The 246,335-nt window shown below is 44.9% G+C and overlaps 3 protein-coding genes across 8 annotated transcripts; 2 read left to right on the forward strand and 1 right to left on the reverse strand.

Annotated features, from left to right (window-relative positions):
• Positions 1-2,990: 2,990 nt before the first annotated feature.
• On the forward strand, positions 2,991-24,689 carry FGL1 (fibrinogen like 1; the record flags this gene model as incomplete). Its single annotated transcript, XM_079779336.1, has 8 exons — positions 2,991-3,053; positions 9,008-9,087; positions 11,539-11,719; positions 19,595-19,754; positions 20,001-20,098; positions 20,394-20,482; positions 20,653-20,840; positions 24,530-24,689. Exons 2-8 carry the CDS (start codon positions 9,016-9,018, stop codon positions 24,687-24,689), a joined length of 948 nt encoding a protein of 315 aa, XP_079635462.1. The 5' UTR covers positions 2,991-3,053; positions 9,008-9,015.
• Positions 24,690-61,549: 36,860 nt separating this feature from the next.
• MTUS1 (microtubule associated scaffold protein 1) lies at positions 61,550-192,968 on the forward strand. Of its 6 annotated transcripts, none has more exons than XM_079779090.1 (13): positions 61,550-61,620; positions 102,002-104,119; positions 108,210-108,405; positions 126,291-126,452; positions 160,957-161,171; positions 169,719-169,785; positions 184,037-184,251; positions 185,249-185,354; positions 186,620-186,693; positions 186,837-186,932; positions 188,923-189,039; positions 191,490-191,587; positions 192,342-192,968. In XM_079779090.1, exons 2-13 carry the CDS (start codon positions 102,146-102,148, stop codon positions 192,553-192,555), a joined length of 3,534 nt encoding a protein of 1,177 aa, XP_079635216.1. In that variant the 5' UTR covers positions 61,550-61,620; positions 102,002-102,145; the 3' UTR covers positions 192,556-192,968. The 6 variants fall into 6 exon arrangements, with proteins under 6 accessions (XP_079635216.1, XP_079635217.1, XP_079635214.1 ...); XM_079779088.1 differs by lacking the exon at positions 61,550-61,620 and adding an exon at positions 61,914-62,076; XM_079779089.1 differs by lacking the exon at positions 61,550-61,620 and adding an exon at positions 62,266-62,575.
• Positions 192,969-193,114: 146 nt separating this feature from the next.
• On the reverse strand, positions 193,115-240,552 carry PDGFRL (platelet derived growth factor receptor like). The gene is made up of 6 exons (XM_079779096.1): positions 240,320-240,552; positions 231,260-231,560; positions 203,294-203,445; positions 198,562-198,855; positions 197,965-198,104; positions 193,115-195,781 (listed from the first exon to the last, which is right to left on the reverse strand). The coding sequence occupies exons 1-6, from the start codon at positions 240,372-240,374 to the stop codon at positions 195,593-195,595; spliced, it is 1,131 nt and encodes a 376-aa protein (XP_079635222.1). The 5' UTR covers positions 240,375-240,552; the 3' UTR covers positions 193,115-195,592.
• Between the last annotated feature and the right edge of the window lie 5,783 nt (positions 240,553-246,335).

Here is a 246,335-nt window from a genome sequence, read left to right on the forward strand (position 1 = left end):
GTCCCCCCCAAAATGTATATACACTTTAACAGTTGATAGCTCCCCCAAAATGTATATACACTTTAACAGTTGATAGCTCCATTATATATATAAAGCCTATAGATAACCTTCTGAAGAACTTAGGAAAGAATATTCATGTGTCCATGTCACCTGACATACATTATTCAGACCATGGGACAACTGAAAATTACTATCTCAGACCAATCCAGAGGCTAAGAATGCAGGACCTATTCTTCTCAAGAATTTACTTTTTACTGTAAGAACTCTATTCTCTTTTCTTCAGAACAAGCTGGGTGTTACCTGGTAGTGTTTCTGATTTGCAAATCCTGAGACACATTAATAAATCTTTGTCATTTATTTCTATATCAAGCCTTCTCACTTTTTTGTGCTCAGTTGACACACCTACCCGAATATTTTTTCTACTGGAATATAACTAACTATAAATTGTTCCCTAACAAAGTGCAAAAGATGTTTTCTTATTCAGCTTTTCCCCTGCAAAGAATAAAAAGAGCTCTGCCAAGGAATGTTTGGGGTATTTTTTTTCCATGTGTAGGCAAGGACTTCAGAATGGCATATATTTTATGATTCTAAATAATAACATCTTTCTTATGAAACAAGAATCTCCTCATAAGATCACATCATAAAAAACAAAACAATTGAAACCAAATAAATGTTAAATTCTAATAGAAAACAGATTGTTTACACGTAACACATGAAGAAGAAATGCAGCTATATTGTGTAAAAATATGTGGAGGAAAAAGAAAACAAGAACACATGTTAAGTAAAACCACACTTTAAAATATGCCTGTGCACATAAGGAAGATGGGCAGTAACTCAAGATGTCTGCTTTCACTGTAGTCCTCAGTATGACTTCTCTGCTTTCAATAACTTTGTTATAAATCTTTTTTGTTCAGATACCTAAATCCAATCTCTATGTGTACTTTTTCTCCAGCTTTTAGATTCTTAAAATATTATCTCATTTTAGAATATTATCCAACTAATTGGAAAACACAGGATGACTCAAACTTTTATGACCACATTTAAAAATAGAACCAACCCCCAGAGTTTTTATCTATATGTCAAAAGATAGAGCATATAAGTAAGACCGCTATTAATTTATTTATCCAGTTCAAAGTCTTGGCATTATCACACATCATTTCTTGCCCTCATCCTACACTTCCTTAGTGGTAAGTCCTATTGATTCTTCCTCCTGGATGCCAAACTCTCTTCATCAGCCCCGTTGTCACAACCTCAATGCCATCACCTTCATTTACGTCCTCACCACCTTAGCATAATCTGTTGGTACCTCCTGGAGGATCAAGCTACTTCCAGTTTCTTTCCCATGCAAACCATCTCCTAGGCAGTAAAAAAAAAAAAAAAAAAGTTTATCTTACTTCTTTCAGCCAGTGATGTCTGGTCTCATTCTCATCTCATACCTTTGGTGCAATCATACAAGATCGAAAATTTGACCTTTCCTGATGACAGTCTTCCACCATGTTTTGACCGAGCAGCCAAGGACTAAAGGAAGAACATCCTCCCCAGTTAAGTTCAGTCTCTGGCATGCCTTCCCAGAACATTGACCTTTATTCTGCCCTTCGATGAGCTTTTTCCAGGTTTTTTTTCTGAGGCAATGTCCCTCAGAGACAGAATTGTCTATTTTTAATAGTGAGGAGTGCAGATTCTGAGCCAGACTTTGAATCCTGGCCACCTCTTTCTAGCTGTGTGACCTTGGGCCAGTTACTTAAACTTCTGTTACCCAGTTTCCTCATTTGTGAAATGGAGGTATTAGCAATACCTGCATATAGGGCTATTGTGACTGAATTCTTTGCTAAACATACCATGTCTGGCACATAAGAAATGTGCCACATATGTTAGTTACTGTTATGTTATTACTGTCCCTCCTCTGAGGAAGTGAGCAGAGCAGTTATTAAATGCTTGAATGGGGAAAAGGCAAAAGGGATACTAGGAGGAAAATATAGGTTTGTATTTCAAATTATTTTATCACTAGAGGCCTGATGCATGAAATTCATGTATCATATCTACTTCTCCTGGGTGTGTAAATCACTTCAACCTAACTGACTGTTTTTCTTTCCAGTAAATCATCAGGATTACCTTTTCCTGGATGAACTTCAAATTTCCTGAGTGAATGACAGGAAAATGTTCAATGGGAAGGCCTACCACCCGCAGTACTTGAGTCCAGAAAACAACAAAGAACAGAGAGAAAACATAACTTCAGTATTTTACTGGAATCTGAGTTAAGAAATAGGGATCACAGAACAAATAGCAAACAGCAGCTTGAGTAACATCAGAATGAAAAGAAAACGATGAACCAGGATTTGCAGTCTGAACTATTATGCAATATGGCGAATGGAGCTAACAAGTCACCTCCTACACATTAAAAAATCCGCTAGAGTTTAAAACAAAAGGAACAACTCGTTTAGAAGATTATTGATGCTTACAGATAAATTTCACAATTTTGCCCTTCAGGGAATCCTTTTGCAAATAAACTGACCCTTTCATCTTGGCAATTATTAACTTGCCCCATTTCTATAACTAAGAAAAATTTAGAATCTTATACTGTAGTTGAAATGACATTTTAATTCATATCTTTATAGGTAAAACTTTGTCATTATTATTAGTACTATAAAGCAAAGCTTCAATTGAACTTTGGCTTTATTTAAGCTTTAAGTGAGCATTACTGAAGTTAATCAAACTACAAAACTTCTCTGAGTGAGCCCAATAATAAGAGGTTAAAAATCAGAGATGAGTTTTTTTGTGAAGACATATTATTGTATCTTTCATAAAAAGTCATACAAATAGGAGAAAAATATCAGAGTATTGGGATTTGTCCTTGAATCTCCTCTTTTAGCTTTGCTTCCAGTTAAACTGATTTCCTCACATATTTGTTTCTGGATTAAAGCCAGAATCAACATTGTCCGTATTTCTAATCAAATAATGGAGAAACAATTACAAATCCTGATGCAGTTAAAGGATCCTGCAGAGTGGCCGGACCTAGCCTGCGCTGTGTCTGACTCGGTTCTGACGTTAGCAAGGTATTTAACATCTCTTCGCTTTGGACATAATTGTAATAATGCTCATTTATTTCATAGATGTGATACTCCGCAGAACTCAATAAACAACCGTCAGCTACTGAGAGAGGTCAGGTGGATGAAAGAACAGGCTGCTTCCGCAGCTGGGAAAAGAGATTTCGAATTCTACCTCCTTCCCATTCCCCGTGCATCATGGGCGAATTGAGTGGGAATTTGATGTGAGTGATTATATTTGAAGTTACATTATACAAAGTGGGAAATAATGGAGCATTTCATAATTTCCACTTCAGAAGTAAAAACTTCAGAAATATTTTTCTTTATTTCTATCTTTGGGGATAAACTCGTTTAGACTTTGAAAGCTTTCATTGAGTATAAATTCTTGAGGTAAGTAAAGATACTGCTATTTTCTATTTTTTTTAAAAGGAATAAAGTTGGAGGAAAATAGCATATAAACAATCTCTAAGTCCATGTCATGGGTAAATTTTGAACTGTCTTACATTAAGGGTGCAGTCCATTTGTGAATGCTAACTTATTAAATATGCTTTCTTTGATAACCCTTCCTTTCCTTTAAAATGTCTTTTATCTTGTATTTTTTCCATAATAGCTCATTTAAAACATACCATTTTTTGAAATTTTACATGCTTTTATAATTGTGTTCGTAAAAGTTACATATCAGCTGTTGAACTTTTACGTTCCAAACTTAAATTTAATCCACTATAGTCAACTAACTTAAAAAATTTTAGTGGGTAAGAAATTAGACTTTATAGACTTAGACTAGTTTACTCTACCAAATAATACAGTACATCAAAGAATAGCCAATTGAAACTGTTTTACAATAATTAAAACTTTTGAAGTAGCCCAAAGCAAAAATATTGTAAAAGAAATACAACTAGTTGCATAGTAAAGAACTAAATAATCTGATATAACTTTACCACAAGCCAGATTTGCAGAATAATAATGGTTTATTATTGGTTTATTATTATTTGCAGAATAATAATGGATTATTACTGATGAATGATGGAGACCAGATTTTCAAAGCAAGTTTCTTAATACCTAAACATTTCTTCAATATTGTAGAAGGTGGTTAGAATTAGAAATGAGGTCAAAACAAAACAAAACAAAAACAAAAAAACAAAAAACAAGAAGAGAGAAAGAAATGAGGGCACTGCAGACTTGTAGCAGACTTAAGATAGCCTCAGGAACTATTCTAAAGGTGGTCAAATTAACATAATGACTATTAAGATGTATATGACATTTTGAAATGTCTTATTTTTTAAGGATCTAAAGACTAGAAGCTGCCTCCTTTCTCTGGGAAAAATCAGATTTGATTATCTTAATGCCAATGAGATAGGAATTTCAGAACACCAAGATGCAGAGACCTGCCAAAGCATTTCTTTGGCCCTTTATTTTATAGCAAATCTAAGGTATAGCAATATGAACATATGTTATATAGTTTCCTAGTTCCCAGAGCACTTTCAACACTGTTACTTATGCAAGAATCAGACTCAGACATAGATATAAAAACAATATTTTTAGAGCTGTAGTTTCTTTTCTATAGACATCCTGAGGATTGACTCATGGCAGAACTATAAGATTCCACATGTTGGCTATGTGTTAGCAATTTTAAAATATATTTTAATTGATGTATATTAATGTACTAGTAGCCCTGCGCATGAATCCGTGCGCCAGTAGCTCTCTGCGGGGCCTGGCCACTCCGCACCCACTGCCCAGAGGCTCTCCGCGGCCCAGAGGCCCATCCATGGCCGGGCGCGGAACACTTGCCTCGTTGCCGCGGCAACAAAGCAAGCATTCCACCAGGCCGCTCAGGCTGCCTGCTCAGTGGCCAACCCCTGCCCCCCGGGACTGGGGGACTCGTAGGGCTGAGAGGACTGGGCGCCGCCATCTTGTGGCTATGGGCGCCGCCATCTTTGTGACAGAGTGATGGTTAATTTGCATATTACCCTTTTATTATATAGTATTCACATGGAGGCAGCATTCATATAAAAACAGGCTGTTACTAACTTGTTTTCTTTCATTATATAAGCTGCAAATATTTTATTTTTAACTTACGCCTTTTGGCAAAAAGGCTATGATGATTTCAAGTGTGTTTTTTCCATCTAACCAATATGTATTAATTTGAATCATGAAATTTCCAATTATGTACGTCAAAAATGCTCAAACATATGTCATTTCTTATTGTTTGATTTAATATATTAAGAAAGGAACAACTAGGCACTAAAGAAAGAGACTCAGGAGACTCAAGGGGGCTCTGGAGTAGGGTTTTGTGAGAAAGAAAAAATAAATTCATGAGTTCAATCCAACTAAAAGTGCCTACCTCCTCCTTAACCCCTACTTTAAAAAATGCACTTAGCCCATTGTTTTTCCCTTGACCAAAATAAGGGTAGAGGAGGAAGTACGTCAGAATAAACAGACTGCAGATTTATGGCAAGGAAATCACATTTTCCCCTCCGTAAAAGATTTTCCCTCCTGGGGAATATTTTCTGCAGAGGCAATAACTACACTTTCATCTGAGTTGCCAAAGTAGGTTAGATGCTGGGGATACAACAATTAGCAAGCTGTGGCCTTTGCCCTCAAAAATCTTACTCTAAGCAAAATAGCTTGGATAAAGGGAAGCAGTTGGAGAAAGACGTGAAAAGCTGACTAAATGGGAATTCCATTACTTGGCACAGTGCCTAGAGCACAGCAGGCATGCATACCATGTCTACTGAGTGAATAAATGCTAATTGGTCTATAAATATAGTGTGTGATCACAGTGGAGGAAATAATTAATTTTTTCTTGAGGGGTGGTCTGGGAGAGTTTAGTTTTTATATTTAATTACATATGGTGTCATGTCTACATAATTTATATTGTCTTTAATTTCTGTTTTAATATTTATTTCCTGTTTTTCCTCAAAACATCACTTTGCTGAGGCAGCTGTTTTATTCTCTCGCAGCGTTTAGCATAGTGCTGAGCGGATAGCAGGTCATCAGTAAATGCCTGCTGATGCTACCATTCCCTAGGACTGCTTCGGCTTCGGTGCAGCTGTCTCCTCTCCTGCCAAGTGGGCCTAAAGTCCCTTTAGAGAAGCATGTGGCTCAAGAGCAAATAAGTCACAGCCACGTTCAGGAGTGAGAGTGATGTTCAGTGGAGAAGGCCAAGTAAGAGGGCCTCTACTCCTCGCTGTAGCCTGTGTCCCTGAAGATAGCAGGGATATTCAGAATGTATGGAAAATAATACAATAATCCTACCTAATAAAATAGTAATATGCAAATTGACTGCACCTTCGCTACGCCCAAGCCACGCCCACCAGCCAAAGCCACACCCACCAGCCAATCAGGGCGAGTATGCAAATTACCCAACAAAGATGGCGGTTAATTTGCATATGCTGAGAGAGGGAGGAGTGAAGACTGAAGACACCTTAGAAGGAAGAGGGAGGAAAAGCAGAAAGCAAGGTGGCTGCCTGAGGGAAAGCCCGGGCGGGGCGGGGCGGGGCGGGGCAGGGTGGAATGGGGCAGAGCGGGGCGGGTGGCAGTGGCGAGCGGGTGCAGGCGTGGTGGCCGAAAAGGCGGCGGCAGCAGCAGCGGCAGCGCACACGGCCACAACAGCTGCTTGCAGGATTTTCCTGCAAATGGGCTACTAGTCTATAATAATAAAAGTGTAATATGCTAATTAGACCGGACGTCCTTCCGGACAACCGTCTGGACAAAGCCGGGCTGCGAGGGAAGCCCAGGTCCCGGGTACCAGAGGGAAACCAGTGCCAGCAGCCGGGGGAAGGAAGGCCAACCCTTGCACAAATTTCGTGCATCGGGCCTCTAGTTAATATATAATAATACAAGAATAAACTTTGTGTTTCACGTACTCACAAACGTAAGTCTACTTTTGCCCCATGCTGTATGTATGTAGGGAGGAAGGCCAAGTAGAGTACAGGTTGGGGGCAAGCCTTCAAGGTGGAAAGCTCAATTGCTTGGTCCTCCAAACACCAGCTGTGTGAGCTTAGGGAAGTGACTTAACCTCTCTGATCTATAATTAATTTATTTGATGAGGATAATAGTACTTGCCTTGTATAGTTATTTGAAGATTAAGTACGAGGTTTATAAAATGCATAGCACAGTTCTAGGTACACAGTTATAAAAATGTCAGCCACAAGTAATCATGTGTGAAGTAAGATTATACAGTTATATCTAGCAGACTCTTTCTTACTCTCTGTAATGCCCACATTTCACATATTCTAAAAATTCATATTGTATTTTACAATGTTTCCCAAGAAGGTCATGCATGCTATTTGTGACTGGATGTAAGCAATGCCTCTCCCATTCTGTAAGTATTTTGTTTGGCCCCAGGAGGACTAAGAACTACCTACTTTATTAACATAGACTAAACATATATTGTCTATTCAGTCTTTAAGTGATTGCTTCCCAAACTTTGCCAAACGTTGCACTCGGAGAGGGGTCTAAAAAATTCCAAGGTCTGGCTGCCACCTTTAGACATGGAGATTATTTAAAAGCTCCCAGAGACCCTAATGGATAGCCAAGTTTAGGAACCATTTACATAAAAAATGGAGACAGAGACACATTAAAAGGGCCTAGTGATCATAGCTTCTATAAGAAAAAAAAATTGGCTAACAAATGTCAGTTGATTCCAGTTTTTTTATTTTAACAGAAACCATATGTTTACAATTTGTTTGAAGATAATACAGATATTTCTGTCCTTCTAAGGATAGCTTCTAAAATGTATAAAAACTCACTGCTTCCCTGGCAGGTGTGGCTCAGTTGGTTGGTGTCATCCCATGCACAAAGGGTTGCAAGTTCAATTCTTGGTCAGGGCACTTGCAGGCTTGATCCCCAGTGGGAGGCATGCAGGAGGCAGCAGATCAATGTTCTGCTATCACATTGATATTTCTCTGTCTCCCTCTTCCTAAAAATCAATAATAACATTAAAAAAAAAAACTCACCACTGGCAGCATACAGAAGTTATTCTGAGGATGGGCAAAATTTCTCATTAAGACTAATGACTTCAAGATTGATTTTAAAAAATCTTGAGAAATGGTAAAGTGAATTTTCCTCCACAATTTCAAATAGGGCCTAAAGATTTTATATTACCTTGGTAGTTTGCCTAAACATTAAGACATTAAGGCAAACAATGTACATCACCTTCTATTTGTTGTAACTTTTTTCTTCTTCTTTTAAAAATAAAAGCTGTCTTCCATATACAAAATGAGTTACTATTCATTTAGCACTTATCATATGCCAGGGTATCTTAAAATCTCACATCAAAATTGCCGCAGTCCTGCAAAGTGGGAATTGGGATTTCCATCCTATATAATAAAAGGGTAATATGCAAATTGACCCTAACAGCAGAACGACCAGAATGACCACTCGACCAGTCACTATGAGGTGCACTGACCACCTCTCAGTCCCTTTCCCCGGCGGGCAGGCTCCCATCGCCCAATGGTGAACGTGGAACTGGGGGTGGGTGGTGGCAGAGAGTGGAGCAGGCTGCTGGCAGCTGGGGAAGATGGCCCTGATCGCCTAGGGACCGTACCCACGCATGAATTACATGTGCCGGGCCTCTAGTTTTAGAGATAAAAAGCCTTGTAGTAAATTGCTTGAGGCCACACACCAGGAAGCAGTTCAGCGAAAATCTAGACCCTTTGTGTTGTGTTAACAGAGCCTGTGCCTTTTCAGCACAGTGTACAAGCAGCACATTCGGACCACCCACAGATCCCGAGTCCCTCCTTTATATTTGCAGTTGAACAGGTTCAGTTCTATGAAAGGCACTGTGAGAGGATCTGTCTCTGTGGGGGAAGCCAGGCAAAGTCCAGGAGAATTTCCGCGGCAACGCTCAGGTGACCTGGAACTGCAGCTGACCTCCTGGATGGTCTTGAGTCTCACCCTAACCCTGCCCTCATGAAAAATTCACAGAAAATAACTTCATGAAAGTCTTCTTGTTCTTGCAGTCCTTTCAATGGGGAAAATGGCAAAGATGTTCACTTTCATCCTCGTCACCACTGCTCTGGTAACGGGCAAGGCAAGCTGGGTAAGCTCGTAAAAAGACTATTGTTGTGTCTGTAATGCCTGCTTTGACCTGCATGTTATTTTATTTTGCAGAAAATCTATAGTAAGTTGTGACACTGAAGAACTTAACTAAGGGGTGGAAAGGAAGGTTTGTGGCAGCACCTGCCACATAGTAGGTACTTACCACGTGCTTTAAAAAGTTTTTGAAGTAAAAAATCAGTATTGACAACAAATCAGTAAATTCTTTTTTAATTTACTGGGGTTATTTGGGTGATTACCTAACATTAGGAATTTAAAACTGTCCATTAAAATGGACCCTGAGCTTCCGGCTATTGAACACGATTAGTATAAGTTAGACCGATTGTTTGAAAGTAATTACAATGAACTCATGCCTTCCTCCATTCATGAGTAAAAAGGTAAAAATTCTCATTTACTCAGTCCTGGGAGAAGAAAACTCCTAGCTTTTAAATAAGCTTACTAACATTGTATGTCCAGTCTCATGAACATTGAACAGATTGAACATACTTGCCCTGTAATCCCTTCAGTTATTTTTAAGTTGCATAGTCCACTGCATTTAACAAGATCACAACCAATTTTCCACTATTAGAAAGCAACATGGGATTCCAGACACCATCAAAAGTCTTTGCTGTTCATTTTTTTAGACAGGTGGGACTCAGGGGGCTAAGAGGATAAATCAAGAACAAATAAGAAATAGTCCTAGAGAAATAGCTGGGCGAGTCAATGACTTGGACCAGGAAATCGGAGGGGGTGGGTCTCTACCTCCCCTTCTCCATTCTCTTGTGATGTGTCTTTCAGTTGTGAGGCTACACTTCTGTATTTACATCATAATCCTACCTAGGAAAGCGGTGTACCTCTTTCCTTTGTCCCGAAGAGGCTACCTAATTGTGCTGTTCTCACTGCCCAGCAGAGGGCCTGGAACACAGTAGAGCCTTGTATTTATGGCATGAATACAAGGTAGCCCATAAAGACAGGGACAGGAAGTGATGCAAATATAAATTGGGAGATATATCGGACTACAACCCAATGCCTGCTTGAGAAATTACTGTATATAAAAGTAGTGTGAAGCACTTACACATTAAAATTGATAATTTCTCAGAAGTAAACCTTGGCATGTACCACAGGAGATCATGACATTGGCTGCAAATAGAGAAGTCAAGGTAAAAATGGCAAAAATTTGTCTTTTGTCCTTTTTTTTTTTCACTCCCCCTTAGTACAGCTCCCGCATTGAGCACTCATGAGCTTTACTGCAGCTTCCTGGCCTCAGTCCCTCTTCCCAGGAGACCCCGCTCTGCAAGCCTCCTTCCCCATTCACCCACCACATTGGCTTTCTCTTTGGAGGGTTTGCCCAGTCAGATGCCCCTTTAGAAAGAAGCCAATAAACTCTCTCACAGGCAATATTCTTGGGTTACTTGGCTTTTTAGAGTAGATAAATGACTTAACTGGAAGGCTCAGGCTCCTGCCATCCCTTTTAAAAGTGATTGAGGAAAAAACGATAAGTAAGCAAAAAGTTAAAGTGAACCCCGTAGAATTTTCAGCAACAGGTAAATGGGTGAGATGTTCAAGGATATGAGAGTCTAAATTAAGCACTTTTAACAAAGGTGACCATATGTCTAAGGTCATAAGCATTCAATTATAATTTTAAAACATATTAAACATTTCGGGCGGATCACGAGCATTCTCATGTTTTCATACTACCCAGTGTTTTACAGAAATGTTAAAGGCACGCCTTAAAATGAAATACCCATTGCATTTTGCAGTTATTTATTACATGTTCTTACAAGCTAATATCTTTTTAAAGTATGAATCTTTGTACAACGTTTTTTTTAAAATATATTTTATTGATTTTTTACAGAGAGGAAGGGAGAGAGATAGAGAGTTAGAAACATCGATGAGAGAGAAACATCGATCAGCTGCCTCCTGCTGTACAACGTTTTTTGTACTCATTCAATAGAAACTTATCTGGCCACTGGGTAAAGCTAGCAATAAAACTACTGATGCGCAATGTGTTAATATCAAAAGGTCATTCAAAAGCCTAGTTAATTTCACTGGTAAGAGGCACTTAGTGTCATGTAGAGATTGAGAATAGAAACCTTGAGCTGGATTTAAATCTTGACTTCTCTTGCCCACTGGGAATTCCTGAGCAAGTTTCCTCATCAGGATCGAACCCATTCCCACATCATGGAATAGTTATGAGGGTCAAAGGAGACAGTGACTCTAAAATTCTTAGCGTAATCATCAGATTATTTTATAACATTTTTTAGTTCAAGCACATTAGCATAAACCATGACTTCTTATCCTTCAAATAACTAATAGTATTGGAAGTTTTAACGACTTCCTGGTTGGAATAATATTATTCTGAATGGGAATTTCAGAACATTATTGAATCGTTAATTTATCCAACTTACCAGGAGCATTTATTTCCCATGAGAACAACATGCACGTTACTTTGCAGGCTCTAGAGAACTGTCTCCAGGAGCAGGCGCGTCTCAGAGCCCAGGTGCACCTGCTTGAGACCCGGGTCAAACAACAACAGGTCAGGATTGCTCAGCTTTTGCACGAAAAGGAAATCCAGTTCCTGGATAAAGGAGAGGAGAGCAGTGTCATTGACCTTGGAGGCAAGAGGCAATATGCAGGTCAGAATCCATTTTTCTTTATGTTTCAATAACTTATATAAACCCACGTGCAATGATGATGCTAATCATTTGATCACTTCAGGTTTTGCTAAAGAGCTTTTATTATTCCAGTAACCAGCAACATAAAGCATTATATCAAACTAGAGGCCCGGTCCACAAAATTTGTGCACGGAGGGGGGTTGTCCCTCAGCCCAGCCTGTACCCTCTCCAATATGGGACCCCTTGAGGGATGTCCGACTGCCCGTTTAGGGGCCTAAACGGGCAGTCGGACATCCCTCTCACAATCCAGGACTGCTGGCTCCCAACTGCTTGCCTGCCTGCCTTCCTGATTGCCCCTAACCGCTTCTGCCTGCCAGCCTGATCACCCCCTAACCACTCTGCTGCCAGCCTGTTTGCCCCCAACTTCCCTTCTCTGCCGGCCTGGTCACCCCTAACTGCCCTCTCCTGCAGGGTTGATCACCTCCAACTGCCCTCCCTTGCAGGCTTGGTCCCTCTCAACTGCCCTCCCTTGCAGGCAGGGTGCCTCCCAACTGCCCTCTCCCGCTGGCCATCTTGTGGTAACCATCTTGTGTCCACATGGGGGCAGGATCTTTGACCACATGGGGGCAGCTATATTGTGTGTTGCAGTGATGATCAATCTGCATATTATTCTTTTATTAGATAGGATAGAGGCCTGGTACAGGGGTGGGGCCAAGAGGTTTGCCCTGAAGGGCGTCCCGAATCAGGTGGGGGTTCCCTTGGGGTGTGGGGTGGCCTGAGCGAGGGGCCTGTGGTGGTTTGCAGGCCGGCCACACCCCCTGGAGACCCAAGCGGAGGCCCTGGTATCTGGAATTTATTTTCCTTCTACAATTGAAACTTTGTAGCCTGGAGCAGAGCCAAGCCTGGGGCTCCCTCCGAGGCCGGCAGCCATTTGTGTTGGGGTTATAATTGAAACTTTGTTGCCTTAAGCGGGTGGGCCCGGCCAGGGTGTGCAGAAAGTTTTGCTTCCCCTGTTGCCGGCGGCAACCCTGGCCTGCTCTCTCAATCTCCATTCTGCCGCCATTTGTTTGATTTGTTTACCTTCTACAATTGAAACTTTGTAGCTTGAGTGGAGGCTTAGGCCTGGCTAGGGCAGGCAGAAAGCTTGGCTTCCTCTGTTACCTAGGAAACCTTGCTCTCTGTGGCTGTAGCCATCTTGGTTTGGGTTAATTTGCATACTCGCTCTGATTGGATGGTGGGCGTGGCTTGTGGGTGTGTCGGAGGTATGATCAATTTGCATATTTGTCTATTATTAGATAGGATTTAAATGTCTTCCACCAGATTTTATCCTATTTTCTCTGTTATCTCTGTACGGGACATTTAATATCAATGCTCAATATCTGAGGGTTTCTATTGTTTAATAAGAGATCAAGACAACAGATTGTTTAAATATCAGTTTGCAAATGGCAGATTATATTTGCAAAATCTTACAATTGAGCTTTGTGGGGTTTTTAAAAAAATATTTTTATTGATTTTTACAGAGAGGAAGGGAGAGAGTTACAAACATCAATCAGCTGCCTCCTGCACGCTCCCTACTGGGGATCTAGCCCACAAGGTGCATGCCCTTGACTGGAATCGAACCTGGGACTCCAGTCTGTGGGCCAACACTCTATCCACTGAGCAAAACCGGTTAGAGCAAGCTTTGTTTTTATTTGTGTATTTTTTCTTGGTACATTAACACAGTTTTTCCCTCTGAAACTCTGATGTGCCTTAGGAAATAAGTAAGGTAATAGAATAAAAGTTTAGAAAAGGAAAAGGAATGAAAATAATTTAGGAAAATAAAAGAGTTGTTTTATGTGTATCTTCTATAGTTTGGTGACTTCCCTTTTCATGAGGCCAGTATTCCCCCCTAGAAACATAGCACTGACCATATCACTGTTACCTTCAGAAAACTGCTCACCTGATTTCCTCCAGGTGTCTTTTAAAGTACACAAGCAATAGTTGTAAGATCTCACTGGGCCATGTGGGTCGATCATTGTGGGGGACAGAAATGATTCACAGAGAAGGGGATCACCAGAATGGTCAGAAGGCCATTTGATTGATGACCCTGCCTCATGGGCTGAATTCTGTCCCCTACCTCCCAATCTTCACATTGAAGCCCTAACCCCCAGCACGGTGAATGTGACTATATTTGGAGTCAGGGCCTTTAAAGAGGTGATGAAGTTAAAATGAGGCCATTAGGATGGGCCCTAATTCAATCTGACTGGTGTCCTTATAAGAAGAGGAAAGGTGGACACACAGGGAGATACCAAGGATATGGGTGCACAGGAGAAAGACCACGTAAAGACAGAACAGGAAAGCAGACATCTGTTAGCCAAGGAGAGAGGGTTCAGAAGAAACCAAACATACAGACACCTTAACCTTGAACTTCCGTGCTCCCCTACTGTGGGCAAATAAATTTCCGTTGTTTAAGCTTCTGTTGTTTAAACCTGCGATACGGAGACAATGGCATTTTATTAAGGCAAGTTAATGCGCCTTGCATTGCCTTAGATATCAGCTTCTGGCCCAGAAAGGTAACACTCTTATAAAGAAAGGTAACTAGAAGTGCCTTGAGTCAGAGCTCCCAAGGACTGTGAAACCAGACAGGCAACCCATAAAATTAGCATGTTTTGGTGAAGCTGACTCTAATGAAGAAAGCCTAGAAGGATCTTTGTTGACAGAGCATCTTCCTAAAGGACCAGCCTGGATCTGCCCTCCCTGGATGTCCCTGCTCTTAGTCATCCAAACACAGATTAACAGTCTATTTTGAAACGAGGGTTGTCCTGCCTATTGTTTGAAGAATGGATTGCAGCCCTGCTAGCAGTATGTCCTCCGGCGAGTTATTTAACTCCTCCATGCCTCAATTTTCTCAGCTGTAAAATAAGGATAGTAACAGCTGCTAGTTTATAGGATTATTGTGAGAGTTAAATGAATGAAAGCATTTAGAATTGTGCCTGCCACACAGTAAGTGCTCACGGTATAGCTATCATTTAAAAAACATTTCAAAGGTAAATTTGTGTTACACAAGAAACTGTGTATAAAACTGGAAGGGGTCCCGACAAAAATGAGCAGATTTATGTATCGTATCTATTTCTCTCCTGATCTAATTTCCTAGGGGAGGATGGATGTAAAGTCTTTGCCATTCAAATTATTTTTTTATTTTAAAAAAATATTTTTATTGACTTCAGAGAGAAAGGGAGAGGGAGAGATAGAAACATCAATGATGAGAGAGAATCATGGATCGGCTGCCTCCTGCACGCCCCTCACTGGGGATCAAGGCCACAACCCAGGCAATGTGCCCTTGACCGGCAGCCGAACCCAGGACCCTTCCGTCCACAGGCCAATGTTCTATCCACTGAGCCAAACTGGGTGGGGCTGCCATTTAAATTTGATGCAACTTCCCACATGCCCTTGAATTTGCTGCTGTCACCCTCAGCCCCTGTTGCTGTGTCTTTAGCCCCTAGATCAGAAAAGGGATCAGGGCTGGGGGAGGGGGTTAAAGGAAGTAGTGATGAAAATCTCAAGGGCGTGATCAAAACTAGAGAAAAGAGGAAAATGAGAGTGGTGCAAGAAAGAGAGAGAGAAGAGCCCAGCCAGTGTGGCTCGGTGGTTGAGCATTGACCTATGAACCAGGAGGTCACGGTTTGACTCTGGGTCAGGGGTACATGCCCAGGTTTTGGGCTCGATCCCCAGTAGGGGGTGTGCAGGAGGCAGCTGATCAATGATCCTCTCTCATTGATGTTTCTATCTCTCTCTCCCTCTCCCTTTCTCTCTGAAGTCAATAAAAAATATATTAAAAAAAGAATACCTGTTTATTTGTTGTAAAGATTAAATGAGTTAACATACATGTACATGATTACAAAAGCATTTAGCATTCAGCTCAATGAATGTCAGCTATCTGTGCTATTAGAGGAATCCCCTCTTAGCCTCAGGAAATACGTTCCAAGACACCCGGGGATGCCTGAATCAGCAGATAGAGCCAAACTCTATACATACTATATTTTTTCTATTCATACATACCTCTTTACTTAAGGAGGCAGTTTACAGCTTCTGTTTGGCACATCCACATGGCCAACAACACTATTTAGATTTTGGGGTCATTATCACTGAAATAAGGGTGACAAACACAAGCACTGCGATACGGAGACAATCAATGTGATCACAGAGACGGCTACTAAGTGACTAACAGGTGAGGAGTGTCTACAGTGTGGAGACCTGGACACAGGGATGAGTCACACCCCAGGCGCATGTAGTGGGACTCGAGAGATTTCATCACACTACTCAGAATGGCACACACAGGCAGCTGAAATGGTGTAAAGCAAAACCGTGGATACGGGGGAACTACTGTATATGTTTTCTCCCTGGCTTTCAGAAGAGAGCCCACTCACCCCACGCTACAAGAGTACTACTGCACTCCCCAAGGAACCATAAGAGGTCCTCCTGTTACGTTTCCTTCTTTTTTTAAAAATATTTTTATTGATTTCAGAGAGGAAGAGAGGGAGAGAGAGATAGAAACATCAATGAAAAGAGAGAATCATTGATTGGTTGTCTCCTGCACGCCCCCTACTGGGGATCGAGCCTGCAACCCAGGCATGTGCCCTTGCCTGGAATCTAACCCAGGACCCTTCAGTCCGAAGAACCAAACCAGCTAGGGCTCTAGTGTTTCCTTCTTATGTCACCTGGCTGAGAATGGCAGTGGGAGAGCCAGTTCTGGCATTTCCCAACATGCCCCGTGGAGGGCCGGCTGACCTTTTCTTAAATCCACACCAGAGGATATTTTTCCCATTGTTTTCTAGAGTGGAAGGGAAGGAGGAGAAAGAAATGGAAGGGAGGGAAGAGGGAGAGAGAGAAAAAGAGAGAAACATCTAGTGAGAGCATCAATTAGTTGCCTCCCACATGCGCCCCCACCAGGGCTGGGAAACCTGCAAGTGAAGTACATGCCCTTGACTGGGAACCGGGAATCAAACCCGAGACCCTTCCATCAACAGGCCAGTGCTCTAACCAGGGAGGCAAACCGGCCAGGGCTTGCTGGCCTTTTTTAATGCCTTTAGTTCTCGGCTTTAAGCTCAGCCTCCATTCTGGGACAAGAGGAAAAGCCCATTTGGCAGGTTGTCATGTCCCTTTATGAAAAGCTTTAAACATTCAAACTTCCAACATGGACTGTTTTCTGCGTGGTCAAAGAAAGTATTCACCTCGCCCAGTTTAATGCAGTGTTTGTCAAATGGGGCAGGAGGCCTTGGCTTCACTCTAATATTATGTAAGTATCCAAAAATCTTTTTTTTTTTTTTTAAGTCCCATGAACACAGAGCTCTTTAACCCTGTCCTCCTGCCTACTCTCCAGGGGGGTTGAGTGACTCAAAACATTTTGAAAATTGTAGTTTTAGTTAATATTGAAAACCCTACCCTGTTAGTGGAAGTCACATTTCCCCATGGCAGGCGCCTACCTTATTTGATATAATTAATTTTGCTACAGACGCTTACTCCATTTATATGTTAGGTGTTGTTCTGTGTTGTTTTGCCCCCTGCTTGAAAGCTTTCCTCTGGATCTTAAGTTGTAGATAACATTTTCCTCTAGGAAGAAGAAACTTTTAAAAAAACACACAAACAAACTCACACTTGGCATAAAATAAAAACAAATAGGAAGTGTTGGCTGAAAACTCCATATTCACAAAGTTTTCCAGATGCAAACATTATATCTAATTATTTCCATATTTGCCTGGAAAACAGTCTCAACCTTATGAAACTTTACTATTCAGCATTTTGGTAGGAGGTTAAATGTAAGCAAAAAGATTTCTTAACAAGGAAAGTTAAAATCTGCCTTCTTTAATGAAAAGTGGCCTACAAGATGTAAGCTTTTGAACAAAAATGGAACTAATTTTAGGTAATCATTTCCCTATTGTTTTTACTCTTGTTTAATTGACAAAACAGAACATTTCTTTATAATTCAGCAGTATCAAGAACACTTGTGTTTCTGAATCTCAAAAATAAATATGTGAACAAAGCTTAAATCATTACAAAGATGATCATCTCACCAAAGCAATAGTGTGTGATTCGTTTCAACTTGGGGAGGGCTTTAGAAAGTGACCAAGTTTCTTTGTTTCCTTTCTCTCTTTTTTAAAAATATGTTTTATTGATTTTTTACAGAGAGGAAGGGAGAGGGATAGAGAGTTAGAAACATCGATGGGAGATAAACATCGATCAGCTGCCTCCTGCACACCTCCTACTGGGGATGTGCCCGCAACCAAGGTACATGCCCTTGATCGGAATGGAACCTGGGACCTTTCAGTCCACAGGCCGACGCTCTATTCACTGAGCCAAACCGGTTAGGGCTCCTTTCTCTTCTGATTCCTATTGCCTATTCAATCTATTTAAAGTGGAGTATATGTTAGTAACAAAGCAGAGTTGTAGACAGTTTGGTGTCAAAACAATGAAAATGAAGAAAAAACTTAAAAGTATGCTGAAAGGATAGAATTATCCAATCAGGAAGATAAAACTTTTTTAAAAAGATAGGAAATTAACGAAATAGTAAGGGTAAAATTTGAAAGTTAGTGATGTCATATTATAGTCTTTATTCAAGAGTCTGTGAATGAGTGTTCTTGAAATAATCTCTGGATAGTGACCAATACCAGTACTTCACCTTAAAACATAGATTCCTGGGCATCTAAACCATAGCTTACTTCGTATTTGCCATATTCTTTTTTTTAAATATATTTTTATTGATTTCAGAGAGGAAGTGAGAGGGAGAGAGAGATAGAAACATCAATGATGAGAGAGAATCATTGATTGGTTGCCTCCTGCAGGCCCCCTACTGGGGATTGAGCCCGCAACCCAGGCATGTGCCCTGGACCGGAATCAAACTCAGGACCCTTCAGTCCGCAGGCCGACACTCTATCCACTGAGCCAAACCAGCTAGGGCTCGCCATATTCTTTAAGTCTGCACAGATCAGCCTAGATGAGACCCAATGATATTAACTTGTCTCACCCTCAAGTGGTTTAAGAAACAAGAATGGTCAAAGAAATACCCTGGCTAAAAAAAGAATGCTGAGATAAGAATAGTAGAAACTTTCAGTTTTCAGCAAAAATATCTAAGAATATATGGACTATTAGAAATGTCAGTGGCTTAGTAAAACATCTAATGAGACTGGAAGGTTGTAAGAATATAACAAGAAGATTATGATTTTATCCCCGCAAGTGTGGCTCAGCGGTTGAACATTGACCCAGGAATCAAGAGGTCCGCAGTTGATTCCTGGTCAGGGCACATGCCCAGGTTTAGGGCTTGATCCCCAGTGGGGGGCGTGCGGGAGGCAACCCATCCATATGTTCCTCTCTCATCAATGTTTCTATCTTTCTGTCCCTTTCCCTTCCTCTCTCTCTAAAAATCAATAAAAACATATTTTTTAAAAAAGATTACTATTTTGAGTTCATTTCCAGATTTTCTGAATGATTTGCAATGCTCTAAGTCAAGATAACCCATATGACTTGTTTGGTGTTATAGTTCTACTTTTTATTTTAGCTTCAGAGGAGAGATAAGTTCCACTATTCTGTCTGATAAATCTGTAAGTTCCACTTAAATAAATGTAATCAACTGAACACATATCATTTTAAAAATTGTGTTCCACAAAAATTAGAAATGAAAAAGCAGATTCGCATTTCACTCCTTTTTTTTTTCATGATCATATCAGGGAGTCAGAGGATAATTAAATACTAGGAAAAGAAATGCTTTCCTAATGTACAAGGTGCCATTTTAAAAATCTGATTATCTATGTCATGTGTTTATCTGTCTCCATTAGTATTGAGTAATCTCATTCAGAGGCTCCCTTTATTAAAAAAAAAAAAAAGACACGTAACAAATGTTACATTACCTTGTTTTGCAAACAGATTGTTCAGAAATTTTCAATGATGGATCTAAGCTCAGTGGATTTTACAAAATCAAACCTCTCCAGAGCCCAGCAGAATTCTCCGTTTACTGTGACATGTCTGATGGAGGAGGATGGACTGTGATTCAGAGACGCTCTGATGGCAGTGAGAACTTTAACAGGTGTGCTAATTAGGACATAAGGGTTTATTTGCAGTAGCACATGTGAGATTTATAAGTGAGCCCTTTTCTCGGGTCCTAAACTCTACTAATTAGACAGACTCTCACTCTCTCTAAGTAAGAATACTGAAAGTGCATTAACAAATCAAGGAAATATTGGGTGTGAGAGCAAGGGGGTATGGACACCTTGGGTACTGCAAAGGTCTATTTGGATTTCGCTAAAATCAGCTTTCACTTTAAATTTTGTAGAGACTGGAATGACTACAAAAATGGCTTTGGAAATTTTGTCCAAAAAAATGGTGAATATTGGCTGGGTAATAAAAATCTTCACTTATTAACCACACAAGGTAAGATTTGCCTAATATCATATTCATTGGAAATACAATAAAAACAACACTAAAATGTTTTTCTCTAAATCATAGACAATAGAACTAATATGCAGATGGCAATGGTCTCTTTTGGGCAATAATTCCCTTTCTAAAATGTGGCTGTTTAAAGCTAAGATATAGAGAAAAAGAAACTAGGCCAACGCTCTGTCCACTGAGCAAGACTGAATTTTTTTTAAAGCTCAGTAAGTCATTGTTATCTAATACATTAAAAAAGAAACCACTACGATTTTTTGTTGTTGTTTTTTTTTTCTAGGAGACTACACTTTAAAAATCGACCTTGCAGATTTTGAAAGAAATAGCCGTTATGCCCAATACAAAAATTTCAAAGTTGGAGATGAAAAGGTACTAACATGTTCAAATAACTAATACCACCAATTAATGCGTAAAACATACAAGATGAACCCCGAAGTCAGTGGAAACATACATATACCGATAGAATTCTTTTGTTTGTTACATAAGCCTACTTTTTTAATAGTCACAACTGACAGTAGAAATGGCCTCTGTTCCTTCAGGATTCCTATGAGTTGAATATCGGGGAATATTCTGGAACAGCAGGAGACGCGCTTGCAGTGAGATTTCATCCGGAGGTGCAATGGTGGGGTAGTCACCAAAGAATGAAATTCAGCACATGGGACAGAGATCATGACAACTACGAAGGCAACTGTGCGGAGGAAGATCAGTCGGGCTGGTGGTTTAACAGGTTTGACGTCTTATAAACATAGGTGTAATGGCGTTGATGGTATCTCACTGTTGGGCATTCATTATATCTGTATGAGGTCATGTTGGTCTTTTTTGTAATACTGGTATTAAGTAATCATCTTTATTAGAATTCTTCACCGATGAAGTATTTTTGAGGATTCGTTCATTGTGTATGTTAGCAAAGCAGGAAAAATATGTCTTAGTAATAAATCAAATTACTGTTTTTACAAAGATGTTTGTTCCCGACTGGTGTGGCTCAGTGGTTGAGCGTCGACCTATGAACCAGGAGGTCATGGTCAAGGGCACATGCCCAGGTTGCTGGTTTGATCGCCAGTATGAGGCAAGCAGGAGGCAGCTGATCAATGATTCTCTCTCATCATTGATGTTTCTGTCTCCCTCTCCCTCTCCATTCCTCTCTGAAATCAATTAAAAAAATTGTTAGCAACCTCAATTATGGATTTGTTATCATAAATAGCAGGCCACAAATTGAAGAAAGTAGGCATGAAGAAAAAGAAAGTATTTACATATAGAAAAAAATTTTTCAGGCCTTTTAGTAACCAAGTAGCTCTTCACCTTCCCCCTCATAGGAGGTGGCCATGTTATTGTTGTAAATTTTTCTGTGTAATAATACTTTTCAATTACTGTGACTTTCATTAAATCATTGAACCCAAGCTCCTCCCAATGCAGAAATTTCCTCTATCGTATTCCTGAGACCTAATTCCACTCTCTGATGGAACACTGCAATGTTACTTAATCCGAAAGCTCGCTCCATTATTGATTGTATTAAGTTTTTGCTTTTATTAACCTGACATCTGCCTTCTTGTACTTTGCCAGTGTTTTCCTCAGTTAGCTACAAAGTAATTGTAATTCCTTTTCAACGTAAGTCTTCAGGCTCTGGCCCAGATGGCATGCACTGTATTCCTCCATATTCTCTCTTCTCTAGGCCAGATCTCCCCAATTCCTTTAACTCTTCTCCACCCAACGTGGTTTCAAGACAGCTCCCTGTGTTATAATCACACTTTTAAAGCATTTAAGAATCATCTACTGTATAAAGTGGAGGTATGCCAGATATATGTTAATTTTCCCTAAAATCAGGAGAGTCCTCATTATGAACATCTGCTATTGTGAGGTTTTAGAATTGTATAGTCTTAGGGCAGTGGTCGGCAAACCGGGGCTCGCGAGCCACATGCGGCTCTTTGGCCCCTTGAGTGTGGCTCTTCCGCAAAATACCACGGCCTGGGCGAGTCTATTTTGAAGAAGTGGTGTTAGAAGAAGTTTAAGTTTAAAAAATTTGGCTCTCAAAAGAAATTTCAATCGTTGTACTGTTGATATTTGGCTCTGTTGACTAATAAGTTTGCCGACCACTGGTCTAGGGGATACAGCTAGTTGTAGGTAGGGTCAAGTTAAATCTAAGTAGTTGTAAAGCAGTATTTTCTCTGGATTTTGCTTTTCTAAAAGTTCAAATGTATTTACTTTTTGGTCATCTGTAAGGGAACTGAAGCACATACAGCAGTGAGAAGGGTCAGAGAGACAACGTTATCTTTCCTACTTAGAGACTCAAAGGCAATGACAGTCTTTTCCCTAGCAATTTTCTTGTTCTTTTAGAAACCATCTTTGGTCACCTTCTCTTTCTCCTCCTCCCCACCCCCCAACCCCCCGTCCTTGTAAGTTATGTAAAACTTACCTATAATTTACAAAGTTGCAAGCATCCCTTCATGTTTAGTTTTGAACAGAATTCCATATGCAGACATCGCAATTACATCGGTTAATATTAGCATAAGATCAAAACCATGTGTCTGCTCAGTTGTTCAGCTTGTATTGTGTCTGAATGATGCTGGCAGACGTGTGAGCCTGGGCAAATACATTATCTACCGGACTTTAAAGATAGGGCTTCAGGGAGGACAAAGTCCGTTCAGTGGCTGGCCCCCCAAGGAACCTGCATCATCCTTGGAGTCAGAGGAGATGAGAAGGCTGTGCAGGTGGGAAATCAGAAAATCTGGAGAAAAAGCCCATTATTCCAGAAGTTTAGTGTTACTTCTACCATGCCTGCTACTACTGTAGTCTAACTTTATCAACCTCTTCCTCCTTATTATTTTTCTGTCACATAGATTTTTCTTTTATTTATATTTTAAAAAATATATATTTTTTATTGATTTCAGAGAGAGGAAGGGAGAGAGAGAGAGATAGAAACATCAATGAGAGAGAAACATCATGGTTTGGCTGCCTCCTTCACGCCCCCTACTGGGGATTGAGCCAGAAACCAGGTCATGTGCCCTGACCGGAATGGAACCAGTGACCTCTTGGTTCCTTCGTGGACCCTCAGCCACTGAGGCACACTGGCCAGACTCCATACAGTTTTAAAAACACAGCACACTATTGACACTTCAAATTTAGTGTACTTTTCCGATTAGCTCCATCTATTTAGATTAGGACGACTTTCAGGGTGGTCAGCAGGAGTGAATTACCAAGTGGGCAAATGATCCAAGCCAACCACTTGGCATTTATGGGCAAATTATGTGGTTTTGTGTGTTTTTTAATTCAGGAAAACCATATAATTTGGGTGCTTTCCATAGATGTTAGAACTATTCTTTGTTCTCTTTACATCCTATTGCCTGACATCTTTTCATTGGTTATATCAATAAAGAAATACACAGCAGTTCATTTCATAACACTGCACATACTCTTAGTCCATGCCAGGGACAAAATCTATATATATAAAAGCCAAGTGACTGGAACAACAGAATGACCAGAACGACCGGTTGCAATGCGCACACTGCAGTGGTCAACTGGCCTGATCCGGGCCCCGATCGGCCCTCCAAACCTCCACGGTCCCTCCCCCTGGCCGGTCCGGCCCCCTATTGGTCCTCCACCCCAATCGGAGTTGGGGCCAACTGCCCACGGGCTCAACCCCCCACCACCACCACTGGCCCAGCCCCCATTGGCCCTCATCAGGGCTGGCCGGCCAGACCCCACCCGTGCATGAATTCATGCACCAGGCCTCTAGTTTATTGATATTAAAGGAAGAGGGAGACTTTTTAAAAAGCATGATAACCTAACCACTTTACCCAGATTGGAGCAATATATTAGAGTAAAAAATTAACTCAGCAACTCAGACAAATGATTATTGGTTGTCGGCTGGGAAAACTTTAAACTGTGGGTTTAGTCTTTGTTTTCTTATCCTTGAGGTTGAAATATTGATATGCTAGCGATTTTTAAAAGGGGAGGGAAAGAGTTGGAATTACGAAAGTGGCGTCTTGGCAGCAGATGGGTAAATGTGTCAGCGCAAATTATGGGGGGCGGGGAGCAATGGTAGAGCGCTCCGCCCCACCTCGCTGCGTTACCCACTGCCAGTCTTGCCAAGGCCGAGAATCACAAAGCTCGGCCTTTGTTTGCTTGTTTTTCTTTTTTTGTTAAAGGCTGTTAAGAACAGAAATGCTTCTTTATCAATATGCTCGCTCCAAGTGTCCTGGCTCGGATCCTCAGACTTGTTATGGTGCTAAAATCCACCAGTTTTTTTAAAACTCCATCTGTTGTAGGAATATCTTGGCTTCTGAAAACTGATAAATATTTCCTTGTCTGAAATGGAAGAATTCATAAAGATGTTTTTGATCATTTGTTAGCAAAATACTACAAGGGTGTCGGGATATTTTTCTGGTCTGATTGTTCTGTGTTTATGTTTTCTCCCACTAGGTGTCACTCTGCAAACCTGAATGGTTTATACTACCTGGGCCCCTATAGCAATACAACGGACAATGGGGTTGTCTGGCACACCTGGCATGGATGGTGGTATTCTTTGAAATCCGTGGTTATGAAAATTAGGCCAAATGACTTTATTTCTAATATCGTTTAATCGTTCCCCCTGGGTTTTTACTTCTGCAAATCATGTTGATTTAAAGTGATTTGAAAAATAACAATTCTGAACATATACATGTATGATCATGGTCATTGTTGTGTACTACTTTTCATTCTTACTTGTCTTTGTTACTTAATGTACAGAAATTGTATGTAATATTCACCAAATAAATGTAGATTATGTTAATATTGATTGCATTCCTGTGTAAAGAGGGATATGATGAGTTGAATACAAAATTAAAAGAGTTGAATAAAAAATAAAAAGCATAAGAAAAATAAAAAGCATAGAATATATGCCAACTTGAGAGATAACACAAGCCTAAGTACATACTAAATTAAGTATGAATGTAGTGGAATATACACATTAAAAAATCCAGCAAATAATGGATTGCCAAATCAACTGCATGGACAATAAATATTATGAGTAGGGATTTGAACTCAGGTCTCTGATTACAAAGCTGGAAATCTTATAAACACAACCCAGGATCTTAATAACTAGAAAACATATCTTGTACTTTTAGGATGTTTATGTAGGTTGTACTCTTCTTTCCGAAGCCTTGTTTATACCAATCCTGTGAAGTAATATTATCCCAATGAACAGAGCTGAGAATTTATGGATCTAAGGTTTTGTGACTGCTCAAAGTTACAAAGCTAGTAAGTAAGGGAACAAAGTCTCACATCCAAGCCTTCTGAGGCTAAATGAAACATATTGCCACCATGCTACAGGTTCTTCTGACTAGAATGTGGATGGGTGAGGTAGAGAGAGAACCTTTAAAGTGACAGTGAAAGCAAGACTAAGGGTAAGATGTTCCCCCAAATATTCGAGTGCCGACAAGAATCAGGCACAGAGAATACAGTTAAAGTCCACATGAAGCTCAGGTGTTTTTAGTAAGATATACACTAACCATCCTATATAATGAAAGGCTAATATGCAAATGGACTAAATGGCAGAATGACTGGTCGTTATGACACACTGACCATCAGGGGGCAGATGCTCAATGCAAGAGCTGCCCCCTGGTGGTCAGTGCGCTCCCACAGGGGGAGTGCCGCTCAGGCTCAGCCAGAAGTGGGGTTCATGGCTGATGAGTGCAGCAGTGGTGGCGGGAGCCTCTCCATGGGGAGTAGGCCTAAACCATCAGTCGGACATCCCCTGAGGGCTCCCAGACTGCGAGAGGGTGCAAGAGGGTGCTGAGGGACTCCTCCCCCCCCCCCCCCCCCCAGTGCAAGAATTTTGTGCACCAGGCCTCTAGTATAGTCATAAAAATATAATTTTAAAGGCAGATAAGAATGAAGGAAAAATATGTGCCTCAGCCATGTATACTGGTAGCAGGGGGCCTGCCCTGGTTTGGGGGAGAGGATCAGAAAAGCTTCCTGGGAGAACTAAACTTTTCAGCTGACATTGTTTTTGTTGTTGTTAATCCTCACCAGAGGGTATTTTTTCCCATTGATGTTTTAGAGAGAATGGAAGGGAGGGGTAGAGACACAGAGAGAAACATCGATGTGAGAGAGACACACCACATGTGCCCTGACCAGGGCCGGGGATAGAGCCTGCAACGAGGCACATGTCCTTGACCAGAATCGAACCTGTGACCCTTCAGTCGCAGGCCGACGCTCTAACCACTGAGAAAACCGAGGAGGGCTCAGCTGACATCTTTTAATTAGGTGGGTGTGGGAGATGGTTGCAGGCAGAAGGAAACCCTTGTGTAAAGCACACAAAGCAGGAAAGTGCATGGAAACAAAACCGGTTGGAGGGGCAGTATCCCTTAGTGATCCTTACAGCCTCAAACCCAGGATTCTGCCACTTAATAGCTGTGTGACCCTGGGAGGCTACTTAACCTCTCTGAGCCTCAGCTATCTCATCTATAAGATGATTACAATAGTACCTGCCTCAGGCATTAATCTCAGGTTGAGTGAGAATTACTCAAGTACTTAGGATAATGTCTTGCACAAAGTAAGCAGTCAGTAAGAACTAGTTATGATGATCAGTGAAGTAGGCATGAAGGGACAATAATAATAGATGTCTCAAAATAATGGGTCACATAAAAATGTTAAGGTTAGTTTTACTTTGTTCTCTAACCAGTGTTTCCCAAAGTTGTGCTTCTCAACCTTTAATGTCATGCAAATCACCAGAGGCTCTTGTTAAAAGGTAGATTCTGGGGTGGGGCCTAGCATTGTGGGAGATTTTTTTTTTTTTTTTTTTTAGGATTCTGGTTTTTTGTTTTGTTTTTTAACAAGTTTCCAGATGATAGCAGAAGTTGCTGCTCTAGGGATCACACTTTGAAAATCAAGGATGTAGGGAACTGTAGCCCTTTGGCAGTGATGGCGAACCTATGACACGCGTGTCAGCATTGACACGCGTAGCCATTTCTGATGACACGCGGCCGCATGCCGAGGATGAAACATTTGCTGCTCCTGAGGATGAAACATTTGCGACTAGAGTCTTGGAGTTAGTTTTTTCCTCAAAGTGACACACTACCCGAGTTATGCTCAGTATTTTGGCGAAGTGTGACACACCAAGCTCAAAAGGTTGCCCATCACTGCCCTATGGGATAGTAATAGCTAACACAAGAATAAAAGGGCCCCTTGATACAAAAAAAAAAACAAACAAAAAAAACAACAAACACACACACAAAAAAAACCCCAAACAAAACAATAACTAAAAGGGCCCCTTAATCAAATGAGTTTAGGAGATGATTTATTAAACAAAATTCAACAGATTTCTCTTGAATATTTTCTCGGGTCCTTTAATATTCTAATGTGCATTCCCAAGTTCCAAGAGAGACAGATAGTATGCTGCATTTTTATATCTAGTTAGAAGTGTGTTCCGTCGGGAGGCATAAGTCACCTGATTTGGAAATGCAAACAAATGGGATTGTTCTTATGTAACAAGAACCCTGGAGGCAGGAGGCAGCTGCCCAGGATCGGGGCTCTGCAGTGTGGAAGCGGATATCTCTGCAGTTCACTTCGCCCTTCCTTCAAAATCTCAAGGTGTCCACCGCAGTGCCTGCTTCCGGCCCATGGAAAAAGCAGGAAGAAGGGCAAAGGGTCGATGGACTTCAATTTCTGCCTTCTTGGCCAACACTGCGTCATGTGGCCACTCCATCTGGAAGGAAGATCAGGAGAGAATATTCCGTTTTATAGTCTCTAGAATGTGCAGTGAGAGAATTCTTCCCCAATGTTTCTGAACATTTGTTTTCTAATGCAGTCTTGTGGGAATAGCGTTCTGCAGATCACACTTAAAGAATGGGGTACCAGTGACCATTTTAAACACAGCTATTATTTGCTGCTCGAGTAGCAGCCTGAAGAACTCGTACAATTAAAAGATCAAAAGAAGAAAAGCTTTTAAAGGTTAAAAAAAAAAAGTGATTCTACAGAAAAGTGGGGGGGGGCAGCTAAACCAGTATGGTGTTACTTAAAGCTCCGTATAAGAGTTTTTCAATTCGGCAGGAATGATACGAGAATGTAAATGCCATAAAAAGATGGACGAGGAAGAGTTCTAATGAAAGAACGTTGGATTTACCGTATTTTCCAGCGTATAAGACGACTGGGCGTATAAGATGACCCCCAACTTTTCCAGTTAAAATATAGAGTTTGGGATATACCCATCCTATAAGATGACACCCGGCGTATAAGACAACCCCCGACTTTTGAGAAGATTTTCATGGGTTAAAAAGTCGTCTTATACGCCGGAAAATACGTAGTGATAATGTGATTTGTATCCTTAAGTCTGTTTCAATGGGCTAGTGCAGAGAATAACCGGAGGCCAGGAAATAAAAGCAGAGAGAGAATAGGGAGGTCACCTGAGACGTTTAGATGTAAAAGAGGGAAATCGGCTGCCTCACCTGAAGCCACAAATATCAGGAAGAACCCCAGTCTGAAATAAGCTCCTCTGAAAGGTCATCCTTAGGGAGTTACTTATTAGGATTCATCACGTTTTAACATGCAAATACGCTTTTCCTTTCTATCAGCTGATTGGACATCAGGGTCCACAAACCAGTGTGTTCTTTTCAGTGCTCAGTCTACTAGCATTAGCGACCCCGCCTCCCTGGGACAAGCCCCACCCACAGCACCTTCGGGAGCACAGTGTGAGGGGTGGGGGAGATGGGAAGGGGGGGATGCTGGGGCAGGACAGAGGGGAGGGAGGGGCCTGTCATCCTGTCCTCTGAGAAGGGACCTGGTGAGGTCTGGGAGTTTGTGGCAGTGGCTGGGAGGGGCGCTCCTGTCCTGCATGGGGCGCAGGTGAAGCGTGTCCCAGAGCAGGCCACGGGGCCCTTCCTGTGGGGGCAGCCCGCGAATGCGAAGGCAACAGCCGAGGCCTGGGCTCCCCGGGGGCTCTTCCCCGGGTGCCTCCAGGCCCAGCCCTCTGGCCCAGCTCCCTAGAAGGTGATTCTCTCCTGGAGGGTCACAGTGGGCGCACCTGCCTCCGATTGGCTGTCTGACCCTTGCCTGGCGCTGTGATCTCTCCTGGGAGCCGGGCTCCTAACCGCTCAGAGGGAGGATCCCTTGAGAGGGCCCTGTGGGCATGGAGCTGGTGCAAACTGGGGTGGGGGTGGGGGGAGGAGACATGGGGGGACAGGGGCCTGGGCATGGGGGGACAGGGTTCAGGAGAGCCCTCCACTCTGACAAAGCTCAGTTTTTATATATTGTACCTATTTACATTCCAGATAACACTTTGTGATTTTAAAAACCTGTTTGTTTGGGGGGAAGAAAAATAAAGCTGTTCTCTGAAAGAAGGTTTAGTTAGACCTCTCCCTTTACTGTATAGACCGAGAGACCGCCTGCATTTTCCAGGTATTTCTGGGGAAGGACTGACTTACTCCCTTGACTCACAGAGTCACAGGCATCATCACAGACCTAAGAACGTCGGCGCTTCGCTTAGAAAGCGGCCTTAGAAGGGATGTGCACCTGGTGAAACCTAGTGCAGCGGTGTGCATGGCGGGGCAGGGGTGGGGGGGGGGGAGAGGGCAGGCCCCAGACCAGCTGCAGCCTGGCCAGGAGGACCAAGGGCGGTGTGAGGCTTTTAGCTGCAGCAAGCCGGCTTCTTCCCGGGGAGCCGGTGACACGGGGTGTTGTGTCCCGGACTCCTGGGTGCTGGCACCCGCTGCCGTTTCTAGGCCTTCCTAATTATAGGCGTGCCATGAAACATTGCCTCCACCCGCACCTCTGACCAGAACAACATTCAGCCCTTAGCATTATCAAAGACCTTCCCAGCTTGAACTAATTAATTCCTACAATTCCCACCAGCTGGGAGGCAGTATTATTATCCAGGTTTTACAGACACAGAAAACTTCAAAAGAGGTTTCTCCAAAGTCACATAGCAAGGGGGATGGGGCCAGAGTCTGTCTTAGCAGGACTAGGTTTGTACGTTCATTAGAAGACGTCGGCCTTACACCGTTTTGAGTTAGGGGTCATTTGAAGGTTTCCTTCAGGGCGCCGAACAGACACCCCTTTGTCGGTTAGTAGCTGCCTCCCTGGGTCCCGCGGCGGCTTCTCTCCCAGGAGCAGTGACTACACCCTTCGGAGTGATCGCACGTCATCATTGGGAACACCAGGTAGTTTTGCAGCTCTCAAAGGTGGCCGACCTGTGCCAGCGGTCCCATCTCGTGCACGCTCCTCCTGTATCACACCTCAGTGTCTCTTTTCGGTTGGGTGATGTTAGAACACAGGGCGCTTAAATGTAAAATTGAACCTCCGGAAAGTCTGCTGGTTACAAAGGCTTCTTTGACCTTTTCTGTTGACCAAACGAACTGAGCTTCTCAGGAATCGCACACGCCTCAAAGGCGGCTCTTTAGAGATAATACCAGCTCTTTAACCACTAGTTGTTGTTGTTGTTTTTAAAAAACAGCACGTGTTTCCCTAGTTATGAGGAAGTTAAATTTGAAACACTAAGTAGCTCATTGGTGGAAAATCGACATAACCCCAGCCACTTTTGTCCTGTTCTAGTAGTTGTGGCTGCAGGGAGTGATAGCCTTATGCATTTACTCATATTGAAGAGGCAGAAAATTGTATACTTAAAAAAAAATAGTGCCCGGCCAGTGTGTCTCAGGGGTTATAGGTCATAGTTGGATTCCCTGTCAGGGCACATGCACAGGTTATGAGCTCAATCCCAGTAGGGGGCATGCAGGAGGCAGCCAATCAATGATCCTCTCTCATCATTGATGTTTCTATCCCTGTCTCCCTCTCCCTTCTTCTCTCTGCAATCAATAAAAACATATACATTAAAACAAACAAACAAACAAAAACACAATGTAAGGGATTTTAAAAAAGAGACAGAAAATTGTATACTTAAAAAAATGTTTTTAAAAGTCAAAAGCTGATAGACATATGCAATGATTATGCAAAGTAAAGCAATGTCAAATTAAAATGAAACATTAGCAAGAGTTCCATGTTGACTTGGAGACCAGTAGGGCCAGAGAGAGAATAACTCTGAAAACATTCACAATATGTAAGGAATTTGGTGAGTATGCTTACGAACTTTTTCTAAACAGGGATCTTTTGAAACTTGGGTTCAAGGAACATCTGCGTATTGTTTGTGTATGAGTCAGCATGTAGTAGGCTGTGTAACTCGGAGGAGCTAGAAGGAGTTTGGAAAGACAATATATTTTATTCTCAAGGCTATTTTTAATGTCAGCTCCACGTTGGAGGCCTGAGCCACTTAAGTTTTAACAAGTTCCAGAAATAAATCTGATTCACCCAAAAGTTTAAAGATCCTTGGTGTTATTCCTCAACACTGTTCTCATTCAGAGAAGTTGAACAGTTTGACATAGCAGTTTTAGCTCAAGGACAATCTTCCAGGGTGAACCTTAATGGGATAGAAGTTCAGACCTACATTCTCTTACAGTTTTCTGAAACCCAGCGAGAAAAAAGCAATGCAATGATGATTACAGCATGCAGATGGCCATCAGGTGTGCGCCCACATTCTTCAGCAATCCCTTGAGGACCGGATGCCTGAGCCAGGATGCTTGGACAGCTGGTGAGCTCTCCATACTCATTCCTTCGGTCAGAAAGCCTGGATCATACTAGCTGCCACGGGGGTGTGAATGCCAGCTGGCCTCCTTGCTTCATAATTTAGTAAAAGATTGACTTCTGGAGCTCATTGGTCACTGTAGCTTTTATTTAATAGGTCAATGTTCATCAAAGCTGAAGTTAGGGTGACAAACTCTCTGTAGACCATCTACACCATCATCCAAAACTTCCTAAAAGAGTCTATTTAGAGAGGAAAACTTTTCCATGCTGGAAGTAGGCCCAGAACAAAAAAATTTTTTTTTAATTTATTTTTTTTAAAGTGTGTGGTAATCTCCTTGACCATTTTCAGTTAGTCCCTTTTTCCTATATCCATAAATAACCCCTGCCAAAACACAATCTTCCACTCCAAGATGTGACAAGTCTTCACTAAAGAGTAATTTCTCAGTCAAAGAGTGTTTTAAATACAAACCTTTAAATATTTAAAAATAAATATTTGTGTATTTTACCTGAAAAATATTTTGTTTAAATTTCCTAAAATAAAAGGAAGAAAGAGTACCAGGAGGGGATTTTGTGGTTGATGGAAAACGTCCAGCAGTGGTGGGGAGAGGAAGACACTCTGGTTAGCACTGGTGTTTCTGAGTTTGGCAGGAAGGGGTAGTAGCCCGGAGGCCCCTCATGGAATGGCTGTGACCTGGGTCCTGTCGCCCTGGTAAGACGTGGCCACTATTTGCAGGACCATCTCCCTGCCTGGAGATGTGGGTGCTAACAGAGGAACTGCCTCGATCTCGTGTCCACAGGCAGCTTTGCAGGTCTGCTCTTGCTGCTTCCCAGGCAGGATTGTATCGTGAATTCACAACGTGGCTTTGCTGACCCTGCAAAGTTACAGTGGCAAGAATGCCACCCATAGAGGACTTTCTTCCCAGAGCAAATCCTAAGTGAGTCTCGGCTTTCTCCCCTCCTGTCTTAGTCTTCCCTCCCTAAAGGGCTGGCGCAGTGAACTTCCTAGAGGTTGGCCCACGGGCTTCAGGCCTCACCATTTGGCATTCTCCGCTCAGGCCACTCGGGGTCTTCTTGACCCTCAGAGGCTCCACGTGTGGGCCTGGGGAGAAGTTCGGTCACTGGGAACTAACTGTTAGGGACCTGGTCCCTCAGGTAGAGTCTTTCTTGTACCTTCTCAGGTGTTGACTCACCATTGCTGCCTGAGGTGCTAACAAGGAAGGACGAGACTGTCTTCCTTGTCAGGTCAGGGAAATGCCCTTCAGTAACCAAGCGATAAGCTCTATTTATTTTGGTTCTAACTTGACTGATGGGGATTTCTGGACGGAAAGGAAGGGAGTTGTGACTGGCTGTGATAAGGGGCAGAAATAGAATATTGGGGAGCAACTATAATTGTAAGAATATTAAGCATGCTCTGTTAATCGTGATTGTTTTGTTCTGATTGAAGAAGGCACACTGTCACCTGGCTGGGAGAGGCACGTGGGACCTGGGAGCTCACCTGGAAATGCGGCCCCTCCTCCCCATCCAGGAGCTGCCCATCACCCTGGGTAGATGAACAACCTTGTTGCAGAGACCAGAGCCGCCAGCCCTTTGAAAACCCCAGCCTTTGCATACCCGCAGGCCTTTGCAAATCTCCAGCCCGCATTACCTGTAAACTGCCTCTTTGGCATACCCTTTTGCCTACTTCCCATGTAATCTTTGCCCTTCTACACAATGTAAGCATTGTGGAGAGCAGATTTTTGTGGATGACCTGCTGCTATCCCATACTGCCGGCAGTATTGGAATAAACGCTCAAATGATTCAACCCTCTCTCTGCTTAATTGGCTCAAGTAGTGACAGGCAGCACAGACCCATGGATTGTCCGGTTACAGATGCAGGCTGTAAGCCACATCAAAGATACAGACAACTAGGTTCCAGTGTTCCGATCTCCTCAGTGCACACAAGATCTCATGGTCAGGAGAACTTGCTTCAGTGTTTTTTTACTTATTATGATTTGAAAGTATTGCTATCAAAGCTAAGCTGGAAATTGAATATCAATTTTGAAAAATCCAGTAGAATTTAAGGCCTTGAGGTAGCTGTTCCTCTCTGTTCAATATAGCAGCTATTACCAAACAATATTTATTAACCAAAACCAATGAGGAAAAGGGTGTCTTTCTTATGTTGTTTGTATTTTTATATATAAAACATATGTATATAACATATAACATATATATATATATACATATATGTTTTATATATAAAAACACAAACAACATAAATAGAACCATAATCTTCTAAGCCCCTAGTGTATAGTTTAAGGTCCGATTCATTGCAATCTCCTGAAAGGCACGCTTGTTCTCTAAATAAGTTTCCTTGGTCCAGAGTGTTGGATGCCATGTGCCTGCCGAGGCAGCAGAATTCACTGAAAGTTTCCACATCAGGTTTCTGTGGAGCAACTTTGTGTGTGGCTTCTGTTTTCCAAAGCTGCTTCTCTGCCATGGTAGGTGTTGAATCTGCGCAGTAATCCACCCCTACTGTTACATGCCCAGTGGTTGTGTGGTTGGAGCATACATAGGGCAGATGCGTGACTAAGTTATTGGGTTTAATAATCCCTTTTCCTGATGTTCATAAGACTCAAGTTCTACAACTCGTCAGCTGGATGGTTTGGTGTAAGCCGGACTTTAGGAAAGGAGATGGGTTTATTAATCTCTGTGGGCCTCTTCTATAAAAAATTTCATGTGATTAAGAAGTACAAATTGGTGGGGTGGGGGGGGGGAAGGGGACATATGTAATACTTTCAGCAATAAAGATTAAAAAAATTTTTTTAAGAATTACTTTCAACAATGTAATGGTCTCATTGATAACTTAAGTTGTATATTTCTTTATATACATTCTTTATTAATGACTTCTTTTTAGCTATTGAACTTAACCTTTTAAGTACAAAAGAGAAATGTCTGGTCCCTACCTCATTACATTCTGAACTTCTACTCTAATAACATTCATAAAGACATTTACTTCATTAAAAAAAAAAAGTACAAATTAGGCTCGTCCTATTTGGCTCTCAGTGGGTTGAGCATCATCCATGCACCAGGAGGTTACCTGTTCAATTCCCACACTGTAGTGTTTACCAAGTGCCAGATGCTGTTCTTGGTGTTTGTCTGCTTACTCATCCATCCTCTCAACAACCATATGAGGTAGGCTTTATAATAATCATTCCCTTTTGATGAATGAAGAAACACAGGCACAGAGAGGTTAAATAAGAATGCCTAAATCACACAGCCAGTAGGCAATATATATATTAGAGGATTAGAGGCCCGGTGCATGAATTCGTGCATGGATGGGGTCAGGCCAGCCTGGTCAGGGGGAGGGGACATGGGCGGTTGGCCAGCCTGGTCGAGGGGACAATTTGCATATTAGTCTTTTATTATATAGGATATACACTGAATGGCCAGATTTATGCATTCAGAGATCATAATAATCTGACCACTCAGTGTAGGTAGTAACTACTTTGGACTTATCCAAATTTATATGAAATATTAGATTCAATTTTGCACCAACATTAAAGGGATATTAATAAACCAAAGCTCATTTGGAAGGGACCATCCACAACGGAAATTATGAGTAATACTTAGCTCAACTGAGACAGCAAGAGAATTCCAGGAGAAACGTGGTAGTAGTCAACGAAAGCTGAAGGGTTTGTATGGGAAGATGTATTATATGCATTCCACAAAAACCTCAAGAAGAAAATTAGTAAGTCAATTAAAATACATGATAGATGAAAACTGCAAGTATGCTAATTTTGAGTAAAGTTAGAAAGAACCTCACAAGAATCACAGCTACTTAAAAGGTAAAATAAGCTGCTTCTTGAGTTGATAAGGTTATCATCCTGGGACTGACCTCATTGCAAATGCCCACAAGCATCAGCTAGGTAGTTTAAGTGATCATTTTGGTCTCTCTCAAAGCTCAGATTTTATGATTTGGAGATGTGGTTTTAATATTACACATTATTGCCCTGGCCAGTTGCTCAATGGTTACAGCATTGGCCTGTGTACAGAAGGATTGTGGGTTCAATTCCTGGTCAAGGGCAGGTACCTCTATTGCAGGCTCCACAGCCTCGGTAGGGGCACGTGTGGGGGACAACAAATCAATGTGTCTCTCTCACATCAATGTTTCTCTCTCTCTCCCCCTCTTCCCTCCTTTCCATTTCTCTCTCCTCTCTCCCTTCCACTCTCTCTAGAAGTCAATGGGAAAAATATCTTCAGGTGAGGATTAAAAAAAACACAACACATTATTTCCAAAACATAACAAAGTAGATGAGTGTTCTTATAATATGTGCCTTTCAATCGTCTTATGACCAGTGCATGACAGTAGTGGGTAATTAATGAATCATTTAGCATGTGACAAGCTTACCATACTGGCCATTATCTACTTCCCCGAGAATCTTAAAACTGTTGAGAGAAAATGTTCACCAAGAAATAAGCATTGAGCTCATGAAGCTGATGTAGAGGAAAGGCTAGAGTTATGACAGAGAGAAACAGCAACAGAAGAGGCAAATTGTGGAGTAAAAGGTACAAGAGAAGCAATCCCTCAGCAAGCATGGATACAGCTGACACACTGTAGTGTTTACCAAGTGCCAGATGCTGTTCGTGGTGTTTGTCTCTGCTTACTCATCCATCCTCTCAACAACCCTATGAGGTAGGCTTTATAATAATCATCCCCTTTGATGAATGAAGAAACACGGGCACAGAGAGGTTAAATAAGAATGCCTAAATCACACAGCCAGTAGGCAAAAAGCTGGCATTTGAACCCAAGTATCTTGCCTCTAGAATTCACTCACCTACCTACTTTTTTCTAAAAAGTAGTGGATTGCCCTAGCCAGTTTGGCTCAGTGGATAGAGCGTCAGCCTGCGGACCAAAGGGTCCCGGGTTCGATTCTGGTCAAGGGCACATACTTGGTTGCAGGCTCCTCCCCGGTCCAGGCCCTGGTCAGGGCTCCTATAAGAGGCAACTAATTGCCGAAACCGGTTTGGCTCAGTGGATAGAGCGTCGGCCTGCGGACTCAAGGGTCCCAGGTTCGATTCCGGTCAAGGGCATGTACCTTGGTTGCGGGCACATCCCCAGTAGGGGGTGTGCAAGAGGCAGCTGATCGATGTTTCTCTCTCATCGATGTTTCTAACTCTCTATCCCTCTCTCTTCCTCTCTGTAAAAAATCAATAAAATATATAAAAAAACAAAAAACAAAGTGAAGACAGAGAAATTAATATTAATTTTAAAAAAAGAGGCAACTAATTGATGTGCTTCTCTCATATTGATGTTTCTGTCTGTCTTTCCCTCTCTCTTCACTCTCTATAAAAAACAATAAAAAAAAATATGAAGGGGGAAAAAAAAAGTAGAGGGCAAGGGTGAAGAAAACCACTAAGAAAAAATGAGCTAGCAATTTCCCTTTAAAAAGAATGGTAAATAGCCATTAAACATGAATGCTTCGTTTGAAATCTGGATAAATAGCCAGATGTCCATAATACAATTCTAATTCTTCTCTTTTAGAATCGCTTTACCAAATGCACTTTCGAATGTCCTTTCGCATCTTGGCATCGGCGCCTCCTGGATCTGACCTCGCATACCAATGACAAAGGCTGGAAGCGTTCTCTTGCAACCATTTACAAGGACAAAGGTAAGAAAGCACCTCCTTCCATCATTGTCTCTGCACCAAAGCCCAGACTCTGTCACATGAGTGAGGATCAGCCACCCTCTGACTCAGAGCCAGTAGAAAAGGTTATGTCTCACGAGGCTGCTGCTGGTGGTGAGCCGTGGAAGAATGTTGACAATCTCAGGACTCTATCCTGCAAGCATTCCTCTGCGTCCCCTGCTCTAGGCCAGGATAACACAATGCGCAGTCCTTCCTCTGGATCCTAGCTATTTCTCTCTCCCTGATTTGGTACAGTGTTGAGTGGGGGAAGAAATCACACTAGTCGTTGCTATTTCTAATGGGCTGGCCGTGCAGAAATTCCAGCTTCTCCCTTCTGCCTACCCCACAGGATGTACCCTACACCTGAGGGTAGGAGCTAAGTAAGCTACTTCGACCTTTTCCAGTTGCATTTAGGTGCCACGTTAGTTCTTCTTTTTTTAAAAATATATATTTTTATTGATTTCAGAGAGGAAGGGAGAGGGAGAGAAAGATAGAAACATCAATGTTGAGAGAGAATTATTGGTCCGCTGCCTCCTGCACGCCCCCTAATGGGGATGGAGCCCACAACCCGGGCATGTGCTCTTGACCGGAATCGAACCCGGGACCCTTCAGTCCGCAGGCCGACACTCTATCCACTGAGCCAAACCAGCTAGGGCGGAGCCAGGTTAGTTTTATAGAATGCAACATACAGTGCACCAGCATGTTGTTAACATTCATAGAGACATCCCAAAGATTTTGCTCTGGTAGAGGTGACCTTTCGAACAATTTCTAAAAGCTTATTCATTGGGATGCCGTGGGCTGCACCCTAATCGTACCTCACCTAGAGCCACTTCAACAGCAGGCAAATGAAAGCCCAAAGTAAAAATCTAACTGTTGCCGGCTAATCCAAGTCCAAATGCCCAATCTGTGTTGCATTACGAGGAAAGGGGGCTGAGGGCGGGAGGAGGTAGAGAACCGGCCCCCAGGGACGTCCAGGAACCGGCTAACGGCATCTGCAGGCCTTAAGCATGTGTCATTTATTTATGCCTGTGTTGTAGAATGTGGAAAACCATAAAATCTGACAGAAAACCCCCTCACAGCCAAACCAAGAATCTGTGGTCAGTCGGGGCACCGTGTGGGGGAAAGGTTCCACTCCCTGCTCCTCCACATTCTGACTCACACATGACTCACCAGAGAGCAGATTCACTGTATATTCGCTACTCACTACTCTCCCCCGAATGTCCCATGTTATTGCATCACACATAATGGCCTGGGCAGAGTGTAATATTGCCACATCAAGTCCATATGCAGGAAACTCAGCTGTGGATCCTCCTGGCTAGATTAATATCCAATATTTTCCCGTCTTCTAATTTTCCCAGAGCTGGAAGTTATTTAGCATGGAAATATTCATTTCCTAATATTAATCAGAGATATTGGCTTTGCTCTCTTTTTATTGAGTTGTAGCATATATGCAGTTAAAAAGCATAATATTTTTCTTAAAGAAAAGTTTCTTTATTTATTTTTAAATTGATGTCAGAGAGGAAGGGAGAGGGAGAGAGAGATAGAAACATCAGTGATGAGAGAGAACCATTGATCGGCTGCCTCCTGCAAGTCCCACACTGGAGATAGAGCCTGAAACCCCAGGCATGCGCCCTGACCAGGAATCAAACCATGACCTCCTGCCTGGTTCATAAGTCGATGCTCAACTGCTGAGCTACACCAGCTGGGTGGTGGTTAGTGTTTTTGGATGACCAGTTTAAGAAATGCCCTGAAGAGGATGAATTTCTGACTAAGTACGAGATATATAAAGACTCACTCCATCATTCAGGAGTTGATAGATTATTTAGTGGTTGTATTCCCAAATAACTATTTTTATAAAGAAATAATTGAGCCAATGATTCTCCCTTTGGTTTTTGTCTGACACGCTTGATGATTACTTCCATGTCTATACTTGGCAAACATTCCTATTTGGGTGGAAATTTCTTCCTCCTTATGTATCACTTGTATGATAAAAACATAAAAGTTGACCAGAAACTAGAGAAGAGTATAATAATCAATAAACACTCACTAGATGTTATCTGGATTTAACAGCCTTTTATACACTGATCTTCAAATACATACTGCATTGTACACACACACACACACACAAACATACAGTCACCTATGTATATGTGTTTTCTGTACATTTGTAATAACTTATATTGAGACAATATATTTAAAAAAACAAATAGAGGGCAATGTATATGTCCTACTAAGGGTAGGTAAGAATGATTTACCTCCAACTTTTAAGAGAGACAGCCCAGGTATTCAAATCCTGGCTCTATCACTTACTGACGGAGTAACCTTGGACAAGTTTCTTAATCTCTCTGGACTTCAATTTAATCATCTGGAAATGGGGATAACAATAGTACATAGTATCTCATAGGGCTATTGTGAAAAGTAAATTAATGAATGCCTACAAAGCAGTAAGGGTTCAATAAATGTCTAGTACATAGTAAGTAGGCAGCCAATCTATGATTCTCTCTCATCATTGATGTTTCTGTCTCTCTCTCCCTCTCCCTTCCTCTCTAAAATAAAAAATATATATGTATTTCGAAAGAATAGTTCATGGATTTTTAGAGAAAGAGGAAAGGAGAAGGAGAGAGAAACATCAGTTGGCTGCCTCCTGCACACTCCCCACCAGGGATGGAGCCCGCAACTCAGGCACATGCCCTTTTCCAGGAATCACACTGAACCGGCAACCTCCTGGTGCCTGGGTCAATGACCAACCAACTGAGGCACACTGGCCAGGGCCCAAGGCTTCTTGAGAGCAGAGCAGCATCTTAGATGTCACTGTGTGACTTGTCGTAAATGGCTGAGTGCTGGGCATGGTGTTGGCTCCTGGGTCGCCGAGAGGACCTTCGGGAAGCCATTTGCCCAGAGATGTTGTCTGTGGGGCCTGTGACATGTTACACCTATAGAGTTTTGCTTATGTTTTCTATAGTCTGATTTCTAACTCACCACACATTTTTATTTCTTCTGTGGGGTGTGAAGAGAACTTTTCTAGCACTGGTGACTCATTACTGATGTAACTGCTAGGACAGGGGTTCTCAGTATGTGGTCCCCAAACCAGCAGCAGCAGCACCTGGGAATGTGTTCAAAATGCAGGTTCTTAGGCCCCCACCCCAGATCTCATGAATCAGAAACTCTGAGATTAAGGCCAAGAAATATTTTCAACAAGCCCCAGGTGACTCTGGTGCACGCTAAAGTTAGGGACGAATGTGCTGGAGAATAATTACTATCCTACACATCTGACTACTGGTGTGAGTTGACTTCTTTATTAACAAAATGAACATCCAATCTCCAGAAGCCATGTCAAAGATAACCACTTTATTTGCAATCATTTGACTTGTTTGTCTGACTACTAATTGAACTACTTAACTAACCTGAACCAAATTAAAGAAAAATACAAAAGAGCATGCGAAGAATTGTCTCCCCTCTACGCCTGTGCCCTAGAGGCAGACCCAGATCAGCAATCGGTTTTATATCCTTTCAGGGTTATTTCACACGGACACTGGTAAATAGGTGTGTTCTTTCTTCACTGTCTTTTCTGCACAAGTGTAACACACTCTATGCCCTCCCTGTTCAAATGCAGCCTTCTTCATTAGTACTCAAACATATACAGTTTCACCCTAGCCAGTTTGGCTCAGTGGATAGAGCGTCGGCCTACAGACCAAAGGGTCCCGGGTTCAATTCTGGCCAAGGGCATATACCTTGGTTGCAGGCTCCTCCTCATTCTGAGCCCTGTTCAGGGCTCATGCAGGAGGCAACCCACCAATGTGTTTCTCTGTGTCTTTACTTCTTTCTTCCATTCTCCGTAAAAATCAATGGAAAAATAGCCTCGGGTAGGATTAACCCAAAACAACAACAACAACAAAAAACATACGGTTTCAACAGAAAGTTTTGTAAAAGAAGGTAAGCTTTATAGAAACTTCTTAAAATAGGGACCTATTTTGTGTTTACATGTTTCCATTGTACTACTAATGCTTTATATTAACAATATCGTTCCTTTTAACTTGATTTTCAAATATCCCATTTAAGCAATCAGATATATAGACTTACCATTATCACCAAGTCCTACTTCCCTTACATCATGCCCCCAACCCTCAGCCTTCTACAAATTTAAAGATCTCATCACATTTACTAATGTAGTTTTCAGATTAATACTTGAACCATGTGTTATTCATTCAATAATGCTGGAATTTATTCCAAAATTGTGCTGGAGAATACTTACTTTTAGCTTCCCACCAAGAGTTAAATTGAAACTCCTTTTTAAATTTACTTCTATTTTGTTCTCACACACCTGGCACAATGCCAATTCATTTTTTTAAATAAAAAATACAACCATATTCTCCTTCTTTATTCTCTTAGCAATGTTACGATTCTGACATTTGATCTCTGCAAGCAATTATCTGGTTTCTTCAATCCTCCTTTTAATATTCTTTAAAGGAGTTGAAACATTTAAAATAGCCCTTTGGTCTGTGCCAAAACGTTCCCAGCTGTCTCAAAACATGAACCAAATTATACCAAGGGGTTTACCTTTTAAAAATAAACCCCACAGGAGTGATTCTAAATTCCCTAACTTAGAATTCAAGGCCTGCAATTTTTTTTTTTTTTCGGAGATCTCTCCCATAATTGAGCTTTGAGCTCAATGAAGATTCTGTTCTTTTGGTTTCCTGTATCTTTGTGATATATTTCTCTTTCCATGACTTCATGAAGGCCATCCCCCATGCTAGCCTGTCAACTGGTTTCTCCCCAGATGTCAAGATTGCACTGTGTGAGTGACATGCTCTGATCACTTAATAATACTCTTTCTTATTTGCAAGTGGGCATATATTACCTTATTGTACTTTATTTTTTGTTAATCCTCACCTGAAGATATTTTTCCATTAATTTTTAGAGAATGGAATGGAAGGTGGAAGAGAGGAAGGCCGGTGAGAGAGAGAGAGAGAGACAGAGAGACAGAGAGACAGAAAGAGAGACAGAGGGGGGTGAGGGGAGAGAGAAAGAGAGAGAGAGAGATCAATTGGTTGCCTCCCACATGTGTCCTGACCAAGGCTGGGGATTGAACCTGCAACCCAGATATGTGCCCTTGACTGGGAATTGAACCCAAAACCCTCCAGGGCATGGGCTGACACTCTAACCACTTGGCCACACTGGCCAGGGCTCATTGAGCTTTATAACCATCATCTGGGATAAAAGGTGTGAGCATTGCTACCCCATGTTGCAAATGAGGAAGCTGAGGCTTAGAGGGATGTTCTTACGCCTTCTTCTGAACTCTTCTGCACTGACAGTGGCTTCACTAACGCTATTGCCCCTCACAATGTTATCTTTTTAATGTGTGTATGGCTTGTCATCACAGCTCAATCTCCTTCAAGCCAGAGTTTATCCGATGGTTCTTTGTATTCTCCCAGGAAAAGAAACTTAATAAACAATAGTTGCTTGACTTGTTAGAATCAAAGAATCATAAAATTTTGAGCAAAAAAGGGATCCTTATAGGTCACGTAATGAGTACTTGGGTTTCTCAAAAGGTTTGAGTTTTGTGTCACCCTGGGGGTAATCTGTACCATGCTATTCATTTTTATTAGAAGATTTGAAATAAAATTACCTTCATTTTAAATAAGTGCTGGTATATAATGGCATGGAATGTAAGTTTTTTTAAAAATTTAAATTCTTTAATGTTTAATGTATTACATAAGTCTCCTTTTCCCCTCATTGACCTCTCCCCGGCTGCCCCCACCCCCCAGCACATGCCCTCACCGCCCCCCCCGCCCCCCGCTCAAGCAAGTTTTAAGATGAAACATGAAACAAGTTTTTAAGATGAAACATGAAACTTTGAAGAAACTGTGGAGAAATATCAGAACTGTAATGGGCTGCTTCAGGCTACCCCAGACTTCGAGGGTTAAATGTTTTCTTCTTCCCTGTAGTTGGTGCTATTTCTGTTGAAAAAGTTGAGAAGCATAAAGTGTAACCCTAATTGATATTTGAGCCATGTATAATTGAGGCCTGGAGAGGTTAAGCAAATTGTCCCAAATCACTCATTATTTCAACCAATATTGATTCAGAATCTACTAGTGACACCTGAGATTGATTCAGAATCTGCTAGTGACACAATCTAATTGTGACACCTGAGCTAAAATGACCAGCAAAACTGACAGGACATTGACCTTATAAAGTTTAAATGCAGGTGGAGTGAGGGGAGGAGAGAGTCATTAAATTCATATTTAGTGTGTGTAACCCATATAAACCTGCCACTCTATTAGTTAGTCCAGAAGAACATTTAAAAAAAGCAACTCAAACCTTTATTACAGCCTCTCCAGAAAATACCCACGGGAAGTCCATTCTTATTGTACAACAAAAGATACTTAACTTTTATTTTCTACTAGAGGCCCGGTGCACGAAATTCATGCATGGGAAGGGTCTGTAGGCCAGGCTGGCGATCAGGGCCCACTGGGGCCTTCCAGCTGCCAGCCAGGGCCTTTCTTCCTCCGGCTGCCGGCTGCCGGCTGCCGGCTGGGGCCTTCCTTCATTCCGTGCTGCCCCCTGGTGGTCAGCACATGTCATAATGAGTGGTTGAACTCCTGGTTGGTCGAACTCCTGAGGGGACAATTTGCATATTAGCCTTTTATTATATAGGATACCTTACACTCTCAATATGGCTCCCTTCACTAACAATGAAAACCTGGCTTTTACTATCCCTTCGTACATTCACCCAATGCAGAATATACAGAGAGCAGTTTCAGAACTGCTAACCCACTGAGAAAAAGCAAACCTATTATAGCTAATATTTGTTTCAGATTCTTCATCTTTGGAGTAAAATTTATATACCATGAAATGCACAAATCTTATGTACACTGTCTCAGTCACTTTGGGCTGCTGTCACAAAGTACCATAAATTGGGTGGCTTATAAACAACAGAAACATATTTCCCTGAGTTCTGGAGGCTGGAAGTCCAAGGTCAGATATCCAGCAAGGTCAGGTTCTGGTGAGAGTCCTCTTTCAGTTTGAGATGGCTGACTTCTAGTTACATCTTCCCTTGGTGGAAAGAGGCTGAGAGAGCTCTCTGGGGGTGAATGCACTTAAAATGGCTTAGAATCCAAGTGCTTTGCTGAATACAACCACGGTGACAGTTCCTGAATGGTTCAGTAAAACGAACATTAAGGATAATGCTCATCATTAAAATAATTTATTGAAATTCTTAAGAAAAGTGTGGTGATAGAGAAAAATGAGGGATATTTCACAGGTTAGTTGCAATAATTTCAGATCACAACCCAAGTAATTAAGTCTAAATAAGAAAATAACCACTTAAAAGAATAATGAAATGGGACAAAATGCTTCATATGAATTTCAAACAATCATTATCTATTAGCTCTTTTCTTTTTTATTAAATTTATTAGGGAGACATATATATATATATAAAAGGCTAATATGCAAATTGTCCCCTCAGGAGTTCAACCAGGAGACCAGGAGTTCGCTCGCTTGCTATGATGTGCGCTGACCACCAGGGGGCAGCGCGGAATGAATGAAGGCCCCACCAGCAGCTGGCAGCCAGGGAAGGAAGGCCCCTGCCGGCAGCCGGAAGGCCCTGATCGGCCCGGATCACTGGCCAGGCCTAGGGACCCTATCTGTGCACGAATTTCATGCACCAGGCTTCTTCTAGTTGGTTTATAAAACCATACAGGTTTCAAGTGTGCCCTGTATAATACATCTTCTACATAATGCATCGTCACCACCCGAAGTCAAGTCTCTTTTCATCACCATTTATCCCCTCTTTGCTCTCTCCCACCTTCCCCAAGCACCCTTTCCCTCTGGCAACCACCATACTGCTGTCTGCGTCTGTTTTTCTCCAATATTTCATACTTTGCACAGTGGATTTTTTTAGAGTAGTGTCTGCACATGGTAAAGCACATAGAGAACATAGTATCCACTTAGTAAACATTTTTAGATTAGCTAGAATAAAAACATGACACACAAACTTATGCAATGTTTTATGTTCATTATATCTCAATAAAGCTAGAAACAAAGGAAATGACTATTGCATGTACCCATGTATATTTTCCATAGTAATAACTGGTCTCTCTTAAATATTTACCATATCTAACATGTAATTAACATATTTGAAATTACAGAGGGCACTATTTTATTTAAATCCACTTTGTGGAAGTTAAGACACATCATACACTCAACCCAAAGGGGTCTCTCATAAGAACGTGGATACTTCTGTGAAACTGTCCTGCCCTAGCCAGTTTGGCTCAGTAGATAGAGTATCTGACTGTGGACTGAAGGGTCCTGGGTTTGATTCTGGTCAAGGGCACATGCCCAGGTTTCAGGCTCTATCCCCAGTGGGGGGTGTACAGGAGGCAGCTGATCAATGATTCTTTCTCATCATTGATGTTTCTATCTCTTTCTCTCTCTTCCTTCCTCTCTGAAATCCATAAAAATATATTTTTTTTAAAAAAGAAACTGTCCTGAAAAAGTTACTGAGGCTATGCCTAGCTCATGTGACCCAGTGGTTGAGAGTTGATTCATGAACCAGGAGGTCACGGTTAGATTCCCAGTCAGGGTACATGCCTGGGTTGCAGGCTCAATCTCCAATAGGGGGCGTGCAGGAGGCAGCAGATGGATGATATTTCTCCCATCGATGCTTCTTTTTCCGTTTCCTTTCTCCCTTTCTCTTCCTCTCTCTCTCTTAAAAGAAAAAAAAATCAATAAAAACATACTGAACAATACGTTTGCAAAGATTCTATTAATCACAAGTTTAGGTTTAAACTAGAGGTAAGTAAATCTTCATGAAGGGCCTTCTCAGCTAAATAAAACTAATTCTTCAAGGGCGGCAAAAGGATACCTGTAGCCCTTAGCCTCAGACCTCCCTGAAGGCTCCATTCTTCACTGTTTGCATAATTTCCTTTCAAAACAATTAAAATCATGTCTGGTAATCATGTCTGTTTTCTATTTTAATATTCTTGTAAATAGATAAGGGGTCAGTTACAGTTCAGTATCATTGGAGGTCTTCATGAATAATGAGAATATAGACTAGACGAAAAAATAGAGAGCCAAGTTCTAACATTCTGTTTTTGAAATCAGAAGACAAATATATCTGCCAATCATGGAGTACACACCTAAATATCACCCAAAAGTACTGAACCTGCTGAAAGCTGTTCCCAAGGACAACCCCGCAATCAATACAAAGCAGTAAAGTGCCTGCTCTGTTTGTCTTCCAAAATGCACTGTGGAGAATGAATATTTAATGATCCACAAGCCAATATGCTGAATGTAAGAAATAATGGCTTGGAAAAGTAGACAGAGGCATTTTGTTACGATGGAGGATCAAGTGAATTACAATTAGTCTAATGATGAAACCTTTTAAGTCTCTCCTTCATGGCTGTGGTCCTGAAATACTAGCCATGGGTTTATCAGAATCCTGTTTTCCTGGTCCACAGAGCTCCACCACATGCGTGCAGATAATATGTACTCCTATTTACCCACAACGGGTCCACAAACCGAAGGTTGAGTTTAACTTTATTTCTTCTCCTTGGCTTATCATTTTTATCTGGGGTACAAACAGAAGACATATCAACAGTACATGCTGTTTTCAGAAAGCCATTTCAAAGACCTTCCTGTTTCCAGTTCACTTGGTCTCTGAATGAAAGATGAGGGACAATTCAATCAAGCTGCCACCAAGAAGTCTGACAGGTCAGGCCTACCTGGAATAGTCAACCGACAGAAGGTTTGGAATCCATCTAACTGGGGAAATTTCCCCCTTTAAAAACAATGGGGTTCGTTAGTCCGTTTCCCGAGTGATGAAATGGCCAGTCCTTTGATTTCACACATAGTCCATGAGGATTTTTTCTGTGGAGTCTAACTGTTTTCTGAGATAGAGCTGCTGGATTTTCTCCAAGCCTTGGGATTATTAGGGCCCAGTGGGTGTATCTGCAAGATGTTGAGTCAGGAGATAAAGAGGGAGATGGTTGTGTGTGTGTAATGGGGGAGGTGGCTGTGGAAAAGGCTCTCTTCAACCCCAAAACATGTTTACAAGCTCATTATTAGTTTTATCTCCCTAATTAAACTTTTTTGGGGGCTATGGTTCTATTTCCTCCTTTCAAATTCTGTATTCAATAATTCATTGTTTTGGCTTCTTGGAATGCTCTTGAGATTTTCAGTTCTTACTTTTCTTTTTTTACCCTAGTGGAGTAAATGGGGATATTTACAAGAGCAGCAAGGCCCAGAATTTGGGGCCAACGTACAGCAACCGGCTAGTGAAATCATTGAAATGCTTCCTGAGACACTGTCACTCTGGAACAGTTAAGCTAACCAGTGTAACATAGAGTAATTTATTTGACTACTCGCAATGTTCTCATCTATGAAATGGAGCTTAAGAACAGTATCCAGGCCCTAGCTGGTTTGGCTCAGTGGAAAGAGCGTCGGCCTGCGGACTCAAGGGTCCCAGGTTTGATTCCGGTCAAGGGCATGTACCTTGGTTGCGGGTACATCCCCAGTAGGGGGTGTGCAAGAGGCAGCTGATCGATGTTTCTCTCTCATCGATGTTTCTAACTCTCTATACCTCTCTCTTCCTCTCTGTAAAAAATCAGTAAAATATATTTTTTAAAAAAAAGATATAATACATCCTATCTAATAATAGCGTACCGTGTAAATTACCATCACTCCGCTACGCCCACGATTGGGCAGCGGAGGCTGGGGGGCGGGACTCAGGGTGGCCTATCCTGCCATTGAGAGGCACGGATCCGCTGCCACTGAGAGGGGCTATCCTGCTGTTGAGAGGCGAAGGGGGCGGGACTCCCGCCCCCTGTGCCTCTCAATGGCCAGATCCGGGCCGCTGAGGGGGTCCCACCCTCTGGGCCTCTCAACTGCAGGGTAGCCCCCCTCAGCGGCCGCGGATCATCAAAAGTGGGGGAGCGAGCTCTGGCCTTAGTCAGCGAGCCACGGAAACCCGGCAGAGGATGGAGAGCAGCGACGAGGAAGACATGGAGAAGCACCGCATCCACCTACGCCCCGTCACTCTGCGCACACGCTGCACCTCCTGCCCTGTGAAGTCCGGGTTAACCGGCCCGCCCCTGTGGGGCGCTTTTTCACCCCGGCCATCCGTCAGGGTCCCGATGGACTCAAAGTGTCGATTCGGGGCTGCAGTCTGAGGGGCGAGGAGGTGGAGCTGCCGCCTGGCCTGCTGGGATACGTGATGGTGATGGAAGAGCAGTCGGTGGGGAAGCAGGACTTTTCAGCGGGATCCGACAAGGAGGAGCAGGAGCTGGTGGAACCCCCGGAGGCGCTGGAGTGGGACTTCGACCGCTTTATTCCTGCCTCCGCCAGTTTCAGCCGCTTCACCCTGTGGGGCCTGGAGAGCATCCCTGGCCCGGATGCCAAAGTGCGTGCGGCCCTGACCTGGCCCAGCCTCGCCGAAGCGATCCCTAAACAGGTGCCGCAGGACTGAGAACCAGCGCTTGAAACTGGAAGCCACCGATCCCTTCACCAGCTCTTCACTTTGGATCCACTGAGTCCACCACCCCAATAAATGAGCTCTTTCACAGCAAAAACAAAAACAAAAAAAACAAAAGTGGGGGACCTGGGTGCCTGTCTGCTCCGGCACCAGGCCTTTCAGAAGCCTCCGCCGAGCCGGAGGCTTCTGAAAGGCCTGGTGCACGAGTGGACAGGCACCCAGCTCCACCGTGAAAAGCGAAAGCGTGTAGGGGACCCTACACGTGCATGATTCAATCATGCACTGGGCCTCTAGTATTACAATATAATTGCTATATTTTAAAGAAAAAATAATTTGGGGCATCTAGACAAAAGAGTCCACTTATAAAAGAAAAAATCAGATCTGTCACCAAACTTTTGATAGCAATGATTTAGGCAGAACAAAATGAAGTAACATTTAATACATTCAAAGAAATTAAATGAGAGTTGAGGGCTCTCAGGAATAAAATCTGCATACAAAATGTTATCACTGTGCTAAAACTCAGGGAATAATATTTCCTTTTTCTTTTTCTTTTTCCCAATTCCTTTAATACCTGCAGAATTTCAGAAGGAATTCACTGGCTGGGATTGAGCTATAGTCACAAGAGAAAATCCAGCAACTGTACTACAGTTGTATTTTTCCTTTTTTATGGAAACTCTTCCTTGTTCCCCGATAAATATCTTTGTGGTCTAGCCACAGGGTTTTCAGACTTTATGATATTTTATTTAGCTGCCAACAACACTTCTTGAGGAATCTACTTGAGAACAAGCTTCAGACAATCATAATGATGAGAAACATTGACATATGAATTGGGGGTAAGCATTAAACACACACACAAACACACATCAATGTGTGTCTGATAGCACAATAAGACTAATAAGGTTGTGTGAGTACAATCTGTAAAAGCAATACACTTGACAATATAGATAAAACACTACTATTAAAAACATGGAAAGATGATAGAGATAGCAAATGCAAAAATCTTCAATTGTTTTCAGTAATCTTACTGGAGTTGGTGTTAATGGTATGATATTCTGAGGTCCTAATGTGTGTATACTGTGTGATTACACAAATAAATCATCATGCAATAATCTAATTCCATCACCTCTTTTGTTTTTGTAAACCAAGATTATCAATGTGGAAAACTTACTACATATATATATATATATATATATATATATATATATATTATATATATATATATTATTGCCTACCTCTCCCTAGAAACAGTAACTAACTCAGTCTGAATAAGCTTCCTTAGCACCCAGAACTAGCAATACTCCTTGTGGTCTAGGAATACCCCCTCATCACTAAAAGAAACCAGCTTCTTAGAGAGATGCTAACTCCAAGTGTGGTCCAGGAAATGTACGAGCTAGTCCTGGAAAATATTGTCACATCAGCTAGCAAGGAGGTTCTCAAAGTTCACTAATATCTTGTGACAAGGCCTTAGGAGCCAACTTAAAAAGGCTCCCAAAGGCCAAAGATGAGAACATTTGATTCAGGTCTTTTGCCCATTTCTTAATTGGATTGTCTATTTGTTTGTTGGTTTTGAGTTTTACAAGTTCTTTATAAATTTCGGGTATTAATCCCTTATCAGATGTATCATTGTCGAATATGTTCTCTCATTTAGCGGGTTGTCTTTTCACTTTGTTGATGGTTTCCTTTGCTATGCAAAAACTCTTTAGTTTGATGCTAGCTGTCAGCATGAGCATCATGAATAAATCAACAAACAACATATGTTGGTGAGGATATGGAGAAAACGGAACCCTTGTGCACTGTTGGTGGGAATGCAGATTGGTATAACCATAGTGGAAAGCAGTATGGAGCTAGCTTAAAAATAAAAAAGAAAATAAATAAAGAGGAACTGACTTGTGCCCAGCAATTCCACTTTTGGGAATTTATCCAAGGAAACTGGAAACACTAATTTGAAAAAATATATGTACACCTATGGGCATTGTAACATTATTTACAACTAGAGGCCCGGTGCACGAAATTTGTGCATGGGTAGGGTCCCTAGACCTGGCCGGCAATCAGGGCCGATCTGTGGGGTGATTGGCGGGGTGATCAGGGGCTCCTGCAGGCACCCACCTTGGCTGGCCTGGGGCCTGCAGGCTGGGGGCAGCTCCTGCATTGAGCATCTGCCCCCTGGTGGTCAGTGCGTGTCATAGTGACTGGTCATTCCACCAGTTGTTCTGCTGTTCAGTCGATTTGCATATTAGGCTTTTATTATATAGGAGAGCCAAGATTTGGAAGCACCCCAAGTGTCCATTAATAGATGAGTGGATAAAAAAAAGCCGTGGTACATTTATACCATAGAATACTACTCTGCCCTAAAGAGGAAGAAAATTTTATCCCTTTGTGACAGCATGGATGGACTTGGAGAACATTATGCTAAGTGAAATAAGCCAGTGAGAGAAAGACAAGTATCATATGATTTCACTCATATGTGGAATTTAAACTGAACTACCAAGCAAAATATAGACAGACTCATAAGTAGAGAGCAGGCAGACAGCCCTGGTGTGGTAGTGGTGGTAGTGGGGTAATGGGGTGGGGGAATTGAGCAAAAGGAAACAAAAAGAGAGAGAATTTATGGACAACAGTGTGGTGATTGGGGGAGGTAGGAGGAGTTGGAGTTGAAGAGGGCATATAGGGGATAAATGGTAATGGGAAAAATAAAATAAAATAAAATGAAATAAAATAATAAAATAAATAAGAGAAATATATTTGCTCTTTAATCCTGGTTCCTGGCACAAAGCTCTTAAAACCCTTGGAATTTCCAGAGTGATAGGAGTATCCTTTGTCATTCATAAGAAGCCCCTCTTGAGTACACCAGAGTGTATGTGAATAGGGTAACAAAACGGGGCCCCTCGATTGCCTCAGGATGGGGCTGGCCACCAGAAGGACCAAGTCGTCAGAGGTTTGAGACTTCCATCCTCTCTAGCACATTGGCGGAACTTCAGGAGGAAGTGCTGGGAAACTCCCATTTATAGCCAGTCTTCAGAAGCACAGGTAACAATCTGGATTTGCATTTGGCATCTGGAGTAGAGGCAGTCTTGTAAGACGGAGCCCTTACCTGCTGGATCTGATACTATCTAAGGATTGCCCTGGCCGGTTTGGCTCAGTGAATAGAGCGTTGGCTACAGATTGAAGGGTTCTGGGTTCGATTCTGATCAAGGGCATACATGTAGGTTGCAGGCTTGATCCCCAGCGCAGATTGGGGCGCGTGCAGGAGGCAACCAATCCCACATTGATGTTTCTCTCTCTCTGTCTCTCCCCCCGCACTTCCAAGCTCTTCAAAAAAGAAAATCAATGGAAAAATAGCCTCGGTGAGGATTAAAAAAAAAAAAAAAGAATTGAGTTAAATTTATAGGACACCCAGTCAGTGTTTGCTGAGAATGAAATTGCTTGTGTTGGAAAAAACACATTGGAGCCCTAGTCAGTTTGGCTCAGTGAATAGAGCTTAGGCCTGCGGACGAAGGGTCCTGGGTTCGATCTGGTCAAGGGCGTGTACTTCAGTTGCAGACTTCTCCCTAGTCAAGGTGCGGGCAGGAGGCAACCAATCCAGGTGTTTCTCTCACATCAATATTTCTGTCTTTCCCTCTCTCTTACACTCTCTAAAAATCAATGGAAAAATATCCTTGGGTGAGGATTAAAAAAAGAAACACATTGGAGAAGGTTAAAAAAAAACTTTATCTGTTGAACAAATATTCAATGGAGTAAATTTAAAGATCTAATTAGTTTTATTGAATGATCCATGAGTTGGGCGGCATCCCATCTATTAAATATAAAAGTGCTCTGAGGAGCCAGACAAAAGGGACGGCTTTTATAGGCAGAAATGGGGCCCAGACCAGAAAAGGAAAAGAGTGGATTATTTCAGCAAGGTCACCTTCCCCTAGAGCTGTGGTTCTCAACCTTTCTAATGCCACGACCCTTTAATACAGTTCCTCATGTTGTGGTGACCCCCAACCATAAAATTATTTTCGTTGCTACTTCATAACTATAATTTTGCTACTGTTAATGAATCGTAATGTAAATATCTGTGTTTTCCGAGGGTCTTAGGCGACCCTGCTAGCGGTTCTCAACCTGTGGGTCTACCACTGCTATAGAGCCTAAGTCGTGACCCACAGGTTGAGAACCGCTGCTGTGGAGCCTAAGACCATCAGAAAACACAAATATTTACATTACAATTCATTAACAGCAGCAAAATTACAGTTATGAAGTAGCAACGAAAATAATTTTATGGTTGGGGGTCACCACAACATGAGGAACTGTATGAAAGGGTCGCGGCATTAGAAAGGTTGAGAACCACTGTCCTAGGGGAAGGCAGAGGGTCTTATCAGGGAGATTACCTCACTGGGCCGACCAGGAAATTCCAGACTGATTGGTTTAAAATTCCACTCCTGGGAGAGGCCGGAACTACAATTAGGCTAGACATTAAAGTTGGTGTGGCTTAGCACAAGTGACTCCATTTTGGACCTGTGGCCTCTTTGGGCACACCCATATCTCTCTGGATGGAAGGTTGGACTAGTTAGATTAACGTTTGAAGGGTTGCTTCCAGGGGCCTACATTAATGGAAACCTGTTAGAGGACTCCAGGCTGTTGAAATAGGTAACACTAGGTATTTACACGAAAAGTGATGTTTGTTTTTGCCTTTTAACTTTTCAGCAATGAAAATTCTGCTACAATAAAGACCATTAAGAGAAATAGGATTGTTTCTTGGCAGCAGAAGGTATCTGGTGGGATCTGGGAGGATAATATGAGAACTTCTCTCTAGCTAGCTATCTAAATTTTAAAAAACTATTTATTATTTATTTATTTATTTATTTGTTGTTGTTAATCCTCATTCAAGGATATTTTTCCATTGATTTTGGGAGGGAGGGGGAGAGAGAAACATCGATGTGAGAGAGACATAATGACTGGTTGTCTCCTGCATGCACCCTGAACCAAAGCCTGCAACCAAGGTATGTGCCCTTGACCAGAATTGAACCCAGGACCCTTCAGTCCACAGGCTGACACTTTATCCAAACCAGCTAGGGATATCTAAACCGGCTAGAGATATCTATCTATTTTTTAATCTTACCCTTTTCTATTTTTATGTATAATTTACTGTGTACATAATATATTAGTATTCTAGTGCTATATATAATCTCTATATATAAAAGCCTAATATGCAAATAGACCAAATGGTGGAAGAACCAAACAACCAGTCACTATGATGTGCGCTGACCACCAGGGGGCATGCATGGAACATGGCGGGGGTTCATCTGAGCAGGTGAGTGGGGGCGCCAGACCAAGGCAGGGCGCCAGTTGCTGTCATGGGGGTGAACCTCTGGTGTTTACTGAAAATTCTGCAGTCCTGCCTGGCGCTCGCACCTGCTGCAGGTGCCGGCCCCCCTTACACCCATTGCCGGCACCTGGCACGGGTCCTGATCGCTCGGCACCATCAGTGGGTGTGAGCGGCGACTGCTGGCCCAATCACCCCTGAGGGCTTCTCCATCTCCCCCTGCTCCTGAGGGGAGATTGGGGCAGCAGCTGCCGCTCACACCCGCTGCTGGTGCCGGCCCCAATTGCTCCGCGCTGTCAGCAGGTGCGAGCAGGGCCGTCCGTGTGTTGGAGCCGTGGCAGTGGGAGCCAGGCTGCAGGCAGACAGGGGGCCGTGGTGGGAGGGGCCGGGCAGGGGTGCCAAGGATGGGCCGAGACCTGCCCCTGTGCCCACTGCAGCCTCCTGGCCCACAGTTCCTTTCAAGGTGCATGAATTCGTGTACTGGGCCCCTAATTTATAAATAAATGTTGGGCATACATATTCAATTTGCTTTATAGATAGGGAAGGATAAGTGAATAGGTTTAGAGACTACTGGTCTAGTCACTTGAATAGTTCAGGTGTGAATGGAAAGGCTGAAGTGAGGAGGGTGGCAGGTGTCAGTAGACTGACGGGAATGATGTTTTGGGGAAGACAAGTTTTTCTGTAGCCTCAAGTTCATAGGTCAGTGGGAAGGGAAATGAGTGATATCAGTAATTCTAAACATGTTCTCATGCAGAAATCATAAATGCATAAATAATAATATCTCATATTTTATCTCACAATAATTCCACGAGATCTAAAAAACTAATTTTATAAAAGGGAAACAGAGATGCAGATAGGTTGAATCAACAAAAACATATGTAGGTGTCAAAAGGAGATCTTTTAACTTCAATTTGTATCTTAAGTTTTGGAGTGATAATGGTATTTTTGGTGTTTGTATTCTCCTATTTAAGATATGATATGTAAAGATATGCAGGCAATAACATTTTTTTCTTAGATTAAACAAGAGATAACAATTAGCTGTGAGTTTTCAGAGCAGATAATCAGAATGTAAATTACTGGGGACTAACTATAATTTTGTAGCTATTCAAAAAGAGATTGGAAGAATACTTATCTAAAATAAACATTTGGTGTTAAATTTCTGTCCTGGGTTAGCAACCTGACTTCTCAGTGTTCTAGATACCCAAGGGTAAGGTTGCCTTACTTCTGGTAACTAATCGGGCACTGACTTGCAATGTTGGCACACTTCAATGTGATTTAAGCAAACAGTGTTAGTCCTTCCTACTGTATGGAAAACATAATGATGATAATATTTTCAGTGGCTCTTTCCTGAATTGCCAGCCTATGTTTAGAAAAGTGATTATATTTTGAAGAATGCTTATGCAACAGCATGAGGGCTAATTGCTACTATTCATTTAGTTAATGACTCTTCCTACATTATTATGTTTTGCAAGCATTTGTTACAGCTTAGAGCACTTGATTGCACACCTTTTGCAAGGGACTTGGATCTCAGAATCAAATATGGATCAGAATCTATGAATCAAGACCAAAAGCTGCAAAAGGAAAGAACTAAATGTCAATCAGTAGACCAGACCTAAACACTGGGTACCAGTTACAATGCAGCAAACACTGACCCCATTAGACTTCATGCATTTGTGATCTGCATTCTTTTCAGGTGATCACTAGTCTTCGAGCAGGGCCCAAGGGGATGGGAACAAGTTAGGAGGCTGTCCCCAGCTCTCTAAGGCAGGCGTCCTCAAACTATGGCCCGCGGGCCACATGCGGGTGTTTTTGCCATTTTGTTTTTTTACTTCAAAATAAGATATGTGCAGTGTGCATAGGAATTTGTTTATAGTTTTTTTTTTTTAACTATAGTCCGGCCCTCCAACGATCTGAGGGACAGTGAACTGGCCCCCTGTTTAAAAAGTTTGAGGACTCCTGCTAGTAAGGGCTTACATTTGGCCAAGGGAGCAAGGCCAGGGCATAAATTAAAAGCAAATTCACAAAGTATAAGTAGATTATGACAGTCTCAAAGGTATGAGACTTCAAAGCCATAGACTTGTTATTGTATTTGTCATGAAGCAATAAATACTTTGAAGTTGAAAATACATCCACTTTTTAAGGGAAGACTCCATCCGATTAGAGCAAAGATTAACCAATTCCAAGTGACACAGTTATGACTCATTGTCAAGAGTAGATGACGCAGACCAGTAGTTTTTTTAGTCGTGACATTTTGAGCACTCAATGTAAACATTTGCAAAGTGATTGCATAACAAACTGGTGGTGCTATATTTTTCTTGATTTCTTCCTAATATGAAGAGGTCAAAAGCAGAATTACAGAACTACTTGTTTGTGTATGAGCTAAAATAATTTTGGCATCATGAATGGTTCCTTCTACAGAGTTTATAAATGGAATAGGACTGTTGAAGATGCCTTCCAGGGTTGGGGAGGACGAATTTCTCAGATGCTCTCAGGTCATTGTGATAAGAGGAAGCGATATTTTCTTATTACTGCCATTGCTCTGAATTTGCAACAAGAAACTCTTTTCTTTCTTGAGATACTTTATTTACAAATCTGCAGACTTCTACACCCGAAGATCTCTGCTGTGATAGTTACCCTTCTGGAACATTGAGAGGAGAGGCTGCTTGAGTCTCCAAATCCACTAGAAAGAAGAATGTAGGAACTCAAGAGTTATTTGTAAATAAATTAGAACCATTGACTTCTTCTTCTTTTATTATTATTATTTTTTATTGACTTCAGAGAGGAAGTGGGAGGGAGAGAGAGAGATAGAAACATCAATGATGAGAGACAATCATTGATCGGCTGCCTTGAGCCTGAACCCCAGGCATGTGCCCCGACTGGAAATCGAACCCATAACCTTCTGGTTCACAGGCTGATGCTCAACCACTGAGCCACACCGGCTGGGCATTGACTTCTGTCATGTTGTTTCTTGCTGTGCACTCATTGCTACAGCCAGTCAGTTTGTGCATTTGGCCATGCATGATTCACCATCTTGAGATACAAGAATTAAAAATCATGTGGATATGTGTAATATATGTTTTCTCTCAATAGAAATAGGAGAACAGTCAATCAGGAGTATCACAAAATTCCAGCATTCTGGGTCTTTGTCGTTTCTTGCAATTAATTCTTCAGCTCCTCTCAAATGGGTAGATGACTGGAAAATTCCTGGAATGTTGTATAAAGCAAGTATGTCTTATATCTGAGTCAAGGGATTTGTGAACATGTTAGAATTTTACCATGAGCAAACTTGACTTTTAAAAGCTTTTACACACCTCTATTTATGGTCAACCCTGGATCCGAATATGCTGTTATAAGGCTTGGCAGGGTGAATACTTTCATCAAGTTGAGTTTTATTATAATATTTTTGTCTTATGTTCTAAGCCATTATGAAAAACAATCATTTAAAGTTTCTAACATATCATGAATAATATATTGTTTTTTTTTTCCCATTCCATAATCTTGATCTGAAATATGAGTGAAAAAACTTCTCTTTGAATTCAGTGCTAGGTAAAGCTTTGCTTCCCTTAAAGAACTCCTTCGCCCCTTTTGAAAATGGCAATTATGTAACCAGTTGTGGCATTTGGCAACCGAAAAGCTCAGTGGTTTAATTTGTTACTCAATGGTATGTTTACTCTTATCTGTATGTTTTTCCTTGGATCCTGTTTTAATATTTCCAAATATTTATTTTTTAAATTTACTCTGCCTGTCTTTTAGACTTTGTTTGAATCCCTCATTCAGTGATGTGGTGGTCTAAGTAAATATAAATAAATAACAAATTAAGAAAGGGGATCAAGTTTGAGAATAAAATAAAATGACTCTATGGAATTCCCATGGTATTACTTCCTCACTACTCAAATCAATGTACCGAAGTTTTCCCCTTTGGGAATCAAACCAGCAATATATATATTTTCCATTTCTGGTAGAGTGTGACTGGGTAAATTAGCTGGAAGCTCTATCTCAGGGAGATATCAATGCTTATAAAATTCCAAGGAGTTAGCTAACTCATCATTTGCACCAAAATCACAGCATGTTAGAGTTTTATGTACTGAAGTCTTCCTTTTCAATAAACTAGAGAAGAAAAAGTTTGAAAGCATGTTGGGGCATTTTGCTTTTTTTCTCTCCCATTAATGCATGAGAAATGTATCATGAAATTAGTAGGGAAAGAATCTTAGTCATTCCTGATGGCAAAACAATACTTTAAATGTTGAAATGGTACTGAAGCATCCATCTTATATAAAAATTGCTGTTTGAAATTTTAACCCTGCTATTTGGCTTCTGTAAATGCTTGCTTACTTAAATAATAAGGAAAATAAGAGTACTCTCACTTCAGAGAGGCCATTAAACCTTCCCCAGAGGAAGTTATCAGTGCTGGCACCAGGCCAGGCCTTGGTTGAGGTCTCAAGGCCCCAGCACATAGGGGCTCTTTAAGAACTTGCAAAGGGGGCCGGAAACACCCCATATTTGGGAGACAAAGAAGGTAAAAACATATCAATAGGGAAAGTTCCTCCATGTTGGGGCCCAGAATTTGAGAGACATTTTCCTCTGGACCCACGCGTAATAAATGTAACTCCATCTCTCTAAGTGTTGCTTGGTTCTTCTCCGGTTTTCTTTAACAGTGCTATTATTTACATGGTTCAAAATTTTAAAAATACAAAATTATATTTAATGAAATGTTTCTCTTCAAACCCTGCTCTTCGGCTCTCCAACTTCTTTCTTAAGACCAATCAATTTGATCAGTTTCTGGTATATCTTTCCAGAGATATTTTATGCTTATACAAATAAACATATGTATACTTGTAATTTCTCCCTTTTTAATAGAGTGTAACATACTTGTTTTGCATTTCAAAAAGTTGTGCACATAATGTATCTTTTTTTTCACATAATGTATCTTGAAAATAATTTCATAATAGCACAAAGAGCATTCTCATTTTTTAAAAAGATACTTCATAAAATGTAATTTTATGGCTGGTTTGTAAATCACCAGTCCTTTATCAATGAACATTTATACCTTTTTTGACCTTTTCTTATTATAAATGCTGCTGAAATGGACAAGCTTATATATGCGTGCCATTTCTCATGTGTGTTGTCAGAGAAATTCTTATATGTGGACTTACTGGCTCAAAAGATAAGAGCATTTATAATTTTGTTAGATATTGTGAATTGCTCTTGATGGAGGTCATTTAAATTTACAAGCACATCTGCTTTGTAACTGCCCGTTTCTCACACTTTTGCCAACATACTGTGGTTATCAAACTTTCTAATTTTTGTCAATCTGAGTAAGTGGAAAAATAATTTTTCAATGTAGTTTTAATTTGCAATTTTCTAATGGAGAAAATAAGTTAGGCGAACTTTTATTTTAGGACAAAGAGCTACAAAGTTATGGGGAATTATTATCTGAGCCTTAATGTTGTTTATGAAGTCTGTAGCAGGTCAGCATTGAAGGTCAGAGATCAAGAACATGGCCACATGCCCAGAACAAAGATGGAAAAAAAAAGTCAGCAGGCCCCTGTTAAAGCATATTTGCCTCCACAGAGTCCCTGATGATGTCCCTAGAAGGTAACCCTTCTTTTTATGTGGATGCAATTAGAAGCTCAGTTTCAGATTCTCCGATGGCCACAAAAGTTGCTTCTAATTACTTACAGATGGTGTGTTTTTTTTTTCTTTCTTTAATCGATCCCATGGAAAAATGAAGTAAAACAGCTTCTATATTTATAGATATAACTAGGGTACACAATAGAACTGTTGGGGGAGGGGGGGTGGACTAAGTCATCTGGGTCACCTGAGGGTTATAAAGATTAAATGGTATGTCTAACCATAGGAGTACTCTGCTTGGGAAGGAGGCATGCTGCTAATTAGCATAATTGCCTGATGACTTACAGGGACAATGTCAGTGGTTTGTTTTTATTTTGTTTTTGGTGCTTTTGCACAGGGACAATCATTCAATGGTGTTTAATGCCGTCTCCCTAAAAGCAGTCACATGCCTTTCCCTAGAGTCATGTATGTGTTAGTTACACGCCTGTCTTTACAACAGGAACTTCAAAAGCACCTGAGAGTTGTCATCGTGTAATGAAATAAAAAGGGAAGATTGGGAGGTAGGCCTGTAGGGTTTGCACCTGCTCTTCGCTAGCTGTGTGACCTGGAGCAAGTCACTTGACCTTTCATTTCTATTAAAAAATTTTTTTTTTAAATCCTCACCTAAGGATATATTTTTAGAGAGAGGAAGGGAGAGAGAGAAACAGCAATATGAGAAACACTCATTGGTTGCCTCCCGTGCCCACCGCACTAGGGGTCAAACCAGCAACCTAGGTATATGGGTAGGTATGTGCCCGGACCAGGCAAGCTTTTGGTGTAAGGAGGACACCCCAATCAACTGAGCCACCGGGCCAGGGCAAACCACTGACCTTTCCCAGCTCCCATTTCTCAAGCTGAAAAATGGAGATAGCAGTCTGACCATATATGCCCCTGGGTCTTGTTGAGGGGATAATGGAACCCTGTAGGCGTGAAAAGGCTTTACAACCGGAAATGGCAACACATCTGTTAGCTGATCTAATATTGACAGTGTAGAAACTTGGTCAGATACAGTATCCTCAGCTTAAGTCGACTCCTCTTGAAAAGCTTTTAGCACGTCCTAAACAGGCAATTAGAGAAAAATTTGGATTCAGGTTGTCTGGCATTTAATGACCAGCAACATCCCTCGTTAAGTGGCAAGCGGGAGAGCATCTGTGGAAAAGCTTTGCATTAAAAATGTGCTCAGAGAAGAGACTATTTCCTGGGCCTAACCGACAGCTAGGGGTGGAATTTGTTCCATTAGCAAGGAGCAAGGCTTTCGTGTGTGTTTATGGAAAAGTGGGTCGCGCCTGCCTCCCAGGAGTTCCCGTGTCCTTAGCGCTTTTTTATCCGAGGATCTCACAGCTCCGGAGCTCATTTCTTTAACCTTTAGCAGGTATTTGCTAGTAAACCTCTTAGAGGTGAAGATAACGCCTGGTATTTGCTAGTAAACCTCTCAGAGGTGAAGATAACACCTGGTGTTTGCTAGTAAACCTCTCAGAAGTGAAGAGAATGCAGAAGAAACAGTCCCCGCTGGTTCCTCGCAAACCTCTGTCCTGATAACCCCGCAAGCTTCCCGCGCCCCCCACCCCCGGGCCGCCGCGGACGTCGGAGAGCTCCCTCGGGGAAGCCAGGTGCCAGGAGGGCCGCGGGAGGCAGGCCTTCTCCGCAGCCGGGCCCGGGCCCCCGCACTGGGCGCGGGGGAGTGCCGGTGACACGCGGGGACCCGTGCGGTCCGGCTCGTGACGCTCGGCCAGGTGCGCAGGCAGCCGCCGCGGGCGCCGCGTCGCACGTGGCAACAGGTGCAGCGCGGTCCCGGGCGGAAGCCCCGGGCACGGAGCGCGCCCGCATTTAGCCCGGGAGCGCGCGGGGCTCCGGGACCGGCCGCCGGGAGCGCGAGAGGAGGGAGCCCGCGGGCGAGCGGAGCGCGGAGCCCGGCCGAGGTAGCGCCTGGCGCGTCTCCCGAGCGTCCCGGGGCGCAGCCCCCACGGCCGCCGCCCGGCCTGGGTCTCGGTCTCCAGCGGCGGGGCGCCGGCCGGGGCGGTCTGGAAGGGGCGGCGGCAGGCGCGGGGGCAGGGGCGGCCTCTATTTACAAGTTTCCCGAACTCCCCGCCCTCGCTCCGCCCCGCGGCGGCCCGAGAGGCGGAGGTGCGTGGGGGGGGGGAGGCTGGGGCGCCTCTGGGACTTCGGGATCCCGCCCCGCAGCAGCCACCGCCGCCGGCGCGCGGGTGGGGGTGGGGCCGACCCGCGTGTCCCCAGGTGCCGATCGCCCCGGGGGGGGGGGGGGACCTGCAGCGCCTCCGCCGAGGGTGCCAAGGGCGCTGGGGCTCGGAATGCAGCTCTCCCGCCTCCCGCGTCTGGCTCCCCGGAGGGCTCGGGGTTGGATCCGAGGCGCAGAGGTAAGTGCGGAGTTGGGTCGACTCCTGCCCCGCCTGTCACCGGCGGGGATCGCGGGCGACGGCGGCGGGAGGGCGCGGGGCCAGCCTCGGGGGCGGGTATTCCGGGGGCTCGGGCGCCCAAGTTGGGGGAGAAGCGGAGAGGCAGCGCGGGCAGCGCGGAGGCTGCAGAGAGCAGGTCTCACGTGGGCGCCGCGCGGCTGGTGCGGAAGGGACGGATGCGGACCTCGTCGCTGTCACCTTGACAGTGACCGAAGGGTTCGCCGTAGACTCGGCTCGCTCGCTGCAGGCTGACAAGCCGTACCCTGGGCCCGAAGCCGCCCACCAGACCCTGGCCCCGCCGGGGCCCCGCAGTCCAGCCCTCTCGCTGGGCGGCTTGCTTGGGCCCATTCCCGGTGTAAGGAATCGGGGTGGAAAATGGCATTCACGGGGCTGGGCCTCTCGCCACGCGCCTTGCTACTTTCCGCGAGTCCCTGTGCCTCTCCGGCTTTAAGGCCACCAGGTGGGACTCCTCTACAATCATTAGTGCATGTGTGTGTTTACTTGCCTTACAACTCTTTCTGTCTCTTCAAGACTACTCTCTTTCTGTTATTGTTGTGTGAGTGTTTTTTTTTTTGACTCGGATTTATTTTGGAGTAAACATGGGGAGATTAATCCTTAATTTAGCCTGCATAGAGTTTCACAGACTTTATCAATAGTGCTTAAGTAGGCAGTGGACTAATAAAGGAAATCCAGTGTGTTGTGTTTTGTTTGAATAAAATCAAAGTCTTAGGCAAAACAGGGAGGGGTGCCTGCAGATGAAAGCTGGGATGAAAGCCTTCATGTTTTGCCAGGTAATGGGGATCCAATCACCATTACGCTAAGTCCTGAGGCCTGGGCTGGCGGGTGGGCTGGGGGGGGGGGGGGGGAGTTTAGTCTCCCTCCTTAACACCACTCCTAGGTGGGGTGGGGTGGGGTGAGGTGGGGAAGAAAACCAGAGTTTCTGCTTCCTGGGAGCCTGGGACTTCCTTAAGGAGGGTAGATACACCCAGATAACAGTGTTTGGTTAACCCTGGAAGGAATTGCATAGTTGGAATTGCAGTTCTGGAGGCAGACTTCTTTTTCAGGGATAATTAGGGCAGGAAATGATGGGCAATTTCAATAGAAACAATGATGCCCTATTTGTATAGTGCTTTACAATCTGCTTTAATAATTTTTTTCTTAGGTACAGTACTCCATTGGAAAGTTATACAAAGAAATGATTAGAAACTACTTATCCTTAAGAAAAATAAAAACCTGAGGAGTGGAATTTAGTTTAAAGTAATGTATAGTTATACATTAAACTCACACCAACTTTTCCACCTATTATTTTTAAAATCCGCTTAGTGTGGAGCAATAGTGCTTGCACATGACCTGCACCTTTTAATTATATATCAGTAATTGAAGGCTTCAATTTTGAGTATTTCATAGGATTATAAAATTATAGCTAGATTTCTTTGGGTATTTCTTGGAAACAAAACTGCAGTTATTCGATTTAAGCATTTCAAAAGCATGCCACTCATTGGCCCTATTTTGTTGGTCTTTGTTTGTTATGATTTCAAAAGTAATGCATGCTTGCTGTATAAAAATCGGTAGGTTCAGAAAAAGTATGAGTTAAATAATCCGCCCTGGCCCGTGTGGCTCAGTTGGTTGGGCATTGTCCGTCCTGTGCACTGTAAGGTTATGGGTTCAATTCTGGATCAGAGCACATGCTGGGGTTTCTGGTTCAATCCGCAGTAGGGGGCATGCAGGATGTTTTGTTCTCACATCAATGTTTCTCTCTCTAAAAAATAAAAATAAAAAAGGAGTTAAATAATCATATCTTCCAAAGATAATCACAATATAACAAAATTTTTTTTACAGTGGTGGTATAAATATACTGTTGCATGCTGATTTTTTTTTTACTAACACATGAAAAGATTCTCATGTTTTCACAGTTCTTCAAGAATATTATTTTAGTGACTACATAATATTATGTAGAAGTAACAATTTACTTAACCATTTCCTTATAGGTGAACTTTTAATTTATTTCCTATTATTAAATATATACTGATGCAACAAATATTCTTTATAAAACTTGATCTACAGAGCATAGTTCCTTAGATGGAGTCCTCCAAACTCAGTTGATGATTCACAAATCTCTTTATACAGATTGATTAATTGCTTTCCGAAAAATGTTATACCGAAGTGTGTCCCCGCTGGCACTCTATGAGAATACCTGTGTTACTGTATTCTTGTTAATACGGGGAAGCATCCTTAAAAGGAAAAATAATTCTTGCTAGCTTTATAGGTGAACAGTGCTATCTCAATATTTAAATTTCCGTGTCTTTGATTGCAAATAATGTTGAACACCAAAACATCCAGTAATTTTTCATTTTCCTTCCCCTTTTAATTTGAATGTAGTGCCATTTTTTTTTTCCTCCTGGGGCATTAGCATTTTTCTATCAATTTCTAAGAGCCTTTTATGTCTTGATAATTTTTGCCTTCACATTGCAGCTATTTTTCCCAGTTTTGTCTTTGCTTTACAAAGACACTTAGCGCATATTTGTAGTGGATTTGACTTAGAGAAGTTCTAGACTTTAATGTAGCCAAATTTGTTGACTTTCTCATAACAAAATTTTTAACACTCCCAAATCATAGTTGAAGAGCGATGTATGACAGTGACAGAAGGTGACTTTCAAAAGTACCCCTCCCCCCCCCCCCGCCCCCCAATTCTGGTTTAGATTCTTATCAAATCTATTGTCAGAACCTGCATGCCCTGGAGTAGAGACTGCTGCAACACAGACTGTGTTTGTTGATGAGAAATAGTGTGCCTGGTATATACCGTTAGGAATAGCATTCCTGCAGATAAGAACAGAAAAGTTTTAAATTCCAGGGAATGAAAGTCTTTCAGACCTGCTGTTCTGTGGTTATGTAAACCAGACTCACAATCCACTTATTTTCCGTAGTTCATCTCTAGTATTACTGTTTTGCCAGAATTCTTTTTATAGCCATTATTGTAGTGTTGCATTGTTGACATGAATCTCTCCTGATTTCTAGTTGGGTGTATATGTAGTTCATAAGTTTTCCCAGATTGATTTCGAATACTACTCCTAGATTAAACTACTTACTTGAAGAGGAGACAATGTCTTCTAGATTTCCCAAACTTGAGTTACCTTTCCATACTGTGGAAGCTTAAGTATACCCTGAGGACTTGTGATCGGTCCCCATCAGAGCCCAGTCCCCTTTCACTCTCCATCTTTTAGAGCCTCAGAATAAGCCAGGGGACCAATAAGAGCCCAGAGGATGAGGTCAGTGTGTGGTGAGGGTGTTCGGGGACACTTACTAGTAGAAATGCGCCCAGACTCTCTGTTGAGGCCACGTAGGTGACCACTTAGCTGGCAGGTGCTTGGCCAGTGGTGGCTTGTGGCCTGCAGAGGAGTGACTGGCTGAGGATGAGTGACCCCCATTGTGTTATTTTTTTATTTTTATTTTTTAAGAAAGAAAAAAGAGGGATTAGATGATATGGTCTGACTTTAGCCAGCCTGACACTTGGCTGAGAAAAGCCTGCTTTGACCAGGGTTCTTTATCCTTGGCCTAGGGCTGTTCAGGATAACCAGGAACTGAGTCTGACTGTCAGCTACTGCTCCCAAAAATGTATTTCTAAACCAAGTTTTATAAAACATTGCCCTGATGATAGTTATTCTTTAAATGACCTCAAGCTTGTCTGAAATCAGCAGTTCTTTCTTTTATGTGGGCAGTTACCCATGCATGACTTTTTCTTGTTCACTTGGCTCACGATGAAATAGGTTTTTCTGCTGTGGGGATGACAGACTCGGGGGCTACTCCTTCCTCTGCGGATAGATAACAATAAAACGTCACTCTCACACACTGTAACCTCATTGGCTATTTGTGATTGCCCTACCTTTTATGCAATCAAGGAAGAAATGTTGAGCAAATTTACAGTGTAAGACAAATTCAATCTAGAGGAGCTTTACTAAAGCAAATAGCTTGAAGCAGTTCACAAGTACATATTTGCATATACATCTTTGATTCCAAAATCTTACTTTTAGTACATTATAGCTAGTAACTTTTCCTTGGCCTTCAGTTTAAGCTTCATCCTGAAAAGAAATAAAAATGTATTTACTTAAAGATAAACTATTTTTAAGTCTTGTTAATAGACCCAGGTCAGAATCAATGGTTGTTCTTGTGTGCCCATTATTTACAAGAGTAAAAGTAAGAAAACTCACACATTCTCCCTTTATTCGCACCTGGAGATTTCATTTCATTTTGAAGTTGTAAAACTAAGAATTTTAAAGTTGCTTCAGGCCCAGCTGGTGTGGCTCAGTGGTTGCGCATCAACCTATGAACCAAGAGGTCACGGTTCAATTCCCAGTCAGGGCATATGCCTGGGTTGCAGGCTCAAGCCCCAGTAGGCAGCGTGCAGGAGGCAGCCAATCAGTGATTCTCCCTCATCATTGATGTTTCTATGTCTTTCTTCCTCTCCCTTCCTCTCTGAAATCAAAAACATATTTTAAAAAAATGAAGTTGCTTCAAGTTTCTCTTGAGGAAATGTGTCCTTTTTAGCAGGTTGAGTAGAGTCCCTTTGAGCAGTGAAAGAAGATGGGCAAGTGCAGGTTGTAAGATTCTCAAACCAGCTGGAAAGGGTGAAGGGGTCACAAGGAAATGACTTCCCGGTAACGTGATTTTGTCTGAATATTGTGCTAATTTCATGTTTTAGTAGGAGTTGGGCTGAGCAGAAGGGTGGGCCTAGCCAGTTCCCCACTGTGTTACCCATAGCAAGATGGGGCGGGGGGAGAAGGGGAAGAAGACAGACTGGGTCCAGCCAGCATGGCTCAGTGGTTGAGCATCGACCTATGAACCAGGAGGTCATGGTTCAATTCCCAGTCGGGGCACATGTCCGGGTTGCAGGCTCAATCCCTAGTAGAGAGAATGCGAGAGGTAGCTGATCAATGATTCTCTCTCATCATAGACTTCTCTCTCTTTCTCTCTCTCTTTCTCCCTCCCTCCCTCTCTCACTTTCCCTTCCTCTCTGAAATCAATACAAATATATTAAAAAAAGAAAAAGAAAACAGACTGGGAGCGTATCAGTCTTCCAGGGAAGGTGCCCTGGAAAGGGGTTTAAAGCCATCAAAATCCTTATCATTTCCTTTAAAGACTTTAAAATATTTGTACCTTGTCAGCTTATATGTAAGCTCAATGCAAAGAAAAGAAAATTAGTGTTAAGTTTGAGGGCCAATCAGTCATAGTTACTCTGATCCCCTACAATTAACTAAAACATTGTAGGACGTCTTATGTCCCGAATTGTCATTGAGAAAAAGAACTCCCTCTGGGAGAGTCCCACTTATCAGAGGAGCAGGAAGGAGAGGTAGGAAAATACATTCCTTTGTCAATAAACACGTAGCCTAAAGAATGGGTATGCCAGTGTTCACTGGGTCTGGACTGGCGGGTTAGCTCGCTTCTATACTTTTTCTGGAGTGGAAACGCGGTAATATTTAACTCTGGCATTGTTTACTTACAGGCCGGTTCTGAAGGAAAAGTCAATATTTCTTCACCTTATTTCAGATAAGCAGTTCGTAACCTATGGTGTGTTTAACAGCCTTCAGTGACAGACGAGAAGTTGTCTCTCTTGTTTATCTCGTAGATTGTTTTGATGATGGTTAACAATGATACCAAGTTGCAACTGCATGGCCTTTTATTTTTTATTTTTTAAAAATATATTTTATTGATTTTTTTACAGAGAGGAAAGGAGAGGGATAGAGAGTTAGAAACATCGATCAGCTGCCTCCTGCACACCCCCTACTGGGTATGTGCCCGCAACCAAGGTACATGCCCTTGACCGGAATCGAACCTGGGACCCTTCAGTCCACAGGCTTATCCACTGAGCCAAACCAGTTAGGGCTGCATGGTCTTTTAAAACCTAGGTCACTTGGTTAGCTTCTGGAACAAAAATAGAAGCCAGTATAGATAGAAGTAGCCTAAGAGATGACATTCCAACATGGATTCCCCTGCCCACCCTCCAACCTGTGTCAAGTTGTTTGAGTTTTATTTTTTTAAATATATTTTTATTGATTTCAGAGAGGAAGGGAGAGGGAGAGAGAGATAGAAACATCAATGATGAAAGACCTGCACGACCCCCACTGGGGATGGAGGCTCCAACCCAGGCATATGCCCCTGACCGGAATCGAACCCACGACCCTTCAGTCCACAGGCTGACGCTCTATCCACTGAGCCAAGCTGGCCAGGGCTGTTTGAGTTGTTTTTACTAGAACTACTGGTGAAGTCCCTTTGCACTATAAAGTATATATTTTATTATACAGTAACCCACTGCACCATAGTTGTCTCATTCTTAGGCAAATTATAGAACTGAACCATATTTGCACATTTCTGGTTGGCTAACCCAAAGGTCTGTAATTCCACAGAGGATTGCGGAAGTCCTACTCGCTGGAGAGATAGAAAGATTGGAGAAACAGGAATGGGTTACAGAAGGTACATTTTCTACTGAGCAAAAGGCACTTGTTTGATCAGATATTCAACCTAGACCCTTTATGTAGAACCAAGTATGTATAGGGGATAGTTAGGATCATGTTTTTAGTTTTTTAAAAGAACTCTTTAAAAAAAACCCATATTTTTATTGATTTCAGAGAGGAAGGTGGAGGGAGAGATAGAAAGATCAATGATAGAATCATTGATCAGCCGCCTCCTGCACACCCTGTCCTGGGGATTGAGCCCACAATCCAGGCATGTGACCTTGACCGGAATCGAACCTGGGACCCTTCTGAGCCAAACCGGCTAGGGCATGTTTTTATCGTAAATAGTAAATAAAAGGCATGAGTAAAAACCCTTGCTCTTAGAATCTTAAGTTTGATTTTTGTATTGAGCGCTTTCTATGGGCCAAACACTGCAAAGCGGAAGTGCTGAACCTGGGAAAAATTGGCCCTGGTTCTCAGGCCAGTCTGTCAGAGAAGCCTCAGCCACTGTGAAAAGTGCAGTTTCGAACATTTTAGTAAGTGTTCAAAATTGCTAGGAATATTCTCTCCAGCCATTAACATGGTGCCATGCGCTGGGGATTCTGCTGCCGGGACTAAATTCTCATCAACCCAAGGCTGTTTTGACAATTCAGTTCTGTGAAGACTTGTGATCTTGGATGGCTCTTCCTTCTCACAGAAAGAGCTGAGAGGCGAGATACTCAGCACTGCAGTCTGAGTTTCACCTTCCTTCTCTGGATAATCTTTTTAGTGACTTCCCCCCCCCCCCCCAATATCTTTTTGTTACATCTTGTGTGTGTCTGGAGAGGAGGGTCTAAACCTTACGATGCTGGATACATTCGCACTTTCAGAATTATTTGTACCAGATGTGGCCCGGAATAAATCATCGAAAGCTCTGATAGCATGGAGCTGGAAATTCTTGCTTCAGTTAGTCACAGCTGCTAGAAGGTCTTTTAAGCCAGAGATATCAGTGTCCTTGCTTTCCTTGACCTTGTCTTCTTTGTCCTTGTCCTCTCCTCGTGCCCGGCCCCCTCATTCACTGATATACGAGGCAAGCAAAGAGCGAGGCCGCTCAGCCCGTGAAATCGGGGCCAGTAGTAGTTAGGCTAACGTAGAGCTGGAAGGTGGGAGGTTCCTCTTCCTTCTGAGTGATGATTCTGTTTTTAATAAAGTACCCGGCATGCCCATATGCATATACTTGTACAGAATTAAGTCCACTTGTGAGAATTTGTGACATTTCCACTTGTACTGTCAGTCGCAAGTTGGCAGCTGCTCATGAACAGAGAATTGGGCTGATCCTTGTTTGGAGAAATATGTATTTACATTTTAAAGAGGAATTCGGATGGGTTTTCAGTCTGGGGTTGCTCTTTCTCTTATTACATTAATAAGATGTGTGTTTCAGAGTAGTTTTGCATTTCTGGAAAACTTTTTGATGGTTCACTAGAATTGCTGGTTATTGCATTGGATTCAGTACTCTCAAGTATGGAATTTTTTGGTTTAATGTTTAAAAACTTCTGCTGTTGCTCTATGGAGATATTCATGACAACTATGCAGAGGGATTTACTAAGTAATTTTTATTCCCAGATAAGAGCGAGTCTAGTCAATGAAAAGGGAATGGAGATAGGAAAAATCCTGTATTCTCTTTTTTATACAAAACTTTAAATGATTTTATATTGCACATATGAGTATTATAGTAGAAAATGTTGGTTATGTCTTGCTACACTAAATATTTAAAATTTACAACTTTGTAGGAACATAGTCAAATGAAAATTATTTTCTCTACTTATATTGTATAAATAGAAGCCTACTATTATTTTTCACCCTCTCCTTTGTCCTTTTTTTAAAAGAAATAATAATATTTTTATTGATTCCAGAGAGGAAGGGAGAGGGAGAGAGAGATAGAAACTTCATTGATGAGAGCAAATCATTGATCGGCTGCCTCCTGCATGCCCCCTACTGGGGATCGAGCCCATAACCCGGCATGTGCCCTTGACTGGAATCAAACCCCGGACCCTTCAGACCGTAGGCCAACGGCTCTATCCAACTGAGCCAAACCGGCTAGGGCTCCTTCCTCCTGTTTTTATTAAAATTGGAATAATAAAACAAATAGAGGCATGTTTTTTTTTTTTTCTTACCCTGCTGACCATTATGAAACCTTGGAGACATACTTGGTTATAGAACTGGAAAATATGTTACTGGTATCTAGAACATTTGGGACAGGAATGTAATGGAGTGTGCACAGGCTTCGAAGTTAGACCAAGTCGGGTTCCTGTGTGAGATCTGCTAGGCCACGTGATTTTGTGCACCTGTGGCCTCATGGGGACAGTGGGATAATACCTGTCTCGTGGGGTTGTTCTACCACATTGCCAGCCATAGAGAAGATAATGATTTAATGCTAATCATAGTCTTCCCTTGTTTCTTGTTTTAAACCTCTTCCGATCATGGAATTTAAATTCCTCCACTCCCTCCTGGTGGAGGTGTTTCTTGAATCTGCATAGGAGCCTGGAATTTAATAACTTTCCCTCTTCCTTAAAAAGAATCAGTGTGTACTAATAACAGTTGAGGTTATTTATTCTTGGACTCCAGCTTTGTAACCTCCTGATTTTCTTGAGGGTTTGAGTTGAGTGAATTGCTCTATTTTGATATATATGAGCTGCATTTAAAAAAAAATCAAAGCAGATACTTTGATCTTTGCTGAAGTCTGTAAATTATGTTGCTGGTTTGCTATCAGCACATTCTAAAAGCACTTAGAGTTGAGTCATCACTTTGAACCAATAAGCACTTGTGGCTTTTAAAGTACTGCCATCCTCTGCTCTAATTTTTAATTTGTAGGTTAGTCCACCAACATTTATATTTAAGAGTTTTGGTTGTAAAATGTTATCATTCATATATTTAAATACTAAGGCAATTCTGAATTTTCATTTTTCAAACAAACTGAAATAATAACTCCATGTGTTTTTGGAAAGCACCTTGTAAATACGACATTAAGGATGTTTTCATTCAACTATCACATCAGTCAGCCCTGTGAGGTGGGCGGGGCTAGTTGTGCGAATTCTGTTCTATATTTGGGTAGATGTTTTGTATTATGATGAGTAAGCTAAGGAAATAGGACAAGGACCCAGGTCTTCCCTCCTGGTCCATTCCCCACTCCCAATGTGATGTTGTTACTTGACTGCTTTCAATTCCATCCGAAGTAATAAATTGTTGTTGGTAGAGTTTTCTTCACATTGGTGCTGAAATGAGATCAAAGGCATGCAGTAGTTCGGATAGGTAACATTTCAGATGACATAGCTTAGAATTGTGATGTGTCATTTTTTTTCCATTTTTCTAACCACAGAATATAAATCAGAATGTTAAAATCTAGTAAGCCATTAAATTACTGGCATAAATTGAAAATCGACAGCTACAGATTATTACAAGGATATATATTACATTTCCATGATATTTTATAGTTTTCAGACTTTTTTTCAAGAAGAACCAAATGAAATTTTATCAGAACAGTCATTTGAATCATTCCATTGATTGTACAATAGTACATTATTAAAATGTACCCATTTATAGATAGCAATCCAAGGTCACATATCTTTTTAAAAAAAAAAAAAAATATATATATATATATATATATATATATATATATATTTAATTGATTTCAGAGAGAAAGGTAGAGACAGAAACATCAATGAGAGAGAATCATTGATTAGCTGCCTCCTGCACGCCCCACACTGGGGATGGAGCCCACAAGCTGAGCATGCACCCTGACCAGTAATTGAACCGTGGCCTCCTGGTTCATAGGTCAATGCTCAACCACTGAGCCACACTGGCGGGGCCAAGGTCATATATCTTGAATAGGGGCTGATATTTGCTTTTTTGAAACACTTTTTCTATAGAAATTTTGAATCCCATTTCCTTATTTTAAGCTGCACGGAGGCAGGTAATTCTTGGGTAAATGGAGCTAATCCCAGGTAGAAATTTAACTAGGAGATGAGGCCTGCTATCAGCCAGAACTGGGAAGAGAATGTCCCATAAAACCACAGTTACACCCGGATATCAGTCATGGTTTCTAGCCTGAAGGTCAACAGTTTTCTGTTACCAAAGTGACTTCTAAGGGAAGTACAGTGTTAGGACTTGAAAAGTCCCTTAACAGAGACTGGCCCTTCTTTGGCCTGCTCCTGCAAGTTAGATGTGAACACACCTTAACCTCTACGAAGGAGCTTTTATTTGCCAGTGGAAAGCCTAACGTAGGTAATCATTTTCAAGTAAAGGGCACAGGAAGTTGGTGTTTAGTGAAGCTTGGGAGATACAGTGTGAGGTGCCTGCCAGCTTGCATAACTACACATACAGGACATTTTTCATTTGGCCTTGGCCTGACTCAAATGGAAAATTATTTCCTTTTAGCCAAGTGGACTTTGAAGAGAGATGGCAACTGTCTGAAGGGTTCTAAACAAGGAGCTGTTCATGCTTATTTAACACTTTCAGGGAAAGATTTCATTTTAGTTTTAAACACTGCCCTGCACACCCAGTCTATTTTCTTTCCCCTAAACAGCCTGTGCTACCTTTTGGGACATTTTTTTTAATTAATAGAGTTTAAAAAATATATTTTTATTGATTTCAGAGCGGAAGGGAGAGGGAGAGAGAGAGATAGAAACATCAATGATGAGAGAGACACATTGATTAGTTGCTTCCTGCACCCACCCCAATTGGATCAGGGATCATGCCTGCAACTGAGGTATGTGCCCTTGACCAGCATCAAACTCGGGACCCTTCAGTCCATAGGCTGATGCTCTGCCCACTGAGCCAACCCAGCTAGGCCTTGGGCAATTTTTTTTAAACTAGCTGTATATAATTTAGAAACAAAGAGAATGCAGAGTCTTTACATCAAATTTTTTTTTTTTTTAGCCCAACTCTACAGTCCTTGACGGTGGCCCTTGGTTGGTACTGGGTGTAAGAGGGGATTTGGTTTTATTTCTTTACTTTTATGGGGACAGTCCAGTCTGTGTTGGCTCAGTGCTATCCTGGAACTTCGTCTTATTGTTTTGACTCTCACACTTCTTACTGATCTTCATGAAAAAGCCTACTTTTTGATAAAGTTCTGAAAGTTATCTACAATACGATGTAATACCCACACAAGCAAGAAATTAATTTTGTTCACCTCTTTATCAGGAGTACATAGAATCGTGTTTTATATTTAGTTGCTCAGAAATGTGTTGAAGGAATGCTGACTTAGAGAGTCTTTCAGATTCTCAGTTCTACTGGTTTGGGATTGTAGACACCTGGTATGTGGTCCTGACCGACTTCACTAGTATAAGGTGATTGTTTAGGTCAGTGGCTATGGAGGGTCATAGCCAGAAACCAACTCCTCAAGAGGGGTCTTCATGAATATATTCAGGAGGTAACAGTAAAACTTAAAATTCTACTTAAGTTGGGCATATTTGATGTCAGACAAAAATGGTAGTTAGTAGGTGTAGTCAACATTCCAGGTTTTCAATTGGGTAGGAAGGAATTAGTGGGAAGGTGGATTATAGAACAAGAGCCAAGGAAAACATCTGTAGGTTCCAGTGCGAATGAACAGATGTCTTCTGGAATATGCACTGCTGTGTGCTGGCCACATGATCTATGAGAAACACTAGAGATAACATTAAGTACCATGAAATGCACCTGGACTAAGTGTACAAAGATGAATTTTGACAAATGCAGATCTATATAACCAATACAGTTAAGATAGATCTATCTAATCATATCTATCTAGTACATATCCATTACCCCAGAAAGTTCCCTTGACCATATGAACATGTCGCTAAGCTTTGGTCATAAGTTAAATGAGGATAAATAATAAAGCTTATTTCACAAGGTTGTTGCCATGATAACAGTAGCATCTAAAAATTCTGAGTTAGAAAGTTTTACAAAGTTCCTGTTAACTCTTAAAACAACCCTTAGGAGCTCTATTGTTATTGTGATATCCATTTTTACTGATGAGGGAAAAGTGGCCAAGATCATATTTGACTTGCCCAAGGTAGGGAAGCCACCTGTTGAGTAGATGTGGGACCTCCCCATGAATAGCACATGTTCTCTGTGTCTGGGCAGCTGTGGGTCCATATAGCTTTCTAAAGCTGCCAAAAGTTAGTAGATTTTAGTCCTGTGGGAAGGAGGGCGGAAGGGAGATCAAGATTACACATCTGAACTGGGTTTAATGGCCATTGCTATTTATTAACTCTGTTTCTTGGACAAGGTACTGAAGTTGTGGAAATGTCAAGTTTGACTTCTATAAAAGGAGAGGAGGCTTAGGAGGAAGGTGATGGTCATGGGACCCGTCTGTCCCACGGGCTGTCACTGGGAGGAGGACTGTGAGAACACTTTGTGGACTTTGAAGAGCTGTGTGTTGCCTTTGTTATCTTTATCCACGGAAGAAGTAGCTGCCCGCTGCCCTGTCCTGGCCTCACACACTTTGCTGACTGTGGCTGGACAAGTAGGAATTGACAACGTGTCAGCGAGAGACAGTCCCCACTTGTCAGCCCCTGATGCCCTGAACACGGTGGACACAGCTTTTTTGCTCACAAGTCCTTCCAACATTCAAAAGCCTCAGATAGTGTGTCAGCTGTTAGGTCAGCCTCACTCTACACAATACTTGTCAACTTTATTAGGAAAGAGTATATATGATTTAAATAATATTTTGATTTTTCTTTCTGAAATACATCTGAAACAGTATGAGTTGGTGTGAGGGTGGGTGAGTTCCTAAGTGACCCGAAGAACCGCGGTGATGTCTGGCCTGACCGGAATGATTTTGTGCCTGCTCCCTCTGTTCCTGAAGGTGAACTAGTTCCCCAGGATGTTTGGGTGCCAGTTACTAGACATACTACCTAACTTCAGGATTTAAATTTGGTCAATTCAAACTTCCTTTCCAGGGCTGTTCTCTCATCTCAAGGGTTGTTTTCCTCTCTTCCCAGGACACCCACATCTGGGATGGTACCTGGGTCCTGGAGGAGCTTTATAGCACCAGGATCTCAGGAAATGGGTGAGGTTGTTTGGTCCAGGTTCTGCCTTCTGGAAGTCATGGCCTCTGCAGAATCATTCCTCATGGTTAGTCTGTAGATGACTGTGTGTGTGACCTGGTTAGTCAGTAGATGGCTCTGTCCAGATGTGTCCTGGTTGGTCTGTAGATGGCTCTGTCCAGGTGTGTCCTGGTTAGTCTGTAAATGGCTCTGTGTGTGTAGATGGCTCTGTGTGTGTATGTGTGTGTGTGTGTGTGTGTGTGTGTGTGTGTCCTGGTTGGTCAGTAGATGGCTCTGTCCGTGTGTGTCCTGGTTAGTCTGTAGATGGCTGTGTGTGTGTCCCCTGGTTGGTCTGTAGATGGCTCTGTGTGTGTGTGTGTGTGTGTCCCCTGGTTGGTCTGTAGATGGCTCTGTGTGTGTGTGTGTGTGTGTGTGTCCCCTGGTTGGTCTGTAGATGGCTCTGTCCAGGTGTGTCCTGGTTGGTCAGTAGATGGCCGTGTGTGTGTGTGTGTGTGTGTGTGTGTGTGTGTGTCCGTCCTGGTTGGTCTGTAGATGGCCGTGTGTGTGTGTGTGTGTGTGTGTGTGTGTCCGTGCCCTGGTTGGTCTGGTGTGTCCTGGTTGGTCTGTAGATGGCTCTGTCCAGGTGTGTCCTGGTTGGTCAGTAGATGGCCCTGTGTGTGTGTGTGTGTGTGTGTGTCCTAGTTGGTCTGTAGATGGTTCTCTCCAGGTGTGTCCTGGTTGGTCTGTAGATGGCTGTGTGTGTGTGTGTGTGTGTGTGTGTCCTGGTTGGTCTGTAGATGGTTCTCTCCAGGTGTGTCCTGGTTGGTCTGTAGATGGCTGTGTGTGTGTGTGTGTGTGTGTGTGTGTCCTGGTTGGTCTGTAGATGGTTCTCTCCAGGTGTGTCCTGGTTGGTCTGTAGATGGCCGTGTGTGTGTGTGTATGTATGTGTGTGTGTGTGTGTATGTGTGTGTGTGTCCTGGTTGGTCTGTAGATGGCTGTATGTGTGTGTGTGTGTGTGTGTGTCCTGGTTGGTCTGTAGATGGCTCTGTCCAGGTGTGTCCTGGTTTCTGTGGTCTCTGTTGTGGCTTCCAGTGGAGGGATCAGGACACAGTGACTCTTCCTTGGTCTGTCCTGGCCTTTTCTGGGCCCTGGCCCTCTCAGCACTTCTTTTATGTGTGCCTTTCTGGTCCTCCTCTTTGATCTTCCTGGAGAGTTGGGAAACTGCCATTCGTATCCCATCTGGCAGCCTCTGGCAGCCTCCCTTCTGCATCCTCCCACCCTCCTCGCCCCTGCTGCCCTTTTCACCCAGCCCAGAGGTTCCACGTGAGGATCTGTGAAGGGGAATGGTGGAGGGGCTTGGAAGCAAAGTGTCTACCATGATACAGTGAAATGGAAAAAAAATATGTGCTGACATTTCCATCAGGCGAAATTTACATAATGTAAGCTAAAAGAAGGTTCTTTAGTCCGCAGTATCTACTCCCTTCAGTTTTGTGTTAAAAAATGACTTGTGTCATGTGCTGGTAGTAGCAAAGATGTTCTTTTATAAAGTGTTGGTAGTAGTAGAAATGTCCTTTTATCATTGTGGGTAGTAGTAAACAGGTATTTTGTCTGACGTGTCCTTAGTGGCAACATGAAAAGCTGGCTTCCCCATGTTGTGTGTCCAGATTTTGGGAGGGGAAAGTTTACAGAACATCTGAAAGGCTGAGACGCACTCCCCGGCCTGCTCCTTATGCTTCATCTCCTCCCGGGAGCTACCCGAAAGCACCCCCTCCGTGTCCACAGCTCCCTTAGGCTCCGGTGGCTTTTTCTTGTGCAGCATTTGTAATTATGTCCCTGAACTGTCTGTCTTCTCAGCTGCACTGAAGGCTCTCTGAAGGCTCCTTGAAGACAAGGGCGGTCTTGTGCTCCTAGCAGCTTAGCTGGCACGTGGCAGGCGATTGATGAGTGTTTGGAGAATGAATGTAAGCTTTGGCAGTAAACGGTCACCTTATAGCAGGGATAAGGGAATTAGCAGGGAGGTACACCAGGTAGCCGATCCCCATTCTGTAGCTACTAAGTTTCCCGGGACTAGTGCTATTGTACGGGCGCCTCCTTTTGTAGTTAATTGGAGGCTGTGACTATAATAAAATCCACATAAGGATTATTTCTTTTTTGAAAAGTTTCTGGTGTAACGAGAACAGTTGTAAGGAAATTGGTGAGGTTGATATGGTTAACTACAATGTCCAGTGTTTATTTAATGGTGGGGAAATAGAATTTTTCTCAGTTGTGAACGTGGATTAAATGAAACCACACAGCCATCTTGCCTTTACTGCTAAACTGGGAACTTAGTATCCAAGAAGAGAAATGTTATTTCGTTTAACTTCTGGTTAAAATACCTTATGCAGGGGGTTGAAGTCATTTGGAGAAAGGCCTGAGTGGATACTGGGATTGTTCACTTGGAAGAGCTGGGCCACTGAACTCCACAGATACTTACTGAGTGAGCACGAGTGGAACATGTCCTCCCCATGTTTAAGTGCACGTCTCCATTGCACCCATCTCGGCCTTAACCCCCGAGCCAGCCTGGCGTGCTGTGCGGGCCCACGGATCTGTGAATGGGAGCAATGATTCCGGCCTCAGCCTGGGAGTTGTTGGCCACAGCTGAGCTGCAGGTTGCTATGAAGGAGTCAGCATATTCCTTGAATTGTTGCTGTTGAGAGTTTATTGCTGAGGGTAATTGTTTAGAGGTGTCTGTCTTTTTATGTTGGTAATCCTCACCTAAGGATATTTTTTCCATTGATTTTTAGAGAGAGTGGCAGGGATGGGGGGAAGGGAAGAGAGAAAAGGGGAAGAGAGAGAGAGAGAGAGAGAGAGAGACAGACATTGATTGGCTGTCTTCCCCCCCCCCCCCCCCCCCCCCCCCCCCCGCCGCACATGCCCAATCAGGGTGGAGATCAGATCTTCAACCCAGGTATGTGCCCTTGAGAGGAAATTAACCTGCTTGACCTGCAGGCAGACTCTCTAACCACTTAGCGACACTGGCCAGGGCTAGAGGAGTCTGCCTTGATTGACTTTCACCTACCAATGATTTTAAAAGCTGTCACAGGTCATCATACAATTGGGAGCCAGACTCGGATCATTTTCACGGACCTAAAGACTTTGCATTAAACATGTTAGCCTTAGAAATATAAAGCTAAACAAAGCCGAGTTTGTGAATTTCCACATTCTTCTATAGCACAGTGCACATTCAGTGTCCTTTTTTATTTAAAAAATTACATCATCGATTCCTCTGAGTCTGTTAAGATTCTGAGATCCCCTAGGCTCCCTCTTCTTTCACTCCCATCTGAGAAACGCACAAAGTAGCCAGTTTGAGAGCAGTGAGAGTCTGTTCTGGGCATGAGGGCAAGGGACGGGACTTGCCTGGGTTTCTTGCTTCTAAGGTCCATGCCGGGTTATTTTGTTCTCTCGGCACCCCTCCTCCCCCCCCCCCCCCCCCCACCCATGTAGCCATCCTGGTGCTCCACAGCGGGAGGAGGGGAGGGTACCTGACAGGTAGAGATGTGCTCACTCACCTTCTGGGCCAGAGACTCCCGGTGAACTGACGCTCACTGCCATGCCAGGACCAGTGAGCGAGCCTGCATCATTCCTCGGGTCCGCAATTCCGAGTCAGGCCAGCTTGTCTGCTCAAATCCTGGGGCCAGCGTGTTATCCCAGTGCTTTTCTGAGGCCTTCATTTAGTGTTCCCCGTACGGATCTGGAGAGCAAATAATTTTGACACGAAGCTTGGGGGTTCAGAAAAGATATACAGTTTTTCAAATACATATTTTTGTTGACTTCAGAGAGGGAGAGAGAGAGAGATGGAATCCTCAACGATGAGAGAGAATCATTGATCGGCTGCCTCCTGCAGGTCCCACACTGGGGCTCGAGCCCACTACACGGGCATGTGCCCTTGACTGGAATCGAATTTGGGACCCTTCAGTCCCCAGGCCGACGCTCTGTCCACTGAGCCAAGCCGGCTAGGGCAAAGATTCTTCACAAAAGTTAGGTTGAGGATGAATGAAAGAGATCAGTTTTGGTGTGCTGTGGTATCCTCGGAGGAACGACACAGGTGAAATACATAAGTGTATTTCCCCCTCTTATTTCTTAGATGCGCTCTCCCATGAAGTTTCAGTCGTTAAGACATTCAAACCTAGTTTGAGGTTCTCATGCTTCCTTTTAGTAATGAGATGGGAAAACCAACCAAACATTGGAATTGAAGTTCACGTTCCTATTGCTGTCTTTTATAGAAATGTCAGAGTAGGTGATGTAAGGTTTAACATCAGACATGGTTCGTGTTGCTGGTAGGCCTGTTCCAATTTCCAGACATTATAGTATATGGTTATATTTTTAAATAGCACAAGGGGATAGTTAACATACTACACTGTCTTGCTGCACTATCCTTTTTTTGAAAGATGACTAAAAGTTTCTTGGAATATTTTTATGAATAGCAACCTCTTTCCAAAGCTGTGACATAAATCTTAAAATTTTTTAAAAATTTATTGATTTTTAGAGAGAGAGAAAGATTGATTTGTTGTTCCACTTATTTATGCATTTGTCGGTTGCTTCTTGTATGTTCCCTGACCAGGAATCGAACCCACTGCCTTAGTATATTGGGACGACACTCTATCCACCTGAGCTACCTGGCCAGGGCTATTATATAAATCTTAACGTTGCTGCTGGACATGATATTTTAGGAAAAATAAATCTTACCACTGAGTTGTTTCACATTTTCTGGTACATGGATTAAAATTCTCATACGATCAGGAGCTCTTTCATCTTTGATTCCTTTTTTTTTTTTTTTTAACCGGATGAAATCACAGGCGGGATCGGCTGGCACATTTGCAGTGGGAACCTGGCGTTGGTCCGGCCAGAGGAGGGCTATGAAGGCCATGACCCCGCTGACCTCGGAGGGCATTCTCCTCTGGAGCTCAGGGGCTTCTTGCTGTGTTAGCAGAGGAGAGCTGCTAATCCTCCTGGGACTTGCCTGGCTTCTGAGGGGTTTCTTTCCAAAGATTGCCTCATGGATGTCCAGGGCCAACTTAGAAATCAGAGAGAGGCCACAGGCCTAAAAATAGTCCCCGTCCAGGAGGAGGGCGGCGTGGCCCAGAGCCTCGGCTGCTTCCGGTGCCAGAAGAGGCGGCGGGCGGCAGGGAGGCGCTGGCTGCAGGCGGTGGGAAGGGGGGGCACCGTGACTGTCCTTCCCGGCGGGTGTAGGGGGACGTGAATGTTCCGCTGATTGAATGACTTAGAAACTTTTACTCAAGTAAATATTACTGGTGATTCTTTTTATTTTTTATTATTGTTATGTTAATCCTCACCCGAGGACATTTTTTCCATTGATTTTTAGAGAGAGTGGAAAGGAGAGGAAGAGACAGAAAGAAACACCGATGTGAGCGAGATACATTGATTGATTGCCTCCCGCATGCCCCCGACCAGGGCCTGCAACCTAGGTGCGTGCCCTTGACCGGAATTGAACCCAGCACGCTTCCGTCCGCAGGCCGACGCTCTATGCACTGAGCCAAGCCTGCTAGGGCAGGTGATTCTTTTTAGGAGGCTGGGCGTATAGTGGGCTATATTTCTCGATGTTTCTAACTTGCAAAAAAAAATATTTTGTATTTAATGTTGGTCACAGTACGTTGGAAGAATGGAAACAGTAACGTGCCTTGTCTCCTATACGGCCCGGGAGCACAGAGCGAAGCATTGTTCGGAAACCTGCAGACAACGGGTCCTTTAAACAAAGACCTATACATTTAAAATGGGAATTTATGGGAGAATTATGTGACCCACATCCTAACCACGCTCTGGATATATTGAATTTTGACAAGATGGAGTTGTGTAATCACCAACCACAATAAAAATAAACAGAAATTTTCATCATCTCCAAGTGTCCTCGTGCCCCCTCAGCCCTCCCCCTCCTCCCCCTCCTCACCCGGACAGACGCTGGTGTGAGTCCTGTCCTCATGGGCTTGCCTTTCCAGGTGGTATGTAAATATCTTCCCAGACAGCACGGTTGCCGATTGCGTCTGGCTTCTTTCACTTCACGTATGTGTTTGCGGTACCTTTCTCTCGTTGTTAACAGTGGTCTGCCTGTTTAATGCGGAGTGGTATCCTATATAATAAAAGGGTAATATGCAAATTGACCCTAACAGCGGAACGACTGGTCATTATGATGCACACTGACCACCAGGGGCAGATGCTCAATGCAGGATCTGCCCCCTGGTGGTCAGTGCGCTCCCACAGGGGGAGCGCCACTCAGCCATAAGCGGGGCTGATGGCTGTGAGCGCAGCAGTGGTGGCAGGAGCCTCTCCCACCTCCTCGGCAACACTAAGGATGTCCCACTGTGGCGTAGCGCTGTCAGTCAGACATCCTCCAAGGGCTCCAAGGCTTCCATAGGAATGTCTGACTGCCAGCTTAGGCCCAATTCCCTGGGGAGCGGGCCTAAGCTGGCAGGTGGTCATCCCCCAAGGGCTCCCAGACTGTGAGAGGGCGCAGGCTGGGCTGAGGGACACCCCCCAAGTGCACGAATTTTCGTGCACCGGGCCTATAGTTTCATTATATGGATCTACTACGATTTTTAAATTCATTCACCAGTGATGGACATTTTTGTTATTTCTCATTTCAGCAACGATTAGATTTTTCTTCCTGGTCTTGATGAATAACAAAGACAGGATGAAAATAGCATCAGTAACCCACAGCCCCCTACCCCATTCACATCTACTGTTTTCATTTTCTCACGTTCTTTTCCTGTGTATTTTAAATGGTAGTATTTCATTGACTGACGATAGTGTAATTTTTAAATCAGTCCCTTGCTAACATTTGGATTGTTTCTAAGTCATCATAGTTGTAGAAAATAAGCTGGAAAATCCTCTCTTTAAAGTCTTTCCTATGGCAAATTCTTGGCAACAGTTTACTTACGACTCTTAATTGAAGTAATAGAAATCCAAGCTACCTCGGGGGAAACATGGATCAATGTTATTAGTGCACGGGCTATTTCTCAGAATTCAGTGTGAAGGAAGTTGTAGTGAATCAAGTCAGGCCAATCCATCTCCTCACTGGTTTTTGTTTCTGCATCTCTTGGGACATTGGGAGCAGTCTTTTCTCTTCCTGTGCTCTGGGTGCGTGGAGGAAGGAGGCTAATCCCCAGAGCTTGGATTTATTCCATGGACTCACCGTGCCTAACTAGCTGCTCCATATTCCAAATGCTGGGGAGAGAGACTCCGGCCCCCTTTGAGGCAGATGCTATCCCAGGCTAGCTCATCCGGTGGAGCCCCCTCCAGTGAGGAAAAGGGGGCTGGTCTCAGAGAGGGGGGCTGCTCTGAACTGAGCTCAGGCTCAGAGGTTTTCACTTAAAGATGACATCCAACCCATTTTTTATGACTGTTGACCTTGCTTTCCAAAAGGACAATGACCATTAGGTCTTTAAAGAGAAAGAGTATTACACATATTGACTTTTAAAAAAATGTATTTTTATTGATTTCAGAGAGGAAGAGAGAGAGAAACATCAATGATGAGAGAGAATCATTGATTGGCTGCCACCTGAACACAGCCTACTGGGGATCGAGCCTGCAACCGGGCATATGACCTGACCAGGAATAGAACTGTGACCTCCTGGTTCATAGGTCGATGCTCAACCCCTGAGCTATACCAGCTGGGCTACTTTTTTATATTTGTGTTTAAATATTAAAAATAGTTGTCTTGAGTCATGTGGAATCTAATGAATAAAGTTAACTAATAAACAAAGTAGAGACGGACTCAGAGAGAGCAGACTGACAGCTGTGTGTGTGATGGGGGGCGCTGGGGGAGGGAAGGGATTGAGCAAAAAAGAAAAAAAAAGAGAAAGAACTCATGGACACAGACAACAGTGTGGTGATTGCAGCGGGGAGCTGGAGATGCATATGGGGGGGAGAATGGTGATGGATGGCGACTTCATTTGGGGTGGTGAACACACAGTGTATAGATGCTGTGTTATGGGATTGCGCACTTGAAACCTGTATAATTTTGTTAATCAGTGTCACCCCAATAGATTCAATAAAAAGAAAAAAATATATAAAAAACATGTAAGGTTGAAAAAAATAGTTGTTTGCCACTTAAGAATTTTTATTTTTATTGATTTCAGAGAGGAAGGGAGAGGGAGAGAAAGATAGAAACATCCATGATGAGAGAGTATCATTGATTGGCTGACTCCTGCACTCCCCCTAGTGGGGTTCCAGGCCGCAACCCGAGCATGTGCCCCTGATCGAACCTGGGACCTTCCAGTCCGCAGTCCAATGCTCTATCCACTGAGCCAAACCAGCTAGGGCTGTTTACTACTTTTTAGTTTTGATCCATCATCTGTGAGTGCTGTTTAATGGGTCACTAAGAAAATCTGATTATAGTCAACATTCATTGAGTGCTAACGTAAAGTAAGACTTCATGCCTGAGACTTCTGACACAGATGTTCGCCAGACAGCTCTTATTCTCGGAATCATGCGATCAAGTTGAGATGTATTTAGCCCTGAAGAAGGAACTTCTTATTACGTGGGCCTGGAGTGGGAGTGTTCCATGTAGAGGTAGTTGCATCAACCTTTCTCTGGAAATAATAGCAACACTATTAATGAGTGGTTTTGGGGGTCTAAGCACCTCGATTTAACTGTGAAACGGCTGCCTAGAAACCTGTTCCTTAGTTGTGGGACTCAGTTGGGTTTGCCCTGGTTACTATCGCAGTTTTACTCTTCTCTGAAATCATTTATCTGTTGGATGACTCATGTTGGTAGAGTGAGAATTGAAATGAAGGATTTTAACAACACAACTTGCAAACTTAAGGTATGTGTTCCTGTGTCCAAGTGGGTTCTTTCTCTGGGACTGAGGTTCCACCTGGCAGCTGCGTGGAGCCACAGCGGTTAGTGTGGTGACAAGTGCTCTGGTGTAGACCTCTCCATTCATGGCTTTACTAGCAGCGTATGCGATCTCAAATGCTCAGGAGGCAGCCCCGAATTCCAAGACATGGGCTGTAATTTTTAAAAAATATATGTTATTGATTTTTTACAGAGAGGAAGGGAGAGGGATAGAGAGTTAGAAACATCGATGAGAGAGAAACATCGATCAGCTGCCTCCTGCACACCTCCTAATTGGGATGTGCCCGCAACCAAGGTACATGCCCTTGACCGGAATCGAACCTGGGACCTTTCAGTCCACAGGCCAACGCTCTATCCACTGAGCCAAACCGGTTAGGGCTGGGCTGTAACATTTTTCTCCTGTTCTATAGATTGGGAAAGTTGAGGTAGCAATGAAGTTAGACCATTAGATCTGGCACTTCTAGTTTGTGGTGTTGCCTCCCCCCCCCCCCTTTTTTTTTAAATTGTGGTAAAATATACGTAACATAAAATTACCATTTTAACCATTTTTGAGTATACAATTCCGTGGTATATAGTACATTCCAGTGCTGTATAGGCATCACCACTACCTAGTTCCAGAGTTTTCCATCATCTCAAACAGAAACTTTGAACTCATTCAAGAAGAATTTCCCATTCAACTTTCCCACTAGCCCTGATAACCTGTCCTACTTTCCATGAATTTACCTGTTCTAGGTACTTCATGTAAGAAGAATTAAACCATTTCCTTTTGTGTCTGGTTTATTTCCTTTAGCATGTTTTCACGGTTCATCTCTTTGCAGCATGTATCAGAATGTCCTTGTCACTGAATCATACGCCATGGCATCTGGTGGTAGTCAGAGTCAAGTAGAAAAAGGAACTAGTTCGCTTCTCTTTTCTGACTTGGAATGCATTTTCCATGGAAGTAATGCTCTAACTTGCATTCAGCTCCTTGGTCCTTGTACATCTATTAAGGGCCTACAAGGATGTGTGTAGGTCTATATGAAGTTGGTAATACTTACATCATGGATTCAATGGGTTTCTGTTTGGGAGCCAGCCTGGGAACCTGTCATCATAAATAGCATTGCTCTAGGAAAATTGGTTTTGGCTTATAATAAACTTCCACGTGAACTTTGGAAGAGAACCTGCTTGTCCGGTGGGGACTGCCTGTCCCAGCAGTACAGCTGAAGGTGGAGTCACGAGGAGAATGGAGGTGAAGGAGGAAGTAAATGTGGGCAAGAGCATGAGCGTTGAATTAGCAGCCTGGCCTCTGAGGCCCACGTACCAACTGGGTGCTTTGAGCTCGAGTTTCCACTCGGACACACTAGCTGTTGATACCGTGTGTGGAGCGGTGATGACTGGACGCTGGTGGACAGAAACGGAAGTGATGAGGGAGATGTGAGAGAGCTCTTCCTGGGAGGCCCCTGCTGGGGTTTGGTGCTCCATCCAAGCGCAGCGTCTTACCCTGCGTTTGCCTTTGTGCACGCCAGCCACTGATGCCAACACTGGGCTTTCTGGGTTCTTCCAGCCCCTCCAGGCAGCCTCGAGTTTCTGCAGCTAATCCTAGCCTCTCCCCTCACTGCTGCACATGGGTTTGGTGACCGGAGGCATCACAAAGTGTTTTAAAAGTTTGGTTCGGAGACATTAATTTCCAGTGATGTATAATTCATTATTTCTCTCCTTGGGATCTGATTTCTCGTCTTTCTATTTATTTTACTGTTGGCCTTTATTTCTCTTGGCTCCTCACTGGTGTCTCTGGGAATAAAGGCTAATAGTTTCTTTAAAAAAAAATAGATTTTATTGATTTTTACAGAGAGGAAGGAAGAGGGATAGAGAGTTAGAAACATCGATCAGCTGCCTCCTGCACACTCCCCACTGGGGATGGACCCGCAACCAAGGTACATGCCCTTGACCGGAATCGAACCTGGGACCCCTCAGTCCGCAGGCCTACGCTCTATCCACTGAGCCAAACTGGTTAGGGCAAGACTAATAGTTTCTCAGCCTAAGTTAACTTTTCAAATCAAGCAGAGAAAAGAGGAAAGTTGTGTGTGCGTGTTTGTTGCACGTGCTTAGGAAGCTGAGGGGTCATTTAGTTCATAGTAGCTTGTGTCTTTGGAGGACTAATCTCTTTTCATTTCTCTTACCTGGATTACAATAGGCTTGCTCTGTAATCTTCCCTCGGTTCCTAAGACACCGCTTTTTCAAAGACCTGTGCCCTTTAGTTTCTCCCTACCTCCTACCCCCGTTTCTTTTTTTTTTTTTTTTTACCCCCGTTTCTTTGCGACGAATCACAGGTGGTTGAACGATCCTCCGCTTATTGACTGAGTAATGTTCTCAAACGCTTTTACTTACTTAGTGCCTCTGTATCACTGAGTGATACTGGGTTACAAAAAGGGTTGAGCATATGGTGTTTAGTTTTTGGCCTAGTTTCTCCTTGTAGAAAAATTTAATCTCTTGTGAGACCCGGTAGGGAACTGAATGTACTGGTTTCTTATCTTAATTGGCATCAGTGATTGTAGCCAGAAGTGCTTCCTTGGTATGACATCAGTAAGGATGAAGCTGGCCTCGTCTGCTAGGAAGCAGGACCAGATCATTTTGTTTCAGCAGATGCACATGACAGTTGTAATTATGAATCTCTTTATTCATCTCCTCTGTGGTGAGAGATTGAGACCAATAGGGATGCAGGGTAATACAAGTGTAGTATTTACTCCTGTTCTCGCCTGTAGCTTTGGGACACAGACTAATATGTTACTTTGGGGTAGGGCATCTTTATATTTTTTTAAAGTTTTTCTGTTCTGTAGGCTCGTCTCTACTTTCTATAGGCTTTCCTTTTAGTACATTTAATGTTCTTAATGCAAATTAGTCTGTGGTATTCCTGCCATTTAGGTTACATGCATAGTGTTCAAGAGGGTAAAAATTGGGGTGTTATCTTAAGTGCACCATTACCTTTTGCCCATCCTCCCCAATATTTGTATGTGGCAAGATGGTGGTGAGCCAAAGGGGCTGGAGGTAAGAGTTCCTAATCCTGGTTCTGTCTCTAAATAGTTGTAAGAACTTGAAAGTCATAAGGCTCCTACATTGCACGATTCTAGGAGCACCGTTACCGTCACCTTTAATGTAAATGGTGATTTCTTTTCCATGAGCTGTGTGTGAATGGTGACTCCTGGAGTTATACAATGGAGACAGAACCAGAAATCAACTGTTTCTCTTTAGGCAGCAGTTTTCTCACATACGGAGTCAGTAGGTTGGATGGAATGAACTCCAATACTCTACGCACTAGAAGATGAATCAGTCATTAGTGTTGGTCAACCCCTTGTCCATGAATGGGCCCTCTTTCTAGGACAAGAGAAAAATTACCGTTGTGAAGGAGAGTCGTGTTTTATTTCAGGAGCAGTTTATCTGTTGTGTGTTTGACTTTGTGTGTAGACTGCCTGCATACAAGACTTCTTGGCATGTTTCTGTATGAATTGGACCATCTGCTGTTCAAATTTGAAAGTCCCATTTATTCAGGAACTATGTACATAGGCTATTTTGTAAAGTAACAGTGTTGATGACACCAGTTTTTCATGTTGTAAAGAGCAGATAGCTGGCCCAAGATTCTGAATAAATGATTTCCAGATCTTTTCATTTCAGTTTCTGTGAAAGAAATTTTGATCAAAAAAGGACAGCCCATAAACATGTGTCTTTTTTTTTCCCATGGGCGCATAAATATATTTTTAATATTTTGGTATTTACATAAGATTCCAAAAGCAATTATAAATATTTAAATAATAGTAGAAATGTATGAAGCAAATTTATAATGTGGATGCCCCCTTCTGCCTGAGGGAGTGGTGATGAACCATTATCATGGTATGGTACTTATCTTTCTAGAACTTTCTCTGACACATAAAATACATTATTAATTTGAAAATTTCTTGAGTACCTAGAACTTTCTAAGTTTAAAAGATATGAAATGCCTAAGAATTTATTAGTATAGGAAATAGAAGTAAAGCTGTAGATAGATTAATAAAAGAATGTACCTTAAAAATATTATACCTTAAATCGAGTTCCTATTTTGATGTAGTTGCATACTTAACGTCCTTCCTTTAAAACTCCATCCTCCCTCTTTTTTTTATTGTCCAAATCACTGGCTGTTCTGGGCCCTTTAATCCAGAAGCAGTCTCCAGTCACAGTGAATGCTGATCTAATCTGACAGGCCGAAGTCCCTCTGGTTTCCAGAGATGGTCTGGGCAGACCAGTAAGTTGCTTACTTTACAGAACCCTCCGTTTTTGTTTTGTTTTGGGTTTTACTGTAAGTGGTGTCGAGTATGACCAAGAAACATCTGCGCTGGAGTTTTCCACCTCCGAGCCTCAGAAAAGTCTGTGATGTTTTGTTGGCAGAGAGTCCAAGGGAAATTCTTCGGTTCAGGGAAAAAAGTCATTACACTGAGCCGTGTTACTGTTGCAAGGCCGAGCTGTCTGAATAACCGTGGTCTCAGGAGAGGATTCATTTTATGTCTGGTGTTCCGACTTTTTTAGTCTGGTTGTGGTTTCTGCATTGCTGTCTGAGAAGACAGTCTCTTAGGTGCAACCAAAAGCGATTTTTTTCTTTTTTGACAAATAACTTGCTGTCTTTTGCTTACTTTCACAGCTGTCGATTTTGATATTCTGAGGAATGTAAGTAAGTTACCTTGATGTACTTGATTTGGGCTGTTGAACTTCAGCAAGAGCACTAGAGTTAAGTTTTAGGAGTGGTACTTTTGCAGACCAGCTGCTTTTAAAATCTTAAATGCTTTTCATCTCTTTACATTTTGTGATATTTATCATATTGAAATACTCCTTCAGGATAGATTCTAGAATGTGTGAAAATGCAAAGATTATGATGAACAAATGTGAATACGCTTTCACCTACTTTTTGGAGAGGAAAAGAATAAAATGTGGTGCTTTGTTTTGAGCTTAAGTTGTCAAGCACAAAAACTTTCATTAGCAACATGTAAAAAGGTAATATATTGTTACTACTGACCATGGTCGCTTTACGGTCACATCTGCAATAGCATGGAGCGTGCAGGAAATTACTCCTTTTAAATGTTAGTTTACTATGTCATCTGAAATGTCTAGATCCTTGGTGTTCTTTTTGGTTATAGCTCTGAGTGCACATGTGGTGTGTGTGTGTGTGTGTGTGTGTGTGTGTGTGTGTGTGTGTGCGTGCGCGCTTCTATACTTGAACAAAGAATAAATGAATGAGGCCAGTTTCAAACTAGAACTGTTTGAATATTTATGATTTAAAATGCTCTGAGCATGTTTAATCTGCCACTATCTTAGTAACAAGATATGAAGATTAGGGAACACAACCTTGTTATTTCTGCTGTTTTATGATACGTTTAAAGAATATAGGCTATTCTGAAACGTACTCATTTGTAAAGGAAAAATGTTGAGACGATGTAGTAAAATTACTAAGTTTTTAGGAATGCAGTTTAAAGAGTTTGTGATGTGTGGGGTCTTCCATAGGCTGGTTTTGAGGTTTTAGGAAATTCTTAAACTAGAAAATCTTGGAATAAAAGAATATTTTTGGAATGAAGTCCAGGAATAAGAATTCTTGAATTTCAGTAGGTCAGTTAATTGGCTTTGTGTTGAATCTCCTAGCAGAGTTTAGCGAGTCACTGGTGTCCTTACGGATCAGCCCAGGGTCCACCTTCATATCCCAGAAGGCTTTATTTTTATTTTATTTTTTAAAAATATATATTTTACTGATTTTTTACAGAGAGGAAGGGAGAGGGACAGAGAGCCAGAAAAATCGATGAGAGAGAAACATCAACCAGCTGCCTCCTGCACACTCCCTACCGGGGATGTGCCCGCAACCAATGTACATGCCTTGACCGGAATCGAACCTGGGACCTTTCAGTCCGCAGACCGACGCTCTATCCACTGAGCCAAACCGGCTTCAGCCAGAAGGCTTTAAATGGCATATGTGAGCTATCCAGGAAAGACCCATTGTGCTGTATTAGCAACAGATTTAGTTTTCAGTTGCCCATTCTCATTAAAATGCACCCATAGCTTAAAAAATGTTATTTATCCATGAGGTTTAAATAGAATATAGGTTAATTATTTAATCTTCATTAGTATAAAAATAGATATTTTCCTTTGGATCATTTAAAATTTTTTTCTGGTGTTTTAGATCAGTTTGGGATACATTTTCTGTTATCTGCTGATAGTCTTGTAGTAACTAGGGTTTGTTTGTTTTTGTGGGGGAGGGGCTTCTACTACTTTTAGGAAAGTTGGGAATACTTGGTTATTCCTAGAAAAATATTCTAATTAGTGAAGTGCTGGGTCTTAAAGATATTTTAAATACAAACCTCATGTGGTTTTAGGGGTGGATAGGGAAAGGTGGTGATATATTTTTGTTGAGGTACTTGTTTTAATTGTTTTACCATGGCATAAGCAAAGTTTCTCTGATAGGGTTCATTATTGAGTAATATCTTCACTTAAAAACTCTTAAGTTTGTATGTTTTAGAAACAAATGAGTTATTTTTCCTTAGATGATCCAACTACATGGTATTTGTTTCTTTGCTTAATACATTATTTATTTTAACCCAGATCTCTTATTCGTCCTTTGAAAATCTCCTTTATATTTTGTTGTTTTAGCACCTAGTGCACCCAGAATTAGTATCCTACTCCTGTTAGTTTATTTAAAACAGAGAAAACATAGTAAAACTCTTAAATTTTATACTAAAAGCTTAAATCCTTTTTGTATTTACCTAGTATGTGATTATTTATGCATCTTTCCTATGTACTATCTGCTGCACTTCCTTCTGAGAATGTTAATATAAGCAAAATAGTCTCTTAAAATGAAGTTTAGTTCAATAGTCACGTTTCCAGCACTCACCGTGGGGCAGGCTCTCCACTGTGCCATGCAGATGACACAGAGCTGAGCCGTGTGTGTGTGTGTGTGTGTGTGTGTGTGTGTGTGTGATTTTGTTGTTGTTAATTCTCACCAGAGGATATTTTTTCCATTGATTTTTAGACAGAGTGGAAGGAAGGAAAGGAGGGAGGGAGGGAGATAGAGAGAGAGAGGGAGAAACATCAATCAATGTGAGAGAGATACATCGATTGGTTGTTTCCTGCACTTGCTCCGACCGGGGCTGGAGGGTTGAGCCTGCAACTAATGCTCCAACCACTGAGCAAACTGGCTAGGCAAGGCTGAGCCTTTGAGCTTTGCCTGGCTTCGTCTTCCTTCCCTCTCATCACCGCTGGGTCAGTTCAGATCCATCCGCACAGTTTCCTGCCGTCGATCTTTCCTCACCGGGACACCTGCCACATTCAGCCAAACCAGAGTGTTATATCCATCCTCTCAGCTTTGGCAGGCTCGCATCGGCCCCAGAATAGAAGACCAATTCTTGAGCCTACCGACTGCTGCCCTTCATCCCACCCGCGGCCACTTTGTGCTACTTAACTGTCTCCACCCATGCCGGTCCCCTCACACTTAGGGGCTGGAGTGATCGCTGCTGGCTGCATTGCCTGTCTTTTTTTAAAAAATAGATTTTTATTGATTTCAGAGAAGAAGGGAGAGGGATAGAGAGACAGAAACATCAATGATGAGAGGGAATCATTGATTGGCTGCCTCCTGCCCGCCCCACCCTGAGATCGAGCCCACAACCTGGGCATATATCCTGACTGGGAATCCAGCCATGACCTCTTGGTTCATAGGTTGATGCTCTACCACTGAACCACGCTGGCCAGATGCCTGTCCTTCCATTTCTACTTGATTTATCCCCTGGCACCCCTAAGCAATTGTAAATCTTCTCTCAGGTATGGCCTGCTCATTCCTTCAGCTCTAATAGTCCAGCCCTTATCTCACTGCCAGTCACACGTTCTGCACAACTGATTCTCATCCAGTCTGTAGCAGCCCCAGAACCTACCTGTGCCCAGCACTTGGTAGACACCACATACATGTTTCAAAGAGTATCTCAGATTGTCTTTGTTTTGAGATTTTATCAGTCTGCAGTTTTGGATTGGATTACAAATTTTAGTCCAAGATCCATAAGCACAGCTGCCATTAATCACACGTGAGGGAACCATTCAAGGACTTGTATTCACTGAAGAGCAAAACCAGACTGGAAATCAGCTTGATGGACCATCTTTATTAAAAGAAACTAAAATTTTCTGTTATGTCAAAATGGTTCAGAGGGATCCGGATCCCTCTTTAAGGGCCTACAGGCCAACTGCTAGGGTTGTCATAACTGTGACATCTATGTGAAAACTGTGAAAGGACCTTCTCTCTTACAGATCTTTTCCCCTGAGTCTAGCAAGGTACCTTCAGAGGGAATTTGAGTTTAAAGCAGGTTTCTAGAAAAATCTCTGTTGAAATGTAATAGATAACCATGGAGGTCTAAGTACAAACCTAGCCTCTTTTTAGTGAAGAGCAGTGCCCTGTCGCGTAGGGCATTGGGTCTGCGATAAGTGTGGTGGAGATGGCTCTTTGTCCCTCAGGCTCTATTGTCCCCCTCTGTATGGTTTAAGAAATTTTAGCTGGGTATAGTAGCCTGTATTGGTTTCCATTTCCCAGCGTGCCGTGGAGGGAGGTGTGGCCATGTGATTGAGCTGTAGCCATTGGCGGGTGGTGTTATGTGGAGGTAGCTTCCACACTTGTTGCCTCTTCACCCTTCTTCTACCCCTTAAATGAAACACAGATTGTTCTATTTTGGGCCATAGGTTGAGGTCATGCAGAGCAGAGGAATGAGAAAGGTGGAGCCTGGGTCCCTGACAGCTGGTTCCTTAATCCTGGACAACCTTTCCCATGAGACAGAACTAAACGTTTACTTTGTGTGTTTTTTTTGCCACTTACCTGAGGTTTTCTGTCTCCTGTGGCTAGACTTGGAATCCCCAATACTGTAGTATGCTTTATGACTTTGGACAGGGAATGTCTAGACAAGGTAAGTAGGAATTGCCTAGAACCATGCGACATTCTCTGGGTTGGGCAGACATTTGACTAATTATAGTCTAAGAAGATCTAAGTGTTAGTGTTAAGATTCCATTGATTATTTTTTTTCATTGATTATTTTTAAGGGTACTTCTAACTCCGAGAGTCCATGACTTTGAAGTGTTGAACTCTGTTTTAATAAATTGCTATATTTCATCATTTCTAAAACACACGTATTTTCACATTATAACGTTTCTGATATTAGAATGTGTTTTACAAGACAGCCTCTTGGCTTTGACATATAATTAGAGCAGAATTTGACAATTGACCTTGATGGTCCATAAGCATCCCTGAAAGTGGCTAGAGGTAATAGCCGAAAAATGTGGAGGCATGAATACTGGCTTAAAATGAGCAGGTTCTAGTAGCCAATCAGGATGCATAGTGTAGAGCAGCCACTGAATAATTCACTAGTCTCAGGCTCAGAAAAAGGCCACTGGCCGCTCAGGTCTACCAGTGGGTTCGTGGAGTCTGTAGTTTCACTCTGAGCTTTGCCTAAAGCTCAGAGAAGAGCTAAGCTATTGAGAATTTCAAAAGGAACTAGAGGGATTCATATTGAAGGAGCAAATTGGGTAGATGATAAAGATTCAAAATAATCCTTTTACATAATTCTTTAATTCTTATCATGTGCTCAGAGTTTAAGAAGACAAGTAATGGCTAATAAAAGGATTATATAACAGAAAGCCCATTGTCTATTCTCCGAGGCAATCCCATTTCCTCTCTTCATTATTTCTCTTATTTACTTCCATCTTTTAAACAAAATATGGGTAGTGGATAGTGTCTCTGAGACCGAGTGTACTAGGATGATGTTTCCTTTCTTGTACAACTACTCCCCTACTCTCCCCGGCCCGATCACTTTGTTTTCTTTGAGTATCTGGCAGAAACAGCTCTGATTCTCCAAAAGCACTCTCCGATTTCCCTCCGTTCAGTTTCTCAGTTGGTTAAAGCTTTCAGTGTTTGTTAGTTCTTGTGTTTTTCCTGGAGACATCCTTACTGGCCCTCTGCCTTTCTGCTGCCATGTGGGCTGCTTGCCATCCAGGTGTCGGGCACAGCGGCCATTAGAATAGCTTATTGTGCAGAACAGTCATATGTAGGCCGCTGTTGGTTGTGATAATGTGGCTATTCTAAAACATCACAGTGACACGCAGCGGGCAGGTCGTTTTCATTTATCATGGAGGGGGAACAGGAAGAGATGTGGCGGAATGGGACTTGTCTGTGGCTCTTGGGATGGGTGGGAGGGAAACAGCTCCCCATTTCTTCAGTGTCTAATCAAGGGTGGTGACTACTTGTGCACTGGGCGTACTGCATGTGGTACTCATGCAGACATTCAATTATCGATTAGCTGCCAAATTTCTGATCTTGTTCTTTAAATTGCACTGATACTGATTTGTTTTTGTGAATAGAATGTGCTTTCAGTTTTACTTAAAAAAGATAAAAGAGCCCTAACCGGTTTGGCTCAGTGGATAGAGCGTCGGCCTGCAGACTCAAGGGTCCCAGGTTCGATTCCGGTCAAGGGCATGTACCTTGGTTGCGGGCACATCCCCAGTGGGGGGTGTGCAGGAGGCAGCTGATCGATGTTTCTCTCTCATCGATGTTTCTAACTCTCTATCTCTCTCCCTTCCTCTCTGTAAAAAAATCAATAAAAGATATTTTGAAAAAATAAATAAAAAAGAAAAGAGAGAGGGGGGGCAGAAAAAAAAAAAAGGAAATGAGTTTGGTGACCAGCCAGTCTCTGCCACAGTTACTGGTCATTAAAAGCACCTTACATTTGGAGAACAATGAGATGGTGGTGACAGAAAGCTTTACTATGCCTTACCTTTTTTTCCTTTTGCTTTCCTGAAAGCTGGGACTCAATGATAAATGATATCGACTGAAATGGTATAATTTGGACATAGGAGCTATAGTGTCAGGCATGCCAATTTCAGTGAAGGTGCATAATTTGGTGCAATGCACTCTATACTGAATGTTGGTATAATTAATGCATAATGGAAAGAAATTCTCCCCTGACTACCTCATGCTTTGCACAGATATTTCCGGTTCTCTCACTTCTGGGTAAACGGTAGCCTGCCTTGCTGAAATGTGAGCAGATGTGTGTCCCTTTTAGGCAGGAACGCTAAGAGCGAGTAGAAGCTTTGCTGTGGTCCTGCCCCAATGTCTGCTGACTGGACGTTTTTGTTGCGATGAAGCCTCGGTCAACCTGGGTCCCTGGTTGACCAGGAATATGAGCCGGGTTCCCTGCCAACGCCCCTGGGGGTGTTTTTATTTTTTATTTTTAAATTCTCACTGAGGATATACTTTTCACTAATCTAGAGAGAGGGCAAGGGAGAGGGAGAGAGGGAAACATTGGTGTGAGGGAGAAACATTGATTGGTTGCCTCCCATACACGCCTTGACCAGGGACGGAACGCATAACCTAGATATGTGCCCTGACCAGGAATGGAACCTGTGACCCTTCGGTGCCCTGGATGGTGCTCTAACCAATCGAGCCACCCCAGCCAGGGCTTGGGGCTGTTTATTATTGCAGCAAAGCTGACCCTATCCTGAGGGGTCGATAGCAAGTGCTCATGCTATGTATGCTCCAGGGTCTTGACCTCTGTAGAGTTTAAGATTCCAGACTCGCATGAGATTGATAATAAAAGGCAAACCTCTTTTCCATTGTTTCCAGTGCTGCTGAGCATTTGGACTGTTGCTAGTTGCTACCTATGTAGGCTTCTCTCCAGGTAAAGATACTTTTGTATTTATACCAAGATCTTCACCTCAAATAATTTTTTCCACTGCTGCTCATTCTTGAAATGAAGGACTATGTTAGCTCCTGCTGTCTCTGCAAGCAGGGAGCGAGAAATCTGGAGGCAATGTGATTTCTCTTGTCCCTGCGTGCACAACTGGGCTGCAGGCGTGGGCCGGCGGAGCGAGGATGGCAGACGCTCTCGCCATCTGGGAAACAGAGCAAGCCATCACTCTCTTTGAGTGGTCGGGTGAGGAGTAATTACTGTCTGCACTCTGCCCTTTAGAGAGAAGAGAGAGATTTACTTATGTAGAGGCTGCGCCTATGGCAGAGGACATGTGTTTCTGACATCTAGGGCCCCGTGTGCGACGCTGGCTGTATTGGGCACAATTCTGGGGGAAATAGCAGTATTATTGGGCAACAGTTGGGCTCTATCACGGGTTCATATGTCATCGGTTGGCTATCTGCGAACCTAACAATTGTTTATGTGTATTTTTTTTCAATAATGGAAACCGTGTCCTGAATTCCAGACTACCAATCTGGAATAAGAGGACTTGAAGAATGCACTAATTTTCTACGAATGCATTTGTAGGGTAGCCTCTCCATTTGAAGTTTTGGTTTCCGTGGTCTGTTACCTGTGCTTAACCACAGTCTGAAAATATCTATACTAATAAAAGAGTAATATGCTAATTAGACCGGGAGACCTTCCAAGAGACCTTCCGGACGTCCTTCCAGACAAAGCCATGGTGGCAGGGCCAAGGCATAGGCGGTTAGGGTGATCAGGCCAGTGGGGGGCGGGGTGGGCAGTTGGGGGTGATCAGGCTGGCAGGGGAAGCAGTTGGGGGCGAGCAGACTGGCAGGGAGGCAGCTGGGGGTGATCAGGTTGGCGGGGGGGGGGGCAGTTGGGGGCAAGCAGGCCAGCAGGGTGGGGCAGTTGGGGGCAAGCAGGCTGGCGGGGCGGGGGGCAGTGGGGGCGATCAGGCCAGCAGGCAGAGTGGTTAGGGGCAATCAAGCAGGCAGCCAGGTGAGTGATCGGGCCTAAACCAGCAGTGTGATATCCCCTGAGGGGTCCCAGATTGGAGCGGGTGCAGGCCAGGCTGAAAATTCCAGGAAAAACCCCCAATTCGTACCTTTAAAATTTTATGCCATTCTGAGTAGCATGATGAAATATTGAGCCATCCCGCTCTGTCCACCCGAGACTGAATCATGCTTTTGTCCAGTGTCTCCACACTGTAGACATTTCAGTCATCGGAGAGAGACCACTTTCACATAACTTTTATTACAGTGTATGGTTATAATCACTCTGTTTTATTAGTTATTGTTGCTAACCTCTTACTGTGCCTAAATGCTTATGTATGTATATATAGGAAAGTGCATAATATGTACAGGATTCGGTACTATTCATGGTTTCAGCATCCCTGGGGGCCTTGGAACATACCCCCCCCCCCCCCATGGATAAAGGGTGGGGGGAGACTGGAGCTACTGCCAACCCTTAGTTCAGCTGTGCTCCTTCAGCACCCGTGTGTGCAGAGGACACAGATGATCACAGAACTGCCTCTTCCCCCTCCCTGCGACCGCCGCAGTTTGAAAAACAAGCCAGTCCCTTAATCCTGAAACAGTAATGCAGGGAAAATTACATTCTTAGAACCCAGTTTCTGGAACAGTGTTTCCAAAGACCGTCCTGCTGCACCAGGTGGGCCCCTGCCTAGGACACATCTTCGGCTCTCTCTCTCTCTCTCTCTCTCTCTCTCTCTCTCTCTCTCTTCTCTCTCTCTCTCTCTCTCTCTCTCTCTCTCTCTCTCTCTCTCTCTCTCTCTCTCTCTCTCTCTCTCTCTCTCTCTCTCTCTCTCACACACACACACACACACACACACACACACACATTTTCAGGGGTGTGCACCTACAGCTGTTGCTCCTGCCTCTCGCTCTACAATTACTTAAGTCTAAGAAACCCGCCTCCTGGGGAAGATTTATCCCTAATATTTAATTATCCAATCAAACCCTAATTGGAAACTCTAGAGGGAGAGTGTGCATGTGTATGTGTGTGCCCGCACGTGCATGTGTGTGAGGGGGGTTGACTCTTGAGACTGGAAGAACCACCTGGGTTCCAGCCTACCCCACCCACCATTTACTCCTTGTCTTCTAATGTGTGATGGAATTGGGGGTATCCCATGCAGCATTGCCCACCGGACCTATTATTAACAGTTTAAAGCTGGACATACTCTAGTTTTCTACAGGACACACAGCAGCCTTCTGCGTGGCCACTTTAAAGCAGTAAGTACGACGTTGCTCACCACTGAGTACAAGGGCCCGAGTCCACTCTGTTCCCTGCGGCTGCAGCTGTGCTCACTGGCGCCCGCTGCCCTTCTCTGCGGCCTTGCTGGTGTCTGGGTGCAACTGCCAGGGGTCGTTCAAGGTCTCGCTGTGTGGCCTGCACCTGGAGGCTGCCTGCTTAACGCCTGTCGAGTGCCACGGCCCAGACGGCTTTGTTTCAGGCGCGCAGCCCAGGCCTCGTTTCCTGGACGTTACCCGTGCCGCCCTCCTCCTGTGGAAACACTAACCTGTGGACAAAGCAGTGTTCCACTCAGGTTAAAAGAAGGAATGGTTTTAGGCCTAAGGTCTGTGCTATTTTAACACCAACATCCCAGCTGGGAAAGTGAGCTGGATTGCAGGATTTAGGCTGCAAACCACCAATGTGAGAAAAACATTTGGCTCGTACCCTGAACAGAAGCGCCAGCCACCTTGCCCCCGGGACAGAAGCCCCCGTTACCCTATGTGCAGTTTGCTCCCATAAATTTGATTCCTTGTTTATTTCTCATGGCTCGTTGCCTAGGCAACATATTTACAGTTTGGAGCGGGCTCAATAAATAATATCCCCTTTTCAAGACTGCTATTCTGAGTGGCTGATGGTTAAAGTACAGGTGGTCTCCTGCAGTGGTAGGTGAATGGCTGTTGCCCGAAGCCCCGTGTGCTTCTTGGGGTTCATCAGCCACCGCAGCCTTTTCTGGGTGGGTGCTTGGACCTCTCCAGCAGCCAGGAACCGAAGGGGACATGCCTGGCTCCCCAGGGACTGGCCTCCCGGACCCTGCTCCAGGGCTGCGGCCAGGACACGGTCAGGATTGGTCGTTCACTCTTTTGAATATCATTCCTGCCTTCTTCCTCTCTCTGGTTATGAACCATTTGAGAAATAAAAAGAATAAGGTGGGCAGATTGTCATAGATGAAATTATAGATGAATTATAATGATAGGACTTCATTTATAATGACAGGTGAATTTTAGACGAGAGCTAGTTTGAGGGACAGAGACTTAACTGACTCACTTGGTCACTGTAGTGTAGAACAGGGCACCGCCAGGCCACCACCCCTACCCCCTTCCACTGTGGGGACAGGGCCTGCTCCTGGGGGGCAGCGGAGAGCTTGTGCCCTCGGTGGGCAGGGCTGGGACTAGGGTAGGAGAGTGAGGTACTCGCCTCAAGTTGGGAATTTAAAGGGTGCCCCCCAAAACCTCAGTGATTGAGATAAATAATATTTGGTGAATTATTTTTAAAAATCGGCATTAAGGCAAAAAATCCAGGATGAACAAAAACTAAAAGTTTAATGTAAAAGCAGGGTCAGTATTATCAACTTTTCTCCTTGTTTCAGGCTTCAGTGTGGCTCAGTGCCTGAGACAAGTACGTACCATATGATTTCACTGAGATGTGGGATCTAATGAACAAAATAAACTAATAAACAAAATAGCCCTAGAGAACCACTAATTGACATTCTGTCTCTACAGCAGTGGTTCTCAACCTTTCTAATGCCGCGACCCCCAACCATAAAATTATTTTCGTTGCTACTTCATAACTGTAATTTTGCTACTGTTAATGAATCGTAATGTAAATATCTGTGTTTTCTGATGATCTTAGGCTCTACAGCAGCAGTTCTCAACCTGTGGGTCACGACCCACAGGTTGAGAACTGCTAGGAGGGTCGCCTAAGACCTTCAGAAAACACAGATAGTATTTACATTACAATTCATAACAGTAGCAAAATTACAGTTATGAAGTAGCAACGAAAATAATTTTATGGTTGGGGGTCACCACAACACGAGGAACTGTATTAAAGGGTTGTGGCATTAGGAAGGTTGAGAACCACTGCTCTACAGACTTGTCTATTCTGGGCACTTCATGTAAATGGTACCACATAATATGTAGTCTTTTGTGAATGGCTCCTTTCATTAAGTATAATGTTTTCAGTTGTAGCATTATATCCATGTTGTATGAGTCCATATTCTATTCCTTTCTGTTGCTGAAGAATATATCAGTTGTAAGGTATATAGCATGTTGTTACCTGTTTACCAAGTAAGGGACATTTGGGTTGCTTTTACTTTTTGCCTATTACGAACAACTAGAGGCCCAGTGCACAAAATTCGTGCATGGGGGAGGGTTTCTCTCAGCCCGGCCTGCACCCTCTCCAATCCAGGACCCCTGGGGGATATCCGACTTCTGGTTTAGGCCCAGTGCCTGTGGGATTGGGCCTAAACCGGCAGTGGGACATCCCTCTCACAATCTGGGACCGCTGGCTCCTAACTACTCACCAGTCTGCCTGCCTGATCGCCCCTAACCACTCTGTCTGCCTGCTTGATGCCCCTAACTGCTCCCCTTCCGGCCTGATCGCCCCTAACCACCTCTGCCTGCCTGCTTGATCACTCCTAACCTCTCTGCCTGCCGGCCTGATCCCCCTAACTGCTCTCCCCTGCCGGCCTGATTGCCCCTAACTGCTTCTGCCTCAGCCCCACCACCGTGGCTTTATCTGGAAGGACGCCCAGAAGGTCACCCAGAAGATGTCCACTTTAATTAGCATATTACCCTTTTATTAGTATAGATACTTCTATTCAAAATCATGCTCATTCCTGTATAAGTTTTTGTGTGGACATTTGTTTTCATGATACAAAAATGTTAAATAGTTACTGCATGACACACCAACTTGAGAGTAGAGTTGGTGTGTCATGCAGTAACTATTTAACATTTTTAGGAACTTCCAGTAGAGTACCTATTTAACTATTAAGAATCAACAATTTCTGCCTGGCTGGTGTGTCTCAGTGGGTGAGCGTTCTCCCATGCACCAGACGGTCACTGGTTCAATTCCTGGTCAGGGCACATGCTCGGGTTGTGAGCTTGATCTCCAGTAGGGAGTGTGCAGGAGACAGCTGCTCAATGATTCCCTCTCATTATTGATGTTTCTAATTCTTTCTCTCCCTTCCTCTCTCTGAAATCAATTTTTAAAAAAATTTTAAAAAATCAACTTTTTTTCAACTTTGAAATGGGATGAGTTTGAGGTAGAGAATGAAAACATGGAAAAGAGAGTACCAGCTTCCTATCAAGCATGTCAAACGGCCTTGAGTTTGACATGCTTGCAAATCGTCACTCATCTTCAGCTCCTTGGCGGTGCCTGCCAGGCTGCCTGGCGATCACCCTCCAGGGAAACACAGGGACCCTTCTGAAAAGCGAAAAGGGCATCATTACTAATTATGTTGGGACCACAGGCATAAATTGGGACCGTCCTAGACAAATTAGGACCAATGCTCACTCTTTCAACCAACAAGAAGGAAACGGTTATCACATCCTGTTTCTTCTCTCTTATGACGAGTAAGATTCACTGAGAGTCGAGAGGAGGCATCTACGATGTGAAGTCAGTCGCCGGGGCAACAGTGGCAGTGTCTGCCTTCCATGGGCCCCATGCCCTCAAATGAAAAAGCGTTTTGAAAAGGGGTGATACTTTAGCTAACGATACCTGAATTACCCGCATCCGTAGTCGTAAGTTCTAAACGTAAAAAACAAAGGGACTGAAATGAATCAAGTGGTGACTTGCTCATTTTTCTAACATTTCTGTGAGTTAAATATTTTATTTCTTCCAGGGAACAGCTTCAAAACATCTCAGACTAAGAAACTCTCAACTGTGCTGAAGAAGAACGTCGAAGATGGACAATTTTTCCTCCCGTCTCATTGGAAAGGATTTAAGAAAGAACTGAAGTGGCAGAGGTTTTGAGTTCGTCTTCAGGATGAATGACTTTAGTTCAGGAGACAAGCCGGAAGACAACAGTGGAAACCCTTATGCATACCACCCCAGACCACCACCTCCGCAGAGCTGTTCGGCGGGCTGCTGGCATTCTGCCAACCCAGACGACATGGTGGTGGATTATGAAGCCCACGCTGCTGCGGACGTTGGTGAAAACATGGCCTTAAGCCCTCCGTGTGTCGAAGACCTTGATCACCAAAAGCCTCCAGGTGATTTCTCTGGTCCCGCACACGCCGTAGTCACCGCGGAGCCCAGCTACCCGCGGAGCAGCTGTCATTCCCGACAGTCCCCTCAGGGCCAGAGTGATGAGCCATCGCCGCCTTTTGCGCGGAAAGCCAAGGAGGGCGATTGGAGCTGTGCAGACTGCCCGGATGCCTGGGAGCTAAACCAGACCTTTGACATGAGAGTGGATAACGCTCACTGCACCTTTGCAAAACACCACGCCGTGGGAAAGAGCCAGTCTTTGCACGCCTCTGGGAGCCTGCAACCAACTGGCATGAGAAGTGGAAATACATCTCTATCCTGTTCCGTTCGCCCGGCTTCCCATTCTGAGAAGACACACGTGACAGAGACGAGCTATGATAGAGGCGTCTTTCAATGCCCTGCGGCCACAGCCTCGGAGGCCCAGGGTGCAGCGTTCACAGCGTTTTCTGAGGTGCTGATGCAGACTGATGCCTTTGTTCCAGATGTTGGAAATGCCTGCCCGTATTCTTCAGGAAAGGTCACCAGTGAGTACACAGATGGGCCACAGCGAAGGCTAGCTGGGGAAAAAGAGATCCACGCTCTGGCACCAGTTTCCGATGGCATGGATGTTCCCAGCGGGTCTGCAATAAAGGAGTTCTTTTGTTTATCTAGCGATGAACCACATAGTGAGACACATTCAGCGAGCTCACATGGGCCAAAGGAAATGGGCCAAAATCTAGGAGAAACAGCGTCTGATTGTCTTATCGATGACGAATGCCCTTGCCTGGTGCCAGCTTTTGACAACAGCACAGCCCCCGTGCTGCGCCCTGAACCCAATGTCACCGGGGCCGAACACACACAGATGGCCCCCCATGAAGAGGACCTGGAAATCCAACATCATACCATAGAGCTGGTCCCAAGTAGCCCCCCTGGACATTCGCTTGAACTGACTTGGGATGAAAATGACATGGTCATCAGTGCAAATGACGCCATTTGCATGTCCACGCCAGTCCCCAGACCCCTGAATGCAACCTTTTTTGTCTCCCCCGTCGAGGCGACGGAGAAATGTAGTAACCTGGAGAAGAGTCACCGAGAGCTTTCTAAACCGAACCTAGGGAAGCCAACCTCCAAAGCCAATACCCCGATAGGCAGCAAAGTCAGAAAGAACAAAATCATCAGTTACCCAAGACCTAACTTCAAGAACGTCAAAGCAAAAGTGATGTCGAGACCCGCAGCGCAGGCCCACGACCCCGCTTTGTCCAAGGTCACACCCAGACCTCAGCTGAGCAGTGCCTGCTCATCCCCCTCGTCGGTCTCTTCCTCGAGACAGTTGACCGCGCTGAGCAAAACCCGGAGATCCGACCTGAACGCAGACACGAAAGCAGAAACCCCAATTAGCAAGACGCAGAAGCAGCAATTGAATAAACTCATCACGAGCCAGGCCGAGCATGTTGCAACGCATTCTAAAAACGCTTCCCACAAGGTTTCAAGAACAACACCTGCCCTGAAATCGAATCGGGAAGATGTTGACAAGGCAAGTTCTTCCCATTCGGCCTGCGAGCCTGGGTCCGTGGCTTCGTTTCTCCAGAAGTGCAGGGGCCTGTTCTCGGTGACAGCGGAAAGCCCCGAGTGCTTGGAAATGACGTATGTGCCCAACATCTGTAGGACTGGCCCTGAAGAGAAGGGAGAACAGGAAAATGGGACCCTTCTGGAAAAACAAGACCTCAAGAAGGACGTTTTGAATGAGACCTTTGACTATGGGTCTCTGTTTTTGGTGAGTCGGATTTCTGCCTGCCTCAGGGAACGGTGGGGGAGACTCAGGGCTGCGTGAGCAGTTGGTCACCCACTAATTGCCAGTCACATTGCAGAGTGAGGCGCTCATTTGCTTTCAGTTGTTACTCCGCTGGCCAGTCATCCTTTCCCTCGTCGGTACATTTTCGAGTGTTAATTGGAAACCTGCATGTTGGGGAAAAGAAATTCCTGAAGCTTCGTATTTTGTATTGAGTATTAATGTTCCTTTGGGCGTAATAGTAAACTTAGAAGACCAGGCTACTTGACTATTTTAGGGTAATTAGTTATTTGAAGCGACACATCTGATTGTTTTCTATCTATAGGGAAAAAAGTGGTTTTTTTTAAATGAACTTTAAAATGGATTGGACCACAGTTTTAGGAATGGCTGGGGATGCTGGCACAGTGTCAACACAGAAATAATAATACCTGGTCTCCTGGTGAGGAAGCGGCTCCGGGGAGTGGTGTCTCTCCGGTGAGCAGGAGGACTCTGGATTCTGTCTCTGATCGCTCTTGTGACTTGGGGCCAGTCATCTTTTGAGAACCTCCTCCCCCCCCCCCCCCCCCCCCCCCTGCAAGGTGATGAGTGAGGGCTCTTGCAGCCCGAACATAATTGATTTCTGGTACATTAAATAAAACCCACTTTATTCTTATAGTAAAAACCGGCATTTTTTCTATAGCAGCTCTCAGATATTTGTGGGAGGGGAGAGGACTTTATAGTTCCATTTTAAACAACAGCAACAAAAAAGGGTTCACGTGCAGTTCAAGGATTCTGGAGTTAGACCTGGTTCCAAATTGTAGCTCCTTCGTCCACTGGCAGAGTGACCTCAGGCGGTTACTCAGTCTCTAGGAGGCTGCGTTTTCCTTGCTGGAAAGGGAGGATACACGCGACAGCCTGTGTTGTCGGAATTTGCTCTCCGAGGAAGGCCCAGGCTCTCATCTCTGTATGTAGAACGGGAACATTTATGGGGCACCTGCGGCATGCTATATGGGACGGTGACTGTTGGGATATAGAAAAGAAAGACACAGCCGCTGGCCAACCGTAGTGTTTAGAACAGTGGGTAATTTTTACTTATTTATTTATTTATCATTCATTTTTAATCCTCACCTGGGGATATTTTTCCATTGATTTTTAGAGTGAGTGGAAGAGAGAGAAATATCTATGTGAGAGAAGCACATCGATTGGTTGCCTCCTGCACGCACCCCGAACAGGGCCCAGGTCAGGGAGGAGCCTGCAACTGAGGTATGTGCCCTTGACCAGAATCGAACCCGGGACCCTTGGGTCCACAGGCTGACGCTCTATCCACTGAGCCAAGGCAGCTAGGGCTGCAGTGGGTAATTTTAGAAGATAAACCAAAAGGGTATTAAGTACTAAGGGTATTAAGTATATATGGGCTGCTGTGCCGCAGGGGTCAGAATGGGGTGGTGGTGCCCTGGCTGGTTTGGCTCAGTGGATGGAGCGTCGGCCTGCGGACTGAAGGGTCCCGGGTTCGATTCCGGTCAAGGGCATGTGCCTTGGTTTATGGTCACATCCCCAGTAGGGTGTGTGCAGGAGGCAGCTGATCGATGTCTCTCTCTCTCATCGATGTTTCTGGTTCTCTATCCCTCTCCCTTCCTCTCTGTAAAAATCAATAAAATCTATTAAAAAAAAAAAAAGAATGGGGTGGTGGTGATGGGGAGAGTAGTCATGGAAGGCTTCTTGGGGAGATACTGTGTTAGTCACCAGCTGGAGCTTAAAGGGCAAGTATGTGTTGGCAGGGCGTGCTGGGTGTAGGGAATAGCATGCACCAAGATGAAGAAACAGGGTCTCCTCATTCAGGGGACTCCAGGCAGTGAGTGTGATGGGAGCCAGGAGTGCAGAGCCATAGCAGTAAGCTGGAGAAGACGGCAGGGGCCGACCCGTCCGAAAGGGCTCGGCCTGCCTTGTTGCGGAGGCGGACTTGACCTGGAAGACAGAGGGAAGCCGCTCTGAGCCTCATTTGGACTCTGGAGAGATTGCCGTAGCGGTGGAGTGCCAGATGAACAGAGGGCCGGTGAGACCAGAAAGATCCTGAGGATGTGTTTTCAGTAGTCCTGCCAAGAAACGATGTAGGCCTGCCCCGAGGTGGGGGAGAAGGGAGAGGATGCCATCGAGAGGGCTTTAAGAAGTGAGGAAGAAGCACCTAGAAGAGGCGTTTATTGTTTAAGTTGGGTGTGTGCGACTGTTGATGTTTTGAGATGAATAGGTGAAGTGAGTTTACTTTTAGAAACTGCTTTCTGTTCTTCTTTTGTAAAATAGGATGTGATGAAAATATCCACCTTTGTAGGGTTATGAGGATTAAGTGAGTTGATGCAAGCATTTCGAACTTAAAATGGTAGTTTTCATCCTGTAAGGACTAGATGTTGATCAGTAAACCACAACAACATGATCATTGTCCACATTGTTAGGTAGAGGTGCCTGAAGGATGTCAGGTGGGCAGGTGCAGATAGAAGCTAGGTCTCTGAGAAATTCCAGAGAGACTGCTCGCTTGGACATGCGGACTTTGAACTTGACAATGTATAGGTGAAGGTTAAAACAGTAAACACAATCATCGAGGGCAGTGGTCGGCAAACTGCGACTCTCGAGCCACATGCGGCTCTTTGGCCCCTTGAGTTTTTAGCAAAGGCCAGCTTAGGAGTACCCTAATTAAGTTAATAACAATGTAGCTACCTATATAGTTTAAGTTTAAAAAATTTGGCTCTCAAAAGAAATTTCAATCGTTTTACTGTTGATATTTGGCTCTGTTGACTAATGAGTTTGCCGACCACTGATCTAGGGAGAGTATATGGTGAGAGAAGAGAACAGGACCAACTTAAGACCCTCATGGTGGCTAGCCTTGAAAGGCTTAGAAGAACAGAATCCAGAGAAGGAACAAGCAGACAGGTGGAAAGAAAACCAGGAAGAACCGTGTCGAGAAACCTAGGAAAGGTGGACTCATCGTCACCAGATGCCACAGAGAAGGCCTACAAGCCATTGGTCACCTTGGGAACAGTTCCACTGATGGGGCCAGAAGGCAGATAACGATGATTTTGAGAGTAAACTGTGAAGAGCTTTAATTTCTTCATGGTAAAAATGAAAATTAAATATTCACCTGGCATCTCTGCTTAAAGAAATTGTTCTTTTTAAAAAGATGGATGACAAGCATTTATTTCTCAGCATTCTGGAGGCCGGGATGTCCTAGGTCAGTGATGGGCAACCTTTTGAGCTTGGTGTGTCAAACTTCGCCAAAATCTGAGCATAACTCGGGTAGTGTGTCACTTTGAGGAAAAAACATTATTTCGCAAATGTTTCATCCTCAGGAGCAGCAAATGTTTCATCCTCGGCATGTGGCCGCCTAAGCGGTCGCGTGTCATCAGAAATGGCTACGCGTGTCAGTACTGACATGCGTGTCATAGGTTCGCCATCACTGTCCTAGATGAAGGCACCAGCAGATTCGGTGTCTGGTGAGAGCCAGCTTCCTCTTAGACAGCAGTCCTCCCCTGCATCCTCACATGGCCGGAGGTGGCAGGACAGCGCTTTGGGGTCTCTTTAGGGCATGAATACCATTCATAAGGGTTCCACCTTCAAGACTTCATCAACTTTCAAAGGCCCCACGTCCAAATACTATCACATTGAAGATTTATGAATTCAATTTATGATTTTTTTTGGGGGGGTGGGGCAGTAAACATTCAGTCTATAGCAATATGTATATGTGTATAGCTAGACATGTGTGTATGAATATATAAAGATACATGTATCTATGTATGTATAGGAAGATAGATATATAATATTGATTTTTAAGGAACTGGCTTATGCCACATGATTGTGGGGGCTGAAACATATAGAGAAGGTTGGGAGGATGGAAATTGAGAGAAGAGTTGATGTTGTAGTCTTGAGTGTGAAATCTGCAGCCTGAAAACTCAATTTCATTAACCAATATCCTCCCAATAAATTAAAAAAAAAAATTTAAAAAGACAGCACCATAGAAATGAATTGTTTCCTTCATGTAGCTAACACCATAGGGAGTAGCGTGGGGGTGATGTGATCTGAACTCACATTTTAACCATTTTCTTCACAGGGTTCTGCTTCAAAAACTGCAGCCCCCGCAGGTAGGAATGCACCCAAGCCCGACGCCTCCAGTTTGCGGATAACACCAGGTCCGAAAGCCAAAGTGGGCCCTTCTGCTTCCTGCTTGAGGTGTACCAGCAACAGCAGAACTCTCAGTTCCGACCGGACCTTATCTTTGCAGAGGATCAGGCGTGCGGCCAGTTCTGGTGAGCATAAAGTACTGCAGCCGTGCCTTCTAGCAGTGTATGAGTTATTCCCATGTAAAATTAGGCGTGTTGGAAAGCGGAAAAGCAGGTTTTGGTTTTAGAACAAATGCGTTCTGTCATGAAGTCTTGACCTTTGTGGACTAGCATCGTAGCAGGGAAGGTAGGAGAAGTCGGGGACACAGCCCTCATCTTTGAGCCATGTACAGGCTCAGTGGGGAGAGATCTTTTTGCACAAACTCACTTACAAGCCATTCAGAAGCAAGCTTATAGAGATATAGCCAGCTACCTGTTCTAGATGAATTATTAACAATTTTTAAAAAAATGGTTAAGTGCTTAATAACACTTAAGTGTTATATGCTAAACTTACAATGTACCCTCACCGCATGTGAAAAGATTAGCCTTTAAAAAAATTTTTACTGTAAGATGTTTTAGAAATTTTCAGGGACATAAGAGGGACTAAAAAGTTAAACTTTTCTAATAGGAACTTTTATTTATGTTGGTTCGTATTTTGGAAGTAGTAGCTTTAAAATCATATTCGGTCTATGAAATTTGAGAGCCTCAAGAGTAGCTAGCTGTTAAGTGTCTGACTACTTTGGCAGATGCACAGAGTTCTCCGAATGGAAGGCTGCGCTTACAAATCAGACCAGGAGTTGTCTCTGTCATAGGGACGGAGACAGAAAGCCATGGAAAATGCCCTGCAGGGAACACCCCTATTTTAACAAGTAGAACCTTGAGCAAATGAAAGGCACATCAGAGAGATTTAGAGGTTTCCTTATAAAAAGAGTGACTATAATTGAATGGTCTAAAAAAAAAAAAAGTGCCTCTAGCATTGTGTGTTCACACATGTGAGAACACTTTACAGAAACTAACAAACCAGCCAAAACCCAGAGTATCTCCGGACATCTCCACACCTTGGCATCTGTTTTCCAGTCCTGTTGTGAAGCCGCCTGGGCGAGAGGCCTGTAACGTGCAGAAGGGTTTTACGGATGCCTTACTTAGAGGCAGGCCTGGCATCAGGGTGCTGAGGTTCTGAGGCACAGACCCAGGAAGAGGTATGGGCGGAGGAAGAAAAATTAGCAGCACCTTCATCCTTTGGGAGAAAAACAGAAGAGAAGTGACAGAAATTCGGAGAGGAACCGATCCTTATTTTGTTTTTTGTTTGTTTGTTTTTGTTTCTTTTAAATATACTAGTATTTTTAATTGATTTCAGGAAGGGAGAGAGAGATAGAAACATCAGTGATGAGAGAGAATCATTGGTCAGCTGCCTCCTGCACGCCCTCCACTGGGGATCAAACTTGCCTCCCAGGCATGTGCTCTGACCAGAGTCTAACGGAGACCTCCTGGTTCGTAGGCCACTGTGCAACCACTGAGCCACACCGGCTGGGCGTGATCCTTATTTTGGATATTGCCACGGACGGGGAGTTGAGGCATAAGTGAGATCAAAGCCTTGGTTCTTACTGTTGCTGCCAGACAAGGCTCATGGAGTTTGCTGGATGATGGGGAGACCCCTTCCTGCTTAGATGTCTGGAGCGTCTGCGGCTTGGTGTATTGGAGGAGCCACGCCACGGCAGCCTGGCCTGTCGTTAGGAGCCCCCCCAGTATCACTCTTGCACCAAGAACTGCCTGGGCAAGTCCATTACCCTCCCTGGCCTTCAGCCTTCGCATCTCTGACGTGTGAGGGTTTAAGAACGGGAGGCCCTGTCAACTTTTGTAGTCATCTTTCTAGGGGCAATGTGGAGCTCACCTAATTTTCCGAGTAGTGGCTACTGCTGGACCACACGATGCTCAAATCCCAGAAAAACCTTAAGTGCACATGCTTTTAAGAAATGTGGCCAATATCCGGCATACACAGGGGTGGGCAAAAGTAGGTTTACAGTTGTGAGTATGCAAAACAGCACTTATTCTCACATTATTATTTATTACTAGAGGCCCGTTGCACTAAGATTCGTGCAAGAATAGGCCTGCCTTCCCCTGGCTTCGCTCCCAGACGCACGGGAGCCTGCAAGTCCTTGCTCCCGGCCGGAGCACCACTCCTGTAGCTCCCTCCGCCCCCCGCCCTCCCTCTCATAGCAGGCGTCCCACCCCACCTGGCTGTTCTGTGCCTGCATATGCAAAATAACCTGCCAGCTTTGTTGGGTTAATTTGCATACCCACTCCTGATTGGCTGATGGGTGTCATCTTGGTACGGTCAATTTGCATATTTCTCTTTTATTAGTGTAGATTATTACCTACTTTTGCCCACCCCTGTGTTTTACAAGATGGGATTCTTTTATGTAGGTAATTGGTCCCATCAAAAAGTGAATCATTTTTAAGTCCCTTTACTATATACTGTTATAAGGGCAATGTTGTAAGGAGAGAAAAATAGGTCTGTTTAGTCTTAATAAAAAGACGGGGAAGTTTATTAAGCTTTTATTAACCTGTATAAACAAGCTTGATAACTAAGTTATACTTTCAGAGTTTTCAATCTGAGTTAAACATGAAATTATATTTCACTTGGTCGTTTCCCATATATAAATGGGGGAAAAAAAATTTAATGTAAGCAGATGCTGTATGGGTTTGCACTGAAAGACTTGATTATGCTGTGTTATGTTTTTAAAAAGTTAACAGCAGCTCACTTGTTTGGATGCTCACCGTCCATGGAGCGGTGTTTGTTGTAGGGACAGGAAACTTAATCACCACAGAGTGAAAAGTAGAACAGAACCCAGGAGCAGAAACAAAGTGCCCTCAGATCATCGAGAGCATGTTGCCATTCGCTGTACAATGACGTGCTTGTGTCTTAGAAAACCGAAACCGAATGGACATCCTCTGTGCTCATACAAAGTTACTGTGCTGAAAGGTAAGCGGCAGGAATGTTCCAGCTGACCTGGGGTTTCAATGACTCCTTTCAGAGGACGAAGCCGAAAACCAGGCCTGGAGTTCAAACAGCCACTTTCTTGAAGCTGTCAAGTGAGGATGAGAAAGAATTGGGATGAAGCACCACGGAGCTCTTCCATTGGGCAAAACCAGGGCATTTATATGAAACCAGATTATAAGGGATGACAACAAAGCAAACCCAAAGTACCCGTTGCTTCTTTTGGGGGTATGCGTGTGTTTTAAACACTCAAACAGGATGAGAGAGTGGGGGAAACTATTTCTAATAATAATTTATAATGCTAATGATAGCAGCCCACGCTTCTTCAATGCTTACCAAGTTTCAGGCTCTGTCTTAATCATTTCCCCTACAAATTCATTTAATCCTCACCGCAGTTTTGTGAGGCTTTCCCCCATTTTGCAGATGAGGAAACGGTCACAGAGAAGTTAAACAGTTTGTCCAGGTTATGCCGCTAGAAAGTGGCAGAGGTGGGATTCCGCTCAGGCGGTGGGCTCTGCATCCATGCTCTTAACCTTGTAGCCTAAGAAACACTGTTATGCCCAGCCGGCGTGGCACGGTGGTTGAGCATCGACCTATGAACCAGGAGGTCACGGCTCGATTCCTGGTCAGGGCACATGCCCTGGTTGCGGGCTCCATCCCCAGTGTGGGGAGTGCAGGAGGCAGCCGATCAATGATTCTCTGTCTCAGTAGTGTTTCTGTCTCTCTTTCCCTCTCCCTTTCTCTCAAATCAATAAAAATATATTTAAAAAACAAACAACAACAACAACAACAACAACAAAAAGAAACACCATTAGGATGGCCACAAGTTTTGGTCAATTAGAATTCTTCTGCTCAGCTGAATAGTTTAGATCAGGCGTCCTCAAACTACGGCCCGCGGGCCACATGTGGGTGTTTTTGCCGTTTTGTTTTTTTACTTCAAAATAAGATATGTGCAGTGTGCATAGGAATTTGTTCATAGTTTTTTTTAAGCTATAGTCCGGCCCTCCAACGGTCTGAGGGACAGTGAACTGGCCCCCTGTTTAAAAAGTTTGAGGACCCCTGGTTTAGATGCTGTGGCATTTCTCTTTTCAGGCCTTTGGCTTAAAATCTAAATCCATTTATCATGATGTAAATGATTTTACACGGTTATTGCACGTTAATGCCACTTAATGTGCAATAACCAGATCGATTCAGGCGTTTTCAGAGACACGTCTGCCCGCACTTTCAGGGGCGATACCAGGTTGTGGATGACAGACAGATGTGTGTGTTCCAGGGCCCAGCCTGAGTCAGGCTGGACGAGGGAAATGGTACGGAATGCACTCCCTCCCCTGGGGGCCCTTCCCGCTGCCCCTGGAGGGCGAGGGCCCATGCATGGGGACGCTGCAACCACAGAGCCCACAGGGGCTGGGTGGGGTGTGGAAGAGGCCCCTGCGTGCTCTAGGACTCTGGGGAAAAGAAGAATCAATGTTCGGGGACCGGCCTTATTATGCCAGAGCCTAAAGAAAGGCCTCAGGAAAGAGCTGGTCTTTAGTTTTGTTCTAGAGAAAGAGAAATAACATTTCAAAAGAATATATACCTTTGTTTTAATTCAGTCCCTTGTGGGTTAATAGGATAAATTCCTTTCAAACCAGGAGTACATCCCACCTGTAATGACTTGCCTGTCCTGTAGGTTTCTCTTCTTTCACGCTAAGTGGTTTCCCTCTTAGTTGCTTTTCTGTATGTAAACTGATTTCTGTGTACTTAGTATTAAAGGGAATTGAAATCATTTCTATTTATTTTATATCTTTTCTAGGCAAGAGTTTGAGAGACAGGGAGAACAAGCAAAATTACGAGAAATGTATTCACACGCTTACATAAATTCATTATTAAAAACCAGGAGTGGTCATCTCATACTTACTCTAAACGCTGACTTTAATGTGTTGCTCCTAGATGTTTCTATATTTGTATGCAATTAAAACGCTTCTTAAGGAATACATCTCAAGGTTTCTTTCCATAAAAAATAATCGTGGTAATGTGTTTTGAGTGCCAATGAGGTGCCAAGCCCGGTTCTAAGCTTTCCAAATGCACCATTTTATTTAATTCTTGCAGCTCATGAGGTACGGATACTATGATTATCCCCTCTCTGCAAATGAAGGAGTGAGGTTTTGAAAGCTTACGTAACTTGCCCCAAGGCACCCAGTTGTAATTGGTGGGGAGGAAACCCACCAGGCCATCTGTGCAGAGGTCTCCGCTCTTCACCTCTGCTGTGCACGTGCAGCGGGAGGGCCCTTCCACACCCTCATTCCTCTAACAAGCCGCGGCCGAGCCTGCTGCGCTGGGAGCTGCTGGAGGTGCTGGGAAGGAGGCACATTCTGGCCCTTGCAGAGCTTGAATTCTAGGAGGGTGAGTCAGAACACAAACCAGCACGGTGTTTAGCAGGTACGGTGGTGTAAGTGATGAGGAGAAAGACAAAGCAGTGACGGGCGTTAGATGTTTAAATAGGGTCTCGAGGAAGGCCTCGCTGAGCAGGTGACATTTGAGCCAACCCCCAGAGGAGGAGAAGGAGGGACACACTTGGGCGTCAGATGGAAGGACTTTGCCGGAGGAGGGAACAGCGAGTGCAAAGTCGAGGTGAGGCAGTGCGGGTGGTGCTTGCGGGTGCTGAGCTGACCAGCATGTGAGGTGGGGAGCGGGGAGGAGGCCTACCAAGCAGCACCTTGTAGGCACGTGGCAGACAGGCGTGTTCTCTTCCTTACCGACGTCATCACTGGAATTCTTTTTAAAAAATATATATATTTTATTGATTTTTTGCAGAGAGGAAGGGAGAGGGATAGAGAGTTAGAAACATCCATCAGCTGCCTCCTGCACACCCCCCACTGGGGATGTGGCCGTGGCTGCAACCAAGGTACATGCCCTTGACCGGAATCGAACCCGGGACCCCTGAGTCCGCAGGCCTATGCTCTATCCACTGAGCCAAACCGGTTAGGGCATCACTGGAATTCTTGATCGTTTTGCAGGCATTCTTACAATTCTCACTTGGCAAGTACTTCTGGGGAAGATTGCTTTATGGAATGACTCAAACTGTGCTTACTATGTCATCATGTAGTCTTATTTTTCTGCATCCATGCTCTTTCACGCTGTAGTCTTATTTTTCCATGCAAGAAAGGTTTTGGGTGTCTGTTATGTGCTGGACAGTCAACTGGATTCTGAGGATACAAACACGGTGGATGCCCTTTTAATGAGCTCACTAGTTGGAGGGTGAGGTGAAAGAGGTATTTAAGCCAGTCATTTGAATTCAGACTCTTCATTCTTCAAACCCCAGCTGAATGCCTGGCCTCTGTGGTACTTCGCATTTATCATTCTCTACTGTAATTATTTTCTTACATAGCTGCCCTCTATAGAACTGTGAGATCCATGAGGATGGAGTCCAGGTCTGAGTTATTTTTATATTTTCCAGTGCTCAGCGCAACAGGTGTTTACAGATGTTGTCGGACTTGATGGGAGTGGAGACTTGTATGAAGTTCTGTGTGCTCACAGTAGAGGGAACCCCAGTAACCCAGCCTCAGGGAAGACTGGAGAAGAGCCGTGACATTCGAACTGGCCTTGAAATGTCCCTGTAGGAGTTGGCCAGGCATGAAAGGTTGCTGGCATTCCCGGGGGCGCACATGTAGAGTCATGAAAGGGTATGGGGTGTCTGGGGAGCCATCATGCCTTGAGCAAACTGTGTGTTGGGATAAGTGATAGGTGAGCCCCAAGGGAGGTTAAGGCAGGGCAGTTCTAATAGTCTGGACACAAGCTTGTAAGAATCATACCAGTATTTGGGAATCAAAAGCAGATGAAAATATTAGAAGATGTTTTGGAGAAAGAGGGCCCTTCAGTGGTGAATAATCCTAAGTGTTTCCTCAGTTTTCTCGTTCTGGTGACCATGAAGCGAAATAGGTTTTTCCTAATAGAGTAGCAAGAAGAGGTGACCAGGAGAAGGATGGTTTAGTTTGAGTCATGTTAAGTTGCAGAGACTGAAGACAGAGAACCACCTCAAAGGCTGTGTTCATGTTGGAGGTTTAAGGCAGTAAGACTGTGTAGAGGGTCAGGAAGCCTCTAGGGAAAGAGCTGATGAAGACAGGAGCTGGGATGACTGACAACCAGGCCATGGGAGCATCGGAATGTGTCCAGTGAGCTGGTAAACGAAGAAGGGAAGGCAGCAGTGTGTAGACATAGATCCACTTGGAGATGAAGCAGTGGTTTGAAGAGTCAGAGTGGCAGCTGTGGATAATGGGCTGGGCAGGTTCTTTCTCGTGTTTTGCAACGCGCTTTTATGAGATTAGGTGATTTCTTTCAAATAAATTTGTGCAAATTTTATTGATTTGCTTACTTTTGTAATTTTCTAAAAGGAAATAAACTTAAGATGATGACCCACTTGGAATCTCAATGACCTCATTGTTCAAAGCTCGTGACCTGGGCTTCTAATGAGCCAGGAGGCTCCCCACGTGCCTTCCTCGTTCTGTTAGGAATTCTCAGGGCGAGTGCCAGGTGAGCTCATTCCCTACCAGGCAAAAACATGTGCTGAGGAGCAAACATCTGAAGACCCGTGTTCATCTTCTTTGTTTGGGGCTCCAGAAAGGATGCAGCCCCTCTAAATCTTGGGTATGTTGCACCCGTGGTTGCGGGGCCCAGGTTCCCAGGCCTGTGACTAAGGAAGTTATTTTTGCTTAATCTCCATCCGAAGCAGCAGACTCTTGTGAACACGCTTGCAGAGGCAGGTCCTGACAGTGTCACCGTGAATACTATGCTGCCTGCCACCGAAGGCATCATGAGAGCCTTGCTTTATGGGTTGCTCTTGTTTCTCTGTCAAATCCCGGCCCTCCTCAGACTTGCTGTGCTTTTGTTGTGACTCACTGGAACTGTTGTGACTTTGTCTTTTGAGTTTACTCTTGAATTTAGGCCAATGGGTGATGGCAATGCAGGATGCAGTTTCTTGTACCCTACTTCCATAATATTGCCTTGGCATGTGGAATATTGAAGTCACATTTTGCAATGTGCAAATGTAGGGTGTTACTGAAATGTTATGTTCTTGAAGATCATTCATTCACTCAACAGTTTGATAGTGTATTCTGTGCAAGTCATACTACAGACCCTGAGGAATCATGAGATGGGTAAGATGTTCCTCATTACATATTTCCCTATAATACTAAAAAAAAAAAAAAAAAGCTATAGGATTTCAAAAGAGAGTAGATTCCTAATACCAAAGTTTGCTTAAATTCTTTCTTGTTATAATATAAGCAATTCTATAACATAATAAAGCCATACCCTTACAGATGTAAGCACTAGTCTTGGTTTAGTGTTGATCCTTTCTGCTGTTTAATTTTTGCCACTGAGACCCCAGAAATAAAAATAAGAAGGATACATATGGATTTGGGACTTAGCTGGTGAACTGGGGAGTAGAAATGAAGGGGCAGTTAGGGTTCAGAGGATAGAAAATAAAGTTTGAGGAAGTCAGTACAGATGCGTGGAAATAGGGAGGAGGGCAGGTGGGCAATTAGGACGCAATGCATTGGTGTTCTGACGGTCAACATAAATAAGGAAGAGGTCCAGGTGGAGCTCAGGCTGGTCCATGGCAAGAAGGGAACATGGGGCATTGTCCCAAGCAAGGTGAGTCTTATTCTACCCCTCTTGTATCTTGGATTTAGCCAGTTAATTTGGATGGCTCATCAGGTTTCCACTGCCCTCTTTCCAGTAGGCGATTTAAAAACTACAGTGCTTTAAGTGACTAGTAGGAAGAAGAGAAATCACCCTCGATCTCATCTTATCATAATCTATGACTATTCAATGCTTTTCTTTTTGCATATTCTCATGCACACATGCTTACATATATGTGATGGGGATAAACAGTTCCTAGTATTTTTGAGACCTCATATCTAATAGTCGGTAGGCACCTGATTAGTTGATTGAATTTTCTTTTTCATTGACAAGGTATGGTACCTATTTCCCTCAATTCTTAAATTCGTATATATTCTTAGTAACATGATTTTAAATGGCTGTATAATATTTCATCTTGTGAACGTGCTATGATTTATTTCTTCAGACTTCTTTACACATTGGGTTGTTTCCAGTATTTTTTAGTGTATTCAACAGCTCTACTCAGAAGAACTTTGTAGTGAGTAGGTAAGCACGTCAGGTAAATACCTTCCTTTTGGTGGAATCAGAAGGGGTAGCATTTTTAAAGCTCTTGATACGAGTCACCAAATCGCCCTCTGGAAGCTGCATGCAAGTCTGTGCTCCTGCTCCGAGCGTGTGAGGATTTCCCAACACCTACATAAGAATTTTGACATTTCTAACACTCTTGCCAAATAGTCCCTCTTTAGGAAAAGTATAAACTGGTATCTTATTTTAATTGAAATATGCTAGGTACTCAAATATTTATTGAATAAATTCAGATCCTATGGTCAGAGCGCTGAGGTATAGAAGTGAATATAAGATCAAAACATGCCCTTCTTGAAGGTACATTCTGGTAGGAGAGACAGACCATATATACACAATGAAGTATATAGGATGTTTGATAGTGTGAAGTTCTAAAGAGAGATGAAAAATACTAACACCAAGAAAGGGAATATGCAGTGTTGGGGTGTGCAGAAGAAGAGAGGAGGGAAGGGGGAGAAATGTTGGTTAGTGTGGCCAGGGAAAGGTGGCTTTTGAGTAAAGGCTCGAAGGAGCCAGCCATGCGAATGTCGGGGTGAAAAGATAGCAGTCTCAGTGGAAAGAACCTGAGGTGGAGTTTGACTCATGTGCACTGGGAACAGCAGGGAATGAAGGAAGGAAAAGTGGAGTAGGGGGTGAGGGTGGACAAGCAGTGGAGAGCCAGAACAGGTAGAGTCTTGAAAATCATAAGGACGTGGGCTTTTAACCAAATGGACTTAAATTTTCACCGGATTACTCTGATAGCTGTGTCGAGAGGACATTGAATTGGGGTGAGGACAGGATCAGTGAGGAGGTGTTGCTATAATCATGGTAGGAAATTGTGGCCTCTTTGACCAGGGTTGTGGTCAGGGCAGGGGGGTGGGGCGGGGGAGGGGTGGTCAGATATGTGTGTGGAAAGTAAAGCCAACAGAGATTTGCTAAGATGAAATTCGAGGGTGAGAGCAGAAGAGAGGAGTCGGAGATGACTGTACACATTTTGGTGTGAGCAGTGGAAGGATGCTGTTGCCATTTACTGAGAAGGGGATGGATGATGGAGACACAGATGTTGGAAGGTAGATAATTGGGAACTCAGAAATTAAGTTGAGATGAGTAATAGGTTATAGAAGAGAAGGTGTAGAGTAGAAAGTAGGATATACAAGTCTAGAGTACACAGAAGAAATCTGGGCTTAAGGATATAAATTTGGGACTCATTAACATTTAAATGTTATTTAAAGCCACTGGGTTGGATGAAATTACCAAGAGAGTAAATGTAGAAAGAGAACGTGTCAAGAGCACCCCTGGGGACCTCCCTGGAGTACTACAAAGTCCCCCTGGAGTACTCCCAAGCTTTAAAGGGCTGGGGAAATGAGGAAGAATTAATTACAAAGGAGTCCAAGAAGGAGCTGCAAGCAAGGTAGGCGGGAAGTCCGTCATGAGTGGTGTTCTGGAAGCCAAGTAAGGGAAGTGTGTTCCAAGGAGAAAGAAGACCGGGAATGTGGTCATTAAGAACACAATTTGTCTTTTCAAGAATTTTATTGTTCAATTACAGTTGACTTTCATAGTTTCAGGTGTACAGCATAGTGGTTAGATAATTATAGGTTTTATTTTACAAAGTGATCTCCTTGATATTTTCGATACCTACCTGGCACCATACTTAGTTATTACAATATTGTTGACTACATTCCCTAAACTGTCCCCTTGACTATTCTGTAACTACAATCTGTACTTCTTAATCCCTTCACCTTTTTCACCCAGCAACCAACCTCCCTCCCCTCTGGCAACCATCAGTCTGTTCTCTGTATCCATGAGTCAGTTTTGTTTCTGTTTCGTTTCTCCATTTATTTTGCTCTTTAGATGCCACATATAAACCAGTTCATATGGTATTTGTCTTTATGCGTCTGACTTATTTCACTGAGCATAATACCCTCTCGGTTCATCCAGGCTCTCGCAAATGGGAAGATTTCATGAAGAACACAATTTGGGTTAAACCAGAAGGTTGTGTGTGTCGAGAGGCAGGCAGTTCCAAACTTGGTGATTCAATAATGTCATCTTTCTGTCCTTCCACTCCTCCTGCCTCAGCATGTTGCTTTCGTCAGTGACTTTTCAGTTAAAGTATGGTCGCTAAGAGTTCCACGTGTTAAGTGCTCCTACTACCGTGTCCAGAGGCTGAGGGCAAAGGACAGCAGCCAGAGGAGAGCTCCCTCCTGACATGCCTGGCCCCATTTATCACGGAGGAAAGATCTTACTCAGCACCTCATCCCCTAGTGCTCGGATCTTGAAGTCTTATTGGCAGAGGTTGGATCACATGGTCACCCCTAACTTGAAGAAAGGTGGGAGACACAAATATTTGGCTTTTTAGACCTTTCTATAGAATGTGAACAATGGAAATGGGGATTAGGAATGACAGTTGAGGAGTCAGGAAAGATGTTAGATACAATCAGGTTAAATTAAAAATACAATGTATTGACTATTTTTATGTACCCTTTAGCTTAGAGCTTTTGCTCCCTTATATTTTGGGGCATATGATTCTTTTTCGTTGGTTTGATCTTATCTGTTGTCCTTTGTCCTGTATTTTTTACTCTATGCCCTTTTATTGCGCATATGGTGTTTTGTTTTTTGTTAACTTCCCGTTTTTATAGTGTCAAATGCGTCTTGTCCTTTAACAGTTCCTTTGTTTTTATGCTTAACAAGACCTTCTCTACTGAAAAGGAAGACTAATCTATATTTAATTATTATGCTTAATTTTTATGTTTTTTAACCCAACTCAAATGTTTTTTGATAGTGAGCACTGGTAGTTAATAGTCATAACACCACTTACTTTGGACCAGGGGCTGTTTTAAGCATTTAAAAAATATGAACTCATTCAACTCTCACAAGAACCTATGAAATACCAGTATAGTCACCCCCATTCTTACATTTGAGAAAATAGAGGTCCAGAGAGGTTAAATAACCTGCCCACAGCCAGTGCAGCTAGAGCTAGGTTTATGCCTAGGCAGTTTGGCTCTAGATTTAAAAACAAAAACATACACACACACACACACACACACACACACACACACACACACACACATATATATACATACATACATACACATACACACATTTACATTTCAGAGAGGACGGGAGAGGGAGAGAGAGTTAGAAACACCAGTGATGAGAGAGAATCATTGATCGGCTGCCTCCTGCATGCCCCTCACTGGGGTTCAAGCCCGCAACCCTGGCATGTGCCCTGACTGGAAATCAAACTGTGACCTCCTGGTTCATAGGTTGATGCTCAACCACCGTGGCTCTAGATTTTTGACTTTTAATCCCTATACCATACTGCTTCTCCAATTTTAACCTTTTAAAATTCACATATCTTAATACCACAAATTTCTTCACTGATTTGAAATACCTCCCCTTACCCTATTCTGTTGCCTCGCCCTCAGAAACCAGCAGGTGTATATGTCGTGTTCATGTAAAATCACTCAAACCTGTAGAGAACTTTTATGAGTTTACTTGAGCCAAACTGTCCACACTTGCTGGGAAGCAGAATCTCAAGGGGTTGGGACAATGATCCAGAGAATGGCTGTTTTTCGCTTTGTTTTATTCATTTTTTTCTTTTTAAAATTTAATATATTTTCATTGATTTCTGAGAGGAAGGGAGCGGGAGAGAGAGACAGAAGCATCACTGGTGAGAGAGAATCACCGGTCGGCTACCTCCTGCATGCCCCCAACTGGGGAATCAAGCCCACAACGAGGCAAGCATCCCACCCCCGCCGTGGAGAGCCTCTGGGCCGCGGAGAGCCTCTGGGCCGCGGAGAGCCTCTGGGCCGCGGAGAGCCCCTGGGCCGCGGAGAGCCCCTGGGCCGCGGAGAGCCCCTGGGCCGCGGAGAGCCCCTGAGCCGCGGAGAGCCTCTGGGCTGCGGAGAGCCTCTGGGCCGCGGAGAGCCTCTGGGCCGCGGAGAGCCCCTGGGCAGCGGGCTCGGAGCGGCCAGGCCCCGCAGAGAGCAGAGAACCACGGGGAGTGGGCCTAAGCTATCAGGGCTCCCGGATTGGAAAGGGCTCCCCTGAGGCCCCCCAGATTGGAGAGGGTGCAGGTCGGGCTGAGGAACCCACCCCCTGTGCACAAATTTTGTGCACCGGGCCTCTAGTTATTAATAATTATGTATGACAGGCTATTGTAAAAATTACGGAATTTTTTTAAAATGTCTCTTACGTACCCTTATATTGGCTGGGCCGCAAAAATATTCCTTGTGGGCCGCATGCGGCCCGCGAGTTTGACACGCTTGACATAAGGCAAAGAGCAAATGTTATTCCTTCCATATTTTCCCTAGACAAGAGATGATTATAATAATAGAATCAAAACCAGTTCTCTCTATATAAGTTTATGCTAAAGGCATGAACTTAAAATAAACCTCTAAGGTCAGTAATATCTCTACAGGTAGATCTTAATCTTTATGGTTCACATCTGGGATGAATAACATAATGTGGAGTAAACTGATGAACATCGCCTTTTTGGGACTGCCCGTCAGAGCAGTCCTGTATTGACTTCATCGTTTAAGAACTTGGTGCTCAGGTTATTCACAACCTCTCAGCCCAATATTGACATGTTGCCTATACTGCTCGTGATGACTGTGTTTTACTGCTGCTTTATATGAAGTCTACTTACAGGCACTTTAGACCACCTTGGCCATTAGGCAAACATTAGGCCTGTTGGTGAAACAGTCGCACACCTTGTTGTATCGTGGTGTTTTTACTGTTGTAGTCTAGGGACACCCTTCTAGAGGGAGGAGGAGCTCACACTGGCCTCCACGCCTGACACTTCTTCCCTTAACCGTGAAGCCTCTGTTCTGTGGCTCCGTAGAGGGAATGTTAGGTTGGTGGTAAGTGGCCTGTACTCTAGGTCTCAGGTATGTGACCCAACTAAGCCATTTAAGTGCCCAAGGAGTTTTCTCATCTACCAACTGGGGATAGTTAATGCACTGTCAGGGTTATTCTGAGTTTCAAGGGAGCTAGTTAGTCCTTTGGTGAAGTAGGCTTGGTTCAGTACCCTCAGTGCCCAGCAGTCAAGAGTATGTACTAGTAGAATGGGCGAGACTTTGGCTAGGACTGCAAATTGCCATTAGGTGGAGGGGGTGGTGTGGGTGGGGGTGACAGTGTGACTTGTAAAAATGGGGTAGTGCAGTCTGGCTGGCATGACTCAGTGGCTGCCCATCGACCTATGAACTAGGAGTTCACGGTTTGATTCCTGGTCAGGCCACATGCCCGGGTTGCAGGGTCAATCCCAGTGGAGGGTGGGGGAGGGGACATGCAGGGAGGCAGCCAATCAATGGTTCTCATCATCCTCTCTCTCTCTCTTCCTCTCTTCCCCCTTCCTCTCTGAAATCAATAAAATATATATGTTCTTTAAAAGGGGGGTAGGGCAGGTCAGAGGAATGATAACTGAGGAGTAAGCTTGCTTCTGGTGCCAGGCTGTGTGTTGGAATCAGGGTACAGGTCTGTAGTAACTCCAAGGCACACTGAGGAATGTATGTAAACCTCAGTCCTTCAGGAACAATGCTGTGAAACATTCCTTTCTGAAAAATAAGTTGATTTTCTAAACTTGTTGAGTCTTGATTGCATGTGGCTGCGGCCCAGAAGCTTTCATATGTAGCTTGCCCAACCTTGTTCATTGGTTTCGATGATATGACTCATCAGAATTATTTTGCTTAAAGGGCAGCAATTTGATGAATTTATATTCTAAAAAACTTTTTCTATACCTCTAAAATCAAGTAAAACTTGTGGCTAACTGTAAATTTAAAAATCAAATGGGCATTTGAATATCTATTATTTGCTAATCATCATAAGCAATGTAAAGAAAAATGTCTCCTTTTATTTAGCTAATAGGCTGTAGTCTATTAACAAAGGACAAATAAATTTGGTTAAGTGTTTAATGCTTCAGTATAGATGATGAGATTACCAAAATTTATTTACTCTTGCCTTTAAAGGAAATTTTAATAGTTTTATTACTATCACCATTATAATTCTACATTTATAATTATAAACGCCTGATTGAGGTATAATTGATAAAGTTGTAAGATATGTAAAGTGTACATTGTGGTGATCGTATGTATGTATACATTATGGAAGGGTTCCCACCATCAAATTAATTAACACATCCACCTCATATATTTATCTTTTGTGTGTGTGTGTGAGAACATTGAAGTTCTGCACTCTTAGCAGTTTTTTAAAATTTATCTTTATTGTGGAAAGTGTTACACATGTCTCCTCTGTTTTCCCAATGACCCCCTCCACCCCACACTCACCCCTCCCAGGCCTTCGCCACACAATTGTCTGTGTACATGGACTGTGCATATATGCATGTAAGTTCCTGGTTAATCTCTCCCCCACCCAACCTTCCTTCTGAGATTTGACAGTTCTCTGCTTCTATGTCTCTGGATCTATTTTGTTCATTGTTTATTTTGTTCATTAGATTCCACATATGAGTGAGATCATGTGATACTTGTCTTTCTCTGACTGGGTTATTTTGCTTAGCATAATACTCTCCAGGTCCCTCCATGCTGTCTTAAAAGGTAAGAGATCCTTCTTTTTTCCCAGCTGCATAGTATTCCATGGTGTAAATGTACCACAGCTTTTTTGTATACTCACCTACTGATGGGCACTTGGGCTGTTTCCAGCTCTTTTCTATAGCAGATTTTAATCATCCACCTTAGGTGTTATCAGCCTTAGTCACCATGTTTTACATTAGCACCTCAGACATTACTCAATCGATAACTGAACGTTTGTACCCTTTACCTACCTCTCCCTAGTTCCCATACTTAACTCTTGGCCTGAAAAGAAAAATTAATGAATTCAACAAACATATATTAAGTCTCACTCTATGCTATCCACTTTGCTGGGCCCTGAGGGACGGAATGGAGTAAGACACTCCTCCCATTCTCAGGGAGACTCGGCCAGAGACACAGTAAATAGACGCTGTGATAGAAGCAACATAAAGGGAGGTGTGGCCCACTGTGCACACAAAGAGGTCCTGATTCTTCCCAGGGCTTCTCACACTCCATGTGTATTTGAATCGCCTGGGGATCTTGTTAAGATGGAGATGGTGATTCACAGATCTGGGGTGGGGCTGCCAAGGATTGAAAAGCACTGTCTGTTGGCTTTGTATGCACCAGACAAAATAGAGGACTAGACGGAAAGGAGACCATTGCGTTCACAAAGATGGTCTTCGGCAGAAGAATAGAGTAGAATGACCCAGAGAGGTAGAAATGAGCGTGGAGGCATGGCAAAGCATAAGGGGGAAGAAATTGGTATGAGTCAACCCCTTCATGCCTCTAGAATTAAATATTCACTGAGAGGATTGAAAATAATATCCTGCAGATAATGGGGAAATGGAGCTTTTTAAATTGGGTCATGACCATAGTTCCCATGTTCAGGAGGTCCATGTGGTGGGGTGGGGAAGGATAGAAGGACAGGGCGTATGGTGCCTAATACAGTTGTTTAGGCAAGATATCAGGGGTTAGTAAGGATTGTAGGACTTGGATGGGGAGGAATAAGACTGTTTTGAAAAGAAACAATGTTCCTAGTGGATTAGAATAGTAAAATCCTGGTGTCGAGAGAAGAGTAGGCTGGTTGCCCATAACAAAGAACAGTGCAGGGGTGAGGCTGGAGGCAGGGAGAACTTTAATTTGGGTGACTTTAGATGCCAGGCCTAAGGAGAGTCAGCTCCTTTTTCTCTGTTAAGATGAGATTTTGACAGGTGAACGCACTGGGACAAAGCAATGAGCATTACTTTTCAGACAAAGTTCTTTTCTCACTTACGGCACCATCAGTAATATGCGACACTATCAATTTCATCTAAGGTCTTTTCATTTTCTTGACATTCTTCAGTATGTGATACTTTTAGCATTGAGAGACTTGGTGCTAGATTATATGGTAAACTGGGGGAGGGAGGGGAAATGATTCCTGTGTTTTGAGGCTGGGGGAAAAAGGAAAACTAGACTTAAATTAGCATCAGTAGGTAGGAGGTTATCTGTCCAAATGGAATCCTTCAGCAAGGAATTGGAAATGTGAGCAGCATTGGGGTTCAGAAGGAGGCTAGGGCTGCAGGTGCGAATCTGGGATTCATTCATACAGGGCAGGGTTAGAGTCAAGTGAATAAGATAGAATCTGCAAGAGAGGTGGAGTCTTGAACTTGGGAAATGCCCACATTCAGACAGTGTGAGACAGTGTGATTTCAAAGATGCCAGAGAATGTGAGGCATGTGTATTTTGTTGATAAATGGAAACCCTTCTGCTGCAAGAAAGAGAAGTTTGAGTGGAGATCATTTAAGTTTGGCAAATAAGGAGTAAAGATGAAAAGTTAAGAGGAAAAAAGAATACTGCTAGTCATATAGCACCACCTGGTGTTAGACAGTAGGTATTTTCTAAGTGAAGTTTTCTTTTTCGTCATCAGATGGATTTATTTCCCCCTTTCTGTTTGGTTGTTTTAAATTTTTCATCTTTTTTGTTGTTGTTGTTGTTGTTGTTTTACATGGAATCCTCGTGCGTGGATGGGCTCATTTGTATACTTTTCAGTCAACAGCATGGGGGGGAGTCATATCAATTTGTTTATTCTTTGATTTTAACTTGGCCACAAGCTTCTATCTCACATGGCTCTTTCTGACCTACCACTGTATCACAGAACACACGAGTTAAGTACGTGAGGCTCCTTGGTTACAGCCAGCCTGCTTGCCTGCTTCTAATATATCAGCAATAAATAAAGTCTAGGTGAAGACTTCATCTGAAGTTATGTGATTGGGAATATCCATTTTACGTTGTCAGTGAGGCGTTTGCGTTTATAAGCTAAAAACTTCCAAATATATGAATAGCGGTAGAAACTTCTTTTTTTCTCCCCCCTCAAGGAAAACCTACATCTTTGAAAACTGCACCTCCGTCCTGGGTGAATTTGCCTCGGCCGCTTCCGAAGTCCAACGGGTCCTTGAAGAGCTCGGTGCTCCGGCGCACGGGGAGCCCCGCCTCCATCGCCAGCACCCACAGTGATCTGAACGCCTACAGCAGCAACTGTGAGTCGGCCATACGTCTGTCATCCTTAGGGGGTTGTTGAAACGGTCGTTATATGAAGAGCCAGTGCCCTGCAGATAATTACTAGACTTTTTGGTTCTGTGGTTTATGAAAACATTTGCTGCTGCTTCGTCCCAATTTTTTTTCCTTTTTTTTTTGTTTGTTCTGAAAGTTTGGCAGGAAAAACATTCTTTCAACAACATTCTCTTTGGATGAATGTGCTATGAAACATTGAAATATTGGTGTTTAAAGGGACCTGGTATTGTTTAAAATAGGGATTCTGAAGTGTGTCATTTGAAGTGATAGTGTTTTTTTGGTTTGTTTAAGGCAGTGATGGGCAACCTTTTGAGCTTGGTGTGTCACACTTCGCCAAAATACTGAGCATAACTCGGGTAGTGTGTCACTTTGAGGAAAAAACTAACTCCAAGATTCTAGTCGCAAATGTTTCATCCTCAGGAGCAGCAAATGTTTCATCCTCGGCATGCGGCCGCGTGTCATCAGAAATGGCTACGCGTGTCAGTGCTGACACGTGTGTCATAGGTTCGCCATCACTGGTTTAAGGAAAGAAAGCAATCTAGGGGGCCAATGGAACCCAACTGGAAACCAGGAAAAAGAAAACTTCAGCTCCATTTATTTTGTAAAAGACCACATTTTGTGGGTGTGTGTTTTATAATCTTTGGATGCTAGATTCAGTGTCAGATGACTAGTATATTAGAATTTCAAGCCTGCTTTTATGTAATATTTTTAATGTTGCTAATGTGAATTCTGTTTTCCTGTGTATAAAAAGGGTGAATGAATTGAGTGTTCCCTTGCATTCAAAAGGTGTGTTTGGTCTTGGTACTTCTTTGCGCATGGAAATTTTCTCACAAATGTAGTTAATTTGAACAATTTAGGAGTGCCTGGCTGTGTGCAGGCGTCATGATAGATGCAATGAGAGAGGTACAGGTTATAAAAGAATGGCGCTTCTCTAAAAGGAGATGAGAGGAAAGAAGATATGTACATGGATAACTAGAATAAGCAGATGAAACCAGATGTTCGGGGGTGTGGGGCGGAGGGGAGTTCTTTAAGGAGGGATCGGTTTCTTCTTTCTGGGGAGGGGCCGGGGACAAAGCAGAGTCATGGGTAGCGAACCTTTTGGGGTATGGAGCGTATTACAGGGTTACCATACACTATTTCATTTTTTTTCCCCTCTCAAATAATTTCTGTTGCAACTCATTATATATGTAAGGTAATTCAGGCTCAGCGAGGTTGTCACCGGGCCAGGGCACTCAGCCAGCGTGAGAACAGAATTGACGCGCGTGTGGAGGACAAGGCGTTGAATGAATGAGCGCGTTTCCGAGAGCTCACGTAGCAGCAGTGGCTAGTCTCATGGCAGGAAGGAGCTGGATACCAGGACTCCAGGAATGCCGGAACATGCTACTGACCATGGACCGGGGTTCCTCTCCGCTTACTGTCTGCACTTGAAGTTGTCGCGTGAAATCAGAGGGGTTTGCACGGAGCAGAGAAGTAGGAATTGGGAAAGGTGATTCGCGGGCGCGTGTTGCGTTAAGGTCACTTCTCTTGCCGCTTTCTCTGTGTGCAACGCGAATGTTAAAAACCACCAGCAGCCGCAGCGTGCTCTCAGGGGACCCCTGACGCCGGAATCTGTGACACTGGAAGCAGACGCTCCGGAGTGTCACCACCCAGCCTTTTCCATGGACAGCCATGTTGACACGGCCACCGGTTCCCTGGCGGGCCTGACAGTCCTGAGGAGGCTGTACCATGCCTTTGTCTGCTCCTTTTTGTCTTGTAACAAAGGGCTTTTCCCTCCACCCACCGAGCCTGTCTAGCTTCCCCCGCTGCAGAGTTAGCGTCCGGATCAATGAGCCTCTTAGCGTGATTTGCTGGCTGGTCCGATCTGTTTTGTGCAGCGCCTGGGAGCTTACAGATACCTCCCTCCCCCGTTTCTAATTCACTAAGCGCAAGCATGAAGGATGTGGGAGCGAACATGGCTGCAGTGTTTCCTGCCTGAGCTTGCTCTGACCCACTTAAATGACTGTACCAGGAGGATTTCGCAGTTGCACAGAAACGGATATTTCTTCCAACGTATTTATCAATTCGACACTCACCCCGCCGGCCGGCTCAGAGGGGCACTACGATGCCACTCTCCTGACACTGCTGGTCCTGGGATCCTACAGCCTTTGTGTGGCTCCTTTGTTAGCCGCGCTCCCCGGGAACAGAAGTACGTCGGTGATTTCTGGTTTGATTCTTCTCTTTGTAAGCATGCTCTCAATGTTATGCAGTCCACCGATCTAGCATCTTTTGCTATTTTTGTAACTTGTAGTTTATGTTAGTTGCAGTGTTTCTCAGACATATTTTAAGCTGTCAATGATTCCACACGGAACCATTTTTATTGTATATTGTGTGTGTTTCCGAACTCCACATAAGTCAGCAGCACTGTCGATGTTCTTGGCACACGAAATCACTTCATTTTCAAAGGTTGTCTGACCGTCTCCTTTCCAGTTAAATAGCTAGTAGTTTTTGTGTGTGTGGCTGATCGTCGCATGACTATGAAAATATTTTTGTAGAATTAAAATGAAAACACATCTTTATATTACTCGTGATATTAAAAGTGTTAAAGCTGTGCACTTTTTAAAGATTACCTTAGGACCTAAGTCATTTGGAGCTGAGGTTTTCCTGTTCTGATGGGGATGGGTCATGTTGGGAAGCCATCTACTGATCAGTGCTCGGTTCACATTGGGTGGAGCCTTGGGACCCCTTTAAAGAACACTTCCTTGGCTTTGTCTGCTCGTTTCTTTGTGATGTGACCGTGTCAGTGGCATCATTTAAGAACTCCTGAGCCCACATGGTGCCGCTGCAAAATTAGCCCCTGGTTCTGGCTGCATTGAGATCCTATGGAAATAGCATTGCCAAGTTTTAAAGCGGCTGAGTCAAGATAGCTAAGATAGTAAAGCTCTGTTACTTGAGGGTTTTAGCAGGGTTTTTTTTTAATGTTCTTTTAAGCATAGAAACATTTAAAGTTATGATATAAATTTTCCTTTTGCATATTAACATAAAACATTGCATGGTAGCTTCTAGGTCAGATGTGCTCATTTATAGAGATTAAACGCCTTCAGCTCTTCAAGAACCAGATAGCTAAGGTCCAGTTTTTAATACACACACACATACACACATATATTTTTTTACTGATTTCAGAGAGGAAGGGGGAGAGGGAGAGAGAGAGAGAAACATCAATGATGAGAGAGAATCATTGATTGGCTGCCTCCTGCATGCCCCCTACTGGGGATCAATCCTGCAACCCAGGCATGTGCCCTGATCGGAATCGAACCCATGACCTCCTGGTTCATAGGTCGACACTCAACCACTGAGCCACGCCGGCCGGGCTGTAGTCCAGTTTTTGAGATCACTGAATAAAAATCAACGATCTCTGCAGGTCTTGACAGAGGGGAAGGCTGGAGGACCACGGTGCCAAAGCAGAAGGGAGTCTTTGGAGAGTCTGATTTCGCCACATTAGCCAATATGGAGTCCAAGGGCTTCCCTCTCCTTCCATTTTGGCCACAAAAGACATGTTTATTTTTGAGAGACAGGTGGTGAGAGGAAACATAAGAGACGCACACCAAAGCTATTTTCACTCTCTTGGGAAGAGGAGAACAGGAGGAGGCTGACGAAAGAAATGGAGCCTTTTCCTTCACCTTCATGGCCAGCCCCGGCCCAGGCGGTGTGATGCGTAGAAAAGGTTAATTGAACTCAGGCTCCTCCTCATTCCCCTAGGACAGTGATGGGCAACCTATTGAGCTTGGTGTGTCAAACTTCGCCAAAAAACTGAGCATAACTCGGGTAGTGTGTCACTTTGAGGAAAAAACTAACTCCAAGACTCTAGTCGCAAATGTTTCATCCTCAGGAGCAGCAAATGTTTCATCCTCAGCATGTGGCCGCGTGTCATCAGAAATGGCTACGCGTGTCAGTGCTGACATGCGTGTCATAGGTTCGCCATCACTGTCCTAGGAGCTGATGTGATGCTGGACAGTGTTTCCCTCTCTGAGCCTCAGTGTTCTCACCGGTGAGTGGGAGGGGAGGGCCAGGCACTTGTATTTTCTTCATTACAATACGACCGACCGAGCCTAATGGCTTGGAAGGAGGTGCTTGCCGTTGTTGAAGCGAGGAAGCTGGCAGAGAGAAGCAGGGGTCTGGTTTACGCGCCGTCTCCTCCTCATTGCAGGGTGACAAGTGGGAGGTGGCTCACGGCCAGCTCTGGTCGGTTGGAAAGAGTCGGCTGGAGAACAGTGTTGACAGTTTTTCAGGCTGCTTCCAGGTTCTGAGCAAAAAAAGTCTGTGTTTGACTAGTCATGTCTGCCAAGGGGGAGGAAGGGCTGGCAGACAGGCTGTATCCTCCTATATAATAAAAGCCTAATATGGTAAGTGTCCGGTCGTTTGATAGGCCATTCAACCAATCAAAGTATAATATGCTAATGATATGCTAAGGCCGCTCAACCACTCGCTATGACGTGCACCGATCACCAGGGGGCAGATGGTCGACTGGTCAACCAGTTGCTATGATGTGCACTGACCACCAGGGGGCAGACAGTCGACTGGCCAACCACTTGCTGTGACATGCACTGAGCACCAGGGGGCAGACACTCCGACCAGTAGGTTAGCTTGCTGCTGGGGTCTGGTTGATCGGGAGTGAGTGAGATGGATTGAATATGCCCTGGAGCCCTCCCATGGTCCCTCCCTGGCTGGCCAACCTCCCGTGTCCCTCCCCGGCCCCAATCATGCATCAGTGGGGTCCCTCGGCCTGGCCTGCACCCTCTCGCAATCCTGGACCCCTCGCGGGATTTGGGAGAGCCGGTTCCAGCCTGATCCCACAGGCCAGGCCGAGGGACCCCACTGGTGCACGAATTTGTGCACCGGGCCTCTAGTATATATGTATACTCTGGTCCTATATTACAAATATGTTTAATACTTAATGTGTGTCTAAATGGACTATTAAATAAGAAAATACTATTATCCAGACTGCTGTTAATTTTGTTTTTTGTTCTTTTAATGATTTTCCAGGGTATATATGAGACATTTTTGCTATCACAGAGTGGAGTAATTTTGCTTTTGGAATCTGAAAGCTTAGACTTCAGTAGTGATTTGATTTCGAGCCAGGTGAGCAGATGATCTGGCGCAGTGGGGAGTGTTAAGCGGATTCCCCCCCAAAAATTCAAGAAATGAACAGAATGTTGGCTCTGTGTGTTTATACATACTTTAATAAGCAAACCCATACTAATGTTTGCTAGATGCTAAAATGGAGCATGAAATGTTAGTTCACAAATAAAAGTCTGGAGCAGTGAAAAGCCCTTCTCGCATAGGAAAGCCATCGCTTCTGCCTGGGCTTCTCCAAGAATCTCTCTCCATTTTTTCCTTAGACTCTGCCATCTCTCTCCCTCTCTCTTTGCCCCTCTCCCTTCTCCCCTCCCTTCATCTCTCCTCCCTCCTTATCCCCCTCTCTGCCTCCCTCCTCCCTCCCTCCATCCCTCTCTCCCTTTTCACTTGAACTACATTTTGACCTTGAGGAAATGAACACTAAGGATTCCAGAGAATCTATTATCCTGGTGTAATTGAGACAGCTAGGACCAAGGATGGAAACAGGAGAGGCCAATTTTAAGCTGCATGCTAGAGCTGGCTAAGTCCTAGGGGAGCACAAGTGGACTTTCACATAGGGATTCTACAGACCAGCTGTCATTGCATGGTCATGGCCGGGGCCCCTGGAGCACCGTGTTTAGGAGGATTCTGAGGAGGGGTTTGGTCTCAGTGGGACTGAGCACCATGATCAGTTAGTGGGGGCCCATGACAGCTTAAGTACTGACTGTTTCCACACCTGATATTCAGTCCCACTCATTAGGCATAGAGAGGTGGAGTGATTGAGGGCAGCCAGGTAGTGGCCAAGTCAGGACCAGAACTCGCTTATTATAGACTAGAGGCCTGGTGCATGAGATCTGTGCATTGGGGGGTGGGGGGGTCCCTCAGTCCCTGTGCCCTCTCGCAGTCTGGGAGCCCTCAGGGGGTGTCCGACTGATGGCTTAGGCCCACTACCTGTGGCAGTTGGACATCCTTAGTGCTGCTGCCTTGGAGGCTGGAGAGGCTGCTGCTGCACTCGCCAGCTGTGAGCCCGGCTTCCGGCTGAGCGGTGCTCCCCCTGTGGGAGTGCACTGACCACCAGGGGGCAGCTCCTGCATCGAGCGTCTGCCCTCTGGTGGTTAGTGCACATCGTAGCAACCAGTCATTCTGCCATTTGGTCGATTTGCATATTAGCCTTTTATTATATAGGATTCCACCATTCATTGAAACTATTATGCTTCTCATATTATATTGGAACTTTTGGTGCTGAAGGATGTATGATTCGGATATAATAACACTGGACAAGAGAAAATTTAGATATCACCCGGGTACCAATCAGCTGCCGTGGTAGGACTGACAGAGGGCAGGAGAAATACTTACATGGCACTATGCCTCATGGTGAAGTGCCTCCTTCAAGTTGAGGTTTATTAACAGTGGGCCAGCTTAAAGGAGAGTGTTGAGAGACTTGAGGGTCAGATGTGTCAGTGTTGGCCATAAAAGTATGTGCAGCTCAGCACAGTTTGTCCCCCCATTAGTAAAGTGGGGAAGAGAGAAGGTGGGAAGTATGTACAATAGATGATCTTAGAGTGTGTGTGTTTGTGTGTATCTACATATGTATGTATGTTACATATAAGGGTAAACATATGGGTGTGTTTATATCTGGATCAGAAATGTTGTCCTTGAAATGTGGATTTTGACTCTCACGTGTTAACCAAGTTGCTGATAGATCTGGGCTGGATCCAGGGATCAGGATAAGAATGTTGAACCTGAAGAGTGGCCGTGAGCTTGTTTTCAGGGGAACACCTCCTGTTCTGTGTGACAGAGAGCCAAGCGACACGGGGATTGTTCCTCAGGAGAAATGTGTCTCGTGCTGAAGTGAGAAAGCCTTTTATTGAGTTCTTTGGAAACTAAAGGTCTTTGTGCTTTAAAGCTCAGTAATGCAAAGTGTGAGTTTAGGACCATATGAATTTTATTCAGTATGTAAACTCAGTTCAACGTTTCAAATTCTGAATAGGTGATTTATTTGCTGCTGAATATAATTTTAGAAATGTTTCAAGAAAAGTAAGACTAGGTGGGCACACAATGCAATGCACAAATATTGTATCATAGACATCTATGCCTGAAACCTACATGATCCTATTAACCCATGTCACCCCAATAAATTTAATTAAAAAAAGAAAAAAAGCAAGACTAACATCCAGATTGTTGTAATACATGTTTAAGACTCTAATAACATCATTTATTTCCTTTCTTGGATTTTGATTTAGCAAAGGCTGAAATGCTCATTGAAACCCAGTTCCCATTTTGTACATAAATCTATAAAATATGCTCTGTGAAACTTCGGTTGTGTTGTTTTACATTTGTGAAATTATTCCCCATCCATCCTTTAAGAAGTTGTATTGAATTTTATAGTAGTAGCCTCTTCAGGATTATCACTTACATGAGCTCCCTGTCTATTTTGGGAAAACCAGGTAGGTCTCTAGATTTGGGGGAAGGAGAGAATTGGAAAGAAGGATAGGAAATGGACAGAAATTTGACAGTAGGAGGGAAGGCTCTGTGTTGATTTGACCTAATACTGCCAACGTTATCTGGGCACAGGAAGAACGAGCAGATGGCTCACTGTAGAGGGACTTGACATAGATCAGGGGAGAAAATAGCATGTTTCTACAGGATTCCAAGGTGACATCTGTCAGCACTGCGGTAGAGTCAGGATGGGTTAGCCCAGTGAACAACTTCTGGCTGTTTCAAATTTATAAGGTATCAGTAAACAAGGCACACATCTAACCTTTTTCTAGAAATGTGAGGTAGAAAGATCAACATTGGTAAAGACATTTGTGATGGTAAGTGTTGACTATCAGCATAGAATTGGATGCTTAGAATTAGGTATCAAAGATTATTTGGAAACAGTGAAAAAAAATCCCATCTGGGTTGGTGGCAGGGAAATTAAGCTGGAAACCAGGTGGTGAGTGACTGAATCTCCAGACTTTCCCTCTGGCTCAGTGAGTACGTGGCGGTAAACATGCCAGTGGTTTGAATGGTTAACAAGGGAGATGGATTAAAAGGTTAATGTTTATGGGAAGAGAGAACCATAAAACTTTCCAAGTATTTTTGCATGGATTTTTTCCCCCTTGGGTAGGGAGAGAAAAGGACTGTGTACTTTTTACCCTCTTGAATGTTGTATAACATGATAATGTCTTAGGAAGAACAAAGAGTTACTGCCAAAATTCCTCGTAGGAGCTAAGTTGCTGGACAGTGTACTTTTTCAAAGGTTATTCAGTTACGGAGACTCAAAAGTGAAAGTGTGAATTTAGAATGATCTCTATAAAGATATATGCACCCCTGTGTTCATTGCAGCATTATTTACAACAGCTAAGATATAGAAGCAACCCAAGTGTCCATCAATAGACAAGTGGATACAAAAGCTGTGGTACATATATGTACAATAGATTATTACTCGGCCCTAAAAAATAATGAAATCTTACCATTTGCGACAGCATGGATGGATATAGGGGGTATTTTGCTAAGTAAAATAAGTCAGACAGAAAAAGACAAATACCATTTGATTTCACTCATATGTGGAACCTAATGAACAAAAACGAACAAACCCAACAGAAACAGACTCAGATACAGAAAACAGACTGATGGTTGCCAGACAACGGTGGTGGTTAGAGGATTGGGTGAAAAATGTGAACGGATTAAGAAGTACAAGTTGGCAGTCAGAGGGATGTACAGTTCAACATAGGCAATATAGTCCATAATATTGTAATAACTGTGTGTGGTATCAGGTGGGTACTTGAATTATTAGGGAGATCACTTTATAAATTATGTAATTATCTAATTACTGTGCTATATACCTGCAACTAATGTAAAATAATATTGAATGAAAAAAAATATGGGGAAAAAAAGAATCATATGATTTCAATTTGCCTCCTTCCTAGTGACTTTAATTCTAATTATTTGGTTAAGGAGGTGTTTGCCAGTTTTCTCCACTCTAAAGTTGCTATTTTTCCTTTCTAATTAGCAAATGTCTTATGGAGTAATATTTTGCTATCTTTAGAAATATTTGATATGTAAAGTCCTCAGAATTATCCACTAATGTTAGCATCCACTGACATTTTCTGGTCTGAATCAAGTATTTCTGTAACAGTAGCCAAATGATGATTTTCTAATTTCATTATTTCTTCTACACTTATCAGTTGGCATTTACATTTCTAATATTTTTAATGTGCATGTATGAGATATATAATCAGAAAAAATAATAAATACTGTTAAAACATTAAAAAAAGGAAATACCGATTTTAAAAAATTAAGTTAGGCTGCTTTCTTTTTTTGTTTTTTTACTCTTTACCCAATGATATGTTTTTATTGATTTTTTTTTAGAGAGAGAGGAAGGTTGAGAGAGAAACATCAATTGGTTGTCTCCCGCATGTGCCCCGACCAGGGATCGAACCCGCAACCATTTGGTGCACAGGATGACACTCTAGCCAGCTGAGCCACTGAGCCAGGGCTCCTTTGTCTAGTTTTAATTACTACTCAATGAAATTTGAAATTGTTTTATATGCTTTTATCTCTACACGCTGGTACCATTTTTCAAACCTTTCTTCTAATGTTTTTGACATTTATGAGGTTTTAAAATGTAGATTCTCCCTGCCCCAAATGGTGCAATAAGCGATGATAATGGTGGTTATAGTCCTAAAGTAGCCACAGAGTCCACTTCACCATAGCACAGCAGAGAAACACAGCCTCATAGGATCTCATTGTGGATCCAGCACACATTCAGCAAAAACAGAACGTGAAAAGGCATCCTCATTTGGGGTTCAGAACGCAGAAACAAGTCCCAGTTTGCTTACTCTTTTCCTTTCCCTGCCCACAATACAAATACAATTCTTAAGGATGCTACAGCAGATTTGGGTTCCCTTTTCAACCCAATGGGAGGCCATAAAGACTGAGGGGAAATTCACAACTTAGGAAGAACCTATCTAAACATGGTGTGCCCACCTGTCCTATGTGACTGAAAGCTATTTAGTTGTTTGATGTCCAGGGCTCCAATTAATGTTGGGCAAAAGAAGAAATAAGAGTGAGTCATCTACCTGAAGCTTTGCCATGATGGTTTTAAATGTTAGTTCCGATAGAAAATGAACAAGTTACAGGTTATGACTGTTGCTTTGCTCTTTGTTCTGGTATCACAGACCCTTAATATGCTAAGACTGTCTTTAGAATTCCAGCGAAGAAAGAGAAGCAAGATCAGAGACTGGAGCAAAATAGAGAAGATGCTCCTTCCTGAACTCGTTGACCTGGTCTACTTAAAGTGTAGTAATTGCTCACTAGATTCTTCTCTCCTGCTTTTGCCCTGATATTTTCTCCTGAAAGTAGTGTGGGTCCCTTTATATTAATCGTGCAGGAGCCCCTTTGCCTAACTAACTAGTGGACTCACCAGAGTTCCACCACAGACCAAGCAGGGCTGGTTACTATCCAGAAGTCCTTTCTTTAGCATTTCTTTTAGTGCCTGGGAAGTTTTTTGTTTGTTTTTTTCATCTCAGAGAGGATTCCTGTGTGAGTGAGAGAGGAAAGGTTTACAAATAACATAGAGGATGGTTTTTATTACTTAGGCATGAATCCCTTTTATGGTTTAGCATTGGGACTTGGGCTTCTTGGTTCCAGGACAGATTTGGGTCCCCAGCTCCTTGCTGGAGCAGAGGAGGAGCGGAAGCAGGTCTCATCCTGTAGCAGCCAAGGAGTGTGCACAGTATTGTTTGCGCATGATTGACACAGATGGCAGCCTGCACTCTGCCTCGTCCTCGGCCACATGGGTGCTCCTGCTCCCTGCACTGAGGGTGTTCTTGTTGCACAGCATGGATGGCCACATAAATCATCTCCCGATTTTTATTGGAGATTGGAAAACTGAGCTGAACACCATGCATAAATTAGATGAATCTTTTTAACTCTTTTTTAAAATTCTCACCGGAGGATTTTTCCATTGATTTTAGAGAGAGGGAAGGACAGAGAGAAACATCGATGTGAGAGAAACACACAGATTGGTTGCCTCCTGCAGGAGCCCTGACCAGGGCCCCGGGCCCGGGAGAAGCCTGTAACCAAGGTCCGTGCCCTTGACTGGAATCTAACCTGGGACCCTGGGGTCCACGGGCCAACACTCTATCCACTGAGCCAAACCAGCCTGGGCTAGATGAATCTTTTTGAAATTCCTAGTATTTGTTAGTACATAACTTTCCAGAAAGGTGTTAGTCTCTCAGAACTGTGTGTCTGTTGCTCTGCACCGTGTGTGTGTGTGTGTGTGTGTGTGTGTGTGTGTGCGTGCGCGCGCACATGTGTGTATAGCAAGCATGTCAAACTCGTGGCCCAAGGGCCACATGCCTCGTTTATTTGGCCCGTGTTAGCCTTTGAGTTTGACATGCTTGGTGTACAGCATCATGTGGTAACTTCATGGTAATTACCTAGTGGATGTTTATCAACACTTTTGCCTTTCAACTGAATTGAAGAGAAAACAGGCAAATGTACTGGGAAAGATTCTTTAGCGTGCCAGCAGGTTCTCGTCTGTTCCAGGCCTTAATACATTTCTGGGGCATCAGTTGACACCCTGCTGGGATGGCAGGAATCTGTGGTTTTTATTTATCATAAAGCCCCATAATCTACACACACACACCAGTAACTGAAAATTCAGAACTGTCCAACTTCGATACTAAGACAGCTTTCAGATAATTAGAACTTCGTGATTCCACTGATAACTTTACAGGACAGGGCACTCCAGTATGTTTCCCTATTGAATTTGTGAGCTTTTGAATCTCACAGGTTTTACGTGAGTGGGGAATCCATGCTTTCCATTTATAGCAGCCACACATTTTCAGACATTATCGTTTTAGCTGCCTGTTTTAATCTGAATTAAATATGAAACTGGGAAAGGCAGTCTTAATGTCTCAAGACTATGACCATGTAAACTATTAAAAGGGATGTTTCTTCTGATGGGCATAGTACACAATGATCCCCAATGTATAGCTCCTTTCTACTGGAGAGAAAAAGTATTAGCACTAGGCATTTTCCCTTGGCACAGTGTTGGACTGACATTATGCCTGCCTTATTTCCAAAGTACATAACGGACCCTTTACAGGTAAGGTTATCAGAATGGAAAATGAACTCCTGATAAAGTAATAAAAGAAATGGAAAGTATGAATTATGGTGTGGTTTTGTTTGGCAAAACATTTAACCCTTGAAGTTAAATGGGGTATATGATAGGGTTCAAGAATTCCTGTCTCCAATTAGTAATCAATGCTACAATTATTTCAGTGAAAAAACAAAAGATGTATTTTAAGGGGTCAACATTGCAATTTTACCTAGACCAGTGGTCGGCAAACGGCGGCTCACGAGCCACATGCGGCTTGCGAGCCGAGCTGCGGTTTGCCGCTCTGTTGACTAATGAGTTTGCAGACCACTGGGGTAGGGGCGACCCCTGACCTAGACTCTCGATTCCAATAACTACAGGCTGTTGTTGTTCCTTGTGATTAAGCCCCTATCCCAGTGGTCGGCAAACTCATTAGTCAACAGAGCGTCAAACCGCGGCTCGGCTCGCAAGCCGCATGTGGCTCGCGAGCCGCAGTTTGCCGACCACTGACAGACTGTGGTATGAACATGTATTTCCCCAAAATCAGAAACATGACGTTTTCAGGTTTTTCTAGTTGGTTGTTCATTATCATGACTTAAGACTTGCTTGTATCATGCTGAGCCTGCTGAGGAAAAGTCACAGTGTGTTGGTTTTGGGGAGAGCTTTGATGCTAAGAAGTGGTGTTCAAACAGCTGGTGACTTTGAGTGGATCATGTAATCTCTTCAATAGCAAATATTCTGCATAATTGAAATGACTGATCACTAAGATGTTTCCCTACTGTCATATTCTATGTCTACAAGTCACCTTGACTTTCTTCATATTCTGCTTGCAAATGTCCATCTTTTGGATGATATAGAAGAGATCGCCTCCACATATAAACATGTTCCTCTGGGGATTAAATTCTAAATAATTGTACTATGGCTTTTTATTTTAAAAGCAACAAACTGGTGAAAATTAAGTTGACCACCTTGATATCCTTTTGTTTTGGTAAAATAGTAATTTAATTTTAATTATGGCAGTTTGCTAAAGTCTAAAAAGTTTAGCATGTAGAGATTTAGAAATCACCATTTAATTTTTTAAAATTTGAGTTTAAATAAAATTCAGATAATTTTAGTGCTGTTTTGTCACTTAAGTAATCACTTTCATAAGTTACACTTAGCATAGGCAGCATAATTTAACTACTCTTGAATATTTGGGGCACTCCTATCATACTTAAAAATGATTCTATGCCCTAACTGGTTTTACTCAGTGGTTGGGCGTCGACCCATGAACCAAGAGGTCACTGGTTCGATTCCTGGCCGGGGCACATGCTTTGGTTGTCGGCGTGCAGGAGGCAGCCAGTCAATGATTCTCTCTCATCATCCATGTTTGTCTCTCTCTCTCTTCCTCTTCCTTCCTCTCTCTGAAATCAGTAAAAATATTAAAAAAAAAGGAAAAAGAAAACAAATGCTCCTGGTAAGTTAGATAAAAATGATTCTATGATGAGCATCTCTACAATGATCACTTTTAAAGTTTGGGTTAGTTTTTTGTGATATATTTTTAAAAAGTAATGTAAATAAATCAAGACATATCCATACTTGTCCCTGCCCTCAGGTAACCAAACTGCTTTCTAAAAGTGTCTTGCCCCACCCCCTAAAAATAAATAAAAGCTTCTTTCCCACATATACCGTGAATGACAACATAAAATAGTGCTGCTTTCACCATACTCTGGTCAGCATTGGGTATTGTTTTTTTAAATTGTTGGCTAATGTAACCATTGAAAATTTTGTATGGTGTTGTTTTAGTTTAACCTTAAATCAATTATTGCAGAGATAATCCTGTTATCTCATAAGACAAGGAAGAGAAGCAGAAAGAGAATTATCTTTAGAGGCATTGAGTGTTGTTTTAAATCTTGGTCTTGCCACATTCTACTTTTGTTCTGACCTTGAGCTAGTTGCTAAGCCTCTCCATCTCTCAACTTTCTCACTTGGGAATAGGAAAACATTTGGGGACGAACTCCCTGTGTAAGAGTAATTCCGACCCCAGGGAATTGTTGTGTAGAAAGCTCTCAAATGTGTCTTCTGTTAGGGATGGTGATGATGGTAACCCTCTCCATTGATCTTCCGATCCTAGTGGCTTACTTTCAGAGTTCTTTTCCAGGAAGTTGCATCATTTTAAATCCTGAAAGCAAGCAGAAAACCCACTGAAAGTCAAGAACCATCTCGTGGAGACTAGCTGGTGTAATTTATTTGAAGATTATGATGTTATAAGTTCTAGCCAACACTGACTCTAAATAAAGCTCAGTTTACTCTTCATCAGGAAGCTGTCACACATGCCACGAACTAGTATTACCTTGCTTCTGCCACATGTTAAGACTGTTTGGGAAACCGAAGCAGCAGGTTATTTCACACGAGATCATCGGGCCCAGGTGCCATGGTGTCTTTCCCGGAGAGGAGAAAATGCGCCGCTCCTTCCAAATCCATTTACTAAACGTGGCACAGGAGGGCGGGCTGCTCTCTGTCCCCTTTCCCAAGCGTTGGGAAATGGATGCAAGTTGCAAACCTGCTCTGATGAGGTAACACGGGGGTGGCCTGGGTTTCCCCTGGTGAGAGGAAGGACGAGGCTGTCATTCAAGGTCGGTTTCTGATTATAACTCTCCTCTCGTACTGCAGATGTCCTTATTTGTACTAAATTTGGTGTTTCAAATCAGAGAAATGTATGAATTATTTAATAAAATTCTTGTTGGGACAAAGGCCCCCTTTTTTTTTTGGTAGGAGCTGAGTGTCTACTTTACATACGATATAAATACAGGGTAGAGCAAAAGAAGGTTTACAGTTGTTTGGAAGGAAAAGAATACAGTAATTAATAAATAACAATCCTATGTAATAAAAGGCTAATATGCACATTGTCCCCTTGACCATTTGACTGGAAATTTGACCAGGGGGCGGGGCCGGCCGGCCAACCACCGTGGCCCATCCCCCCCGGCCGGCGGCCCCATCTGCCCCAATCGGGTTGGGCGGGCTGGACCCTACCTGTGCATGAATTCATGCACCGGGCCTCTAGTAGAAGAATAAACTGTTTTGCATACTCACACCTGTAAACCTACCTTTCCTCCACCCTGTATATTCTACACTGACTGAAATTTTACCCAAAAATTAGAATGATAATTACACTAGGAATATAGACTTGGATAGAAAAGACCTTCCCAGAAACAACTGTATGAAAGAAAAGATGAATAATTATGTCAACAAAAGTTTTAGACTTCTCCTCTGTCAAAAACATTATAAACATGGTGATGGGTGTTAGCTATAACTACACTTATTGTGATCATTTCACAGTACATACAAATATCGAATCATTGTGCTGTACACTTGAAACTCATATAATGTTATCTGTCAATTATATCTCAATTAAAAACATTATAAACAATATTAAAAAGCACACAACACAATGGGACAACATAGGCTACAGACTTACTCCATAGAGGCTTCGTCAAGTCAGCAAGATAAAGGCGTCTCCACAGTAGGAAAATAAATGGACCGACACGAAAGAAGAAATATGGAGGGCTATGAAACATGTGAAAAAAAGTTTGCAAAATGCTAATTAAAATAATGTGCTGTCAGTTCTTGTCTGTTGTTAGTGAATGAGTGAGGTGCCTCAGACATACTCCTAAGGGGAGTATACATTACAACCGCCTTTCTGAGGCACTTGGGTGACAAAAGTTTTCTATCCAGGAATTCCATTGATCAGAACTGATTCTAGGAAAATAATGGACTTACCGTATTTATTGCTTTCAAAATTATTTAAAAGGGGGAAAAATGGGAAACAACCTGACTGATAGAAATAACAGATGCTATTTAAATTACGTTCATTGACAATGACATTTTTAAGCCATTAAATAACAATATAGAGGATTATTTAATGCTATGAAAGATAAGTGAAATTGTTAGTTTAATAAGTTTGTTAAGCTTACATTAAGTTTAGAAACTTGTTGCAGAGCACTGTGATGTGCATGTAATTTAATTTTTATCTTTAAAAAAATCTACAATGAACACATGTTTTTAAAACAAACATAGTGCATGGGTAAGACGTCACTGCTCTTATGTTGGGAGACCAAAGAACTAAAAGGTGATGGTACTGGTATTGGAGAACTTACAAGCTTATGGGTGGATGGGGGTTGAAATTTTTTCTAATTGTTTTGTGTTATTTTTTAAATCATTATTTACAATATATCTTCTAGGCATTCTTCCTCCTACTAAAGAATATGGAGAAAAATAGGGCTTTGAGTTGAACTTTCTACAATTGGACTAGAGATAAGAACATAAGACCATAAAGATTTTGAAGTCATAAAAATGAAGAAAATGTAGCTATTAGCATTCTTTTAGGGAAAGTAAGGAGATAAATGTTAAGATTGATACTCCGTGTTAGAATTCTGGGGAAGATGGGTTGGACGTAGAGGCTTGAATCTGTGATATAAATATCAATTTGCTACAGATTCTTCGTGATCATTAACAACAGACAAAAAAAATCATACAATATTTGTGTGCACTTCTTCACATCTAAGCATCCCTGCATAGCACATGCCAGAATCATGTCTAGAATCATAACATCATTGTTTTCTACAGTCAGGTCTCCGATTAATCTCTCTCTCTCTCTCTCTCTCTCTCTCTCTCTCTCTCTCTCTCTCTCTCTCACTGCAGTGGAGTCTGTGATTCTGCTTTGAATGTACTGTGACATCATAACACACTGACCTGCCAAATGCTTATAGCACCCCTAGAATATCTTCTTTTGTTTCTGAAGCCTTACTAAAGACTTACAAAATTTTTTCTTTGTTTTTCTTTATTTGTGTCATTAACTGAGACTCAGCTTATTTCATAGGCTTTTCATAAAGCTATTTTGTCACACTTTTTTAAAAGTTTCTTTTTCTGCCTCTGATGCTTGTTAAAAATAATGGGGAAACACAGAAACATATGGCCAAGAAAATAAAAATCACGCCCACTCCAACTTCCAGAGCATTGCCAACATTTTGGTATATTTGCTTTAATATTCTTTATTATTTTTGTTTAAAGTTGAGATCCTGCTATACGTATTTTAAATCATGGTTTTGTTTTTCCACTTGACATCCTAACACAAGCTCTGCTGAACTTCCTAAAACTCAGTCCTAATTTTTATAGCAGTAACTACAGTGTTTTTTATCTTAGGTACCAAAAGTCCCTTAGATTTTTTTTTCCCTTGGTGATCCTTATCATGTTCTCTTAAATCACATTAAGACTTTGTATAATAATGAAGGTGGATACTTGCTTATCTTTAGGTACTTCGCATATTTAGTATAATCTCAGGTAGGGCACAAGTGATAAATAGCTGATCAATAAGTAATCAAAGTATATTTTTGAGCCAATTTAAAAATCTGTGCTTCCCCAATGCCCGAAGTAATACATTTACAAATCGGTGTTACTGTACAGTAACTGCTTTTTTAGTTATTTACGTGAGTGAACATATATGAAGTATTTGGGTGAGTGCCCAGCACAGAGTAGATTGTCTTACATAAGAGTTGGCTGTTCACAGATTGTCAAGGCTGCCGCTTCGCTTTGGCTCACTTGTGCTAAATTGCCATCAGGGGGCAGACTATGTTTGGGAAAGAATTGAAACCTAGTTTAAGCTGTGCTTAGTCTTTAGTATACCTTCCTTGTGAGCATTGTACTTTGCTATAAAAAAAAACCCAAGAACTATTCCTTCTGACTTTTTAAAATATATATTTTTATTGATTTCAGAGAGGAAGGGAGAGGGAGAAAGAGATAGATACATCTATGTTGAGAGAGAATCATTGATTGGCTGCCTCCTGCACGCCACCTATAAGGAATCAAGCCTGCAACCCAGGCATGTGCCCTTGACTGGAATCGAACCTGGGACCCTTCAGTCCAAAGGCCGACGCTGTATCCACTGAGCCAAACCAGCTAGGGCCCTTCTGACTTTTACTTTTTTCTTTTCATTGGCACTGCTTCTCTTTTTAGTTATTATAACACTAGGGGCCTGGTGCACGAAATTCATGCACTCAGGTAGGGGGTTCCCTCAGCCCCACCTGTGCCCTCTCACAGTCCAGGAGCCCCGCGATCGATTGCCCCAAAGAGGTAGGCCCTGCCCACCCGGCCGGGGCTCCATGATGGATCACTCCCACAGAGGGAGGCCCCTCCCACCCGCCGCAGCCCGCCAGTCGGTGGCCTGGGCCTCCCTCTTTGGGGCTATCATGGAGCCACCCGATTGATTGCCCCGCCGGCTGGTGGCCTGGGCCTCCTTCTGCAGGGTGATCATGGGGCCATGGCCGGGCCCCCGACCAATCGCATCACACCCGCCTTGGCTGGTCTGGTGCCAGTGGGCATCATAGCGTGGTCGTCTGGTCGTTCTGCTGTTCAGCTGTTCGGTTGATTTGCATATTAGCTTTTATTATTATAGATTATTTACTGTACTCACAATGTTGTACTATACATGCCCATGACTGTTCTCTAACTACCATTTTATACTTCTTAATCCCTCCACATTTTCCATAAATCCTCCCAATCTCCCTCCCATCCGGCAACTGTCAAAATGGTCTCCGTAGCTGTGAGTCTGTGTTCTGCTTGTTCATTTGTTCTTTAGGTTCTACATATAAATGGAATCTTTTGTCATTTGTCATTCTCTGTCCAATTTATTTCACTCAGCACAGTACCCTCTAGGTCCATCCATGTTGCTGCAGATGGTAAGATTTTATTCTTTTTTATGGCTGAGTCATATTTCATTGTATATATGCACCACTTCTTCTTTATCCATTCATCTACTGACAGAAACTTGGGTCATTCCCATATGTTGGCTATTGTAGGTAATCTGTAATAAACATATGGATACATATGTCTTTTCCATTTAGTGTTTAGGTTTCTTCAGATAAATACCCAGATGTGGAATTGCTGGGTCCTTCTTTGTCTCTTATTATAGCCTTTGCTTTAAAGTCTATTTTGTCTGGTATAAGTATTGCTACCCAGCCTTTTGTTGTTGTTTGTTTCCATTTTTATGAAATATCTTTTTCCATCTCTTTACTTTCAGTCTGTGTGTCTCTTTTAATCTGAAGTGAATCATCTTGACCAGAAGCCCTCTTCTCTTTATTCTTGCAATTCTTTGCTCTGATGTTAAAAAAGGGTCATTCACAACATTTTCTTTCAATGATTTTGAGAGAGAGAGAGAGAGAGAGAGAGAGAGAGAGAGAGAGAGAGAGCAGGGAAGAGAGAGAAAGCGGGGGGGGGGGGGGGGCGGAGATTGTTGTTACACGTATTTATGGTTTCACTAGTGGCCCGGTGCATGATATTTGTGCGGGGGGAGGGGTTGTCCCTCAACCTGGCCTGTACCCTCTCCAATCTGGGACCCCTCGAGCCTAAACCGGCAGTCAGACATCCCTCTTGCAATCCAGGACTGCTGGCTCCTAACCGCTCATCTGCCTGCTGACCTGCTCACCCCCAAATGCCCCCGCAACCCCCGCCGGCCTTCTCACCCCCAACTGCCCCCCCCTGCTGGCCTGATCGCCCCCAGCTTCCCCCCCCCCCCACCGGCCTGATCACCCCCAACTGCCCTCCCCTCCTGGCCTGATCGCCCCTAACTGTCTCTGCCTCAGCCCCGCCACCATGGCTTTGTTTGGAAGGTATCCCAGTCAAATTAGCATATTACCCTTTCATTAGTATAGATTGGTTGATTCTTATCTGTGCCCTTACTGGAGAACCCCCCACAACTTTGTTGTATTGGGATGCTGCTATAACCAACTGAGCTACACCGCCAGATCCAGCAACGTTTGCTTTTAACCCTTTGCACTCGCTGGCTTTTTTCTCGATTCCTTTATTCTACTCGGGATTTAATTTTTTAAATACCCCAGATTTTACAAAGCGCAGCAGTAGAATAAAGAACTGGAGTTTCTTTTCATACAAACTTATTTATTTGGATTTTTTTATATTTCAAATTATTGATACATTCAAAGAGTATAAAAAGAGCTGCTACCGATGCTAACCATGTCGAGTCACACTCGACATCCGAGTGCAAAAGGTTAATATATGTGGTAGCTTAGTGTGGTACAAGTAAAAGCTTTAATGAGTAGGATGGATAGGTGGATGTTGCTAATTTCTTTATTTGAGTGGTCTAGGCCAGTGGTCGGCAAACTGTGGCTCGCGAGCCACATGCGGCTCTTTGGCCCCTTGAGTGTGGCTCTTCCACAAAATACCACGTGCGGGTGCGCACGTACAGTGCGATTGAAACTTGTGGCCCATGCGCAGAAGTCGGTTTTCGGCTCTCAAAAGAAATTTCAATCGTTGTACTGTTGATATTTGGCTCTGTTGACTAATGAGTTTGCCAACCACTGGTCTAGGCTAAAGGATTTCTTTCTTAACCAGGGTATTTTGGAGTTTACTATTTCTTAACAACCCCACCCCTCCAAAAACAACAACAATAACCAAAAAACCCAAATCCCATATGGAGTGGTGTCATGTCTATTTTTAATAATGTTTGATATTTAACTTTATTCTTCTTTACAATTTTAATGCTGATTGGCATCTTGGTTTTTACACGTTTCTGGAGAGGGGGGTTGGAGGAGAGGTGGTTATAGCATACTATTAATATTCAGAAACGGAATAAAAGGTGGGTTTTTTAAAATAACAATAAACTGGGATAAGTTGTAAATCAGCATCTAAATGTAGCTGTTTTGACTTTTTGTCCATGGTTATTTGTGTTTCAGTTGCCATGGGTGCAGTGTGTTTGCAAGCTCCATTGTCTGTGTGTGAACAAGTGAACAAGTTGTGTCTTTCCCACAGTGAACGCTGGACAAGTGACTGGTGTGTCTCTAAAATGACAGGCTGGGGACTGAGTGAGGAGGGAGAAGAGATTATTCAGAATTTCCTTTCCTGCCTATCAGCTTCCCTCGTCACACCCTAAATGCTCCATACAATTCCTGAAAGAGTGCTTCCTGCGCATTAAATAGCAATTAATAGGATTACTCATAGTTAACAATCTCTACATTTATTCTGATACCGAGTCCTTTTTTTTTTTTTTTTTTAAGGAAATCTTGGGAACAAGCATAGATCATTTTTGACACATTGTTTTCTTGTACTTTGTTAGATTAAAAAAAGAGTTAGGATTTTGGGCTGTTCCAGGTTTAATATTTGCTTCACTTAAGTAGCATATTTGCCGCTGCAATTTTCTTATACCCATACCTTTACCTTTTGACTTCCTTGTTGTTGTTTTTTTGCCATCATATTTTCATGTGCTTTCATAAACCACTCTACTACAAAAAGCATTTAATAGATCCCGGTAAAAAATGCACATAACCACGCCCCTCCCGCGTTTCTAGTCTCAGCACCTGAGTGTGAGAGGCTACCTGGTTTTCTGTACCTGGGGTGGGTCTAGCAGTAAGTGCAGCCCTTAGCACACTGCCTGTGTGAATAACTAACATTTTTATTCCTCTGGAACCACTACATTACACCTGCTAGAGAAATTGCATGAACCTTTTATTGTTGGTTACGCGTGAGGTCCTCAGAACGTGTGAAAGTTGGCACTTGAACCTCTTATCAATCCGTCATTGCTATCATAGACATTTTATTAAAAATCATAATAGGGAACATTTATTGCTTAGAGCCATTTAAAAAAATTTTTATCCAGGGTGTCAGGTTTATACATAGGCTTGCATAGAAGTAATCTGCAAACGTGCCGTGTTATCAGTGTGAATGTAATAAAAAATGTTAAAAACCAGAACACAGATTACTTTAATGAAATCTTTTTTTTTTTCCTAATTACTAAATAAGCACGAGGCACTGGAAGTAGTTAATTTCCCTGAACCATCGCCCAAGTGGTTCCAGACTCTGTGGCGTTATTGGCTGTTACATAAAGCTCCTGAGACCACCCCCTTCCTCCCCCTTTGCCATCTCCGATGAGAACCATAACAACCCCATAGGCATGTGCAGTGTGATGTCATGCACAGGCTGCTCCGCGCTGGGGCTGCCAAGAGGAGATTTCATTCCGAGGAAGAGCATTGTTTTGGCAACATCTGGGAGAGCAAAGGGAAGCCGGAAACAGTGGGACCGCTCTGGGGTTGTTTTTTTTTCTCTCTCTGTGTGTGTGTGTGTGTGTGTGTGTGTGTGCTGGAATGACATTTGCTATGTAGGCATGTTTTCTCCCGCTGGGTTTCTTGGCCTCGAGGAGTGCCGAGTTTAAAAAGACAGTATGTGACCACCCGCGGGAGCTGTTCCTTGTGCGCACTCTGCCCACCTGCTCCGAAGACATGCTGCTGTCTCCCAAGTTCTCCTTGTCCACCATCCACGTCCGCCTGACTGCCAAGGGGCTGCTGCGGAACCTGCGCCTCCCCTCGGGGTTCCGGAGAAGCTCGGTCACCTTCCACGCAGGTTTGTCCGGCGTCGATTGCTCCGTGGTGGCCGGTGCATGGGGGGCACCTGGATGGACGTGCAGATGTCTGCACACGGTTCCCAATGAGATAGATGAGTGGGGAGTGGCGGGAGGAAGCTCTTTCTTTGAGAGCACTAGGCTTAATTTGTAAAAATAAAAAAAAAGCAGTTTTCTGATGTTTCAACACAGGCGTGTACGGCGCTGTTACTGTTTGCAAGCAGATGTGTGCTCGGTTTGTTTACAGAAAACAGAATTGTTGCCTTGGAGCTCCCTAGCTTTTCTCTCGGATGCCGACCAAATCTGTGAAAATCAACACCTGCCAACTGGCATGTTACTTCCAGTGATTTTGGAAATAGGACGTGGGTATATCAAGAGGAATATTTTTCTTTCCCGCAAAGGATGAGAGGAGATGAGAGGGTTTCTGTGGTTTTTCATTATGTAATTTCTCACCGAGATGGTGATGTTTCATAGACGACAAGATTTCCATATTCTAAACGTTTGAATTTAAACACCCCGATGGTTTTGTGGAGAGGCAGGTAACAAGCGAGCCACAAATGAAGTCCTCCAGGGTTCATAGTGAAAATGTTTGCAGTTGCAAAAGACCGCCTCTGATGTGTACGCTCATATCTGCCTTTTATTTTCTGTGCCTCAGATAGGAATCAGTGCGGCGTGTATCTTAGGCATGTGGGAGCCTGTGAGTCCCTCTGAGAGGATTCAGGAGCCGGACAGCCCGGCCTCTCGTTCTGATCATTGCAGCCATGGTAAATGAGGTTGATTTTAGGCTGTAAAAACGAGAGTGCTGTACATTGGATTTGGGCTGAGTAGTGTTCACTGTAAGGGGATTGTTTGGGGATGTAAACAGAAGCTATTTCCTTGTTTCATATGCCCAGCAGCCCTATGCATCTTATTTTTCCTTTCTGTCCCTAGAGATTTTATTCAGCAACTGTCTCCCTGAGGCATCTCCCTTCTCTGTAGGATAATTCTCATTTTTCCAGCACCTCTTCTTCGTGTTTCATAACTCCCCCTGACCTGCCACCTGAGCCAGCCAGCCTTTCCCTCCCCATCTGGTCTGACAGCTAAAGGTACCCAGGCAGATTAGGAGGTCAACAGTGGCCGTGTTTCTCCCAGCCGAAATGTCGCTGTGGTTTTTTTCAGCCTTAGAAAACAAAAAAGGGTGCCCTGTACCTGTAATAATTTGTGTGATCTAAAGTAGCTCCAAAAGCTTTCAACTTTAACTTAAAAATATAATCCAGACTCCAAGTTAAAAGGAAAACCAAACAGTACAGAAGGTTGTTCAATTCCCAGGGATCCTCCTTGTCACCCGGCCCTGCCCCCTCCCGCAGGCAGCCACTCTCAGGGGGTGCCTTACAGCCCCTGGTAGCTTCTGATCATGTGCGAGCCTGGGTGGCCCTTTTACATCCTTCTTGGTTATACGGAAATGGACGCATACTATAAACACTCTTCTGTAGCTTGCTTTTGAAAGTTAATGTGTCTTAGATTTTCACATGAACACATTTATTTATCGCACTCCTCCTTCTTAATGGTCACATGGCATCCCATTGTTGGGCGAGCCAAGATTTATTTCTCCAATCTTCAACTAGTGAACGTTTTCGGTTGTGTGTGTCTCTTTGTGAAGCAGCTAGCTTTCCAAGGCAGCTGAAGCAAAAAGAGACAAGGCTTTGATCACCAGAGTTTAACTAATAGGGTTCTTTCCGCTACATTTTTATTTTCGGAACTTATATAAACCTATTTCGCAACACCCGTCTGCCTGCAGTCACAGTTTTCAGAGCTGGAGTGCACCGAGAGGGGATCTGGTTGGTCTTATTTGCCGCCAAGAAGTCTGCGGCCCAGAGCCGTGAACACGGCCTGTGGCGGAGATGGGACTAAAACCCGGGGCCTCGGTTTAGAATTTCTGGGTTATAGATTTTCCTCACTGTGAATTTTGCTCTAATTCTGATCCAGCAAATAGTAGTGATCCAGCAAATAGTAGTGATGAAAAAGAGTTTTGTGCATGGAGAGGATTTTAAAATTATGTCAAGTACAGAATTCTACTCACCCCCAGGAAGAATCTTTTGTGAGCTTTATCTGCATTACATACCTTTAAGGATGAGAAATCTTCCAATAGAATGCGTAACGAAGACCTTGTGTCTTTTCTTATCCGCGTGGCTGCAGGCAGTGGCTGTGTCTGTATTCTTACTACGGGAAGTTGTGTTGGTTGCCCTAGTGGCAGTGGTGGTGACCTGGATTCCAGGAGCCCGGGGTTTGTGGCCTTGGTTCTGCTGGTCACCACGTCAGAGACTGTGATCACATAACCATACAGGAAGTCCCTTTAACCTGAAATTCTGAGGTTTTTCTGGATATAGATTTAAAACTCCCTGGATGTATTACTGACACCTGAAAATTCATCGCCTCGAAACCAATTCTCTCCTTCTCTCTCAAGCTGTTAATATGCCTGATTTATTTATTTCTGTTTGTGACACCATGTTTTTCCCTTGTCTTATCATTAAGTCTGTCACCTTGGAATCCTTGTTCTTGGTCATTTGGCCGTAAGTAACTGGTTGCAAGAATCTAAGACTCTGTCGTAGGAAATCTCTATTTGTTTTTACCCTCCGCCACTCCTCTAGCTCAGGCTTTGCTATTAGGCTGAAGCATTGCAAATTACTCTTTTTACAAGTAAACAATATGGACAGTTTCATATCCCCTAACCTAATACGTCGGGCTATTTGAAGGATTTTATATTTTTGGTTTTGGGCACCAGCCTTTCCCCTGTTTCTAAACTTTTTCACATTGCAGGATCCATTCATTCATTCATTTCATAAATAAATACGTATTAGACGTGTATATGTGTCAGGTGCAATGCTAGATGCTGCAAACAGAGCCAGGACTGCGTCACACGTGGCCCCTGTCTCCACACAGCCCACAATTTAATGGAGACAGACAGACGTAGAACATCAGTAATCCTGATGGGGCCTGGGTGAGGCGCCCAAGGGTGAGGGTGTCTTTATCCAGGTGGTCCAGACTGTGGGCATAGACGGTGGAGAGAGAGGTGCCAGCGGTAAGGATGGTGCTCATAGGGACCCAGCGGGAGCAGGCTCTTTCACTGAAGCCTCACATGCTTTGTGTGCTGTGCGTGTCCGTGTGTTGTTACTGTGTGGCACCCGTTGGCAAGAGTGTGTTGTTGGAGCCAGCATGTAGTTTCCTCTGTGAACAGGGGCAAAGAAAGAAAGAGAGAATTTCCCGGAGTTCTGAGTGATGTGCAGGGCGCCGGGCATGGATGAGCTGGCGGCGGGAGGTCAAGGCTGGCATCTCCTGAGGCCCAGGAGTGGCTTCACTGGCCGCCTGAGTGCTGGCCGAGGTCTCTGCCAGAGTGCTCGGCTCAGTCTGCTCCAGAATCTTGCCTGAAGGCAGCAGTGCCAATTTTATAATAAGTCAGTGAAGGGAAACGAATCTTCTAAGGAGAAATAGTTCTTGCCACCAGTTTGATTAGAATTCAGGTTTCCTGTGAAGCTGGACAGAGCTATATTAATTATTCTGAAAAGTGCCATTTTGAGGAAATGTTCTCTTTGATTCAAGTGAAGTTACTTGCACTGAAAAATGGAGTTGGTTTTGCTGAGCTAGTGATCTTAAAAGCACATCGATAGCCCAGCCGGCGTGGCTTAGTGTCAACTTAAGAACCAGGAGGTCACGGTTCGATTCCCAGTCAGGGCACATGCCCGGGTTGTGGGATCAATCCCCAGTAGGGGGTGTGCAGGAGGCAGCCAATTAACGATTCGTTTTCATCATTGGTGTTTCTATCTCTCTCTCCCTCTCCCTTATTTGAAATCAATTAAAATATATAAATATATTGCCCTAACTGGTTTGGCTCAGTGGATAGAGCGTCAGCCTGTGGACTGAAGGGTCCCAGGTTCGATTCTGGTCAAGGGCACATGCCTGGGTTGAGGGCTCAATACCCAGTAGGGGGCGCACAGGAGGCAGCCCATCAATGATTATCATCATTGATGTTTCTATCTCTCTCTCTCTCTCCCTTCCTCTATGAAATCAATAAAAATATATTAAATATATATATATATATATATATATATAAATAAATATATATATATATTTAAAAAGCACATCGAGGATTCTCTCCTCCTTCCCCTCCTCCTCCTCCTCCTGCTCCTCCTCCTCCTCCTCCTCCTCCTCCTCCTCCTCCTCCTCTCCTTATCTAAAGTCAATGAGAACATATCCTTTGATGAGGATTTAAAAAAAGGCAATTATTATAGCAAAAAGAAGAGATATATATACAAATATATTGAGGAAGGCATGAGGACTGTTAACAGAAAATATTTTCATTTACTTAAAGCTGCACTGAAGAGAACTATTTTTTTTGTTATCCTCACCCGAGGGTAATTTAAAGAAAAAACTGATGAGAGAGAGAGAGAGAGAGAGAGAGAGAGAGAGAGAGAGAGAAAGAAAGAAACATCAATCAGTTGCCTCCCCTATGTCCCTGACAGGCTATGGAACCTGCAACCTAGGTATATGCCCTGACCAGGAATTGAACCCGAAACCTTTTGGTGTACGGGACACTCAAACCAACTGAGCCACCTGGCCAGAGCGAAGAGAACTATTCTGACTAATCTGATATTCTGTCATAGTGAGGCAGAATGTGAATACGTGTGCTTAATTAGAATGAAAGTCATCCAGTTATGTTCTTTGCTTTGGTATTCATTTTTGAGACTGTCAAGTAAAATTGCTTTTAGCTGCAGTTTGTTAAGAAAACTAAGAAGGTGCTTCTGTGCCTCACCTAAAAAGCAGCTCCGATATCGTTCAGTAGCTCAGCAACTTCAGGGTCAACTTCTCTGCTGCTTTCTTAGCACTTTCCTCATGATTGTTGCCTCATGATCTCACAATGGCTGCTCCAGGCAGGAAATAGGAAATAGGGAAGGGGTGGTGCCATATCACTAAAGCTTACATCTCATTGGCTAAGTCTTGTCACATGGCTGTCTCTACCCACAAGGGACTCTGGGATATTGAGTGTCTGACTTCTCCACTCTCTATAGTACATACAGGTATGAGAGGGTTAGAGCCTTATTGTAGTTTCTACCACAGAGAAGGCAAAACAGTGATTTCTCAAAAGCTGATTATTAGCTGCTTATACGTAAGGGGAGTACATCATTTAATAGGCTGAACTTCGTGATAGACCCTATTGTTTTTTCTCTTTTACGACACAAAAGTTTTTTGGTAATGCTTACCTATTTTGTAGTTATGTCAATTAAATGCTTTCAAGTCACTTTGTTGTTTGAACATAAAGATTAATATTTTGACCTCTTAAATGAATTAATTTTCAGGTTTTAAATAATACATTGAGAGAAAATGTTCTCAACTTTAGGTATGGCTTTTATATACTTAAAATGTGTTAACAAAAGATTAATGTTTTATTAGTAGAGTATTTATGGTGGGTATTCTACATTGTTAAGTTTTATACAAATTTAAACCAATAATTGATGACATGAATAATGATTTCTTAACTACCTTGGTAAGGTCCAGGTTACCGTGGGTCACTGTTCATAGATACAACTAGACAGTATGTTAATGGTGTGTGTTAGGAGCAATATTCAGGTCAGTGGGAAATAAAGAGCTGATTGCTCCTCAGGAAAATGCGATGGCAGATGACTAAATTTGGAAAGTGCTATGGAGCAGGTGAGTTTAGAATAGACTCTCTTTGGAGAATAAAGAGCAGTGTTAGCACATGACCCACACCTTCCTCACCCTGACCCACACCTTCCCCTCTCCCTGCCCTCACATTCTCAAGCGATAATCTACTCCTCTTCGTGTTATTTCCTAGCTGGAAACGTGTGACTCACCCCGGATTCCCTTGGTCCAGCTGGCCACTAATCCTCCTGTTTTGCCTCATAAACACATGTATGTTTTGCTGCCTGTTCTTACCGCCGCTGACCCCTGAGTGTCTCTTGCTGGGCTCCCTCCTGACCACACCCCCTCAGAGTTTCTCCCACACGCCTCCAGTCTCCGGCTCAGCATTGTTCTGTGCTTCCTACCAGATGAAACCTTGAATGGCACGCGTGCTCTCGCCCCCATTTATGCTGCCAGCCACTTCATCTTGCTGTGACACCAGGAGCACTGGCTTCCAGGGCCTCCTGTACCTCTCTATGCCTTTGTATGTGCTCACCTTCTCTGCTTATCTGTCTGCCAAGTGTGCGAATGTCCATCCTGTCTGTAGAACCCTTTCTTGACGATCCCAGATCATCTTCGCTCTCCCCAGTCTGTGTACTCATTCTGCTATCTAATTATCAAATCATATTGCCGTTGTCGATGACCTATTTCTTCTCTGCTGCAAAGAAGTTCCTTAAAAGCAAGGGCCGCTTTGTTAAGGAAGACATTGAGTAGACACTTACTGGATGAAGTGTCATTTGGGCCATCGATTCCTAACTGGGCACTCCCTCTTATTTGAACACACATTGCCCAATAATTTGCACTTTAGTGCTTTGCTTTCATGGAATATCCCAGGGTACACACCCACCATCCAAGGCTGAGGAAATACTGACCGAAAGGACTTGTGCAGAGATAGGTGTTTTTACTAAGGTTTATAGATACATAAGTTCAAACTAAGGCAGATAGGGGAAGTGGTTGTGTCTCCAAGGTGCGGGTAGAAAGTTAGAGAATGCTCGCTAGCCCATTAGTTCATTACCTACATTTTATTCGCCCACAAACATTCGTTTTCAATGCGGTATCTGGTAGAAAGCACAGACCACCTAATGACTCACTCACATTCAGATAGGTGGATGTGTGCGAGTCGAACAGGAAGAGATTAATACTAGGGAAAATCAATTCAGCAGAGACCCTTGGCGTCTTCAGGCCTCCCTGTACACTACCAACCTCTTCTACGTGCCTCCCTTGCTCCCCAGGACCCCAGAGAAGGTCTGCCCGACCACAGAAAACCATCACGGTAGATTTTGATAAATATTTGGCGAGTGAATGAGTAGATCAATGAGTCTACAAGACACGAGGCCGCAGTATTACTACATTCTGTGTTGAGTTGTGTGTTTCATGGAAGCCAAGGCACTCTCCTGGAAAGTCTTGTCTCAAAGTCAATTTTAATATTTAGAAATCCAGGAGATTCAGTAAATGGCTTGTTTGGCCTTAGGATGGATGTGTCCTCAGCAGCTAGTATGTGATGATGGTTAGTCCATGTCTCTCAAGAATGGTGTTTAGTCTTGAGATGGGGATCTATATGTTTGAGTGACTTGAGCCTGGAAAAAAATGGTTCGGTTTCTCATTGCCTGATACTTTAAGATGATAAATAAGATAATTAGACTAGTTTTAACTTTTATTAAATTTGAGGTTTCTGAGGAGAAAGAATAAAGATAGCAAGCTGTGTTATCCAGCTATTTTTCAAGTAAATATCTTTGGTGTAGGGCAGTGGTCAGCAAACTCATTAGTCAACAGAGCCAAATATCAACAGTACAACGATTGAAATTTCTTTTGAGAGCCAAATTTTTTAAACTTAAACTTCTTCTAATGCCACTTCTTCAAAATAGACTCGTCCAGGCCATGGTATTTTGTGGAAGAGCCACACTCAAGGGGCCAAAGAGCCGCATGTGGCTCGCGAGCCGCAGTTTGCCGACCACGGGTGTAGGGCTTTTGTTTTCCTGATGGAGGTTTCGGTTTCATTCGAATGAATCCTGGGAAGATTGGCTGGGACACAATAGTGGTAATTATCTTGTTGATAATTATCTTGTTGAGAGACATATGAATCTATGTAGACATTAGCGTTTAATTTGAAAGCTTCAGGTTAAATTGATCCTTTGAAATCAGAACATATCCTGTTAATAGGTATAATAGAATATTTTATGCCTTTAAATACAGCTTTTATTATCAAAGAGGTAATATGCTAATAAATGGAATGTAAGGGCAAAGTTTGGTTCACATTATGCTCATTTCTTATACATGATGAAATCCTGTGGGATTTAAGGGAAACTGTTGTGTGTCAGTAGTATGAAATACCCTATGTTTGAGCACTGGGGCTTTGAGCATCACTGGAGATTTTTGCATCATCTCTGATCTTCAGTTGAGTCAGGAGTGAGGAGGGTGAGAGGGATGCTCACATTGGGCCATCTGCTACCATGTGGTACAATTATGTCCTTAGGGAGCTCAGTGTTTGGAGCGGAAGATTGAGGCCACAACTTGCTTCTCCAGCTCTAGGTAGAGTGCAGCTTGTTAGCTTAGTGGCTCTTTTGTTTCCATTTGAAGACATGTACTCTTAGAAGGATAATGTGTCTGTGTTCTTTTCTCCTTAAATGTAAGTCTATTCTCAGTATTCATATACAATAAAACTCACGTTATTTAGAATCCTGTCTAGATTCCCCAAGGAAGAAACACAGACTGACTATGTTGTCTCGATAGCTAAGTGGATTTTAAGTGCTCAGAATTAATTTTAACCATCTTTTAAACAAATAATACTACTTGTTCATTTTGAATAGGTAATATTTACCCCATGGTTAAAAAGTATAAAAAATGTGTTAGAATGCCTTGTATCTGTCTGGTTCCCGTTCTCTTCTAAGGAAAAGCAAACATTGTTAGTGCTTTTATGTGTATTATGCAATAGCTTTGTTATGCCTTTATAAGAAGAAAATAAAACGTGGTCTTATATTCCCATCTTTATACAATAGGGCATATTATCTACATTGTTCCTTAGTATGTTTTTTTTTCATTTACCACAAGAGTTCTTAGTTCTATGTCACAGCTGCGGTGTTCCACTATATAAATGTACTGTAATTTTTTAACCAATCCTCTACTTACGGACATTCGGGTTGTTTCTTCACCCTTTTCTTTGCCAACAAGTTTGCAGTGAAGACCGCTGTATAGATGTTATTTTTCTCCCTTGTAGGATTCATAACAGGATAAATTCTGGCTTCCCAGCTATGAATCCAATAGTTTATGCTAGGGTGTGTTAGAGAAGGGTTCTCGCCAAGCTTTTATGTCTTCCAACATCAACTTGAGTAAATGAAATTATGCAGACAGACGTGACCAGAATCGTTTTAAATGCTTGGATGAGGTTCTCAGGTAGCATTTAGCACTGCAGCATGATGGACAGATCTGAGGATTTTGATCTCTTCCCGAGGCAGAGCATGTCTGAGTTCCGGGCGTGATGCTTGGGTTTTCATGGCTGGACACTCAGGAGCCGATGCTGATGAATGGGCTTCCCCCACTCTTGAAATTCCGGTTCTCAGGCCACTCAGGAAGCCTGAGGAAAAAAGGGGCTGGTGTACTAACTAGTAAGGACAGCTTGGGTTTTACTGAAGCAGCCTCGTTCCCTCCCCTACGTCTCTAGCAAATACTTTCAATACAGTTGTAAGTTAAAATTTAAAAAATCTTGATAATACAGTGGGGGAAAAAAGTAGTTCACAAAGGAGCCAAACATATACCAAAGTCAGGCCATAGTTAAATACTTAACTATGGCCTGACTTTGGTATAAGAGATAATTTGCAGAAAAAATATAAAATTTGGTGCTATAAAGATAGTACCTGAATTCTGAACCTCAGTGTGAAAAACAATGTTTAATATGCTAATTTACATTTAATTAAATACGTTTTCTTATGAAAAAACCTACTAAAACTTACCGTTGAATACTAAAACTCATCTGAAAGACTAAGTAGATGAGAATACTTAATGTTTTCTCTAAAACTGTTAATATGAAAGATTTACCACTCAGATTTTGTAAATAATTATAACCTTACAGTTTTTAAACTTTTGATATTGTGTTAAATTATAAAAGTGATTAGCATATAAATTTTAGAAAGAAAATCAAACATTGTTAAGGTTTCAAGAAATGATGAATTTAAAGCAATGTATCAATAAATAAATGAGTATTTCAATAAAGTATTGGTAGGACATACAGCAATGACACCAACCAGGAGCATGGGGGTATATCTACATATGTTGCAGTAAATTCTAGGTGGTCAAAGAGTTAAAAGTGTTTATTGCTGTCCTGGTTTTGTTGTTGTTGTTATCTTGTTTTTGGTTTTGTATAAAATATAAAAAACACGGTATGAAACAGATGTTTATATGTAAGTTTATTGAAATGAAGAGTTCTCAGGTAATGGGCTTGAATGTGTTAAAGTAACATCTTACCAAGATTATTGCATACATATTTGTTTTAGTTATGAAATATATTACATCTCCACCCCATATTCACTTTCCAAAATGTGTGGGAATAGTAGAGACCTGACTTCGGAGGTCTAGGTCCTGACCTTGAATCTGTCCCATAGAAGCTGCCTGTCTACACCTGGGCAAGGCCCTCATCTCTGAGTATCACCTTCCCTACCAAGGGTGACTGGGAGAACGGAAAGAGAGGAAAGTGAGACACTATGAACAGTAAAACATTATTAATTATTATTATCTGTATAGGAAAAGTAAAATTTCTAAGAACACTTTAGGAAACGAAATAAAGGAATACAAAGCTCAGATATTTTGACATAATTTAAAAATATTTTTCATTAATATAGTGACTTGATAAAGTTGTTCTTCCTTCAAGATTTTAATATTATGACTATTAACTCAGTTACTTTCTCCATCTGGGGAACTGGCAATTATTGACAGACAACTATTAATGATGACTAATAAAGAATCCTGGAGAAACACTTTCCCCCTCTTTTCAAGTAATTTGAAAACACAACAGATATCTTAGTCATTTTAGAACTGGGAATTGTCAAGCATGAGTACAGATGCGAGTTGTTTAACTGTGGAAAGCAGCCATAGAAAATGAACGCCTTTTTTTTTTTTTTTTCTGTTTTTGGCCATTGGTTCTTGGATCACGAATACTGAGGTTTCTTTGTTTATTTTCCTTCAAGCAATCACCGTAATTTTCCTTCCCCTGAAAAATTAGAGAAAAAAATTAGTTTATAAAATTGCCGTGGTTACCACAGAATGTGGATGCCATAGCAAATGCCTGTGAGGACAAGGAAACGTGGGTGTTTTTTACATTTTCTGGTAGCTTTTTTATTTTTTAGATTTAGATTTGTTTTGAGTGTGTGGCCTCCTTGTCTGAAGAAGCTAAACAGCTTGTGTCCTGCTTTCCCGGGCTGTTTGATATTTAAAGTGACTGAGGCATTTGGAATGGCTCCTAAACTGAGCAGGTTTTCATTTAAAATAGAGCAGAGTAGTTCCCAGGGCACCGTGGCACAGAAAGTGAGTAAGCACTCGGCGTGCGAGTATTAACATGTGCTTTAAACAAGATGCTTATAGCTGTTACCACTAGTTGGAAGGGGAAAAACCAGCCAAGCTTGTATTTGATAGAAAATGAAATAGTACAGTCAGGAGTCTAACGCTCTTGACAGTGCATTTAAAGATAAGGGACAAAACGTGAGTAGATTTTAAATGTACACGATGATTCTTTAGAGACTAGGGAGTGACTCGTCTGCAGTATAAATCTTTGTAATGGCCAGGCCAGCAGCAGGGAAGGGGTGGGAAGATCGTAAAAAATGTGTAGGGGGAGGGAAAGGCATTAAAGTCCAATAATTTGTGTTTTTCTTTCAGCATATGTGACCAGCGTATAGAGTCAGGCTAACAGTGACAGTCAGGTTTCTGTACCAGTGTACCTAGGAAATGAGAAGCTACGAAATCAACATGATTTTGCACACAGTTTTTCTGTTTCTGGATTGTTTCGTGTAGATAATTTCTCTGCCCCATAGAGAGCTTTTAAAGTCCCAATGAAAGCCATTGTCTGTGTTCATGAATTCCAAACATTTGGATATGTGATTAATTCCAGTTCTCATTCATATGCTTTCCTTCAGTAAACATAACTTAAATGCATTTCTGTGGCTTCTCTCGTTGTATCTGAATGCATATGGTGCTTATTCTAGAAATCACAATCATATATGTCACTACCTCTTATTAATTCCTTTTGCAGTTGAAAACGGCAGACAGAAGACTCCCAGAAGTTTATGTATCCAAACTCAGACGTCTCCAGATGTGCTGTCCTCTGAGAAAACACTTGAGTTGGCTCAGTATAAAACAAAATCAGAGAACCAGAGTCGGTTTATCCTGCACCTTAAGCAGCTTGTTTCCTGCGGGAATGCCAAGTTTGAAGCATTAACAGTTGTGATTCAGCACCTACTGTCTGAGGTAAGGATATGTGCCCACCCCCCCCCCCCCCAGGCAGTCTTTTCCCCTGAAGTGGGGGACCAGGATGGCGGGGGGGGGGGGTGTGGGGGGAGAAGGGGAGCAGTGTTCATGGGTTGTTTTGTGACTATCTTTACGTTGATGATTGGTAAAATCAGATATAATTCACCCAATTATGCTTTTGCCACTCACTTGATACCCAAGTCACTCTTTAGAAATTTGGGGTGAAACATTTCTTCTCTAGATAGTCTCATAGACCAACAATCGATCGTGCAAAGATATTTGCCTGTGATACGCCTGTGCACCTGCAGTCTATACAGTAAACCCTTGATTTTGTGGACCTCGATTGAACAGACTTTGGATCAAACAGACAAAATTTCCAGCCCGCATGTCATATGTGAAAATTAATACCGTGTTAATGTTTTTAAAATTTATCTTTATTTTTGAAGTATTAGAGATGTCCTTCCTTTTTCCCCCGTTGACTTGCTCCACCCTGCATCCAACTTCACCACATTATTGTCTGTGTCCGTGGGTTATGCATATATGCATATAAGTTCTTTGGTTAGCCTCTCTCTACCCACACATCCATCCTCACCTTCCCTCTGAGATTCAACCTGTTAATTTTAAAATGCTTTTAACCAAGATTTGCTTATAATTAAATTAACAGGTTATTTTTTATTGTTATTAATTCACTGTTGTTATTATTTTTTAAATATATTTTTATTGATTTCAGAGAGGAAGGGAAAGGGAGAGAAAGATAGAAACATCAATGTTGAGAGAGAATAATCAATCAGCTGCCTCCTGCATGCCCCACACTGGGATCGAGCCCACAACCCAGGCATGTGCCCTGACCTGGCATCGAACCGTGACTGTGGTTCATCGGTTGACACTCAACCACTGAGCAACACTGTTGGCCAATTCACTGTTATTTTTTAAAAACTTTAGCAAATAGGCCATGTGTTGAAAAAAAATACTGTAGTAATTTCACCAACGTAAGTAAATATTACATATCTACAACTATAGTGTACATATTTAAATACAACAGTCACCACTCGTAAACAATGTTCCGTGAATGATTAGCACATGATCACACTCCATCTCGAGGTAATTGGTTCTTTTGTCTTGTGGCTGGACTTTCTGCAGCAGTTTTTTATTTATTTTTTATTTTTTTATTTTAGAGAGGAAGGGAGAGGGAGAAAGAGATAGAAACATCAATGATGAGAGAGAATCATCAATCGGCTGCCTCGTGCACACCCCCTACTAGGGATGGAGCCTGAAACCCAGGCATATGTCCTGACCAGGAATCGAACCATGGCCTCCTGGTTCATGAGGCCATGCTCAACCACTGAGCCACAGCAGTTTTTTCCCTTCTCTTTATTAAGATATTACATATGTCTCCTTATCCCCCCATTGCCTCCCCACACCCCGCCCCCCTACTCATGCCCTCGAGCCACAGCAGTTTACACACAGGCTGGCTGAATGTTCCCACATGGGCCAAATTGTGCCCAGCTATGTACATTTCTGTACTCTCCGTGACTGGTGAATGCACACATTTGTTAGACTTAATTCAGTATAAATTTAAAAGTACAGCCTGGCCTGTGTGGCTAAGTGGTTGAGCATCGACCTATGTGCCGGTTCAATTCCCAGTTAGGACACATGCCTGGGTTGCAGGTTCCATCCCCAGTTCAGTCTGGGTGAGTGTGGGAGGCAATCAATCCATGTGTCTCTCCCACATCGATGTTTCTCTCTCTCTCTCTCTCTCTCTCTCTCTCTCTCTCTCTCCCTCCCTCCCTCCCTCCCTCCCTCTCCCTTCCTCCCTCCATCCCTCCCTCTCCCTCCCTCCCTTCCTCCCTCCCTCTCTCCCTCTCTCTGTCTTTTTCTCTCTCTCCTCCCTCCTCCCTCCCTTCCACTCTCTCTAAAAAATCAATGGGGAAACAATGTCCACCAGTGAGAATTAACAAAAGGAAGGGAGAGAGGGAGGGAGGGAAGAAGGAAAGAAGGACAGACATTGATGCTAGAGCTGTTAAGAAATTTGACGATCATCAGACGGCTAGTAAGAGGAGGATCAAGACTTGAACTCACATCTAGGACACTTTGAACTGAAAAGCCTCTATGAATATCCCTATGTGCTTTTCCATCCTTCGTTCAAATGCCATTATTGGGCTACTACTTCCTTTCCCGCTAACAAACACATGTTCAGATCTTCCTTATAGTGGCATCCCATCACCACCTGCATTTAACTTACATTACATTTGGCAGGTTCCTTGGGCAGACAGCCGAAGTTAAAAATGCAAATTAAATAGGTCAGGCAGTTCTGCGTTCCATGCCCCTCAGGAAGCAGAGGACAGGAGTCAGCTCTTCCTTCAGCTGTATTCTCAGTCCCCAAACACCCGGTGGGCATGAACCTTCCACAATCTGTGTGATCCTGGTGTTTAAAGATATTTTCTTCCCAGCCATGGCCACCGGCGTGGCTCAGTTGATTGGAATCATCCTGTGCACCGAAAGGTTGCCAGTTCGATTCCTGGTCAGGGCACATGCCCGGGTAGTAGGCTCAATTCCCAGTAGGGAGGGGGTGCAGGAGGCAGCTGACTGATGTTTTGCCCTCACATTGATGTTTCTCTCTCTCTCCCCCTCTACCTTCCTTCCTCTCTCTCTAAAAATCAATTTAAAAATCGTAAAAAAAACACACACATCATACTTTCTTCCCATGTGACCTGGCTCCTAAACACAAGCCAAAGACACATTATGGGGTGTTCAGTTGGAGAAAGCAATTCCCACACTGGAGGATAACCTCACAGGACGGGGCGTGCTGAGAGATGCTTTGCCAGTCGAAGTAGGGCAAAATCTTAGTGTATTTTAGGGATACTTTTACTGGATGTGAATTTCATCCTCTACCTAATTTAGGTCCTAGCACCTATGTAATTGTGACTCCACCAAATTTCTAAAAATTCCAGTCAAAACTCCCTCTTTTATGAAGACTTTCCTGATCCTTCTAGATATCTACCTACTGTCTGGGTTCCAGGTGCACTTACATTTCTGTAGCTCTCTACCTTATAGGTAATCAGCTAGCATATGTTTTTGCTTTTTAAGACAGGAAGCTCACTGGGAGCAGGATCTGTGTTTAGCTCTTTCTTAGACCACCCAGCAGCTATGGTGGTGCCTTATGTCTAATAGACATACAATGTATATCCGAATGTACAAACGGATGAGTAGAGAGGAGGGAATCCCAGATGCGAGTTGAACATATAAAGCCTTAATGTGTATGTTCTTTGCTAGCTCTTTATAATCAACTAGAGGCCCAGTGCACAAATTCGTGCATGGTTGGAATCCCTTGGCCTGGCCGGCGATGGGGGCTGATCGGGGCCATCTCGCTTAGTCTTGATAGGGCAGATAGGGGCCCGCCGGGAGGAGGGACTGTGGGAGGTTGGCTGGCCATGGGAGGTTGGCTGTGGGAGCACACTGACCACCTAGGGGCAGCTCCTGCATTGAGTGTCTGCCCCCTGGTCGTCAGTGCATGTCATAGCTTAGGCTTTTATATATATAGACTAGAGGCCCGATGCATGAAGATTCGTGCAAGAATGGGCCTTCCTTCCCCTGGCTGCCGGTACCGCCTTCGCTCCGGCCAGAGCTGCCTTTTTGCCTTTGCTCCTCCTGGAGCCACCTTTCCACCTTCCCACGCTGCCCAGAGGCCCGGAGCGGCTAGGGTGGTGCGGAACACCTGTGTTGTTGCCATGGCCGCTCAGCACCTGCATATGCAAATTAACCCGCCATCTTTGTTGGGTTAATTTGCATACTCCTGATTGGCTGGTGGGCATTGAGAAGGTAAGGTCAATTTGCATCTTTCTCTTTTATTAGTGTAGATTAGCAAATATTTACTGATTGCCAAATGTGTGCAGGGCACTGTTATAAAACAGTTGGGAAGGAAGGAAAGACATAACCAGGGGGAAAGTTAAGCAATTTCTTCAAAACGATTTTCTCTTAACCCTCCATTACAGAAGTGATTGATTGATTGATGTGTCGACCTATAAATATAGATCTTGTAGATTGATTTGTATATGCATGTATATCTTGTTATTGCTAATTTTTTTCTAATTGGTTTTGGAGCTTTAGATTATGGGTAAAAATTATTGATTATAGGGCATATTAGAACATTAACTTATCTTTTTGTTGCAAGTCTATTTAATAACTGCAATTTCCCCACTTTAGTGGCAGACTCAATTTAATACATACTGGACGTTCTAAGAAATGTCTCATATATCTGGAAACTAATACCACATTTCCTCTTTCTCAAAAGGACACAGTAGGGTTTTAGTTCTAATTCTCGCTTTGCCCTTGCATAGTTGTACAGCATTCTGTGCAGACTGCCCCAGGGGAGGACAGTCTTGGTAGTAATCCCAATTTCTTCATAAAAGGGTCTGTGGATGAGTTTCTAGGTAAGCCTGAGCAGGATCGAGGTCACCCCCCAAACCTCTCACTGATTATCCAGTGTGCCTCCAATTCTATTTTTGCAGGAGGAATCTAACATAAAGTAGCACCTAAACCAAGGTGAATTTTGAGTGACACCAGCAGTCTACTGTAAATAAAATAGTCTCTGAACAAAAAACACAGTGGACACAATTGTGTGAGCACTGGGAAGGAGGTGGGGCATTGCCCACATCTCAGCCGTCTGACGTGGCTCTTTCCTGCAAACCCCCGAGCTGCACATGCTCTTCGACAGCCAGCAAATTCTGGCCTGCTGATGGAATGCCGGCCAGAAGCTAAGTGCCTGTGGCCCAGGACGTCCTAATTAAATTGTGGTGAATCCATTTTTTTCTTGGAGCACTTCATATATTTAATGTATGAGTATAAAAGCATTTTTCTATCTGGAGTCCCACCTCCCTCTTTTTTCACATTGGGTGGAATTCTGCATGTTATATGCTACAAAGGGAATGAAATAAACTTGTTATCTGGACTGTAATGACTTTATGATCTAAGACAGGAACACTGATATGGGAGCAGCTGGATCAGAAGAAATAGGCAATCAGTATCTGAGTGACAAAATACATTTTGTCATCTAGAAGTAAAGGGTAACGTATCTTAAAGGGCAAGCTACTAGGAAGAGTTGAGCAGAAACTAACAGTATGAGGCTGTTACTGTAGGGGCTCTGTGGCCAGCATTTAGGCTGTGGCTTTAAGAGGATCATTGGTTTTTCCATTGTCCTGTACTGCTTCCTCTCCGATGAGGTCATCTGCTTTGAGACATGATAAGAGAATTGGGCCTGGACCTTTTAGTTCTGTCTACGTGCCAACCTTCTCGAAGGCAGGGACCATGTCTTAAATTTCTCTCATATTTTTTTCCCCAGCATCTGGACTGGTGCTTGGTCAGTTGATATTGAGTAATAATTTTCCAACCAACTCAGAAGGATGCATGTGCTGTCTAGGCATTTGGGGAAGAGGGAGGGTGTCTGTGAGTGACATGTAGCCTTCTCCCAAAGTTTGCACAGGGGCCCAAGTGAAGCAGACCAGGCATTCCCGAGTGTGTAGGTGGGACATGCGTGGCGAATGTGCCTTGGACAGGGGAGTCAGGAGTCTAAAGAGCAGTTGCATGATTGAGGTTCGTGGAATTGGGGTGATGTTTATTTTTTTATGTAAATCAGTGGAAGACTCGGGTGTTTAGATGTGCAAGGAAGATGGGATAATGTAGCAGCCCTCTGCAAGGTAGTGTGGAGGGATGCTTCCGACAGCCCAGGGAGGGTTGGTGAGGATCAGGACGAGGGTGGAGGTAGTTAGTTCTAATAGGAAAGAGCAATTCAAGGCACACCAGGAAGGAAAAACCGACTCGGGCACACCCAGGTAGACAAAGAAGAGTCAAGATGACCTCACGGTTTTCCTGTTCCTGTTCCTGGGGTTGACAGAGGTTGGAAGGTGTCCACGGCTCTGGGCACGGAGGGCAGGAGGTAGGGTGCAGCAGAGTTGGGAGAAACGGCACATGCTACTGAGACTCCTTGTCCCCAAAGGCCCTTTAATCAGCAAAACGATCACCTGGTATAGATCTGTGATAGGATGTACAAGTTTTCACAAAGTGACTGCTGGCAATTATATACCAACTTAATTTTTTATGGAGGTTTGAAAAGTGGTGGAACTTTCTTTCTATTGGCAATCAAGGCACCCTTGGAAGAAGGGAATTATAAGCCGGTTGACTGAACGTGCTGTAGGGTTGCTTGCATCTCATGAAGCTGTCTTCTGATTTTCTTGTCGCTTGAGTGACAAAACTTGCTGATACTTGAACTAGATTACTAAGCAAACAAAATTAAGGCTTCACTCGAAGGTATGAGATTCAGAGAAGTATGTAGTGTATGTATTTTTCAATTTTCTTTTATTTTATTCAGGTTGGTTTTCCACAAATGTCAATTTCTACATTAGAAAACCCATTACTTGTTGATTTAAACAAATATATAATTGTATTGATTTCAGAGAGGAAGGGAGAGGGAGAGAGAGATAGAAACATCAATGATGAGAGAGAGAATCATTGATTGGCTGCCTCCTGCATGACCCCTGGGGATCGAGTCCATAAAGTGGGCATGTGCCCTTGACCAGAATCGAACCCGGGACTCTTTAGTCCACAGGCTGACGCTTTACCCACTGAGCCAAACCAGCTAGGGCTACTTGTTGATTTTTAAAACCTGGACTAACTGACCTGTGATTTCAGAACAGCTCAGTGTTGTATCTTAAAAATCAAGCACTCAGAATACCATCGAGGCCAAAATGACTCAGTGAGAAAGTATTTCTTAAATTTCACTGTTAAATATCCAAATGACAGTGCTGGTGTGTTGGTAAGTCCAGCTCTCAAATCAGAATTTCACACTTTTCCTTAAAACACCAGAGGACCGTGTTCTAAGCATTCAAATGAAATCTTGCGGAAAACAGCGTTTGTTGTAGAAGGGCATTTTATATTCCAGGTCACAACACACACATGCTTTCGTGGTGGTTCACCTAGTAGTTCATAGGCGCGTTCACATACAGGCATCAGAGACCAAGTTTCCCTCTCCCGTTAGTCAGTGTGACCATCTGATGACCTCAGTTAGGGAGGGGCATAGCAGGGCTCACAAATCTAAGAATCACTCCATTATCCACGCAGCGAAGGTCTGTCTTTCTTTCCCCCGCACCGGCTGAGATTTAAGTAAGTGCCCATCGATCAGTCTGACGTCTGGCTCTCGTTTTCCATAAATGAAGGGCTGTGGCTTTAAGTGATCGCAGGCTGCCTGTGCCAAAGGCACTCGCTGCAGCATCAGCCTGTGTGCGGAGAGGCGAGGCCGCAGAGGCAGCCGCTAACCTGCAGGACGAGAAGTAAGGCTAACCCCGGACCAAGGCCCGCCTCCCGGGAGAGCTGCCTCCCGGTAGAGCTTCAGATGTAGACAGACCGGCTGGTGGGTGGCGTGGCCACCTGTGCGCTTCGCGGGCAGTGCAGGGGGCGGGGGGATTGGAGACAGAAGCTGGAAAATGGGCTGCTCCGGCAGCAAAGTGTGCCTCTATTCTCCATGTGCAGCGACCAGGGTAATTAGTATTTGTTTCTAGTGCTTCTCTGGAGGAGTGGCAGGGACTAAGGCAGAGGTCTGTGGAATGAGGGGGAAATGCTTTTAATGACAAGCCACTCCCGCCTGCAAAGGCCGGTCTCGTGATCGCTGCATCACTGTGATCAAGATGTGGCGGGGGGCTCCCCTTGGCGGCTCCTAGGGGGGGCATTTTCGGGGAGCTGTGACTTCCGCCTTTGCCTCCCTCCCACCCTGGGTTTGGGGCTCTGCCTGATAAAGAAACGGTATCTCATGGCTGTGTCTGTGTGAGCGTGTGTGCATGGGTGATGGCTGCGAGTTGCAGTCCCTGGGAAATTCTCTCTTTTGCAAGGTTGAAAATTGCTTTGTGACTACCAAGACAGCTGCCTGCTTTTCCCTGATTCATGTCTGTAGCATCTACTGAAGAACTGCAGCTGATTCAGAGTATTATCATCTTCAGAAAATAATGTGGCTTGCCGAGTGAAATCAGTTTAATTTTTGTCTTTACTAGAGGATTATTTTTTCGCCTCAGCTTTATCACAAACTTTGTGTCTTCCTCTTAGAAGTCAAGGGCTGTCACAACTTCTTTTTATTGGTATTTGCAGAGATAGGACAAAGTGCGCGCCAGCGCAGATGCTGGGAACATTAAATATTTATCTAGAGCTGATGAGGTCTGGCTTGCCCTCGGAGGGGGGACTGCATCACCTCTTCAGCGCAGTGCGCACCCGCGGAAAGGCTTTGCTCCGGGCGCGGCTCCAAGTAAACATTCTCAGCGCCTCCCGTGCACGTTGCACGCGGCCCTGAGAAAATACAGATGTGTTTTTGGGGGACTCGGATTTCCTTCACCCGGAGGGACAGCTGTGTTTTTGAACAGCGCACACTGTTAGCCTAAGTGACTCACATCTTGGCCTCTGGAGGCTGAGTCTCGTCTTCCTGGTGATAACAAATGTGCGCCTCGCTGGGAGGGACCCCCCCCCCCCCCCCCCCGACCACCGGAGTAACCTGATGTTTGTCTTCCGCAGCGGGAGGAAGCTCTGAAACAGCACAAAACCCTGTCTCAAGAACTCGTGAGCCTCCGGGGAGAGCTGGGTAAGAGCTTTTCTTCTTGTTGAGGGTTACGGGGCGCGGGGCGGACTGGCCGGCTTGGTCTGCCCGGCTGCGTTGTGGCTGGAGGTGCCGGCTGGCAGCTGGTAGCTGCCCCCTCTGGCATCGCCGAGCAAACACTTAGCCATCGACATTTCTTCTGAATCTTGGCAGCGTGGCCACCGTTCACAGAATTCCTGGCACTGATCTGACGAAGCCTAGCAGAGCTTCTGATGACCAAAGCATCCCTCTTCCCAAAGGCAGGGACGGGCGCTTTTTTATAACCGCGAGGGCTCCTGGGCAATCATTCCGTCCTATTATTTTCGGAACCACCTTTCACACTGAAGGGTGGTGAGAGAACCCCCCCTCTCATGACGGTGCTGGCGTCACGCTTCCTGGGGAATGGGCGTGGGGGGTGAGTATAAAGTGAGAAGGATGCTGCCTGCCTGGAGAAGGCCCGTTTCTGTGCCGATCTTCCTGTGTGATGGGGCTGATGGTGAATCAGGACATGGTTCCACGAGCAGCCATGTGCCTCTGAGGCCTGGCACGCTCGCCACCCAGGTCCGCTGTTCCCGGCTGGCCTCTGTTTCCGTTCTGGTCCCTCCCGGAAGAGTCCTCGGGGTTGGGGTGCGTGCAGCTGACAATACGGCCTCCCCTACCCCAGCCACCGGGTGGGAGTGAGCTGCTGCCTCGGGGTCCCCTGTGTGCTGTGGGCACCCCCGCCCCAGAGAATCTGCTTTCTGCTGTAGCTTCAGCCAGGCCTGGGGATGTTCACCGAGAGGCGAGCTCCTTGACCTTTGCACGTGCTGGTGTCGCCACATAAAGTGTGTGCAGGTATGTGTACACATCATGCAGAGGCAACGGCCAGAGCAGAACTGTGTTCATCCAGTTCCGGGAGAAACTGCTCCTTTTTCTTGGGGTGAGACCAGAGCTGAAACACTGTCAGCAGCATGTGCTGGACTCGAACACCCCTGTCTCCCCAGGCGAAGCTCAGGTGGCCGTGGTGTGGGCTCAGGACCTCTCTGCGGGCCTCGTCCCTGTGCCCTTCTCCCCGCGCTGCAACGCCCCGCTCCTGGTCCCAATAGCTGGCCGGGGTCCTCGGCTCCTCCCCGCATTGGGGGCCGTGGGAATGAAGGGCTCTGTATGGAAACGTAACGTTTAGACAGATGGCACTTCAGGACCCCAAAGACTTGAGGGTTCTAGGGGAGCAGACCCCGAAAAGCACAGCTGAGAGCCAGCGCCGAGAGGCTTCAGGCTCTCTGCCCTGTGACTTACTGGGCTTCTGCGCTGCTGATCACCCACGTGACCGGCCTGGGGCGCTCTTGGCTGGGCCGGAGGTAATGTGAGGGCTGCAGAGGCAGATCAGGCCGGGGGCCTTGTCTGTGTGTTTCATTCACTCTAACCCAGTGGCGGGGAGATGAGCCTCGCTGCTGGCTCACGTTTCCGCGTCTCCCAAGACGGGACGGGAGACGGAACACTGCTCTCATTCACGCGGCTGGAATGGGGCACCCTCTCTGCCCCTTTGGTGGAGAGCACAGCTCATGATTTGAATGGGGACCCAGGTCCTCAGCCTGACAGGAAGCGGACCTCCCAGGCGGCACCCGCTCTCAGCTTTCCGCCTGTGAAAAGAGAGCGCGCCCCGGGGTCCTTTGCTGCTGTTATCACAGTGTCGGGATGCAGCGGCTGGCCCGGCCGGCGGTATCATTCGGTCACCCGAGGCCGGACTCGGAGAATGTCACCGGGGCTATTGAATCAGGTTGAACTGATCGGGTAACAGTGTGAAGCATGTGGGGAAGGGCTTTTGATTCTGCGAGGGGGCAGAGAGGAATCCTTCAGCTAGTTCTTCTGATGAAGCAGGCAGGATGCTCTCAAAGCTGCCAGGCTGTGTGTTTATAGCGTGAACTGAGAAGAAACAGGTCCCCCGGTGAAGTTGGAAGCTCAATTTTAAAATTGGAGGCGGTAGGGCGAAGTGGTTTGACTGTCCAGGTTCAACTCTTGGGTAGCTGGGCGGCCTGGGGCAAGTCACATGACATGTCTTCTGTCCTGTTTCATCCCCATGTGAAAGGCCTGTCCCAGTTGCCTGCCTCCAGGGTGGTCATGAGGATTACACGTGGTAACACGCTGTGAAATATTTAGCAGCAAGTGCTGACTGCTAGTAGACATGCAGTAGGTGTTAAGATGTATGCAGTTTGCAGCTGTGCAGTAATGAACCACATGTGCTGTTGTGTGACATCATAGACTGCACTGGAGAAAGGAATATTAATTAGGCAAAATATTAAGAGACCCCCCTAGGACAGGATGGTTTTTTTCACACTCAAAGGGAAGTTGCATGTGATCGATCCCTGCCTAATGCAGTAGAAGTGCTTGGGGTGTGGTTTTGTCCATTCATTTGTTAGTTTCTTGGACTGCAGTTCCTCACGGGATGTGAAGTTAATGTGTACTTTGCTGGCTTGTTGGGGAGCTTGAGTTAAATGGTAACGTATATGCAGTAACTGGCATAGTCCATCATGGGAACTCAAGAAGAGGGAGCCGCCCCTGTCACCATCATCCAAGCATCCACCTTTTCGCTCCAAAATAAAGGAGGGGCCATTGGTGTGTCTCTCCCACTGGGTGATTTTTGTTTACCTTCTCTGTGAAAACTGAGGTAAGGTTCCCAAACGCCGAGAACTGCAAAGAATGGAGAACAGCTCATAAACTCAGGAGCGCTGCAGCCCAGATGGAGTCTGCACTAGTGCCCTTCAGAACCCACCTCGTCCGCTCTGTTGACTGACATTCCCATTGTCCTCTCCCTCATCCCATTGTCCTCTCCCTCATCCCATTGTCCTCTCCCTCATCCCATTGTCCTCTCCCTCATCCCATTGTCCTCTCCCTCATCCCATTGTCCCCTCCCTCATCCCATTGTCCTCTCCCTCATCCCATTGTCCTCTCTCTCATCCCATTGTCCTCTCCCTCATCCCATTGTCCCCTCCCTCATCCCATTGTCCCCTCCCTCATCCCATTGTCCTCTCCCTCATCCCATTGTCCTCTCTCTCATCCCATTGTCCTCTCCCTCATCCCATTGTCCTCTCCCTCATCCCATTGTCCTCTCCCTCATCCCATTGTCCTCTCACTCCCTCGTGGCCTGGACTGCCCGGTTAACCCAGCTTACCCAACCCTGCAGCCCGCACGCTCCTGCTATCTGTGCCGTATCCTCATCCTGGAATAACTTTCCATTTGCTCCTTCCAACACCCCCCCCCCCCCCCCCCGGCCATCTTACAACACAGCCCTGAGGCTTCCTTCGCTCCAGTGAGCCCTCCATCCTTCCATTCGTGCATTTATTGTATCTCGTGTCTTCCCGCTGTCTTCAGGTAGTAACTTCTTAATTGCAGAGACTCTTTGCTGTCCCCTCTGGAAAAATAGATAATCTGCTTTCTGTTTTTATGGGTGCCTGATCAATATTTATGGGCATTTGAAGCTTTAGAGTTCCTTTTTATTTAAAAAACAATGTATGAAAATTAAAATCTTGAAGTGAGAGGAAAATCGCCATAGCTCCCCTATCCTGACACACTTTTATTTTTGTATATTCTTCTTTATTTATATGAATATATACAAGTTTTACTCTGATCTTGTATTAGGTATAATTTACACACAATAGAATGCTTGTTGTTCCATCAGTTTTGACAAACACATACACTCATATAGCCTCCACCTCTATCAAGGCACAGAATATTTCTCCCATCCCAGAACCGCCCCCACCTGCCCCCTCCCCAGGGCCGCTTTTAGTAGCCCCCTCTTCCAAAAGAAACAAACACGGGCCTGATTTTTATCACCATACCAGTAGGTTAACTTTGTCTGTTGTACAATTTCATATAAACGGAAACACACAGTATGTTCTTTCTGTGCCTGGCTTCTTCCACACAGCATGACGTTTCTGTGGCCCGTCCATGTAATTTTGCATACACTCTGATCTTTTCATCTTGTATCAGGCACTGAGGTAAGGTTCCCATACGCTAAGAACTACATACCACCTCCCAGTCTTCACTGTGGTGATGCTTAATGACTGTGGGCAAGCCTACCGAGTGGGCGCAGCACAAACGGTGTTGTAGTGGAGAGAGCGTCTCATTGTTGGCTGTGTCCCCGCCCATCCCCATGGCTTCCACCGCAACCTGTAGGGGGATGACCGACACGTTTACTTCCCTGGTCCTCTCCGTCCTGAGCAGCAGGGGTGTTTTCCCCAGTGAAGATCTGCCTCCAGCAGAGCCAGTCCTGTGTACTCACCCCTCCCGGACTTCCCCGCCCCTTGCTTCCTGAGCACTCTCTGCAGTGTCTTCTCATTCAGACCTAACCCTCCAAGTCCATTCATCATCCTCCGCAGTGGCACTTAGTCACTTACCAGCCATGCCCAAGGCTGAGGTCAGGCTCCTTGTCCTGCGTCCCCCACCCGCTACCAGGCTGTGTTCTCAGCCTCGCTCAGCATTCTGGCTGCTGCTGCTCTAACTTAAGCACCATCGTTTCTGACCTGGAATCCTGGTATATCACCCTGCTCACCTAACAAGTCACCTTGTCTCCGGGCTTGCTTCTCTCCTCTCCACACGCCACTGGGACTATCCTTACAGTAAATCTCACATGTGTCCTCTACTGGACGTTTTTAACAGAAATGACTCCATTTTTTGGGCTTTGGGAAAAAATCCAGACTTATCAAAGCCAGCACATAAGATTGCATAAGATTGGACTGTAACCTTCCAGTCCAACTTCATGATATCGGCACACTCATTTCCCTTTGTTCCCATTGTCTTTCCCCTGCCAGGCCCCAGCCAGGGGGGTATTCAGACGTATTCTGCACATCTTTGGCACAGGTTATCCTCGCTGTCTGAAATGCTCTCTCCCCTTTTCACTAACTTGCTATTTTTTTTTTTTAGCCTTTCAAAGGCCTTCTCATTTTTCAAAACCTACCTAAAATATCTCGTCTTCAATTGAGTTTCACCCAGATCTTTCAAGCGCGTTGATTAATTATGCCTTCTACTATGCCCTTCAAGTTGCTCTTATATATGTATTTATAGGCCTCCTCTCACAGTCCAGAACCGTGAGCTGTTCAAGGGCAAGGCCAGGATCGCCTTCCTCTTTGTGGCTCTATCGCTGGTACTCCAGTGAAGGGATGATTTTACTTGTGAAGGACAGGAGCTAGGGAGAGTTGGGGGATCATTTTAGATTAACATTAGTTTGCACTGATAACGACTTTTGGGATCTTTTTATTTGAATGAAGAGTTCAAGAAGTCTTGTTAGATTCAAATATGCCTTGTTATTACCTACTAGGAAATAGTAACGTGGCTTTGCCAAAAGTAGTGTACGGATTATGTAATGTATGCTTAGCTGGTGTCTGTGAGCGTGGCTACCTCACACCTCGGGGATGTGTCCCTTCTTTCTCTGCTCAGTTGTGGTCTGACAGGCTGTGTACTTAAAGGAGTTTTGGTCTTAGGCTCTACAGCAGCAGTTCTCAACCTGTGCGTCGCGACCCACAGGTTGAGAACCGCTAGCAGGGTCGCCTAAGACCATTGGAAAACACAGATATTTACATTATGATTCATAACAGTAGCAAAATTACAGTTATGAAGTAGCAACGAAAATAATTTTATGGTTGGGGGTCACCACAACATGAGGAACTGTATTAAAGGGTCGCAGCATTAAAAAGGTTGAGATCCACTGCTTTACAGGTAAGTCACTCTTTGGTTACCAAACTCCAGAAGTGATATTTGAAATGGGCTTTAAGGAAATATCTACTCATATAATGAAAACCTGTTGTACATAAAAGTAAATCTTCATCCCACTGAGATGATTGAAGATGGAGTTGATACCACCTCAAACTTAGCTCATTCTTTTTTAAAATTTTATCTTTATTGTTGAAAGTATTACAGAGGTCTCCCCTACTCCTCCCTTCCCCTCGCCCATTGATGCCCTCCTCCCCACTCCTGTCCCCTCCCCAGGCCTTCCCAGTTAGCTCATCCTTTTCCTATCTGTGTCTCTCTATCCTAAACGTAGACTTGGGCTCGTTGTGTTTATAGGTAAGAGGACTCATTCTCTCTCCTTGCATCATGTTACCAAGGGGATCTGTTTTGAAAATCCATTGAATATTTTTTCCTTGTCCTAACTTGTCCTTGCCCAGTTTTGACCTGTTCAGTTTTTTCCTCATTTCATGTCATCTCTCTAGAACGGTGGTTCTCAGACTTCAGTGGGTACTGAAATGGACCTGGTTAAGATGCAGGTTCCAGGTCCTGACTCAGGTGGTGTGGAATGGAGTCCAGGCGTCTGCTTTTAATGCTCAGGCAGGTGACCCTGATGCGGCTGCTCCCTGGACGACACCTGGCACCACACCCGCTGTCCAGAATGTTGTTGCTTTTATGTCAAAAAGTACATAAGAATCAAGTAAGCACCTAAGAGAGGAAACAGTACCAAATGGCTTTAACTGAACCGAGTCCATTCTTGTACACAGCTTTCCAAATTTTATGCATTTCAGCAACATTTACCTGCCCTTTTGAACCTTGCACCCTAAAAATGAATCATCAGGGAGAAGGAGAGGCCAAATATTACCTGGCTCAAAATCACCTTTTTATGAACGTTACATTTAGTCTCTTGGTGGAAATGGGATTTGCTTGAAGTCTGAACTCTTTTTTTTCTCAGGCCTGAGGCTGACAGCGTTTTGTCAGTTATTGAGTCAGGCTTTCGCCTCCAGTGCACTTTCATCCTAAGGTTTTCATTGGTCCATGGGATGTGTGTTGGTGCGGTTAGGAGAGCATCTGTTTTGCAGCCCTTTGCTGGCCGGTGAGTAAGCTGAAAAGCAGCAGAGCCTTTTATTGGCTCCGAGGATGCCCCCTGGCACCTGTGTTCTAAGGTGGGCTGATTGGGCCAGATCATCATCTCAGGGAGATGAAGAATTTGCCAGGACTAGTCAGTGTAGGGAGAGAAAAGATCATGTCTACCTGCCTTGTCATGCCGTCTTTCTAGCTCTCACTAGAGAATTAAGTCCTAATACCCTGAGGCGTCCATTGGATGTAGGAGCTCACTTTTCTCTTCCTCATCTCAGGCTGGGAAAAGAGCCACTCAGATAAGGTTGGTGCTCTGTGGTGTAGAACCCGCACTGGAAAAGGCTGAGCAGATTGCGCTGTAGACCCCTTCCAGACACTTCAGTTCCCTCTCTAGTGAAATAGGATTTTATGTAATACCGATTGTATCAACTCAACATATATCCTTTCTTCTCTAACTTTGGGCTCCGTTTGTTCTTTTTCTAGTTCCTTAAGGCATAGAAGTCGAGTTTTTATTAGGGTCTGTATTGCTGTGAACTTCCCTCATAGAAATGTTTTGCTGCACCCCGTAAGTTCTGGCCTGTGGTATTTCCATTTTCAGGGGTCTCAAGAAACTTTCTTACTTCCCCTTTAATTTCTCTTTTGACCCATTGGTTGTTCAGGAGAGTGTTAATTTCTATGTGTTCATGAGTTTTCCAGTTTCCCTCTTGTTATTAACTTCTAGTTTCATGCCCTTGTGGTCAGAGAAGATACTTGGTCTGATTTCATTCTTTTTGAAGTTGCTATGAATAGTTTTTTGAGCTAACATATGGTCTAGCCTAGAAAATCTTCCATGTGCACTCAAGAATGTGTGTTCTGCTGCTGTTGGTAGAGTGTTCTGTCTATGTCCGTTTGGTCTATCGTGCTGTTCAAATATGCTGTCTCCTTGTTGATTCTCTGTCTCGAAGACCTTCCATTGCTGAGAGTGGTGCATTAAAGTCCCCAACTATTATCCTATTACTGTTTATTTTTTTTCTTTTAGCTCTGTTAGTTATTATATTACTTGTAATAATAAATGTGAGGGTACTTTGTCAGGTATGAGCTGAGTTTAAAGGTTAGGCTGTATTATTTATGGGAGAATTGATTTGGTAGTGCAGGCTTTTTGTAAAAGTAAATTTCTGGTAAGTTATGATTAATGGAAGGCTTTGAAATCACTTTGTGTCAATTCATATAATTCCCTAGGGCAGTCAGAAAGCCATTTGTAACTAGTTTTGAAATTGAGTAAAAAACCTTTCTCTAGCACAGGCCTGCAAATTTCTAGGTCACATAAAAAAGTAGTACCTCTTGGGAGGTGAAATGTGGGGCTCTTATGAGTCAATGATTGTGCCACAGACAGTCTGTGAAGGCTCACTCTGCAGAATACAATGCCGTCTCTTTCACTGTATCTTCACCAGACTAGAAGCTCTGAGCAGGTGATATTTATTCCTACCGTGTGTATCAGGAAATTGTCATGAGGAAAGTTAGGAATGACTGTTGTAGGGTAGTCTACCCTACCCCTTTTTTGTTCTTCTGTAGGCTACTGCCTCTCCACAGAGCAGCAATTTTACTTTTTAAAAATGGCTTCTTGGTTACTTTGTTCAGTTACATTACTATCTCCAATTTTAAACAGATTAAACTTCCTTTTAAGAGAGTAACCAACAAAATCACTTGCCCTGGAAGTATGTCATGACTGGATTTCCCTTCATAGAATAATATTATGAAATAGTCACGCTACTATGGCAGTAGGTTGAGTCCCCATTCATACTTCTAGGGCAGGGGTACAGGGGAAGTAAGATAACTGTTACGTAAGATGTTAATACTTGGGGACGCTAGGAACTCTCTCTACTCTTTGTTCCTTTTCTACAAATCTGAAATTATTCTACAATTAAAAGTTTAAAAACACAAACTATGTTTATGTGAAGAAGTGTATGCTACTGAAGACAGTTGCAAAGGTGCCCAGAACTAAAAGCAGGTGTCTGACTTCCCAGGTGGCCAGAGAGAGATTGAGAAAGAGGCCCAAAGCAGGCAAGCAGAGCTGGATACCAGCATCTCATTTCCCTCGTAGACGGTGCAGGGAAGGGGATCTCTGCTCCAAGAAGCACTGGTATCCACAGCAGGCCTGCAGGAAGCATCTAGAAAAAGCACGTGTGTACAGCTGGGGAGTGAAGTCATCTTACTTTCCAGTTTTTCTCATTTTTCTTTCACAGTCTCTTACATGGCATCACAAACTTTGCAGGCTCTTCCATGTGACTTCCCCAATTTTTAAAAAAATATATTTCATTTACTTTTTTACAGAGAGGAAGGGAAAGAGATAGAGAGTTAGAAACATTGATGAGAGAGAAACATTGATCAGTTGCCTCCTGCACACCTCCTACTGGGGATGTGCCCACAACCAAGGTACATGCCCCTGACTGGAATCGAACCTGGGACCCTTGAGTCCGTAGGCCGACGCTCTATCCACTGAGCCAAACCGGTTAGGGCAGTGGTCGGCAAACTCATTAGTCAACAGAGCCAAATATCAACAGTACAACGATTGAAATTTCTTTTGAGAGCCCAATTTTTTAAACTTCTTCTAACGCTACTTCTTCAAAATAGACTCGCCCAGGCCGTGGTATTTTGTGGAAGAGCCACACTCAAGGGGCCAAAGAGCCGCATGTGGCTCGCAAACCGCAGTTTGCCGACCACTGGGTTAGGGCAACCTCCCCAATTTTGTTTTTTCTTTTTCCTTTTATATTTTATGTCCAATGTAGATAAAAATCACCTAAAAGTTGGGAAAATTCTATTGCATAGAATGCCAAGAACAAGAGTGGTCGAAAGGGAAGATTTGATGGATGTGTGTGTGTGAGTGTATTTATCTTCTCTGAATATGAGACAAGCAGTGCTTCGTTTTAACGGTCACATTCTGCCATGGAAACCCACGCATGTCTTTGAGGGCTCTCCAAACACATGTGAATTGGTGGCCCTTTGCAAGGCTATTAATGAATAATAACATCTATTACATGCATACTCTGGTTAGGCACTGGGCCCGGCGCTTCACATGTATTATTTTATTCTGCAGGGAAGGCACTAACATATTATCTCCATTTAAAACAACGAAATGCAGACTTAGAAAGCTTAAGTTTCTCAAATCGCATAGCAGGTAAATGGTGTGGCTGAGATGTGAACCTAAGAATTCTACCTCTTTTCTATTAAGACATGTAATTGCGTTCTTGAGAATGAAAATATTTGTGGTTGTCTCATGATGAAGCATGCTACTGAGACATAAAAATTAAGAAATGTCAGTATTATTTCAAAAGACTATTAAAATTTAGGACCATGGTTGTCTAATGAGGTTTTCTCTGCACGTAGCACACTTATCAGTTACCAAAGGGAAATTAGTCTCTACAAAATGGAAATAATAAAAATCCGACCTCCCCCTCTTAGGAAAGCCGCCAGGACTAAGTATGTAATGGCTCCATTTCCTCTCCTTGGGGGTGACTCTAAAGGACCTGGGATACGTCCAGTTCTACTTCCCAGAGGTTATATTTGACTCTGACATTGGGCATTTTCTAGAAGTCATCCAAAGAGTTAGTGGAAAAGGATAAGTATCAAGCATTTCACCGCTTCTTCTGAAATATCTGCTCCTTGCTCGGCTACCGATGTTTCAAACTGTCAGGGAGTGTCCCTACGTTTTTCCTGTTTTTGTCGTTGGCCTAGAATTCTCAGGCCCGGTTTCTCCCAGAGCGAAGTGTTGACTTCTCATCGGCAACACGGCTCATGTTTGAGGGCTAATCTTGCAAATGAGGGGTGTCTGTTTTTCTGATTGAAAACTGTATCCCTCGTTTCAAGGTGGATTGCTGGAGATGGCTTTTCCAGTCTGTGTACGAGAGTCGTCATCCTTCCGCTCTGCTGCAGGCAGGGGGACTTTCGGTGCCCTTAATCAGACTTGCTTTTAAAAATCACCTGATGGAAGGATGTTTTCAAAACCAGGACAAAGGACTACTTCATTACTGTGTGGATTTTGTATTTATCCAGTAACTTCTGGATAAGTGTCGCCTAACAGGGTGGGAAGACTCCGGGCTTATTAGTCTGAATTCTGAAACATCGCGTGTCTGATTGGGGCTTTGTTGGGTGTCTGACTAGGTGACTGGAAGCGAGTGGGACTCAGAAGAAGAAGCCAGGAGGGACAGGACTGAGAATGGGAGTCGGCAAGCGGAGGGACATGAGAAATCTCTCCTTAACTGTAGGAAGCACAAGGACAAGGCCGTGCCTGACGCCTGGGGCGACAGGGACGCTCGGAGTGCCCTTGATAACTCTCAGTGCACGTGTCCTTTAAAAAAGCCTTTCACGAGCCTTTACACCAAATGAATGTTTCCCCAGGAGCCCAGGCCACCGCCTTAGAAATAAAGGCCTTTGTGTGAGTGATCACGCAGCCCAGCTGTTCTCCACAGCACAGCAGGGCTACACAGGGCAAAGGTCCCAGCACAGCTGTGGGCTGACGTCACCATCTGGGGCTGCGCCTGCGCACTGGGCGGTGTACGAGAGCAGCAAAGCACCCGCTCCCCATCTGGCCCAGCTTCTCCCGTCCCCTCCCCTCCCGTCTGTCTGTCTGTCTGTCCTCCCTTCACCCCACTAGCAATGGCGAGCTTCCGCCTAGAAGCTCTTCTGTTTTCTAGTTCTGATGTGAGCATTTGGATGGACTAGAGTCATTCTATTCCACCCTCCCCCCAAAAACCTGGAATTCCAAGGGAATTAAGCAAAAAGGCTGCGTGAAACCAGCATTTTTCTGACTAGAAAGCTATTTGATACCCTCACTGACTGCTTCCAAAATACTTTCCTATTGCCGACTTTCCTGTAGAGTTCTAACAGAATTCCCACCAAAGAGGCTGTGGCCCGTCCTTTTACTTGTGCACCGTGTGAGGTTAGGCGGCAGAAGCTAAGTTGTGTTTACTCGTTTGCCTCCCATGGGCCTTCTTGAATCATTATTTCTCAGATAAATAATTAGTGCAGTAAAAGGACAAGTGAATGTTGAAGATGTCCTGTAGTAATTGACATAGCCCCTTATCTTTTATGAAACTGTTTTAAAGAGAAAAAAAATAACTTCCAAAGTTTCTTCCCAAAGAATGAGTTGTCAGTGATGTTTCATGTAATGGCCTCTATAATCTGCCTCCAGCTATAATCTTCCCCTGTGTTCAGAGCAGCATTATTCAAAGACGCCAGAAGGCGGAATCAACTCCCCGTGTCCACTGAGGGGTGGCTGGGTAAGCAAAAGGTAGTGTGTACCTGCAATAGCATTTGACCCGGCTTAAAACGGGCAGGGCGTTCTGACACATGCTAGGACATGGAGGGACATTGAAGACATTCTGGTAAGTGAAGTAAGTCAGTCGCAAGAGGACAAATGCTGTATTATTCCTCTTATAGGACATACCTAGAGTAGTCAGATGCTTAGAGACAGTGGGATGGTGGTGGTCAGAGCTGAGGAGAAGGGGCAATGACGAGGTACCGTTTAACTGGTGGGGAGTTTCCATTTAGGGGGAAAGTTCTGTAGATGGATGGCGGTGATGGTTGCACAACAATGTGCATGTACTAATGCCACAGAACTGCACATTTAGAAATGATTAAAATACTAAATTTTATGCCTATTTTTCCAAACTTAAAAAAACCCCACCGCAGATAGATGTAAACTAACTGACTGCCCTTCATTGGGCCCCTTAGGTACCGCTCGGTCTTGTTGCTGCTCGTGTGTGTGTGTGTGTGTGTGTGTGTGTGTGTGTGTGTGTGTGTATGTGTGTGTGTGTGTGTGTGTGTGTGTCTTGTCTTCCCAGTTGGACAAGGAACTGCCTAAGGAGAGGCTCCCCCTTGCCCCTCGGTTCCTGGCACCAGAGGCAGCTGGATGGGAGGGGCGGGGAGGCACACAGACAGAATCAGAATCCAAACTTCTTACGACAATCCAGTCCTCTACCCCTTATGGCGGTGTGCCCATGAACAAGTTATCCTCTCTGTTGGTTGCCTGATGTACGTTTACAGTTAGAAATGAGGTTCTTACAGGATTTCATGAGGGTTAGATGAGATAATGGGTAGGGGGCCCCAGACTGGGCCAGTCATCAAATAGTAGTTTCTTGTTGCTGTTATTTTTAAATATATTATTGATTTCAGAGAGGAAGGGTGAGGGAGAGAGAGATGGACACATCAATGATGAGAGAGAATCATTGATTGGCTGCCTCCTGCAGGCCTCACACGGGGGATCCAGCCCACAACCCGGGCATGTGCCCTGACCAGGAATCGAACCGTGACCTCCTCGTTCATAGGTCGATGCTCAATCACTGAGCCACATGGGCTGGGCAGCAGTTTCTTGTTTTTAATGTAAGTTCCTTTCTTCCTTTCCCCTTCAGTAAATATTTGTGGGTTTATTTGAATTGTAAGGGTTCTCTTTAGCGGACACCATTCTTGCTATTATTTCAATATGGCCCATTTTACCTCTGAAAGAAGACTGATACGGGACAAGTGACTGGTTTTTCTACTGCCACGTGGCGTATTCCTAAGAAAACAGTCTACGTCATTACCAGAAATTCATCCCAGGGGCCAGCCAATTCCACATTACTTAGGTAGAATAATCATTGATCTAAACTATTATTTTCTCTGCCCTAAAACCATCATTTTCCTTCTATAACTCCTAAAATATATATTCCTTACAAAAAGAGAGGTAAGAATTAATTTTACAGATTCACCAGTCCCCGTTTCCTGTTATTCCACTTATCTGTATTTACCATCAGTGAAGGAAGGCTGGAAAAGTCCAAAGTCAAACTTTCCAAGAAATGAGAACTTCCAGGCTTATTATAGTGAGTGGGAGTATGTATTTGTGCATGAGTTCTGCAATGTACTGTTGGTAATTCTGGTCTTGGTAGTGGTGAAGAGTAGGATGTTCTGATTTTAAGTTATGTTTATCAAATTACTTTGCCTTTTTAAAACTATTAACCTTTCAGTATATTATTATTATTATTATTATTATTATTATTATTATTATTGTCATATTACATTATATAGCTTTTAAAATGCATTTTTTTCCCTAAAGTTTGTATGCTCTGGTGATTTGTTTCCAACATGGTCCAATCTTTTGTTGTTTATTGCTGTATTTTATAAATAAGTTGAAATCGGTTCCAGTGAAGTAGAAGCTAAATCCATTTGTTCTTCTCTCTGGTCTTCCCTGCCCCTTCTGTGTCTTAGCTTCTTCCTACTGGCTGGCTGCCCTCAGATACACCTGGCCAATCAGAGCCTCCTCTCCTTATGTGCCCTGCACTGATTGGTCACCATGGAAAAGGGTGATCTTCACTGGGAACCTGGCTCTTTTTCACTGTTGAATTCTGTGCTACTAGGTTTGAAGTCTGGTCACCAAAGAACTGAGATATCCCAGCTGTGTGTGAAGGTTATGAATTTAGGACATTGAACAAGTCAAATGTCATCTTTCTCTTTTTTTTATCTCCAGTCACTGCTTCGACCACCTGTGAGAAATTAGAAAAAGCCAGGAATGAGTTGCAAGCAGCTTATGAAGGATTTGTCCAGAAGCTGAACCAGCAGCACCAGACGGATCTAACCGAGCTAGAGAATCGGCTCAAAGAGTTCTACACCGAGGAGTGTGAGAAGCTCCAGAGCATTTACATCGAAGAAGCAGAGAAGTACAAAACTCAGCTGCAAGAGCAGGTCTGTGCGTTAGGAACCAGTGTGTCCTTGGCTCTGTACTTGAATTGTAATTGTTGTTTGATGATCCACTTCCTTTTTATGAACTTGTCTTTGTTGAACATCCCTCTTTATTTATTTAAAAATGTGAAAAGGGTTTTTAAAAAATATATATTTTTATTGATTTCAGAGAGGAAGGGAGAGGGAGAGAGAGGTAGAAACATCAATGATGAGAATCATTGATTGGCTGCCTCCTGCATGCCCCCTATTGGGGATTGAGCCCGAGACCCAGGCATGTGCCCTTGACAGGAATTGAACCTGGGACCCTTCAGTCCACAGACTGATGCTCTATCCACTGAGCCAAACCAGCTAGGACAAAAAGGGTTTTTTAATTAATTTTTTTTCTTATGATGAAAGCAATGTACGTGTATTGAGCAAAAGGGAAGGAAAAAGATAAAATTAAAAACAACCCTTTATCTTATTACCTAGGAATAATCCCTTTGTGATCATTCTGTTGTGCTGCTAAACTTTGGTTTGAATTTCTTCTTTATTTTTTTAAAAAATGGCCCTTGTTTAATAACCCATAATTTTCACCTATTAGTATATTAGAAGCTACTCTCTCACTTCCTTGTTCCCTTTTTAAATCAGCTTACCGTTTAGCAAGTATTTATTTAGAGTTCCTACTATACGCCATGCGCTAGGGACTGAGGATATAGATGCCCCCATGGCAGGGGTGGAGCCACTGTGTCCTGTCACCGGGACACGCCCCCTCATTCCTTGTGATGGATTCGCCACGTCCGTCAGTGCGCCCTGGCGAGCTGTGTGTCTGATCCTGGGTGGGACGGAGTGGAGGCCTGGGAGTGGCAAATTCAAATGGGGTTGGTCTTGACATGCATTAGGTAGGCCTTCAACTTGAATTCAAGTGTATGTGTCAAGTTTCCTACCCTTGCTACTTACTGTTCAACTAAGGACTTCTGATTTTACTGGTAAACTATTGTTTTGTTGTGTTTTTTTCTCATAGTTTGACAACTTAAGTGCTGCCCACGAAACCTCGAAGTTGGAAATTGAAGCTAGCCACTCCGACGAAGTAGAATTACTAAAGAAGGCCTATGAAACCTCCCTTTCAGGCAAGAATGCGTGTTTTCAGTTTAAATAGAATAAGGTCTAATGGAACAGCATGATATGTTTTAAAGCGGAAATGATTCACCACTTCCTCCTCCAGAGAATGCCCTGTGACATTCAGTTTGGGGTGTTTTGGCTTCTTTTTTGCATTGTTCATTGTTAGCCATGTCCTTTCCCTTATAACAAGCAAATAATAGTTTGTTATAAATGACAGCATTTTGGGAAGTAGGCAAGCTTTTAAAGAACTTAAAGGCCTTTTAGGAAAGTTGTATTTGACCACCTTAAGTTCTGGGACATGGAGGTGTGAGTTCATATCCTGGCCACGGTATGGGGTCCATGCTGAGCAGCACTCTTGCTCACCAACATACCTACACACGGACACCACTGTGAAAAGGGAGATGGCACTTGTTGAATGAAGAAAGAATCTTTATTATGTCACCATGATTGGGAGGGTTCAAGTGGAAGGAAAAGAATAAGAAGCTGTTTCTTTCAGAACATAGTTGGCCGTGTAGCCAAAGTTGTTACACTAAACTCATTGTATCCTACACAGCAGCGTGTAGATGGGTGGTAAGAACTGGAAATACAGCCCGGCCGGTGTGGCTCACTGGCTGAGCATTGACCCCTGAACCTGGAGGTCACAGTTCGATTCCCAGTCAGGGCACATGCTCAGGTTGCAGTCTCAACTCCCAGTAGGGGGTGTGCAAGAGGCAGCCGATCAGTGATTCTCTCATCATCTCTCTCTCTCTCTCTCTCTTTCTCTCTTCCCTCCCCCCCTTTCCTCTCTCTGAAGTCAATAAAAACATATTTTAAAAATTTAGAAAATAGAGTTGTTGTGTGAAGTCCAAGATGATAACATGGAAAAGTGACCATTCCAGGGTAGACATTTAGTAAACATTGTTTTCCTTCCTTTCTCCTAGAAATGGGTTTAAGTTTATATTTCTGTTTGGTTCCTGAAATGCAAATGGAGAACACAGGAGCTCCAGGGCTGGGGGCTGCAGGCCAGGGTTCGAGGCCCGTCCCTGAGAGTCTGCTCTGTGTCCCCTACGCGCTCCTGGCCCCTGTGGGCCTCAGTGGTCGCGGTAATAAACTGGGACTATGCGCCTGTCTCGCCTCACAGGGCTGATCCGAGAACAGGTTAATTTATATAAAAGCATGGCACAAATACGAAGCAGCAGCCATATTGCTTTGTCACCAACTCTTAAGAATGTGTGCTTAACAACTACAGAACACAGTGACCTCATAGGACATTAAAAATATCACTTCTTTCCAGAAATCAAGAAAAGCCATGAATTAGAAAAGAAATCACTCGAGGATTTGCTTTCTGAGAAGCAGGAATCCCTAGAGGTGCGTACATCTCAGAACAAAAAAATAATAATAATCTTGAGCTTTGGGGTTTGTGGGTTTGGGTATGTTTCTGCGCACATTCTGCTGTGGTTCTGGTGTCTGTGTGCCGACTCATGTCCCACGTTTCATTATTTGTGTTTTAGAAACAAATCACTGATCTGAAGAGTGAAAATGAGGCTTTAAATGAAAAGCTGAAATCAGAAGAACAAAAAAGACTCTCAAGAGAGAAAGCGAATTCAGTAAGTTGTGTGATCCTCCATCACTACTGAGTTCTCCTCCTCCTTAGCCACCGTTTCAAGTCGAGTTATGTTCAGCATCAGAGAAACAGCAGAGTCTGGGGCCCTCCTCAGCTCTTGAGCTGTGCTGTTTAAACTGTATGGAACGGCTTCTGTGTTTAGTGGTGTGTTTTTAAAATCTTAAACACTGGCATGCAGCCCTAACCAGTTTGGCTCAGTGGATAGAGCGTCAGCCTGCGGACTCAAGGGTCCCAGGTTCGATTCCGGTCAAGGGCATGTACCTTGGTTGCGGGCACATACCCAGTAGGGGGTGTGCAGGAGGCAGCTGATCAATGTTTCTCTCTCATCGATGTTTCTAACTCTCTATCCCTCTCCCTTCCTCTCTGTAAAAAATCAATAGAATATATTTTAAAATAAACAAAACACTGGCATGCAGATGAAGCCCAGTAGACAGGGTGTCCTCCCCAAATGTATACGCCGTGTTTATTAAAATGCATTTCATTTTCGTTTAACAGCTACCAGCTGTTAAAGTGTGTACACATGTTGTGGGGATACCCTATATATTGCAAGTGGTCAAAGCTAATACCTACAGCAAGACAAGAAACGTATCAGTTTAGGGTCAGGCTTTTGTTTGAAGTCTTGACTTTTTTTTTTTTTAAGCTGACTGCTATATTGAGACATAATTTATATACCCTATAAAATGTGCAATTCGGTGGTTTTTAGTATAGTCACAAAGATGTGTGTTGGTCACCAGTTACCCAATTCCAGAACATTTGTATCGGCCCTAAAGAACCTTGTACTCATTAGCAGTCACCCCCTATCACCCCACAAAGCCCCAGGGAGTCACCAGGCTACTTCCTGTCTGTGTGGCCTTGCCTCTTCACTTAAACAGAATCTTGTCTGTGGCCTTCTGCACCTGGCTTCTTCGGCGTCCGTGCATGGTACAGCAGGTGTAGGGACTCCATGCCGTCCCTTGGCCGATCAGTATTTCACTGTATGATTGCTCCTCCCTTTTGAAAAGTACAAATTTCTCTTGTAAGCTCAACTTGCTCTTGTAGCTTGTATCCTCGCTCCCCCGCCTCACTCCTTTTTTTTGGAGAAAAATAAAGTTTACCGCTTGTGTTTTGAGAACCACTGTTCCATAGCCTGGTGCGCTGAGACTGGAAGCAAAGCTTTTTGCCATGTGAACGTTGCTGCCAGCTCAGGGAGTCCCTGGGGGGGGGGGTGGAGAGGCTTTCTCCCATTGACCATTTGTGCCATGCATTTTGGATGGCTCACCTGAATTTCCATAAGTAAAGCAAGGAGTCGGGGCATCTTCTCTGGAGTTGGGGCTCTAGGAGGGTGTCTCCCTTACGGAGTGTTTATTTGGTAGACTTTTGGTAGTACCTGTGCTATATGCCGCGTAGGTGTTGGCTGTCACAAAATAAAATGACAGGGCGTCACAGCTGCCCTAGGACAGCCAGGCCAGCGCAGTCCCATCACACTAAAAATCCAGAAGACGCAGGACGGTACCGGCATCCCTGTGGGTTTCCAGAGAGCCCTGCGCATGCACCGTCTTTTCATTCCTGGTCAGGTTCTGACTTCGGTGAGAGAGAGCTGTTGTTCCCTTCCCTCCCCCCAAACACCAGTGCTGGGCTTGGAGACACCCCATTTCTGGCCAGAATTCTGTTTTCTATCGTTAAGCAATAGTTTCCTCCCATTTCCAATAACATACGTGGGGCTGCCAATATCTTCTCCACGTTAAGTTGCTGATAAATGCGTGAAACGCTTGTTTCCAGATATGAAATGTTTTATGTCATCCTTATAACCGACGACTGTGAGGTTAACGTTATCCTAACCATTCCCCTCACCTCTTTTCTTTGAAACAAACAAGGTAAGGCAGTAGAAGCTTGCTGCCACTTGGTCTAATTCCTAGGTCTAATCAGAGATATTTTTTTTAATTAAGAATTTGCAGAGTGGGATTGCATTTAATGACCTGCTGTGTCTCTCCCAGAAAAACCCGCAGATCATGTACCTGGAGCAGGAGCTGGAGAGCCTGAAGGCCGTGCTGGAGATCAAGAACGAGAAGCTGCACCAGCAGGACGTGAAGCTGATGAAAATGGAGAAACTGGTACGTTTCTGTCAGCGCCTCCCCAAAGGGCCTGGCGTCTGGGGAGCGGGGACCGGGCTGTGACCTAGCACTGGGGGCTGTTGTAACTGCTCCTGAAGCTACTGGGAAACATGCCACAGGCAAAAGAGGTCTCACTTCCGTTTCTGTGCTTGCTCCAGGCTGGCCGTTGCTGCCTTCTGCAACACTTTCTTCTTTTTTGTTTTTCAAGGAACAGGTAAAGCAGCACGGGGTCCTTGGAAAACCCACAACTAACGAACCCGGCTCCCCTTTCAGGGGTCTGTGCATCTTACCCTGCGTGGGGAGAATTTTCAAATCATGTCAAATCAGTACTTGGATGTTTCTCCAACTCTGGGCAGGTTTCGGATGCCCCGAAAAGTTAGACATGGGAATTAGTCACGGTGGAGCAATTGAATCTGGCTCCCGAAGTTCTTCGTCTTGCTTCTCGTGAATTAGAACGGGCTGACCACTGTGCTTAGTAAGATGAATGCAGTGGGATAAATAGCACGCACTGTGGAGGCTGTGAGTGAGATTTAGTTTGTGGCTCTCGGACAGGGAACGGATGTTCCAAGGCCTCCTTTTCCTTACATTCTAGTCTCGTTTTGGAGGACGTTGTTTCATTTGATTGACTTGTCCGGAGCATTTCCTGGATAATATGATGTGTTAAGAACAATAGGATCCCACACTGAGAGCCATAATCAAAGTAGAGTAGTCGTACGGTACAATGACAGGGACTCGGAATTAACTGCGACAGAGCTGTGATGTCATCTCCTAAGCCAGTGGTCGGCAAACTCATTAGTCAACAGAGCCAAATATCAACAGTACAACAATTGAAATTTCTTTTGAGAGCCAAATTTTTTAAACTTCTTCTAACGCCACTTCTTCACAATAGACTCGCCCAGGCCGTGGTATTTTGTGGAAGAGCCACACTCAAGGGGCCAAAGAGCCACATGTGGCTCGCGAGCCGCAGTTTGCCAACCACGGTCCTAAGCGAGTAATAAAATCTTACCTTTAGAAAGCGCTCTGGGATGTAATCAGCTCCTCAGCATGTGAAATGTCTTCTGGGATTTTATCCTTTCATCTCCCAACCGATCAATGTGTCTTCCTTGAAAGTGTAGCCTGGGCAGGCCAGCAAGGAGGCCAAATGTGCCTTCAGCTGAACTGAGGGGGGAGGCTTTCTGTACTGGCGTTTCTCTCATTGGACGCTCGCTTTGTAAATTGCTGCTTTGTGGGGCCACTGAGAGGTAAGTAGATGCTGAAGAGGAGCTAGGAAACCATGTTTAAGGCCACATTGAACATCACCCAGAGTGGCGACCTGTTGTTGGCCTTAGAGTTTTCATCAAACGTGGGAATTTATTTTTTGCAAGATGGACCATAAGAAGTGCTGGTGCCCTTGATAAATGCAGGCCTATGTCTGGCTGCTGCTTTTGTTTTACCACCTTGAATCCAAGAGGCACGGCCCCATGGTTGCCCAGGTCAGGACCCCAGTTCTTGGGGGGTTGGGGGAACCTCTAAAATGGCGTGACATAGACCAACTCAGTCACCCCCTTGTGTTCATTGTTCAAGTGGTTCTTGAAATCTGACAATGCATTTAAAAAAAGCCACACACCTAGATCATCAAGCATGTCAAACTCGTGGCAGGTGGGCCTCATCCCTCCTTTATAATAAACTAGAGGCCCGGTGCATGAAATTCATGCACTGGGGGGGGTCCCCTCAGCCCAGCCTGTACCCTCTCCAATCCAGGACCCCTTGGGGGATCGGGCTTAAACCAGCAGTCGGACATCCCTCTCATAATCCTGGACCACTGGCTCCTAATCGCTCACCTGCCTGCCTGCCTGGTCACCCCATACTGGCCCCCCTGCCGACCTGGTCGTCCCCAACTGCCCCCCTGCTGGCCTAGTCACCCTTCACTGCCTCCCTGCCAGCCTAATCGCCCCCAACTGCCCCCGCCACCAGCCTGGTCGCCTCCAACTGCACCCCTCCCACTGGCCTGGTCGCCCCTGACTTCCCCCCCACTGGCCTGGTCACCTCTTACTGCCTCCCCCCACCGGCCTGGTTGCCCCCAACTGCCCCCCCTGCCGGCCTGGTTGCCCCATGCAGCCTGCTTGTTCAGTTGCTTGGTCATCCCTCACTAACCCCCCTGCCGGCCTGGTCGTAGGCAGCCATCTTGTGAGGGCATGAGGGTCAATTTGCATATTACCTCTTTATTATATAGAAGGATGAGGCATGCAGTCCACCAGCCACAAGTTTAATATGCTTGACCTAGATGCTCTGCTTTGCTGCTTCAGATTCTGTTTTGCAATGTGTCCGTGGATAGGTTTTCACTATACAATTAAACTTGCCTCAATTAGATCTCTCCAGTGTGTGCTGGTGTCAGGAATCTGCCGTAGGAAACGAGGGCTTTGTTTCCCTGTTTTTAATGTCTAACCGTTGGCATGCTTGTTCGCCCCCAGGAGGACAACAACACAGCGCTGGTCGACAAGCTGAAGCGATGTCAGCAGGAGAACGAGGAGTTAAAAGCTCGGATAGACAAGCACATTGCAATTTCAAGGTAAAGAGAAAACGCCCAGTTTTTCCGATCTCCCCCTTCCTCCTACGTTTAGTGTCACTGGGCCTCACCCCACTCCCCAGCCGCCTCCTGGGAGCGGGATCGCAGAGGGTGGTGGAGCAGGTGCTGGTTTCTACCTGGGAAGTGTGATGGTGGCACTTCATGGCCTGACCGTGGGGGCCTGGGCTGGGTGCTGAGACCTAAGCAGGCCAGCCTCCCCCCAGAGCCCCTGGCGTAGTGACGCTGAGATGCCTTCAGAGAAAGAGCATCACAGGACCCAGTGGGGAACCGCCCCACCCAGGACAGTCACGTGACATTCAGGTGATCTGCGGGAGCGTCACGGAGCCTCCTGTGACATTGGCCCCAGAGAGCAGCTTTCCCTTTGGCTCCCACTTCCTGGGTTTCTTAGGCAGCCAATACCCATGCCCAGGGGTCATTTTTCTGGACTCTCAAATTTAAAAAGGCATGAAAAAATTTTTTTCAAGTACATTTTTCAGAAATTCAGATCCATGCCCAGCTGGGTGTGGCTCAGTGGTTGAGCACTGACCTATGAATCAGGAGGTCATGGTTCGAGTCCTGGTCGGGGCACATGCCTGGGTGGCAGGTTTGATCCCCCGTAGGGGGCGTGCAGGAGGCAGCCGATCAATGATGCTCATCATTGATGTTTCTCTCTCTCTCTCTCTCCCTTCCTCTCTGAAATCAATAAAAATAAAGATCCATGTGGTTTCTGCCTCTTTTTTTTTTTTTTGTCGTTCAGGCAACTGTCCAACGAGCAGGCCACCCTGCAGGAGTGGCTGGAGAAGGAGTCGAAAGTCAACAAGCGCCTGTCCATGGAGAACGAGGAGCTCCTGTGGAAGCTGCACAACGGGGACCTGTGCGGCTCCGACAGGTCCCCCACGTCCCCCGCCATCCCCTTCCAGTCGCCGCGGAATTCCGGCTCCTTCCCCAGCCCCAGCGTGTCGCCCAGATGACGCTTCGGCCAGCGGGAGACTGTCTGAGAGCACTGTCACGGGTCCGCAGGGCTGACCCTCACCACGGTCGAGGGGTCCAGAAGCCACGTGGGCCGGCGTGTCCTTACCGCCCTAGAACTGGAAAGGCTCGGCCCCCTGCATCGGCTCCTTGGGGAGCCCCGGAGCTCAGGAGGAACACGTGGCTCTCTGGCCAAGAGACTCCTCCCCAAAAGGATTTCGGAAGCGATCTGCACGGACATTTGCACAAAGCACTTAAAAGAACATTGCCTTTCTCACGTAAGCATAAGGGGAAAAACTCTCAGGGGCCTCTTAAGATAAAGATTTATATAACCTTTATAATGTTCTTCGCCACAGGCACCTTCTTGTGATTTTTATTTGGGGGATGCGTGAATAAAAGGGATGTCGCGAGTGTCCTGTGTCTGATGCTGCCTCCTTTGCTGTGTATTGCACGTCAAAAGCTGCGTGTTTCTGGGCCTGTACTAATCAGCTAAGTCGGTGTGTGCATCTCTGCAAAAAGCCATAGAAGGAAGAGCGATCCTTGCTTGAATGATGACTCTCTCTGCCACCCACTCCGCTCCGCCCTCTGACACGGGGCGGGGGTGACAGGAAGCGTTTTGATTGGTCCGCATCTGTGCAGTGTCTGTATCCTTTGGAAGTTTCTTGGCATTCTTTCAGTGTTCAGCCATGTCAGTTAAAACCAACAAGATTTTTTTTTTCCTGTAGCATTTTAACGTTCCCCTGTGAACCTGACATTTTACTACGATCCATTTTCTCAGGCTACGAGCAAATGTCAAACCCAAATTTTTCTAAAATTCTGTACAAAGAAAAGGGGCGGCAGCAGTTTGCTCCTGCCTCACGTTTACCGTGACCTAAGCTGTCCTCAGTGATGTCAGCTATTGTCTTCTCCCCTTATCCTCGCCTCCTCCCTTTCCTTCCTTCCCTCCCCCAGCTAGAGCCACAAAGCAACCCTCCTACCTCCTTCCTATTGCTCTCTGGGACAAGGATAGTGGCATGTGCTTTTCCAGAGCCAGCTCATCCTCAAGGTGCTGACACCACTCTCCAAATAAGCCACAGCCTGGATCTGATAGTACAAGTTTTGGGAACCCCTAGAAGGAATAAAGAACGAGAGAGTCACTGGCTCGCAGAACTAAGAAAGGTAGACTCCGTGTGTATCCATGGACAGGAGTACCTTGATGAAACCAGCGATGCAGCATTTCATAGAAGATAAAACGCCAAGTTCCCGTGTGCCCTTTGAGGGATCCTTCTGCCTTTGGGAAGGCAGAATGGCCAGCTTACGAGTAGAAAATGTGGCTTTTTCTACTCGTAGGACTCTCCTCCGGGTTGCATTTCAGTTTCTCTTCCAAACTTCACTTATTACCTCCCCCCCCCCCCCCCCCCGTTCTCATCCTTGGCTTCCCCCGCCCTGCCCCCTCCCTGCATGTGTCAACCTGGTGATGTCAGTATTTACTAATCTGCATCGCTGACGTTTGATGGCTGTACAAATAGCCCCCATGGTAAGAACAGGTCCAGGATGCTGGGGCGGGGGGGGGTGGTATTTGAGTCATCATTACATGTACACTACATAGTAAATTAATATTCATGATGCATGGTGTTTTTTTCCCAATTATTAGTGATTGTGTCTGAAGTCTAAGCCTCACTAGTGTATTGTGTATGTAACCTTCCGTGTGTGCTTCTGACAAGCGGGAATCGGCCCGCTGCCACCTTCTGAGGTCTCTCTGCTTACCCTTCCCAGCTGTGCTCAGTGTCATTAGCCGGAGGTGGATTTGCCATCCGTGCCCGCGCATGGTAAATCTCGTGCTGATCCCTGCTCTCCTCCATACCCTTTAGGTGTCTGGGGAAATCAGTCTTACACAGTTAGTATAAAGTGTCCTCAGAGAATGGGAGACAACTGGAGAGAAGGTAGGAAACAACATGGAGAACCTGGAGACTGTTTTCAAACCACATGTTTCACGTAGGATGTCCAATGTCGGCACGTCATACAGTATACGGATGTGTAAAAACTATTAATTGTGCTCAGTTTGTAATGATGCAAAGTGTATTTTTACCTTGATTAAATAAACAATGCTGGAATATTTAATATAAGAAGTGCAACCTGTGACATACTTCACTCTCCCAAGCGCTGCCCAGCTTACAGCCCTCCTCGCAGCCCAGGCGCTGGCGCTGGGCCGCCTCCTCAGCCGTCCCCCAGGCATTCCCACTGCAGCCACAGCACTGGCCGTGGGCTGAAACGTGGCTCACAGAGCTCAACTCAGAATGAAGCTTTCCTTTTCTAAATTCAGAGCTCTGTGTTTTGGAGGAATAACTTTTGACTGTTTTTAACAATTTCCGCTCTTGAAGGTGAGAAAACTATGCTCTAAATATTTTTGCAGATGCTAAATGAAGTTGAATTCTCCTTGATCTGCATACCTATTTTATATTGAAAATTAAACTTTTAAAAGCACATGCTGTAAATCTTTCTGAATGTACTAATCTAGAACTAGTTACTTCTGAGTGCAGCCTTTTTTTTTTAAATAAAAAGCAAGTTTCTATGATTTTTTGGGATACTTTCATATCATAGTCCATATATAGTTACTACATTTTTAGATGCTCATGTATTGTGATTAAAATCAAATGGAAGTTAAGGTTAACCCAAACATCACTACCAACAAGTCCTTCTGCCAACCTAAAACACGAGCACTTAGCCCAGTTTTACATTTATTTTACAAAAACTTGCTCATTTAATAGAGACGATTATAAAAAGTTGTTCACATATATGCTCTCTTGAGTATACAAACCAGAAGCGCATATATGTAGGTAAGCAATCAAAAGACATGCTTTCTGTCCGAGGAGTGAACACGTCTATTATTAGACCGGACGACTTCCTGTGTGTTTGGATGTCTGGGTCTTACTCACAAGGCGGGGACCGGGGTTTGGCGCTGGACATCAGCCTCCGGCAAAGCACGAGCCACAAGGACGCCCGAGCTGGTGGTGTGCACACGTGGGCTTCCCGTCAGCCCACTGCACCTCGTTTTCCAAGTCAGGAGAACTCCACAGCGGTGGCTACTGTGGTCTGTCCGTGGAGGTTCTGGGCCGTGCAAATGTAATACCCCGCGTCGATGGTCTCCAAGTCTTCCACCGTCAGGACGCTCTGGGAGATCCTGGTGGTGTGCCCCAGGACCCTGTGGATCAGCCTCCAGGTGTCCTGGATGGTCACGGGCCTTTCATCCTGTTTAACGACACCCACAGGGATGAAGAAGGGACGACACGTGGCTATAAACAGGTCCCAGTCACTCAGCACGGAGCCGTGCTTAGACAAGACCGGTCTGCGAGGCCCATGGGTTGAGGTGACCAGATCGTCCCGCTTTTGGCGGGACAGTCCCGATTTTTAACAATTTGTCCCGCGTCCCACGGCGTTTTAAAAAAGTCCCTATTTTTGGAAAGAATCTTAGGGACTTTTTAAAAACGCCGTGGGACGCGGGACAAATTGTTAAAAATCGGGACTGTCCCGCCAAAAGCGGGACGATCTGGTCACCTTACCATGGGTGCTTTCGCACTGGATCGTCATTCTCAGCGGCATGTTTTCCAAAGCACAGTCTGGGATTTCATTACACTGTTGACTCTCTCTGCCCTTTTCTTTAGTAAGTTTTTAAAAAATGTATTTGCATTTATTTCAGAAAGAAGGGGAAGAGGGAGAGAGAGGTAGAAACATCAATGATGAGAGAGAATCACTGATCGGCTGCCTCCTGCATGCTCCACACTGGGGATTGAGCCCACAACCAGGGCCTGTGCCCTGACCGGGAATCGAACCATGACCTCCTGGTTCATAGATGGACACTCAGCCATGCCGGCCGGGCTCTTCAGTAAATTTCTACTGAATATAAGATGGATTCTTTTGGAATTGGAACTCCAAGGAGTTAGACCTGGTATTACTCAACAAGACGTAGATAAAATTTTCCACACTTCTCTACGTTGCCCACGTTCACCCTCTCACTCACTGGTTCTTATTTACAGAATTTCTGGTCAAAAAGAGCCCAAAGCACTCCCCATGCAAGTGAATAAAAGCTCCCAATTGTGCGGCTTTGGGAGAAAGAGAAGGATGATAAGTCAAACATGCTGAGGGCTCCCGTGGGAGAGAAGTTGTACCAGGGATGGATAAGGTGACGCCCTAAGTGACGTAACTCCCTATTTCCAGAACGTCAGATGGTCACCTTGGAGAGACTTCATCCAAATCCGGTGATAAGAACGTAGTATTTTCTGGATTAGCTTACCAACTGTAATATAGTGTAACTCAGTTCATCCCCCTTCTGCTCGTAAAATAATAATTAGCAATGTAAAAGAAATCTCTCTTGAAAATCATTAATGTTTTCTAATTGGGACAACTGTGTAAAAGCTGGTACCGGTACCAGAAGGCCGGAAAATACCATTCTCCAGGGAGAGTTATTTTCCACCAATCACAGCCCCTAGAGCCAGAAGGGTGTTGGCTACTGAGTACATCTCAAGAGGCCAAGTCTCTTCTGGCAACAAAGGGCTCGTTCCATGTTGGTAGCAGAGCTGTTTCTATTAGTGAGCAGAGCACGCACAGAGGCTACATAAGCTGTAGCTGCTTTTATGGGAAGTCTATTTTAAAAAGATCTCTGGCCTCACGGCACCTTTTGGACGGGGCCTGTGGGTGTCTGCTCAGAGCTCCTCACCACGGGCACAGCTTGTGTGCCAGACAGAAAGGAACCAGAAGGAAGTTAGATTGGCCTCTAAGCGGCCCAGAATTAAGACTGAAGGTTGAGGTTGGGGTGGAGAAAGAGGGAGGCCCGTCCTGTCCCTTTCAAACCCCTGCTCCTTCTTATTTAAGGATTATGAAGATAAGCCCAGCTGGTGTGGCTCAATGGTTGAGCATCAACCTATGAACCAGGAGGTCACGGTTTGATTCCTGGCCAGCTACATGCCCGGGTTGTTGGCTCGATCCCCTGTGTGGGTTTGTGCAGGAGGCAGCCAATCCATGATTCTCTCTCATCATTGATGTTTCTATCTCTCTCTCCCTCTCCTCAAAAATTGATTAAAAAAATATATTAAAAAAGAATTATGAAGAGGAATCACACATGAAGAGGGTACACTGAGTGAATTACCTGATGGAGCCCAGGCACCTTTTCTATTAAGAAAAAAAGCCATTTGTAAATATACTGAAACATCTTAGAACAGTGGTTACCAACTGGTGGCCCATGGACCACTGGTGGGTCCGTGAGGTCCGAAAGGTTGGCGACCGCTGTCTTAGAAGACAACCAGCAAGTCCTGGCCCCTACCTTAGCCCCACACATTTCTTGCACCGCGTAAGTTAAGGTCTTCATCAGTGGCAGGTGGGGAAGAGGGAGACACACCTGAACTTGAACAACTGGCTGAGTGAGGGTAAGGTCTTACCTTCTGGCCTGGGTAGATCCACCTGAACTCCACCTCGACGTCAGGCTCCCCGAGGACAGTGCAGAGGACACTGATGTCGTCCCCACTGTTCACTCTGTTTGAAGATGCCAAGATGGTTGTGGATGGGGGGCCGCTGGGAACTGGCATTAAGCAGGAGACAGGGAAAGTGAGGTGAAATTCATGAGGGCAACACTGAAGACAAACCTACAGGCACATTGTTTTCTTTGGACAGATGTGTAACATTTCCGCCTCTCCCAGTGAGCACCAGGCTGCCTCCATCCCACCATTTTCGGATTCCTTAAAGCCTCCTCTTTCTCTACCTTGGTGGTCCTAATGGGGTCGGCACCCAGAACTCCCCAGGCCCAGCCATTCCCCTTGTGATTAGGGGAGGAGGCTAAAAGGTCTGCCAGGGTTCATCTGAAGGTCATGGTCACAGACAAGGAAGTAGAACATTCTAGAAATGGTGGTGCAATAAAGGAGCCATTAAGAACGGCATTCTGTGCCTCCTAATTTCCATCCATCCTTAGGAACAGCAGTGCCTGCTACTGACCAGCTGGAAGCCACTGAAATCTAGGCACTGGTGGGAAACACGCTTACCTTCTGCGTAGAGCAGTTGATACTTGACAGAGATCTGCGACTTGCCCCCAGCCTCCGCCTTGCAGTAGACCACCCCCTGGTGGTCAGAATGAGGTTGCAGGTACACAAAGCCTCTCTTCATGTCATAAAGGATGTCTGTTCCATTGGCCGGGATTTCCTTGGCCGGGAACTCCCTGTGGAGCGTGACTTTGGCTGACAGGACGGTCACTCGACAAGGAACCACAGCCTGTCTGTCCGGGCTCAGGTAGACAACATCGAAGTAACTGGGAGAAGGCACAAAGAGTTCTCCTTTCTCTGCAAAGCAAGGGACACGGGCTTATTTGTTCGGGAGGAACAAGGTAAAGAACACTTTATGGATTCTCCACTCCAGGGCACAAAGATGAGAGGGGACTGACAATATACTCAGAATACTGAGTCCTTGGGAGTAGAGAAAGCTATTTTTAAATAATTTTCCCCTTTCTGAAGAAGGATGCTATTATTTCCCAACTCCTTAAGGGAAATAAAGTAGGTCTTAGTTCAAGCCCAAATCAGGCCCATGGCTCACTCTCTAAGGAAGCAGGGGAGGAGGCTGATTTCCATCCGATCAGGGCAGCCTCAAGACCTGGAAATAACCGGCTGTGTCTCTGGAGAAATTAGCCCCGTGACCTGCTCAGGAAGTGCGGTTGGAGGCGGATCCCAGCACGGCAGAGCTCCCTGAGAATCCAGCCCAGTGCACCCCGTTCCTGCCAAGGCCCATGGAAAGGGAATGGAGAAGAGACAGACGAGGAACCTGCTACCGCTAACCTCAGGTTCTGAGCTCAGCTTGGCTGCCTCAGGGCTGGGGACCTCCAGCCAGTTTCTTACACCCCTGTTCCCTCTGAAGTCACTCCGTGTGTTTTTTAAGCACAGAAAATGGCATTTTTATCTTACAGAAATGAGGAGAAAATGGCTTTTTTATCTTACAGAAATGAGGGCTGGTATGCCCCGACTTTCCTTAGTACAAAGGACTCCGAGTTGACGTTTATTTTTTGTTTATTTTTGGCATGGCACGTTAAATCTTTTGTTTTCTATACTATGAGAGGATATTATCGTAATTAAGAGAAGTCATTTAACTTAATTATACCCCAACACTTGTTCAATTGTTTCCCATGTTTTTCCTGCAATGTTCCCGAAACAACCAATTATTCTTGGCTTTCTCCTGCACTACCCTTCTTTGTGCGACAGTCCATGCGATGTTTTAGGTCAGGGCCAGAATTCCTGGATATGTCATCAAATGTCTTCACGAGCCAAGACTTCTTTGCAACGGGTGCCACTACCATGCAGGTCCTTCCCCCCGGCTCTGCCTGAGGTCAAGGAAGAGTATGCTAGGCCCTGTCTTTTCCGGGCTTCCTATCAGCCTGGCTGGCTCAGGCCACCTCCTGAGAAACTGACTCTCAGGCTCAGGCAAGGGGCACCTAACAGTCCTGTGTTCACAAACAGCAATTCTGCGTGGCCTTGGGTATGTCAGCCCCACCTGTAAAGAGAAGAATCCAGAGTAGGTAGTATTCAAGATGTCTTTTTGGCCAAAACGTTTAAGGAGTTGATGACTGTAAGGCTTAGAAGCAACTTCGGTTTTAAGGGTTTGTAGAGAAAACTGAAACCAGGGAGCGAAGCCAGTATGGTAACCATCGGAATCTCGGAATACAAAAATGTGGTCTCACTTGGACCTGCTTTGAAAAGAAGTGACCACACCAGTGGCTTTAACAAACAGAAAAAAAATTTTTCACTTACAATCAGCACATTCCATCTGCCCAAAAAAGTATGTTAAAGTTCAAAGAATTGTAGATGACATAGGCCCCTTGCAAATATGTTTGCATCTACTCGAGCAGATAAAAAAATATGACTTTAAGAAAAACTAAACACATGGAAATGTAGATTTCCAAAAGAATTAGTTAATAGGCTATAAACTAAAATCCAAATGATTACCAACTCCATAACAGTGCTCCTTCATGTGGTTTTCCTACATATGAAGGCTGGAGCCCAAGCCCTTTGCCATGAGAAAGGCCTGTTGTCAGTGATGTTCCCCTCTTTGATCTGGTGGCAGTCACGTGTGACTTGAGGGTAATTGATTGAGCTGTAGAGCTATGATGTGTGTACTTTGCTTTGTTATACTTCAATAAAAAGTTAGGGGGGAAAAACACATGAGTGCCTCCTGGATAAGATTAAATATAATATGTCACAGTTGCACAAATTAACACAAAAATTGCACAAATTACCAACAATCAAAAGGAAGCTTCACAGTGTTTGCAATCAAGCGCCAGGGAACACGCGAACATAATGAATGCCAGACGTTTCTCTGTGTGGGCAGAGGGAAAGCATATGTTCTGAAGGGATCCAGAGCCAGCAGCAGAACGCTCAGCTCTCACCACAGCCCATCCTGGTTTTGCAGACTCACCAGGCCTGAGAAGACAAACTGCTAAACCCCATACTGAAAATCCAACTGGACTCTCCACTTTGTGTTGAGGATTGAGAAAATGCTACAACCCATTGGGTCACACACACCCCACCCCCCTTTTTGATTGATTTCAGAGAGGCAGGGAGAGGGGGAGAGAGACAGAAACATCAATGATGAGAGAGAATCATTGATTGGCTGCCTCCTGCACGCCCCCTACTGGGGATTGAGCCCACAACCCGGGCATGTGCCCTGACCAGGAATCGAACTGTGACCTCCTGGTTCATAGGTCAATACTCAACATAATATTTATGTTGAAATAAATACTAATTTGGGGGTGTTCCTTTGATTCACAAAGGGGCTTCCCTGCATTGAGGGAGAAGACCTGCCTCTAAAACTCAGAGAGAGCCCAGGACTCTAATAGGGCATTTTGCTCAAGGGAAGTCTTCAGTTCAAAAATCTCAGTTCAAAAACCAATGTTTTGGGAATACACAACAGGGCTAACTGTGACAGAAAAGTCTTCCTTCTGTCATGTGAAATATGCTATCAGTCCTCGTCCAAATAAGAGGCCCTGATTTAGTCGTAGGTGCCTTTTCCACTGTTGCTTCCCAGGGCGGTATAACACTAAGGCACGTGGGCTTTCTGCGTAGCACATTCCAGAATGAGGATCAGAAGGGATTACCTGTGAACAACTGTGAGCAGTTCTCCTGACAACGCCCGTTATGCTAGCTAGTGCCTGTTTGTCTGCCCATCAGTCAATCACCTGGTCTTCGAAACGGGTCAGGGCAGTAAGAACATTGGGTCCCGGGTCAGAAAAACAGGGCTGGATCTTCACTCAGCCGCTGTAAGCCATGAAACACTGAACGGGTCACCTTGCCCTCCGAGGCTCAGCATCCGCGTCATTATTTATCACTCCGAGATAACAAATCAGTTTCTACTCAGTTCCCGGGGGCATTTGGAAGTGAAATGAGATCCATGGGCCTCCGGGGCCATGGGAGGCGCTGGCCGGAGAGGCGCTCTCTGGACGGGAAGGGATTATATGTGAGATTTTGTTAAAGCACTCATTAATGGCCAGGGCATCAGGTCATTTGAGTCATAGGCCTAAATCACTAAGGTCTGAAAGGCAGATGGATTCAGGAAGTGGACAAAACTCCTGAAAGTGCCTGCCTACGACACTAAGAAAGAATTCTGGCCCAGCTGGCATGGCTCAATGGTTGAGCGTCAACCTATGAACTAGGAGGTCACAGTTTGATTCCCGGTCAGGTCACAAGCCCGGGTTGCAGGCTCGATCACCCAGTGTGGGGCGGGCAGGAGGCAGCTGGTCAATGATTCTCTCTCACTGATGTTTCTATCTCTCTCTCCTTCTTCCTTCCTCTCTGAAATCAATTAAAAAAAAAAAAAAGAAAGAAAGAAAGAAAAGAATTCTGACTTCACCAGGGGGTGGCCTCTGTAAGGCCCTGAAAGCTGCCCCTGACCGCTGGGCCCTGGAGAACGCCAACTCCCTCCTGCAACCTCCTCTGCAGTGCCTGTTTCTCCAAGTGCAATTCCCCCGGCAAAGCCAGACCTAGCACCACGGGGGAGGAGAGTTCACTCTGACCTGCGCCTTCTCAGGCACCTCGCTCAGGCTCAGGCTCCGGGACTGGGGCTGGAGACTCAAGGACCACCACCTCTGGGAATCCAGCCCCTCAACCCTCAGCTCTCAGCACTCACGAGAACAGATACAAAGAGGCCTCTGGCCAGGCCTCCTAGGACCGCGGGGGTTCCAGAGAGGCCATCACAGGTATGAGAGCATGTGACTCAAAGTTGACAGCCGGGCTTTCTGCAATGATGGAGGTGTTCTCTGTCACATGACCACTAGGACAGCCACCAGCCACACGTGGCAATGGAGCCCTGGAAACATGTAAGGGCCACGGAGAAACTGAGTTTTAAATTTTGTTTAATTTTAATTCCCATTTAAATGTAAATAGCCAGGTGTCCAGTGGCTACCATATCGGACAATGTAGGTAGGTACAAACTCTGGAGTCAGACTGTCCTGGGTTCAAATTCTGATAACAGGCATTCCTTGTAGTATAACCTTAAGGACTTACTTAATCTCTAAACCTCAACTTTTCCATTGGGAAAGGAAATGGAAATGATGTTAGTACTCGCCCTGAGGGGCTGGTGAGAGACTTACCTGAACTAATTGATGGAAAGCCTTGAGCCCAGGGCCTGACCGACAGGGAGGGCTCTGACCGTCATTATTGATATTCAGCACACAGTGCAACCTTTACCCTGAGCAAGTCCAGACGTGTGAGGAGTCCACTGAGGCAGCGAACCTTTTACCTGGGAAAAAGATGTAGGTGGAGCCGGTTTTGGTCTCGTCCTTCGTGCAGATGTAGCCGGTGCAGAGCTGCCCCCAGCAGCTGAACTCGCCGGTGTCGGCCGCGGTGGAGTTGACCAGGGTCAGCTGGCCGTAGCGCTCGTGCTGCTTCACACTGTCAACAGAAGCAAAGCTGGTCACACACCCGGGCCTTCGCCTCTGCTCCCCTGTTCTCACATATAAATGCACACACCCGGGCCTTCCCCTCTGCTCCCCTGTCCTCACATATAAATGCACACACCCGGGCCTTCGCCTCTGCTCCCCTGTTCTCACATATAAATGCACACACCCGGGCCTTCCCCTCTGCTCCCCTGTTCTCACATATAAATGCACACACCCGGGCCTTCCCCTCTGCTCCCCTGTTCTCACATATAAATGCACACACCCGGGCCTTCCCCTCTGCTCCCCTGTCCTCACATATAAATGCACACACCCGGGCCTTCGCCTCTGCTCCCCTGTCCTCACATATAAATGCACACACCCGGGCCTTCGCTCTCTGCTCCCCTGTTCTCACATATAAATGCACACACCCGGGCCTTCGCTCTCTGCTCCCCTGTTCTCACATATGAATGCACACACCCGGGCCTTTGTTCTCCGCTCCCCTGTTCTCACATATGAATGCACACACCCGGGCCTTTGTTCTCCGCTCCCCTGTTCTCACATATGAATGCACACACCCGGGCCTTCGCTCTCTGCTCCCCTGTTCTCACATATAAATGCACACACCCGGGCCTGGGCCTTCGCTCTCTGCTCCCCTGTTCTCACATATAAATGCACACACCCGGGCCTTCGCTCTCTGCTCCCCTGTTCTCACATATGAATGCACACACCCGGGCCTTCGCTCTCTGCTCCCCTGTTCTCACATATAAATGCACACACCCGGGCCTTCGCTCTCTGCTCCCCTGTTCTCACATATAAATGCACACACCCGGGCCTTCGCTCTCTGCTCCCCTGTTCTCACATATAAATGCACACACCCGGGCCTGGGCCTTCGCTCTCTGCTCCCCTGTTCTCACATATAAATGCACACACCCGGGCCTTCGCTCTCTGCTCCCCTGTCCTCACATATAAATGCACACACCCGGGCCTTCGCTCTCTGCTCCCCTGTCCTCACATATAAATGCACACACCCGGGCCTTCGCTCTCTGCTCCCCTGTCCTCACATATAAATGCACACACCCGGGCCTTCGCTCTCTGCTCCCCTGTCCTCACATATAAATGCACACACCCGGGCCTTCGCTCTCTGCTCCCCTGTTCTCACATATAAATGCACACACCCGGGCCTTCGCTCTCTGCTCCCCTGTTCTCACATATAAATGCACACACCCGGGCCTTCGCTCTCTGCTCCCCTGTCCTCACATATAAATGCACACACCCGGGCCTTCGCTCTCTGCTCCCCTGTCCTCACATATAAATGCACACACCCGGGCCTGGGCCTTCGCTCTCTGCTCCCCTGTTCTCACATATAAATGCACACACCCGGGCCTTCGCTCTCTGCTCCCCTGTCCTCACATATAAATGCACACACCCGGGCCTGGGCCTTCGCTCTCTGCTCCCCTGTTCTCACATATAAATGCACACACCCGGGCCTTCGCTCTCTGCTCCCCTGTCCTCACATATAAATGCACACACCCGGGCCTTCGCTCTCTGCTCCCCTGTTCTCACATATAAATGCACACACCCGGGCCTTCGCTCTCTGCTCCCCTGTCCTCACATATAAATGCACACACCCGGGCCTTCGCTCTCTGCTCCCCTGTTCTCACATATAAATGCACACACCCGGGCCTTCGCTCTCTGCTCCCCTGTTCTCACATATAAATGCACACACCCGGGCCTTCGCTCTCTGCTCCCCTGTCCTCACATATAAATGCACACACCCGGGCCTGGGCCTTCGCTCTCTGCTCCCCTGTTCTCACATATAAATGCACACACCCGGGCCTTCACTCTCTGCTCCCCTGTTCTCACATATAAATGCACACACCCGGGCCTGGGCCTTCGCTCTCTGCTCCCCTGTTCTCACATATAAATGCACACACCCGGGCCTTCGCTCTCTGCTCCCCTGTTCTCACATATAAATGCACACACCCGGGCCTTCGCTCTCTGCTCCCCTGTTCTCACATATAAATGCACACACCCGGGCCTTCGCTCTCTGCTCCCCTGTTCTCACATATAAATGCACACACCCGGGCCTTCGCTCTCTGCTCCCCTGTCCTCACATATAAATGCACACACCCGGGCCTTCGTTCTCTGCTCCCCTGTCCTCACATATAAATGCACACACCCGGGCCTTCGCTCTCTGCTCCCCTGTTCTCACATATAAATGCACACACCCGGGCCTTCGCTCTCTGCTCCCCTGTTCTCACATATAAATGCACACACCCGGGCCTTCGCTCTCTGCTCCCCTGTTCTCACATATAAATGCACACACCCGGGCCTTCGCTCTCTGCTCCCCTGTCCTCACATATAAATGCACACACCCGGGCCTTCACTCTCTGCTCCCCTGTTCTCACATATAAATGCACACACCCGGGCCTGGGCCTTCGCTCTCTGCTCCCCTGTTCTCACATATAAATGCACACACCCGGGCCTTCGCTCTCTGCTCCCCTGTTCTCACATATAAATGCACACACCCGGGCCTTCGCTCTCTGCTCCCCTGTTCTCACATATAAATGCACACACCCGGGCCTTCGCTCTCTGCTCCCCTGTCCTCACATATAAATGCACACACCCGGGCCTTCGTTCTCTGCTCCCCTGTCCTCACATATAAATGCACACACCCGGGCCTTCGCTCTCTGCTCCCCTGTTCTCACATATAAATGCACACACCCGGGCCTTCGCTCTCTGCTCCCCTGTTCTCACATATAAATGCACACACCCGGGCCTTCGCTCTCTGCTCCCCTGTCCTCACATATAAATGCACACACCCGGGCCTTCGCTCTCTGCTCCCCTGTCCTCACATATAAATGCACACACCCGGGCCTTCGCTCTCTGCTCCCCTGTCCTCACATATAAATGCACACACCCGGGCCTTCGCTCTCTGCTCCCCTGTACTCACATATAAATGCACACACCCGGGCCTTCGCTCTCTGCTCCCCTGTTCTCACATATAAATGCACACACCCGGGCCTTCGCTCTCTGCTCCCCTGTTCTCACATATAAATGCACACACCCGGGCCTTCGCTCTCTGCTCCCCTGTTCTCACATATGAATGCACACACCCGGGCCTTCGCCCTCTGCTCCCCTGTCCTCACATATAAATGCACACACCCGGGCCTTCGCTCTCTGCTCCCCTGTCCTCACATATAAATGCACACACCCGGGCCTTCGCTCTCTGCTCCCCTGTCCTCACATATAAATGCACACACCCGGGCCTTCGCTCTCTGCTCCCCTGTCCTCACATATAAATGCACACACCCGGGCCTTCGCTCTCTGCTCCCCTGTTCTCACATATAAATGCACACACCCGGGCCTTCGCTCTCTGCTCCCCTGTCCTCACATATAAATGCACACACCCGGGCCTTCGCTCTCTGCTCCCCTGTTCTCACATATAAATGCACACACCCGGGCCTTCGCTCTCTGCTCCCCTGTCCTCACATATAAATGCACACACCCGGGCCTTCGCTCTCTGCTCCCCTGTTCTCACATATAAATGCACACACCCGGGCCTTCGCTCTCTGCTCCCCTGTTCTCACATATAAATGCACACACCCGGGCCTTCGCTCTCTGCTCCCCTGTTCTCACATATAAATGCACACACCCGGGCCTTCGCTCTCTGCTCCCCTGTTCTCACATATAAATGCACACACCCGGGCCTTCGCTCTCTGCTCCCCTGTTCTCACATATAAATGCACACACCCGGGCCTTCGCTCTCTGCTCCCCTGTTCTCACATATAAATGCACACACCCGGGCCTTCGCTCTCTGCTCCCCTGTCCTCACATATAAATGCACACACCCGGGCCTGGGCCTTCACTCTCTGCTCCCCTGTCCTCACATATAAATGCACACACCCGGGCCTTCGCTCTCTGCTCCCCTGTTCTCACATATAAATGCACACACCCGGGCCTGGGCCTTCACTCTCTGCTCCCCTGTCCTCACATATAAATGCACACACCCGGGCCTTCGCTCTCTGCTCCCCTGTTCTCACATATAAATGCACACACCCGGGCCTGGGCCTTCACTCTCTGCTCCCCTGTTCTCACATATAAATGCACACACCCGGGCCTTCACTCTCTGCTCCCCTGTTCTCACATATAAATGCACACACCCGGGCCTGGGCCTTCACTCTCTGCTCCCCTGTCCTCACATATAAATGCACACACCCGGGCCTTCGCTCTCTGCTCCCCTGTTCTCACATATAAATGCACACACCCGGGCCTTCGCCCTCTGCTCCCCTGTCCTCACATATAAATGCACACACCCGGGCCTTCGCTCTCTGCTCCCCTGTCCTCACATATAAATGCACACACCCGGGCCTTCGCTCTCTGCTCCCCTGTCCTCACATATAAATGCACACACCCGGGCCTTCGCTCTCTGCTCCCCTGTCCTCACATATAAATGCACACACCCGGGCCTTCGCTCTCTGCTCCCCTGTTCTCACATATAAATGCACACACCCGGGCCTTCGCTCTCTGCTCCCCTGTCCTCACATATAAATGCACACACCCGGGCCTTCGCTCTCTGCTCCCCTGTTCTCACATATAAATGCACACACCCGGGCCTTCGCTCTCTGCTCCCCTGTCCTCACATATAAATGCACACACCCGGGCCTTCGCTCTCTGCTCCCCTGTTCTCACATATAAATGCACACACCCGGGCCTTCGCTCTCTGCTCCCCTGTTCTCACATATAAATGCACACACCCGGGCCTTCGCTCTCTGCTCCCCTGTTCTCACATATAAATGCACACACCCGGGCCTTCGCTCTCTGCTCCCCTGTTCTCACATATAAATGCACACACCCGGGCCTTCGCTCTCTGCTCCCCTGTTCTCACATATAAATGCACACACCCGGGCCTTCGCTCTCTGCTCCCCTGTTCTCACATATAAATGCACACACCCGGGCCTTCGCTCTCTGCTCCCCTGTCCTCACATATAAATGCACACACCCGGGCCTGGGCCTTCACTCTCTGCTCCCCTGTCCTCACATATAAATGCACACACCCGGGCCTTCGCTCTCTGCTCCCCTGTTCTCACATATAAATGCACACACCCGGGCCTGGGCCTTCACTCTCTGCTCCCCTGTCCTCACATATAAATGCACACACCCGGGCCTTCGCTCTCTGCTCCCCTGTTCTCACATATAAATGCACACACCCGGGCCTGGGCCTTCACTCTCTGCTCCCCTGTTCTCACATATAAATGCACACACCCGGGCCTTCACTCTCTGCTCCCCTGTTCTCACATATAAATGCACACACCCGGGCCTGGGCCTTCACTCTCTGCTCCCCTGTTCTCACATATAAATGCACACACCCGGGCCTGGGCCTTCGCTCTCTGCTCCCCTGTTCTCACATATAAATGCACACACCCGGGCCTTCGCTCTCTGCTCCCCTGTTCTCACATATAAATGCACACACCCGGGCCTTTGTTCTCCGCTCCCCTGTTCTCACATATAAATGCACACACCAGGGCCTGGGCCTTCGCTCTCTGCTCCCCTTTTCTCACATATGAATGCCCAGTGGGTCGGGACAGAGTGCCCTCTCTCTTATGGCACAAACTAAAAAAGTGTGTTTGGGGGAGGTGTGTGTAGGGGGAAGAGGCAGAGACAAGAACCTTCTCTAAAAGGGAATTAAAAAACGACAGTTATGGCCTGGGCTGGTGTTGCCCAGAGGTTAGAGTGTCAGCCCTCGTACCATAGGGTCACAGGTTCAATTCCTGGTCAAGGGCATGTACCTGGTTGCAGATTTGATCCTTGGCAACCAATTGATGTGTCTCTCTCACATCGATGTTCCTCTCTCCCCCTCTCCCATTCACTCTCTCTAAAAAGCAATGGAAACAATAACCTCAAGTGAGGATTTTAAAAAAGACAGTTTTCTAAAGAGAGGAAATTCTCTTCCATCTCAGCGCTCAAGGTTCCTTAAGTAAAACCACGGGTCCACTGCCACGCAGCCACGGAAACTCAGCCAGAAAGCCTGGGGCACGTGTTTTGCTTTCAGCTTTTGTTTTTAATGAGTTCATTGCAGCAACAGTTGCGGTAAAGAAAATACCCAGGGTTACCCAATGTGCACAATCTCTTTCATCAGCAAGGACAATTCTCTGAATACAAGCTTGGAATCTTTAAGATGCTACATTATTGTATTAAAAATAAAAACTCTGCATAATTCTCTCAAGATTATGCTAAGTGTAATAAGTCAGACGGAAAAGGACAAAAAAAAAAAAAAACAAACAACCACAAACAACAAACCCACCTATGATTTCACTCATATGTGGAATATAAAACAAAAAGTAAAATAAAGGGAAGGGGGGGTGCGAGGGAAGAGATCAACCAAAGAACTTATATGCACATATGCATAGCCCATGGACTCAGACAATCAGACAATAGTGGGGTGAAGGCCTGGGGAGGGGGTGGGAGAGGGGAGGAGGAGAGGTCAATGGGGAAAAAAGGGGGACATCCATAACACTTTAAACAATAAAAATAATTGAAAAATAAAATAAAAAGTAAAAGAAGAACTCACAAAATAAATAAAAACAAACTCATACATACAGACAACAGAATGGTGGTGACCAGAGGAGGTGGAGGGAGGGGAAGAGCCAGTGAGTAAAGGGGGTCAGATATATCGGAACAGAAGGAAACTAGACTTCGGGCGTTGAGCACACAGATATCAAATTATAATCTCATACGCCTGAAAATTATATAATGTTATTAACCAATGTTACTCTGATAAATTTAATAAAAAATAAAAATGTCAAACCACACACAAAATAAAAAAAACAACTGTATTTTAGACTTCCAGTCAAGATGGAAGAGTAGGTAAAGGCTATGTTCCCTTCCTCCCACAACCACATCAAAATTACAACTAAATTATAGAACAACCATCAATGAGACCCACCTGAAGACTAGCTGAACAGAAGTCCTATAACTAAGGATAGAAAGAAAAGTCCACGATGCGGCCACTTCTGGGTATTTATCCAAAGAAACACAGAACACTCCTTCGAAAAGATACGTGCACCCCTATGTTCACTGCAGCTTTATCTACAGTAGCCAAGATGTGGAAGCAACCTAAGTGTCCATCGATAGAGGAGGGGATAAAGAAGAAGTGGTACATATATACAATGGAATATTACTGGGCCATAAAAAAGAATGAAATTTTGCCACGTGCAACAACATGGGTGAGCCTAGAGGGTATTATACTAAGTGAAATAAATAAGACGGAGAAAGACACATAACATATGACTTCACTTACATGGGAAATCTGAAAAGCAAAATAAACAAACCAACAGGTTAAGAAGTAATTACCAGTTACAAAAATAGTCACAGGGATGTGAAGTACAGCTTAGGGAATGGAGTCAATAATATAATAACTATGCACGGTTTCAGATGAGTACTAGACTTATTGGAGGGGGATCATTTCGTAAGTTATATAAATGCCTAGTCACTTTATTGTACAGCTGAAACGAATACGATATTGTCAACTGTAATTGAAAAATTTAAAAACAATTTTAAAAGAAAAGGGACATTAGGTAATAAAAGAAATCTGATTAAACTATGAACTTTACTTAAATTGTATCGATATTGTTCATTAATAGCGTTATACGTATATATACCATACTAATATAAGATGTTACTAATAGGGGAACTGGGCATAGGGTATTCAGGAATTCTCTATACTACCTCTGCACAGTAATCCTGTAAATGAAAAATAGTTCTAAAGTAAATGTTTATTATAAAAAAATGAAAAAACCCACCACTTTTCTTTAGGACAAAATGCACTCATTGCTCAGATGTGAGCCCCAGCTATGCAGCCCACCTCTGGTAAAAGCATTCAGAGCCTTTGAGCATTCACACCTCTCCTTTGCCTCACCCTATTTCTACTTTTATCTCCTCATGCTTTACCTCTTGTAAAGATTTTTATCTTGTCCTTGTGAATATATTTGCAAACCCCTCCAGTTCCACTTCGAAATGAGGAGAGTCATAAATAAATATTGTATTACTATCAAACACTAGTATTAGCCAGTTGTCAATGTGATGCATTGTGTCAGGAATCCAGATGTGTCATTCTGGGACAGATGTTCCCCTGGGGCTGAGCCTGCGCAGATGCCAGAAGAAATGGTTTTAATCGGAGGATGCAGCTCAAATATCCAAAAGTTTCACCCCCAGGAGCGCCACATACTTTTCGGATGCAGTCGAGATTCTCCGGTTGTGTGCAGCAGCCACATCAGTACAGTCACCCTTTAAATTTAGCTCACAGCCACACGTCTGGCCGGCCGGCCTTAAACACAGCCGGTCTGGCTCACCGCTGAAGAGCTGTGCCCACCAGCTCTGCCAGGAGGTGCCTCCTTTCAACTGGACGGAAATCTCTCCTCCTTCAGGAAGCTTCTAATTAGAATCGACCCCCAGGGACCTCCCCGCTTTCTCCTAGTGATGTAACTGGTCCCTGTTCTCTCCCCCGCAGGCACCCCGGCTTCCTGTTATTTACAAAGGATGGTAAAAACTTTGAGGACAGGGACTGTGCCATCATTGTTTTATATTTCCTAAGCAGTAAATCTGTGCAGAGTACACAGTAAGGATTCCCTAGAAACGAGTGGACTGGAATGGAATCGAACCGGGGGTTGGAACTGGTAAGAAATCTCGAAAAGCAGACATCCAGCTCCCAGTATTGCTGGAGGGGAAACTGAGTCTGGGCAGAAGTGACTTCCCTGAGACCCACGGCTGGTGAACACGGAGTCGATGACTTCAGTCAATTAAGCCTGTAAGAAATACTCACTCATTAGATAAGAAAATGCACATAAAGCACTTCATGCCATGCCTGGTTCACGGCAATTATCCTAATTATGGCCTCATTACCTGTAACTGCAGATTAGTAGGAGCTATTATGCATACTACTACAACAATGACACACACACACGCACAACATTGGGCATAGTTAGCACGACAAACAAAAACCAGTGGACCTCAAGGATATTACAATCCAGTTAGGAATTATAACTAATATACATGAAAAAATCAGAGAATCAGTAAAGGGGTGCTCACAGCAAGAACAACAGGAATTCTGAAAAGGGATTCGCCACTGTGGTTTGAAGAAGGTGAGGACAGATCTGGGCGGAGGTAAGACAAGCTGGACTTTCAACAGTGCGGGTGAAAGGCAGCGGACAGCGAGGAGGCTGAGAAGCAGTGAGCTCACTTGCTCAGGAAAACTCCAGCCCCGTAAGGAGTGGGAGGGACCTCTGTTCATTGCCATAGCCGCAGTGCATGGTGGGTAGAAGGCATTCAATGACTAGGGCAGTGGTCGGCAAACTCATCAGTCAACAGAGCCAAATGTCAACAGTACAACGATTGAAATTTCTTTTGAGAGCCACATTTTTTAAACTTAAACTTCTTTTCACGCCACTTCTTCAAAATAGACTCGCCCAGGCCGTGGTATTTTGTGGAAGAGCCACACTCAAGGGGCCAAAGAGCCGCGTGTGGCTCGCGAGCCGCAGTTTGCCGACCACTGGACTAGGGGCGTCAATCCATTAACTGTAGAAGGAGACAGAGGGAGGGGGTTGGGAGTCACGGGACATAAGGTTGAGAACAGCAAGAAGGGTGCACGTTTCACTCAGCAGGCAGGAAGGGCCACTTCGGTTTGGGAGATGGGAAGTGATGGGCCCACCTTAGTCAGGTCACCAGTGAAGAGAACAGGAGTCGGGAGGCAGGAGGAAGAGGAGAGAGGCTGAGAGGTCTGTGTCCATGATACTCAGCAAATGCTGGGGCCCGGTCGGGTGTTGGCAATGGCAGTGAAGCAAATATAAGAAAAGTTTTCTTGGGGGAAATTTTTGACAGACATAGTAAGCAAGGTGGAAGAAGAGAGATATCAATAATGAACACTTACTTTGTATTTCTATTGAAAAGAATGTTGTGTTCTTTTTTAAAAAAATATATGTTTTTATTGGTTTTTAGAGAGAGAGGAAGGGAGAGGGATAGAGAGATAGAAACATCAATGAGAGAGAAACATCGATTAGCTGCCTCCTGCACGCCCTCCCACCAAGGTTTCGGCCTGCATGTGCCCTGACTGAGAATTGAACCAGTGACCTCTTGGGTCATGGGTCGATGCTCAACCACTGAACCACACTGGCTGGCAAGAATGGGGTTTTAACTGCCAGGAATGGGATAGTTGAGAAGAGAAAGGAGATTGGGGGTAGGCAAAATAATGGTGGTGATTTGGGATTTGGGATCAAATGTGGGTCATTTAAGTGCGGATGTCCTATAGGCAGTTGGAAATTCAGGCCTGGCACAGAGGAGAAAAACAGCACTGGATTTATATTTGGCACATCATTTATAACATAAGTAAAAGTTGAAACTAAAGGAATGAACGAAGTCAACAAGAAAAAGCAACAAGACAAGATGGGAATAGGTTGAGGATAAAATCTGGAGCCAAATTAGAGGGCCAGAAGAAAAAGAAGAGGTAGACAGAGGAGAGAGAAAAGATCAGGAAAGAGAGAAGAACTGGATGAGGTGGTGCTCAAAAACATCAGATGCCTAAAGAGGGATTGGTGGCCACACACACACACACACACACACACACACACACACTTCCTTTAGCAGAATGAAAGTATTTGGCAACCACCAAATGAGCAATTGCAGTTGTGAGGATGGAGTTAGATTTCAGCAGATAAAAAAATGGAACTGTGGCAAGGAAGAGAAGGTGGAGGTCTTCCCGAGTAGACCAGAATGTCTTGGCCACATTCCCTTCAGAGTTCAATACCAGGGTACGAAATCAGCAAGTAATCAATACATTAACTTGGCACTTTGTCTGGGCCGGGCATTTGCTAGCACTGTAGTGATAAAGAGTATGGGATGCCATTCCTACGGGAAAGGAACTGGGCACATGAGAATTTAGCATCGGGAATAAGCCTACCGCCACCATGAAGTCTGCATGCTGTATCTTTAGCAGGATTGGGGGTGGAAGGAAGGAAATGCACTGGAAAACATTTCTGGATTTTTCCACCCCCTCTCATAGGCAAACAATATAAAACAGGAAACAAATTATTTAGCAGGATTACGGTCTAAATGCCTGGATTTAAGTGTTCATTTCTACTAATGGCTTCACACAGTCCAGGGGGCAGGCTGCCCAAGGGGTTGGACTATGACCTACAGCCGCTGAGGGAAGAGTCTGCACCATGAAGTGGAGACAAGGATTCAGGGAGCCCTGCCGAGTGCTGCACAGAGATCCTTCACCCCAAGTTCCTTCCCTTCCCTGGTAACCACTTACCCAACCCCAGGGATGGAAGACGTGGAGGATGTGAAGTGGAGTGGAGCAAAAAGAGCTGCTGCAACAAAGTGGCCCCCAAAAAGTATAATTAGGAAAAGCAGAATTTACATTCACTGGATGTGGCTCTGAACATGCCAGCTCATCAGCTCACCTAAGGCCTTTGCCTTCCACGCTAGCGCATTCAGACCTGGCCCGACCTGGCCCGCAACCAAGGTACATGCCCTTGACCAGAATCGAACCCGGGACCCTTCAGTCCGCAGGCCGTTGCTCTTATCCACTGAGCCAAACTGGTTTCGGCAGCCCGCAGCTTCTTGCATGCTGCCCAGCACTCTCTCTTCTGAAGGGGACCTGTCTCCTGGGACAGACAGAGGCTGGGCTGACAGTTCCCAAAGTGAGGGGCCACTGGGCATCTCACCTGGACAGTGACTAGGTGAGGATGGTGGGGTCCACGCTCCTGTCCCCCTACAAGCCACGGGCAGGAGGTGAGTCCTGGATGACAAGCTATTCAGCCATCGGTCCCCAAAATACTTAAAATGCAAATTACATGGCAGGTTCTGGAACAGAGAGGGAGGGACACGGTGATGGAAAGTGTTGGAGCCACAGGAGAAGTTGAAGGTCTGGGTAAATAACTACATCAGTCCAGACATTCTGCCTTGGAGACTGATGCCTCCATTGGCATAAAACAGAGATAAAGAGTAAAGTAAAAGATGTGATCAAATATCTTCCTTACTCAACAGTCATTTCACATTTACACATTATTTAGCTGCTACCACATTGCAAGGAACTGCACCCAGGATCAAGGGAGATTCATGCACATCTGCTTCTCCATGTTTCAAGTGTTTGTAATGGGTCTGTGTTTACACTGAGCCTCCTTTTAAGAATGTGTCACAAATAATTGCTCCATGATATGCTGGGAACGAAGCCATGTCCACAGAGCACACATCCTGGGAAACAGACAGCTGGGTAAAGCATAGCGAAGCTCCACAGTTTATGATTAAAAAAAAAAAAAGATGAAAAGAAAAATGTGTGAGAAACCAATATGCAAAACGAGAAACTTCAAAGCGAATACAGTTTCAATATAAGAAATTAAGCTTCTCTCTCTCTCTCTCTCTCTCTCTCTCTCTCTCTCTCTCTCTCTCTCTCTCTCCCCCTCCCTCCCTCCCTCCCTCCCTCCCTCCCTCCATGTTAGAGGACTGTCCAAGGACTTGCTCAAAACCCTTACAGTATAACCACAGCATTTCTATTCCAACAACCAGTTATGTTAGTGTCTGTGAAATGGGACTCAGGTCTGTTCTACTGAGTGACTTACACCAGATTCTCCTGTGTTATTTGGAAAGAAGTCACTATGGGCATGCTTAACTCTTTCACCGAGTAATGGCCCTCCAGCTCCTGCCCCTGACACTGACCCCGGACTCCAACCGCTGGGAGGTCCCCCTTCTCTCCTCCCTCCTCCCCATCCACCCAGCTGATGTCATCCTTCCTTGTTGCTTCTCTTGCCAACCCATCTGGCTTCTGTACAAAGGAAGAGGGACTCCTCCTCCTCCAGAGATTTCCCAGAGTCTAAGAAACTGAGGCGTGGCTACCCCTTTGACACCATGAGCCAAGCCAGGCCTGATAAACCAGAGATTAACCCAACAGAAAATCCCACTGGGATTCCTAGAATAAAGGCCTTAAGACATGCCAGCCTGTGGCCCAACAATTTTTCCCTCTTGTGGGAATTAATCATTGCTATCCAGATGTTTACTTGCAGCAATGACTGTGACAGTAAAAAAAAAAAAAATTAGTTACATGTACTATGGAATTACAGTTATAACAGAATAATATTCATGATACACTACGTAACAATTAATCATTAAGGCGTTTGTACATTGTACTTTAAGAAATCTGAAGGTGAGTTTTATATTGTGTTGTCCTTTTTTGAACGTGGATTCCAAAGGCAGGACAAGCAGGAATTCCTTGGAAGGTCTAAAAAAGCCAGTAGAGCCCAGCCGGCTCAGTGGGTGAGCGTCGACCTATGAACCAGGAGGTCACTGTCCAATTCCTGGTCAGGGCATATGCCTTGGATGCGGGCTCAATCTCCAGCGTGGGACATGCAGGAGGCAGCTGATCAATGATTCTCTCTCATCACTGATGTTTCTATCTCTCTCTCCCTCTCCCTTCCTCTAAGAAATCAATTATATATATATATATATATATATATATATATATATATATATATATATATACTGGCATTATTGCTCTGATTAATAAAAAGACTGCCAGTGGAGTGTAAGAAATAATCAGAAATGCAGCGTGACTATTCTCACACCTGCTGTGCTTCCCATGCACAGGTGGCCACCAGGCTATGCCGCCCCCTCCCTAGCGCATCACCTGCCTCCCAGGCTCCTGAATCCCAGGCAGCCTCCCCTCTCACCTGGTTCCCCCTCTGGATCTCCCTGTTTCTTTGATGGAGTCATAGCTCCACCTTTCTCCCAGGCTCGATGTTGACATCAACATTGACTCTCCATCTCTGTTCCAATCCTTACACTTTATCAGCCGACAAACTGATCCTTCCTGAAAAACATCTCCTCTATACCTCCAAATGCCCTATAAAAGGTCACATATACTTTACCCAAAGCCATTTTGTGGTGGCCTCCGGCTTTACAATGTGAGTAGCTCCCAGTGCACACAGAATTGAAGGCATCCTTCTCTGCCTAGAATGCAAGGCTCCCAGGGGCTCCTGCGTTGTCGACTTTTCTTCATCCAACCAAAGTCCACAAACCCAGACACCTCGGCTCGTTCCCACCCCAGCCCTCCAGCTCCGTTTCCCTCTCAGAGCTCTCTTCTTTTCCCATCTGGCCTGTACCTGGTTGTTCTTCAGAGTTCTGTCCTCAGGGAGAGCTTTTCTGTCCAGTGGCATTTGGAAAACAGGGGTTAAGAGCATTCATTCAAGAGTCTGATTTCCTTGATTCAAATCCTGTCTCTACACTACTGGCTTGGTGACCATTATTAGCACATTATTTAATCTTATCATGCTCCGTTTCCTCATCCGAGACAGGAAGATAATAATAGTCCCTACCTTCCAGGGTTATTATGAGAATGAAATCTATATATATAAAAGCCTAAGCAACCATTACCACCGAATGACCAGAACAACCGGAACGACTGGTCATTATGACGTGCACTGACCACCAGGGGGCAGATGCTCACGCAGGAACTGCCCCCTGGTGGTCAGTGCGCTCCCACAGCCAACCTCCCACAGCCAGCCAACCTCCCGCAGTCCCTTCCCGTTCCCCTCCCCACATCCAGCAGGCGCCATCGGTGGCCAGCAGGCCCCGTCCAGCGGCCGGCAGGCCCCCAGACCCTGGCCAGCAGCTGGCAGGCCCCCACGGACTGGGCAAGACGGCCCCAATAGGCCCTGATCGCCAGCCCAGCCTAGGCACCCCATCTGTGCACGAATTTCGTGCACCAGGCCTCTAGTTAGTTAATAACTGTATAAGATCCTAGAAGGATGCTGGCACAGAAAAAGCACTGAAATGTTAGGTGCTACTGGGGTGTGAGATCTAAGCTTCTCACACCCAGCACTTAATGTCTTTATCACAAATCTTAGAGATCTATCTATCACCTGTCTATCTATCTATCTATCTATCTATCTATCTATCTAACTATCTCTCTGCCTATCGATCTGCTGTCTTGTGTGACCTTTTCAACTCCCTGTTATATGTCTCTGGTAAAATGATTCCTTTCCAAGAAGGAACCATGTCTTTTTCCTGCCTGTATTACCCATAGCCTTCTGCATGGCATAATGCTATGCAGACAGCGTTATAGGTGACTGTGAGCAGAACAAAACAGAATTCAGCCGGAACCGGTTTGGCTCAGTGGATAGAGCATCGGCCTGCGGACTCAAGGGTCCCAGGTTCGATTCCGGTCAAGGGCATGTACCTTGGTTGCGGGCACATCCCCAGTGGGGGGCGTGCAAGAGGCAGCTGATCGATGTTTCTCTCTCATCGATGTTTCTAACTCTCTATCCCTCTCTCTTCCTCTCTGTAAAAAATCAATAAAAATATTAAAAAAATAAAAATAAAATAAAATAAAATAAAATAAAATAAAATAAAAAGAAACAGAATTCAGTGAGTGGAACTGAGCTGAATAATTTGTCCAAGAGCTCTCACTCCTTGGCCCCGTGTCATCTAAGCGAATGAACTACAAATGCCAATAACCATTTTGGAGCGAGAAGGGACTTTAGAGACCATCTGGTTGGATCCCTCCTATTACAGAGATCAAGTGGCTCCCCCAGGGTCACAGAGCCAGTTCACGGGTGATGCTAAGATACAGCTTAGTGGATGGAGAGAAACTCACGGAAATAAGGAAATCATTGTCAATGTAATTTTTTAAAAGTCATCTTTCAAACTTGGCAGCCATATGATTCTGATGTATGGGGGTTCTTTATATTAAAGACTCACATTACATTTTTGGCAATTCTAATCTTACTAGGTAGAATAAGCCCATTAACACAGCTCACAAGAAACAGACACCCACCTTCCCCTCCCCCAGGGCTCACGGCCACACTGGGGAAGAACAGGCCTCGGGAGAGGAGTGACAGAGGACAATGGAGCAAGCCACCACCACCCTCGTTAGGGAAACAAGCGGTGGGTTACCAATGGGCTGGCACACGGCCAGTGAGTGCGTTGTGGCCAAGTTATACCAGTGAATGCAGAGGCCGGGGGCGGGGCCCCACTCACACCTGGCATTCAAAACAGAGAGAGATCCCCCGAACCTCCTATCTTGCCAACATTCTCAAAGTGCCCACAAATACTAATGTTACTTGGCTGGTCAACCTTCTGAACAAACATCAGACATCTAAAGAAATAGACTGCTTTCTTGAGACTGGGAGGGGGCTTGAAAATTAGGTTCAAGTCTAGGCTACTTTTACTAAAAGCTGTACAAACTTGAGAACACCCCTGAGCCCTGTGGGTCTAACCTAATCATCTGTAAAATGCAGGGTCCAGGCCAGATCAGTGGGTCCCCACGCGGACTGCGTCTGGCAATCTCTTGGGGAACGTTTATGCCCTCTCCTTGGCTCTTCTTTCCACATCTCATCATCTGATCTTCAGGGCCCGTCTCCTACGATTAGGTAATCAGTCACTCAATGAACCAGCGTCTCTCTAGCGCTAGCCCATGCTGACAGCAGCCTTCTCTCTTCCCGTCAGCCCCCGCGCACTCGCACTTGACCACAAGCCGTCCATTGTTGCTCTGTAATTGTATCTGGCGTGTGTGTCATTAGTTCCAAAGCCACCGGTAGGCAGGACCACGTCTGGTTTTCTCACATTTACCTTTCTGACCCAATAGACTGTCTTTCTGCATAAATCAGGCTAACAGTCACTCTAGCTGCCATGCACTCTGCTGAACCCCTTTAATCTATGAGTCTCTGAGTGCCCATTAGTCTCGAGTTGTGACACACTTGTCATGGTCACCCCTCCTGCTCTTATATGGACAGCTGCTGTTCCCTGCCTCTTCCCCCAGGATGCCCACCTGCTGATGCCATAGCTCATGCCATTCCATGAGCCACCTATGAAATGCATGCACGTTCTCTTATATCTATTTTGGTTGGTACACAAGGTCTCATGCCCTGCCTTGTCCCAGCTACTAAGTCACGTTCATAAAGAAGAGCAAGGTTATCCGGGAAGTGAAAGCACTGACCGCCCCTACCAGGCAAGTGAGATACCAGACTGGACCTGGGGGCTGAGAAGTAGGATGGGGTTGGGAGGAGGGCTTTAGGCAATAGGACAAAGTCAAGATCAAGTCCAAGAGGGAATCTGAACAAAACGTCTGAAAAGTAAAGTGCAGGTGACAAAGCAGAGTGAATAGTGTTGATGGCGGGGGGGGGGGGGGGGGGGGGAGGCGGGGGAAGGGGAGTGGGATGGTGACACCTGAAGTCCTGGGCAGATTCCCGAGGGCAGTGACGTCTCACTCACCCACACACAGCCGCCCCATGGGCTGCATTATGCTATTCAGGCAGCTGAACCCAGACTGGAGGCAAAGCTCTGACATTTCCGTTTTGCTGTTTTTTATAATGTGCCATTTTATGCAGTGACATACTAGTAGACATAGCATTTTCCATTTTATAGCTTATTCTTTATTCCTGTGTGTGTGTTTTTACTTCCTCCCCTGATATAACTTGCAAAATTGTTTTATTTGCATTTTGTATATTTAAGTACTTGGCAAAAAGAATTATCATGCTACAATAACACCCATTTTCATATTTGCACATTAAATCCCAGACCTCACCCACATATATTCTTTGTGTGTGGTGGTTGGGGGGTACAACAGAATGATTCTGCCTCAGCCATAAGAATGAATAAAACCTTGACATTTGTGACAACAGCAATGGACTTCAAAGGCATGATGCTTAGTGCAATAAATCAGAGAGAGAGAGAGATAAATACTATATGATCTCACTTACATGTGGAATCTAAAAGAGAAAAACAAAAGCACCGAGGTTATAAATACAGGGAACAGTTTGGTGGTGCCAGAGGGAGGGGTGTTGGGTGTACAAAACAGGTGAAGGGAGTGAAAAGGTACAAACATCTGGTTATAAAATAGATAAGTTCTGGGAATGTAATGTATGGTGTGGTGACTATAGTACTGTAGTGCATATTTGAACGTTGCTAAGAGAGTAGGTCTTAAAATTTCTCATCATGAGAAAAAAAAATTGTTAACTGTGTGAGGTGACAGGTGTCAAATAGATTTATTGTGGTTGTCATTTTGCAATATATACAAAAATTGAATCATCACCTAATGTGTACCTGAAATTAACATAATGGCATATGTCAATTATACCTCAATTAAAAAATAAAAATACTCCTAACGAACTGGCTGTTTTCTTGTGAGTTCCCTCCCTTGGGTACAGTATGGTGAGTAAAAATAGCGCATCTTTGTTGACATGGCTTACCACGTGTGCCAGTGCTTTCCTTGCATGACCTCATCTATCCTGACAACAGCACAAGAGGCTGGGTGCATTACTGCCTCCCCCACCCAATCCTGAGCGGAACTGAGCCGATTAAAATTAAAATCTTTTGGAGCTACTTTAGCTCACAGAAATTATTACAAATACAGGGCACCCTTTTGTTTTTAACTAACCCTAACCCTAACCCTAACCCTAACCCTAACCCTAACCTGAACACTGCCAGGAGGTCTCACACACCGGAGAGGGCTCGCATCCTGCCGCCCCCACGTGGCCATCTCCGGAACTGCTGGAGGACCTGAGGCTGGTGCCGTGGAGTCTGGGCACAGAGAGCTCTCCCTTCAGGGCAGGGTAAGTTACTTATTTTTAATTCCACTGTTTCCTGGGGTAGAAATCCATCTGAAGGTAAGTGTCAGTTTGGTGGCTGCTTTTGATTTCCCAACGCAAATTGGACCCCAACGGCACCTCCAGGGGAAGGAGGAAGACAAAGGGAGAGGACTCTCATGGAAACTCACTGTCTTCATTTGTTCTGCTCAGAAAATAAAGTAAAATGAGCTTTGACGGGAAGTGAGCTTGAATTAAAGACACCTGTACAACAGTGTGAACATATTGCCACTGAACTGTACACTTAAAAATGGTTAAAATGGCTAATTACATATGTATACATATATATGCACACACACACACATATGTACATATTTGAGCAAAATAAAATAAATTGGAAAGAAAAAGACATCTTCCTTAGTATAATACCAGAGCATGACCAATAATATTTACCAAAGTCTGTATAGGTTCTTGCTCAGCAGAAGGATTCTGTTGATAAACACTTCTTAATAGCTTTCTCTTTTTCTTTTAAAATGGTCCCAGACCACGCTCCTCCCGGTGCTGGGGTGCAGGGTTGGACTGGCCTGGCGCCGGCTGCCTGCCTCCTCGCCCACCCGCCCTTTGTGTTGTCTGTGGGTGGAGAAAGCTGGTGCCAACTGTGGCCACGTGGAAACCCAGGCACCCTCCCTCCTCTCCAGAAGCTGGTTGTTGTTTTCAGGGCGACCAGCCATCAAAGACCTCCTGCCCCACCCACTCTGAACGCACAGTTCTTGACTGAAAAATGCTAACCTCCCCCAGACACCACAAGAGCATCCTGAAAGACAGTGTCTGCCCCCGGACTTTCTAGGCACAGAGCCGGGGTTCTTGACTGCCACACGTCACCCCAGCTTGCTTTTACATCTGTGACGTTGCTAACTAACAACCTCGCTTACATCTCCAATGTCTCCCTCTTAGTACTCAACAGTGATTTACAGGTAAGCCATCGTCCGGGCCACTAATTCTAAGTCTCTTCTGATTTCCCTCCCTGGCTCTGCATTGCGCCAAGAATCTCCTGCTGTGCATAAGCTCAGGACGTGTGCTATGATGAGATTGAAGAGACAAAATGTTTCCAGAGAAGATGGAAATGGATTGTGTTGATCGCCCTGTAGAGGTTGATCAGATGGTCCAGAATATTCTTATATGAATGTTTTTTTATATTATCAACAAAATAAGAGCAACATTAAAAAAATTATTGTAAAGAAACGTGGGTCCAAGAATATGTCTACAGACGCCAGCGTGCGGAAATCGAGGGTGGGACACATGAAGAGAGATGGGTACACCTGAGACAGGGAAGGGGCGCTGTCTCGCCCCTAAAGGCTGTGAGAAGTAATAGCCCTCACACTGTGGTGTATATCCCTCTGTACTTTCTATGTTTGTCTACACAAAAAGGCTTCAAGTCAGTGACTCATAATTGACCTTAGTTTCACTCTGAATTCCTCATCATGGTTGACAAAGCCTCCCATGTTTTGACTCTGGCTTATCTCCCACATCATCTCTACTTGGTCATCTCCTCCTCCTCCACACCCTAGAGCATCTCCCTCACACACCCTCAATGCTCCAGCTCTAGGCAGTTCCTCATGCTGTTCCCTCCTTCCGGAATTTTTTTACATTTCTTGTCCCATCCCCTTCTTTTTAAAAAAAAAAAAATATATTTTTATTGATTTTAGAGAGAGAGAAACATCAGTGATTGGCTGCCTCCTGCATACTCCTAATGTGGATGGAGGCCACAACCCGGGCATGTGCCCTGGCTGGGAATCGAACCGTGACCTCCTGATTCATAGATTGACGCTCAACCACTGAGCCATGCCGGCTGGGTTCCCATCCCCTTCTTTAGCTGGTTAATGCTCTACCTTCAGACATTAGCTTGAGTTTTCTCCTCCCTGACCCTATACTTTTGCTAGCAAGGCACTCACACAGCTATGTATCAATATTGCTTATTAAACAGTCTGTCTTCCCACAAGAATAAAAGCTCTATAGCTATTGAGGTCGTGTCTGTCTTGCTCACTATCGTATCTCCAGCATCCACATAGCACAGGACTGTGACGGCTATAGATGCTAAAATAAACACTTGTTGGAAAAGAAGAACAACACAAAATAAGGGAGGGCGGGAAGATGGAAGCCAAATGGGAGAACAGAAAGGGAATGAGGCAGAGGAGTCAGTAAGCATTCAATGAATGGTAACATATATACAATCAATACTAATAACTATTGTCAGAAAAGTATCCTCACTCTTTTCTGATCTCAGAAGAGAATGGAGAGCCCTAGCCAGCTAGGCTCAGTGGACAGAGCGTCAGCCTGCGGACTGAAGGGTCCCGGGTTCGGTCAAGGGCACATGCCTGTGTTGTGGGCTTGGTCCCCAGTAGGGGCCCTGCAGGAGGCAGCCAATCAATGATTCTTTCTCATCATTGATGTTTCTATCTCTCTTTCCCTCTCCTTTCCTCTCTGAAATCAATAAAAAAAAAAAGAAGAGAATGGAGATCTGTGTGGTTGGGATATACTGAGTCTGGAATAAAAATCCGAATCAGTTTTTACTGTGGCCACTGAGGAGCCAACTAAGCCAGTCAAAGGGCCCAGTGCTCTGGGCAGACTAGCAGTACTCAAGGCACATAATCTGACACATGCCCATGCCGTTTTTAATTTGTTTGTTGGGAAATTGAATTCTATGTTGCTTAAGATATAACTCTAAACTGTTACCACTAAATGGGCTAAAAGGCTGAAGGAACCATAAACACAAGTGTGCAATTATTTTACCCAATCTGCCCTCATTTGAAATGCTTTTATACTGGTGAGAGGAAGACAATTGAACACTGCCATCTCGTGGTCATCCAATGACATAGGTCTGCCAAGGCAACAGAAAGCATCACAGAATGAGGCTGGAGAACCAGAAGGCACACATCACTTCTAGGGTGGGCGTCAGACAGCCTTCTATAAGAGCTCCCCTTTCTCAACAGCCACAGTAATGTTTTAACACCGAGTGTCCAAAACATCTGAAATCAATCCACTTTCAACCCACCACCCTGGAAAAGAATTTTATTTCTGTTTTGAAGCTTAACTGTAGAAATCAGATTTGTCAGTCTAGTACCCAAGGAACAACAACAAAAGTAGACACACATCTATCTTCCCTGAAGCTGCTACCTTCATTAAGCCAAGCATGTTCTTTGGTCTGCACCATGCCACTAGCCACACTCGGAGCACCTGAGCAGGAGGGCACAGTTTAGGACTCAGGCTGCCCCTCACCAGTCTGTCTCCCTGGACCAGCTATCTATCCCCTCTAATTCTCAGTGTCCTCATTTGTTAGAAACAGGGGCATAAGCATGATACACACTAAAGTCCCTTTCATCTCTAAAGTTCAGAGACACAGATCTCATGATCACAGGGCCCTGACTTGAGACCAGCTCTAGGCTCAGTGGCCCAGCACCATGCTCTCCCAGAAACACCAGTGGAGAACCTGCAGCGTGCTGGGTGCTGGGGAAGCACCAATGCATACACAGACATCTCTGCCAAGCTTTCAGCCTACAGAGGGACACCAGCATCAGTGAGGGAGGAAATGGTAATTGCACCATTGAAGATCAGTGCGCAGCGAGGGTATGTAACGGGGGCCGGTGGAAGTGAGGTCCGGGAGCAAGGAGCTCTCACAAAGGATGTGGCAGGCCTGGATCTGCAGGCTGGAGCACAGCTATTCCAGTGTGTGGAAATGAAATGGGGCAGAAGGCAAAGGCAGGGGCTGGACTATGCATGGCCTTTGGGCCATGTCAGGAGTTTGAACTTTATTCTAAGGGCAGCAGAATTGCTCCACTGAAGGGCTTGAGGCAGAAAAATGACAGCACCAGATGAGCTTTGTGAAAGATCTCAGTGCTCTGTGGAGGACTGAGGTCAGGTTAGGGCTTTGGTGCAGGGAGGCAGTTATGTGATCACCAGTGACCTGGTGCACGAAATTCGTGCACATTAAAAGGGAATTAATTAGAGGAAATATTTTAATATTGCTATTTGCCCTTTCTCTAGAATAGAAGTGTCAGAGATGAAAGAAAATTAGTAAAATGTATATGAAAATCTTCCTCCTTGTCAGAGTCTGGGGGGCGCCATGGGAACCAGAGTCAAGTCCCCACCCACCCACGTGTGCCTTGAAATCGCGCGAGACCCAGACCCAGCCGGCCTCTCCCCCATTGGGCTAGATCCAGACCCAGCCGGCCCCACCCTGTCAAGCCCTGCCAGGTGGGGGGCATGGCCTCAGGTTGCCTGGCCCAGCACCGGTGCAGGGGGCATGGCCTGAGGTCCCCCAGCCCAGGCCAGGGAGCGCACCTTGAGGTCCCCTGTCAAGCCCCGCTGGGCAGGGGGAGGGGGCGCAGCCTCAGGTCCCACATCCCGGCACTGGGGCATGGGGCGCGGCCTCAGGTTCCCTGGCCCAGTGCCGGGGCAGGGGGAGTGGCCTGAGGTCCCCCAGCCCAGCGCTGGGCCGGGGGTTTCAGCCTGAGATCTCCCATCAAGCTCTGCCGAGTGGGGGACACAGCCTGAGGTTCCCTGTCAAGCACCACCAGAATGGGGGCACAGCCTCAGGTCCCCTGCCCTGGCCCAGCACCATGCAGCCTCAGGTTCTTGCTGATTGCTCATTAAGGCTCATTACGGGAACTCAGCCTCTGCTGTAGGCGCAGCCATCTTGTGTTACGAAATCCCTGTCTCTGCTATGGGCGCAGCCATCTTGTTATGGCGTGACTGTCAATTTGCATATTCCCTCTTTATTAGATTGGATTACTGTAAGTGAGAGACTCGGGTTACTGCTGCTGTGGTGGAAAGAAGTGGGGAGATTCAAGAAAGAGTTAAACAGCAGCACCATTAGGGCCTGGGGGCTGATTGGAGGTAAAAGGGAAGTGTCCAAGATGAGTCCAAGGTGAGTCCCAGGCCTCTGGTCAAGGACAACTGGGTGGAATTAGTGCCAGTCATCAGCTCAAGGCCACAGGAGGAGGACCAGGTGTGCAGAAGACCAAGAGCTCAGTGTCAGGTGGTTTCATTTAGAGAAAGGCTCCTGAAAGGTCCAGGCGGGTGAGCAGGCAGTGGGAGAGTTCAGTCTAGAGCCTAGGAGAAACATTTAATCTAACCTACGACAGATGAAGGGCATTTGGCAGCAGGCAGTGAGCAGAGAAGACGGCACAGAACCAACATTTAACAGCTGGGGCAGCAGAGGATGTGAAGCCGGGGAAGGATACTGCTGAGAGGCCGGCGAGGCAGAAAGAAAACCAGAAGCATACAGCCTTGTGCAAGCCAAGAGGAGAGTGTTCCCTTCTGCGGATGGACCTACTGGAGCAGCCATGGGGAACTGAAAAGTGAGCTCTGGATTTAGTGACCTTGACCGGGGTGATAAATGCATGTGGAGCAGGAGCAGGCGCCAGGTGCAGGAGTTGAAGAGTGGCTAGGAGAGGAAAATAAGACGATGGAAGCAGAGAGAGACTCTTCCAAGGGGCTGTGAAGGTAAGAAGAGAAAGGAAGGTGGCCAGAGGGTAGTGGGACTGAGCTGGGGTTTCCTAATATGGAGAAGATTTATGGAGAGAATCCCCTTGAAAAGGGGAGGGTGATGAGCCAGAACAGCAAGGCAATACCTGATGTCTTGAGGTTCCTGAGAAAGATTGTAAGGACAAGATCCAGAGCACAGACAACACTTTGGCCTGGGTTAAGTGGACAAACTCTTTCTCCACTAAAGCTGTGAGAGCAGTGAAGAAAGAGATGCCATAAGAGGAAGGTAAGACAGTTCTAGGGGCCCAATTTCTAATAAATCAGGTGATCATTTAGCTGCAAGTGAGAGCGATGGAGATCAGAGATTTGGGAAGAGGAAAAAAGTGAGCTCCCTAGAGAAATGTCTTCTGCTTTGCCAGGCACAAGTGAGGTGACCAGGAACCAGTGGCACCCGCCCGGCCAGCTGCCTGGTTTCCTTAGCAGCCCTCCGTGTCCACGTGCCTCCAGAGGAAGTAGGTAAACAAGTTCGTTTGGGGCTGGAAATTTCCAAATGGGAGTGAAGTGAAGGAAAACAGGGGGCAAAGTAACTTACCCAAGACATGTTCAAGAGTTTAAGATAGAAGGAGGGGGAGAAGTGAAGACAGGGGTCAGGATGGGTAAAGAGGGTCAACTGACGAATGAATGGCTCCAGAAGGCCAAGCAACAACAGACTCCGAGATAATAGGGATGGATACGGGTGACACAGCGCCCTGGATATAAAATGCTTTCACACTTTCCAATAAACAGTGTCACTAAGTGTAATTATCTTTAAATACTGAATGAATGAAGGCATGTGACTAGGAACTGACTTCCGACAGGGTCACTAAACCCCTACGGGAACCAGGAAACCATTTCCTGAGTTCTGGTATGTGCCGGGCACTGTTCCAGGTACTAGGAATCTGACCAGGAACCAAACAGATGTGGTATCTGCCCTCATGGGGCGTACGCTTTCATTTTTTTCTTTTAATATAAATTTTTATTGATTTCAGAAAGGAAGGGAGAGGGAGAGATAGAAACATCAATGATGAGAGAGAATCATTGATCTGCTGCCTCCTGCACACCTCCTACTGGGGATCAAGCCTGCAACCCAGGCATGTGCCCTTGACCGGAGAACTCGAGACCCTTCAGTTCCCAGGTCGATGCTCTATCCACGGAGCCAAACTGGCTAGGGAGGGGCTTACACTTTCAGGGGGAAGATGGACACAGGTCCCAGATGACAAAGAATTGATCAATTAAGTGAAAGTGGGAGAGAAGTGTACACACTTTCTTGGATCCTCTATATTCAAAGCCACGTAGCTGTGCATAATTCTCTGGTTAATGCGAGTGCTGGTCAGAATGAAATATCCCAAAAGGTCTTTTGAATCCCTGTGATTGAGAAATACGCATTGCCTCGTAACCATTAGTCATAATTGACTGGACATTTACCAGGGGCCAGGCGGCACTTACCATCAGTACTATTATCTCCGTAGTCCAGACGAGGAAACAGGGTTCCAAGGAAATTACTGATCAAAGACCACTTTGCTGGTTAGTGGTAAAGACAGGATTTCAATCTGGCTGTGCATCAGCCTGACCTCTCTGGTCCATCACACACTTCCTCTTCCGGTCAGAGGATTCCATTTGGACAAATAGGGTAGCATGTGAACTTAGTTCCAGAAAGCTACCAAAATGGCTCACAACCACCGAGTTTTGTTAGACATGCACCTGGGGAGCCTCCAACCCCAAAGCTGTGAGAACGATGGAAAGAACTCATTCCCCGGGAAAGGAAAACACCGAATGAATGCTTCTCTTCTACCCAAAGGCACCGCGTTCCGGGAAAGATGTCAAGAGTCGATTTGTTGAATCTCTGGTGTCAAATAAATCGTGATTTTTTTGGGTTGTTGTTTGATACAGAGTTATGACTAGGTGTTTTTCACATTTTCCACATTTTTTTGTGTGTGTGGAGTCCTGGGGGGCCCACATCTGTCTTTACTTTCTTATAAAGCCCTAACTGTGCTTTGAATGAATGCTACTTAATGTTAAGTCGAAATTGGCTTTTTCAGCTACTGGATATTTCTTTTCCATTCAGATTCATGTTCCCTTTACTTTGAGTCCTTAAGCTATTTTCAAGCATATTTTGGCCAACATAACTTTGAAGCTACTCCTAGAAAATATTAAATCTTTAAGGGCCAAATCATCTAGGTTTAGGAACTTTGTGTACGTCCAAGACTAAATGTTCTGAATAATTTTAAATGACTCCATCTGTTGTTGTTTTTTAAGTGTAAATCTTGACTTTGGTAAATTAAGACATTTAAAAAGTTTGTGGGAATAAATAGTCCCAGATTTGTTCTAAGGGGATGGACGGACAGGGACACACACACACACACACACACACTCACACTTATTTCAAGTGTGGAGATTCAAATGGGAAAAACTGCTTCATTCTTTCCCCCTCCACTCGTTCAACCAAATATCCCGTAAGAAAAACCCTACACTATTATACACCATGAAGCCAGAAGAGTAACTTCAGAATAAAATGTAAAAGAGGTCTTAATGCCAGAGGTTAGATAGAGAGATATTACTTATACATATATTTTAATTTCTTTATTCTCCAAGGTGTATATGTGTGAGAACGAGGGGGGAAAGACTGTCATCCCATCATTCAATAGATAAAGCTGAAGGCCAAGCACTTAGCTAAGTCCCAGTGAAAAACACAGATTAGAAAAACAAAGAAGCAGGAATAAAAATAAAGAGTTCTCGGAAGAGGATGCCGGGGGCCATGGGAATAGACCTGGGGGGGCCGGACACAGGCTTCCCAGAGAAAGTGACTCTGAGGCTGAAGTTGGCCGCTGAACAGGGGCTGAGAGTGGGCACAGCCAAGTTTTAAGGCCCCGAGTGCTCGAAGCACTTGATGATGTCCCAGGAGCCCAGCCAGCGAGAGCAGAGACACGAATCGAGAGGCGAGAGGTGACTGGTGAGAGGCTGCGGAGAGCAGGGAGGGTCTCAGCAGTCATGTGAGGATGTCAGACTTCGTCCCCAGTGGAAACCCGCCCAGTGATGAGTAGGAGAGTGACAGGACCAGATGAGCACTTTCTAAACTTCACTTTAGCTGCAGCGAGGAGTCGGGGGAGGACACACCGGGGCGTGCGGTCTTCGGGGGGAGGGATGACACCAGCTGGGACTGGGGCAGTGACACCAGAGATGGAAAGAGGACAGGTTTATGGCTCTGAGGAAGCTGAACTGGCTGAACGGGGTGGTTGACTGGATGTGGGGAGTGATGGGAGAGGACAAGGCAAGGATGCTCCCTGGGTTTGTGGCTGAGCAGCTGAGTGGATGGGGGTGTCCTTGCGGGAGATGCAGACGGAGGTGGGGTTTGTCCGTGTTGAACATGCAGTCAGGCTGCTCTTAGGAATGTCCTGTTAGCTCATTTCTGTTTTCATTATGATTGAAAAAAAGTAACATACAGCATCGGATCCATTATTTTTCACAACATGCATTCTTAAATACCTATATGCATCACCGTTTCAATTATTTGTCGTGTGGCTTCCTATAAGACGTCACTGTTTTAACCACCAGTCATAGGATTTGCAGTAATTTTTGGTAACTGGTCAAAGAAATAAAGTCAATGTCCTTTGCCCATTTTTATAAGCTGGTAGAGTGACATGGTCAATGTCAGAAATGATGCAATATTTACTGAGGGAACGAAACACACCCTTGGCCCAATGTAAGTAGAATAAAAGGTACACGCATGCTCACCTGAGGCGGGAGTCCTTGAAGGTGTCCAGGTACGCGGGGTAGCTCCATCCAATTTTATTCCCTTTACACCGGAGCTCCAGGGTCTGCCCCGCCGCCAGGCTCAGGGTGGCAGCGGGCTTCTGGAAGCGCCCTCTCTCCGTCATCTGCACCATGATAGACTGATTCTTCGGCGCCGGGTCATCGGCCGAGTCCCTGTCCTTCGTTCTGGGGATCTTGGGCTTCACCTTCTTGTTGGTGGGCTTGATTCTGTTCTCTCCTGGCTCCTTTGGCCGCTTGTTCTTGGGAGGGTGTTGGCCGGTAACTAGTACAAATGTGAGGAGAGAACAATGGGCTGTAGGAGTGACACACCCAGGGCATTTAACACCTAAGACAGGTCACTTTACAAAGCAAACATATGTTTTTATTGATTTCAGAGAGGAAAGGAGAGGGAGAGAGAGATGAACATCAATGATGAGAGAATGGTTGATCAGCTGCCTCCTGCACGCCCCGTACTGGGGGTTGAGCCCACTACCCGGGCATCTGCCCTGGACCAGAATTGAACCATGACCTTCTGGTTCACAGGTCGACGCTTGACCGCTGAGCCACACCGGCCAGGCCAGATCACTTTTTTTTTTTTTAAATATATACTTTATTGATTTTTTACAGAGAGGAAGAGAGAGGGATAGAGAGTTAGAAACATCGATGAGAGAGAAACATCGATCAGCTGCCTCTTGCACACCCCCTACTAGGGATGTGCCCGCAACCAAGGTACATGCCCTTGACCGGAATCGAACCTGGGACCCTTGAGTCCGCAGGCCGACGCTCTATCCACTGAGCCAAACCGGTTTCGGCCCAGATCACTTTTTAATACCCCACTCCTCATCTACCAACGTCGTTTTCAGCAATAATCACCATTTTCTTGGTTCATTCTTTAGCTTTAAAACAATGCATGACCGAAAGGGAATCTATTTCTCTAAGGGGTCCCATGGAATGGCAGGACGGAAGCCACTCACAGGGCCTGGTGCCTGCTTTGCAATCGCAGGGCGCTCACTGTTCAGTTTGAATCTACTGTTTAAATGTTGTCTCCAGTGAGTGGAGACACAACCGGTACCACAAGCTCACTCAGGAGATTTTGAGCCTTTAGGAAATTTACCCAAGACAAGCGGGGACCGTGCGTCTTTGTGTGCCGGGGGCTGACAATGTCCATACAGATCACAAGGTTTAGTGAGAAACGAGTACTGAACCCGTGCTCCAGAAATCCCAGCTGTCCCCCCAGCTCGGCAGCCACGCGCCTGGTGCCCCCAGCAGGATGAGAAGGAGACTGTGCAGTCAGCGCATCTGCCTGCATGAGCTCAAAGACTCACAGAATCACAGTGTCCAAACTTACGGGACCCCGAGAGGTCACTGAGGTCAAGTCCGCATGCTGTAGATTAAAAGATTAAGGAGGCCCTGAGAAGTTACATAAATTGCTCAGCGCTGGTCCTGGCAGAAAGTGAGAGCAGAACTCAGATCTTCTGAACCTCATTCCAAATGCTCACTCACTCTACGTAGATAAACATCCAGGATTATTTTGACCAGATAAGCACAGGAACCATGGCTAACTGAGGGAATCACAAGGCATTTGTTTAAAAGAAGTGGGATAAGTCGGGAGAAAATCCTTTTTTCCTTTTTGGTGGATGTATTTATCCAATACTACCTTAGCGTACAAAAGGCTTGGAGTGGTCCAAAGTACAAAGACGCTGAAATTGGGAATCAAGAGATGCAAAAAGACAAGTGTTACAAGTTCTTATGCCAGTGGCCAAGGCAGGTGACAAAACAAGGTGAGTCAGCCTGGCCAGCGTGGCTTAGTGGTTGAGGGTCGACCTATGAACCAGGAGGTCACAGTTCAATTCCCAGTTAGGGCACATGCACAACTTGTCTGACTTGTATGTTGTCAGATCCTGTGGCTATCCTACTCAGGAACATTTAATGACCTAATTGCGAATAATATGCATCCAAATATGTGCTATTATCCCTGCAAAGTAATTTAACCTTTTGACCAAACAGGCCCACCTGTCAATCTAACTACAGTTGGTCCAGCTGGCTGCCCATGGGATCGGTCAGTGGTTTATGGTGATGACACTAAGTTAAAGGAGTCAGGTGAGTAACCCTACAGATACCCAGACAGTCCTAGGATTGAGTGACTCCCAAATCCCAGGCCTACTTTGTAAAGAATACGACTCTTCAGCCGAACTATGTAAATTATTTCTCAAAGGCCTAAAACATGTAAGAATTTCTACTGTAGGTAAATAAAAATGAAAGTACATTACCACTGCATTTTTTGAGACTACTGCATTTTATAGAGAAATAGGTGGTAAAATAATAAAAACCAAAACATTAAATATCATTACTGACTTCAGGTCCTGGCTACCACCTACTAGCTGTGTGATCTTGGAATGTTACTTAGCCTCTCTCTGCCTCAGATTCCTCATCTGAAAATGGAGAACTATATGGCAATAACGATGATCTCATAGATTGGTGGTGCGGGGGGTGGGGGGGGGTGGTGGTGGTGGTGGTAAATGAGTTACTGTTTTAAATACTGGGAGCAGTGTCTGACCCCAACAGGGGCCAGTTAAGTGCTCCTTGTTTTGTAATCTCATGATAACGTCCCAGGATGATCTCCATGATAAACAGGTGACGGAGACAACGGAGCTCTTATTCTTCCTGGTTTACAGGTGTAAAAACCTGAGACCACAGAGGCCAAGTCGTTCGCCCAGGTCACCAAGAAGGTGGTGACAAACCAGACCCTTTGGCTCCAGGTCTAGAGTCTCCTCTGGGTCATGCCCTTGCCTTTCAGTTCACACAGAGATGAACGTTCTGCAGCGGTTTCCCTCCATTGGCACAAACCTCCTGCGCAGCCCCATTGTCTAAGTGGTTCCTTTGTCTCTGTGCCCTGGGCTTTGACAACGAGTTCCAAGTCAAACAAAACTTGATGCCAGGGATGAGAGCACACCCTTCCTGGAAGGGCCGGGGATGCTTTCCCAAGGCTTACATTAGACTCCCCAAGCGCGGAGACGCCGGGCAAAACCCCGTCTCCAGAATGAATGAATAAAGGCTGCAACGCAGGAAAATGGAAAATGGACGGTGATTCTTCCGCACGAACTGAGGATTGCAATGAACCCTTGTTCGACTGACTGACTATTAACTCTTTAATCCTCTGGAACTGTGCAGGAGGAGACAATATATTCATTAGAAGAATCCCTGACCTCGCTTTAGATCAGAGTCATTAACATAAAGACCTGTAGCTGTTGGGTGTTTTCTCCCCACAGGCAGGGAGCAGGAAGGTCTGCCCTGCAAACGTGCTGAGCAGCTCAGGGTTATGCACTGAGGGCCATGCCTCACGCTCATGTTTCCGTTCCTCGTGAAACACCCACCGGAGCACTGAGACTTCCAAGACCAGCGCTGAGCCGATGGGAAGGCACTGACACGCAACATAAAGAAAGAAGAAAAAAAAGATTCGAGCCTGTCCTTCCCTCCTCTCTTCTAGAACCCTCCTCCAAATCGCCCCCCTACCATTCCTCAAAGTACCATTTTCTTAACACAGCAATGTCTAGGAATCACATGCTTCTGTTCCAAGGTAAAGACCTTACTTTGAATGAAACCTTTTTCAGAATATCCATTAGAACAGGGTTGATCGCTGTTCTTTTTTTTTAAATGGAGGTAATGGACATATAGCATTATGTCAGTTTCAGGTGTACAGCGTAACGATTCCTATTTGTGTTCACACACTGGAAAAGGATCACTCTCTAGCTGAAGCAGCTTTATTTGCTCGGCTCCCAGGACGTGGCACTGTGGCTGTTCCTCCTGCATCCCCCACAGCTCCTCAGTGTGCCTGCAGCCCTTCCTGCTCTTCCCTTCCTGCCTGACCCGAGTCCCGGGGGCTCTGTCCTCTCCACCGCTAAGGACACTCCATCTCCGAGTGGCCTCACACGGCCCCCTGGGCGTTGGCAGCCTTCAGATGCCGAGAGCTGCCTGGTTCCTGTCCTCACGTTGCCTCTAAGCTCCAGGCCTGAACCGCTTACTCAGCACTGCGCTTGGAAAGCTAGGCGGCAGCGCAAGCTGACGATGCCCACGCAGACCCTGGGTGCCGCTCAGAACCTCCGTCCCAGTGTCCCTTAATCAGTAAACGGCAAGTCTATTCACCAGTTTCTCAGGACAAAAGCCTCAGAGTCACTCATGATTATGTATTTCTCTCCTGCGCCGTGTCCAATCCAGCAGCAAATCCTCAGGGAGAGGACTGTTTGCCTTCAAAATAGACCCTGAAGCCATCTCTTCTTCCCTCCATCCACCGTGACCACCCCGGACCAAGCCTCTTCTCACCTAGACCCATGGTCGGCAAGCTGCGGCTCGCGAGCCACGTGCGGCTCTTTGGCCCCTTGAGTGTGGCTCTTCCACAAAATACCAGGGCCTGGGCGAGTCTATTTTGAAGAAGTGGCGTTAGAAGACGTTTAAGTTTAAAAAATGTGGCTCTCAAAAGAAATTTCAATCGTTGTACTGTTGATATTTGGCTCTGTTGACTAATGAGTTTGCCGACCACTGGCTTAGACCATTAAATTGGTCCGGGCTCCTGGCTTCCACACAAGCACTTCAACATATGAAAACATAAACCAGAGACAGGCACGCCTCTGCTAAAGACTCACCTTGACGTTCATCTACTTTAGAGTCAAGCCCCACGTCTTCCTGTGCCCTGCAAGGCTTTGCCATGTCCTGCCTCAGGCCTCACGGTGCTTGAGCCCCACTGGCCACTGGGAAGCTGCTGGGCCTGCCTCCTTTCTCACACCTGCAGCCTTTGCCTCCTCCTCCAGGCAGGCCTCTGCCTCTCCTCTCCCACCCACACTCACTTCATCCGCAGCCCTCTCCATCCGCTTACCCTGTGTTTCGGGGTGAATTGTGTTCCCGAAATGACACACTTAAGTCTGAATCCCTGGTGCTGGTGAATGAGACCTTATTTGAAAACAGGATCTTTGCAGATATAATCGAGTTACGATTAGCTCATTAGGGTGGACTCTAATACAATATGCCGGTGTCCTTATAACACACACACACACACACACACACACACACGAAAATGCCATGTGAAGAGAAACATACAGGTTGAAGACGGCCAAGTGACCACAGAGATAGACATGGGAGTGATCCAGCTAAAAGCCAAGGAGCCGGCTACCTGCAGAAGGACGAGCCGGGCAGGGTACGCTCCAGAGTGTCAGAGGGAGCACGGCCGGGCGGCTGAACCTTCATTTCAGACTTCTGTCCTCCAAACTGTGAGGGAATGAGCTTCTGTTGTCTTAAGCCACCGGTTTGTGGCACTTGGTGACAGCAGCCCTAGGAAATGTATGCACCCCGATTATTGATTCTTCATGCCACTTGCCACTCCCTGAAATGAATCCTTACTTGTTTGTTTTCCACCTCTCCTCTCCAGTAGATCATTAGCACCACAAAGTAAGGGTTTTACAACCTTGTGCAGGGAAAGCCTTCAATGCCCAGGCCTTCTCTCCCTCCTCTCTCTCTTGCCCTCAAATTTCTCTTTTTCTGGTTTAGGGATCAGAGATTATTCTGTATGTCAAATATATAGGCCAAAATCCTACATGCTTCCAAACATTCGTGATTTACACTTACCAACAATGAAAATTTTTACAATTCTTTTCTCATTGTAAGAATTTCTGGCCCTGGCCGGGTGGCTCAGTTGATTGGATGGAGCGTTGTCCCATACACCAAAAGGTTGGGGATTCAATTCTCAGTCAGGGCACAAATCTAGGTTGTGGGTTTGATCCCCAGTCGGGGTGTGTACAGGAGGCAACCAATTAATGTTTCTCTCACATCGATGTTTTTCCTTTCTCCCTCTCTCTCCCTTCCTTTATCGCTAAAAATATGTCCTCGGGTGAGGATTTAAAAAAAAAAAAAGAATTTCCGAACTAATTTTTACCCTCTCTTTCCAAGGAATAAACTGAGACACAAAAATGATAGTGCGGATAGAGAATCGTCATTAATGTGTCTCTCCTTACAGAGATCTGGCTGCATTGCCCCCACATCAAAATGAATCTCTTTAGTCCTCCCCGGAAGAGAACTTTTCACAGGATCCAAATGAACCCATGTGAGACCGAGGTTCAAATCAGCATTGATCAAGATCAACGGAACAGCAGTCACAAATCAATTACGCTTCATCGTTTACTCCTGACATCAGATAAAATATGTAGATCAGGCGTCCTCAAACTACAGCCCGTGGGCCACATGCGGGCGTTTTTGCCGTTTTGTTTTTTTACTTCAAAATAAGATATGTGCAGTGTGCACAGGAATTTGTTCATAGTTTTTTTAAAACTATAGTCCGGCCCTCCAACGGTCTGAGGGACAGTGAACTGGGCCCCTGTTTAAAAAGTTTGAGGACCCCTGATGTAGATGATCAAAAGTTGGTAAGTACCTGTGGCTTTATATTTCTTAATGTAAAAAGAGCAGCACCAATCCGTAAAGACCGTGGCAGGTGCTCCATACAAAAGCTGGCAACCAGGTGCTGCGAGCCACGGCGACCTGGTGGGATCTCGGGCTGTTTAGTAACTATTTTCACGACACCCTGTCATGATTCAAGAGGAATGTGTGCCATTTCAGAACCGGAGGAGAAAGAACATTACTTCATGAGGGGAAATAACATCACTCCTACAACTCTAAAGCATTCTGGAATCAGGCAGGCACATGTTGTTGGGTTAGAGCCGTGGTCGGCCAACCGCGGCTCGCGAGCCCCAGGCGGCTCTTTGGCCCCTTGAGTGTGGCTCTTCCACAAAATACCACGGCCTGGGCGAGTCTAGTTTGAAGAAGTGGCGTTAGAAGAAGTTTAAGTTTAAAAAATGTGGCTCTCCAAAGAAATTTCAATCGTTGTCCTGTTGATAGTTGGCTCTGTTGACTAATGAGCTTGCCGACCACTGGGCTAGAGCAGCTATCCACCCACTACACGCTCACAGGGCAGCCTTTCTCTATCCGAAAACAGGGGAAGGCAGTGGGATACGGTGAGTCAGGGCCTTGTGTCTGGGCGTGGCCATGCCCCACAGCCCAACCTGCCAATCAGAGCCTGGCACTCTGACTGGCCTGTTCCCAGCCCCAGCCGGCCACAGCATAATTCAAACCAGAAGAGGCATCCGTAATAGGTTTAGGGAAATGTTATATAATCTAACGGGGCAGGTTTACTTTTCTAATTATGTGCTCAGTATTTTATTCATAGTCTATACTCTATCTTTTAAAGTAGATACTTTAAAAACAAAGACAATGGCTACTGCCATGCCTAAAATGTACCAATTATTTCTTATAAAGGGTTTCTTCTGCGTTCAACTTTCTCCGATGGTCTCACAACTGTTGACTGTGCGCATGGATGACATTTGACTGAAATAATGCTAATTCATTCAGGCAGTTTGCAACCGTTCTCACGGTCTGGGCACACGTCCGCCGGAAAAACCTCGGGCGCTCTTTCCTGAGCCTCAGGCAGGCATCTTGGGTGAACTGTATAATCAAGTGAGTGGGTTATCTGAAATTATTTTGTCTGGCCATCTCCTGCCCTTATTAAAAAAAGAATACCAAATACTGCATTTCCGTCACGTTAGCGATCCCATCCGGACCTGCCAGGAGCGGATTCGTATCGCATTTTACAACGTGAGCTCACGCCAGCTCCTCTCTGGGCAAACAGTACCTGTTGCTTCCCCGAGCAGAGAAACTCCCTACGCTTTATTCAGCAAGACTCCAGGAGGCTTAAGGATCCTCACGCTCAGCTTCAAGTCCCACAACCATCTTGGACTTTGCAAAGGAGGATGTGGTATTTTTTGGCCAGCGCCCCTAGTTTCATGGGAAAGAAAGGAACTGGTCAGGGCTGAGTGGTGGGTAAAATGCGAGCCAGGTTGAGCTGGCTCCAGCGTGAGGTTGCATAACAACAAAAGCTGCTTTTCAACCAAAACTAAGCAGAGACGGGCCGAGGCTGAGCAATTCCAAGGGCGGGTTCAGGATGCCAGGATGGACCCAGATGCGCAATGTACTGCACACATAACCCTGATCAACCAACGAATGGAGCCAGCGAGGCAATCGAATGCTGACGGTACCGTGGATACAGACACAGACATAAACAACACATGCACACACACACACACACACACACACACACACACACACATCAAAATACAGCCTGACCTTGCGGTGGTGAGACTTTAAAACAGCATGGGCCCAGGACAGGCTCGCTTCACCTTTCCCCATCCACTCAGATAGGAGGTGTAAGGAACAGCTGTGGGATTTGGATTCGTGTTGAGGTTTCACCCATAGAAGTATTTGCTGGAAGGCTTAGGCAGGTCTTTTATTTTTTTTTAAAATATATTTTAATTATTTTAGAGAGGAAGGGAGAGAGGGATAGAAATATCAATGATGAGAGAGAATCATTGAGTGGCTGCCTCCTGCACACCCCCCACTGGGGATTGATCCCACAACCCAGGCATGTGCCCTTGACCGGCATCGAACCTGGGACCCTTCAGTCCGCAGGCCGACGCTCTATCCACTGAGCCAAACCAGCCAGGACTGCTTAGGCAGGTCTTGCAGGATGCAAGCCCCAGGTGGCCGAGGACACAAACCCAGGGCTGCAAAAGCACCAGCCACTGCCCGGCTCAGGGGGCCCCCGCCCTCAGACCGGAGATCCCGAGCTGATGCGAGGCTCGGAGGTGGAAGCCAAGCGGCTGCCTGCGGGTCCTGCCACCTCCCAGACCGACACGTTGACACGGGCTGGCCCAGGCGCTGGCCGGGACGCTGGGCTTGCCCGCCAAGGGCTTTCCGGGAGGGAGCGCGGAGCTTTCCTGGTGGGGACCGAGGGGTCGGGGTGGCTGCCGCCGGCCCAGGGGCCCCAGGGGAGGTGGGAGAGGGAGGGAGGGAGACCCTGCTAGGAGGGGCAGGTGCACGTGGCAGGGGGCGGCGCCGGGGCCGAGCCTCCTAAGGCCGGGAGTTAGGAAGAGCTGGCGGGAGGACGAGGGTGGGGACCCCCGCTAACGCCGGGGCTCAGACCTGTAACCGCCGCTCCGAGTCACTCACCATCCTCGAGCGCCTCGTGCACGAGCAGAAGCCCCAGCAGCAGCCACACCTTCATCTTCAGGGCGGAGGGTCGGGGCAGAGGCGCTGGGCACCGCGGGGCCGAGGCGCGCACAGCTCGGGGCGCGGGCAGGGGCGCCGCCTCGGGGCGGGAGCCGGCGGGTCGGGGCGGGCGCCTGGGACGCCACAGCTGGAGGATTCGGTTTCATGAGGAGGAACACCGTTTTTGGGGAAAAGTCCTGGGATTTTTAAAATTCCGTGTGTGAGCTCTCCTGCCCCCTGGCGGCGCGGCGCGGAGCGGCGCTGGTGGCCGGCGGGAGGGCGGGCGCAGGGAGCCCATCCGGAGCTGCTCCAGGTGGCGGGCGTCTTCCTGGACTCCCCCTCCAGGCCGGGCGCTCTGCGGGTGCTGGCAGGGTCCCTGCGGCCAGAAAGGTGCAAATGTCCCCCCGCTCAGGCGGAGCCGGAGCTTTGTAAACAGCGCCCCTAAATATCTCCTTCCCAGAAGGCTGTCACCTGTGCCCACAGCAAGCCCATCCCCCTCAGCTGTGCCTGCGGACTGGGAAAGCCCTCAGGTCAGAGGGAACCTGGCCCCAACACACACACCCCACACCCTCCGTCTACACACACACCACACACACCACACACACCACACACACACACATCACACCCTCAGCTGTGCCTGCGGACTGTGAAAGCCCTCAGGTCAGAGGGAACCTGGCCCCAACACACCCCCCCACACCCTCCCCCTACACACACCACACACACACACACCACACACACACACACCACACACACCACACACCACATACCCCACACACCACACCCTCAGCTGTGCCTGCGGACTGTGAAAGCCCTCAGGTCAGAGGGAACCTGGCCCCAACACACACACCCCACACCCTCCCTCTACACACACACACACACACCACACACACCACACACACACACCACACCACACACCCTCCGTCTACACACCACACACCCCACACCCTCCCTCTACACACCACACACCCCACACCCTCCCTCTACACACCACACACCCCACACCCTCCCTCTACACACCACACACACCACACCCCACACACACACACCCCACACCCTCCCTCTACACACACCCCACACACACATATCACTCACTCACACATACCACACACACCACACCATACACACATCACACATTCACACATTCACACACTCACACACTCACACACACCACACCATACACTTCCTTCCTAGTCAAGACCAGCACTCTGGGTGGCTTCTAAATGTAGACTCTACTTTCTCCCAGGAAGCTCCTCAATTCTAGCAAATTCTCCCCTGCGGGGGCCAGACATGGCGGGGATCTCCCTTTTCCGCGTCCCACGCGGGGAGAGAGAGAGATGAACGAACCGGTTCTAAATGGAGGCGGCCAGGGATTGAGAAATAATAGAAATAAAGAAAACAAGACGCAAAAATAGATTCATGAAGCTGGGGCTGGGTGGGACGCCATCTTTCCTCTCTGATGGAGAGGCAGCATGACGACGACAACGCTGAGCCACCCAGCAGGTTTATTTTATATCCCAGAAATCCAGGAAGTAACACCAAAACTTAGGATCAAAGGAGCTTATTTGCATTCTTAACTAGGCCCTAGCATTACTGGATTTACATATCTAGACCCGCCCCTGCTGACACCTGGGCTGCTACGAAGTCAGAACTGATTAACATGTCCAGCCTCATTGGGGAAGCAAGTTCCCAGGGCGTGACTTGGCCTACGCCCTGAGTTCAGCTGATGATAATTCAGGAAATGCCCAGGTGCCTCCCAGGCGGCCCTCTACACTCCCCCCAGACTCTCCTGTGTGCTCATCATGAAGCATCCTGAGGAGGTGACTAAGGTGGAAAGAAAAGGCATTGCAAACTAAAATATAATTAAAGGCTAAATTGTGCGGTACAAGCTTTGAATATTGGAGTAGTTCAGAGAGGTGAGTGCAGGTTGGAGGAGGAGGAAACCGGAGAGGGGGAGGCCTTGAATTTGGAGAGCAGAGCGGCAGGGGGAGGGCGCCGAGGAGTGCGCGCTGTCCGGTGTCGGCCAAGGTCAGGGGGGCTAAGGCACGCGGCAGGAAAGAACTGGCAGCCGCGCTCACTGGCCCACTGGCCAGATGGGAAGAGCGTGGGAACAAAGGGGGACAGGAGACTGAAGCAGCAGCCTGGGGCTGGGGACGGGGCTGTGGCGGGTGGAGGGTTTAGGCACCCCGTGCCTGGGCGGGCACCCATCCCGGTTTCTGAGCGTGCGGGCTCACCAGGTGAGAGCAGCCTGCAGGTGTGGGCAGCCAGTGCGGCCCCCGGGGGGAAGCAGGGCCTGGCTCCCCGCTGGCCCACGTGCACATTACAGCTCCCAGCAAGCAGATTAGAGACCACGGGAAGGGGCCTTTCCTCAGCACCCCGGGAGGAAGCGCTGCCCTGCGGGACAGACGCGTGCTCAGCAGCCACGTCCCGCAGGAGGAGCCAGGAATCCCGCCTTCCATCGTCAGCTCTGGGCCTCGCTTCGCAGGTGGGAGGAGGGAAGTCCCAGGTCAGGCCCTGCCTCTGCCACCACCTCTCCACAGCTCCACAGCCCCCCGGAGCCCCCTGGATGCTCCCTATGTGCTCATTACCATGGGGATAAAGGTGAAGACGGGGCTCCTACTTCTGCGGCCTGAGCATGGCCTGGAGGCACGGCCTGGGGAGCACTCTGGGCGAAGAATCCAGGAGCACACACCGGAGTGACTCAGTCGGCCTGGGCTGCTCCCCACGGAGATCCCGTCCCATCCTGACCCTGTGACGTTGACACCTGTCGCTCTGAGTCGGAGCCTGGGGTTCACCACGCCTCACCGTGGCCAGGTCCTGCCTGGCCGGCCTGCTGACGACACACCCAGTCTGCGCCTATTTGCCATCATCCCGGGCCTCACGGCGCAGGCGCCAGCTGCTATCTTTCCTGACTGGGATGTGGCCACAGCCCCCTAAATACACTTTCAAATTGGGTAAGCGGCATACAGAAAAAAAAAAATTGGAATTTTACTTCTCTGTCACGTACACTTGAGCTGAATGTAGGTACCTAAACTATCCTAGGTCTGTGCTATGGGCTGAATTGGGCCCTCCTCTCCCCTACCCCCAATTTTTAAAAAATGATGACACCCTAACCTCCAGTACTGCGGAATGTGACCACATTTGGAGCTAGGGTCTCTGAGGAGGGAATTAAGTTAGAATTAGGTTATTGGGGCACGAACCCGATCTGACTGGCATCCTTGCAAGTAAGAAGGGGACGTGTACACACAGACGCAGGCGCAGAGGGAAGCTCAGGTGAAGATTCAGGGGGACGTTGACCATCTACAAGCCCAGGAGAGAGGCCCCCAAAGACACCAGCCACCCTGCTGACATCTTTTTTTTTTTTAAATATATTTTTATTGATTTCAGAGAGAAAGGGAGAGAGAGAGAGAGATAGAAACATCAATGATGAGAGAGAATCATGGATCAGCTGGCTCCTGCAGGGCCCCCTCCGGGGATCAAGCCTGCAACCTGGGCATGTGCCCCTGGCCAGAATCGAACCTGGGACCCTTCAGTCCACAGGCCGATGCTTTATCCACTGAGCCAAACCGGCAAGGGTCCTGCTGGCATCTTAATCTCTGACTTAAAGCCTCCGGGACTGTGAGAAAGCATGTCTGTGGTGTAGCCCAGGCAGCCGGTAGCCATCGCTCCGGCAGCCCTTCGGAGCCATGACGGTCGGCCAGGATGGGAGCAAGGGTTGCCAGAAACACAGGGGCTTTCCAAGGCTTGTTATCCTTGAATGAGAGGACTTCACGATGACTCTGAATCGGAAAAATAAAACTGCCAGACTTGTATTTTTTATAGGCTTGATTTCACTGTGAAAACCCATGTGCTTTGTCTCCAGGGTGAGAAGGAATTTTATTATTAGAATCTCAGTTTATGTGGATCTTTCCCATTCTTTCTCCAACCATGGCTATAAAATGGGCCAATTAAAACAAGCCTTGACTTACAGGTCAAAGTCAAATCCAACTCGAAGCCTGAATTCCCAAGGCATGATTCACTTTTGTATGTTTGCACCTTTTCTATTAAATTTATGGGGGGTCACATTGGTAAATAAAATTATATAGGTTTCCAGTATACAATTCTATGACTTATCATCTGTGTATTACATTGTGTATTTACTACCCCAAATCAAATCTTTTATTACCATATATTTGACCCCTTGACCTTTTACAACCTCCCACCCTCCTTCTCTCTGGTAACCACCATACTGTTGTCCATATAGTTTTTAGTTGATGTCTTGGGTTTTTAGGTAAATGACCGTATTACCTGCAAATCCATGTTTCCTTTCCTTATTAACTATTGTCTGTCTGCTCCCTCCACCTCACTCTTACGTTCATTAGCTTTTAGTGTTTATAATCCACTCACCCCTGACCTCATGACGCACAGGGTGGCTCAGGCGTGGCACTAATCAGGGGTCCAAGCCTCCCTGAATCATCAGCTACTTCCTCATGCGGGAGGAGAGGAGGCTGAAAAAACAGAAAACAGCCCTTTTAAAAACAGTGTCCAGCCAGGCCAGAGGGGCTGAGTGGTTGAGCATCAGCCTGTGAACCAGGAGGTCACGGTTCGATTCCCCATCAGGGCACATGCCCGGGTTGTGGGCTTGATCCCCAGTAGGGGGCATACAGAAGGCAGCCGATCCATGTTCTCTCTCATCATTGATGTTTCTATCTCTCTCTCCCCCCGCCCCCTTACTCCCTGAAATCAACTTAAAAATATATATTTAAAAATAAAAATACAGTAAAATAAAAGCAGTGTCCAGGGAAGCACCATCACATTCGGGAGGGCACAGCATCTTCTGAGCGACTGTGCATCAGCACCTTCCTCTGAGAGCTCAGCCAGCAGCCCCAGGCATTGACTGAGCAAAGGCAGAGCTGGAGAGGAGAGGAGAGTGGTGGAGGGAAGACCAGAAATCAGCAAATGGAAGAGAGAAGTGAACGTGGTCCAGGGTTGGGAGCAGAGATAGCACACTGTGCTGATGTATCAGCTGTCCGTTAGTCACAGCTCTAAGGCCTCGGGGAAGAAAGACAACTCTAAGCTAAAATGCAAATGACGTAAAACCTCCATCCTCTCCTTTCTTTGGTTTTTCTTTACTTAATGGTCCTTCCTTCTTCCTTTAAATATCTGTGCCTCTTTGCTTTGTCTGTTTATTTGCTTTTTAAATGCTCACTTTTTGAAAAGCATCTTCTATTGGTCATTTACAACTTCATGCCAATTGAAGTCGGTGTTTCAGTTTCAAGAATATTGGACTTTAGGTCTGATCTCTACCCTCCGTCTTTGTTTTTTTTATTTATTTATTTTTTAATTTTTATGTTTTTAAATTTCTTTATTGATTAAGGTATCACATATTTGTCCTCATCCCCCCATTCCCATCCCACACCCCTCCCCACACATGCCCCCACCCCCCTGTTGTCCTTAACCGCTGGTTAGGCTCATATGCTTGCACACAAGTCCTTTGGTTGATCTCTCCCCTTTACCCCCACCCTCCCCTACCCTTCCTCTGAGGCCCGACAGTCTGATCCATGCCTCCTTGTTTCTGGGTCTGTTTTTTTAAATTTCTTTATTGATTAAGGTGTCACATATTTGTCCTCATCCCCCCATTCCCATCCCACACCCCTCCCCACGGATGCCCCAACCCCCTGTTGAACTTAACCATTAGTTAGGCTCATATGCATGCACACAAGACCTTTGGTTGATCTCTCCCCCCTCCCCCCACCCTCCCCTATCCTCCCTCTGAGGCCCGATAGTCCGATCGATGCCTCCTTGTTTCTGGTTCTGTTGTTGTTCATCAGTCTATGTTGTTCATCATTTCCCCTAGATGAGCGAGATCATGTGTCACTAGAGATATACTTATAAGAACTGAATGTGAGACGAGCAATAATAGTTATGCTGACAGGCCAATGAATCAGTCTGTAGTGAGTTTCTTTCTGGACCAACAGTTCTTTTGAGACCCAATATCAAT

This window comes from Cnephaeus nilssonii, assembly GCF_951640355.1.
Source record: "Cnephaeus nilssonii genome assembly, chromosome: 8".
Taxonomy (NCBI): Eukaryota; Metazoa; Chordata; class Mammalia; order Chiroptera; family Vespertilionidae; genus Cnephaeus; species Cnephaeus nilssonii.

Excerpts from the sequence above, each read along its gene's own strand:
- MTUS1 (XM_079779090.1), top strand. The coding sequence starts at position 102,146 with ATGAATGACTTTAGTTCAGGAGACAAGCCGGAAGACAACAGTGGAAAC. Across the intron at positions 104,120-108,209 it reads ACTATGGGTCTCTGTTTTTG|GGTTCTGCTTCAAAAACTGC; the intron begins GTGAGTCGGATT and ends TTTTCTTCACAG. Across the intron at positions 191,588-192,341 it reads AAGCACATTGCAATTTCAAG|GCAACTGTCCAACGAGCAGG; the intron begins GTAAAGAGAAAA and ends TTTGTCGTTCAG.
- PDGFRL (XM_079779096.1), bottom strand. The coding sequence starts at position 240,374 with ATGAAGGTGTGGCTGCTGCTGGGGCTTCTGCTCGTGCACGAGGCGCTC. Across the intron at positions 198,856-203,293 it reads CACCTACATCTTTTTCCCAG|AGAAAGGAGAACTCTTTGTG; the intron begins GTAAAAGGTTCG and ends CTTGCTTTGCAG. Across the intron at positions 195,782-197,964 it reads GGATCTACCCAGGCCAGAAG|GATGAAAGGCCCGTGACCAT; the intron begins GTAAGACCTTAC and ends GTCGTTAAACAG.